A 288,358-nucleotide genomic window follows, 5' to 3' on the forward strand; every position below is an offset into this window, starting at 1 on the left:
GACACATTAAACAGGGTGGACACAAAACATGTGCAAGCAGATGGCCCTGTCCTCAACCCAGCAACAAAGATCCACACAAAACTGAGGGGAATGGAAGAAGGGGGCACGGAACGAGACACTGGGGGCAAACCCTGCCTTCTTAGGGTATCATACAGGCATTTGTAGCCCACAGGATCAATCTTAGAAGAGTGAAATCTGATTGCTCTGTGTTCCCAGGACAGCACCAGCACTCCTCACCTTATCTACTGTTCATTCTCTAACGCCCCCCCTTCTCAATCAGTGAAAGGAATTAGGAGCTACCCTTGAAAATGAGCCATTTATAAGAAGAGAAACCATTTTGTCCACCTGACAAAATCATGTCAACTGATTTATACTTGTGATTTAGAAGAAGCTTTTCCTTCCATCACACTTCAACCTCTCTAAAATAAAAAGTTTCCAGGTGAAGTCGCTTGCAGCTGCCAAATAGGTTCTCAAAATATCAAGATGAATTACAGATGGAAGACTCTTGCTGAAGGAGGAACTGCTGCAATTGTCGTTCTTTGTGCTATATTTTATTCATTTTCAGGCCAATTAGCACCCCTCATCCTTCCTCCTGTTCCTTCTTTTCACCCTATTACAATACTTCTGCTTTGTTAAATGTCTGTGAATGAAAAGCTAATCCACTAGTCAGAATCAGGAGACAGATTCAGATTCAGATCATTGTGAGCAAAATGGGCAGTTTAAGCAACAGCTTGCCTTTGTAATTTGCTTTTTGAGCAGTGACAGCTTTTTCCCCTCATCTTAGGTAAAAGATTGGACTGAAGGAACCCAGCTCAGCCAGTTTTTCTTGTCCATCTGGGAAGGATTCGGGATGGGCTGGCCTCTGGAGGATGCCTTTTCACAGGAAGTGTTCAGGCCACAACAGTGCCCGCTGTCTGAGAGACGTTCCTGTCCTTGGTGTCTCACACCAGATGCTCACAATGAATATGCCAAGCTTTTCCCCTCAGTCCCTCTGTGTCATCCCTACAAGTTAGCTGTCTCCTTTGCTCTCCCTTGCTAGTTCGCCAGAAAAGTAGCTTTCAGCTTCTGTAGCCTTTAGAAAACAATAACTTCACAGATCCCCTGTTCAGTGTCCTGAAGAGCTTCAGGGAGCAAAGACAAAACCCCTAAAGAGTAAGTCCTCTCAGAAAAAAAATAAAAAAAAAAATAAAATATCCCCCTCTCTAGTTTAAACAGTAGGAAGACTTTACTAGCAAGTGTTGCTAATGAGTAAACAAAACCAAGGGAAAAAGCATGAGAAAGGAAAAAGAACATTCTGTAGGATTTAATGGCCAAATGTCTATCTTGCTAACATTATTTTCCCCTTTCTCTACAAGATGATCTTGTCTCAATCAAACTAACCAGTTTGCAAATCTAATTTGAATTCTTGAAAGCAACTCTAATTTATCACAATCCTCTCTGAGGTCAAATCTATTCTGTATTCTTTTTCAAAGTTTTCCAGCATGGTAAGTACTGTAGCTGCATTATAAAAGGAACACAATTCTTACTTTATGGAAAATTGCCTTGAAAAAGAAAACAGCTCTGCATTGCTGTAGTTATTAAGAATTTCAGCTTTTATAATGCACATTGCTGTGTTCATCAGTTTTCACAAGAGCCTTGTACTCCTTTCAACTGGCAGACATTCCATTATATATATGAACACATAAACACACATGTATATATGTAATGCTCAGAGCAGATGAATCACTTCAAAAGATGCCAAAGTGCAGCCAACTTGAGAGTTATATCTTCTTAACACCAGTGCTTTTGCAACTCCACAAAGTCAAGTCAGTAGTGCTAAAACCTTGGTACCATATTTCTCCACAGTAAACACTTGGTTTCACTGGGGAGTTACTCCTATTTATTTCACTGGTCCATTTTTAAACTTTTGACATATTAGGGAACTCTGGGGACTTACAGAACTCAAAAAGGGGAAAAATAAGATACATTTATTTCGAGTAGATCGCTGAAACAGCACTGCAGGATGTTGCAGGAAAAAAGGCAGCGCTTTGTTCTAACAGGCATGACAGTAGTCACTTCCCAGTGGCAGAGGGAGTCTACTGCTCTGTCTAAGCATATGGGATGTTATTACACCCATCTTCATGTCAGCACTGTACATTATCCACTCAAGGTCTTAGACTAGAGCTATTTTGAAATAAAGTTAGATTCAGGCTTGGTGACTGGATCTAAGCAGCACAGCAAAACTTTTCTTTGCCAGGCAAGGTGCTACTCTTCAAACAGCTTCCATCTTACAGTGTTCAAAGCTGCTTGCAATGTTAGACTGAGTCCTGAGGGAGGCAGGCCAACAAGGAAAACACAGGCAAGAAGCTTAAACATGAAACTCTGCTCAACAATGCAGCCCACAACATTGTCAATTGGTCTCAGCTGTATTCCAAATAGCACCAGCACTGCCAGAGCCTGGTGCTTGACAAATGCTAGTTTCACAGTAGGCATAAACATACCCTTGTAGCTATGATCTTTTGCACCAGGCTTAAGAAACAGATTGTGACCACTCAGCTCCCATAGGCACATATTCATACACTGTACACTGAGTTTCAGTCAAATATCTACCCACCAAGTCCCAGTTTGGTAGACTAACAACTGATGTGGAAACTTCCATTTCTAGAGGCATTGAAAAACCTGGGGCTGATTTATTCTCTGAGGTGTTGGATGACTACAGGGCAGGCAAGCAGAAAGGTCTTAGTGACTAAGGCACAAAACTTGCTTTTAGCGGTGCCCCATGGCAAACTCAGTCCAGAGGTTAATGGATGAAGGACAACTAATGAAGCCCTGCACCAGTTTTAATACTAGCTTTCAGGCTTTTAAGTTCACCATCCCTTTGTGGTTAGGCTTTTCCCACCCTTTTTAAAAGTTGGGAGCAGTTCAAATTTCTTCAACAGTAAAATGTGGACTCGAGGAAGAAATCCAACTGTAGTCCTCATTCTAACAGCCTGTGAGGGACATACTGAAAGCCCTCCAGGCACAGATTCCACACTACATCCCAGAACTCAACTGTCAAAATCCAGGGTAGCTCACACAGACAGGCTTCCCTGTTGGCAAACAGGATGCTGAGGAAAGGGGAATGGTTTCCTAGCCAACAGTATTCACTAAGCTAATGTTTACCTCGTGTCTTTAGGACAATGCCATAATCAGAAACAAATGCAGTCGAGCTCTGTTCTCGAGATTTTCCCCTGCTTTATTCAGTATACCCAAGACAACATACTCCACAAAAATGGAGTCCACAGTCCATCTTCCCCAAAACTTACACCTCCCCCACCTCTCCCCTCAAGGGAAACCATCAGAGAAGTGCCTTGAGTTAGGACACCATTCCTGTTAGTGCTCGCCTTGCTCCTTGCTCAGGAGAATGTACATGGGCATTTATATGCTTTCCTGAACAGGGATGGTTTCTTTCAACCAGGTGCCTCATCCTGCTTCTTTCTCCAGCAGTGCCTTAGTTTTGTGTCTTTCCAGTTTGGACTAATGGTTCACTCAAACAGGCATTTTTTCCACATCAGGTGAAAACAGGATCTCCCACATCTGGGTTCCAAACTCGCTGCAAAACCACAATACAACAGAAAGTACTGAGATACAGAATAAAACCTTAAGACCATTTTTGAGACAACATTGTGGAACAAGCAATTCTAATCCCCTCCCCCAGTAATGAGAATGATGACTTATGTAACAAAATTATGAATCATTGATATCTTTTTGTTGTACCAGTGTATAATTATTCCTCAAAGCATCTTCCTGCATCTGATCACAGATATTTGTACACCTTTTGACACATCTGAAGGCAAATATATACCAAGAGATGACATAAGCCTGTCTAATAAAATACTGCTTTTTACAATAGTAACAAGAGAATTATAGACTGTTATTTTGTATTTGTTGAACAGAATGTCTTTTAACTACTTATTGTTTATTTAGAAAACAATAATCCTCGATTTTAGAGATTCACAGAGCAAATAAGATGACTTGTTTTTCTGAAAAGAAAATTGCCCTGCAGATGTAGATGGTCATGCAACCAGTCTGGGGTGACAGCTGGCATTTAAATGGAAAATTAATTCTTCTCAGTCTGTCAAAGCAAGGACCTCATCTTCCAAAGGAAGTGCGAGATTGCTTAAGACCCTGCACACCATGAAGTTCCTGACAGGAGGAAGAAATGAGTGAGGTGAGACTAGAAATGATCTTTCCCTCTGAAAGCTGCAGCTCCCTTGCAAGCCCTGCTCCCACATGCTCCGGGGTGGTGGCTGTACGCTCTGCAGGTTAGCAGAGGAGTATCACTCACGCAACAATGGTGACAGTCCAACAAATCCTAGGCAGGGTCTGATAATCAGGGCTCACACTTGGCTCCTGCTCACACTCACCCTGGAGTGTGCTTTCACAGCCTGCTTTTAAGCCCTGAGACACATCTGCAAAGATGAGAGAATGAGGCTGGTCAGAACCACAATTGCTCCCCACTGCACGAATGCCAGTAAGTGATTTCACTCCAGAGCACTGCTAATCCCCTGCTACATCCCCCAGCTAGCTGTCAGGGGAGCTGCTCAGTCACTGGGTGCTCCTGCTGGGTGCCTAGGGAAACCAAAACCATTGTGTGCACTCTTCGTGTTCAGTTCCACTACCTTTCCTGCCTGCTCCAGGCCAGCAAGGACTTATCCACAGTCACTGCACAGCATAGCAGGACACCCCAGATCTAAATTTCTGACAGCATTTTGGGAGGTCAATCATGCTGTATGTACCAAAGACAGATGGTCTATATGGAATTTTCTTTTCATTCTTGGACCATATGCATTTGTGATACTATGCTCAGGTTCTCTGCTTGAGGAGTGCTTTGACAGCCAAGGCAGTTTGCTTTGTTTATGAAATAATTCAATATATTTTAATATAATATATTAATAAATTAATAGTTATTTTTTCAATATTTTCAAACATTATAATTAGTATTTATTTCATTTATATGTTTATGCATAATTTATTATTTTAAAATATAATTACTTAAAAGGTTATTATAAAGATAAGTGTTGGGACAGCCTTCAGCCAAAATACATCAGTTTGCTCCATGTATTTCCAGGCAGAGACTCCCATGCATTTTAAGAGCTGCTCAATAGGTATATGATCATCTTCAAATCATGAGCCTTTAAATTTCTGTAGGCCAGATAAACCCCCACTACTGTAGTACCTGATGTTGCACCCATCCTTCCACAGCCCCACAATATCAAAAACCACTACCAACTAAATTAAAGACGAATACAAGATTTCCCAGAGGAAATCAGGACAACCCCTTATGGCTGGGCTGCAGCCAGCTTGAGAGAAGCCACACAGGAAGCACCGAGCTGGGCAGCAAGCATTAGGCACACATATACATGTGTGCTAACACTACACTGCACCACCCCTTCCCCCAGTGAAATATTCCATTTACTTTGTCTTCAGGCTCTATGCTTTGGCATATGGGGATTTTCAGCAGGAAAGGAGCCTATGAGCGTACATACACACCTACAGGAGCCGTGCAGGTGAACACAGACAATTTTAAAAACACACTAGAAAGCACATAGCTTTTGCTTGTCAGAAGTCCACCACAGACCGTGCTTCATGCTCCTGCCAAAATGATGATCTGGATGCAGATCAGGAGCTCTGACTGCAGATGTTAGGAGTGCACCATTCCTAACAGATGCATAATCTGATTAAATATGAAATGCAATGATATTGTCAAAACCCATTAATCACTCTTTCAAGACACATTAACGTAGGCCTAACTGACAGCTGTGATGATTTTAGTGTCTCTACAGGTACTGTTCTCATCAAAGTTACCCACAGGGTCTCAAAGAATAAAAGGTATTCAGTATGCAGAACATTCTTCATGCACTGTACCAATATTGCCTTCATGAAAAGTGTTAGTATTACTTATGTTCCTGCACCTTTCTTTAGATTATTATTTGTTTTCTTTGTACTCCTCCTAATTGTTACCTTGTGCAAAAATAGTGATAACTTGTCAAAAATACAGGGAAATTAGAAACAAGCAGCAAGCATGCCAGGTCCGTAAGAGAGGAACACAGCAGTAAGAATTCATAGGCTGCTGTGTCAACTGAGATAGCCTCTCCTTTAGCAGAGGCATCCAAATATCTAGCTTTTTGGCCTGGGAATGAAGCATGCATGTGCTCCCTTATTTTATCTCAGTGGGTCCAAAAGAGACAGGCCGTGAATCCATCTTGATCCTTTATTCTGGCCTTCCATGCCTGTGATGCATCTACCACTGTAAACCATCCATTGTCAAATTTATCTGCCCATTTATGCACAATTAGAATTTATATCTACATTTGCTTTTAGCCTTTTTAAGCTTAATTTGTTTGCTTCCAGCCTCATTATTGTACTTTCTAGACCTTTGAAGTAGTTACATTGAATTCAGTGCAGGAGAAACAACACCTCTCTGGACCAGCAAACATTAGGAATGTCAACAGGAGATAGCATTTGGAAATAGCTGAGGGATCAGGTCCAACTGGTTGGCACAGCAGGGACATGCCCATTTACTTTAAGAGTTTGGCCACGACAAGCTGCCCAAGAGCAATGGCTCATTTACATAAATGACCAACTGCATGTTGGGGAAAGGGCAATAAAGGCCAGTGTTTGTTCACAAAGCAAAAACTTTTGGCAAACTTATCAGTAATAAAGTCTAGTGGCTACCATTACATTAGCATACCAGACTTCCCCAAGAGGATGATGACAAAAAAGCACAGAAGAATAATACTAAGATGTGCCATCTCACAGCAAGGACTAATGTTCCATGACAGACAGTGGCTAGACATGGTTATCTGGAAACATGAGGGGTTAAAACTGGAGAGAAAAGTTGTTACTTCCTGGCCCACTGGCAAAATTAGTTTCCCAATCCTTCCCAATGCCAGAGAAAACATTTCTGTTTCATCTCCTGCAATGTCTTTTTATTGCATTAATTTGTCCAGTGACACTTGGAGCCCATAGAAGCTCTCAGCATGCTCAGTATACTGTGGCAAGTACATCAACAACTTAATTACCTGTTGCATGACAGATTATTATCTCCTTTAATCCTCCCTTAACTTTTACCTACTTGTCACCTACTAGGTAACCACAATGCCTTGAAGCTTTGATGCTAGAAGAGGCAACATCCCACCCTTATTTTCGTTCACCATAGAATTCATTACTATGTACCTTCCACATCTCCAGTAATTTTTCAAATATTTAGCCTTTGCTCAGTTACAAAAACTACTCCATCATTTTTGTTTCTCTTATTTCCACTGTACTTCTCTATTTTTTCCCACCTCAGCCATCTTGTCAATCTTGGCCTCCATTCTGCAATTTACAGGATCAAACAGAGGATAATTTAGAAGCCTGAGAGTTTTGGAGGGGACCAAGATTGGCACAGCAGTCCATCGTGTGTTGTTGATCAAAGGAATACAGTTTATATTGGAACTCTTCAAAGCAGGGATTTTTACTGTGTATTTACATAGTACTTGTCTCAGCAGGACCTTGCCTTATCTAGGACTCTGGGGTGTTTTTCAAACAAATTATTAATATATACCTCAAATAGGTAAAACGGTGCTAGATAGGCATTTAAGGAGAATAAACACTTGTAGTTGTGAGCTTTCAGGTATGCTAAAACAAACATTAAGGTGGTGATAAGTGAAGGAAAGGACACAAGCGTATTTTGGAAAGTGGCATGGAAATGGCTTTTGTCACTGAGATGTTTCAGGTCATCTGCACATAAATCCATATACACATGTAACTGGCTTATGTACAGACAGCAGTATTTTGTACCATGTAGGTTGGACAAAATCCTTGTAAAAAAAAATCCCATCTTTCTACGCTGCCTCTTAATGTGAGACCATAAAGGCTTGGAGAGGCAGCAGTATACAGGAGCGTCAGAAACAGGCGGGAGAGGCTTTTCTTAGCTTGACACTGATGCACTGACAAGTTAATGGGGACCAAGAACATCCACGTTTGCCTTATGGATTTATAAGAGGATCACTAAAGTGAAAACTAACAAATCCTGCCGTAAAAAGGCTTAGCAATATTCTCTTTCTACTTAACTCATTGTAATCTAAGATTCTGTTTGCCCATATGATCAGAAAAAACCTTCTGGACTGTGGTTCAAAACCACTATAGAAACTGTTACCTGACACACCACAGCCTGAAGAATTCGTAACACCACCTCCTCAGTAAACACCTCTAATGGTGTGCCACAAATGCAGAACAAAAATCCATGTGACAGAGCAGCTAGAAGCATAATAAAGCCCCTGAATATGAAAAAAAATAAATAAAATAGAAACATAGCATTCTACAAAAATCGGGAATTTATATTTTTTTCTCAGAAAGGATCCATTGGGAAATACTGACAGAAATCTTCCTTCTAGTCTACAATCACAGCTGTGGCCATGCTTCTTTGGAGCTGTTCTTGTACAGTTCTGTTTCCCAAGTTGGAACGTGCAAGGTGGAACTCTCCTGAACAAGTGCTTGCAGAAACTCACAGTAATATCTGTTACTTCTTTGCAGAGGTTGACATCCTGGGAGGCACTGTGCATGAAGTTTTAATAAGAAATGCCAGCCCACAGGTAGAACTGAGAATGAGTTGTCTATGCAGAGACAGTTGCTTAAGTAATACATTTTAGTACCCATATGTCTTCTTCTCCAGACCCTTCACCATCCTCTTGGCCTTCCTTTGGGTGCTCTCCAACAGCTCAATGCCTTTTTTACATTGTGGCACCCAGAACTGCCCCCAGCACTGGAGGAGAGGCCGCCCCAGTGCGGAGCAGAGCAGGACAATCCCCTCCCTTCCCTGGCTGATGCCCCCAGGACAGGGTTGGCCCTCCTGGCTGCCGGGGCACAATGACTCACATTCAATTGCCATCGGCCAGGACCCCCAGGACCCTGTCTGTGGGACTGCATCCAAGTTATTCATGAAGATGTAGAAGAGGACTGGGATGAGGATGGAGTCCTTCAGAACCCGACTAATGACGGGTCACCAGCCTGGTGTTACCTCATTCACTCTAACACTTTGTGCCAAATCATTATAAGCCATCTGTTACAATCAGTAAAGTTAGTACAGGAATGTGGAGCTTTCTCATCCCCACCTTAAACCAAAAGTCACTACAATGGTAAAAGACTAGCAATCTTTCAGAGTCTGGATCATGCACTAATAATGCCATTTATTTGTATTTTTATTCAAAGCAGCTTTCAATGATGGTTCAATATCAAGGAACACTCAGATGTATTCCCCCTCTCTATCTTCACATTTCGTAAGAGCACAAAACCTTTCAAAACCTTTCCACTGCAGAAAGTAGAGATTCAAACATAGGATATTAGAATACTCTGTCCTTCATCAGGCCACTGTAGTCTTGTAAAGGACTAAAAGAAAAATCTTGCCCTGCTGCCACCTCTGTGCAGAGATCACCAGAAATAATATTTTATTGTGAAGTAAAGCATAATCCAGCTCAGGATGACGGCACTGTGAATAGCACAGCTTGAGAATGAGCCAAAGCATACTCAGAGACTGCCAGTCTTTTCTCAAGCATCCTTAACAGCCCAGATGTCTGAAGGAGAAGATCATGGTAAAGAAAATATATTGGAAAGCCAGAGATAACACCATTTCCCACTATTCCCTGTCATGGAAGAGTCATTCCATTATGCTAGCAGCTCCTGAGTCATTCTCCAAGAGTGGAACCTGTGAAAGGTTTTTCTTATTTTTCCATGTATTTACACACATAGTTCCAACAACAGACATGCAACCATACTTCTTTCACTTGGAGAAATATCCAGGCTTTCAGTGTCCTTTGCTAAAAAAGAGGTTTTAAGAGGTTCAGCTGGTGAACTGTAGCACTGGTACTCTGTCAGGGACCATCTCCTCATGGTACAGTAGTCAGTACCCGGTTGAGGGATGACTCAAACACTCACTGGTTTTGGGTGACTCACACAGTCAGGAGGTGACTCATTCCATGAGGGGAGTAATTTAACTCCTTCATGGACCCCAAAATCTAAAGCAAGCCTTTAGCAGCCGCATCCATCCTGAACACAACTTACAAGCTGGAAAAAAACTGAGCAGCGTGGGCACTTTGATTTTCATTCACCCTCCTGGAACTCACTAGTCACTACTCAAACACTAAGGATCAAGGAATCCAAGGCATGCACCAGTTAGCTCGTTTTCTGTTAGAGACAGCAAGTTCCCAAATAAAAACCAGAAGCTCCACAGAAGTGAAAACTTTTATGCACTTGCAAATATTTATTATGCTGTAGCACAAGGAAAGGGGCTGGCAGAAGAGCAGGGAGCAATCTTAACAGATCTGTACTGGTTTGCACCTCAGCAAAAAACCTCTTCCACAGCAGGAGGCTGCTAAAAAAATTTCAGCAAGTTCAAGCCAGAGCAATGAAAACAAGATGATATTTTCTTACCACCAAGATCTGATAGCATCGAAGTATTATGAAAACCACAGCGTCTTAGAGGGGAAAATAAGAAAATATAGGAACAGTTTGAAGCTAACCTGTTCATATAGCAAATCCCACTGGAACTGTTTTTCTGGCCATTTTAAACTATACACCTGCTCTGGGATCAACTTGCAACAAGCTGAAGAGGAGGGAAGGTATTGTTATAGGCACCTGGGTGCAGAACAGCCCAGAGCTGCTATTTCTCCATTGTGCCTTATTGAACCAAATTTTGGGATCTCACATTGACTGCCAATCAAATCCAAGGATTTAGGCTAACTTTTACGAAAGCAATTTATGGGCTGGATTTGGACATACATAAAACATTTCAGGGAATCTGTGTGACTGATGCACAGCATGAGAAAATAATTCTATTCTTATTCACCCCATAACAAGATGAATGCATGTAATGTTTGTAAGAGGAGCTATCTTTCAAATATCAAATTTAACACATAACTGTCACAGAAAAACAAATAGCCCACACAGCATAATCTACTGCAATAGCTAAAATCTGTTTAAGAGCAGGGCAAGAGTTGGAACAAAATCTGTGCCAATTGTTGGCATTGGCAGAGTACAGTTCCTGGAATAACATTGCATAAGCGGGAGAATTACTCATAGAAGATAACATGGTCTGAATTTTTATTATTCTGGAATTTGCTGAAACACACAGCTTGGAGAGGAAAAGCCAGGCTGTTGATGTGTGTGACAATAGTTGGGAACATTGTCTGTATTTCAGAGACAACATGCTGTCCCTTTCAATAGCATCAGCTCCATATCTCCATATAATCAGTCTAGTTTAAAATTAGAACAGGAGCCTGTGGCCAGAGAGTTTTAACACTTCTGCAGCACTTAAACAGTCAACATTTGGAAGAAAAAAATGGATCAGGTGATCCATAGTGCATGCACTTTGCTAGCTGTCAGGAGGTTAATGGTGTGCCTCAAGCACAAGGCTAAATTAGGATGTGAACACCTTAATCTACAGTTGCAAATGCTGACAGCAATGGCACTTCATCAACTATTTTTGCAGTCTTATTTGCTGCATATCTCCCCGATTTCTCAAGCCTGTGCCACCAACCCTCCCTCATCTCCACATAAATTAGCTAAATGACCTCTTGTAGCCTGCTTGAAATGAAAATTGTCATCTGAAGGAGAAAATAGCTGTTCTAAATGTTTGCAGAGAATGGAGAGGGTGTTCAGGATTGCAAGCTTTTCCGCAATACAAAACCTTCAAAAAGTCATGCGCCAGAAATTAGTCTTATCTGATATTCAGAGCCAAGTAATGAATAATTTTGCCTCAAAAAAAAAAAAAAAAGCAGTCCTTTCTTTATATTTGAATTTTACATTTTCAGTTCTGTAATGCATTAAAAACCTATGGATATTGCTTAAGAAAAAATATTTTTATAGCAGAGCTGAAATTTACATGTTTTACATGTAAATGTAAACATGTTTTTACATGTTTATTTCATGTGCTTTGTAACACATACTGCTAAAACTTGTGGATAAAAGCTTCTGAGGAGCCACCATAACTGCATTGATACTATACTCTAATAGCTTTATTGCAGGAGTGTATTAAACAAAGCTAAATGATAGAGACAGCTTCAATTTTTTTCCCTTATTTGAGGGGGAAGAGAGACACTGAAATCACAAATAGAAATTAATACATTTGCCACAAGTATAATATTAGCAATTCTCCAATTTGTTACATGTAGCCCTGGAAAGATTAATTTAAGGGCAGCAATAGAAACAAGTCACAGCAAATTTATCTGGAAGAGAATTTTCTCCTCCAGGATAGCTGCTTCTGAAGACATGGCATGAAGTTTTACCTAAACAGGAAAGCTCCTGATAATCTTATCATGGTCCCATCAGGTAGGAGAGGGGGATATCACCTCACTTCACCTGCTCTTAAACAGTGCCAGCAGAGAAATAGAAAGAAATCTATCAGTCAGGGTGCAAGAAATATGATACTGACTGTGAGGAGGATTATAAAATTTATGGCTAATACAGTATCTAAATACTGCCAGTGCAGTAGGTAATATTCTAAAGGATTATGTTATAAGTAGGTTTGGCTACAATGTACAGATTTGTAGTCTTTGGCCCTGCAGAAGTCACAATAACAAAGCACCTATGGAGCTACTTTAGAATTTGATCTCTGTGTGATCAGTCTTAACGCTTGCTTTTACTCACCCATCCAAAAGTGCATGTTCCTCATCTTCATAAGTGTTACCCATCTTCCGTCTGGATGTGCCCTGCAGGCACCACTGTCAGGGTGAGGAATACACCTGGAAGCTGCCTGCAACCTTGGAAGGCCACTTTGTACAGTTAGCCCAGTTTCCAGCAGCACTTCATACCCTTTGGAAGGCTGATGTGTACCAAAGTCAATTGCAATTGCACTGCTTCCCCATCACTGCAACACATTAGTTATCTGAACATCCAGACAGCTCCTCCTGCAATTCCCACTTGGTTCTTAGGACAATTACCACCTGGTATTCTTACCCTGGGACAATTCACACTGCCCATCAGGGACAGGAAAGGGAGTGGGGATATGTGGGGCAGGTTACAAGAGAAGACCTGACCACCTTTCATTGCCTGCAGTCACAACAGCTCAAGATGCCAGTGGCCTTCTCCACTTGCAGGGCACATATCTCTTCCCCCATACCCAGTTCCTCAATAACTCTTACCAAAAGTTTAGAACCCCAGGAAACTGCAAATCCTGTTTGCTCCGGCAAGTTGTGGTATCTCCTTCTTGCTTATGTCTGCTTCCTCAGGAGGAAGGGAGGCTATAGAGCAGGTGGCATGGGCAATGGAGAAATATAAAGGAACATGATTTCCCTGAAAATTCTCATTTTCAACTTGTTGTTGACCAGGACCCCCAGGTCCCTTTCCACAGTACTGCTCTCCATCATCTCATCCCTCAGTCTGTACATACATCCAGAGCTGCCCCATCCCAGCACTGAATCCAGCACTTGCCCTTGTTGAATTTATTTTATTCTTATGAATTGTGGAGTGTCCCTGTAATGCACTTCAACAATTCTATGTAAACTGTGTTAAATTTCATCCCTAGCTGAGTCATAAAACCAGAGACAATGGAGAAAGATAAATACTCATGTACTCAGGGTCACCTTTGTTCAGAAAGGCCATTAATACAAGGTTGCTAGTACTTACATAGCAGTAAGCAAGTACTTACTGTTATGCCTGAAGATATCCTTCAAATAACAATTTTCTGGATTGAAATCAAATAAAACAAGAAAAATCAGTATTCTTGTCCTGAGATTCTAAGCATAGCCAGACCCAGCAAAGATTCAAATGTCCTACAAAGGAAAATTTTCTAGTGTAAATTTAGAGTACTTCCTCCAAATACAATTCACTGCTAAGATGTTCTTTTTTGCACACATGCCACAGGGCTATTGCTAGCACCTTTTGCACTGAGATCCTTGGACTCACAGCCACTCAGTTCAGGTAGCCCAGGCCTCAGTAATCACTTGTTTTCAGTCAGGTTTCAGCAGTCAGCAAGGCAGTATTCCCAGATTCCATGGAAGCTTTGGAAGGGACTGTTCTGCACAGCCATCAAATCTATTCTCTAGTTTTTGCACACACCTCAAAGCGACCCATGGTTTGAAAGAATACAGACAGTGATTCCAATGATTTTCATCACTATTCCGGAGCCTGGTGAGATGCCCCCAGAATCACTAACATCTCACTATTTTCAGAGATGCAGCAAAAGAGAAGTTTCAGAGAAGTAAAATATTCATGTCAGCCTAAGCAGAAGAGAGTGCTTCATCCGATATTTCCCAGTGTAAGGGTGAGGGGCTTATTTACATTAGTTATTTAGAGCAGTAACCACTGGCAAACATCCCACAGCAGGTTTGCCGAGTATTTTGCTGCCAGAGAAATTTTCATCTCTTTGGTGATTCCAGACCAGCAAGCAGAAGATGTAAGAAGATAACTTTCATTATTACAATAGAATGTTTTTTCATAGCAGTTGTTACCCCATTTGGAAAATACTGCTTGATATCCTGTAATCCCTCTCTATCTGTCATTTGCGTTTATTAGTTTCTCAAGTATATTCAAAGCTGTAAATGGAGAAACGGGGCTGTCTGTGTTTCAAATTGAAGATGGGAGACAACTGACAAAATACCATGTAGCTCTTCCTGTTTAATAATCCCACATGGACAGACAATGCATCTACTATTCCTTTAGAAGCTTATTTCCCAAACTCAGTTATCATGCAGATGGTAAAATCTATTCTTTGAGGGTCAGGATTAAAGCCAATGGAAAATACCATGTAATTCTTTGAGGAAAAATAGCTACTACTGCTACCTGGAAGGTAATATCTATTTCCAATACAAAACACCCTACATTTTATGACAGCTAACATTTTCCCAAACCTTCCTAAGCAGCTAAACTTTAAAAAATAATCTAATTTCAGACACTGCACAGAAGCAGCAAACAAGTAAAGGTCAATATAACCACAAATGCTTTCCATGCTGTATAATCCAAATAAACAGATGCCCTTACAGAAAGGGCATTACCTCTCTTTCAAACCTCAAGTGCCTTGGTACCCAAAGCAGGACTTGGATCCCCAGGTCTGCCAAAACTCAAAAGTGGATGAAGAACTTTGGCACTTGCCAAAGCTTTCCCAGCACAAGATACCAAACACCTTCCTCGCCCAGCCTTCACAAGGACTCAGCACAGCTGGAGTCATGCCTGTATCCTGTGGAGGGGTCCTGGCATCCTTACTCTAGCCAGAGAGGTGGACATATTCCCCAGGGCTCATGATGAATCAATCAAGCAATGTAACTGATCTAACAGCTGCACCAGATAAAAATGCAGACCCCTCTGTGGCATCTCTCCAGCATGCTAGAGCATATGTAAAAATTGGCTAATGCTCCAAAACCAGAAAAATATTATCCTAGTGTGTGTTAGAATAAGTTAATAATATTTATTACTTTGGAAATTATTAATTCATATAGATGGTGCACTTTTATTTTTACCGGGAAAAAAAGGCATTTATTTTAACCCTACCATTAAAAGACACTTGTTAAATGCAGCAGCAGTGCATTGTTGAGGACAAATGAATTAAAACATGAGGCTGACTCTATAAAACATCAGAATCACCCTTCCAAAGCAAAAAATGCTTTAAAGGACATTTAAGTCTTTAAAAACAAAATTAGTCAGTGACTTAAAACATCTTCTCTTCGTCACAAAAAAATGCAGTCCGCCTCAGTTGTACTTCCACTATTTATATACCTGCAAAGCAGGTAGAGACCAAAGTTCCACTCTTTATTATTCCCCTCATCTACAGAACTGGCTAACGTGCAGTTTTACCTGAAGGAATTTGCAGACTTAAGAAGGTATGACCTGCTCGCCTGCTCATGGAAGCAAACTGTGATTATCAAAGGGATATCCGTGGGGCATTCACCATTAAAAACTGAATTAACAAGCCATTCTGCATTTCCTCTGTAGAATTTTCTTTGAGGGAGGATTTAAGGGGTGCTCTGAAGGCAGTGGCTCAATAAATACATTGCAGTGTCACGGCAAACCTTACAAAGCACATCCTGACCCACACATTGGCACAGCACCGCACCAAGGCAGGCATGTAGCACTTGCTAGCAAGGAACAGCACAGTGCAAGACAAAGTTCCTCAAAACCTGGACCCTGGCCAATCTGTCCGGATAAAACAAACACAGCTTTGAGCAACAGACAAGGGGGATCCTCCACACAGAAAACCATCAGGCATATTTGCCTCCTACCCTGTCCCAAGAAGCTCAATTTGGACCACAGCCCAGTACTTTGTCAGGTCTCAGCGGGGAGAGGTGGAAGCATTAATGAGGGGTTTCCCTGACATACAGCTGCAACACTCATCTCCACTATCTGGGAAAGTTTAGAGTCTGCTGGGGGGGGAGGTGGGGGGATTGGTGGGGGTTTTTGTACAATACAGCTTTTACCCCAGAGTTAACACACTCCACACAGGCCTTTCTAGACTAGAAGATACCGTGTTTTAAGTCTAAATTCCCTGTAGAGGGATACACACTATCCATATCTTTGAGCACCTCACCATTGCGGACAGCGGGGAATTCTGCTCAGATAATAAATCAATGGCATAACCAAGCCTGCAGTTGTTGGGACTGCTTTATAGATATTGCTTTATAGCTTTTAAATGAATCCTGACATTGATCCTCAGAAAAAAAAATAATGAAAAATTAAATGAAAAGGAGAAAAAGATGACAAAATACTGCAGTCAAAAGGCTGGTAAGTCTAAAGACAGCAACGTATTGTGCTGCTGGAATATTAAATGTAGAATCCTGAAAGTATCATAAAATAACTTTGCTGGAAGCCCAGCAGGTGTTTGCGGGATCTGTCTGCATACTTTAGTTATTTATTGTAGAAATAGTCTTTAAAAAAATAGAGTAGGGCTACCACTATCAGAAGTGAAGGACTACAGAAAGCTAGCCAAAGGGAAGACATCCTACATGTGAAATCCTTCAAGAGCCTCTCCACTACTAAAAGGAAAGGGTCCAGATTTCCTAAATCCTTCGAGTACACGAACAATCTTACCTATTCAGTGCAAAAAATCTAGCCAAGCACAGAAACTTTGCCAACATGCCAGTCCCAGAAGCTACAAAAAGAAAATCCAATTTTACTAGCTAGGAAGCCACCCTTACCTCTCCAAGCTTTAATGGAGTAGTGATTAATTGCACCAAAGTGGATCTGGCCCAGTCCTTTCAATGCAACAGTATTGATTTACTCCTGCAGCACAAGTAGCCCACCAGATTTTGACATTGAAATATGATCTCCTTTAATGATGCCCTCTCTTAGTAATATCTTCCAGCTTTCTCTGTTATTCATTCTGGGATTTAGATTTAATTTGGATGCTGTTACGTTGCATATACTTTTATTGTGCTCTGTTTACAAAATGATTCTTGCAATTAATTACAGTAATGAGATCATGGCTAAAAGACTCGCAGAATGCTGATTAGATAATTAATGATTGGTTGTTTTTTGTAGCATTTTATTGAATATATACTCCAGGTTGGTCTCTCCCCTTTCCTTTTTTGGTCTTTCTTGCCTGAGCTCTAATAGGTAATTGAATAAATGATTAGTGGGAAAGTAGATTACATGAATCATATTTAACCCCTCAGCACTTAGACAGGAATCCAGAGTAATATAATGTGAGGAATATAAGAAATCAATTTCTTTGGTATTTTCATTGTAGTAATTACAGGCTGAAAATAGTTTTAAATCAGATACTAGTTCAAAATTGTCAAATAGGCTGGACCTGACTCCGTAGAAGCAAGTGACGTTAAAATAGTTGCTTGCCAGCAAGAACAGGACCAATCATTCTGAAAAGGGGCTGGCCACGACACAGCAGAGCTTGACCACTCAAATTAGTGTGGCCAAGTTTACAGTCAAATGTCTGACCATGAGAAAAACCTTTTGTTTTCTGGGCCTGGAATGGAAAGAAAAGATCAGGTCACCCTTCCCCTACTCTCAGTAACCTCCCTTGAAACCTTCAGCCATGCCAAAGGCCCATCGCTCTTCAGGGCCAAGACATACCACAGGCAGTAACAGTACTGCCATGAACTGAACAATGAACTGCTGCACTCAGATTCCAGACTCATCAAAACCACACATCCAAACACCATTGACTCAGTCTGGTTTGCTTTAGACTAGGCTGACTAAAGGCACAAAAGTGAGCATTTAGCCTGTGCATATATTATGATACAGTCTAAAAAAGATAACTCCCATCGACTGCAACCTCAACACGAGAATCAGACCCACAGATCTCCAGTAGGAATACAGAAAATGAGGAACCTGTATCCAGGCCAGTAAAGTACTCCCAGCTATCTTCTCTTGATCAAGCCCCAGAGAGTCCACTTCATATCCTTCGGACCTCATAGCAAAAACCAGCCGGTATTTTGATAATTGGGCAAACTTCATTTGCAAAAATTAGCCAAAGGAAAGGGGCTGGGAAACCTTAACTACTATCTTCTTGAAAAAGTAGAGCATGCTTTCCCAGATATTTGGCTTGTTTCTTTCTTCAAGTCTAAAAATTTTAACTAAAAAGGGTCTTTTTTTCAGAGTTTTGTTGTAGTGTTTAGGTTTTCTTGAATAGCTTGAAAGAATGAGAAAGGAAAGCTATCACGGTTTACTTTCAGCTTCTAATGTTGCCAACCAGATGAAATACAGAATAAGTCATTTTGAGAGACTGATAAGTTATATTTATTCATGGGGACAAAGGTCTAAAATAAAAGTTATGTTGTCAGAGAAGGAATTGTGGTAGTGCCTGAATATTCCGCAGAAACAAACATCAAGCCATGATCAATCTCTATCTGTCCCACAATGACTTCCATGTGACTTTTAATGCCAAGAAGCTCACAGACCATTCCCAGCAAAACACAAAACCAGACACAGAATTTAAACTTGGTCCTGCAATTGCAGGGAGTTTCAACAAGCCCAAGTGTGGGTAAGTGTGCCCTTAGGCCACAACTACCCCAGGCACTGCTACAGGCTTGGGCAGAGTGGCTGGAAAGCTGCCCAGCAGAAAAGGAGCTGGGGGTGCTGCTGGAGAGCAGCTGAACAGGAGCCAGCTGTGCCCAGGTGGCCAAGAAGGCCAATGGCATCCTGGCCTGTGTCAGCAATGCTGTGGCCAGCAGGAGCAGGGCAGGGATTGTCCCATTGTTGCTCAGCACTGATGAGGCCACACCTTGATTCCTGTGTTCAGTTCTGGGTCTCTCACAACAAGGACATTGAGGTGCTGGAACTTAACCAGAGAGGGGCAACAGAGCCCAGGAAGGGTCTGGATCATAAGTCTGATGAAAAAAAGCAGCTGGGAGACCTGGGGTTGTTAAGCCTGGAGAAAAGAAGGCTCAGGGAGGACTTTCTCATTCTCTGCAACTATCTGAAAGCAGCTTTTAGCAAGGTGTGGTCAGCCTCTTCTCATCAGTAGGAAAAGGTAGGACAAGAGAAAATGGTCTCAAGTTAAACCAGTGAAGGTTTAGACTGGACATTAGGGAAAATTTCTTCGAGGAAAGGGTGATCAGGCATTGGAACAGGCTGCCATGGGAAGCAGTGAAATCACAATCTCTGGTCAGAAAAGTGTGGATTTGGCACTTAGGGACAAGGTTTAGTGGTGGGCTCAGCAGTGCTAATGTTAATGGTTGGACTCTATTTTAGAGGTCTTTTACCAGCCTTAACAATTCCGTGATTATTCCACTACTGAATCAAACCACCCAGATCACAGCACATGCCATGCCAACCTATTTTGAATACATTCTCACACTGATTTAATGAACAAAGGTTATTTGGAATTATCCTGTCTCCATATATTACTAAAGCCACAGGCCTGAACAGATAAATTCCTACAAGACAGACCTATTCACTCATGGACGAACAGATTAAGCTATCAAATGCCCAATGCACATAGGTTTCTCATCCTGGTATTTCTTCAGCTGTCAGCTCCGTGGCTTTCCACTGAAACACAGATATCTTACAATTAATTTTCGGAAGAAAAATAAACTAGTAGGAGAAAAGTCAGCAAGATTTCTCTCCAGCCACCATCAAAAGGGAACATTACCAAGTGGTAAGGAGAACCATACATTTGAGGGAAGTTACATATTGCACACAATTTTTTTCAGTAGATTTTTTTCATCTACACAGCATGATTATAGATAATTAGCACACACGATTGCTAAGAACACAATTATAAGTCCCTGGATGGAACCGGACTTTGCAAGAATCCAATTCAAATCGGGGGTATGAGGGCACAATCTGTTCTGATTATATCATATGTTATAGACGCTTCCAATATGTTTAAGATGAGGAACAGGATCACTACTAATACAACACAAGCTTTTTCATGAGCTACAGAAGCTGGATATCTTGGAGTAAAATCAAAGTCTAGAAAGATTGCTGGTTTGGTGAGAATAGTTAACAAAAAGGTTGCTCAAGATGCTTTTTGTTAACCCACATACAGCACATAACATCTGATGAGTCACTACCATAAGATATTAAGGAATTAACAACTACCTTGAATGAGAAAAAGCATCCAGAGGATTTTATTTGATTTATAACTGTCCTGCAGTTACACAACAGTCTCTGGCAGGCTGCTGGCTTCTTGCCTGCACTCTAACCACATTTATCTTGTACTCCTGCTAAGCAGGTTTTTGCATACAAGATTTGAATACCTTCTACAGTTCACAGCTAAGTGCTAGACCCTTGCACTCACCTTAACTCCCCTTCTATGACCAAGGTCTGAATGAACTGCACAGCAAGCCAGAATTACACTTAAGAAGGTGTTTTTTGAAGTTTCTGAATACTCTGGATACTGCTTTTGTAGAACATCTACTTGTAAACTACCAGAGAAGCTACCATAGGAGAGGACTTTGTGTCTGACCCTTCATTCATACAATGACATTCAAAGAAGGCCACTGCTCCAGCGTGGGTTGCTCCCATGGGATGCAATTCTTCAAGAACAGGCTGCTCTGGAGTGACTTTTCTGCAGGGTCACCAGTCCTGGCAGCAAACCTGCTCCAGTGTGGGGTCCTCTCTCCATGGAGCCACAGGTCCTGCCAAGGAGGCTGCTCCATCATGGCCTTCCAAGGGGTAACAATCTGCTTTGGGCATCCACCTACTCCACTGTGGACCTCCAGGGGCACAGCTGCCTCACCATTGTCTTCCCCACAGGCTGCAGGGGAATCACAGCTCAGGTGCCCAGAGCACCTCCTGCTCCTCCTTCATCAACCTGTGTGTCTGCAAGGCTGCTCCTCTCACATGGTCTCACTGTTCTCTGGCTGCATTTGCTGTTTCACAGCTATTTCACCCCATCCTTAACTCTGTTATCCCAGAGGTGCTATCACCAGCACTGATGGGCTCAGCCTTGGCGAGCACGGAGTCCACCTTGGAGCCATCTGGCATTGGCTCCATCAAACAGGGGGAAGCTGATAGCCCCTTACCACAGAAACCACCCCTGTAGCCCTCTCAACTACACAATCCAAGCCACCTCCCACCTCTGAAACAGCCTGCTAGCTAAACCAAAGGCCAGGCACTTGCTGTAATTATAGACCCAGGTCCTGCACTCTGGATGTCCCTGCACTGCCCACCACAGCACACATGACCCAGGCTTACTGTTGTGAGTAAAGCTCAAAATGCCTCTTAGCTCACCACACCTAGAATTCCAAATAGATTAAAAAGATGTCCATTTAATTAAACCAGGAAGAAGATATTCTGGCTTTGGTTTAAGTAATATATTTCACTACAAGCAGCTTCAGTCAGTTTCCATTTCAGAAAACCCCATGGGTGTTTGGGTCAACCATTGACCAATTAGAGTAAGAGTGTCAGTCCAATCAATGACTTGCCAAACTTTTGTTTACATCAGGCAAACCTCCTAAGCCAAGGCCAACCTCTTCACTTCACCAAGAAGTATATCATACATTTAACCATTAGCACTGCAATTTCTCTCAAGTTGGAGTATATGGTTTGGGCAAAACCCATGAGCATTCTCACCGTCTGAGATGAAAGTTGCTGAATATTTTGCCCTGAAGGCAGACTGCAAAGTGCTATAGAAGCAAGAGAAAAATCAGAAACTTGACAGAAGAAAATACTTGCAGCTTGTTCTTTTAAAAAGAACCCTGTACATCACAGATACCATGATAGCAACTTCTGTTCTTCTTAGCCATTAAACAGGGAAGCCAATACTACCTAAATATTCATCCCACTTCCACAAAGCAGTTGAAAACACCTATCATACCTAGACATATACACCAACCTCAATCACACTTCTGTTTAACTACCTGCTCCCTTGCTAGATGCAGCCATGCCACTTTGGTCCCTCAAAGGACAGTTAAATATAACATAAAAGCAGATGAAGGAGAGCTAAACAGTCATAATAAACTGAAAAGCAGAACTTGAACTGAATGATACAATTTCCCATGCACATATGCCCAGTGGATGCACTGAGTTTGCTTGACAAATATCATCTCATGATTTTTTTTTTTATTTACAAACATCTGAGATGGAAATCCTGCTCCTTTGTCCTTTTATATGCTCAGGTCTAAACAGAAGACAGTGATTTAGGTGGTCATTTACATCACAATTCAGACTTGACATTCATAGGCTTTGTGGTGTTTCTATGGTCTGTGCTATGCCTGATGTGATGAGCTAATTTCAAAATCAGTATTTCTTACTTTGATTAATAAGACACAAGGTAGACCTTAGCAGCACACTACAGGAATTAAATGCTTATTTTCTAATTATTTGCTTGTTGACATATTACATTTATACTAGCAGATACAGCATTAGTATGAGGAAGAAAAAAAATCTTATACAGTACAAAATGGTGAGACCATAAAAATCAACTGGCCATTACAGCTGTATACTAAACAAACATTATTCAGTGAATTCTTTTTTTCATTAGAGTAGCTTGTATACAAGAGAATTTTTTCAGATATCAATTACTAATTTAAGAAATGGAAACATTACCAACAAGGAAAATAAAATTGTCAAAGAAAACCCAGGCATGAGTTCAGTTTCTTGAAGTTAAACCTGTGGAGGGGTTGAGTTTTACAGCATGAACAAGCACTTCCAGTGAAGTGAAACTTTCCTCAGATGATGCACATTACACAGACAAAGGCACTAAAAATCACTTTTAAGATGTCCAATGCAGCTTCTATATGTTACCTTTTTAAATCCTTCAGGTAGATCCACGCTTGTCTTTTGCAAGTTTCAGAGAAGTTTCCCATTTGAGAGGCCTTAATTTCAGTTCTGGACTCAACAGCTAAAGAGACAATGACTCTTCAGAAGTGCATGACAGTTGCTTTCTCTGCCCTTTAGTCTCATTTAACATGAATATGTATAGTTAAGCAGAAAGAGTCCATCCTTATTATCCTACAAGCCTCACATATCCTATTTACCACTGGTGAGACAAATAGATTCATAAACCCCGCATTTGGCTAAGGAAAAGTTTTGCCTGCTGGGGAATTATGAGCCCTATCCTTCCCACATACATACCTTTCACCCTCCTCATCCAAGAGCATATAACTCATGGAGCAGTTTAAAGCACTCACCAATTATTGTTAGCACAGCACAAGTCCTTAGGGATCCTGGCAAGAAAGCACCTTATCACACACACTGCATAAAGGGAGCAAGGAATCAATCACTGGAGACTCCCTCAAATGCCTCTATATACTAGATGGAGAACTTGATACAAACAGATCAAAACCAGAATGAAATTAAGTGAAAGGGTTAAGTGCTATTGAACAGGCTTATAAGAATAGCACACCAGTGGCAAAAGGAAAGCCATTCAGTTCTGTGCAACCATATCTGTGAGAAACCATTTCCACACTTTTGTTTGGGAAAGCACGTATATTGGCGTGAAGTCTCGGCAGCAGCCCCTGCTTTACATGTAATAAACCCAGGAAAGTGAAAGTTGATATACAGACCATCAAAGATTTAAACAGTCCTTTCAGGCTCATAGGTATAACCGCATGCATCTTAAGACTCCTTAGCTCTGCCATGAAATACCAGCTCACAAACAGTGTGTGAATGAAGTCCCTAGGTCATCCCATAATACAACATACAGTCAAATCACATCTCCAGAACTTTACAGGGGCAAAAATACACATCAATTAAGTTAATCCATCAAGCATTATCAACAGACACACATTTCTTTTGCATTCACCAAGAACCAATTCTCTTTCCTGTGGCTTCTTGCATATGCTTCATTTTATGTACCTGAACCAGCACCAATACACCTATAAAATTCTCAGCATGAAGTTCTGCATATGCTTAAGTAGAGAAACAAACCTTGATCAATATATTAGCAACTCTAGATAGAAGCTCCCTGCATTGAGCAGGCACAGAGGTTTAACCTGTACCTAGCAGGCAAAGCTTAGCTAACAATTAGAGTGCAAATCAGAGGTCTTCCTGCCCAAGGAAGACACAAAGTTTTAACTAATTTTCTGAAACAGCAATTCTAGCAGGGGTTCCCAGCAGCCACCCTCTCCCCCTCTACCGTCCCAGGGAAAAAAAAACAAAAACAAAAGCCTGTTACTTATTAGAAAAACACATATATAGGATAATGAGGGCCTTAAGAAGAAAAAGGTGCTGTGCTACTTCTCAAGAATAAACTGAACACAGAAGAAAAACATCTCTACTTATTAGAATATGAAAAAAAAGGTTCCTTCAGCTCCCAAAACTGAGAATCCTTATTCTCCATTTTATGTTTTAAACATGCTGTAATATCAGAGCTCACCTACACACGTGAGAAGCCCCAAGCTACTCATGAACAACAGCTGCTTATGGAGAAAGCCCAATTATTTTGTTGACAAAAAAGAAACCAAAGGGCTTATTAACACCACTGCCACCAACCACAGACCTCTTGTAAAGGTCTCCCTACTGCCTAAAACTATAAAATGGATAAGATACCATCTACTATTTATTGCTTGGATGCACGTTGGAGGCTTTTACTTATTCCTTGCAAGAGAGAAGTAGACTAGAAGGTGATTTGTTGCTGTTTTTTTATTTAATGTTGGGGTAGGTTGTATTTGTCAGCATTTTCAGCATATGGAAGGAAAGTTCTGGTTTAAATTCAATCCTTTGAATTCTGTTGACAACAGGATTTCAGCACTTTGATTTTATTCCTTTCGTTTCATTTATCTTGTAGTAGTCCTTAAGGCAGGAGTCTGAAGCTGTTCTCTGTTTCTTGTGGAAAAGGCACTGCAGGCATGTGGTTCATGTAGTACTGTAGTTTCATGGATGCATCCCAAAGGTATGTTATGTTATTAACTGATATCAGCTTTTGATTGTAGAGGAAAAGAAGCTACTTTTAATTATGGGTTTTATATGTTTAATTCTTCTAGTGGTTTTACTTACCTTTTTTTTTTTTTTTTACTTCTTGCTTATACCTCCAACAGGCTCACAGAAGTCATTAATAGCTTATTAAACATTCATAAAGTGAATTTTTTTCCAGAGGACTGAGTGTTTGCTCAAAATGAAAGTAAAAGCTGTCAAAACTTGTTCTCAAACCTAATCTCTGAAATATCTCAGTTACTTTAACGTTTCCTTTTATAATTCTAGTTTTCTAATTAAGAGTATTACAGAATGTATTAATTGAAATTTTAATGAAGGTTGATATTTTCCAATGTAGGGAAATCAATGGACAGAAAAAAAAAAATGTCCTAAAACTTGGCTTTATCTGGAAGACTGTTATTTTTAAAAACATAATTTTAATAATTTTCTTGAGGGTCTTAATTTTATTTTAGTCTAGATTCTAGTCTTAATGGTATTTTAAATTACTCAGAAGAATTAATGATAATTAACAGGTGAAAAATTTTAGTACTATTTTAACATCCTAAAAGGACTCCTCTGAGTATCCTCAGATCTACATGGGTAAGATGCAGACAACAATTTTGTATAAAAATCAGGACTTTTTTTTTATTACATTTGTGACTGCAAAAAGTACTAGAGGAGGTTTAAGTTCAAGTGACAGCTTCCTGGTCTATAACACAGTTGCAGTGCATGTGTCACTAAATTCCAGGTTTGACCAGAGTCATAGTGATGCCAAGATGATTTTTTTACCTTTTCATTTATACACCTTTTATGTATCCTCAGTACTCCTAGCATGCACACCTGTAATTCCTGAAGTCTGATAATTTAGCATAGTCCTAGCTTTCTGTTACGCCAGGAGGCCAAGCACCCTAAAGGCCTCATAGGTAGGGGCCAGAAATCCCTACCCTATCTTGAGAAACCAAGGTCCCCTCTAGAACATATCCTGTAAACTGGAGATTTGGCCCTTCCAGGGGGGAACTCCTCGGCATGGGAGGATTTCATGCTATTTGTTCAAGCTTCTCATTGGGGCATGCTTGTTAGATGTGCTGATTCATACGGTCTGTAAATCATATATGTGATTAATCGCGTGTGTTACTGCGGCGCATCCCACCTTGGTGAAACAGCGCACCATAAGGTCCCTTACCAAAATACCAAGGTAAAAACCCCTTATCCCCTTAACCATGTGTGGCTCTCAGTTTTCAGGACCAGGAAAAGGCATCAATAGAACACAAAAAGCTTCCAATAGTTTGTGATACACGTGCTTTTGTATTTACAGTATTTCTGGTTCTTTGATGTTTAGGTTATAAAACTAAATAGGGCTTTTTTTGAATGCAAAAGGGAGAAGGTCTGAAACTTGTTTGGCAGTTTGTGGTTGACTCCCTTGTACTTGAATGAGAATCACACTTTTGCTAGCCTAAAAATGATGATGCTTTTCCACATTCTGTAACTTTAACCTACTATGCCTGTGCAATGTGCTTTCCAGTTTGCTGGCAGCCTGTCTTACTCAGAGTAGTTGTAAACAGTGATGCTGGTATTTTTATTGGCTAATTTTACAAGCTGGCATCTGCTGTCAGCAGCTTCATGTAAACACACTCCTGCCACAGCATCTGTTCTGCTGCATATTGCCCTTACCTTAGCGCTTGCTGGAGCTGGGGAGGGAGTCATAAAGCTCCCTACTGAAAGGAGGGATGTGGTGGGAAACAGGAGCTGAATAAGACTTTCTCCTGGGACAGAGTTTCTAGAAACAGACTATTTGAGTCAATTCAAGGACACTATTTTCTAAATGGCTTTGAAACCTCTGCTTAGAGTCCAGCCCTGCTCAGCATGTGAGCAAGCACACGCTTTCCTAATCTTAGGCCAGGAAATATGACAGCTATCAGAACAGTGGATTTCTGTACTGAATGGAAGACAAAGCTTTTTGTGAATAAAACTTGACTGAAATGACATGACTGAATTGCTAGTGAATGCAATTAAACTAAGACTGATCTTCTGGAACCCAGCTATAACCTAGTTGGGTACGAGTATCAGGAGAGAACAGATCCCAGTGAAAGCAGGGACTCTTGTGCAAGGAGCTGAATATGTACATAGAGGCCAACCTTTGCTCTCAGTGGAGACAATAAAGATAACTATGACCTGCAGTTTGCCAATAGATTCTCAAGCTATCTAGTTATAGCAATGTATATTCTGAGGCCAAGAAAAATCAGTAGCAACACCACAGAAAGTCCAACTTGCTTTGGTCTCAGGACAAAGGAGAGACCTAGGTAAAAGCTGAATAGTTGTATGCAATACAGTATGTTATGATGTAGTACCATGTCAAGTGACCTCAGGCACCTTTTACTGTTTTTCTAAAAACTGTGTAAACACAGTTCCTTTGAGTGTCTTGAATTTATTTATTTTTTTTTTGTACTTGTCACCATTAGCTTTTTTTCCAGCATAGTACTAAGAGAGGATTCAGATAGAGGTGCTAGAGAAATAAATTAAGGAATCAGCATTGATTTTTTTATTTTTTTTTTGAGGTGTTGAGGGCTTTTGGGTTTAGAAATTCATGTAAGGTCTCGAATCAGTCCTAAGGAAAAGGTGAGTTGCAGAATGGAGAGAGCTGTATTGATGCATAAATGTCTAGGAAGTATAGGAGTCTTTTCTCCCATGTTCAGCAGTGCCCAGGTGAGATCTCACAGCTGGTATAGCTCTCCTGTTCCACTCAGTGTGTTTTTCTGCTTCCAGGGTTTGTGGAGTGGTAAAATCCAAATACTGAAAAAGTAGCGACTAATCTAAAAATAAACTAAGCCTGTTCCATTTTCCTGGAGGTGTGGGCATACCTGCAGCAGCCTCTTCTCTGTGTATGTGACACGATGTGAATGTGCTCCCACCTTCTGAACTGGGGGCTAACTCAGACACAGAGTAGGTACCCAACACAGAGGTGCCCAGTTCCTGGGGTGGAGGTTGTGAAAAGAGTTAATGTGATGGAGTGTGTTGTAAACAAAATGGGGAGAGCCTGGTATGGAGGAAATTAATATGCAACACCCACAAGCAACAAAGCAGAAGAGAACAGAGGTTTAGCTGCTACACCGTGCACAGAATTTTAGTATATACTGAGCTTTTGTGCAGATGCTTGTGCTGGCCAGGGGATAATGACTGGTGCAAATCCCTGTAGTTCTGAGATGCTCTTATTTTCTGTATAGTTGTCATTTGGTTAGAGGGACTTGACCAGAAAGGAGGGGCTGTGGATTTGATGCTTCCCTCAAAACACAGAAAAAGCTTATTTAGTATTGAAATGTTTGTTTGGAATAATTCTATTTGAATTGGTTCAGAAATATGAAGCATAAATGGTCAACCATTTAGGTTAACAAGATAGAGAGGTAGATTTGCATCTCCTCTGGACTAGACTCTTCTCTTTCCTGTAAATGCTTATTTATCTTTCTATTCTGTGGACAGTCATGTTTGTCACTTGAAATATGACAAGCTAACTTGTCATACTTAAACACAACTTGCTTGTTAGTGTCAAAGTGTTTCTGAGCAGAATCAGCAAGAAGCCCCCAAGGATATGATATTTTTTTAATTTATTGTTACATTGAGATTTGTAAGAGGTCTGGATACTGTGAATACAAAATGGAAGTGAATATACTGGTTCTTGATGCAACTTCTTTAAATACACTGATCCTGGAATCAGGACAATGTGTGCCTGAGATGGGATATGTTTTGAGAAGGCTTTTGCTCAGTGAGTAGTTCTTGGGTATGGATAAGGCACTGTCCTCATTAAGGATGAGTTCTCAGTAAATCTTTATGTGCAAGGCCTGAATACTGTTTTCTGCTCACTTCCCTATGTCTAAAGACTTCACTGTCTAAGGAAGCTATGCAATCAGTGCATCTGTAATTGTTTTATTAAAGTTTAAATAAAACTTTAAAGTTTACACCAGGTTCAGTATTTCCTGAAGTAAATATCTTTGGGTGACTATGGCACTCTGGGTAAAATGTCTATTATGTGTCTTAGACCAGAGACACATTATAAATTCACATTACAAAGTATTGTGCTTTAGGCTATAGCTGTAATCTGATTGCCACTCCTTTCTCGGCTTGCTGTGCATGTGTCCCATCTCCTTCACCTCCTGATTGAATGAAATTGTAATCACCTACTCTTCTATTTAGCTGGGGGCAGAATTAGAGGCAGAAAATGGAGGCAGCCAGAAGTGTCTGGGACAGCACCTGCAGGGTGAACTGAGTGGAGATTGAGCAAAGGTGGCACAGCCCAGATCTCACAAGAGACAGAAAGGGGAGTAATGTTTAGAGAGCAAGGAGAAGAAGTGGCTATAAAAGAGAAATAACAGGAAATAAGCTGCCAGTTCTCATTTATAGGCATGTCATGATGTATGGTGTATTTACACCTCAGTACTGTCCAGTAATACCTCAGTGAAATCTGTGAGGAATACAAACATTGTCTGCAACAGACACAGAGATGATGTGACAAAAGCCAATGTCCTACTGGAATTGGATCTAGCGAGGGATATCAGAGGTCATAAAAAGGGCTGGCTTTTATGAGGAGCTGGGTGACAAGTAGGGATGGACAATGGCTATCTTGAAAGGCAGTCATGCTTGAAAGAGGAGGCAAAGGATGTGTTGCAAGGGAAGGGTGTACTCAGCAGAATAGGGAGGTGAATTGAGGCACACCAGTGATTGCAAGTATTGGACTTGGCTTGTCAGGATATTGCTTAGAATCTCAGAATATTCTGAGTTGGAAGGGGCCACAAGGATCATTCAAGACCAACTCCTGACCCTTATCTTCCTTTATTGAAGAATACTTTTGGTCCAGGAAGCTTGGTTTGTAAGCTGTAGTGTCAGCTGCAGATTGAGCTCAGGGTGGGCAGGAGCCCCAGGCAAGAGGTCCTGAGCTGGTGCTAACCTTTTGCACAGCAAAGGGCATGGGGACCTGTGGCTCAGCCAGGTGACCAGACACTCAGAGACACAGCAGGAGCTGGTGTCTGAGGAGGAAGAGCTGAGACTGTGAGGGTGTAAAAGCCTCAGGGGTTGCATTGTTGGGGGTCCTTCTTGGAGGCACCAGCTCCAGGTGTTTCTGTGTTATACTGATGCCTTGAGAAGGCTGACCTGGAACAGAGACTAGACAGAGCTAAGAGAATAAAGCAGGTATTTATTAAACGGCCTTAAAGGACACACCTTGGGCACTACAAGAGCCTGGCCAGGCTCTACTACACCCAAGATGGACCCAAAATGGTCACAAAGATGGATGACCGGTCATGAGGTCTCACACTTTTATAAGTTTTGGTCCATCTGCATATTGGGGTTAATTGTCCAATAATAGCTTTAGGTTATGGAGTCCCCTGCTTCTTGTTTGCTCTTCTTCAGTTCCCTGTTGTTTATACCTTCATTTATACCTCGTTTATTTATTTATACCCTGTTGTTTATACCTTTTGGCCTGAAGTTTGTAAAGGTTGTCCTTGGTCTCAAGCTGGAAAATGATTGTTTTGTCTACCTACCCCGTGATGAGAACCTACTAACACTTAATATGAAGCTCAGAGCTACACCCCTAGGCAGCACAGAATCTGAAAAATATGAAAGCTAAAACTTAAGGCATCATTTCCCTCCTTAGGAGGCTTGATAAGGCCTTTACATTGTTGAGCCTCTATTCTAAATATCTACTAATAATAGGTATTTAATAACAGGTAAGTATCTAACAATAGTAAATAACTAACTATAGTAAACATCTAACAACAGTAAACTGTGCCATGAGTAAATGGCTTTATGTAATGAGACATCTGAGACTGGGATGGGAAAACCAAGGTCAAGCCAGTAAGGAAACCTGATCTGACAGTGTATGAATGGGGTGTGCAGGGAGTTGAGCGGGGCACCTGTTGGGTCACTGGAGCCAAACACCATGAAGAGGCTTCCATTCCAGCACTTAAAATGTCTGGTAGTGAGAGTGTGACCACCAGAGTCCCAGGAATAGTCAGACAGGAAAGTTTCCTTAACACCCTGCACAGGACAATCCCAAGAATGTGCCTGACAGAGTTGTCCAGGTTTGGTGCTGTGACCACATGTCTGGGGAGATGTTCCAGTGCCCAACCGCCCTCTGGGTGAAGAATGCTTAACATCAAACCTAAATCTCCCCTGACACAACTTCAGGCCATTCCCTCGTGTCATGTCACTGGTCACCAGAGAGAAGAGATCAGTGCCTGGCTTGTTAAACCACATTGACAACAAACATTAATAAAAAAGTGCTACTGGAATAGTCACGGTGCAAGAGTCAGGCCAGCTGATGATCCCTTTCAGCCTCACCTCAGGTCTGATGCTGACCCTTTAAAGCACATCTTTAAAAGGGTATTATTTGCATCTTGAGACCATGTCACTGAGTGTTGAAAAAAGAGTTATTCTCAGCTGAGAAACAGCTTCCTTGGGATCATGCAGGGTGTCTGTGTTGAAAGCAAAACTTACAGCAATACACCTGAGTCTTATAGCTTGATTGCAATACCAAATAATTTCTCCAGTTCTTCTGGTGTGGACACTTTTTCTTGTAACGAGCAGAAGTCTGTCTGGAAGACTTGGTCCTTTATGGTAGGTAAACCCTCAATTTGGGAAGGTCATGTCTGAAAGTTGATGGCTGGATTTCTTCCTTTTTTTTCAATTTTTAAAAACCTAGCACAGGTAAGTTCTTTTCAGTCGTATCTTGTTCATGATTCTTGGGTGGGATAAGGAAAGAAACACTGAAAGCTAAGAGTGACAGTAGGAAACACGTGGTATGTCACTGTGCAATATTTGTGTCAGAATTTGTCACATGAAACAAGTCTGTCCCCGAAAGGTGGCATTGATCCTACTTTATCATTCTGTTGTTTAAAAATTACTTATCAGAGCACATGCCAGAAAATTTTTTATACTTACTGAAGTAGTTCTCTGAGTAGACACAGGAGTTTTGCAAGTGAAATATTTCTGAGTTTGTTATGGAAGGCTTACCTAAAGGCACAACTTGAGCTCTGCAAAGGAAGGAGAGAAATAAATATGCTCCTGCATTTCACAAACAGTTGCAATTAACTGATGGAAAGGACTCAAAGACGATAGCTGTGATTCAGATGGCATCTCCGAAGAACACAAATTAGTGTGTTGGCAGCTGAAATTGCTAAGCATTTGCAGGAATTTGAGATATGATGTGATTGACAATGATGTGATTTATTTAGGAAATCATTAGGGTTAGATTGAAATAAAGAAGTCAGTATCAAACAGTTCTGCTTGGAGGAGAGAGGTGAGATTAAAAGGATATGCCTTCCTCAAACAAGAGGAAAATAGACATTGTTGGCCTCAGTGTGGAATGCATGGCAGTAGCTCAAGCTAATGAAACTAGTCTGCCTATAATCAAAGAAATTCAGGGTAGCCATCCAGCCTGCCCTTAGAAATTAAGGAAGGCATTATTGACCTTATGAAACATAGTTCAGAAAGGAACTGAGTTCTGGACAGTACTGTATGCAGGAGATTACTATAGTTCACTATTAAATGATATACTGAATTTCATCATTATATCCATTATTGTATTTGTACCTTGAAAGAATGTGCATTTAATGAGTGAAGTGCTGAATGTGAACCCTACAGTAATGTCTACATTTGATAGCATAGATCCTGATCAAAAATGACATGCTGGAAAAGGAAAAGTGAGAATGAAAAGCAAATGGATGCTCTAATAGCTTTTCAACTTGATTCAGGTCTGCCACACACCTTCTGTGTGACCTTGAGCAAGTTACTCAAGGGCTAGACTTTCACAGAGCACTTTGGTACTTGCAAATGCACCCAAGTCACTGGCAAAAGCTTGTGCAGTGTCTGCCACAGCTCATGACTGAGTGTCCTGAGGAGATAAGCCAGTTCCTTTTAATATCTGCTGATTCTTATTCTGATAGAAGAATAAGATAATTTCATTAGTATTTAGAGAACATTGTTGCAGATCTAGAGAAGCCATAATCAATTCAGTAATGTTTATCTGAATCTTTAACATCTCCTTTGCTTCAGTCTATCTGTGCAGGAGTAGTAATGCTCCTCTTCCTCACAGGGGTGGGTTGGGAAGACTGGCTCAGGAGTGTGAGGTGCAGAGCTACTGCAGTTAATGGATGCATGTAAATAGGTTATGATGAGAAATGTGGAAGCAAGTCCATTATTAAATTTATACAGGGCTAACAGTGTAATCAAATTAGCCTTTGCACTTTCTCCTGTGCTCCACTTTCTGCATTAGAAAATCTCCATAAATCTCTGCAAAGCCATTTCATTTGTTCCCTTTAATGCTCTCCTCTGGTGTGATGCAAAGAAACACCTCAATACTCGCTAAGTAGCGAGTGGGCTGCAAGCGGTGCCAGCTGCGTCCGCTCCTCTTGGTGCTCACAAGTGTGTACTCCCATGTCTGACCCGGATTGTTCTGCTGATCAATCTAATCCGCCTTGGCACGTGAAGAGATGTGCACTGTCCCCTCCACGACAGGGAACATGCCTGCAGTGGTCTGCTAAGGCCTGGGATCTGGCTCCACGGGATCACTGTAAGGCAGTCAGCGGGAAGCAGTGACACGGCATTTGCAAAGGGGAGAGCGTGCTGCCAGGTCATGGGCTTTTGGAAGGACTCTTATCAGGACCGAGGGCTGATGATGAAGCACTCCACAAGAAAATGCCAGGCTGAAATGTCATGCTTTCTCCAGGACTTTTCTGACTGAAACAAATATTCACATGTTTCTCCCATGTATTTTCACGGGTTTGGATCTAATTTCAGGCTGTAAATGAAGTGAGCAGATTTTCCTCAGTGCACAGTTGCCAACAGCTCCTGTGTCTTGTGGGGGTGGCAAAAGATAAATTGGTGCTGAGACCAAACAAGTGGCTGGGTTGTGAACTTGCACAGGCAATGCTTTATTTACCACTTGCTGATTTTTCTTCATGCAAATTGCCAGTTTGGTAGTGAACATCTTTCTCTGCGCTGCAGTGTGAAGATTTCTGCAGCCCGAGGGGCACAGTCACAGACTCCTCTGGCCAAGGGTGGCCCACCTGCACTGGCTCTGTAACATTCCTGTCCCCACTGGCTCCTGGCACTGATTTGCCTCTTGTCCACTGGGGCCCTGAATGTTGATTTTTGCAGCCTGAAAAGGCTGCTCTGGTGTGTGTTGAACAACAGCCATTTTGTGTTCAAATTGTAGTTGCAGTCATGGTACTAATCCAAATATATCTACTATGCAAAGCTGCTTAGCTGCTCCTGGATTGCTTTTTCTTTTAATATGCATCTAGTTTTTGAACAGAAGGTAATTCTTCTGTTTCAAAGAGCTTGTGGGAGAAAAACAAAAAACAACAACAACAAAATTACTAGATTTCATTAAGGTATTCCTTAAAGGTGTCATCTTCTCTTACTCTTGAAAGAAAAGGACTTTTCAGAGGAAAATGGAAATGCTTATATACCTAACTAATTAAACAGTTTGCCACATTACAGTGGGTCTATTCCATTTTTGCAATGAAGATGTGGCTTTAGTCTGATTGTTTATACTTAAAGTATGAAATTGAATCTTTTCTCAGATGAAGGCCCTGTTGAATATGGAGATGCAATAAGTATTTTGCCCTTACACTTCAGTAAAGGATAATGATATAGGGAATAGATTTGGCTGGCAGTTTTTGGTTGCTGAAATAATCTAAAGGATAGACTCATTTATTTTTCAAGTGTATTCTGTTGATGATAGGATAAACAGCACGCTAATGAAATGAATTGGCAATGCAGAATTAGAAGCCAGTCAGAACACAGAAGTTGTATGAAGGGAACTACCTACACAGGAGAGAAATAAAACTTGGAAAAATGAGCTTTTGCATATCTAAGTGAAATAATCAGAAATGCACTAACTCCAAAGATGCCAGGTTTAATAAATAGTTTAAAACACATGTAATAGCTGACAGCAAATGAGATATGAAGTGGCAAGTTACACAGGGCAAAGCTGTCATTTCAGTTTCAGACTCTATATTCAAAAGCATTTTAGAGACAGTTGTTTATTATGGCACTAGTATGATTACGCTTCTGAGCAAAATGTTATGATGGGGATGTTGGGAAAACTGGAGGGACTTTGTAGAATAACAGCATTACTATTGCTCAATGGGAATGACTCATGAGAAAAAGATATAAAGGATATAGATCTTAACTGAGTGATGATTAAGAGGAAATGCTGTTTGCATAGGTGAAAAGACAAATGTAAGGGGCAGGAAAAAGTTAATGAGATGCAGAAATAAAAATTTGAAACCAAGACAAAATAAAGGCTGGATATGGGGAGAAATGGCATGATTCTGAGATGGTTTAGGTCCCTGAGTAGTTTGCCAGGTAACCAACCCCTCGTGATTTCTACAGTGAATTTGCTCAAAGCAATAGAAGATACACTCTTTGATGGGAAATTGGAAGGAATCCCATCAGATTGTCCAGCTTCTCTCTGATTACCCATCAAGGCTAGCTGGGATGCTGCAGCACTTTGCTAGAATTTCTGTCCTCTCTTTAAAAGCCTGCTGGGTACACTGATGAGGCAAAATCTGGGGAGGGGAGGGGGGTTGCCTGCTGCAGATTACTAATAAGATTGGTCTCAAAACCAGGAGGAGAATTTTAGAAGACTGAGACACCAGCAGATAGGATTCATTATAAGATGCATAAAATTGCAAAACACAATTGGGAAACAAGTCAATACTTTCTTTATAAGGCAGCATTTCCTTTTTTATCAGTACTCAATGATGTCCAGTGAGATGAGGTGGAATACTCTTGCTGTGCCACAGCCAGGGTGGGGAACAAAACAAATGTCATGGACTAGGAGGTTGTTTCCTGTAAGATAAAAAGAGCAGCTAGAATGAAGCCTAGAGCATGGTGGCTGGCTATTCTTAAATAGCTTATGAATCATACGAAGCTCATCTCAGTGTTTCCTAGAAAATTAAGATGTCACTAACATATCATCTGAAATGCCTCTAAATTATAAGTCTGGCAGTCCAAACAGCAGTTAGTGACTGTCAAACAGCATTGAAAATCAGGAGCACACAGCAATTTGACATGAGATTCTGTTAAGAGACTTGACTAGCTACAGCAGCCTTGCCCCTCGTCCAGCAGAGGTGCCCATCCAGCTTCCCATTTTATTTCTTCTTTACCATCTGATCGTTTTTACTGTGCTAGCATGGTGTCACTTTCTTTTTTCTTTTCCCCCTGCATTGCCCTGATTTCTGGATGGCAAATCCCTAGAAATTATTATACCCCATGGTGCTACTCCCCTCCTTAATCTGATGCAAGACTGGGGTCAGACATTCTCAGCTGTGATTTATTCTAGCTGAGGATCCAGCCATGCGCCAGGGGCAGTGTGATAGCAAACCTCCTTTCGAACTTCGGACTAGGAGGGTATTCAAATAGCAAAGATCTGAGGCAGTGCTGTGAAGAGATGCATGCCACACTTCACATCTGGCTGGCAACTCTACAGTTGTACCTCATGTAAAGTAACAGTCCTTGCCTTGTCCTCCTGGTGGCAGTAAAAATGTTAAATAGCTTGAGGAAGAAAATCGTCTTGCAACAGGAGCCAACACTTTTGAAAATAATACGTGTGAACAGCTTAGGACAATGCTTATGGAAATAGCAGAGGTGTACATATGGTGTGAAGACCCAGAGAAATACACTGTCCTGCTAACAAGGAATAAAAGATGAGTAATGTCAGCGTAGAGAGCTATGTTATTTGAAGTTCCCCAGTTGAAAACTATTTGTCCTCTTTAAGTTGGCTGTGGGGATTGTATATTTTTAATTGCAGCTTGCTTGGAACCCTAGTCCTGAACGTTCCATCTTGGGGAGAAGGCGAGCCTTTTGCAGGTGCTCAACCTTTGGTTAACTTTCTTATAATATAAATCAACAGGAGTGAAATGGAGGAGGCAGCACGAGATGAGCAGGGCTCTGGTTAACCTTGACTTGCTGCTTAGGCACTCGCAAGGCTGGCTTTGGTCTTTATTGGCTCATCTGGATGAGGTTCCCTCAAGAGAGGAACCAGTGTGAGCGAATAAACCTCCTAGGATTATTTTGGGGATTATATTTTTTTAGGGAGATGGCCTGGGTGATAACCAGGATTCTGAGAGGTAAAAACATCTCAGTGTAGAAATGTTTGAACAATACTCGCGGGCACATAGTGTGATTCTTGGGAACGGTCCTGTGCAGGGCTAGGAGTTGGACTTGATTATCCTTGCGGGTCTTTTCCAATTCAGCATATTCTGTGATTCTCTAAGACTAGCTGTGCTGGATTCAGAGCTGTGCTCTGGTGGTGGTTTGAGGTAAAATACACCTGAAACTCGCCTTTCTATCGGCTGCATTACGGAGTTCGTGGCATTTTTGCTTACCTGGCCAAGGGTGAGCCTTCCTCTCAGGCTTCCCAGCCTTGTGACATCTCGGCTTACCCTGCCCTAGGCCGGGATGTGCATGTGTAGGTTTTGGCACCGTGAGCGGCGGCTGCTGCGGGGAGATGTGGCACTCCCCGTGCCCCCGGAGCGGGCTGGAGGGGCGGCTGGCAGGGACGGCGCTGCCGTCCGCTCCCTCGCACGGGCACCGCGGGGCTGCGAGGGGCTCCCCTCCGGGCGGGCACTCGGGGTGCGGTGCCCGCCGCTCCCCGGGGCTCCGGGAGGCGCGGGGGGCGCCGTCCCCCGCACACGGTGCCGGCGGCAGCGGGCCCGCCCCGTCGGGGGCGTCTCCGCGGCGGCGCGGGGCCACCTCCCCATCCCCGCCCCCTGCCTCCCCAGTCGCGGCGGCGGCTGGACGGGAGCGGAGGGGAGCGAGTCCCTCCGCGCTGCCAGCCCGCCCCGTCCCGTCCTGAGCCGACCCGAGCGGGCAGCGCTGGGGGGGAGCCGCCGCCCCATGCGCTGAGCGGCGGCGGGATGGGGCCGCGGGGCAGCGGCGGCTGGGCCGGCCGCGCCGGGGCGCCGGCTCCCGCTCGGACGTGCCTGCTGCCGCTGCTGCTGTGCGCCGCGCTCCGGAGCCTGCGGGCCAGCCCCGGCAGCGAGGGTGAGCGGGGACGGGGCGGCCGGGCCGTCGGGGCAGCGCCCACCCGGGAGGGCGGCTGCCCGGCGGTGCGCGGCTTCAGGCTCGGCGGATTCGATTTCGGGACATCGCGGGGGAAGCGGAGACGGGCTCTGCCCGCGGGAAGGCGGATGCCGCGGCGGGGATGCGGGTGGCACCGCCGATGGGGCAGGGGGCTCCCGGCGAAGCGAGGCGGCGGTGGGCGCGGGCAGGCTGGCACGGGTGGGTGTACACAGATGCCTGGGCACGGGCGCGTTTGGCGGCGGGTGTGTTCCCGTTCTGCGGGGGATGGATGTGTGCGCGGCGCTGCCGCTCGCCCCGGGCCGCACAGGTGCGCGGTGCGGGGCGGCGGCCGGAGCGGGACGGGCGAGTTCGCACGGGGCAGGGGCTCCGGCGGGGCAGGGCAGGCTCCCGGCGGGGAGCCCTGCAAGCGCCGGCCGCAGTGCGCTCACTTCGTGGCTTAAAATACACGTATAAAGGAGAGGGAGCCGCGGCGGTGGCGGTGTGTAACCCGCAGCGGAGCGCGGCCGCTGGGGACGGATTTTTCTGTACCTCTGATCTCTGTGAGGCCAGTGACCAAAAACGCGTCCAGGCTTCTTGTCTAGCAGGATGCTTACAGTCTTTAAAATCGGACTGGGATTTTTTTTTTTCTCCGTGCGTGGTGTGGGCACTGCTTGGGGCTTCCTAATGTTTTTGGATCCGCGGGCAGGCTGTAATGTGAAAGCAATGGGTGGAGAAGTTCAGCATCTGCAGGGGATGCCAGCGGCTCGAAGCAGGCTGGCGTGATGCACCGTAATTATTTGTGAAACTCCTTTAGAAGGAGGAGGAGGAGGTATGCAGGGGTTGGTAAAGGAAAACCGTACCAGAATTTCAAAGATGTGGCCTGAGGTAACCAGCTAGCTGTAATTTATTTTTGGGAGCGAGAATAATGTGAATCGCAGTTTTCTTAAAAAAAAAAAAAAAAAAGTGCAGAGGAAGGGGGAGATACTGTTCCTCTGTGTACAAAGATATCAAATGTTCAGGAAGTGCATTGGTTTGGGAGATGATTGAAATGGTTTGGCTTTGCCTTGGTTAGATAACAGTGGGCCCAATCCTTCTGCCCCCGTGCAATTTCAGATGATTTCACCCCTGGGAGCAATGCTGTTGAGATGGCATTGCTGATTTAGAAGGGCTTTCCCTGTTTACTCACCCTGCTTGTGGGAAGCGTGCTGTCCTGTGTGAGCCAGTCTGCCATGATACCGTGCTGAGAGACCAACAGATGCTCCGAGCCCCGTCTCAGTCATCCTTGCCAGTTCTCGGAAAAGCTGGATATTACCGACTGAGTCAATGGGACCCTTTTCCGAGCACAGAGGTGGCTCTGCGTGAACAGGCAGCTGCCGAATAGGACTTTTGCATGATAGGAAACTACTGGAAAGGATTAATGAAGCTGCCTAGCAAATGGGTTTAGTGGCATCTTTACAGGGAGGTTGCAGGGGAATATTACAGTAATGATGAGCAGCGTGAGCGCTTGCTTCACGGTGTCTCTGCTGCTACTTTTCTGACTGCTGCTCATCTAATTTCCATCTCTTCAGTAAATGCAAAGCTAAAAGGCTGCTGCTAGGAGGGGTCTGACTGTGGACCTGAACTTTATTCAATAAGTGCCGTCCTTCGCAGCGACGAGATTTATTTGTAAACAAGCGTTCTTTGACAAGTGCTTCTCGCAGCATGTCTCCTTTGGCAATAGCTACGGAAGAGCTCCGTGCCTGGGGATGGCTCACCCTGCAGTGCGTGGAGCCTGAGGAACCTGGGGCGCTGCAGCCCACCTGCCTGGCTGCGTGACACTGGTCACCAGTTGGGGTTTGAAAAGTTCATTTGGCTGCTTCTGGGCTCTGATGGGAGAGCTTCTCCCCTGGGGTTAGTTCTTTGGCTGCTTGGGAACTTTACTTTTGCTGAGATGGAGGTAGCCATCTTAGACCGGTGAATAATGTTTTCAAAAGTTGGTGGTATTGGGCTTTCTGGGTTTATTTTCGATTTATTATCACTCATCCTACTCAGCATGGTTAAACAACTAGCCAGTGCCCTGTGCTGTGTAGGCACATAAGTAGTTGCATAGATGATGACAAATTCTCAGAATATTTTTATTTTTTTCTTTAGCCCTGCATCACGTTTTTCTAAATCTTACTGTAACTCCCAAGAACTTCATGAGATAAAATACATGCAGTTAACAATTCACAATATGTGATGTTCTATTTTACCCTTTAGTGGAGGGAACTTAGGGGGAAATGCTTTAAAAATCTAAGTTATGATTTAGGGAGGGGGGAAAGTAAATTCATTGTTTTAGTTCCTTATCATAGAAGTAGCTTTTTGCATGGGCAGCCGAGTTTCAGAAGCTCCTGCCAATTTTATGGAGAAGCATTGAGTGCCCAACCTCTGTCACAAATCTGGTCACCTTCAGAGATATCTCCAAAAATGATATACATTGGGAAAAATGAATTAGTTTTTCTCCAGCCTTTCCTATAATAGCAAAATAAACCAGATTTTTATTTTATCACCTTTCCTCAGTTTATATGTTAAAAGCAAAACATGTAGTGAAAGATGAAGACTCAATACTGTTTCATACATTTTCAAGTGTTGTTTAGCCATTATTTTTAACTCTTTAGCAGAGTTCAGTGTAAAAACCAAATACTTGCTTTTTGCTTTGAGTAATGTTAAAAAAAATCCAGAAATTAGTCCTGATGAAGATATTCCAAGGAGTACCCTGAAAGTATCACACAATTCTGTGAAGTGCTGGTATTGCAGAAGTGCATTATTGCTTTAAGATGCATTCCCTATGATAATAAGGTCCAAGAGGCAGCCCTGCAATATGCGACTGGGCTTCCTGCACTGCGTTTGGTTTAAAAATGCATGTGTTTTAAATCTTTCTGTTGTAAGTACTAGGGTTTGGGAAGTGGCTTGTGTAAATTATTTATGTGAAACACAATGAATGACTGATTTGGTTGAAGACTCTCCCCTTCACCCTAAACTATATGATTTGTTACACATCGCCTGTGGATTTGAAGAGGTTTGCAGATCACATTTGATCGTCACTTACATGACCTTAAAAAGTGTCATGTGGGCAAATTATTAAAATAATGGAATGCGTTATATCTGATTGCTTGTAACAAAGTAATTCCACAAGATATTTGCATAATTGTAATTAAATACAAAGTATATTTCATTTTAGGGCTTTTCAGCAGAAGTGCTGATGAGGCAGTGCTTAACAGTGAAGTGTGCTGTTAAAGAAATCAAAAGAAATGCAGTTTGAAAGAATGACATTGGCTTAAATAGATAAAGGTGAGAAAGACAAAATGGATCTTTGGAGTGTGTTGTATTTGTTTTAAGACTAGAAGGATATTATTATCTTTTATGAACTCCTGCTTTAGTCCTTTCCCTCTTAATTCTTTCAGGGTTTTTTGAAGCTTGCTTTATCTCAATGTATCGTTTTTTATTTGAGTGAATGAATAAATGAGTACAATTAAAGGGGTGGGTCTGGTGCTGGCAAAAATAAAAGAAGGATGTAATTTGAAAATTATTCATGCCAGAGCCTGAAATGAGCCTACCTGTTCTCAGTGTGTTGACTTGTGTGTGTATGTGTTGTCTCATGGTGGTATATAATTTCTGTGTCATGGCACAGTGGATAAATGCCTATTTATCTATAATACCACAATGTTTATCTTTAATTAGTGAATTAAGTGTTTTTCAGGAAGTTTTTTTTTTTTTTTTGTGCGTAGCAAAAGCAGGTGGGAAAATAGTTTTAATTTTCATATCAATGAATTCAAATTAGTCTAATGCTTCAGATAAAAATACACACTCTCAGAACATTCTGCTTATTAGGTTACACTTAGTAGCTTGGCTTAGTATGTCATGCATTCACACAACTATAGTGTTTTGTGTAATGCTGTAGGTGTTGAGTGCTGCTAGCATGCATATGCCTTGTGTATGCAGAACAGGTAAGTCTGGACACATTTCAGTGTGCTCACAGTGCCTTAAGGAGGCTTTAAGGAGTTATCAGTTCTGTATTTGGTGTATTGGAATGGTTCCCTGTGTGCTTTCCATGAGAGCAGAGCATAGCCTCAGTGCCATGTGTTTATTTTACTCACTGGAGTAGTCCCATTAACTTTTAAATTTACTGCAGTGGAATTACTGGTATGAGGAAGGACAGCTCATGTCTAATGGTCTTTTTGGGATCTGTCTGATGTGTGATTTATGGCTTTTCAAGAGGTTTAGAATGACTCAGTCATGGCTTTAAAATGGAACTACTATCCTTTTGACAGTAAAACAACATTTGAAACTCAGCACTTTTAAGTACATGACTAAAAGCATTGCTGCCTAATGACACATTTTAAAAAAGGGAAATAAACAATAGCAAAGATTGACTCCAAGATAGTACCTGTTTCCTTTAGAAGCTTATCTTAAAAATTGTGATAAATAGTAGAAAGCAGGCAAACTGTCTCAAACAGTAACTGACTGCTTATAACGTGGTAAATGTTGATTCTATAATTTGATGTATAAAGCAGCTATTTGCACATCAGTATACAGAGGGCTTAACTGGCAGCTTCCATGGGAGGAAATGAAGTTAGTGGGCTTGTGTGACAGGTTCTTCCCTCTCCACTGTTAACTCTCCCACCATTGCCTCACTTCTTAGCTCCAGTATACAGTCCAGTTCCATGTCTGCTGTTCTCTTTCTGCTAAATAAGACAAAAAAATCTTGCCCATGGTGAAATGTCTATTCTTTGCACTAGAAAAAGCTTTTTGCAGCAGGCTTTAGGGAGGCATGAGTGGTGAGGTAAGAGCAGGATTTCATAAAATCTGGCAGGAGTTGCAAAGGTGGGACAGCTTATGATGTGATACCTTGCACTCTGTTCTTGCTGGTTTTCTGCTTTATTGTTCCAAGGATTTCCATGTTGCTTCTGCAGGAATCCTGGTGTCCAGCATGTGCTGAGCCAGCTCAGAACCATTGATCTGGGAAAGTCCAGGTGAATTGGCTCAGCTTAGTGGTGGAGTTGCACCCTGTTGGCTTTAGGGCCTTGAGAAGATACGTGCCTGTTAGATTCCCCCAGACTTTCTAACTTGGAGCTACATTTCTAGTGGTCCATTCCTGTAAGTGTGAAAGTATGCATATACTTGAGTAGAGATGAGCTTTAAATATTGCCCAGGGATGTCAGGGAAATTAAGCTCTGCCCAAAATTAAAAAGAAAACAAAGTATTTTTGCAATTAAAAAAAATATTCTCACTTCTTTATGAATAAATTGAAATCTGTATATGGAATAAGAGTGAAATGAGAGAAACCCCAAACACACAGAGATTGGTCACTTTGTAGAAGCACTGAATTTCTTAGTTAAGTGCTTGCTGCTGTGGAGCAAAGAGTATTCACTCAGCTCTTCAGTTGATACTCAACCTATTACTGTCCATTAAAAAGGTTTAAAAAAGAATGTTGTTCTTATAGCAAAACATGTAAACACAGAATTGAAATCTGTCACAAGTATATCTTTCTCAGTGAGCATAAGTGCTGTTGGGAGATGAGGCCTCATTTCAACCAGGACAGACTTGAACTAGGTCTTTTTCTGTACTCAGAGAATGTTGCAGAAATACCGTGTTAATTATTGCATTGGAATGAGCAAATTTTTTTTTTTAACTTTCTCTTCACTAAACTGGTTTGCTTTGATCTCTGCTAGAAAAATTGCTGTGTATTTAAAAAGGTTATGGAGAATTTTTTTTTTCCCATTTGAAAATACATTTTATTCTTAAGATGTGCCTGTTTTTTGGCACAGGCAGAACGGAGAGCTGGATTGTCCTTTGTGTTCACGTTGTGCCTGTCCCTCACTCTGCTCTGTGACTAGCTGGACATTGAGGTGACAGGTGAAAGCATTTGCTGCCCCAGTTGCTTTCACAGCCAGCTGTATTGGCAAACCTGAGCGCTGGCCTTCAGTAGCTTAGTTCTCTCTAGGGATTTGTTACCCTTTGAGTTGTCTCTTTGACCTATTATATCTCTTAGAGTCTCAGTTTTGGTATTTGCCGTGGCTTTGGTCAGTGCGTTATCTGAACCTCTCCGAAGGTTTAATGCGCTTATCCTCTTGGAGGTGGAAAGCAATTATCCCTGTCTCCTGCAAGGAAGCTGGTCCAGAGCAGACAGTGGGGAGGAGATGTGAGCACTGTGGTGCACAGCACCTGACTGCTGCTGGGTGTGGTGGGTGATGGGTGGCTGGCTGTGTGCAGAGATGCAGAGCACATTGCCTGCTGAGCACAAGGGTGCTGGGAGCTGCAGCCTGCCCTGGGCTGTGTGTATGAGCACAGCCTTCCTGCTTCTGCCTTGCAGAGAGGGCTGAAGATGCTTTGGGCCAGAATAATTGCCATGGGAACATTTCAGTGCATGCTGTTTCACCGGGGGTGGTGTTGGTGGGAAAACACACTCCTGATCTCTCCCTCTTCCCTGGTATTTGAGTTGTGCTGCAGGTATGTTAGGAGGAGCTCAAGTAGAGCTGCTCAGCCTCCTTTCACTGGCTGGAGGGATGAGTGATGCCTCCTGGAGAAGGTGATACAGTATATACTGATCTGGGAATACCCCTGTGAGCTGTTTTGGCATCCCTGAGGGTGAAGAGGATTCCTGCCCCCTGTCTTCCAGCTAGCAAGCTCCTGAGCATCAGTTCAGCAAACTGTGCCTTGGGAATGTGCATGGAGAACAAACAGTACCCTCAGGAGCTGAGAGCTCCTGGGTTTAGGTGACTGTGTGGCAGGTATTGAACCTGTGGGAGAGAGAATAGAACTGTGGGCTAGCAGGCTTTCATGTCATTTTGGTGCAGGGGACAGTAGTGAAGTGTTTTGCCAAGTTGTTAACTACTGGCTTCTCTAACCTGGATCACTTCACCTTAGAAAGAGATCAGAATAACCAGTCTGAAATTTGTAATTCCCAGAGGGGATAGAGGAACACCTGAGAGTAAATTATTTATTCAGCATCAGTAAAGAGCGTTTCTTGGTGCTTCTGAGTGGACTCATATCACTTAAAGCTGTTTTGCATGTCCCAAAACAGTGAAACTACGTAGGGAAATTATCTGCATACTTGCTTCTGTAAGATAATTTCTAAAAAAAAACCAACCCAGTCATTTTGGCTTATCCATCTTTACTTTACTAATACTCAAAAGAAATTTCTTACTAAAATGTGTTGACAATGTGCTGTTCCCACTAGCAACCTCCACCCTCTTGCTTAACAGAAATAGAAGGGATAAGCTGTCAACCCCCTTGCAAAGCCAATAGATCATTTTAAACATTTTTTTTCTCCCAAATGCTTGCTAAGCATTATGTCAGCGTCTTTTATTTTCTACTTGAATGAATTCAGTGGCAGCAGAGCAGTCATTATTGTCAACAGGAAGGCTTTATTGGTGGTGGACAGTGAGGTCTTGCAAAGTCCACTGGTGGTGAAAGCTGACAGCCTTGCCACATCTGGATGTATCTGTGCCAAATTTCTTCAGTTTAGTTATATACATAACAGAATTTGATCTCTGTGTCTTTTAGGACACCTTTTAGGAACAGAGACCATAGAGGCCATATTGATTTTAGTTGTTAATTTAGGGAAGAAGGTGAGATTTTACCTCAGCTCTGCTAGCAGGTGTTCTGGTTGTGCTGAGAAACTGTTGGGGTGCTAACACTTGGTTTGACTGTGTGTCTGCTTGATAAGGTGCTAGCTTTAAGCAGGGTCTTGAAGAAACTACTTCAGTAGCTTGCAGATGCCTTGACAGTGGTTGGAAGCGCTGGCCTGCAGGACAGCACTGGTATTTTGTTTCTCCATGCAGGCTGGTTGTCAGGTTGCAGGTGCTGGCTGCATGTTGCATTCCGTGGAAGCTGCTTTTTCTTTCTTTCTTAGTCGTAAAGTGATACTTGCCCAGATGGTTACCCAAAAAGTGGTGCTCCAGCCAGCTCAGAAATCTGCTGTTGTGTTGGTACAGTGTTGTTTCCAGTGAATTTTATGAGTGAGGATGGAAACATTTCCCTGGCTTTTCTTCGCAGTGAATAAACCCTTTTCAGTTTAATGGTGATTTTGGTGGGAATAGGAGTGTTGACCATTAAAGAAAAGCAAACCATTACTGGAGTTTTTAAGTTTGCAGGCACTTTGGTGTCAGGCTATTGCAGCCACTCTCTTCCTTTAAGTGATGTATGGCAGGAAGAGCAAATGATGGCCTCTTGTTTTGACTGGAAATCTTTGCAAGGAAAAAATCATCAGTTTTCTGGTTGTTTTAGTGGGTCTGGTTATCAAAGTGAGTCTTGAGTCTCTCTCCCTGGTGCTACAGCTGGTTCTGTGCCTGTGAGGAAAAAATGCAGCCAACCTGAAGAACTTTGTCAAAGGGCAATATCATTCCCTTGTAAACAGTGTGTTCAAGCAAATTACAGATGTAATGCAGAAATTACTGGATTAAATTCTCTGGTTGATATTGTGATTGCAATTGTCCATCTGGTGTTAAAAACCTATGAATCTGTGATGCAGATTCAAGCATTTTGGCTCTTGCTGTAAAAGGGAATCATGATAACTTGGATCAGAATGAAGCCAACATAATAAAATATAAATCTGCAGTTAATATTAGTTTGCAAGTTCATTAAGTAGTGTATACTTTCCTCCTCCAGTGGGCTATAAATAATAGGTTCTGCTACAGCTTGCACTCTGATGTAGCTTGTTTCCACTGATGGAAATATTTCAGAGGTTCTTTGCCTCTGTGTTTTGTCCCTACTCACTGTAGCTAATTAATTCAAGGCATCTACTCCCTGATGATCTTGATTTATTTTGAGAGTTTGATTTTTTTCATTTGTTGTTGCTTTCTTGGGTTATTTTTGACTGTCGCTTGTTGGAGTACCTTGGATGTATACTTTCTAGAGAAACACTTGGCACAGCAGGGAAAACTGTTGGAAAATGAATGAACTGCAACAATGAACTGCAATAAAATCAGTGAAGATTTATGAAGCAGGAAAGCTTTGACTCACTGTGATGATGATGAAGATTCCTCTATTATCTGTGTGTCTTGGTAGTGCTGTGACCCCTGCAAGTACTGGAGGAAGGATGGGGTTGTATGCATTGTAAAGAGAAACCAGCTCTCTTAATGATGATGTGTTGGCAGCTATTCCCCTTCCTTTGGTAGAGGGGAGTACAGGTGTGAAAAAGTGGTGGAAAGTCCGTGATGCTATTCAGGAGACACTCTGATGAAGCACAAAGCGCTGCTGTCACATCTTGTCCTGCGCCTTGACCCCATCCAGCAGAGCCTTTCACCTCATGCTTAATTGTCAGTGAGTCTTCCTGTGAGAGGTTTCTCACAAGTTCTTTAAATGTAGCTGTTCTCACGAGCTGTGAGTGTTGGGGCAGAGCTGGGAATACCTTGACCACCCACAAATAGGTTGGAGCTACATCGTGCCCTGCAGTGGAGGAGGATGTAGGATCATGACTGCACCTTCTTCCATAATGGACTTCAGCCTACCAAAAATAATGTTCAGATCACCTGTTCAATTTGTAACAAGTTCATTAAAGAAGAGTTTTCCTTCAGTTGTTAAAAACAAATTATTTTTATTTGTGTTGTTGTTTAGAAATGTGCTACTTTAGAAATCGTGTGATGTTTTGAAATATTTATGCAGGCTTTAAAGAAGGCTTCTTTACTCCTGTTTGTTTTCTGATGGAAGGTGGTTTTTAGGGTCAAAGAGGATTTTCTTTCCCTCCTGTTTTAGGTATGTTTCAGTGAAATGAAATAAAAAAGAGATTTGTATGGCTTTATCATGATAGAAATTCCATCAGCTTTTGCTATCCTGTCTATTCTTAGGTTATACATACTGGATGCCTTGTGGTAAACCTTAGCTTGCAAATGGTGCTACTTTAAAGCAGGATTATTCTAGTGCATGATTTATGGGAAATCAGCTCAAAGACCACAGCAGCTCTGAAGAGTTCATTTTTTATATTTTTTGTAGAGACTTTGCCCTGGAGTAAGCAGTGAAGGATTTCCTGGAAGATATTTAGATACTGAAATGGCAGGAGGATGTGTAGCTGGTAGGACTGGAAATACTCAGTGTTCTAGACTAGTTAGTGGGACATTTTTGATTTTTAGCATGTTAGTTTTTTCCCCACTTGCAATTGGAGTGAAGAAAAAAAGATGCTCCAGATGGTCCTGCTCCAGCCCGGAGCCAGAGGAGCCATCTCACTTCAGTGGTGTGATCAAAACAATCCATGAATTGGTGGCTTCTGCTACATCGTGACAGGCTTGTGCTGCTTTCTCCTGGGCAAGCTACTGCTGCTACATGTTTTAGGTGGCTGTGCCAGGTGGGGAGCTCTGCTGTGCTGTGGAGTGTTGGTTTAGGTCAGTGTTGAATGCCGTCAGCCCTGGCATTTCATGTGCTTCCTCCCAGCCACGGTCCCTGTGCAGCCGTGGTTAAGCTGCTAAATGCCAGTTGTATGACCATGACAAGGACATTTGAGTATAAAGCAGTATCCAGGCTCCCTGACAGAAATTTCCATGTGAAAAACCACTGTTAATTCACCGGCTAGAGTTCAGGGCAAAGGTTTAGATCACGTCTGTTTTTACTCTAACTTGATTGCTCACCTGTAGCAACCAGCCTGTCTGAGAACAAGAGTGTAGGCAAACTCCCCAGGCTATTATTCTGTATTAGAAAAAAAAAGAAAAAAAAGGGGGCTGTGGTATGACTTTAGACTTAATCATCATTTATCCTACCCTGAAGGCATGGAAGTTAATGATGATATAGATCTGTGTGGTTTTGTGTTCCCCTTGACTGAGCATTAGAAATAATTAGGGCTTGTGGGATGGATGCACTGATGGTGGAGATGAGCAAAAAATATTATATATTGTCTTCCAAGTTTGCTGGCAAATATACAGGTGCTAAGTGCGTGCTTATGGGGTCTGAGGTTTCTTGCTTTTTTGTTGAGATAAAACTAGCTTGTGCTGAGGAGAAAGGAAGTGGGAATAAATGAGTTCTGTTATTTTGAAGCCTTTTAAGATTATGGGCCAAGCAGAGTTGCTGGTAATTTCTGAAGAGATTTCTTTTTGGCAGGGTTAGCTCTGCAGTATCCCAGGTGCTCCCAAGTACATCTCTGGGTTATGCCTGTGGAGTAGGCAGTGCTGGGGCGAGTCCAGGAGTCACCAGCTACACAAGAGCTGGCACTAGACCTTTTGAAGTATGGAAGCCTTGCACACGTAGCTGGAGGTGTTCCTGAATTACCTCCTTTGGTGTGCTGTTTGGATTACTCGGTTATTAAACAGCCACAGCCAAATACATGCTGACAGTCATCACAGGTAGAATAGGGAAGAACTGGTTCTGTTCCTGTTTTACTCTGGTCCAGGTGTCAATTTCACCTGCTTGCTCACTGATTCTTCTCCAGCCTGGCCAAATCAGCATTTTTTTTTTATAAAAACCATTTCAGCAAAAAAATACTGTTCCTACCAGGCTGGAAGGTGTTGGGAAGAGAGGTGGTGCTGAGCCTGTCTGGGCTCATGTAGTGGGAGCAGTGTCCATGCCAGTGACCTCTCTGGCAGTGCAGGGCAGGAAGGCTGCCTGAGAGAGCATCCCCAAAGTATGCACTGCTGCCATGGGGAACTCCTCACCTGGGCTCTTGGAGGAGACACCCCCTTGGAGTGGGGGATGTAGGGACCCTGTTTTGAGGTGGGCTAGTGGCCTGGAAATGATGCAAATAAAGGACAGACCTATGGAAGTGACTGGGGAGGATGCTGGTGGGGAATGTGCAGACACCTTCTATCTCGAAAGAACGAGCGATAATTTGTGTTCCTATACTAGAATTTTGGGGCTTCTCAAAGCAAAACATCTCTGTCCTTGGAGGTGGTTTAGGTTACTGGCTAAATATATTCATCAGAGCAGATCGATGCAGTGCAGTGATTCTGATGCTACAGTGTGGAAGCAGCCCCGAGCAGATGCCTGTGGGGCAGTCTGTGTCTGCTGTGCCTTACAGAGCTGTGCTGGGAGCACCTCTGCTCTCCACAGCAGCCCAGGGACAGCTTCAAGTCACTCCTCACTTTTACCTGCCTTGAGTTTTGAGTTACTGCATGGTGCCTGTCAAAAGGTGTGTTCCATCCTGTTAATTTAGTCTATGCAGATGTGAGAGGATACGAGAAGAACTGAGTCTTTTCTAGCTGAGGATTTAGTATTCATCTCTGCTAGCTGACTCACTAGTCAGAAGATTCCCACTGACTTGACTTAGAGTTGAATGGGCTGTATTATCTTTTCATATGCAGAAAATTATTTTGAATTTGAAGTTAATAACAGCAATTTAAAAATTGTCATTGATAGAAAGATAATACAATATTTAGTTGTATCATGTTCTTTTTATGATCTGATGTTTGAATAAAGCACTTTTTCTGCTTTTTCCTTAATTAGGATGTCATGAAGAAGCTTGTGACATCAAACACAGCATCTAATTACATTCATTAGTAGCATCTCCAGGACAACTTTTAATTAAGTTGTACAATGTAGATCAATACTTGTTTTGCATCCATTGCAACTTAACGACAGGAATATACTGTTCTGCACAGTTTAATTACAGTGATTGTGATAGAAGGAATTTGAGTAAACCTGCCATTTTAGCAACTTCACTGCTGTCTCTTGCTTTTTAAAATAGTATACAGTTATAATACGGGACGTGTTTTTTAGGTGTCTCTTAATTTGAAGAGTATTTTAGGGTCATTCTTTTTATCCCAAGAAAATGCAGTGTAGTTCAGGAGCACTTGGATGGCAGTGCTTGGCTTCAGCTGAAGCAGGAGAAATTAATGACCATTTTACCTGAAGACTTCATAAGGGGAAAGACTGGGCATTACATGTGGGTTATGGTGACACTGGGTGACATACCTAGTGGTAGGTGATACAGTACTTTTATTTTGCATGGGCTCTGGGGTGGAAAGCCACCTGATTGTATGTTTACTTACTGTGAATATAGTCCAGTGTAGTCTCTGAGCATTGTTTCCACCACATGTCCTGTAGTTTGGTAGCATTGACAGCTTCCAACTGTTTCCTCTCCTGGCAGGAGAAAGCAATCCAGAAATAAAAACCCTGAGCCACCAAATGTGTTTTGCTCAACATCACAAAAATTTCATTGACCAGGCAGGACATGTGTGCCTTGTGATAGTGTCCTGCATTAATACTTGCATACATTGTGAAAATATCTGGGTAGGCAAATCACTTTTAAGACAAGTGTTTGCCAGATCTGGGAACTCTGTGTTGTATTTTTTTGTGTTTTGGCCTGGTATACAAGGGACTACAGCAGTCAGCCTTCAGTGCAGTACAATGATAAAGACCAAATTGATTTAGAGAACTTTGGTTTCTTTCAAACTAAATAAATTTCTTAGTCTTCATGTGGTTTTAAATATTCTTTATTATTTTAAAGGAGCAAGCTTTGCTGTTTAGTGTACTTCTGGATTTTCTTACTGTGCTTCCATAAATGCTCTAGCCCTGAGGGTTCGTTATGATATGTGCCTTCTTCAAATTTGTGCATGCAACCTGCTTGTTTTTCTTCTGTTGCAATCTTTAAGTACCTACATCATTGCAGTTCTAAAGGAAAGAGCACAGAGCCTCAGCACCCTTTTCAGGCTTGCTCTTGGTCTAGATAATCATGTGCTAGATAGTCTTGAAAGTCCAATTACCAAAACTTGCAGTGAGATTTTTAAAGAGCACACAGGGTGGAGGTCAGGAGTTGAAGACCCAGGAAAGTCACTGCCTTTTCAGGAAGGACATGAATACAAAAAGTGAGGTCTTACGCAGACAAATATGCTGAGTGATTGTTGTAATCTGATGAAGTGTGCTGTTAAGGTAGACGAAAGTTGCTCCTAAATTGAGACTTTGGATGGCAATCGATGATTCAGAGGCAATCTTCTGCCTGGGAGATTTAGAACCCTGGGTGCAGGAGGTGAAAGCTCAACCCCAGAAGCCGCTACAGTTTTTCTTAGCTGAGTTAAATTTGCGGATGTTTAGTCACCTCTGACTTTTCAGGTAATAGGAGAGGAAAAAAATGTTACAAACTTGGGAATACTTTTTGTCTGTTTAATGTAAATTTTTGTTGCTTGTGTGACTTAAAACTACTCATGAATTTTTGTGTGTAGAAGAAAAAAAAAATCCCTTGCATAGCTTACAATGAAGATGTCAAAGACTTGGAGAAAAATGTGGAAGAGGAAGAAAATAACAGATTCCTGATGAGATTAATACTTGTACATATTATACTTCAAAAATTAAATTCTTGTTTAATTTTTGTCCTAAGGGCCTGATTATGGCAAAGAATACCTGCCACATTAGAAGAAATGTGTTTATTAGCATGCATAGATTTTTGTGACTGTATTTTTATACCTATATACTGTATGTCTTGTGCATACTCACAAACACACAGTGTGCATGCTGTACTTATTCCCCCCAGAAGATCAAGGTCCTAAGAATGTGAAGGATCTGGATTTTACAGATGTTCAGTGCACTTGCAACTTGGTTTCTGTGGCAGGTCTCAAAGGAATAAGCTAATGCATACATAGAATTATTTTCATTGTATGACCTCATTGTTAGGAGTTCTTGCATTGTTATTCTGCTTTACCGAAATCCGGCTTCCTTGGTTAATTATAAACAATCTGTTTACCAGAGCCATCCACACCTTGAAATATCTGCTGAAGTTTGTGATCTGACCATCTTTAACAGGTTTTTTCTTTTATTTTCAGTGAATTTACTGGACTCACGTACAGTAATGGGAGATCTAGGATGGATAGCCTACCCAAAAAATGGGGTAAGTCTCTGCTTGTTTGCTTCTCTCTCTCAGAATTTACTAATTGCTTCCATCCGGAAAGTAGACTACTGGGTTTAAAAACTCTCTAGAGTGATTTGTCGGCAGTGGAGGGAAAAAAATAAATAAAACAGCAAACTGTGACTGAAGAAATGGAGCTGTATGGCTAGGGGATTGATTTATTTTTGCAGCAGAGCCAGCTACAAGTATTAAAAAAAAATCATGAGTCAGCCTCCTCCCCCCTCACCAAGAAAATCCATGTGGTTATTTAAATTTCTCTTAAATTATAAATTCTTGGATGTTTTCTTGAGCCTTTGCGGTAAATGTGGAACACAATTTTTTGGAAGTTATCTTCTGAAAAGCAGGATCTGGAAGATGACTGTTAGCTTTAAATGAACAAGGCTGTTCACAAATACATCTCAGATTCATGGTAAAGTTCTTGGACCTGATTACACTGAAACAGGAGCTGGGTTCTGAGCACCTTGAGGAGCCTCTGTCTCTTACCATTGCCTATATTAAGAGCTGTTCATCCTGAAAAGAGACAACTGAGACAACAAGGGTGGGTTCCAAGAGGATGGAGCCAGGCTCTGCTCAGTGGAGCTGAGCAATAGGACGAGAGGCAGTGGGCAGAACCTGATGCACAGGAAATTTCACCTGAACATGAGGAAGAACTTGGTTATTGTATGGGTAACAGGTTGCTCAGAGAGGTTGTGGAGTCTCCCTCACTGAAGATGAGTTCAAGAACCCTCTGAATATGATCCTGTGCTGTGTGCTCTGGGATGGCCCTGATGGAGTAGAGAGGTTGGACCAGATGAGCCCTCTGTGTTCCCTTTCAACCTGACCCATTCTTGTGATGCTGCAGCTGAAAGAACCTGGCCTCCTGATTTTATAGTTGAAATAAATGTTGGAGTTTAGATGCACTGACCCACTCCAGTGTATCTGCTTGACCTGACGGTGAGCAGTCTTGGCTGTGATTTTTGGTCTTTGGTTTGGGGCACCTGCAAAGCTGTACTGTGACAGAGATTTGGTGCAGTCTTGAAAGGTTGATTTCTGCACCATGCTGGGTATTCCTGTCAGTTCCTGAAAGCCATGAGCACTGTGTGAGGTGAGAAAGCGTCCTAAGTTAGAAATGCTGCATGTCTGAGCCCTCCAACAGAGCAAGTCTCAGGAATGTGTTATTCCAGAATTTTAGTCACCAGATGAAACAGACTGTGTAATTGTCTTGGACTCCAGTTGGATTGTTATATATAGATGGAGTTTATATAAAATTCAGCCAACCTTGAAAAAAAAATAAATAAATATATATATATATATGCATATGTATATATGTGTATTGACAGTAAATTAAAGTCTGTCTTTCCGTATATTTTGTATGGGTGAAAGGTTATAGAAACAGCAGCCTTACTGCATGTGTATGAGACTCAAGCTGCATGTTTACAGGCACTACAGCAGGGATGTGAAAGCTACACAGGGATCTGATTTTATTTTCAATTCATTCCAAGATCTAATCCTGTTACAGTTAGTCTATAACCTTTTTTTAAAAAATCTATTGATTTAAAGCTGAGAATAAAACTTACTCTGCTTGCTTGTGTGGGCATCAGAATAACCAGAATAACCAGTGCTGGCAGAGCAGTATTTTGGTGCCATGGTGCACCATAAAGATCCCAATATCCATTTCTTAAAGGATGATTTTATTTTTTTTAACTTTTTGAACATCCTCTGGTACATCCCAATGTCCTTAAATGAATATCAGTAGGAAAACAGGACTGAGAAGTTCAGAATACTTCTGGATCTGCATGTATAGATGAGTAAATGAAAAGCTAACTATCCTACACATAAGCTGCAGTTGTATCTTTTCATTATTTAGGGAAACCTTTCTATATTTACAAGCTCAGTTTCCAAAGAGCACATAGAAGTACACTCAGGAATGCCAAATTAAAGGTTACTGACTCAACAGGGAAAAGTTTTTTTTTTCTTTAATTGACTTCTGCTTTGTATTTAAAAGTGAATTAGGCAGTTGGTTTTCAAATTTCCAGAAATCTTGTCTTAATCTTCTTTGTTTTCATGGGACATCATAATAATCCAAGAGGTTAGTTCAACTGTCTTTTTCTTTTCATTAATATATTTGCAGTATTTTATAAGTACTAAGAAAGGTCTTCCCAGAGTTACTTCTCTAGCTGCCGTATCTGCTCTGCAATCAGCTACGCTGCAGTTATGCACTCTTTGCTTAATTTTTTTTACAGGATTTACCTAATGTAAGTATTTAAACTCACTCTCACTTCAGGATTTGAATTTGGAAAAGGAGGGAGCTTTAATTAACATCAGAGACAGGCATTCTCATGTGTTTCGAGGCATTCTCATACCGATTTGTTATCTCAGGATGTTCTCCTAGGGAAAATTTTCAAGGTCCCTGTATCTGTCTGCACAGCCCCCCATGAAGGAAAGGAGCAAAAATGTCAGGTTGTGTCACACTTTGCAACACCAGAGTGTGTAGATGCAAACCATATTCTGAGGTAAACTTTTTGGTGCATGGTGTTTTATTATTGTGAACAGGATCCTGTGGAGTGCAATCACTTTTCAACAGTGGTGCAGTTCCAACTGAAGATACTTTGGTACTCTTCCTGTGTTGCTGGTACTCCACTTGATTTTTTTTAATTTTTTTTTTTAATTATTATTACAATCTTAATTGAACTTAAATGCTTTTCTTAGAACCAGAACTGTTAGAATTAGGAGACTGTATGGGGCACAGTTGCTGTTAAAAAAAGCAAGTGTTTAGTCTTTGGCATTGTATGCAAGTGCTTCGGAGAAATTATCTTCATATCACAAAGGCTCAAGCTGCTAGATTTTGAAAACAGATTTCCACATGTAAAACAAACAAACAAAACCCCACAAAAAGCCCCTACCAAGACAATTGGGATAAGAATTCTAGGCAAGCCAAATGAATTTGTTTTTGGCAGATCCTTTGTAGATATCATAGTCTAAACTTCTATTATAGCTGTGTGCCATATTAAGTTTTGTGTATTGAATCTTTAAAACATTGCATGCTTCAGAAAGGTCCAGCTGCCCTTGTTTAGTCTCATTTTCACCTCGTTTTTGCTGAACACAATGGGAAAATGTGATCTAACATGGGTAATGAAAGCAGCATTGTATGGGAAGGAGACTGACTCTCCAGCCTGGAGACAGATCAGGCTTAAAGGTAGACCTGTTTCGTGCTTGTCATCTCAAATGAAGAAGCGCTGCAGCTGCTTAAGTCTCCCCAAGATCAGACCTTGATCCACTGCTGAACAGTGTGTGCTGGCTCCTCTTGTGAGAAGTGGGTTTTATGGGAAGGGACACAAGCACTTCAGTCAAGGGTGTCCTCCGAAGTGCTTCATCTGGTGAGGCACTTATTTGGTACTGCTTTGGGTGGTGGCCATTATCCATGCAGCCTCGTTGGCCTTCACATTCCCCACGCACATGGAAGGTAAGAAAAATCCCCCTCTTCCTTCAGAAGGAATACTGAGGGATGCATAGGAATGAGATGACTGAAATATGCTATGGCCAAGTTGGGTTTTGAAACAATGCCTCCTGGTGTGAAGAACCAGCTGTTGAGCAGGGCAAGGACATTCTTATTTCTTCTGCTGCTTTTCCCTGAAGGATAAGTAAATTGCAGCAGTGTGGCTTCTGGCTGCCCCATGTGGGTTCAGCAACTTGCAGCAGTTGTGCAGTCATCTCTTAAACCTGCATTTTATCTGTTAAAGCGTGAGCAAAGTTCCTGTGAGGTCCTCGTGGCCATGGAGCTCAGAAAAGGGACTCACTCCCTGACAAAAGAGCATGGTCAGCATGGAAAATGCTGTCCTTTTTATAGTCAAGTTAGGAATTGATCCTGTTATTACATGCCAAAGGGACAATTTTGACTTCTTTTGTGCAGCTCTTGTAAGTTTGTTTTAACTTGAAGGAGTTTACTGTAATTACCAGAGGCTATATCAGGAAAGTCTGGTCCCTCTTGTGTAGTAGGAAGCCCTCCAAGCACATGAACAAAACCAGTCAGGTTTTCTATTAAAGGCTTGTACAGCAGGCCTGCAAAATCTTTTACCTCTGGACTGAATGCTGAGGCACTGCTTAGGATTGCCCAGAGTGGGCCCATCAGAGGTTTGTGTGTGTGCTGTGCATGGCTGTGACCCTGGTCAGCTCTGACCTGCAGAAACTGCCTGTGCTTCTCTGTGCTAAACACGCATTTCTATCATGTGGAAGCTCGCAGAGGAAGGAGAAACAGAAATATCTGTGAAATACAGAAAAATGTGTGAAATACAAAACCAGGAATATTTGTGACAGAAATAGTCAGGTGAGGTCAGGCTGTGTTTGCAGGCTGTATTGCATCCTCTCCCTCCCTTGATTTGGCAGGAGGCTGTGTCATGCATTTCAACTTGCTGCAAAGCCATAGCAGGGACAGAAGCTACAGAGCACCCTGCAAACCCATGATGTGCAGTTTTACCTGGTCAGGCCAAGTGGAAAACCAAGTTGCTGATTAAAATAAAATCTTTCTTTAACTGGTCTGGTTTATTCAGCAATTATGTCTGATTTTTTTTCCAGTGTCTATTATAGGGCTGATTTACTTGTTTCAGACCCTCCCTTCTTTCACTGTTACTTTAAAACCTCTTTCTTTACAGATTAGAAGTATTCTGTTTCTGTCTAAATGAGTGCTGCACACCTGCTTTGTTTTCCTGCCCAAAGGGTTCTCTTCCATCTCTTCCACCTCACACAGATTTTCCTGAACTTGCTGTAGCACACAACAGGAAAGTCTCTCTGGTCCTTGGGGTATTGGTTCTGTGCTGTGGCTCATTGCACAGCTCCATGTGATGGCCTTTTTTTTTTCTTTAGGCTCAGACTGGAAAGTAAATATGTGCTGAAGAACCTGGTCCTGTGGAGATGTTCATTTTCTGAAATGAATTGTGAGGGAGCTGGATGATTTCTTGCATGTGAACAGCAAGAAGGAAAGCAGTTGCCCCTCCTTTGAGTAGTTAGTAAGGCCAAATACTGAAAGCTGGGGGATAAATTCAGCTAGACTGATTATACATTGCTTCTCATTTATGTAGGATATTTGTGGTCTTGATTTTTTGTTTGGTTTGTTTTGGTGGGGCGGGGGTTGTTGTTTTTTTTTTCCAAGCAGCATTTCTGGCTTATTTTATTTGAGGACAAGTACCCTAGGCTGCCTCTTCAAAGTTAAAAATAACAGCAGTTTTAGATTACTCAGCATGATTTCGGAAGATATTCTTGTTGTTCTTCGTCAGTCCTAGTTCAGATAGAGATTTAACACAGGAATCCTGGATTGGAGGCAGTGATTGCCCTCAGGGATAGAAATAAAATAAAGGGGGAGGGGTGGGGATAGTGAAAAGAGGAGGATTCTTGGCACCATTGAGCTGTGTCATGTAGTTATGATTATAATTGGCATTTTCAGGGCAGTACTTTTGGCAGCCTGTGGTTTTTTTCCCTGCAAATGCTGCCGCTCATCTGTGACCAGTGTAGAAAAGGAATTCAGAGGGATGTGCTCTGTGGTTTAACCCCAGCCAGCAGCTAAGTCCCACACAGCTGCTTGCTCATGCCCCTCTCCCCAGTGCAATGGGGGAGAGAATCAGAAGGGTGAAAGTGGGAGAACTCATGGGCTGGAATAAAGGCAGTTTAACCAGTAAAGCAAAAGCCACACTTGCAAACAAAGCAAAACAAGGAATTCCTTCCCCACTTCCCAAGGGCCAGCAGGTGTTCAGTCACCTCCAGGAAAGCAGGGCTCCATCACGTGTAAGTGCTACTTGGGAACTCAAACACCATCACTCCAAGTGTCCCTCCCTTCCTTCTTCTCCCCTGCTCCCTTATGCTCCATATGCCAAATGGTGTGGAACACCCCTTGGGCCAGCTGGGATCAGCTGTCCCCGCTGTGTCCCCTCCTAACTCCTTGTGCGCCCTCAGCCTTCTTGCTGGTGGGATGGGGTGAGAGCCACAAAGGCCTTGATTCTGTGGAACCTCAGTAAGGAAAACATCCCTGAACTATCAATGCTGTTTCCAGCACAAATCCAAAACACAGCCCACACCAGCTACCATGAAGAAAATTAACTCTGTCCCAGCCAAAACCAGCACATATGCTAACGTGCAAGAATCCAATTTATACATTAGCAGGAAGCATGATGGAAATAAGTAATACTGAATAGCTGAAACAATGTTAATGGCACCCTAAAAGCCTGCAATTTGGCTGCTTTGTATGTTCACATTTTTGTACATGCATGGTTTAGTAAGAAACAATACTGCACATCTAAGGGTTTGAAATAAATGGCGTAACCCAAACCCAAGCAGTAGTACTTAATGTTTTCTGTTATATACAGAATAAAGGAATTTTACATGAACCATGTGTGGGATGATGTTGAGCTCAAGAGTTGAAACATATGGGATGTTTTTTCCCCACTAGGATTTATTAAGGTAATATGCAATATCTATATATATGTAAATTCTATATAGATATTGCATATTATATATAATTTTTATATATGTTTATATGTATAATTTATATAGATAGATAGATAGATAGATAGATAGATATAGATATATATAGATATAAAAACTTCTGTCCTCTGTGACTCTCTGGTTCTTCATGGTCATTTTTACACATCCCATGGGGACATGGTGATGTGTTTTCTTTTGGTTGTGCTGCCTGCTTAGTGTTCCAGAGTCACGTGTGCTTGTTTTGTATAGCCTAACTCCAACAAAAGAGCTTGAGCTCTGGGTTGGAATAAACTCCAGAAGTTAATAATGCAGTTGTATGAGACCCTTGTGGTGTTTAACTAACCTGTGTTTTAAAACAGAGCTGACTTCATGTTCCCAACTCTGAAAGCCCCAGAGTGAGAATGAAGATGCTGGAGTTCATTGGGAGTAGGGCACTGCCATGAAGGGTGAATTTGGCCAGCAGACCACTGTCCCAATTGGTGGATTTCCCTGCTGAGTGGTGCTGGTAGAGCTGCATTTGTTTCACAAAGCTTTGTTATTGCAGTCTGAATGTGAAGAGATGAGCTTTGCAATGGGGAAATGCATCTTGTGTGAGAAGGCTGATGGAATTGGCTGTAGCACAGAGTCTTGGACTGGCCCACAGCCACTAGAGAAGGGAGAAAGCTTTCATCCAGGTTTGCAATGAGTAGGACAAGAGAAACAGAATTTGTTTCATCTAAACTGGATCAGGTTAAATTTGATGGAACACGGCTTCTAATGGCTGGTGTGTGGGGCAGATGTGGGATTTCTGTCACAGGAGGTCTCTGACAGCAGGTCGGATTGTCTCTGCTACTCTGGTCAAGCAGAATTCTTCTTTTCTGGGGGAGCAAACCAGGTGGTGTGTTCTGACCTATTGCAGGCCCAAGTCTGAAGCCCTTCTGTCTGACAGCTTCTCCTGACTCTGTCTAGGATGAGATCTGTTTCTGTTTCCCTCTGAAGTCTGGTGTGCATTTTTTTCTTCTTTTTTTGGGGGGGTAATTTTTTGTTTGTTTTTTGTCTTGTTTTTTTAATCTTAGCCTGACTAAAATCAAGTTACTGTCACTCATTCAGCAGACTGCATTAAGATCCACTCTTGATACCTGCAATGTATTAGTTGCAGTATGTATCTGCTTTTAAAGCAGAGGCCCCCGTGCTGGACAAGAGTATATTTATATAAGACTCATTGTATATCCTTACCATTTTATTCATGTCCTCTCTCATATCTCCTTTCATATCTGAAGTTTAATCTTTTTGCTGCATTTGGGACTGCTCTTGTTGTCCTGTCCTCTCAGCTGGCTGCCCTTTGGTTTGTGTGCTGTTGACATAGAACAGCATTTATTTGGGAGCAGCATCTGGCGAGGTGTAGGTCTTATTAAAGCAGATCTAAAATGCCTAGAGTACTCTAAGGTACTGTAAAATAAATTAATACTAGTGAGATTAAGAATAAAGCAAATCTTTATCTTGGCTAGAACTGTATTACTGGAATAATGTATTCTACACAGGAAAAAAATAAAGGTTGATCCTTCAGTATATCATTTTGTAAATACTGTTGTCAGCATTAGGTTCCTCCACGTAGGATCATTGGGCAAACAATAATCTCCTTTTATGCTAAAATGTCTTTTTTTTTTCTCTACTGTCTAGGAATTACATTGGGGGATAAAAGAGCTTTGAAGAGCTTTATCTTCTAAAACCATTGTTTTCTTTGTTACTTTTGTGCCAATTTCAGAAATGTTGGTATCCAACAGTTAGTAACCATACAATTAAAATGTATTAATGTAGTTCTGTCATGGAAAATCTGAAACTATATGGAATAAAATATTACCATTACAGAATGCATATGCAACAGCCCAGGGTTTTTAAAACATGCAGTAGGATTTTACAGCTTATGTTTATGAATTGTTGAAGTATATTTCTTACTGGTTCATGTGCCAAATATATGTATCAGTGGGTTACTTATCACTTAATTGCATAATCCTTTTATAAGACTTCAAATGCACTGGCCCCATTTGACAGAATATATTTTTCCTCAGGTTAATGGCTTTTTTCTTTTTTTTTTTTTTTTTTTTTTGTACCTAAATTCAAGAATGCAGACCTGTTTGATTTTTTTTTAGGTTTTTTTTTATGTTACTCATTCAGGAAAGCCAGCCCAAAAATTCATGAAAAAAAATGAATGCTAGCTTCAGAAAAGTAAACACATAGTAGGTGTGTCCAGAAAGAGAACATTTTAAATGCAAAATTCCTGAAAATAGTGTTAAGATGGAAGCTGCTATTTTGTCTTCATGGGAAGCCATTGCCTTGTGTATACACAGTGAATGAAGACAATAAAAATTAGAGGGCTTATTTGAACACCCTTCCCCTAACTTGAAACCTGAAAGGAGAGCTTTCTGTTTGACTGCTGTTTTATTGCCAAGTCCTGATATGTGGTTATCCTACTGCTAAGAAACACTTCAGCAGCTGAACATCTAGGATTGTTAGAACAAACTTTCAGGTTATTAATGGGAATCATTCAGGATTTTCTGTTTGCTTGTCCTGATCAGAAAAACAGGGTGTTTTTCAGCTGCTGAAAGCTACATGCACATGTGAAAGGGGAAGGTGGGACTGGGTTCTTGGCTACTGAAAGAAAAAGCCAGTGTTTTATTTCAAAGCCCTTCTTGCCCCAATATATTTTGGGTTGCTAGTCTTAATTTATCTTTAGATATCTTCATTTTGAGTGAAAAAGCATACTGAGCTATATATCATTTAGTGTGTGCAACTACAACAGTACCCATGAGGTCTGTTGTTTTAATGCTGAAAATACTGTAGCAAAACAGATTGGAGATTAAATATGAGGAGTATACTAGGATGCAAATCATGCTTTGGAGGCTTTTGTGTTAGCTCTGCTCCAAAGAAAAGTGGTAGCTCCTCTCACCAGCCTTTAGGCTCCTCAACATGAGCGATGAAGCTCTGTTGAGGAGAATGTGGGTGACATCTGGCTATCGGTCATCTCTGAGATACCACTGTGATATTGTCTGCTGTCAGGCTGCTGTGCCTGATTTTCTGCACCCCATGGGATGAACAGTGAGTAGAAAGGAATTGCAGAACACGGTTGGGCTGCTGCTTTCTTTACCAAGACAGAGAATTTGGGGAGACAAACAAAAAAACTACCAGAATTGTCTCAAAAAATAAAGACTCTGCCGTCCTGAGGGGAGTTGTGAGTGTTTAGGGTAGAGAGCAGTTATTGCTTCCATGTGTAATGGGACATCACTGATTCTTAATTCTGTTTCAAGATGATTTACTGAAGACACATATGTGATGTAGTTGTGATTTATAGTTAAGAGTAAATGACAACTTGCATGTTAGTTTGATCCTCACCTACCCCTGTGTGGTGTTAGTGGTCTTAGTAAGGAATAACCCATGGAAGAGCTCCAGGGAGGAGGCAGGTTTGGGCCCTGGGGTTGGTAAGGATGCAAGCTCCCCTGAGAAGAGTGGGGACTGTGGATCAGTATGGTGTGATGGAAGAGGAGGAGAAGAAATTGCCTGCTGAGCTGGGCATCCCTGGCACAGCTCACAGAAGGGTGATGATGGCAAGGAGTAGAGATTGCTGGTGGCTTTCTAAAGCCTGGGTCTGTCAGATCAGGCTGGAACCTCCACACAATCCTTTATTTGCTTCCTTTTGCTGCTTTCCAAGAAGGAAAGTATCATTAGATACTTGGTTCTTACCAAAAATCTTTGATAAGCATTTAGCTTATGTATTGTTATTTATTTCTCTTTGTCATAATTATTCAAGCAAGTGACAGGCAACTCCTTTGATTATATTTAATTATTGACTTTACAAAATGAGGAGTCAAAAAAATCAATTAAAAAAACCATGTCAAAAAAAGTGGATGTATTTAAATTGTTAGAGAAGTTCCCCACTACTAAAGCCTGGAACTTACTGTTTTCCATTTATTTGAACTAACGATATATGGAAGTGTCACGTAGATCTGTTACTGTTGCTGCAATAAGATAAACCAGAATCACGTAAAGATGTGTGTTTTCTGTGGCTAATTGCTCTCCTTAGGATGCTTTCTTGCAAAGATCAGGACTTCTGGCTCCGAAGTGGAGGGAGGACTGGATTTTCATGCTGCAGAAACTCGCATTTGACTTCAGCAAAAATATTTTGGGACAAGTGATTGATCCTTGTCTTCAGAGATTGTCCTATAATGACCTCAGTGATTCTTCCCATGATACTGACAGTGTTGACTGTGGTACACAAGATGCAGTTATCAGGAGAAGATGGCACTGGATATTTCTTGCTATGATTTGAGATATTCTTATCATTAATCCATTTTCAGTTTTGTCTCAGCTGTGAGAAAGAGCTGCTTGGTGTTCCTCTAGTGCAAGTCATCCCCTCCCCTGCCTCACTTAGGCTGTGAGATAGACCAAGAACGGGTGAGTGAGGGCAGGATGGGAGAGGAGGTGATGACAGGACTTCTTAAAATATTTATTTATTGAAAGTCCTCTTCAAAATTTTTTTTTTGAGGTATTTGAGTTTTTCTGTGGTGCACAGGTGCCACTCTTTCTGGGATAATAACCCCAAGACCTAATTGTACTCAGCAGCTATACCAAGTGTGGGGGAGAAATTGCCAGTTTTTGAGAAGGAGGATTTAAGAACTTGTGGGTTTTTTTCCTCCAGGTGTTCAGAAAAACTTCTGTCTGTGTTGGCTGCCTTTTTCATTGGGACCTGATATTTTAATTTGGGGGAGTGGGGATTGGACAAGGGCACAGGGATTTTAGCATATTCAGCCTGCAGACTCCAGGTGCAGCACTGATGTGATTCTCCTGGTTTCCTGCTGGAGCCTGGAGGTCCTTCTTAAAATATGTCACTTAAAGCTGAGGGTCATCACAGTAACTTGTGCTCTGTATGATGTCTGCTCAGCGTGGCTTGCTCCCTGTTCAGTCAACAGTAAGGGACAGCAAAAATATGACCTTTGGTCTTGTGTTCAGAGGCCTTGGGGATGTTGAGGTTTGTTTTATTTTAGCTTTATTTGCTTCAGAAATTGAAAGATAGACTTGAGAGCTTTGCCTCGGTTTCAAACCTCCAAACTGGGGGGCTGCTGGAGCTCCTTGCAAGACATGATTTTAAGTGGTTAGAACTGTAGGTCATGTACTGACTTCCTTAGTTGATTGCAGTGCAAATGTAAAGTCAGCTCATAAATCGTAGCCAGTGTTGTGATTACAAATCATTACAATAATGCTAGATTATTCAGTTTGTCACAAATCCTTCTAGACTGCACAATTAAAATCATAACCAGAAGTATAATCCTGTAAGATAAAGTTACTTCATTACATAATCTCCCTCTGGTTTACTTTTGCTTTTTATTTTGATGAAAGATTCAATAACTGAATTTTTCTGTGTAGTTAAAGTGGGAACATACATACTTTTAATATCTCTGCCAATTCTGGAGTTAATTTTGCATTCTTGAAATTACTGATGTTGATTAATATAGTAATTGGGCAAAGCCTTGCTTTTCACTGTAGTGATGGGAAAATCAACTTTAAAATGATGAAGTTTTAGAAAGGAATTGTTGGTTAATGTCCATGACTAGAGCTGTCTTGTCACATGATCAGGAAATAAATTAGTTGTGATCAGTGGTACATTGTTGTGTAGGTGACTGGAAGGAGGTTGGTGCTTTCCTGCAGAAGCAGTGACTGCTGTTAGTCTGCAGAATTAGTGAGGCAGAAGACAGCTGCTGAACAGGAACAAAATGAGTAGTTGACTTGGGAATGGAATTTAGACCAAAGCAAATTTTTTTGTACAGATTCAGATACCCATCTAATTTCTTGTGTGGTACTTGTCTCTTCCTGCCATTGGATGTCCTGATGGGAAGGAAGCTCCAGTGGGCTGGGGAGCGACTTGTGCCTGTCAGCCGGAGCTCAATGACTCAGTGTGTCATAGTAATTCTGATAAATACCCAGACTGAGATAATCAAAACCCATCCAGGGATTTGGTTGTTGTCCTACTTATTAATTTTAATGATAATTGAATATCCATGCCGATTACTCAGGCTCTAAGTTCAGCTTCCCGAGCCCTGTGTATTAAATTTCAAAACACTGCTTCTTCAGAGTCTGGTATATTTAAGTCAGAGGAGTGGTCAGGCAGGAGCTACTGTGCCCTTTGGAGTCACAGTAAGTCAGTCTGGCAGAGCCTGTTTCTCAGAGCTGTATAAGTGTATTGACCTGGAAAATGTCTTCAGCCCCCAGGGGATTTGGTTATGATGCTGCCTGCGTATATTTTGAATATTTGTAAAAGGCTTTTGCTGTAAGGGTGTTGAAGGGAAAGCAGGGAATCTTAAGCAGACCTTGCTCGGTGTTTGTAAAGCTGTTTTATTTTATGCCAATAGCCCAGGTAAACCTTTTTGATTTCCCTGTTCTCTGCCCCTTTTGAGCACAGCACTGCTGAGGGATTTTTTGCTTGCAGGGCTGTCTCCTCCTGTGCTAACTTGGGGTGTTTCTCAGCATTGCGGTTTGCAGAGGCTGACCTTGCTGAAGCTGGATGTACAAAAGTCCCTGTGCATCTCTGCAGGTGTTGAAGAGGGTCTTTTGTCAGAAGACAGAATCTATGATGAGTTTTTTTGTACTAGGGGAGCTTTTCCCGAAGAATTCCCTGGTGCTTCTGACCCTGCTGGAAGACTCCATGGTATTCCCATTGATCAAGGGTAAAATGAGCAACTAAAATCCAAAATGGGGGCTAATGCCATAGGTGTCCTGTGTTTTCTTGAACTTGGAATGACCTAAGTTAGAAAAGTCTTGATTAATGCCTTTAAAAAAACAGATTGTCCCTTTCCTTTTTGTCAATCTTTGTTTTGTTTGTTCAAAGATAAAACAGCAAAGAGACAAAATAGAGTTTTGACAAAATAGAGACAAAACCAAGTTTTTTTCGCACACGGTGGTGTGACTAAAGATATTACCTGGCAAATTTCCTTCCTTCTTTGCTCTGCAGAGTTTTAAAACTGAGAACTGTTTTTTTCCTCTATTACAGTAAATACATAAGGAATCAAAATTACATTAAGGAAGAAAGTTGGGCAACACCCTGCTGTTCAAAATGTTAATTGCAAATCATTGACATTCTAGAGATGCTATTCTCTTTGTTAGTGAGTTATAGTTGCAGTGCTAGTGAGGCAAAACAATTGGTTGGGAAGAAGCACAAGGTTATATAGTATTTATTTATTATTTGAAAAGAAGAGCAGATCCATGAGTGTGTGAGCTAGAGGTAATGGTGATGTACTTTCATAGGATTTCAGGCCACTGGGTCTGTTAACATTATGCAGTTTAATCTCTTGTGGCAAGTATGGTGTCAGAACTGGTTCAGGGGTCCTTGCAGCAGGTCTGTAACCTTCATTTGGTCCACAACTTCTGGAGAGAGATTTCTTTGATTGAGTCATCCTCTTGTGCTAAGCCTGTATCCCTTTGTAGCTTGTGCTAACAGCTATCTGTCCTCATTGTAAAACATATGAATCTTTCTAGCTCAAATTAATCAAACTTCAGTTCTCAGTCAATCCATGGTCTTTCCATGACTCCTCTTACTAACTTTGCAAGTATATACTATTCATCTCTCTCTTCTCCCAACAACCCTTTTCAGGCAAGTTAGCTACCTCCCAGCCTTCTCTAATTTTTTAATGGTTTTTTTGTGCTATAAGTAGGGCTTTGATCTCTTGAGTAGCTGTGGACTCTCTTGTGGGTTCTTTGCAATTAATCCTAGCTGAAGTGATGCCATTTGAAAAGAAAATGGCTTTCTGAAAGCAATATTAGTAAATTGTTGCATTACCTCCTTTGCTCTGTGAGGCAAATGGATCACAATGAGAAGAAAATCATCCTTGTGATGGAAGCCAGGTAAAAGTGAAGAGGGAGTCTTAGTGGCTGCTCGTCTGGTTGCTGTGGCAGGTAGGAGTTGCAGAGCAGTGCAGGATGCTCTGTGACATGAAAATGCAGGCTAGAGCTGTGCTGAAGACTCTCATCATAACCTGTGGGATGGTTATGTGGTAAGGGGAGTCCATTGGAGGTGGATGTGCTAATACATAAGTGCACCACGTACACAGGTTTTGGTAGGAAGACAGGTTCCTGTTACAGTGGAAGATAGAACCTTGGAGCCTCTTAAAGCTTTAGGAAAGGAAGGATTCTGTCCTGGCTCAGCACCTTACTTCTGTTAGGTAAAGGTGGTATGCCTTGCAAAGCCAAATACTTTGCAGCATCTCAGGACTCTGCATCTCTGAGTAGAGAGAACCAAAATCACCTCTGTGCTTGGACAGCCTGTCTGATTGCTTCAGTTGACACAAATATGAAAATTTCTCTTTTGTGTGAAGAGTGGTGGAGTTCTGGGCCTTGTCCAATGTCACTTGCTCACAAGGCAAGAGGAAGCTATTGAGAAGCAGCAGCAGGTTTTTGTGTTCTTCCCATAAATGGCTAATCCCTTTACTTGATTCAAAATTTCTATCACTGCTTACTGTTCTAAGTTTCTTTGTGCACAATAATTTATGGATGAGAGCAAACATTATTAGCAAGCTTTATGTGTTGTGCACTATGGGGGCAACATTTCAGCATCAGAGTGCCATTTCTTCAGCTGTCTTCTTTTCAGTGAGTATGTGTTTTGGTAAGAAGAATGATGTCAATTAACCACATAACCTGTAGAAGTGCTATTTCCTATGCTAATTAGCTCTTCCTCTGAGAACTGTACTTTTAATTTATTTTTCAAAGTGCATTCACTCTTTCTTTTCCTTTTAAACTTCAGCAGTTTGTGAAATATGCATCCAGGTTTGCTGAAAGGCTCTGAAGCTGACAGGACAAAAACTGAAAGGGGATTGATTTAGCGGTTTAATTGCTAGATAATGATGAAACTGTGGTTGGAATTTCATGTTAGTGTGAAATGGCCAATCAGTCCATTTTGTAGAGTGAGAGCGAGGCCTAGGATAGGGCTGGATAAATATTCATCTGTAGCCTCTGTGCCAAGTGGTGCTTCTCAGGGACTCCTGAAGATTATGTAAAACTTTTTTTACCAGAAATTCAGACTCCAGACAAGAATTATCTTGCCTAGCAGTAAAATGCTGTTGCTGCAGCTTAACTGAGTTGTGTCTGTAAGCTGCACAAAACTGAGAGAAGGTTTCATTCAAGGATGACCCTACTGTGAGAATGTCTCTTTGACAATCAAGTCCAAGTCACAGGCCCTTGCCTGTGGCTTTCTGACTGGTCTGCTGGGCTGGTGGGGGAGAAGAAGCACTGAAAGGAAACACCAAAGCCTGGAGCTGTGCAGGATTGCAGATCAGAATGTTCAAGGTGGCCAAAATCCAGCAGGTCCATTGCCACCAGGTGCCAACAAACTGTGGTTTCCCACCTTAACCCAAATCTGCTGGAGGAAGGGTTGGTTGATGACAATCTCTTTCCTCATAAGGGGAGTGCAGCCCCTTCCCATGTTCTTATATTTACGTCCTCTTTCTGCTCTGCCCCTCCAGCTTCTAACCCACCATTCATCCCAGTGCACCCTGGATAGAAAATAGCAGTAGGAAGAGCTTGCAGCTTAACTAGCAGCCAGAGATGTAGCAGTAGACCAATTCATTCATTTTTGACTTAAACTATTTTTAACAGTTTGTTCTTTGAAGAACTTCATGTCTTCAGCATTTCTGTGTTCTTCACCTCCGTACCTCGGGTCTGGAAGAGACTCTCAGTGGTGAGGGCAATATACATGAACCTTAAATTATTTATGTACCCACTCTCTATTCCCACATGGCATAGGCATGTTGGTGCTAGCTTTAACCTGCCTTACTTACATGATGAATACGTGTGGCTCATCATGGGCTTGGCTACCTGAAACTTCTAAAACTTCCTTGAATCCCCCATAGAAGTTCTGAATGATGGTTTAACTCCTGTGGCAAGTTCACACTGTGGTTGATTATGCCCTGCCCCCCATAACAGTTACCTTCCCTTCTCTTCAAAAGCATTCAATTTAAATTCTGGGATCTTTTGTTGGTTAGGCAAAAGCAAGTTAATAATAGAATAATTTTTTTCTCTGTGCATGTGTTGCAGTATTACCATTAGGTTAAGCCATGGATTGCTTTTTGATTAAGAAAACAATTTGAGTTTTTCAGTTTCTTCTGAAAACTTCAGCAGCTTTCCTAGACTTTGCATTATCACAGCTGTTTGCCAAAGCAGTATTTATTTTTGCACTGCAGATATCTCAGCTGAGTATTTAGTACACAATTGTATTTGCTTTCCTAGCCGTGTCATGTTGATGTTCAAGTGGTTTTCAGTGGTTGTCAGACACCAGGAGAGTGTGGAGGTTGCAGGTAGGAAATGTATTCTTTGTGAGATGCTTAGGATACAGGACATCTGTCACAAACAATTGAGCACATCTGTGTTTCTTCAGTTCCAGGTTAAGAGAAACATTGAGGTCCAGGTTGCATCTTTGTCCAGCAGATTTACATCCGTGTAATTCTGGTGCCTTATTTAAATAGTAACATAAACCTGGCACAAAGGGAATCAAATCCCAGAGAATAAAAAGTAACTAAAAGTTTCATTGTGTTGTGGAATAAGCATACCCGGCATCCACATGTATAATTTATTGCCTGTAGTGGGGTAAGTACTTAAGAGTTATAATAAATCCATTCTGTTCATTCATTTTTAGTTCTTAGCATACTGATTCAGACCTTAACTGAAAGTGAATATACAATCAATGTCATGCTTTTTATGCAGGTTTAATAATGTAGGCCTGCCAAGGTTCTTTAATTAAATAATTATTCATTGTTCCATCAGAATAGATTGTTTCACTATAGGGATTGCAGGCAAGTACATGCAAAATCCAGCCTGAACTGATCGTGTTTTAGCTGCTTACTGTAATCCTGAGTGGTAATCTTTGTCACACAAAAAAAAACAGGGAAAAAAGTTGCAGTCAGATATTAAAAATGCCATGCCTAATTCTGAGGTGACCAAAGAAAAGCATGCTAAGGTACAGTTTGGTGATACTGTGAACAAAGTTAGAGCTGTTTGACAAGTGGGAAAAGTGGGTTTTTTTGGATGGTTCAGATTCAACAGAACTGTCACCAAATCCAAAGTAAGGTAATGTGCTCATCAGGAAACCTGGTTTTGGATATTTTACTCGTAGCCCCCTGAATTCAAGAGGTGGCAAAAGGGGAAGTGCAGTAAATCGCACGTTGTGTGTGCTGTGCATGCTGGTTCCCGTAGGAGGGTCTGCACAGGCAGAGCAGCCTTCTCTCATTTCTTCTGAGAGCATTGGAAATGCAGAAAATCTGTTTGGCATGGGGGCTGCTGCTTGTAGCACCACACAAGGCTGGCTTCAGATGGCCCCTGCTGCCACGGCATGTCATTAATGCAGCTCACAGCAGCTGGACTGAGAGGACTTCAGTGTTTATTAGGGGAATATAATCATTTAAGCCTGAATAAGCTTCAAAGCTCTAATGTGGCTGTTTGGCCAACAGAAATGAGATGTAAATTTGTGCTGAATAGCCACTGATTACAGAAAGATGATTAATGTGAGGTTTAAAATTGATTTATGGGTGCAGTTGTCAAGGCCTAAGCCATGAATGTAATATTATCTCTATGAAAAGCTTTGGGTAGATTAGAGACCAGGGAGCAGTGGCAAAATAATGACTTTGCTGGAGGGTCTGATACAGAGTATGGGCCGTCTGTAATCTAGTCAGATTTGGTATACGCCTGAGAGGTTAGGCTTTGCCGGTGCAGCACGTGGATAATTGTATAACTTTGCCTGAAACAGTAGAAAACCAAGAAGTTTAATATGTTTTATTTTCATTAAACAAGCTTTTAGATCAAGGATTTTTTCTCTTTTACCCGAAACTCTTAAAGGTGAACTGACTTGCAAGATTTTATGTAAAGCAAATTACAATGATAAAGATTAAGAATTTAGTTTTTGCAAATTTTTGCTGTTCTGTGCATTAAAAATAATACAAATACTTCTTGTTATTTCAATTGTAGTGAAGAGTTAGAATCCCCACATAGAGTTTTATTTATTTTAATATTAGGATAACATTAAAGTAACAAGGAAAACTTCCTTTCTTGCTGCTTCTCAAAGTTGTTCTGCGAACCTCTTGGTATCATCAGGTGATGAGTAATGTGAATAATATCCCAAAGGCTTTGAAAATCCAAGCATTTGGTTATAAACTTAAAATATATGTCCTGGTCTGTGTCCTGAAAATCTGTCTCTGTCAGCCTTCCAGTGTTAAACCATGTGGTGTCAATACTGTTTTTTCTGGCCTTTGTTAAATTGCTCTGCAATGAGTGTAACATTAAGCAGTGAAAAATGATTTAATGGTATTGTGTTTCTTCATTGCTTCTTTCATGCACGTCTCCATTGTCTTTCCCTCAATTGCTGGACTGTGATTTGAAATGGATGTTTTAATCCAGATGTACAGAGAATTTCCAAGCTTTAAAAAAATAAACCTGTGGGAGGGGAGGTGGGGTTTGCAGATAGCACATGGCTTTGTTTCTGGGAAGGGGGTTGTCACAGTCCCTGATTAGGCATGCTGGAGAGGGGCTGGTGCTCCATTTCATTTCAGTTCCACTAGCCTCCAGCTGGGTGCTTCATTCCATTTGGATTCTGGTGCTGACATCTTCCATTGATCATGCAAATTATCAAAAGTCTGAGCTAAACTTCAGTCTCATTTTAATTTCCCCCCCCCCATGTATCTTGGTGTGCAGACTGAAAAGTGTAGGTGACTTTGTCCTGATGTTTCTCCATTTTTCAGCAGCTTGAATTGTGCAGGTCTCTACAGATAACATATTTCATCATAATTATGTACTGAAAGTAATTTTTAAGGTTTTAATTGTTCTTGTGGTACTTTACGTAGCAAATTGCTGCTTGTGTTTTGAGATGCCATTGCAGCTTTTCAGAAATGTGCAGTTTCTGGGCTATTTCTTTTCTCAGTTTTTCAGTGGTGCAGAGCAATCCAGGAATTGTCACCACTTTTGCCTTACAGGCAGTTTCGCTGAGTCTCCTGCACAGCCTGCTGCAGAAATCAGAGATGTGTCAGCAAACCTTACATGCATCTTACAAATAAAAAAGAATACTGAAAAATGGTTAAAGTAGCAAATTCAAATGTTTACGCAACAGGAGTTGATGATTATGAAGTTCTCCTTGTAACTCTAGGTGACTGATAATGTCTTCACGTGTAGCTCTTCTTGAGAGGAGCAGTCATGCTTTGTCTCGCAGTTTCAGCGTGGGGTTCTCCTGTTTGGTGTTTTCCCTCAGCTCTGAGCAGTGTGATTGTGAGAGAACCTTTGTTGCCATTACTTCATGAAGGAGGAGGATTTCTAGCAATCCTGACTGCACACGGGATGATGAAAGGTTGACCTGGGTGGGATTAAAAATATCCAGAACACTGTAAAATACAGAAGTATCCACCCAGATGCTTAAGCTCTCAGTTCTAGAAATTACATTTATTTAAAGCTGATGTCTGCTGTCGAGCTGTTCTGAGTACCGGGACGTGCAGCTGGCAGCAGTGGATTTAGGATGGAGCACGATGGTGCTGTGAACATTCACCCAGATCATTTTCAGTGTAGTTTTTTTGTACTGGAGATGAAACATCAGTTATCTCCCCATCTTTGCTATTCCCTCTCCTGCCCTTTTTCAGAGTGCAAAGCCAAATGTGAAACCTTGGCACCAAGTGAAATTGAGTCTTGTTAACTCTTGATGAAGTGTGGGGTAGCCTTTAACATGAAGCAAGGCCCTTTTTCTCCTCTTAGCATTTTTGCTGCCCACACATTGCAAGAGGTCATTCAGAAACACATCTGGCAGTTCCTGTAACTCTGCTGAGGTGAGAATTTGCCCTTTTAGTGGGAGGTGGTGGTAATGGAAGTGACTTTCTAAGTTTGCTTTCTGCTAGGCAAGTATCACAGGTGGGCTAGGGGATATGTGTTTGGCTAATGCAGAAATGGAGAAAAAATGTTCACTAGTCTGATGTGGCACGTCTTAAAATCATACTTTAAATTTCCAGTTCATACCTTTTTGCTGTTTGTTTCCCCCACTTATGCTTTAGTGTTTGAAAATGATCTGTAGTTTCTTGCTGGGAAATCTCCAGTAATGAGTGAGGAAACTCATATTTACTTCAGCTAATTAACCTCAGGATATTCTGAAGCTGTGCTTTAACTGGGCTATGCAGCTTAGTGACCAGAGTGGCGTTGGAGGAAACAGCAGGAAACTGCAATCCAGTAGTAAAATAAGAAGAGCAGCCCAAAAGTTTACTTTTGTTTTATTTTCCTGGTTGGAGAAATTGGGAATGTGCCAAGCCACCAGAAAACATTAAGTTCCTTCTTCAAAAACTCAGCTTTTATTAGGCTAGATTTCTGCCTGAGTAGGGAGATTAATCAGATGCTTTCTATCCTCTGTTATCCATTATGTTTTTTGCTTGACTAGTAGCTGCTGTCAGTAGGAATATATATCTGTATGTCTAAATGTCTCAGTTGTAAAATTGCCATCCAAATGAAGCTTGAGCCTCGGGTGGGGGCACTGTCAGATGTACAGAAATAGTAAGATCCCAGGCAGTTGCAACTGCTTCTGGTATTTAAAGGTTTTAGTAAACTCTTGCCAAATGTTTTTTGCATTGAACTCACTGGAGTTTCTTTTTGACACTGGCTCCTTTCCTTGCAAATGAGTTCCAAAGCCCCTAAAACCAGGCTGAGAATGTGCAAAAATGGCTTCACCTTTTGCATTATGGAAGTGGGTGTTGATATTGGAAAAGTTTGCACAAGTAATAATTTTTTTGTTGCTTGGTAGCTGAAATTTAAAACAGTGCATTTGAGGCTGAAAGAAGTAGTTTGTATTATTCCAGAACTGTTTTTTCATAATTTTTTTATCTGCTCTCTATTTTGGTTAAACTCAAGAAGAGAAGATGGCAAAGACATGGTTTGTAAGGCTCTCAAAATAATTGGTTTCTCTTTTACTAATGTTTTTTGTTCCCTCCCCTTCTTTCCTAACTTGATCCAAGTACATGAATTGCTTTGGTTTCCTGATTATTTGTATTTCAAATTTGTGATTTACTGGAAAAGGTCATGTGGCTCTTGTTGATGTCCTTCTACCGCATGGTGCAGGGCAGGAGGGGAGAAGCAGCTGAGCTGTCCCAGTGAGCAGGCACCTTGTCCCAATGCAGAATTTGAATTTTAAACCTGTGTAGTTACCCTGGCACAAATGCTTAAAAGTTGTTGTCCAGGAGTGCTGTTTTAAGCAGGGTGCAGTGAGCCGGTACTGATAGAAAATGCTGGCCAAAGCTGTTTTGATGTCTCTGCTCCTCACAATCCTCATCCATTGGGAAGAGCAGGGCTGCAGACAAACGTGTGGCATTGTTCCAGGTATCCAAGCATTTTTCTGCTGCTTGAGAGTGGTGTGGATCACTGTCCCTTGCTGGGAGCAGGAACCAGGCTCCTCAAGCACCCCAGCCAGGTGCTTGTGGACTCTGCCATGAGATCAGCAGGTCAAAGAGGTCATACATACACCTCTTGCCCATGGCAGTGTTCAGGACTTGTTCTGTAGTTTCTTTTGCTCCTGCCAGTCCTGAAGTTAGCATTGCTGTGGAGGGAGCTAAATGTAACATGACTTTTTGGGCTTCATGTCTTTTGTGTTCTTGTTCTTTGAGGAAGGAGAACCTATTTAACAGAGGCTGAAACACCTCCAGCAAAATCAGGCTCTTGGTCAATCGTGTGGCTCCGGAGCTGAAAATCTGAGCAATGCCACATATTGCAGCTTCTGTTGATAACACTGGCAGGATTTGGTGGCAGGATTGAAGCACCTGAATCTTGGGACTGTGGCCTGTTTGCAGGTGCTGTTTTGCAGTAGGCAAGATAGTGACAAAGTCAGCCTTATTTTACAGCTAGCACAGCCCTGCAAAGCCTTCTGCAGTGCAGAAGAAAAGATGTGTGGGCTCTGCCTGGCTTTCACTAGCGATTTAGCCTTATGTGACCTCACTGAAGCCACTGAAACTGCGCAGAGGAGAGCCTGCTGCTTGTTTGCTTTAACCATGTAATACCACAGCAAGTGGAAACCAGCAGGCAGCTAAAAAAAAAAACAACAAAACAAACCAACAAACCCACAAGTTTTTGGGTTCTGTGATGGGAGGGAAGATGCAGGTTGCAAGATAAAGTTGAGTAGCGGGAGGGAACATTTGTGAGGGAGCTAAGCTGGAGGCTATTGATTGGCAGCCAGGTCTTAACATCAGCTGCATCAAAGGAAATCGAAGAGTCTACCCAAATAGTACCAGGATGAAAGGCAGGATATATAGTACTGAGCCAAACACCAGGCTGGTTTGCCCTTCTGGAAGGGCATCGGGTGTCCCCTTTTCACTTGGCGTGGGGATTGCATAGCGCTGTGCCACGCTATCCTCTGCACCTCTGCTCGTGCTGGCCTTGACAGCAGTATTTTGAGGTAAAATTGCCTTTCTATGGGCAAAGACCATACAGTATCTCCAATGTTTTCTCACATTCAAAGCCTGAGATCAGCAATCCGTGCCAGGCTTGCTTTTTTCCCAAAAGAAAAAAAGGTAGAATATGTAAATCCTTTTCTAATTTTACATCTTTGTGCCAGCAGATACCTGAGTTAATGTATATATGTTGCAGAGCTCTGTGTGGTGGGGTGGAAAAATTACATAGGAGAGGATGAGGCTTCTTGTACCATGGAGCTTGTGAAATATGTAGTGGGAAGAGAGGCAGATTCACAGCCCTTAGAGCGAGGGAATCATGCTGGGAAGGTTTCAGGTAAGCCTTAAGAACACCTTTGTTTAATGTTCTTAAGCTTCCTTTTCCTCTTAAGATACCTAGGATTTTGCTAAATGCCTAATTTCTTTTTCAGCAGTGCAAGGATGTGGGGAATTAGGAACAAGGCTTGAAATGTCTTTACTGCCTTTAGTGAACGCTAAAGAAAGTGAACGAGTTAATGAAGACCAGTAACAAAAACTTGTACTGCAACACCCCCATCCCCTCAAAACCAAATAAACAAAAGGTCTGAAATTTTCATCCCTGCTGTCAGTATTTGGTTTTGGGGCAGCAGCCTTTGTGGTAGCTGTGCTGTGGTAGCAAATTGCACTCCTGGAACCTCCGAGATTAGAAACAAGCCTGAGTAGCAGACAGCTGGTGAATGTGTTTTAAAATTGTCCATTTAACCCAAGGCTGCTCCACTGAATGTTTTTTTAACTCTTATATCTTTAGTTAGATGTGTGATATCTTTGGCCTTTCTATAGACAGACAGTATGAACTGTGTGCTTCCTATTGATGGAGCTGCATTTTTACTCACCAGCAGTAGTATGCTGGAAATTTCTGATTCAGAAATAGGTCTTCTATAAATGATTTAACACCAAGGCATTGAAATGCATTTGTGTTTTCCTTCTTAGGGCTATTAAAGATGTAGAGAAAACATTTACCGCCAAATTAATGGTTGCATTTTTGTTTTAATCCTGCAGATGGGGTTGATTTATATCTCAAAAAATATGTGCTGCAAAGAGGAATTATAACATTACACCATTTTCCAGTTGTACTTAATTTTTTTTTCATGCCAATAATTTTCATCTAGATGCTGTCTCTTTAATGTGGTGGGTTTTCTTTCTCATTAACTGTAAGGCACTGCATTTCATCCTCTGGTTTGTGTTTCTTTGTTGGCTGAAATACTTGTCTGCAGTGACTAGGAAGCTGGGACCAGGCAGAAGGTGCTGGGGCTCTTTCTGCCATCTCCATCTCGTGGAGGGATGTAAAAGCAAAAGGGTGGCAGCTTGCCTGCAGTCTCTTGGGGAGGCAGATCTATCTGAAGAAAAAGAAATTGTGTAGTCCTACATTCAGATAGGAGAGAAGAAGATTAAATGACAGAGCAGAGATTTTTCACAATTCTGGCTGCTCTGATAAAATCTGGTTGACTTTCCCTTGAGGATTATACAGAGATAAGCAGTATTAGCTCATTAGCACCTGCCCTTTCTCATGCTCTGATGAGTGCTTTAGCTTCGATGGCAGGTGGTGATGACAGGATTTGCTCTGATCTGGGCAGCAGTACTGGAAGTGCAGCACATCCTGAAGCCTGAGATGTTAGGCCGTGTGCCATTTCTTGCAGCTGAGATTAGACTCTAGCTCAGGTCATTGATGTATTTGTGCTTAGATGTTTCTACTCGTTGTGTCTAGTGCTCTCAGTGCATGAAAGCAACCATTAGAATCACTGCACTTGGTTTTTCAACAAATGAACTTTGTACTCACTCCCAAAAGCACAACTCCTGAAGCAGCAGTGGAAATGAGCTTAACTGCATAATTCTGGGGAGCATCATGGTTGGGTCCTTGAAAATTGACCTGGCAAGTATGAAAAAAGTCAAGTGATGTTTTTCAGCATGCATTCAAGTTAGGTCACTAATGATATTACTGCAACATCACAGTCATTGTAAATGTCAGTTCTATGAAAGAAATACACATTAATGCTCTTTAGATGCTGTGTGGAGTTATACTGTGTACCTTGTGGCCATCCATACACATCTCTCCATGTGATAAAACTGGTCTGAGCAATTCCCAGCCCTGAAATGCTCTGCACCACTTCCTGATGGAAGTTATCACTTCTTCATATATGCTCGTTGATGTGAGCAGTTGTTCAAGTGATCCTCTGACCTTCAGCCAGAAAAAAGCAAAGTTAAAGTCATTATGTCTTTCCTGGACTAAATTGGGATGTGCTCATCTCTCCCCTGGGCTGATTTGGCAGGGATCTTGTGGATTGGGGGAAGTGGAGAGTCACTCTCCCTTTTCATCAGATGGAGAATCACCACCACCTTTATAAATATAAGACTTTATACAGTGTCATGTTTTATGCCCAGCCAGCAGCTAAGCACCACACAGCCCCTCTCTCACTCCCCACCAGCAAGTGACCAAACCAAAAGGGTAAAAGTGAGAACTCAGGACTTGAGATAAAGATGCTAAAACAGGTCAGGCAAAAGCTGCATGCACAAGCAAAGCAAACCAAGGAATTAATTTACCACTGCCATGGGCTTGGCTGGTATTCAGCCATTTCCAAGTAAGCAGGGTGGTATTTTCATTAGTCTCTATCCATGGGCCATTCGGTTTAATGTTGCAATGAACTCCTCTCCCTACCCCTGTTCCCTTTTGTACTCAGCCAGAGACTTCAGTCCTTTAGGATTTTGGGCTCAAAGTGAAGCCTTATCTATGTGCCACAGTCTCTTCAGGGGTGTACCTGCTGCAACACTGACATAACCACAGCCACAGGTGCTTTGAGATGCTCCTGCTCCAGCGTGAATGTATCCACAGCTGCTTAGGGCTGTGCTCCCATGTGGGCTAATCCCCAGGTTGCATTTCTGTCAACTTGAGTTCAACGCTGCATGTCCAGTGTAGCATCACAGAAATGTCAGAGGTGGCCTGAGCATTTGCCAGCATGCCACTGCTGACATCAAAATGTTCCCATGATCAGCAGTTCAGCAAGCAGCAGAACCAAGGAGCAGCCACTAACAAGCACCAGACTTCAGTGTGCAGTGAGGCAATCAAGCCCCATGGCAAGCCCAGGAGCCAGGCAATGAATAGCTAAACAACAATAAATTCAATCTAGCACATTCGAATCAAACCTGTCATTATCTCAAACCCTTCCAGCCCCACACTGGCCATCAAAAGGGCCTGTTGTGATTTAACTCCAGCTGGCAGCTGAGCACCACACAGCCACTCCTTCACTTCCCCTGCAGTGGATGAGTGAGAAATCAGCAGGGTAAAAGTGAGAAAACACATGGGCTGAGATAAAGACACTAAAACAGGTAAAGCAAAAGCCACATGCACACAAGCAAACTAAACAAAGAAATTCCTTGGGAACACCACTTCCCATGGGCAGGCAGGCAGGTGCCCAGCTATCCCCATGAAAGTAGGGACTGAAATGGTGACTTGCGAAAGCAAATGCCATGATTCTTCCTGTCCCCTGCTCTTCGTTGCCCCAGTTTTATGTGCTGAGCATGACACCATATGGTCTGGAATATCCCTTGGGCCAGGTGGGATCAGGTGTCCCAGCTGTGTCCTCTCCCAGCTTCTTGCCATCCCCAGCCTTCTTGCTGGTGGGACAGGCTGAGAAGCAGAAGAGGCCTGGACTGGTGTAAGTGCTGCTCAGCAGTCATTGAAACTTCTCTGTGTCACCAACAGTGTTTCTAGCACAATCCCAAAGGTAGCCCCTATGAGCTGCTATGAACAAGGTTAACTCCATCCTAGTTGAAACTAGTACAATATTAGATGAATTCACTTGGAAGTATATATGTACAGTATATTTATCATTTAAATTAGCCATGCTAGTTGAAGAATGGCGTTTTCTGATTTTAATTTCATATATCAAAACCTCCCTGTTTACTGGAACATAGAAAAATCTAGCTGCTGAATTATTCCATGTTGCATACTTTTCTTGTATCTTTTCTCAGTGACTCTCCTGGTAATTGTTAATTGCCTCTCCTAAAGTTAGGCATGGATCCTGCACAGATCTGCAGACATATCCTTGCCCAATTCTGTGGTGCTACCCAGTGACAGGTACATCTTAATCACGGTAGAGTTGTGGCCTGTTTAAACCCAGAAACACAAAAAAAGGTTAGAAATTAAAGTACTGCTTGCCATGGCAAAAATGTCTTTGGGTTAAGTTCCTTCCTTGGGAGATTGGTGATACATATGAACTCTGCACATCACAGTGGGTATGTCTTCCTGCACAAGTCCTCACTTTCACGTCCCAGCTTGAGGAGGAGAAGAAATGTTTTTCTGCTGTTTGTATTCATTATTCATTTTGGACTGTACCATTGGGTTATGGTCTCCTGTCACTTCTTGCTGCTGTTATAATTTAAAATGTAAGAGCAACATTTAGTTTAAAAAAATCTTCATTGTTACATTGACTCTGAGGGTGTTCTATCTCAGCTCTGCAGTAATGGCATCTGGGCTGAGAACAGTCTCAACTTTATCTCAGGCTGTATTTCCAAGGAAAAAATTTGGCCTTTGGCCCTTAGAAGATAGGCGTTTGAAACAGGAGTACCTTTGAATTATGCTCTGTGCTTTTCCTTTGTGCTGCACCCGCAGCTGTGACCCAGGTGTGTGCAGCAATGCTGAGCAGAGGATGGAGGAGGCACTGCGAGTTAAGCCCTTGTGGGCAAGTGGGTCAAAAGCAGAAGGGAACAAAACTGAAACCAACACTGGCTCTCCTGGGCTCTTTGCTGCGCGTAGATGGTTAATCTAATATCTTAATGCAACACTAGGGTTGTCAGAAGCAGAGAGGAAATGCTAATGTGGATCTGTTGTAGGTACAGTTGCCCTGCTGCTGATTCTGTGCTGCATCAGGAAAAAGCATTTCTTCCAAGTGATGCCCTTCAGAGCATGGCTAAAATAAAATGAACAAAAAGTTGTTACAGTTCCCACAAAGCGCTGCAAAAAGTTGCCTGGAGCTCTGCTTAAAAACCCCTGTAGCACATAAACAGCTCAAGATTTGCAGATCTTGTAACTCGTATTGGAAATAATCTTCTCTTTGCATGATCAATAACTACCCTGACTAGCACACCTGGGGAGAGCAAAGGCCTGTTTATTCCGTGTATCACTCCACTGATTTTCTGGCATGCTGTTTGTTGGGGGAGAGTAGCTTGTAGGAGTGTGGTTTTGGTTATGTGGGGCAGTGATTTGAGGATGTGGTAGAAAGGAGCCTGGGGGTACGGGCACAGACACACTGTAAATAGCTTTATTTTTCTCCTATGTGGATGCATTGGAAAAGCCCACAGAAACGGGCCCATCTGCTTTTGTTTTGTTTCCTGACTGAATACTAGTGGACAAACACAGCAATATGTTTTCCCACTTTTGAACTGTCTAAAACAAAGGGTTTTAACTGGCACCTTTTTTATTTATAAAGGAACATTTATCTGACTTTATCAGGAATATATTGAACCTCTAGTACAAAGAGCTTGGCAATCAAAACATTTTTTTCCCCCTGAAAGTCCTGAGTTCTGAAGCCCAAAATGCTCTTAGATGGGATAGCTACGAGTTTACGTGAGTTGTGACTGTTTTAAAAAAATAACTCTTCCTTTTTATACAGTGGGAAGAAATCGGTGAGGTGGATGAAAACTACGCTCCGATACACACGTACCAGGTATGCAAGGTAATGGAACAGAATCAGAACAACTGGCTTCTGACCAGCTGGATCTCTAATGAAGGGGCATCCCGCATCTTCATCGAGCTCAAATTCACCCTGAGGGACTGTAACAGCCTTCCAGGAGGACTTGGGACCTGCAAGGAGACTTTTAACATGTATTACTTCGAATCGGATGACGAAGATGGGAGGAACATCAAAGAAAACCAGTACATCAAGATTGATACCATTGCTGCCGACGAGAGCTTCACAGAGCTGGACCTTGGTGACAGAGTAATGAAGCTCAACACGGAGGTGAGAGATGTTGGCCCCCTAACAAAGAAGGGATTTTACCTCGCTTTCCAGGATGTGGGTGCCTGCATTGCCCTGGTCTCCGTGCGCGTGTACTACAAGAAATGCCCGTCGGTAATCCGCAACCTGGCCCGCTTCCCCGACACCATCACGGGTGCGGATTCCTCGCAGCTCCTGGAGGTGTCAGGTGTCTGCATCAACCACTCGGTGACTGAGGAGGCTCCGAAGATGCACTGCAGTGCAGAGGGGGAGTGGCTGGTGCCCATCGGGAAGTGCTTGTGCAAGGCAGGGTACGAGGAGAAGAACAACACCTGCCAAGGTAAGGGTTTGCAGGGAGGGCGCCGTGCTGAGCCTCTGAGCTGATGTGCGGTCTGGGCTTTCTTCTCTCTTGTGTTCTTTGTGCCTGGTTGAGTTGACAGTGGTGGGTCAGGTTCTCACTTCCACTGGGGTCCTTTGAGTAAGTGTTACAGCAGGAAGACAGAGGCCTGGGCTGGATGTCGTGGCACTTGACACCTGTGCAGGTGCTTCTGGTGCTTACAGAGCTGCCAACAAGGAGAATCTGGCATTCAGCTGTTACCTTTGGAGCACTTCAATTGCCTCATGGACCCAATAGTTAGTCTTGTCTGTTAGCTAGAGATTTGTTATTTTCCCTCAGTATCAGGGTTTCCTTATGAGTCTTACAGGACTGGTTTATTTTATTTTTTTTTCCTAGACTGTACCAGGGAATGTTTGAAGTTAATCTCTCTATAGAAGATGCATTTTGTTTTTGTATTTGAAGGAGTGTGTTTTTCTGTCTTTATCACTCTGTGGGGGGCTGGGTATTTGATGCGGTGTGAGTTGATTGATTTTCCTCTCTGGTAAATAATTTAATACAAAGCTACTCAGCTGTTCAGAGTTAAACTTAAAGCCCCACTGATAAAAATGCTTCCATATGTGCTGAAGTTTTCCCACAAGTAGCTGGCTTCCAAGTAGAGGTTCTAAAATTGCTGGTCAGCATAGGTCTCCTGAATCATCAGAGGCCTTGTGCAAGAGATCTAGGGTATCTAAAGCTCAAGACCTTAAAAAGAATACTTACAAAGAAGAACAGTATACTCTGAGTGTAAAATCTCGTTTTATGGTTTGCTGTATTACATATTTGTTTATAAAATTTGCCCTTCCATTGCAAATACATAACAGGTAGCCTAAAACTAAATTGCTTGTAAAAGAGAAGAGTAAACAAATAAAGATTTTAATACAGTTTGCTTTTTGCAAAATTAATATATATTGGTTATCAGTCACATCTTAATTGGTTTGTCTTTGCAGCCCCTAATAATGGATAGCAATAGATACTGTGGGGAAGGCAGAGGAATTCCACTTCAGCTGAAATCTGTGTTGCATTTTCTCTTCACCTCACTCCAGACACTCATTGTTGGTGTTTGTAGTGTGGTACAATGAATAGATCAGCACATATCCACAGCAAACTGTGGCCTTGATTCTTTAGTTCTCGGTCACATGCTTCTGACCCTCAAGATAGTTCAAATTTCTTCAAAGGCTGACATGGAGAGAAAATGTAGTGTTTGAGATAAATGTTTGTGTTGGAGAAACCTCTACTAAACAGCATTTGGAGTGGGACTTTTGACCAGAATAGTCTCCTTTTTCTACAGATGTAGTTAATACAGCAACATCTGTCTTGGTTTTGCTTTTCCTGTGCTAAGAAAGATATTTCTCTTTTTAGTGGGAAAGAAGAGACTGACTCGATGTTTGATGCTGTACAGTGGGGGAGCTAAGATCTACATTGTCCCAAGCTGAGGAAATATAGACTGCCACAGACAAGGGATGTTGGTAGATAGATCTGCAAAGTTTTGCTTAATTATGGCAGAAAATAGCATGTTACAAAGTGACAAAACACTGGTTTGGTGCTAGGTTTAGACACTGAGGTCAGTCCACCTGTAAGAATTTTTGGAGGAAAGGAGTCCTTTATTAGTGGCCTTTCAAGTCCTGTCCTCTGAGGCTGCATTTCTCAAAGTACTCTTAGTATTTAGTATTTACTTAGTATACTCTTAGTACTCACAAAAAAACAAACAAACAAAAACTATTAAAAAACCAACTATGAACCAAACCACCAAACCCCAAAAAACGATAGATTTAAACCAGAAACCTGAGACTGTCATTGAGGAAGATGTGCTGCCTGTAGAGGGGTTGCATCTCTGGCAGTGTTCAGATAGCAATCCAGGGTATGCTTTCAGAAGACCTTAGAGAGTAAAAGTTGTGCTTTCTGGTTTTGGGTGTAGGTTGGGGGTTTTTTTTTAATTTGTTTTTCTTAATCAAGAGGACATTATTTAGCCTCTCAATTTATGACTGTGTTGGGTAGGCCTGTGATCATAATTAGGAAGTGTAAAGATGCTTTGTGGTGGTGTATCCCTGCCGTGTTCCTAAGGTATATCCACATAAACTGCTCTTTACCTCACCTACAGCCTGCACCCTCGACAGGATTTTTATCACTTTGTTGCTTTAGAGGTGTTAAAACCAGTAATTCCTTTTTGTGGGATAGCCCTAAATTCCACCACCAGATCAATGGGACTTGAGTGCCTATGGCAAATTCTGTTTGAGGGCCCCATTTGGATGTTCTGTGTTTAACCCAGGTCATTGTGTCAAGCGTTCCCTGCTGGCTCGCTCCAGGATGCTCTGTTGATAGGAGGCATTCAGCCTTAGGCAGTTCAGGAGGTCTGTGTTCAGCATGTATGGGAATTCATGTCAATATCCAGGGTGAACAAAATGCTTTCTGGTTTGGTTGTTGTTACCTTCACAAAGACAAGATTCTAGAACAGTGAAGTTAAACTTTGCATCCCTAAGCAGAGTAACACCAAGAAAGGCCCTATGTATTTGTAAATGCTGAACGGGTTTTTTTTTCACAGTCTGACTGATGCTAAGGAAATGCACTTCATGCTCCTGGCAGGCATAATGATGGCATTGGCACTCTGCTGTGTAGCTTTCCCAAACACCTAAATCACTTCTGACCTTTGGTTTGTAAATCACTTGGGTGCATCTTGGAAGTGGTCTCCCAGTTTGCTTTCACTTAGTAAGCAGGTTTTTCCTGACCATGCTTTGGGAAAACGTTTTCAACCCAGAAGAGCCTGGCTTTGTTTATTAAAATTTCTCTTGCAAAGATGACATTTTCCAATCTCTAGTGTCACATCTGGACAGAGCAGACTACACTCTTTTATTAGAGGTGATGTAAATCCCAGTCATCCTCACAAACATATGGGAACTATTGAAATCCCTTCTGCCTACAAATCATTAATTGGCAACGATGTTCTGAATTCATCATCTTGTCAGCAGGGTTCCTGTTTGAAGAAGGCACTGACAGTAACAGCTGAGCAATTTCACTCACTGGGGACTCTGAGGTTGTAAATATGACATGGTCTAATCTCCTTATATAATGTGCTCACTCTCTCAATTAATATAGGCAGCTAGGTAGTAGTTACTGTAAAAAACCCAAACTACTTGGATTTTTACACCTCCTTTGGCAACATGTTACATTTATCAGCAAATGCTAGGGACAGCTAGAGGTAAATTGTGACTGTGTTTGGACATGTTTGTAAAGGACTGGTGTTAATGTTAATTATTCACAAGAATATATTTCTGTACTAGTTAATAAGAGAAAAGAAAGCAGTTGCTCTGTGAGTTTCTGTGCTGGTTTCCAGAGTGGTGGTCTGGTACCACTAAAGGACTGATGGTTATGGGCTTTGCCTCAGTTCAGCTGATGCTTTCTGAATGGATCCTTGAGGAAAATGCAGATTTTCATGTCTGCTTCGCCTGTTTCAAGTCTCGTAATGGTTGTTTCTGCCCTAGGAGGCAGTACTCAACCAAAGCTGAGGTACAGATCCCAAAATGCTGTAAAAATTGGTGTGGTGCCACTGACATTTCTGCCTTTACCCATTTGCGGGTTTGACATTAAAAAAAATTATCTGCCCAGTCTCTGCTTTCCATTTTCCTGCACTGGCATGGGTGAGTTTCATTGTAACTTCAGTTTTAGTAGTTTACTGTAAATAGCAGTGCTCACCACTGGGGCTTGTGTAGGAAATTAATACCGTGACAAGGGCACCTTCTTGCTCTTGTCTTTGTATTCATCCTCACCTTCAGCCCAATATGTTTTCAGTGAGCAGCAAGAAGTGTTTACTTTAATGCCTTTAAAGACAGTTCAGCCTGTGCAACTGGAAGAGAGGGGATGTTGACAGGTTAAGCTAATGAGAGCCAAACATACTTGCAGTGGGCTGCAGACTAGCAACTGCAAATGCAATAGATTTTGCAGAGCCTGATCTTTTTTTCAGATGACTTTAGATCTGAAGCACAAATTAATTAAATATTTGAGCAAAGAAAAAATGGAAGAAAAGAAAAACTGCACAGAAGGAGAGCCAAAGTGAAAAGGTGAGTAATGAGTTCAGGAGGTCATGACACTCTCCTTTCCTGAGAGCTGCCACTTGAAGAGACATCAAAAGGAGTACAATTGGTTTTAGCTAGCTAGAAGGTACAGACAAGGTTACAGACGTTAGATGTGGACAAAATAATGGAGGAAAACTCAGTGATATCTTTCTTCACCCTTGCTGTTTTCTGAGGAAGAACACTGAAATGGAGGGCTGAAGGAAAGATGAGTTGGGGTATTGTTTGTGGCTTTAGAAAGGAGCTGCTGCCAGAAAAAAAATCCTGGATTTTTTTATTTTTTTTTTTGTAAAACACCTCTAGAATGTTCAAGCCCTTCTGCTGTCTTAAATATTGATGTTTGTTTGATTATTTTTCCCTTAATCAACTTTGCTGAACATACCTCAATTCATTTACAAAACCATATTTATTTTTGCTGATTGTTCATTACTTGTGTTGTGATTCAGCTGAACTCTTGCCAAGAGAAATGATTTTCTTACAGAAAACAAGGGCTGCAGAAAAACCTTGTTCACAGGTCTTTTATTTCGGACTTAATTACAACTAATTGACAACTAGCTTATGTAGTTTAGAAGTTTGCCTGCTGAATCAGTTCTTGGATGATTTTGTTGCTGGCTGATTGGGGCTGAAGCAGAGCTACTCATCTTCCTCCAGAAGCGGAGCAATCAGTGCAGACGGGTGGAAGGCACTTTCCCAGAGCAGTGATTGCCATCCCGTTGATCAGCCACTAGAAGGATATTCAGAGGCAATTGTTTATCTACAGCTGTGCCGGGGCGAGCAGGCAGAGGCAGTGACCCTTGGCTGGTGAGGAGCAGAAGGCACCATCTGTGGAGAGCTGGGAGACAACTGAGGACAACGTAGGGATGGCAGAGCCATGCTTTACGACTCCTGTGTTTCTGAGTCTGCACAGCAGCTATCCCAGAGGCCTGACTTGGGAATAAAACAGATAGCTGATACCACAGTGAAGAAAACCCTGTGTATTTGCATGTTATGTGTGGTTTTCTTAGGTGACACAGTGCAGCATCTCAACCACTGCCTTCCCTATCCCCTTGTTTCTAGAAATGGAAAGATGCCGCCGCACAGGTAACCTTATTTTGAAACTTGGTCTTTTGCTCCAGTGCAAACAGTGTTTCTGTTTTACACCTGATATAGATGCAGTAGGGGGGCAACTTTTCTTCATTCCACCACTTGCCTGCCTCTCTGCCTCATGTTAGCTGAATTCCCTCTCTCTCTCTCCTCCTTGTTACCTATGCTAGAAAGGCAATGTACTGCTAAATCCTGCCTGTCTTGTGGGAGACTTCCCAGCTGGGACTCAGCTGGATAAGGCAAGTGTGCTTTTACCCTCGCAGTGGAGTGGAAAGGAAGCAAAGTCCAGGGATAAAAAAAAAATAAACAACTAAAAACTCTTTTTAATTGTTCTACTGGGAGGTGATTACATGGCAAGAAAAACATTGATGGAAATATTTGGTATATGGAGAATACTGAATTTGGAAATAGAGTTGCTCCTCCAGGGAGTTCTTTGCCCATCATTCATACTTCTTGTGCGTTTTCCTGATTAAAACCAAATTGGCTGGGAGTATAGCATGCTAGGTGTTTATATAATTATGAGCTGAAGTACCTAGTTAATTTTAATTAGTCACAAACCCAGCCAGTGTCAGAATAGCTGAATTCTTGGCCACACAGTGTGTATTCTCTTTTCAAATGTAAAGAAAGTCACTTGAATGCAAAATGCAGTTGTCACTGGAGGGAGAATGGGTTTTATTCTGTAGAGAGGTGTTTGCATGTATATATTTAGGTGTTTTGTTCTGCAGCTGAAATAAGTAACGAGAGCAGGGAAATGTTTTGCACAGATCAAAACTGTATTGCAACAGGACTGATTAAATATTACTCTCTTTGTTTTGTTTTGTGTGTGCATATTTGACCTCCTTATTATAGGAGGCACGGTGTCCATCTTTGTGCAATACTTTATTCTTTACTAATGAGCTGTAACTTTCTGCACTGCCTTGTATGCCCATAACCCCAGTGACTGAAGCTCCTTTCCTTGTTCTGCAGCGATGCTTTTAGGCTGCTGCTTTGACCAACTTAACCTTCCTGTTCTTTGCAGCCTGGCTGCTGTGCAGTCACCTTTCAGAAGGACAGTTAAGAAGTACTTTATTCCCTTCACAAAGCATAGATTGAACAGTGTAAATAAAATAAGGTTTGGAAATGGCTTCAGAAATGTAAACTGTGAAGGTCATGTTTGCTTCTTAGCCCTAAGATATTTTGGGAGGGTATGCTTTTTAGTCTGTTCCTAGATAACTAAATGATATTTACTTGAATGGTGCCTTTGTTTGGTTTTATCATTGTTGAAGATATTGTATCCATGGGTAGATTAGGGAATTTGTTAAATTATGGGATGGCAGAGGTGTTGCAGGACAAAAGGAGTGTTGGCCATGGTGTGGTTAGATTCCTTTGCTTGCTGCCTTCGACTTTGAATGGCTTGGAAACAGCTCTCTCATTAATTGTGGTTTTTAGAAACAATTAAGGACTCTGGAGAAACACTGAGGATAAAGTGCATGAATGCTTGTTGGCAGTGCAGTGAATTTAATTGCCTTGATTTAGGATACGGCTGTCCCCAGCTGCCCACTCTGCCCCAGTGCTGGAAGGTGCTGCTGGCTCTGTAAAACTGGATAGTTTGCCCATGACTGATGTGGTCAGGGCTTGTCTTGGATGTCCTGGCCTGGGAGCACTCTCCCTAGATGGTGATCTCTAGCAGAAGGGTGGCTGCGACCACTTGAACTGCCAAGGGTCTGCTAGAGCTCGTTTGTCAGAACCTTCATTCCACCTAATTTATATGGCGTATTAAAATGAAGTGGTACTATTGTTTTGCTCATAATTTGGGTTTTCAGTTTTGTATTTCTCATTTAGAAACACTTAGCAGTAGTTAATGATGTGTTGACATTTCAATAATAAGCTTTCCTCTCTGCATGCTTTACATCTTGACCATTTTCACTTACTCTGGTTTAAAATTGAGGTTGAAATCCAGGCTTCACAAAAGCAGGCTACGATTGTGCCTTATATGGACAGATTCACAGCTTACATTTTATGTTATTTCTTTAGCTGAATAAACTTTTATCCTTTACAAGGTAAGTGTTCAGTAGAATGAAGTAAAAGCAAAGAGACTGCGATACATAGGTGTGTAGAAAGAGTTGAATCTGCTCTTTGTGATAAATACACATTTATTTTGCTGAAAGATTGCTCATTTTCTGTCACTGAAGAAGTTAATCTAGTATAGGTGGAATTGTATGTATGAACAACACAGGGTTAAGATTGTACTGAACATGTTTCTGATGATCTTCCATTCTTTATTTCCCTTAGGGTGGTTAAGAGGTTTATAATACTAGAGCAAACTCAGAGGGGTAGGTGTTACATAAACCCCAAAATGTACATGTAAAACAGATTAGAGGACAAAAAAAACCAAAACCCTAAGACAAAAGAGGCAATTCCAGGCTTGTGGATGTCCCTTACTACTTTCATACACATGGTATTTATAAATTGATGTCCTTAAAAAAAAACAAAAAACAGCTGAAGTTTGAAGAACTAGGATTTAAGATGACAACTTTCTTCTCACTGTAAATGACAGTCAATCAATTTAATGCCAAGAAAAAATTTACTCCTTTTTTCCTGAAAATTCAAGTTTAAGAGCTGCAGATAAGTGACAGTATCAGGACAAACCCCCTGGCTGGGGGGTGAAACAAGACTATCCCTGCCTGTGTGCCTCCTCGTGCTACCCACAGTTATATTCCTGGAAGCAGGATGGGTGGGAGAGGATACACATCAGCACAGTATCTTCACCTGCATCTTCATGGTGCTGGTAGAGCCCGCTGTGGTAGTGATGGTGGTGGGCTCAGCTTCCCTGATGGCTTTGCCTGAGCAGTATGGCACTGGAGGTAGAGCTGACTTGAGGTGTGACCCAGTCCTGCAGTGACACTTGGAGGAGTATCCTGAGCCAAGTCCTCACAGTGGACTTTGACCAGCTTATGGTAGTTTTGCTGCCACTTGAGGAGTGAGAGTTTCAGTGTGAGGAAAGAAATAGTTCATGCAGACTATTAAAATTGCTTCCAGGTCATGTGAAGGGCTTTCCTCTGTTGGATCTTGAACTACCCACTTCGTGAAGTAGGTCAGAGTCACTATTCCTGGTTTTACAAATGACAACAGCCTTGGGCTGGAGGCTGAGTTATTCAGTGCCATTCAGAGACTAGAATCTGAACCAGGATTTTGGGTATCAGTGCTGTACTTGATCTCATGTACTCTTTTTATGCTCTTAGATTAACCTAAAACCCTTTTAAGATCATTCATCCCCAGGTGGATTCATTGGGAAATAACAATGAAATTAACATTCCTCTAGAGATGGAATTTGAACAGAAATTGTCATTTCAAAAGGCTTGCTTTTGTACCTCAGTTAGATGCTTTCTTTCAAAAAACAACTTGGCCTGGAGGTGCATTTTCTGAACAGGACTCTCACATCAACTAGAGGCTCTGCCTAGTGTGGCAGCTGTGCCAGGGAATCCATCTCTGCCCAAGGGTCCATTTCACTGCCAAAACCTCAGCCTTATTGAGTGCCAGACCCTCGGCATATATATAAAGAAGTATCCCCTGCCCCAGCAGACTGTCCAGTCCCTCTTCCTGGGTATGACTGGTATCAAATAAAGTGAGCCTGTCTGGGGAGCCAACATGATCTTTGTTGAGCTCCAGGTGATGGTTGCCACCCAAGTGAAATGACTTATCTCCTGTGTGGGCTGGAGAGTCGCTCTGGTACAGCACTAATCCCACAAATAATGCTTTAGAGGGCTTATACCCAGTTAGACAGTCTGTCATCCCGTTGCAATGATGACAGAGGTCACAGTGTTGCCTTTGAAAGCTGCCTGGAAAGGGAGCTTTCTAATCACTGCAGAGCATGGGCAACGCGCTAATTTGTAATTTGGCGGAAGCGATCTGGGGGCTGCAGCTACCCAGCTCCAAATTGCTTCTCAGATAACTCACAACCCAGGCAGTAATACAGCTAGGACTGTGGACTTCGTTACTGCTGGGGCTCTGCACAGGTTCAAGGAGTGACAGCAATGTTGGAATCTTGGGACAGGAGCCAGTGTTTTATTAGTATAAATCCAAGTCAATTGGGCATGTTAATTACTGGAAAAAACTCACAGCAGGGAGGAAGAGGTCCAGGATGATGGGGAGATGCCATGGATAGTTGCCAAGGTTCACAGATGCCCTGTGACCCTGTGCTGCTGGGATTTCCTGCATTGCAATGGTTGACTTGCAGCAGACTGAGTGTTGTCACTGCAGGCTGCAGTGTCTAGAGCAAAGTGCCTGCAGAGGGAAGTTCAGGCAAAAATAGCTTGAGGCTCCCAAGGTACTGCGGTAGAAACAATCATGGGACCATCCAGTACCAAGTCAGATATTGGTCAGGGCATTTGTAGGCATGTGAGTGTGCTGCTGAGCAGACAGGTGGGGGGATTTTACTCTTCCTATGCTACCTGATTTTGGGTCTGCTTTTTTGCTTGAGCACTTGATGCTCTTTCACTGCCAGAGCAGCTGATCAGCAAGAGACTTTTTCTAGAAGTGAAATGTGTGGAAATGGCTACAAAATTATGAATAAAAAGTGTATTTTATGAGGTGTCTGCCTCATGAAATAATCTGTCCCTCTCTGCCTAACCATAGTCCTCAGTCAGGCTCAGATAAAAGCTTTTCTCCCCTCCCTGGGCACAAGACTGTCTATGTCACTATATTATTTATTTATTTGTAAAGTTTTTTGTTTGGTTTTTTTTTATTAAAATTTTATTTTTAGAAGAGCTTTTACATTATTTCCCTTTGCTTTCACAGTTCAAGCATGATTTAATGTGTCAAAACTAGTTTGCGTAGCTGTCCTTGATTGTCTTGCATCCTTCCATGAAAACAGGGCAGTCGTCCTTCCAGGCGTTGCTGCTGCCCAGACAAATGAAGTGTCACGGCAGCTAGGACCTGCTCTTGTGTTGTGACAGCAGTAGCATCCTTCAACACAGCCGTCAGCAGGGAATTTAGACGGGGGTAATGCCTACAGACATGGTTTGGGTCAGGGCAGCGTGGGCCCACACAGGCAGATGTGGAGACAAGCTTATGCTCGAGAGACTTAATGGATCACTCATGTGCAAAGGCATCTTGGTCCAGATTGAGAGTCTAGCTAGTACTGGAGAGAGAAAGAAACCATCCTGTTGGTGCCTGCACTAGTGAGCCTGGCAGAAATAACACTGAGAGACCTTGCTGCAGGGTAGTGCTGCCAGACTGATACATCTGGGTGCAGGTTTCCTGGCAGAAATGAGTTGCAGTGTGATCTTTTGCATTCTGTAGTCAGTGGGGATTTTGTCATTGATTTTGGTGGGAGGGAGATGTTAATCCTTTATGATGTGTTAACTAAATTATTTCCTGGCCTGGAGCTTTATTAAGTGTTGTGCTGACTGCCAGAAGAACACAGCCTATAGGAAAGAAATTCAGTTCGTGATATTGGCGTAATTCAGACCTATTTGTCAGCAAGTGGTCTGATCCTGATCTCCTCCAAACTTCCCAAATGTCCATTTCTGGCATTTTGTGGTTGTCTTTTTCTCATCTAATGCAGGGGGACGCAGGCTAAAGTTCATCCACCTGCTTCTGCACGCTTGTCTATTGAAGAGAATAAGGAAGAAATTTTGAGTCACTTCTCACTGTAATTAGTTTAAAATGGCATAGCAACCCTTGAGCCTGGCTGCAGGACATGGTCCATCATAGGAAGCCTTCCCTAAGGTGCTGCTGTGTGCTCAACTGAGCAAAAGCTCTGCACTTGGCATCCTCATCATTGATGTGTTCAGGCTCTTGTCTCCTGGATGCATCAGTAACACAGTACTCGGCAGTCAGGTCAGACATCTCCTGGTGTGTTTCTGCTGGGGTGTGTGGGATGGCTGCCAGCTGGAAATCTGGTGCTCGGGGGCTAGTGAAATGGTTGTGTGAGTCTGCTATTGACTGAGCTCTGAGCGTGGCTAATGGCATTGACACGTTGTGTCATCCTGATGGTGAAGGCATTGGGTCATGCACTGGCTCTGAAATGTAGCATGCTAAGTGCACTGGTAGATGGGGGGGAAGTGCCCCTGCCAAATCCTGCCCTTCCAAAATATTGTGGGACTGTTTGATTTGGTGGCCTCTGCTTTGTTTGGGGCATTTTTTGCTGTAGGTTTAGTTTGTTGTTGGCTTTTTTCCCAATAAAAGACTATGCTAGATCAGACCTTGGTGTGTAAAACACTGGCCAGTGTTGTCCAGAGACTTGATTCCATGACTCTGTAAACTGACACAAAAAGTGCTTGTTTTTTATCACTTAGCATTTTTATCAAGATGCCTGTGCATGACTCCTCCTGTGTCTTCAGTCATCAGGTATGTGCGAGTCATTTCACTGTGCGTTGTGGGCACTGTGCACACAACTAAAAACACAATGCCTCTAATGTGGCATCTGTGTTTAATACCATCCATAGCTCTGGGCTAAGAAGAAAATGAGTATTTTACAAGAGCAGCAAAACCAGCCCAAACTAGACTGAATGTTTTCAGGTGGAGAGGCATTTGCTCTTAGGTTGGAGGCACAAAAGCACCAGCTTAAAGTTGTAGTGTTCATTTTCAGTGAGCTTACTGTAAGTATTTTTCCCCTCTGGATGGGAAGAAGCAGAGGCAGCACAACAGTCACACTGCAGTTCTGTCTGTAGGTCTGGGTGTGCATCGTGGGATTTAGTGGGGGGCACCATGCTATTGCTTGTGTGCTGCTGGCAGGTAGGTGAGGGCCCATGGAAATCTGAGCCAGAACATTTCTGGTCATGGATTCACTTTCAGTGTTCTGTGCTGCGTACGTGTGTGACAACAGTGAATGCAGAGAAACAAAAATACTCTTGGAAGTTTATTGAGCAAAAGCTTCTGGTTTAACAAATTCAAGTTTTACATGTTTCAAAGACTGATTTCCAGATGCCATTGGGAAGAGTGTCAGGCCACATTCAGATTAGCCTTTTTGTTCCATAATATCTTACTGGAGTGCAAGGTTAATTAGTACCATAGGCAATATGCATTATTCATCACAGCAATCAGGCTTTTTTTCTCTTGGTCTGTTGTATGCTGCAAATGTCTTCCCTTCCAATAACAAATCTTTGATACATCATTTTCAAATTTAATCCTACCAAATAATATTTGTGATATATAAATTATCTGGGCACTCTGATACTGATGGAAAATATTTCAGGTGTCAAAAGTACTGTAGTTTTAATGTTTAACTCCTAGGGCATTCTTGGGCATAGACATGAAGGACCATGGGAGATACAAGATGATTTTATTAATGCCCATCTTCAATCTGCCCCAGACTGAGTAGTGCACTTGTTTATAGCATTAGTGTTTTCAGTGCTAATTGTCAGCACTTTCATTGCAGGCATGAAGTGCTGAAGCTGTGTTGCTGCTGTGGTACTGTAGCTGCTTGCAATACCTCAGCACAGATCTCAGGCATCTCCATGGATGTTTGTGGCAGGGGAAGGCTCTTTGTAGCATGGCTCCTTCAAAGAGGAGAGCTAAATGTGAGGTGCTCTTGGCTACTTGCAGTGCCAGGGTCCCCACCCAGCTGCAGGGTACCATGTGGGCTGCAGCTGTCAGCACTGGCAGGTCTAGCAATCTGGGGTTTTCACTTGCAAGGAGTGTTTGTGCTGCAGAGGTTTTGGCCTTTCTTTCTCAGTTGGAGAAAGCAGCACGACCTCATCCTCAGCTGGTGGTGTGTCCACTGGAGAAGAGTGAAGCAGGAGGAGAAGGTGTTACACAGTGAAGTGACTCATCTGATCCTTGCTCTTTTTCACCCCTGGGGTCCTGCTGCCTTCTTTGTCCAGCATTCAGGAGTCTGAGTCAATCCCACTTCCTGATATTACTGTGTTGGAGATGCCTGGCATAGCTTCCAGAGCAGCACTTGGAAAACATGGTGATTCCTCTCTGCCACCACACCTACTGAAAGAATAATACTAGTCTGAAAGATCTCTGGGACGTGTTTCGCTGCTGCTTTCAAGCTCTGATGGTTCACCCTGGCTCCCTTCTGGAAGAGTGTTCCAGCCTTCTGTCAGCTGTACACATGTGTATGAAAGTGTGTGGATAGGTATTGGGAGGGAGAACTGGGACATGAAACTGGGTGACTTTGCCCACAAACCAATTTTAATGCAGCTAGGAGGCTCAGGCTTCCTGCTTCTGCCACCCTTGCTTCAAGATCATTGGCAATTTCTCTCATTTCTCTTGCTGTCCTGAAAGGATTTGAGCATGAACTTCCTTTCTAACATAAGATGGGGGAGCCTCCTTGCACAGCTGGGCATGTCCTGCAAAGTGATGTTGTGCTCTCAGGGCCCCAGGGGAGTAACTTGAACTGACGTGGCTGGAGGATAAATATGGCAGGTTTCTACCTTAAATAGCCTGTGGCAACAAATCCACTGCACAGGCAAGGAATGCTCCAGATTCCTTTGTGTTCAAATCTGCATGTAAATATTTTCCGGCAACCCTGAGTCACTTCCCTTCTGCCCCTCTTGTTTTGTATGTGCATTGTTCTCCCCTCCTGACTTTCCCTTTAGGAGGAGCCCGCTTAGGTGACTGCTTTTCTGCTTGCCTCCTCCCGGCTGGCATGGAGGGGAATCCCAGGGGCACGGTTTTCACAGTGGAGTGCAGAACACAAGGCTTGGTTTGTGTCAGATAACAGAAGAGGAACACTTGCTCTGAAAGCGAGTACCCCTGGTGTGTCCAGGGCTTTCTGGGGCACTTTGGAAACAGCTTTTTAGCAAGAACAGGCAGGTGGATAAATGCCCAAATTACACTTATCTGTCAGACAGCTAGCATATGTCTGTGGCCTTTGATTTAGATGCTGTTGTGACATAAACAAATGAGCAGTCACAGGGCTGTAAAGAAGTGATGATGAGTATTATTTTTTTCTCCTGATTATTACCCACTGCTTTGAAACAAGTAGTTGAGATTCTTGTCAAGAGACCTTTGCTCTTTGCTCTCTGCATTTATGGAGCAATTCTGATTGCTACCAGTTAAAAAGGAATAGACACAATGTTTCCTTAAAAGTTTGTTGTAGGCAACAAAATAATAAGTAAAATGTACCTAAAGTATAATTATGTAAATCACCAAGAGTGGAATGGCTTTATCAGCTTGGTCTTTGAGTCACATCAATAACTTATGAGCTTTGATAAATGTGCAGTGTATATATCCTACTTTGTAGCACACTGTTACGACACAAAGGCAAAGGAATCTAATTTTTTGAATAATATCTGAGGACAAACTCAACAATTCACAGCATTCAGTGGTGTGTAAATTTAGTGTCGTGTTGTAAATCATCGTGGTTGAAGGTATTAACGAGAGAAAATCTTCTGCAGATGCTGCATCCATAGATCTCTGAAATAGCTTGTGGGGGCAAACACTACATTATGTGGCTGATAAATAATAGAGGAGCTTCACTCCCTCTCCTCCTCTCCCTTTTCTTAGGTTTGCATGACATGAGCAATGCTTGGAAAAAGTAGAATGGTGTTCAGTCTGTACCAGAATGTAACAAAAGCCATAGTTTTTATGCAAAGTTGCATTTCTGTTTTGGAGCAGGTGGTCTATATGTGTGTGAGTCTGAAGACAAGGAAAAACTATTTATTGCCACAACTGTCTGACCCCATGAGTAATGAAAGACCCATGAAATCAGATAGTATGCATGGGAAGGGAAAAAGCCCATCATCTTTGCTTCAAACACACAGATATGACCAGCCACTTGAGAATCTGCCTCTGTTTCAGATGTCCTGAAGCACACAAACAACAGGTACACCTGAGGCAGTGCCCAAAGGAGGGGAGGTCTGTCCCACTGATGGGGCATTTGACAGGTGTTGTGGATAATCTGTTGTACCTGTACCTGTAATTAGATCTGATAAATGTTTTACATCTTCTTGTTAAAGGGTGTGGTGCCGGTGCTTGGTGGGACTGACCTGTGATTTCCTTAAAATTACCCCATAAACTCAGATTTTTCTTCCTTTTTTAAATTTTTTTTTGGGGGGGGGGGGGGTTGTATTTTTTGCATTTTTGTTTTGGACTCTGCTTTGATAGTTTATTTTCAAACGGCAGCAAGAAATTAAAGTCTCCCAGATGCTTTTAAAATGACCATGTTTGAAAATATTTTGAATCTTCATTTCTTAAGGAAAAATATTAGGTCCTGCTGTAAATAGCTTGTTTGTGTTTTGTAAAAGGCAATGAAGAAATGTGGGATTTCCTGGGCTATAAAACAGCAACAGCATAAATGTTAGTAGCATTAACACGTGGCTTTTTCAAACACAAGGGAGTTTTGCAGGTGATGATGAAGAAAAAAGGACTGAGCAGTCAGTCTCAGCTATCCTTCTTTTATATTTGCCTTTCTGGGATGGAATTTCCAGGGCTTTTGTCACCAGATCAGATATCTCTTGTACCTTGGGGATGTCATTATCTTTATTCTGTAATGGGGAGCAAAACAAAGAAAGGAATTGCCAAAATCCTGTATCATTCAGTAGAAAATAAGGCATCCCAACCTCCCTGCTTTCTAAACTGCATGCCTGTGCAAATACATGACTGCTGTTCCTCCTCATTAGTGAGTGTAGGCATGTGTCTTCTGTATTTTAGCTGATCTTAAGTGACTCGCTTTCCTGGCAATAGCTTCAGTGATGTGATTTGTCATTTACAGTTGAGGGGCTTTTTTCCATATATGTAGGGCAGGATTTCAGCTGTAGCTCAAACACTTGATTACGTCTTATATAAGGTGTTCTTGCAGTCTACAGGATATTCTGAACTAGGTTAGGAAAGCTAGAGGCAGGACACCATCATCAGTGTATGAGAATTTAATTTGTTATGTCTTAAGCTATTGGAGAAATAAGAAATCTTTAAAACGTAGAAATTCCACTACAGAGTACATAGTATTATTGAACTATATCTGTATCTGTATCTTCTGGACAAGGCTGGATTAAATATCTTGCTCTTTGCTGACTTAGTAAAAAGGGTAATTTGCAGCCTTTTCTCTTCTGCTGAAGCACCAGATCTGAATACATGTTCCAGTGTTTGTTTTAAAATAGCATGCCACTGTGCATGGCGTTTCTACATATTTAATTATCTCTTGGAAAGGGCGTGAAAGTGGATCCGTGCCTTACAAAGCAATATGCCTTTGTGACAACAGGACAAGATCTCTTCCCTTCAAGTAAAAATGAAACCAAAAGCTCTTCCTGACTTAGTGCAAAACTGGCAATCTACTGTTTAGACAAAACCTCTCAGACTTGCAGCTCCTGCAGCCAAAACATACAAGCGCAAAGTCTCCAATAAGTGATAATTAATTAGCGTGTAGAAGTGAATCCTGCTGTGAGCCTTCGGTCCCTTCAGTTAAACTGTTTTATAATGTAATGCTATCAAGATATTTCATTGTACACAGAAAAGAAAAAATAAATCATAAAATATGTGTTCTCAAATTCCCGTGTGAGTTCCTTTCATTTATCAAGCTTTCTGGTGAGCCTCCAGAAATTTTCTCCAAAATGATGACTAGTTCTTTAATTACACTTGGTGCTGTGTTTGTTGGTGGTGTTTGAAACTACAGATTGAATTTAGTACTGTAAGTGTCATTAATCTGGTGAAATAAAAATACCGAGTTTTTAATAAGGTCTCAATTAAATGTTTTTAAAAGCTCTGAAGAGATTTAGTGCTATAACAGCTGATATAAATCTGCTTGGCTCCTCTGTAATTGTCTCTCTCAAGCATGTACCTACCTCTCTTCAAGGGAACTTGGCTCAAACTAATTTCAAAGCTGTTTACTGCCTGCATGAATTTGATGGACTCTCACTTTTATTGTTAAAGGTTGTTAACATCAGAGGTGACCAGGCAGAATCTATACACGGTTTTAATTGCCCTGTGTTTTCTGTAGGACCACAGAAAAACCCCAGCCTTTCTGCTGTGCTCTAGATGTCTACATCTGAAAGAGTTCATAGGTTTGAGTCTTACTCTCTTTCAAGCCTCACCTGTGAGTTTTTGGCTCCTGTTTTGATGGACTTGGCTATGTAGCAGGCTGAGCCTTGATTTTTGATCTTGTCAACAGGGGTGTTAGCAGTGCCACCACTTGATATTGCTGGTTGCAAGACATTGGGAGATGGAGCTTTGTAGCTGCATCAGCCTGGCACATAGAGGTATCACACTGTGCTAAGTGGACTAGAAATATGCCATCGTTTTCATGATTACAAATGTTTATTCCTAAATAAGTTCCAGTCTTTCTTTTTTCCCCTTTTTCTCCCTGTGGTATTTTAATTTTCCATCTTTTTAGCCAAAGGTAGTTTTTATAGCAAGTAATCAAACTGGCAGGTTTCAAATAAAGAAGGGAGAACATTGCTTGTTTGGTGTTCTAAATTTTATATATGAAAAATGCATGGAAATCTTGGTGACTTCTTTATTAAACTTTGTGGACCTGTCATCATTTATGCTCAGTGCACAGTGGGTCCATCCTCCTTCTCCCTTCCTTGCTAAGCTTCCTTGTATGGGAGAGCTGAGGGGACCTTGCCCCTGGAGTCAGGATGGAGCTGCCTGCATGTCAGTGAGTGTATTTAGCCATCCTAATAGTAAATATTGTAGTTGAGAGGCAGTGGTATTCACAGGGGAGCTGTATCACTGCAGTCGCTTCAGAGCAACAAAGAGCGGAAACTGCACCAGCCTTGAAGATGAATCAGTGCTGCGGTGATTAAAAAGATATACGTTTCCCATGCTCCACGTAGGAGTCGGCATTGTTTTCCCTCGGGATTGTCGTCAGTCTGTAAATAAAAGATGCTGACAGTTTCCTTGGGGAGCAGCTTAAGGACTGAGAACATCGTTTGCCATTAGATACTCCTCATTAGTCAGTGGCTGACACAGGGAAAGCCGGGTGGGGTGCTGAGCTTGGGCATTTTTCCTCTCCCTGGCGTTATCACCCCTTCCTTTTCAGGGCTTGGTCCCATCATCTAGCTGAGATGAGGGAATACCTGTGGATCTAGGTGTTTGGGGGAGTGGAGGTGAGAAGTTTCCTTGGGGACTCAGCGCTGTGGGAAGTTGGAGAAGTGCAAATAAAGCCTATGTCTCTCAGCAAGGGACAGGGAACTCTGTACTTGCAGGCATGGGGCTGGCAGGGCACGGATGCTCCCGAGTACCACGGTGCAGTTAATGAGCACTGCTGCTTTTCTTCCATCCATATGTGAGCAGCTTGGCAAGCAGGCCAGGGAAGATGAGGGGCAGCTCATGAGCCCAGTTACTGTCCTGCTCTTTAATTATTACTGTTTTCAAATCCCTTTCAGTATTCACAGCTCAATTTATGTGCTAATTGGCCCTTTTAATAATCAAAAGACAGCGACTGCAAAAGTCGGTGTGTGCGTTCTCTCAGCAGTGCCACTGTGTAGCTGTGATAAATCATCTGTGGCAAATGTTCTGTTGCTTTGTGGTGCTTGGCCTCTGGCAGCCAGCACGTTTGCTGCTGGTTCTGGTGACCTCCTCTATAAAAATCCTGGTCTGGGAAGGAAAAAAACTGAGAGGAGAGTGGTTACAAATTGCTGTGGTGCTGCTGGAACAGAGCAATGCTGAGGCATAAGAGAGAGGAGGGATGGCGCTTTAGGGAGGTTTTCTGCTTCAGGGATGGTGATAGAGGAATGGAGACCATGCAGCTCCTCCCCCAGATGGTGTGTGGAGAGCTCTGCACCAAGCGCACGTTGAAGTGAATTACTCGTAGCTCCTCTTAAGGTACAAAAATAGGATTCTTTGTTTTCACCACCTCCCTTGGCTTCCTCTGTCCGCCTCCTGCCCCTGTCCCCCTTGAGATCCGAGGCAGAACGAAACCTGGCTTCCTCAGCGCCTCTGGCTCTGCTCTCTGCTGTCGCTCACACCACCACATTTTGCTGGAGCTGCTCAAAATGCAGCTATAATTGTCGAGTACATGTCTGCTCTCATTCCCTCCCACTCACCCTCTGGTACCTTGTGCCGGCTTCTGCTTTTTCCTGAAACCCCCCCTACTCATTCCTAGCATTTCCACTGCCCCTCTTCCTCCTCCCTGATGCACCAGGGTGTGGAGTAAACCCCGTTCTGCACACCAAAGCCCTTCCCATGCACTTCGGAGCCCCCACCAGTGGTGAAATTTTTCTGTGGTGTCCACATTAGGAAGAGCTAATGTGCTTGAATGCAGATTGCCTTTTGCCTTGGGATCAGGTTTACAGTGTCACCAGGATCCCTTGCAAGTGGAATCAATGCCTGTTGTTTTTTTTTGTAGTTGTTGTTTTGTTTTGGGTTTGTTTTTTTTTTTTCAACAGGCAGTTTTGTTCTGTGTTTGCAGGAAGAAAAGAGATGTAACACCCTTCCTGCTCCCAGCAGCATCCCAGGGAGCTCGGATGGGTGGAGTGGCAGGATCCAGCATGTGGGCCCCCTCCCATGAGCTGCTGAGTGAGTGGGTCTGGAGAAAACTCCAGTCTTCAAGCTGCTGAGGAGGAGATGCATAATGGTGTGAGCCTCAGAGGCTGATGGAAGGAAGGGAAAGCTTGAGCTGGATGAGGGATGGATATAAAGCATGTGAGTTTGTTTCTTCAGAGCTTTTTTACAGGTACATATGAGAGTGAGGAGTGTGGATGTGGTCTGGGCCTTTGAGGATGCCCTGTCCTCTGCTTTTCTACAGAAGATGTCGCTTGTAATTTTTCCTGGAGTTGAGAAAGTACCCATTTGTACCTTTGGAAAAGTCAGTCTTTTTGGAGGGAGTTATTTTTTCTGGTGCTTGGGCTTCAGGAAATATTACCATGTTGCTTGCAAGATCATAAGAGGCTTTTCACTTACTGGGTGTTCTCCTTCCAGTGGTTACTGGTCAGTCTGAGGCCAACCCTTTTAGAAAGAAATCAAACATAGCCATGCATTAATTTATTTTTAATCAATTCTTTCATGTCATCAGCAATAGACGTTCAACTAGAAAGAAATACACGAACCTTCTTTTCACTCTTCACAGCAATAAAATTGATAGAACAATCTTGAAGTAGAAACTGTTTTCCTAGTTTGTTGGTAAGTTTGTGGAAAGTAAAGGGAAGGTTATCTGATTTGTTAACAGGGCTTGGAAAACTCCCTTGGGAGATGTTGCTATCCATTATGACTGTGAGTCTGTGCAAAAAGAAGAGTCTGCAAAAATAACCAGATGCACCTAGTGCATTGAAAACAAGTCATGATGCTGCTTTGAATAATACACTACTGCAGGATCTTGCTGGAGGTGAAATAAGATATAACATGGCAGAATCAAGAGTGAGTGTTGAAAACCAGGAGGTTGCTAGGTGCAGTGTATAATTACTCAAAAATATCTTTTAGTTTATCCTCTCTGCAGGCTTTGATTGATCAGAATTTTCTGGTCTGTTTTTAACAGCAGTAATTTTCTTTTTTCTTTGTTTTCATGGAAAATAATGAACTGAATATAGGCTGATTTGTTTCAAGAAAGCCTACCTTATTAACTAGGGACATAAAGAATTCATGCTGAAAATGTTATAAGCCTGAGTTGCATATAGCTTGCAGTTTTTGTGTTAACCCATGCTCTGGCTTTATCTTTCTTCTGGTCGAAGGAATGTTGGAAGTGGGGGAAGATGTTCACATCCCTAAAAATAGGGTGGTGCTTAGTAGAACAAACCTGATGAATTATTAACAAGAAGTATTTGTCAAAAGTGGTCAGTAAACACATAGTTCAGTGGGTTTTCCCTGTCTCCCTGGAGGATGGTGGATGTAGTGGCTGGGGAAGGGTTGGTGTGTGGGTCAGGCAGCCAAAAGGGAGACAGCAGCATCCATGCTTGGTGAGAAATATTACTCCAGACATGTTAAATACAGGTTCATCTTGGAAAAGAGTAGGTTTCAGACTACATATTCCTTCAGTCAGTGGAAAAAAATGTGGGAAAAAGCCTTGGGATTTAGCAACTCGTGCGGCTTTTCCTTGTCTAACCTTTTCATGTTGGTGGTTTCACAGAATGCAGTCTATGAAATGGTATGGTTTTAGGGGGTTGGTATTCATTTCCAGTTGATAGGTCCCAGTTTGTCTCAAGCCAAGAGTGACCAGATGTAATTACCCTATGATGGCCATATATTGATGTGGGAGTGTGGGAAAAAAGGGAGAGATGAGGAAATGTGTAGAGTATTGGCTGTGTGTTGCTGGTTCTTGCAGTTATCAGCATCACAGTATTGTGAAGTTGTGTGGTTTGCTTGAAAATCATGTATTTTAAATCCTATTTACTTGCTGAATTCTTTGATTTGCCTCACTGATTTTGAGCCTTGAGTTTTCATTTTAAAGCTTTGCTTGGCAAATGTGAAGCCTGCAAACCTAATTAGAAAACGAAGGATGCAGATTGTGATTCAGATGGGTCATTTAATGTAAAATACAAAATAGGATGAAGATGAGAGTCCTGTCAAGAGTGGCAGTAAAATATAAACAAACCTTTTGCAGCTGATACCAACTGCTCAGTGCTCTAACTGAGGGGGTGGCTCCAGGAATAACTGGAGACTTGAAAGGAGACTTGAATTCGCTAGTAGGTGAGGTGAGATTAGTGTGATGAAACCCATTTGGCTTTAACGTCTCAGTGCTTTGCATCTAATGACTTTTTCATCAGAGGGGCAAACAGCCATACCCATCTGAAGATCAGTCTTGCTGTCTGTATCAGAAACTATCATGTAAATAGTCTCTGAGAGGACTTGAAATAATAGAGGTGAGTTTTGGGAATACATACTGCTTTTATCTAGACTAAATGAATTCTCTATTGGAAAAAAACAAACGCTAGTCCCCAGCGCTGCCATTCTGTCACTTCTCTTTCCCAGAAAATTAAGATATTACCCATGGTGTCGTAAATTATTTAAGATCAATACACTCGGCGAGTTCTTATCTTGTCCAGTAGGCTGAAGATGAAAAATTATGCTGCATGTTTCCAAACAAAGTGTTTCATACATGATAAATAGCCATTAAATTGTGCCTCACAGATGACATCATACCTAATAATACATTAGGGGTCTTTGGATCTACGCAGCTCCCAGGAGTCAATTATTTTGTCAGCTAGTGCTGCCTCATGAAAATAGCAGATTTTTTTACCAGGGCCAAGCAGCCAGCCATGAAGGAGTAACTAAAGCAGATGTGGTAGTGGAAAATGTGGCGTTGCAAGGCCAGTGTAGGCGAAGGGAATACTTAGAAGTTGTAGAAAACCTTGAGGCTGATGCATTTTTTTTCTCTTTACCTTACTCAGAGTATCAAATGACCAAAGTGCAGAAGCAAATGGTCAGCTTTAAAAACAATGGGGAGCAGCTGAAATTTTCTAAATGGGGACATGGCACCTCTGACCTGAGCAAAGGCCTTAATACCTGTGTAATGATATGCCTAAAAGGAAGCTTTTAGAGGCTTTGATATCTATTATATTAGTTACTAAAGCTGTCTACATGAAACTCCACACTCTGTCCAGGTTAGAACCTGCTCATGAGAAGCTGAAAGCTGTCTCCTAGTTGTAGTACTATTATTTATGTGCTGAGGTACACTTCATGTATTTCAGTGTTGGTTTTACCCTGCAAGCAGTCAGTACACCTATTTGTATCTCATATGGCATGTACCATATATGCCTTAACTGGTTTAGCCTTGGCTTAGAAGTATTTTTCTGTTTCCTTTGAATAATAGTATGAAACATCTCATTATTTTAGGGAGTGATGAGCATGTGTGAATTACAACAATCCTGTATGGCCTTTCTTTGGAGCAGATGCAAGTCCTGACACAACTGGTAGTGTTTCTTTATAGCTGTAGCTCTTCCTTGAGCTCTGATATATAAATGTTCAACCACTTTCCTCCCTTATTGAAAATTCCAGCTTTAAGACTTTATACTGGGGCAGAGGTGGTCTCTGACCCCTGTTCTCAAGGCTCAGCTATGCCAGACCCTGGAGGTGCCAACTGTTCCAGAGGTCTGCATGCAGCACAGTCTCTCCCACACCATCTGCATGATGGTGCACTGCAGCTGATGGGGAGCTTCAGACACTAAATCAGCCTGAAACCCTGTCTCTCATCAGTCTGTTATTTGGTGGGAGTTGCTTGCAAAGTTTTCTCCAAAAAATGTACCTAAGGTTGTTTCTGTTTTTTGTGTTTTCCTGAACATGGTAGTTAAGGTGGTTGCATCCAGTGGATATTGAGAGAATTATGTTCTTTGCTTTAAATAGATTCAGAACTTACTTGAAATCCTGAAGGAACTAATGGTGGATGGATCTGGTACTGAACTAGCATGGGTTCAGGAAATCACAGAATAAATATGAGCAAAGGTTTTGTCACTGTTGCATCCTGATTTGTACTCCAAAAACATACTTATCCAAAAGCCCTTTAGGGAGCAGGGCATGGCCAGTGTCAAGAACACTTCAAAATGGGAATTTCGTATGATAAAGAAACACTTTTCTTGATTTAAGCAAGAATACCAATTAAATGCATTTGTGACTTTAATGACATTAATCTCCAGATTCAGTTTACTGGATAGAGTGTTTCAAATACCTAAAATCTTCATGTCTTTCACAACAAAGGATGCTGGATGCCTCAGTGAGGCTACTCAGATCAGTCTTAGACCCTTCTGAGGCTGGTTGTGACGTGACTTAGATTATCTTTCTAAGAGGAACCCAGCAGGTTCTGCTGAAGCATCCTGCTGGGATGAAGGAGAATGAGAAGCATGCAGTGCTCAGTGATGCGCAGGAGGACCATAAGGTGCTGAGGAACCATGCATGTGGCATGAGCAGTGCAGGACGATGTGGTGCTCACGGGAGTGGGCATGACTAGCCAGCAGATGCTTCTGGCCATTTCTGTGCCATGGTCTTTCCTAGTTGTTCCTGCACTGCTGTGAATTAATTTGGAGCAGCATTGTGCTGTCTGTCTGATTTTGCTCAAAAGAGCAAACTGGTAATCATGTTAAATTGATCTTGCAAACAGAAACAGAATGATGGCTTCTGTTTTTCATCTGCCCACCTTCACTGTCCCAAGACCGGTGTTTCTGTGAGGACTTCCTGAAGCCCCGAGAGCTGTCACCCAAGCTCAGTGAATTACAGTTTTAACAGTTTTGCCTGCTCCCTTAATGCTGTTGAAGGGTTTTCATCCTGATGGCTCTGCTATTGGATGCTCTGTCAGCAGTCAGCCCCGTGTTCTGGCAATGAAGCCGTCCAAGGAGGTGATGCACTCCTGAGGGATTTTGTTTTCTGTGGCCTTGCAGGACAGACACCAGCTTTGGAAGGTAGGGACCACCTGAGACTGTCCCCAGCCTCTTCCTTCAAGTTGACACTTGATGTTTTTATGGTGAGAGGACTTGGGCATTGGTGTGTTGGAAGTGCGTGGTGGTTGTGTTGCTGGACATCAGCAATCACCTTACCCGTTTGTTCTGAACTTACCTTACTGTGTGTGAATGCAAAAGCTCATCTCTTGAGTCCTCTGCTTCAGCTCTCTGACTCGGTCTTGCTTATAAAACGCTGTTAGTGTTAATTCCAGCAACACGCTTTTGGTCTTTCTCTTGGGGTTTTTGAGCCTTTCTATGCAGAAGGGCAAAAAGAGGAGAAGGGGAGAGTGGGAGGCAAACCATCATTGCAAGCCAAATGGAAGTACATTTTGAGGAGGAAATTTAAGGACAAGAGGTGGTCAAATGACCTTAAGAAACCAGTAGAAAGCTACCTTTTAGATATTTTTGGTTGAAATTTCAGGACTGTTAGGGAAAAAGCTTGAGAAATAATGACTGGTATGGTGGGAGTTAAGAAAGTTTTGTAAAGGAGTTTTTATAAGACAAAATAAACTCACTACCTAAGAATAAAGCTAGAACACCATTTTACCTGTTAAAACATTTCATTTTGAGTACCCATGGCTGGATTTAGTTCACTCCAGTAGTCTTAAGCATATAAGAGTACAGCCTTATAGGAATGTTACGGCTATCACTGAGTTTAGATAGGACATCTACTTTCTTGCAGTGTTGCTGATAGTAATAGAAACAGTGTTTTCATCATGTGTAAACCCCACCATTTTTCTAGGTTAGTGTGGAAATTGTTTCCATTGCTTCTGTGCTAGCAATACAACTATGAATTGTGTTCAAAAAATATGTCCTTGAAATACCCTTTGTGCTACCTCTTTTTTTCATGCTTAGTGTGCTCTACTACTCCTTCTTTTCCCAATAGCCTGCGTTAGGGAAATTATGTATAAGGCTCAAGAGCACAGATATCACCATATTCTTCTTTTCCCTGTGCACTTATTTTCTATTGCAATGCCCAAAGCGTGTTAGGATATTATATTATTTTTCATATTGTAATTAGTTTCTTCCTGGATGGATGTGGGTTGGGTTTTTTTTTTTTTACTCTTAGATGTAACAGTCCTCTGTCTTTGTTCTGAAAGTACAAATTGTAGAAAGTACAACAATTTGTAGTGTTTTGAGAAGGAATTGGAGCCTTATATCTGTTGATATATTTGAACTTCATGCTCTGTGTTTTGAGAGAAATCACAGCGGACCCCAACCTTTGAAAGCTCTTCAGCATCCCTGCTGGAGGGTTCTTCCATGTGACCAGTCTCCTAATGCAAGCAGAATCCCCATAATCAGAAAATTGGAACTGTTCTCAGGTCCTTATGTTGGCCTCTAAAAGACACAGTTACCAGTTCCTACAAATCTTGCCTCTCTTCCAATTCAGTCCATAAAACCTTGACATTTTTTCCTTTGTTTATGGCTAAAAATTGCCTATTGTTGTTCCCTCTTTCTGCACCCAAAGGAAGCTAACTCAGCGTAATTCAGAAATCACTAACCAGAGGTTACAAACTTCTCGGTATTTTGTAATGCTCGTGGAGATGAAGAGCCTGTTTCAGGATGTGCATTAGGCCCTTGGAGATAACTCCACTGTGCTGCAGGGAGGTCTTTGAATACCTGGTAGAGTTTTATATTGTCTGTGCTATCTGTGTCCTTCAGAAGCAGGGGCTGGGGCAGGGGCATGGGTCCTCTGGCTGTACTCGCATGCTTTGTCTGTCTGAACAGATAAAGCCTGTGCTGGATACTCAGAGAACCTCATGTTGTCCATTAAATTTGGTAAAAGTGGAAGTGTTCTCCCTTTTCACAAAAGGGAACCTAAGGCACTTTGTTCCCTGCCAGGCTGGTTAGGCAAGGGGGAATGATTATGTGAGTGGGGGGAGAGAAAGGAGGCAGATCATGATGTATTTCTGTGGTTACTTACACATTGTTTCCATATGCTGAAATGCAGTTAGTTACCAAAGAAAATTTAAGTAGTGCTGTTTTGGACAAAGAAAAACTTCTGATCTTTTCTCACCTTTGTGACAAATAACTGGAGAAATAGCTGAAGTATTGAGAAAAAACACTGATCACCATCAGGGCAAAATATTAAACAGTAGTTTGTCTGAGAGACCTATATCCTTGTTTCAGTTCCTGTACAATTGCCCTGATGGTCAGTCTTGGTATTGAAGTGAGTAGAAGTTGAGAGAGCAGAAGGGCCTTTTCTACTTGGATGACTTATGGAGGTGCCCAAGTAAGTGTTGAGAAGACTAATTTCAAGTGAGTCTTGCAAAGGCAGCACTGGGAACAAAATTGCATCTCCCTCTGAAAGTTCAGGCTTGTTCTGGAGACTTACGGCTTGAATGTGTTGTTGAAAGTGCGTTTTTAGGAAGATGCACAGCCTGATTTCTGAGGACTAAATAGGAAGTGCATGGGATTGATGTAAATCTGGGGAAGGCATTGCAGTGTCCTGTGAACATATCCATCTCTGCACAAAGAGTAGAAGCTGGGATATTTAAAGCCGTGCTTCTGACCTTGGGCAAGTCTTTTTTTTCTTCTTGTCTCCCACCTTCTTGACAGTTCAGCCAGATTTTACTGTCTTTTGGGATAAAGTATACTACATGGCACAGAGATTTATCTGGGGCATATCAGCACTACTATATTACACATAATAGTGTGCTTGGCACTTGGTTTTTGCATACCCATCTGTTTGCCCTTACTAATGCTAGCTATCAGCTGGGAGTCCAAAAGCATTTCTGCTGCATCCTGGATGTTTCTATCCATGAAAGAGTTAGTGATGAGAAGGGAAAGGGGATGAGCTGTTGGAAAGCAAGGATTGCAATTAGTTGGTAAACCTGGAATTTGCTGCAGCTCCTAGGAGATGGTCTGGCCTGCACTCAGGCATGTGCTCCCCATGCAGCAGCACACAAACATGTGCAGCATGGGCTGCTAATATTTACTGAAAATGAACAGCCTGTGAAATCGCTCTGGAAACACTGCATTGTGGAAAGACTGTGGAGAGACCCGAGGGCAGCTGTTGGGACGATACATCACAGATGCTCCTTTGGAAATGGGTGATTTGCTGCTGAAGAGCTGCCTGGATTGTTTGTGGAGCATGGCCTCAGTGCTGCCCAGGCAGGACAATCCACTGTGCTGGCTGCTCCTGCTGTAGCAGGATGATGCTAACAAGTTCATGCTTCCTCCTGGAGTTCCTCCAGCAGGAGCTCCAGGTGCTGCCCAATGGTGAATTGGTGAATTGATAGTTCTGCTTAACTGCTTTATGGAAAACCACAACGACCTGGGTTTAATTGCTTCTTACCTGCCCTTAGTGCTGAATTTTACAATGTTTATAGATCAAAATCCAGGGAAAAGGAGTGATTCAAGCTTCCTCGGGTTTTAGTGCAGTCCAAAGATTTGCTTTGCTTCAATAATTTAAAAGACAAAAGACAGACAAAAAAGCAATACTTTTCAACTGGGCATTTTACGACTTGTTAATAAATACTTAGCTGAACTGGAAATCAAACAACTTTTTCCTAATCTTCTTGAGATACTTGAGTTTGGGAGTTTGTAAGCCACAGCAGGTAGCTGTGCTGACCTGAGCTATGGTCACCAGCCTGACTGCCAGCCTGTGGTGCATTCTGGAGTCTGTTGGCAGATGGGGTCAAATCAAAAAATGGATGTCACCATCTACAAAGGGACTTGAATTTCAGCCCTAGTAGTCTATCCACTATTCCCTACACTTTGTCCATGTGGTATGTCATACTCTGGAAGTATTAGACCTTGTTAGGTACCTCTGACTTAAACTGATGGGAGAATGGAAGTGCTGTTTTGGAGGCACAGTCGAAGGAACTTGAGTTCTCTAATTGTATTTCTCCCCTTAATATGTTGGGATTTCTTATATGGTTGAAATTTATATATTTTGAAATTTGTATTCTTCAATCCTGTGATAAAATTGTCTCAAAAATAGCTCCCTCTCCTGTATTGTCTAAATAGCAAGTCACTCCAAATTGTAGGACTGTGGGAATTTCTAGAACTGTGGGTAGTTGTAATATCTTTTAAAGATCTGCTTTACCAATTCTGGCTTTTTCCTCTTTTGGTTATTTTGGTACAATAAGTTTTTTTCTGGAAATGTTTGGCTCCTTTTGGCCATCTTGTAATTAACTGTAACTGCACAGGAGGCATTCATATTTCCAGCATTTTTGCCTGTCCTTGGAAAAAGTCTGTGTCAGTAAGAAAGCACATTGCAGGTAACTAATATCTTTGCATATTTGCAGTCAATGAGTGCCATAGAAAGTCTGCAGCTGAGCTACTGGATGAAAGAATAGCTTATTTTAAAAAAATAGGAAAAAAAAGAAGAAAAAGAAGATGAAGCATTTTACCTTTACAGATATGTGTTTCTCATTTATTTAGGTCATCTGTTATGGGGAGTGGGGGAACTATTACTCCTGCTAACTTCATGCTGCTTGTGATTTATTTTCAACTTAAGTATCATGCTGGCATCACACAGGACATTTACAGTTTTGAGCTGAGATGCCTCTCTCCCTGCCTGGTGGTAATGCCCTATCAATTCCAAATGGCAATTAATGCTGTTTCCCCAAAATGACTTCTGCAGAAATAAAGTGTAATTGGAAAGTAGTTGCCCATTACAGTGATTTATCTTGTCAGTGACTGATTTGTTATTTAACTCTAAAACATTTTATTGATGTCTTTGGAAAGTGACTACGTGACCTAAGTAAAAATGTTAAACTTATTAATCATGGTAAGTTTTCTCTGCTGGGTTTACCATATACATAAATTATGTAGCTTGTAAAATAGGCTGTTTATTATGCTAAGAAAATACAGTGCTATACTACAGGCAGCACATAGTTTTAGTTTTATTAGCTTTTAAAGTAAAAAGTTCAGTAGATAAAAAGGTTAAGTACTATTTACTTGGTTCATTTTTTTATGGAGTCCCTTTGAAGGTAAAGATACTGGGTCCATGGTGAGTAGTATTGTAATTCATTTCCAAAACCTGAAGTCCTTATTAAGTTGCAACTGAGAGGAGGATCACCTCTTGCCCTGAAAGCCCCAGGCATGATGGATTGCAACAATTCAGGCACCTCTGAGCCTTACATATTCCAAAATTTTTACAAACATCTTTAGTATAATAAAATACCCTTCATTATCGATTGGATTCATTTACATGAATGGTGGGGAGCAATATGACTAACACTAATTCCCCTCTTTGCTGCAAGACTAATAACTGTGAGGGTTGGTTTTGAAAGCAGAAAGCCTTAACTGAGTTGTGGCATTTCTCACAGAAGCAGGGAGAGTTGAAGAAAAAGATCTGGAATGTTTCTGTAGAAAGAAAATTAAGCAAAGGAGAAGGAACACAGCTCTGCTTGTGATGAATCCCTTGAGATGCCAGAAATGAGCAAAAGGACATAGTAGATCCCAGGAGGAAGAGTGCCTGCGTTGTGGAGGAGGATCTGAAGGACAGGGTCTTCCTAGTGTCTCTGCTCTCCAAGATAGGGTTAAGCTATGAGCAAAGAGGAGTCATCTCAACTTTGAATCAATTTTCCCCTCAACTGTAGCATTTTCCAGATCTAACAGGGAAAGATGAGCTCAAACCAATTAATTTTGTACATAGCAGTGCTTTGTGCAGATAGAGATTTGCACTTCATCCTTCTCATGAATCCCTGAATCTTTTTTTTAGCAAAAATTCTGTCATAAAAAAAAACCAGAGCAAAGTTCTTGAATAAAACAAACCCCATGGTGACAAAATCACTTCATCTTTCCATGCTGTAAGAGTTGCTCCCAACAATTTTCTTTCTGCATTGCAATAGGAGTGAACATCACGCCATACTAGAATAAGATTTCTTTGATTTCCATGTCTGATCTGAGAATAGGCAGAAACTTGGGCTTTATCAAATTGGTATTTATTACCTGTTTGTATTTTTCCATTGCTGAAGGATCTGAACAGTTTATTTACAACACTATCCACATCCTCTTTCTCCTGCAAGTCCCCTGTGTCACTGCAAGTGATAAAAAGATCCTCTGATTTAGGTCTTGAAGACACACGTGTGTGTTAATATCCTGTTGAATAAAAATGCAGCTCTATAGAACTCCTTCTAATTTCCTTCTATGTGCAGTGCCCAAGATATTCATTATATGATCTCATTTCGTTTTATTACCTTACTCAGTTTAATTTTTATTTTATTCATAACAAAAACATAGGATAAGCAGTCAAATACAAGACTGCCAGCAGATAAAGAACTTTGTCACATTAAATAGGAAATTTCATGCTATTAATATTCAATCACACAGGAAGCAGGTAGGGTGAGTTGGTCAGGGGAGACAAATCAGAAAGATGTGGGATGAGCACCAGGCTCAGAAAGGATTCTTCTTCATGGAAAAATAGTCTGAATCGTGTGATTGTCCTTTAAGCAACAAAATAGCTGGGAATGATGAAATTTACTGACATTTATCTTCACTATGGAAATACTTTATCCTGTTTCTTAACCGGGATAACAGTCTAATAAACCTTTTACTTTATAAGAAACAAATGCCTGAGAAATTTGGTCTCCTGGCTTCCTGCTGCAGATCTGGGAGAGTAGGGTGTTGGCTGGACAAGGGTCACAAAGTGCCCTCATTCCTTGCCCAAAAATAATATTCCATAAGGGATGTCCTCTGTGCAAAGTGTGCATATGAAACTGCCAGCTCATATTTTGTGCAAACAGGTGCCAGTCTGTGCTACAGGTGGGGAAGCCAAGCTGTATCCCAGCTTGAACATGAGCACTGGGATGGACTTTTGGAGCATAGTGGCTGGTTTTTGTCTGAGGGAATGCTGTGAATGTCTGATGAGAAGGTAAATTGTTAAGGTTTTGCATTACATAGAGCATTTGGGAGCTAGAGGGTGATGAGGTGATGAGGTGAAATAAGTCTCCAAATTCCTGCTTCTGTCTGAGTTGTAATGTGATCCTTGAGCACAAAATTCATGGAGATTTGGTAGTGACAAGAAAGACTAAACCATATTATTACTCACATATCTGCATTCAGTGATGCTTTCAGAGACTTTTGACAAGAGGCCCTTAAGCCTTAATCCCCAAGTCTACATTTTGTGCGGTAACTACTAAAAGAAAGGGATTTCAGGTTTTTTAAGTAGCATTGGCTTATTTATTGAATTCAGAACTGTTGCTCAAGATGTTGGAGGGGGTTACTGATGGCTGTTGTGGTTTCTGGCATTTAATATTGGCAGGTCATGGCTGAGGAAGTCTTTCTTGTTGTCTGCCTGTAATGCATTTGTGAGGTTTTGCCTCATCAGGGTCTCTCCAGAACTGATGCTCCCTGTTCCTAGGGGCTCCTTACGGTCACTTTGTCAGTAGTGGGTGGTCCTGGCCTGATTGACTGGGTTTGAAGGAACTCTTGGCTGTGTTTGAAGGAACTCTTGCCTGTGTGCCTGCTTTGGTAGGACCACTGAAGTCAAAGTCAAGCAGTAGTTGCAAGGCAGGGTGGCAGTGAAAGACTGAAGGACATTGAGATGGGTGCTTTTCACAAACTATTTGACATGCTGTAATCCACTTTTGTACTTTAGTAGTTCATTTCATTAGCTTGGCACTCCCTGTCTAAATATAAAAAATGCATGCTGGAAAATCGATTACTGTCACTTGTCAGTGTGCCTCATTTACCCTGCCTCAAGTGCCTGGGGATAATTGGCACCAGTGGAAAAGTTTAGCAGCCTCCAACTGTCAGCAAGGCTGCAAAGGCACAAAACAAGCATTCCTATCATGACATTGTCATGTCAGCTTTGTGGGGGATTTGAAGGTGGATCTGGAGAGGTGGTTCCCATTGCAAGCTAATTCTTGCTCGGAAAAGCCTCCCCTCTCTGAACTGCTCTCTGGGACAGACCATCCCTTTTTCCCAGCTCTGCAAACCCGTCCTAAACAGCTTTCTGTGAAAGTCAGTGCAAAGAGCTGGAAGTGCTGCTTAGGGAAGAAACCTTCTTGGGGCTTAGAGCTCTGAAATAAGTCCAGATGTTTCCCAGTTGGTTCCTCAGCTTGCACTTCCCCTAAAGTTTGAATGGAGTCCCAGGAGGTTTTCCTGAGGGGAGGTAAACCCTGTAAGACTGTGCTTCCTGGGGGTACTTGAATTTTACTGCACCTTTCTAGTTGAAGATATGGCTTTCAGAATAACTCCTGGCAAAGATTTCAATCTCTCTAGAGTGCCTTGTATTTTAATCCTTCTAATCTATAACATTTTCACCCTCTGCATATTGATTGATTTCTTTTTTTCTTTGGGGATGCTAAGAATAATAACCAGAATTAAAATTTTAGTACAGGGCATCTCTACTGAATTGATACGGTTTTTTATTCCTAGTTAATCAGCAGTAAGTCTCAGGGTGTCAGTGGGTGGTCCTGCATCATCAATAATCATCAGTTATCACAGCTCTGTGGACCAACCATTGAAGTCCTGCAGTTTAAAGTATATTACTTGATGGAGCAGCTGAGCTTTTGCCCTGTCATTTTGAATGATATTCCATAATAGTATTTAATGTGATGTTAACTTTCAACGGGAAGCATGACTAAACACTAAAAATGAAATTTTTTGACATTTGTCTGTTGTTCATTATGGTTGATGTGCTGTTTGTCATCCTTTTTAAGTAACACTGCATCTAGCACAGATAATATGCTTGGAACATAATGAGCTGTCAGAAGATTATAGCTTCAGAAAGGTCAAATAATCACTTAAACATGGTTAAAAAATAATTCTTAAAAACGCTGTTGGGCTGTTTTTCATTGCATTTAGTTAAAATATTTAAAAGAAAGCCCCTAACTCACATGGTTCTGTTTTCCTGAGATAAATATAACAAACATAGATATCACAGAGAAGAAAACCTATATTTTAGCATGGTTTTAGAGAAATGAAACTAAGCACCCTGACTTGACAGGGAAGCACTCTGAACATATTTTGGAAGCATGTTTGTCTCTCAGTGCAAATTAATTACTAATTGCCTGTTATGTGATGTGTTGAAATTAGCTGTTTCTTATCATAGCTTGAGACATCTTTGCCTCCTACTTCTTAAGGAGGTCAGGGCTTCAACCTCCTCTGGAATCCCAAATGAGATTTGTCAGTCAGGCGTAGCAAAATCTAATCTCATCCAGAGAAAAAGAAAAAAACAGACCAGAAAATGATCTGATTTTCTGATTTCATGGCCAAGGTTACCCCGGAAAGTGGCATTTAAAGCCCGTAACTAAGGTGGCATGCCAAACTAAGCACTAATAACAGAGCAACCGTGTGGAAAGATATCGCTTTAACAATTTTACAGTTGCTAAGTGTGAAAATTGTAGTGTGGGCAAGCTCCTGGAATCTGTGGCAATTGGTTCAAAGAGCTGGAATTGATGCTCAGTGAGAAAACGCTCTCAGCTCCTGTAACTCTTAAACACTGATGAGGTTGGCTCCTGCTTTTGCTGTTCAAACATAAGGCTGAACAGCTTCATTAAAGAGATTTTTTTTTTTCTCTGAAAATAAAAAAAAAATAGCAACACATAGTGTTGGTTGGTGACTCGATAAGATGGTGTTATCAATGTGATCTCGTGCCTTGCAGACCTGAAAGAAAAAAATATTAGGTGGCTGCACTTTAAAGGTGATGTATTTTTTTCTTGTTGTAAGTGCTGTTCTGCTTTTGTTTCTCGGACACAGATGCTCCTCATGCATGTGCACAGGTGCATGTCCCCCTCCCCTGAGCTATGCCTGTGCACAGCTTTATTCTCTGAAAATACTTCACTGGTGAAATACGTGAGGCATTATCCATCCATGTCCCTGGGATGGGAGCTGTGAGGTGATGTGTATCAGGAAATGTTGAAGGAGCAGATTGAAAGGAAGCATATGTTCGTGTTTCTGACGTTATCTCTGGGCTGATTTGCACTAGAGGTAGAAAGACACCTTGGAGGGATAGGCTGTTGAATGAGTTTTCACATCAAAGGCTGACTATTATCTACCCAGATATTAAATGAGCCAAAGGCCACTGCTTGCCTTCTATAAATCATCAGCCAGCCTTCCAACCCCAGCACAGTGAAGCACTCATAGCATGGATGTAGCGAGGGCTCCAATCCCCCCTGTAAATCTGTGTTGTCAGACCTCCCTTCTCTGGCAGCAGAGGTGGCACTTGGCATCTCACACAGCAAATGCACAGGGAGGGACCATCCCAGGCACCTGTGCAGTGACAGACCCACCCCACCAGAGATGGCCGGGCAGCCAAGGTGCTGCAGCAGCAGGCAGGGGCTTTGCTGGGACTGCAGGAGCTTTGCAGAGCTCATGACAGCCCTTCAGAGCCTGGAAGGAGAGTTGTCTACAGCAAAGAGATGTTCTCACCTCCCCTGGCTCCAGGATGTGCCTGAGCTTGGATGAAGGCAGTCTGGGATGAGCAGCAGTGATGCCGTTGGTTCATGGGCTGTCTTTAAAAGGCTCTGGGCAGAAATTGCCATCAATGTTAGGCAGGTGCCAAGAAGTTCTGATTACAGTAGTCATGTCTGAGAGCTTGGGAGGCCTGAGATGATGCCTTCTCCTGGCTGATGCAGTACCAGCAGCTTTGGGGCTGAGGTCATTTGGGCACCGAAATGAGGCTGCAGGGATCAAGCTCTAGGTAGCTGTTAGTTAAGGTTGTGGCTCTTGATCAGCTGGCATCAAGTGAGGCTTGGGAAATTACCCCAGTTGCTCTTGAGTTGGGGGTGGGAATGTTAAGCCTTATCTATTTGAAAGTATATTTATAACCTGCCATTGAAGGGTTTGTTCCGGCCTGTGTGAAGCACACCTAGGGACCTCTTCAGGTCCAGTATATCTTTTGTGAAGGCTCTCTCATTGTTTTCTCCCCTCTGTATTTCTGCCATTGTAAGCCTCAAGGTTCTGTGTGTGTCCTTTTTCCCTTAGCTGGTTTTAACTCTTGCCTTTTAGAAGTGAAGATTCCTGTGTGATAGCACTGGAGAGGCAAAATGTGTTGGGGGTTGGCTGGGCTGCAGTAAGCTATTTTTGCACAAATTTCTTGTCTCTCTTCATGTTGTTGTCAGCATGTCATGTTTCCAGAAGCTGAAGTCTAAAGCAGCTTATATTTAACACTCTCCAGAGAGAGACTGGAACCTGGCATGCTCATGTGGAGTAATGAGCTCTGGTCTTTCAAGGACAGCCCATTTGTGCCATGGGCTGCCTGATGCAAGCGGTGAGCATTTGTGTGAGTGAAACCCTTGCTTGCTGGGTGGGAGGGAACAAATGCTCCAGCTCAGGCTTCTGCCTTGGCTGCAGAGCCTGGCAGCAAGGGCCAGGAGATGGCTGGCTTGGCCTAAAGTCTATGAGTTAGTATTTCTCTTCTGGTTTGATCAAGAAAGCTTAGAAAGCAGAGGACTGAAGAGCAGAGAGGACTTCAACTGTTCTCGTGCTTAGTCCTTGTCTGCCAAAAGCACTAACTCATGTAATCCTGTCTGTAAACTCATTTTAGCATTTTTATTGCACCACCTGCTCCAAATAAACTGGAGGTATGGTTTTTAAACTCATTTGGAAACAAAAAGCCGAAGTTTAGACTTTCTCCATATGGAGACTCCTTGTGAAATGAAGGAAAACCTAGGGAAATGCTGATTCAGCTCTTTCTGTAGATCCCTGTATCACCAGCCTCTCCATTTTAAAAGAATTATGAACCATAATTGTGAACCATGAATTCATAATTATGAACTGCTGCCAGCATGCCAAAAGGAGAAGATTCTTACAGAGAAATTATGCATGTGCAGAACTTAGGCCTCTGCTCTTGGAGGCCATGTCACCTGCTTGTAATGGGAAAAATAAAGCAGCCTCGCACTGTGTCTTTGCAGCCCATCCCTACCAGCTCCTCCAGGCATGCTGAGGCTTTCTAAAGAAACTGGGAGAGACAATTTCTCTCCTTTTAGGGGGCAGCCTGAGCAGCTTCTGGTATTAGGAGTGTCAGCATCCTGCTGCAGCAACCAGCCATGATGTGGCAAGGCATTGGGCCCTGGCTGGGATTTTTGGGGTTCAGTATGGGGTGGGGGGGGCTGGCTTTTTGGTTCTTTTGTTCCTTTTCTTTTTTTCTTTTTTTTTTTTTCTTTTTCTTTTTTAACCCAACACAAGGCTATTGATGGTATTTTCAATGAGGCTGTATTGTAGTTGTAATCTATGACAACCTTGGATATAGATCTGTCAGTTCCTCCATATTTATCTTAAACATAAAATTAGTTTAGAGTTGGCTCAGTGTAAAGATGCTGCAGTTGTTGTTGTTTCAGTGCATTTCACAAACTTCTCTGACTGCATACTTTAAACCACACCCACCAGCACGTACTGCAAGCTTTTTTCTGGTGCCTAGATTGCACTGTATGTATTTACCAATGTAACTCTGCTTTATAAAACATTTTATAAACTTTAACCCTTCATTCACATGGTTTACTGCATCACCCATGTGTCTTGCAGCCAGAAGTATTTGGACTCCTGCCTGTCTATTTCCTAAAGGAATACATGTGACCTCATACATTTAAAGTGACACATGGGAGATATTCCTGGGATTATCAGTAATAGAGTGCAAGAACTGCTTACATTTCTGCCTGACCTGTTTGGGTTGGGGGGAGGAGAGTTGGGGATAGGTATCACCATACTCAGTGATTCAATCTGTCACATGCCTGAGTCTGAGATGTCACTGCTGGCTGACTGCTGGTATCTCTGTGGGTGGCAAGGCAGCTGTTAAAGGCGGTGGTTTTATATCTCTATTCACCTTCTAAACCATAAGGAAGGGTGAAATGGTAAATAAATGACTGGAGCAGAAAAGGTGTCCAGCCTTGGAAGAAGTCAAGAGTCCAATGGGTTCAGCCCTCACCTGGTTGGAGGAAGGGGGGAAGAAATTAAGCTATTTCTGGAAGATATTATTTCACTGTCGGTAGGCTTTGAAAAAAAAGAGGGCTCCCAGGCTGCCCGCTTCCTTCTCCAGTGAAGCAGCAGCACAGCCCCTCCTAAGGTTTGGATTTGGGTTGCCAGCCAGGCAAGGTAGTCCTTCCAGGTTGTCTCCTCTGAACTGATGGCTAATCTACTAAATAATGAGCCTCTCTTTTTTTATTTTTTTTTTTTTTTTTAGAAACCTTCAAATGATGAAGCATTAGCTCCTAAACAACCTAGGGAAGCAGCATCTGGTGTGTCTATTAAGCCATATGCACTCAAATTCAATGTAGCAACAGAAAAAGACAGGGTGAACATTAATTAAGAAGTCCACTGATAATAAGAACTGACTCCTGTAGAGATGATCTGTAGTTGAAATGCAGTTTGATTTTAAAAAAAGAGGAGATAAAAAATGAAACTGGCAGAAGCTGAACTTTGAATATCCTTGAAAAAACCCCACCAAAACAGCCTACAAAAGAATACCCTACAAAAATATCCCAGCACATTTGGGCTGTGGATAGATTTGTGTTTAGGTATGTGTGTGTCTGTGAAGCTATCTAGATTTAAGATATAACCTCTGAATAATGTTACATAGCTAGGCAAGGAGATGAAGATCTAAATAAACAGGTATTGTGTAGCAGTGCTCTGCAGGTGTGCTGAGGATTTAATTCTGTGGATAGAAGAAAGGGATTTCAGACCTGAGGTCATATCCTGGTGGATTCCTGTACTGGGGTACATTCTGTTCTCTTGGCCATTTCTGCAGGTCCAACTGGCAGGAAACTTCTCTGGACTAAGGGAGAAAAATCTACCAGTCTCAGTTTAGATCACCTGGGCTAGCTAAGGGAGTGAACTTCATTAGCAGGCTTGCACAAAAGTAAAGAATCATTGGCTTGCTGTGGTACCTGGTGCAGTTTGATGGCCACTTGTGGCAGAGCCAATTGGAGGATGTTGTGTTTTTTGTGAAGAAAAAAGGTTAATTAATGCCTTGTAAGTTGTCCTTATGACCTGGCTTTGTTTCAGCCCTTGTCCCATTCTTCCTTCTGATCTGTACCCCAGATCAATTTTGACCAAAAGTCCCAAATGCTGATATAAATTAGGCTAAAGCAGCAGCCGTGGTGCTGTATGGGAAGAATATAACTAAATGTTTTGAGGATAAATGAAGTACATGCATCATCAGCAAGGTTTAATGCTGTGGACATAGTTATTACAGCAACTACTAAGTGGTTTCCATGAATGTTTCTGAATAGAATTAGAACCTTTTAAAATTCTTCTCATAACTTTGACTAAGATAACCTTTTGCCAAATGAAAATACCTGAGCTTTGAACAAGAAGTGGAAATTATTTAAACATGTTAATTATCTAGCACTTCTTAGAGGAAAGATCATTTAGGAAAAAAAAAACAGTTTCCAGTGAAAAGTTTTTAGCAACCATAATTATAGGTGCATCAGACTGCTTTGCTGTAAAGGAATCCTGAAGATAAAATTAACACTGGGAAAAAAATATAGAACAGGGTTTTTTTTGGCTTTTTCTCTCTTCCATTGGAGTAGCTGAGTGTGTCTTAACATAAATCTGTGTTATGAGGCCTCAAGTTTGAAAGTGATGCTTTTTGTGGAGTCAGCATAGTGCACCAGACTATTCCATATTAAAACTGAAAAAACAACAACAACAACAAAAAAATAGAAATTAAAAATAGTTTTGAATAGTCCCTGCATAGCAGCTCTCCCTTGGATATCAAAGATTGCAGGGTGCAAGTTCCTGGTACTAAAGGGGGCAGATTTTCCAGAGATCAGAGGAGGCAGAGAGCAATTGCTGCTCTCGTGTTCATGGGGACAGCTGCTCACATCTTCCCACATGTGAACAGCATCAAAAGAGCCTCTGGTTTGTGCTTGTAAGTGGAATGCCTGAGTCCTGATGCTTGGAGATGTGCAGGATGCATGCAGTCTGCAGCTTGTCTTCAGATGCAGGCACGTCTGCTTGCTCCTGAAAAGAAAATGAATTTGTGTCAGAGGTAGGGTTGTCCTGTAAAGCAGTGTGCACTAAGGGCCAGGAGGTCTGACCTGCTCAGCAGGACCCTGTTCAATGCAAGTGTGACACAGAGGTGGCCCATATGTTGGCATTCAGACTGGGGGCAGAGCTATGCAGGCTCAAGGGACTAAGCCAGCCTTTCTCACAGCATTGCACTAATGGGAGCTGGCCAAAAACTGATGTCTTGGATTTGTTTGCTTTGGTTTGTTGTCCATCTTGTCTCTCCCTGATGTGCAGCTTTTAAAAAGCACAGCCATTCCAGGTCCTACCATGGAGAAGTCAGGAGGAATCTGCAGGTGGTGTTTAGGCTGACATGGCTGCAGCAGAACCGTGCAATGAACCCAGAATAACTCCTTCTCAGCTGTGGCTGGCAGCAGCTGCTGTCTCACCAGACCTGGTAGCATTGCCTGATGATGTGAGCCACCAAGTTACAGACTGCTGATTGTCATTGCTGTCGTTATTAATCTCATTTCAGATTTTGTGATTCCCATTGGCACAAGCAACCCTTGCACTGTTCCACTCACAGAAATTAATGGAAAGGGTAGTTTTGGAAGGGTTTTCTTTTTGCTTCCAGTAATAGGCTCAAATACATGAAAATAGTCCTCCTGCATTGTAGAGTAATACACTCCTAGCACTATGCTGGAGTTGCCAAGGATGAAGCTCTGCCTGACTTTTCCCAGAAAGCTTACTTATTAGTCAGGTAAGGGGATTTGACTTGAAAACATCCAGAAAATTCAACTGTTGGTGGTTTTAAACTCCACAAAGCAAATCCTTGCATCTACTGGAGGACTCTCCTCCTTCATTCACCTGGAAGCAAGGTTGAAAGATTAAAAAGGGTCAGAAATGTATTTGACATCTGTGGCACAAACATGCTCAAATCTTCATCTTGGGGGAGGGAGGGCCTCTAGGTAATGGGATTTGGGAAGTTTCTGTCCTTTTTAAGACCTTGTTAGGTGATGTGATTGCCTTGCCACCTAGTAGCACGCCAATAATGAGACTTTTGATGGCTGTCACTCAGCAGGGAAGTGAATGAAGTTAGATGATGGTGATAAATTGCTTGCCATGTTGGCTGCAGAAGGGGTTAGGACAGGGCAATTGTCTGCCTGAAGCAATGTGGAGCAGGTGCGCTCACACCTTCGCTCAGTAATGGGAAGTGCATTATATTAGACCTAATCTGTGCATGCATGTGAGAGCGAGTGCTGCAAGGTATTGCAGGGTTATTATTGTAATAGAATCCTTAAAAAGCAGGGGGAAAAAGCTAGGTAGTAAGCAGAAATATCTTAATTTGTCTGACAAGGCCAGTAGAGTTCTAGAGAATAGCACTGCCAGCAAGTTCCTGGCCCTACATTCTTTTTCTTCTCTGCTTAATTTTCTTTCCCTGGTTTTCTCTGTGGAAAGTTCTTTTGTCTCTCTCCAGCAAAAGCTTCACACCTTTTCATCGTGGCTTTCATTCTCTTTCACTGTGGAATTTTTTTGCTCTCTGCAGTGGCCCTTTGCCCGTGAATACCATGGCTGACTTTTGTCCTGGTCACATCGAGGGTGGGCACGCTGAGCATTGTTGCTCAGGATGGGGTGATGCTCCAGGGGAAAACATCAAGGAAAGGGTATTCCCCTAAGGCTGTCAAGTGCACATAGTGGAGAAAAGCTTACCAGGGATGGTTCAGAAAAATCATGCAACTGTGTAAAAAAAATACATCCAGGCCTTTTCAGCAGGAATTATTCTTGGGGCTGGAGTTGGAGGATCAGCTAAACTTTTCCTGACTGAATCTCTCTTATCAGTAGGATTTTTACTTTCCTGCTTTTCACTGCTGGACAAATTAAAGAACAGGTTATTTCCCATGTTGCTGAGATACCACAAGTGAGGTCTTTGAGCTTCATCCATACCACAGTCAGGATGAGCTGAGCAAACGTACTCCCTGCTTTGGGTGTTGGCTCTAGCACAAAGAATGTAAATATTCATTTGTTTTCAATTCAGTTTTGAGCAGAATTAATCCTGAGTAAATCAAAATTATAGTGCAAACCTTAAACCAGCAAATCATCTTCCAGGCTTTCATGCTGACTCCTTAGAAGTGGCTGCTCAGCTGTCTGTATTGCTGTATAGCTATGCAAGTCTCACTAATTTTGTTTTCCTCATTAAGCCCTTATTGGGCTAATTTTGGAGTTAGATTTCCTAGAGAAGCAAATTCAAGTTAGGTTTCTAAACTTATATCCAGGCACATAAGTGAAAGATGTGGAATAAAACCTCTGTCCCATTGAAGCTAATGGTGAGGCTTTAATCATTCCTGGTTTTCCAAGAGCATTTAAGTGCCCAGGAGCGAGTAGGCACTTACAGCACAAGACAAAACCCTGCATGCATTTCATGTAGGACTTTTTAAAAGTGACTTTTTACCACTAAGTGGTGGTACTGGGAGTGATTTGGACGTTGCTCCCCAAATTGTTAAAGGTTGGGCTTTTACGAGTGTAAACACAGAACTTTTGAAATGCCAGTTCTGGCTTTGGAAGTCTTTTACCTAGCATCTTGCTGGAGTAGGTTATTGTTTGCAAAGGATGCTAAATATTTGCTAAATTGTAACCTTTTTTTAATTGTTTTTAGAGGCCAAATGTTGCCACTTTCTGGCTAGGAGGGAGTGGGCTCTGGTAGTGGCCCAATAACATCCCCCCACTGAATCAAAAGTGATCCAGGGAAATTTGCTGGACTTGGTTATGGAAAATAAAAGCCTGTTTAAGCAGTATCCTTGATTAAATTTTAATTTGTAGCATGGGATAAAAAGGTGTCTCTCTTCATAAGGGGTATACTTGATGAATCAATTCTCTGTGCTAGTGGTTGATAGAGGCTTTATACAGTGTATGCTTGGGAATTTGGTTTGGGCACAAACACAGCTGCAAAAATTCTACCCAGCAGCAGGAATTTCCCCTTGTCTATCTTCCATGAAATAGTTGCAGGAACATATATGTGCCCTCATATCTCAACAGCAAATGCTTGCATGGAAAGGAGGTGACAAAGACAAGTCTTCCTCACAGGTTGCTTTAAAGAAATATTAATCCCTCCTAAAGCTAGAGGCAAATAATGGAGAGGGTGAAAAGGGAAGGGAGAGCCTAGGAGGGAGTCTGAGATCCAAATGTGGAGTTGAGCTGAAGGCACCCTTAAGACAGAGTGCCATGAAGCCCACAGGTAAATAGCCAGCATCCAAATAATAGGTGTTGTCACCACTCAACAAAAACAAAAAGATTTTTTATGTTTGTGTTTGGCTAGGACCCTCACTTGCCTGCAGCCCCTCAACTTCTCAGTTCATCTGAGTGCCAGTGGGTTGGATCCTGGTTTTGGGGCTCTCCCAGGGCTGATGGGGTGCCAGGACTCAGGCACAGAAGCCTGGTCTGCAGTTAATGCTGTGTGTCTCTTGAGCCGTGCCTTGGGATAATCAGTAGATCCAGTAACATAATCAAACAATCAGGATTTAAAAAATACCTTGACTTCTGAATTAGAAATTGCAGTGAATTTTTCTTTAAAGCAGGTGTTCTTACAGTGTGAGAAGATGTAGCTGGAGCAGCAGCACAGAATCTTCCCGTGCTTGTAGACCAGCACGATTTCCCATGCATATGGATGAAAACAGAGGAACTATTTGTATTTTCCCCAAAAGACTCTAGCAATGTCTGACATGTTACCGCAGGTCTTCCAGCAGAATAACAAAGAAAACAGTAGTTTTCCTCTGTGGTCTCATTGACTCTCTTTAAGAGTTCTGGCTTGGTATTAACAAGTAAACAATGTTTGCTTCTGCTAGATTGCCTTATGCTACAGAGATAAAATAAAATTACCAGGAAGGGAAGGTTTTATAAATGAGTTACTGGGGTTTTTTCCCTTTCTGAAAACAACCCAAACCAAATGCTGCCAACTGAAAGGAGCAAGGGGAGAAGTCACTGAAGGAGGAGGTGATTAGATATATATTTATTGCATTTGTAGGAGTACATTATTGCTGATTCAATGAAATAAGAAAATTGTTTAGGCTTGCCTGAATGAGCATTACTTTATCTAATCAACCTTTTCTAAATTGGTCTTAATGTACTTCTATAAATACATTATTTCCAAACCCCAGGTTGTGTGGGCAGTATCAGTTCTGCTCTGGCATTGAAATATGCCCACCCTTTTGTTCCATGTTGGAAACATTATACTTTTCCCCACACACACCCCAGAGAGAGACGTTTGGAAATTGGTTAGAAGGATAATGGACTATGTGTGGCAGAGAGGAATGGGTTATTTAGTGGTGGGGTGCCAGCTTCTCTGTAGGCAGGCTGCTGAACATGAGCCTGGGCTGCTCAATGTGTAGGGCTTATTTTGGTAACATTCTGGTAGCTTCCGTGCATCCTTCAGGCTAAGAGGACTTGGCATCCTTGTGCCCATGAGGTCTCTGGAATAAGTGTCTTTTCCTGGGGCATGGGAAGCCAAAATGCTTCGGCATTTAAGTCCTGAGAAAACTCTGGGGCTTGGGACCCAGTTGCTGTCAGGCACAGTTTGGGGCTTTTTAGAAGATAACCTCCAAAATGTGACCTAGAAGGCTGATTTCATGAGGAAAAATAAGGATGTTCTGCCAGAGTTTAGCATAATGTCAGGAGGAGCAGCTGTGGTGGTATTGATTTGGGTGTGAGAAAAGGAAGAGCTGCAGTCAAACCCTGCAAGAAGCTGTGTAGGCTTTGCCCTGAGGAGCTGGAATCAGGGACTAAACTCATCCCAGTGCTGGTGGGCAGGGAAGTTTCTGGCAAGGCAGCTGAAAGAAGGTTTGAGCAGAGGCTGTTGGTTTTTGCCTTGCTAGCAAAGCATGCTCCTACCGGAAATTAAGCTGGGTCTGTTGCCTTAAACACATTAAGTGGTTGTAATTGTGTTGTTATTAATCTGAGGTGATATATCTGAATGTCCTCATGCATGGATCATGAAAAAGCTAAATAGCGTTACAGGGCTTGGAAGTAATAAACCATGGATTCATGCAAAAAAGAAAAAAAAAAAAAAAAGAAGAAAACAAAACCAGCAACCCTTGTCAGTTTTGCCTTTGATAAGCAGTTAATTTATCTCAGAACTGGCAGAATTCCCTGTAGTTTGTGTAGGGAATTTCTAAGTTGTGCTGTGAATATCAGAGTAATATTTTGTTATCTGAGTCAACTGACAAGTGTTGGAGCATGACAGCTATTGGGAAAGCAAATTCCAAAGACAGGTTGAGTCTGAATATATAATAGAGTAAAAGCTGCTATAGGTGTGTATTATGGCAGAACAAAAGGCAAGATTGTTTTAGTTAATGATAGCAGAGCCTCTTTCTACATTAGCAGGTGGGATGGTGTCTTGGGAATGGATTCATAGTGCTGTGAGTCTTTCAAGGCCCCTGGCTGTAAAAAACCTAGAGCAGGCACTGTGAGCAACAGTGCACTGCCAGAACACATCTTTGGGTCTTTGAGTTTTATCCCCTCAGGAGCTGATGGGTTGTGTTCTAGGCTACAGGTCCATGTGATGCTGAGGTAAAACCATGAGGGGATGAGGTCTCCTGGCACACAGGAACAGCTCACGCTGCTGGGGAGCCTGACAAGCAACACAAAATAAAACGTGTAACTTGGAAACTTCAGCTGGGGAGCTCCTGAGTGTTTGTTTAGGTGTTAAGACACCTGTGGGTTGGGGATCAGAAGGAGAGGTGCTGCAGGGATGGCCAGCTCAGGTCTCTCAGGGGAAGACTGGTGTGCAGGGCAGTGGTAGCTGCTGCATTGAGGGGCGTGGCAGAAGAGCAAGCTTAGGAAATCTGACAACAAACAGACTCTATTTGAACCCTGCAAGGCAATATGAGAAGTTTAATGCATGGCCTTCCACAAAAGCAAAACCACCGTAGTTTGTAACCTTTCAAGCAGCAGTCTCATTGAAGGGAAATAACAGATAGCAATCTGATTTTTTTATTTATGACATACTTTAGAATAAAGATGAGAGCTGGTTTCTACATTTGTTCATCTTTGGAATGACATACAGCTCTCTGAGTAAGCCACACATAAGTTTCACAAACTGTGGTGGTCTGTTTCAGTTTTTTTAAGAGCTATCGAGTAAATCCAGAGACGAGCAGATAATATACTCAGCTTGAAAATGATAAGCATGGAGATATGAAAGACATTCCTTTCTGTGCTGTTGAAATGGAAAGATTAGTGGAAATGTCATGGCTTAGAATTCATGAAGCAATATTTCCCTAATCAAGTATCAGAATAAATTGCTAGAGTACAGTATATTTCTTTTACATGAGAAGACTCTGTCTGAAGGCATGCTGAAACAGGTGCTATAAATATATGTAGAAACCCTTATACATAATATTCTGCATTACAAGGCTTATCTCCTAATTGTGTTATGCCTGTGATTAGCTTGCTATAAAACAGCTCAGCATACAACTTCATAAATACTTGCCACAACAGGCTCTGCACGAGGGGCCTTCCCAGGCATGGTGCTGCCCATTTATCTTGGCTGGGAATGTGGTCCATGGGTGTTTGGTGGTCCTGAATCCTTTGACTCTGGAGCAAGGAGGGCCTAAAGGCTTGCTTTTTCTTCAGAAGAGGTCATGGCAGTGCCTGCAAGTGATTTGATGCTTTCAAATGGTGAGTGGCCACATCCATATTGCTTCTGCCATTCTTTGGAGATGTGGGAAATGCCAGCTTTAGGAAGAATGGGAGACAGAATTTGCATAAGCATGTCCTATACATATAAATGTAAAAATATGTGTACACACATATACCCTGCTGCTCCTGAGCTGGGGGGTTCTGCCCCATCAGGTCTGGACACTAAATATAATGAGTGACTTTTCAAAAACCTTAAAAAAGTATTTAAATTAATGAGCTTACTTCACTGGAACAAGTGAGGGAGCGATCACTCCAAGTGCTCTGCTGACAGACCTTCTGACCAGGAGCACTACTGGAACAAATAATCTCTTGCCCCATTAGAGCTGAGTGCAGGAAAGGAAAGAGGTGCCTTCAGCACTTCCCAGGATGCTGTGATCTTTTCACTTCCCTGTTCTGCAGAGGGAGCAGACTGGAAAATAGCTCTGCTTTCTTCTGAAGATGCTGTGTGAGCAGAGAGGAGGCTGCTCCCTGGTAAGGAGAGGTCTCAAGGTAAGTAGGTGATGAGGGACATAAAGCAGGAGAAGCACAAAACCTGACGGAACAACATAGGATTAACTCCCTACTTATTGACCTTGTAATGCGAACCCCATGGGCTCGGTAAGTGTGCCAAAAAAATATTGCGTGCTATTTTGAGGTTATAGTACCTTTTTTTATCCAGCATGGACAAAATTCATGCTCTCCTGGTTTGGGCTGAGATTTATAGCAGTGGAGGATATTAGTACTTTTCCGATTACAGCGCTCTGGCGGAAGGACACTTCCATGCATCCCTCTTGCTGCTAGAGGGCTTGACAGCCTGTGCTTATGCCTGCATGTGTATTATCAAGGGTTATTCATTTCTTTTGGATGCAAAACTAAAATTAGTGTCCCTTGGCTCTTTCTTAACTGAAAATGGCTTTTTAAATATGTGAGAATCAGAAATAATTTTTTTGATACCTGGGTCCTTTCCTGAGTCTATCATTCACATGATCATTTGTCATTATGCACAGCGGGCAGGAGGTTAATTGTAATTGCATGGTCATCTGGACCATTGTGTGATTTGAAGCAGAGTTTCTCTGCTGTGTCAGGTCCAACAGTATATTATTTGAAAGCATTAGTGCCAGGTTGCTCTTTAAATCTGCCAGGGGGAACTGAGGAAGAAGTGATTTAAGCCTTCGATTTAGTGCTCTCTTCTTGCTGTCCGCTTCAGGCCACTTTACTAGCGATTGCAGAATGTGAGCGGAATTAAAACACAGATTTTTTTAAATAAAATCAAATCCAGTGTAGCAACGGAGAAGGTGGAACCCTTCATCATGGTAACTTAATACCATGTATCTTTGTTGACAGCTCTATATGTAAATCACTAATTATTCTAAACTATTCAGTTCCCCTCCAGGAATCTAGACTTCTATATTAAAGGCTGGCTATAAGGAATGAAAGCCTTGTGCCAATTCCCCACAGGTTTTATTAAGCTGCGGAGAAAACCCAAGGTTTTTTTGCATTGTAAGTAACAGTGATAGAGAGGTCAGCAATTTACCTACATCAGTGGAGATTACTGGGTTTGCAGCCGTAATTGTAAGCACTTTACGGCTTCAGTAATACATATTTTCTACCTCGGTGGAGCAGCAAGGTAAGGAGGACACGCCTGGCTCTGCTCAGCTGGGATCTCCTTTCATCACTTCATGCCAGATGTGATATACAGGAGTGCTGTGAAGGTGCAAAAGTACTGAGGGATTTCTGTCATGGGTTCTTTCTGACACAAACTTAGTTCAAGCCTTCCCTTTCTGGGGGATGGCAGGTTGTTTGCAGACATGTCTGCTGTCTGGGACCAGGTTTGGTGGCTTTGGAGGTGTCTGGCGCAGCTGTGGGTGCTGTGGTTTGGTCCTGCTCCCAGGCTGAGCTGTAGGCTGGTGTGTGTGTGGTGGTAGGGTGCGTAGCCATCCCGTAGCCGTGGGATGAGCAGCTCTCCTGTCCATCAGACAGCACCCAGCTGGTCCCGTGTGAGCTGGGGAGAGTGGATGGGGGCTGGACTCGTCCTGGGATCTCTCACGTGTGCTGGACCTTGAAAACTGTGTTCAGCTGCATGGCCCTGAGAGGAGAGGGCAGGAGGAAGGCGCCTCTCTGCAGCCTGGTGTAGATGTGGTGGGAACAGCTGTCATGCCTTCTGGAGGAGGAAGAGGCAGGCCCTTGCCTGGTTGTGCAGCCTGTAGGCAGCGCTGGTGTGGCTGATGCTGTGTAGAAGCATATTTTGAAAGGTAAGGTATGGCTAAAACCCCCCTAATGAATACTTTTTTCCTGAATTTTAACTTAGAGTTGTGTATTCAGTTTTGCTTTTAAACCATGCATGCAGAGATGCAGGAATCACCCAGACTATCAGAATCTCTTTCTTATCTTTATACACCAGCCAGTAACCATAAATCTCTAAACTGTGGTTACTGTCTTGTTTAATGCTGCATTCATTTTCTATAGTTTCATCTTTGTAGCTGTTTTCTACTGTGTTCCATTGTAAATCATTTGCTTGCTTCTGGTCCAAAGTTCTTTTCAGGGAGAAACAAGCTGAAGGCTTCTAAATTCCTACATTATCCCTGGAAGAGACAGCTTCATCACCTTCTGCTTCTTTCCTCAGGCTGGAAAAAGGCAGCCTTGGAAAGGAAAACTTCCTATTTAGATTTATTCTTAAATCTAATTTCTCTCGAGCAAATGAAAGTACCTCTTTTTTCTCTCTTTTTAAAAAATAATTAAGACTTGCCAAAAATATTTCTGTGGACGAGTGTACAGTGATCCTGTGCCTTCTCCAGGTATCGCGTTTTGTCTTCTTTCTCCTCTATCATCTATTTATGTTGTTCTTGGCCACTTTTCTCAAAGGAGCTATTGATTAAAGTATGCAAACTGTCTCAGATCCTGCATATCAAGCTGCTCTTTTTTTTTTTTGAGTTGCTCAGTATGTGAAAAGCATCCATTTTTGCACTGCAGTGCAGCTTTACCCACATACCTGGTCTCTCCATCTCTTTTTTTTTTTTCCTTTGCCCTCCCATCCTGTTAAATGGACATCTTGTCAAATCCTGTTTGTAGACTGACAGCTATAGAGGTCTTGGAGAAAAAGCCAGATCCCTGCACATACACTCCAACAAACAGAATCAAAATGTCAAGACACAAATGAAATATATCACTGTGCTTCCCTGTCAGATTTTGCTAATATCACCTGGCTAAATTGACAGAGGAACACCTGCAGCAAGTTAACCTGTTTTTATTAGCAGTTGTTTCACATGCTTATATTTGGTTATGAATACAGGGACTGCTGGGGAGAAAGCTTTCAGTTATTTCCTCGCAGGATGAAATACCCCCTGTTCTTCATGCCAAATACAGTCGGGGCAGTGAAGTCACTTTCAAATAGCACAGCAATTAATAAAGAAAGAAAAAATAATTTCACAGTCTGTTGTTAAATTAGCGATTCTTTAGAGTGTCTGGAGTTTCTGACAGAATTAATATGCACTCAGAAGCCTTGGGCAGCCTTAGTGCATATCATTTACCCAACAGCTGTAAGAGCCAAATGCAGAGACAAGGAGTGGTGCATGATTGCAAGGGAAATACTGGAATTATCTGTCTAGTAATCATTTAGCAGCCTTGTTCACAAATAATCAAGAAACATTTGGATTTGGATTACATCCCTCATTCTTTTGGGACAAATGTAGGAGAAACAGTGGCTGGGAAAAGATGTGTTAAGTAACACGGGTGACAAAAAGGCAGGGAGCAACGTACATTTCAGGAGGGAGAAGAAAATATACAATAAAAGTGCAATAAATTTCCCCATGCATTGAAGGGGAGTATTTTTATAGCAGCTTTCTGCAAATTGAATGCATCTACATAAATAACGTAGCGACACATTTAATTGCAACTATTTATTTTTAAATTTGGCTGGATGATGAGAGAATTTCTGGACGGAACAATGAACCTTGTATTTTTACCACTTGCACAAATTTGAAAAAAAAATAAATTGTAAATGGTATTTGGGCTAAGTGTCAGAGCCACAGAAGATTCTGGCTGCTCTCTAGCGCATATGAGAAGAAACCAACACCCAAAAGTGCATCCATATGGAATGGATGCTAGATATTGGGGAGGCCAAAAGATGACGGGGAGGAAAGTATTACCAGTCCATACTTGAGTCTGGAAATTCCCATTTGGTCTTTCAGTGCAAAGTGTACCTCCTCAAATAAAGAATTAATACTGAATGTTTTACATTTGCCTTCTGCTGGCTGTGCTGGTGGTGTTCTCGTTTTCAGACTTTCTTCTCAAAAAGGCTAGTTACCTCTTTTTCCCTCTCGGGTTTTTTTCTTCACTTCCTCATGACATGACTGATTCTTCTTATTCTCCTGCAGTCTCTACATTTCAGGGCTGCTGAGAGGACAGGCAGCACCTTCCTGTGCCATCCTCACCTGCTGGGTATCGCAGGACAGGTGCCACAGCACTTGACAAGGCTTTGGAAACAAGGTGTGGAATTGGAGCTGGCAATGAGGAGTGGCAAGCTGTTGAGGGTGGTTGTGTATGAGACAGAAGCAGGTTGCAATATTTTTTCTTGCAAGACGTAGGTATGCCAAACCAAGGGTGCAGTGCTCTTGTGCCCGTGCCAACTGATGCCTGTTCTCCCCTCTTGGTGTTTTCCAGTCTTCCTTGAAGAAGTCCAACGGGAATGGTTTCTGTAAAGCAGAAGGTTTGGCTTGGGGTTTTTCCCCCAAAATCTTCTTACAAAGACTGTTCAAGTTGATGCAATGCAGGAGATGCAGAGATGCAGCAAAAATTACAAGTAAAGTCAATGCTGGGTTTCCAGGGCAAACAAGCTCATAAAGGCAATGCTTATTTCTTTAGCTACAGCTGGAGAGCCATGTGAGCTTCGTGTGAGCAACAGTATTCCTTTATAATCGTTTGAGAATTAAATCTCCATAAATCAAGATTTGACAGCTCACAACCTTAAATAAAAAGCCTGTGAGAATGCCAGCATTGCTGCTGCAGAGTGTTATTCAAACTAGTACTTTATGGTATGGGGAAGTAGATTTGGCAGGAAGGACATCATGGCAAGGCTTCATGTACTAAGAGGGAAGGCAGTGTTTGCTCTGCTTTACTTTTTGCTTCATATGTGAATTTCTGGAACAGTTGTCTATGTCAAACAGCCATTTTTGGGGCAAGAACAAAGCCTTTGAGAAGAGGCAGCAGACAGGGCTGTTAGCAGGATGTCTCCTCCCAATGGATGCTTTTGTCTCAGAAAAATACTGTTTATATTCAAAGTAATGTATATGTTATGTGGAAAATAACGTTTATATGTCTGATAAAACATCTTGGGATATAACTGCACTTTTTTTTTTCCTCTGGGGTTTTAGGGTTTTTCTGACTGGGCTGGAGTCATGGCGGTTGTAACTAGTTCATGGCAAGGATGACCCAACTCCAGCATCCAAAAGCCACAAGGCTCCCTGCCCAAATAGTACTGAGATTGGCTTCAAAACCAGGAGGTTTAAAGTGTCAAGTTACATTGTTTTATATTGCATTTGAGCTTTTTTTTATATGCAGTAAGTTTTCCTCCAGCAACAGGAGAGATAGTACTGAAATAAATTCTCTGATGGATTGCAACACAGAAGAGAAGTGCCCAATATTGTCAGGCTGGCATGGGAAGAGCCAGCCATGCCTTAGGTTGCCCTTTGTTGAACTGGCTCCTAAAGAGGAGCTGTTTGGTGGAGCTACTTGCCAAGGCAGATGAGCTGTAAAGTGTTGCAGTGTTCATCTGACCCAAAGGGGTAGTTCAATCAACTTAACAAATAATCTCAATATTTTTATGTCTGGTTAATTAAACGGAAATGATGAACCAGTCTATCTGCGTGTGACAGGATAACTGCTCCATGTTTCTGCACTTGCTTGTGTGTTTAGAGCTTGCTCAGCTTTCCTGGTTGAATTTCTCAGGGTATTAGTATTTGCCATGTCTTCCTTGTACGCACTCTTTGATTTGTGGCCTTCTAACAAGACAGAGCATATCAGGGCAGAATTTAGCTCAGTGAGACCTACTTCTGTAACTCTAGCCAGTGTGCTCCAGTGTGAAAACCTGTGAGCTTCTGTGGAAGAAGGCATGACCGAAGGGAGGTGTATTTGCTGAGAGCTGGAACTGAGAGGTTTCTTTCTGAGCGCCTCAGCTGCCTGCCCACGGCAATATTGGCTAGAACCACCTGTACCTTAAATTTGCAATGACAACAAAATACCCCAGCAAAAACCAAACACCAAGAAACATCCCTTCCCCAGAGTCACTGTTCTGTGCATAAACCCATTTAGCACACTTAGTTCTGTCAGCGCTGGATAAATCCTTCCTATCTTTTTGGTTGGGACTGTAAAAGATCCATCTTGGTCACCCTCTGATGGAATTTTAGTTGGTGTGTCTGGAGTGACATATGTTCAGCCATAAATTACAGAGGAACAATTTTAAAACAAATTGTCTACAGCCAATCCTGCCGAATTTACCTCCCCAGACAGATGATCATAAAGCTAGAAGCAAACAAGCCCTTAAATATTTGATGCCAGCTTTGAAAGGATCCTTTTGAGTAGGTGTTAGCATCACTGTAGATTGGTGGGATGCTGCCTATTTTGGACCAAATAGTCAGCAGAGGAAAGGCTGATTTTATACCAGCAAGAAATCTTGCTCACACAAAGAAAGTTAAGCAAGGTGGAGCCAATTGGAGGGAAATATTTTAAGAATTTTTAATTCTCTTTACTGTCTGCATATGTACAGTTTATTAGTTCAGACTAAAACCTTAAAATGTTGGTAGAGTAAACACACATGGCATAAATCATCAAAATAAATCCTCCCAATCATCATATTTCTTAACCACAATGGCTTGCAGTTGTCCAAACCACAGCATAATTAAAGAATATTTCTTTCTTTGCCGGTTGGGCTCCAGATCCCTATGGCAGACTGAACCAGAAGACTAAAACCCTTTCATTGAAGTATTGTGCCAGCAAACATGTAGCTTTGAAGAACCCTATTTTCCAGGAGCTTTTGCCAACTGATCTTTGAATTACTGTCTGTAATAGGTGTTTACAGATGGACACCAGGGGGGTTTTGGCTGCATCATTTTCAAGTTTTTTCCTGTCCCCCAGCTGCCATTAGGGACGATGCTTGTTATTGCTATTCAGCCAATGCTGCTGTTGAACTCGAGGGAGTTCTGTGGCTTGTCCATCAATCCTCCCCTCGCTTAGCACGACAATGCAGCTTGAATGTTTAAGTTGCCATTCGCATAACAAAGGATAACCCGGGTGCGTGTCTTTGTGTGCAGAAACCCCCAAAATAGACTCCTGCGCCTCTTGGATTATGTGTGGAGCCGGGCATCCTAAGTTATGTTTATGAGCGTGCGGAAACGAATGTGTCTCTGCTGCCTTCTGTGTCTTAAATTGTGTCTTTCCTTTAGGTGCAGCATTGTAAATCATGGCTTCCTCTGTTTAAGGGAGTAAAATGGTATCAGTTTGCCTTCATTAAAATACCAAAGACGGTAATTTAGGATTTAGTAATTTAAGTGCATCTTCGTCCCATGCCTCAGAGAGAAAGGTGAATAGATTTTTATAGACATAGAGATTTGTGAAGATATGTAATTTATAAATACAAAAGGCAGAAAAGCTGTAGCAACAGGATGTGGACTTTTTTTATTGTGAGCCAGATAGTTGGGGTTCAGTGAGATCAGCATGGATCTGTCCCTTGTAGCCAAAAATCAAAGAAGACTTGAGGTGCTGAGAGCTGAAGGATCCCTTGTACATGCTTGCAAAAGCACGCAGCCACTGGTCACAGAAATTTCGGGTTTGCTAGGAAATGACACTTCACCTTAAGTGCTTTCCCTAGAAATGTACCAGTTTCAGGGTTGTTTTTTTTTTTGACAGGAAAGTTTGGCAAAAAGGAGGACCCCACAAAACCAAAGCACAAGCATCTAGCCCTGCAGTTTACAGAGCCTGAGGGAGAAAGCCTGCGCACTGCTAAATGCTTTTGAAAAATCTTCTGTTTCCCCTAAGAGCATTTATTTTCCATAGCTTGCTTTCCTTCTGCGAAATCAAACCCAAATGATAGTGTGGGTTTGCATATATGCCAGGATAAATCTCTTTCCCTGCTCCTCCATCACACTGCTGAGAGTTTAGGCTTGACTCAGGTTTTGCCTCATTGATTGCTTTAAAATCTTCTTTAGAGCAAAGTCAGAATGTGCAGAAATACAGCCCATTAAGATACTAATGTAAGCATGAGCCTTTTCAAATCTGTTGTGTTCTAGGTATTTTTATGTCCTGAAAATGTAGTTTACTTGGGAATTTGATGAATTTTTCAGTGTGATGCCACGTGATAAGGTTTTATACCATTTAGAAGAAAGACATTAATGTCATTAGTGGCAGTTAATTCTTAGTTTTCTAGCAACTATGGTTATGTCATAAATTGTTGTGTGACAATTTAGTGAGCCATGTGATAGAAAAACATGGTATTTCAGAGGAAGGAACTGAAAGTACAAATTTATTTATATTCTAGGTTTTAAGATTGTTTTTGTATTCGGAGCTAGAGCTGATTTCAATACAGAGTGGAAATAATTCAGCCTGAGTTAGTGTGGGGTTGGGCAGGATGGCATTAAAAGACAATATTTTCTTAGAACAAAAGAAAAAAAAGCTTTAAAAGTATATTTCCCATTTGAGATGCATGAATTGGTTTAGATCCAAGTTAGGGGCTGAGTCTATTCAAAGTGCAGAGCCTGTAGATGCCCCACTTGTCCAACAAGCTCCAGGACATCATTTAAAAGGACCTTTAGCAGGGCTTGGACTGCAGCATTGGATGCTGGACTTCCTGAAAGATGCTGGCAAGTCTGCTGGATTGAGGCGAACCGGCAGCTTCAAATTACTTACTGGGTATTTATTTAATTCCCTTCAAATCCCCAAGGCATGCTACAGGAAGCAACATAGCACTATTGCAGATAGGGGAGACCAAGCCTAAAAGAGATATAATCGGGGCATTTTACACATTTTTCTGCAGCTTTGTAGCTCTGGCAGCAATTTCAGTGTCAGCCTGCAGTTCAGGAAAGCTTATAGGGAGGGGTGGATTAGCTCTTGGGAGCCTGCTTGTAAATTCTGCAGAAGGATGCTCTGTGGTGGGTTGCTGTAGTTCTTGAAATGCTTTTTAGAAGAGCTTGGCATTCATATGTTTGTGCTTGTTGGGAGACACGAAGACAGTCCATTGTGGTTTTCTGTTTTGTTTTTTCTTGTATGTAAAAGAGCGTGTCAGGAGCACAAGCTGAGGCTTGGAGCCTCTCAGCATTTTAATTGATTCCACATTGTAAAGACTGTACCTCGCTAAACCCTTTTATAGGTTTTGGACACATCTAAGAGGCAGCAGCACCCTCTCCTCATTGAGAACACTTCAAGGCATGGCAGCTCCAGAGAACAGGGGCTGATTTATTTGTAGCTTGTTTTCGCTCAGATCCTTCAACTCTCAGGGCATATTCCCTGCACCGGAGCAATGCGCTAATGAAAGCCGAGTTGATGAGCTACAGAGCTGAAAACACACACACACCCCCTCCATATCCTGCTTGTGTTTCAGCTGAGAGCTGCCTCGTTCTGGACTGTGGGTCTGTCCATGGGGCAGTTTTACACTGTGGCTACTTTTCAAAGCTGTGACAATTTGAGCTGTGTGTCCTTGTCTGAAGAAGTTGGCAGTCTGGAAAGGTAAATGGGACTGAGGATGTGAAGGAAAAGCAAAGGGGCTTTCCAGGCATAGGGGAAGAAACCTCAGGTTCAGCTGGATAACCTGTGGTCCATCTAGGGTAGGCATCCTTATCCTCATTAATTTTTGTTAGATTTAGTCGTTTAGTTTTATTTATGGATCAGTGGCACTACCTTATGCGTTATACTTGTGGTTTCTGATTGCTGTGGAGACTAATTTGGTGCTCTGCAAGGGAGACAGTGTAATTCCTGTTGGAGTTTTATGTGCTGGGACATATGAAAGGTCACTTTACTGATCCTAAGCACTTAAGTACTGTGAGCTTATCCTCCCAGTATCACGAGAGTGCAAAGAGAGTAATAGGTTGGACCTTTTTTATATCTCCTGGGGTTTCAAGGCTTATAGGGTCATGTTTCCTAGCTTCTCTCTCTACAGGGACAAAACTGGAATTCCCACTAATACTAATTATGGGATAAAGAGACCGATAGAGTATTCTGCAAGCAGCTGGCTGATGTTTCACGTTATCCTTTGTTCTTGTGGGACACCTTAACTTCCTGGATGTCTGCTAGAAACTCATCACAGTGGAGAGGACACTGTCTAGGAGGTTCCTGGAGTGTGTGGAATGTTAACTTCCTGACACACCTGGTGAGTAAGCCTACCAGGGGCAGTTCCCTGCTAGACCTGCTACTTATGAAGAGAGTAGGGCTGGTGGGAGATGTGATGGTAGAGCACTGCCTTGGGCATTGTGACCAAGGAATTATAAAGTTTTCAATTCTTGGTACAAAGGAAAGGTATCTACAAAACCTGCCTTGGACTTCCAGGGAAGAACTTTGGCCTGCTCAGGACACTGCTTCAGATACAGTCCTTAAGGACAAAAGGGTCCAGGAAGGCTGGGCATCATTTAGGAGGGAAATCAACTCCCTGGCAGCTGGTGACAGGAGAAGAGGAAATGGCCTAAAGCTGCACCAGGCAAGATTCAGGTTGGACATCAGGAAGAATTTCTTCACTGAAAGGGTTGTCAAGCATTAAAACAGGCTTCCCAGGGAAGTGGTGAAGTCATCATTCCCTAGGAGTGTTCAAGAAATGACTGGATGTGTCACTTGGTGCTATGGTTTAGTTGACACAGTGGTGTTCAGTCAAAGGTTAGACTCAGTGATCTTGGATGTCTTTTCCAGCCTTAATGATTCTGTGGTAGTTGGGTGGTTTTACTGACATGGTCACAAGAGCATGGAAAGCCTTGGATGTGGTCCTTGCTTCCAGCATGTGCTGCCTTGGGTCACTGTGCAGCAAAGGCATGGGGCAGCTGGAGAGGAGAGTAGCCCTGCCTGTTGGCTGCAGTCCAGCCAAAGCTCAGGGAAGGGATGGTTGCAGGTATGCAGCTGCAAATCATTTGATGTTAAGGCTTGCAGATAATAATTTGGCAAGTGGTCCTAGCTGGTTGGTGCTACTGGCTTGTTCTCCCCTCTTTTTGCTTTGTCTCCTCGCTGGTACTCACTGTCTCTGCTGCTGGTATAGAACATCCAGCATGTTGTTCTCAGAGGCCAGATTTCACTGTGAGAGGACCAGCAGTTCTACCTCTGTCCACCCACATTCCTTCCAGGAGCCAGTGTCTTTCAGCATGTACCTCTGCAAGGTACAAGGACAGTTTCTAATGCTGTTGATTTAAGGGATCAGCTCATGCCATTGCAATCCCAAGATGCTCTTGCTGCCATCCTTCACCACGGCCATCTCTCTCTGGCCCCTTTAAAGTGTGCAGCAAGAGGCTGCGCAGATGTTAATGCTCTGTGCACGCCGCGTTTTGTGGTTGCTATTAAAAATAAACAGAGTGAAATTGATTTGCTAATAATGGATGTGCTACTAACAGAAACACATCCCACTCGTACCTAACACTAGCAGGTTGTTTATGGCGTATTTGGTATCTCTAAAAATAATAATTTTTTTCCTAGCGACCAATTTAATTTAAAGACTATTTTCACACGTCACTGGCTGTTAATCAGTTAAAGAGTTTCAATATTAAGAAGAAAGCAGCAGATCTCATCAACAGCTTCAAACTTGATTTCATTTCTTTTCAGCTGGTTTGCAGCAGATTATGAGGAGTCTTAAGCTCATCTTATTTCTCCTGCTTTCCTATCCCCTTTAAAAGAGAGATAGTACCATTATCTGTCTGACTGTACTGTGCTAGTTCTGTCTATCCTTTCAATAGCTGGTAAATTGGAAATACTGAGATAAAAATATAAGAAGACTAAAGTAAGATTTAATTAGGAATTAAACACCAGATACCCATGTAATTTTAAGTTAAATAAAGTCATGTATACTTCATGAAGAGATATAAGATTGACTGTCAGAAGAGCAGCCGTAAGATAAGAGACCAAAATGCAAGACACGTGCAAGGTAAGTTGGTTTTGGCCCTGTACTGCTCTGAAACAAATTTGCAAAATGTCTGAGAAATTGCCACCAGTAGCAGAAAATGGACAGGGTACCAGCTCCTGCTCTTGGCTGGTTCAGCTCAGTCAAGACTATGCTCCTCCCCAAAGCATCTGCTGCAGGTGTGTAGATTCAGCCAACACTATGCACTGTGGCATTTCTCGCATTTATTTTGATTTTCTATATACCCTCTTTTGCATAACCCATCTTCTGTCCCTGAATTCTTCCTTTCTAACTGGCACTGGAATATTTCACCTCGGTCCAACAGGATGCTGCTCTGCTGCCTGCCTGTTATGAGGACTCATGCTGAAATCTTCAGTGTAATGTAATGCTCTCAAGTATTCCTCCTTGTACTTTTTGAATAGAGATGGGACCTGACCCATGTTTGTACAAAAATTAGTCTAGTTCAGTTGTATTTCACATCTCTCATTACAGCATGGGTTATTTGCCTTGTGCATCTCTTGGCTCCGTATTTATTCATGAAAACCACACATTCCCTTTGAGCTGAGCTACATATCGTACCATCATCAGCAAGCTGCACCTCGTTTAAAATCTGTCAAGGAAAACTGACTTATTTTGCATATGCTGCTTTGCACAAAATAGAAGCATAGTAAACTCTTGTGCTGTAATGATTTTCTGTCTGTCTTGATAGAACATAATGAGATAAATTCAGGTCCTTTTTTTGAGGGCTAATTACATGGAGTACACACTAGATGTGAGCTGATGTTGTTACACATTGCACATTTTCGTGCTTTCATTTCCCCATTCCTGTTGTCTGTGTGTGCAAGGGTGTTTTATTTGGCTTTGAAATACAAATTGCAGGCTAGAGAGGAGCCATTTGGTGGTCTGCTTTCCCACAAGACTCTCCAGAGACTGTGTAACAGCTCTCGCTGTAGGTAGGGCAGCATTTGAAGGTGATTGTAAAGTAAATAAAAGAACTTAAGTATGTGCTGGAAACGGAGGGATGTGCTATAAAGCATGAGGGCAGCTTGTGGTAAATCTGCTAAGAGCCATAAAGAACAGATTCAGCCCTGGATCTGTTTGCTGGTCCTGGTGCCTGGGCACAAAGCAGAACAACTGCACCCTGCAGATAGATACCACAGCCGAGGAATGGAACACTAGTTGGATGATGAGCAATTTTGGAAAAATGGGTTTTTAAAAGCTTTAAATCCCTCCAGTCCAACCAGTTGTTCTCTGCCTGTCTTGTGGGAAGAAAGGGAAGCTGTGGAATTGTGTGGGAGAGCGCTTGGTTTGGGGAGGCCAGAAGGGAGATGATCACCCCCTACAGCAGGGTGGAGGGGCTGGAGATCCGTGGTGGTGACCTGTGCTGGGCTTGGGACCTGCTTCAGGGCTGCTGTGAGAGGTGTGAGGTCCAGGCAAGGCTGTGGAGGTGGGGCCTGGGATGCTCTTGAATCACACATTTGATGCATGAGTGATCTTCATCACCAAAGACTTCTTGTTCAGCTCTGGGAGTTGGGAATTGATGTGCAAGTGTCTCACCTTTGGTGAAGACGCTACTGACGTAAAAGGGAGGATGTCAAGGGAGTTTCTCTGGTACTGCAGGAAGCAGAGCCAACTTTAGAAGCAGTTGTCCTTGTTGGTCCATCAGAGGAAAGGGATCACTAGCAAAAACCTGTACTTTACCTACAGTGAAGATGAATTCTGTCATCACTTGCTGAGTTCTAGCACATGCTGTGATTGTCTGGGACATTCCTGATGGGATAATATTAGTGCTTTTGCTGTGAACTCATTTTCTTTGCAAGCTAATTACAACTGGGAGAGTTTGAATGCAGATGGAAAGGCTCTGGGATTTCCATGTAACTTCTAGTCGGATAGCAGATCTGTGCATCATTAATATCATACTGGGCAGAAATATTTTAAAGCAATTCAGAAGGAAGAAAGGTAACAGCACTTTAGAGCTGCTTTAACATGTCTCCATGTTTCTTCTTTTTGAGACAAACAGAAAATCAACATTTTCTCCTTTTGCTAACAGTGCATTTGTAATTCTGTATACAATGGTATGATACACAGACAGCTGGGCTTTTTTCCTAAAAATACACTTGCAAAACTGTGGCTGTCACTGCTTCTGGCTGAATATGCACACACAGGTGAAGTGCAGAGAGCTTTGCATAGGTGAAAAAGCACTTGTTTCAGGAGGATGGAAACAAGATATTACTGTATTCCTTTCAAACTACTTTAAAAAAAAAAAAATCCCAAGCTACCCATAGCCATGGATTTGTAAGAAAAAAAGTAGCTCTCAGATCAAGTCCTTATGCCTCCTCATGCATATGTATTGGAGCTGAAAGAAATATCTTGTGTGGTGAGCATGCCTGGTTCAGACTGTACCCAGGATAGCCTGTCATATGGAGCACTTTAAAATTCATCGCAGGTTTGCAGAAGGAAGGACCCTAGGGAAGTAGCCCTATCACAATGTCTTAAAGATATCTATCTTGAGATCCCCTCCACGACTGTGTTGCTATTTGTTTGCTGAGACATTGATTTCTGGGTGTAGAACATCTTAGACAAAAAACATGAAATGTATTTTACCTGTTTTCCTAAGATTGAATGGTGGGGGGGGGCGGGGAATCACAGTAATGTTTTCTAAAGCAGAGTACAGATGATGTTACCTCTAATGCATTCAACAAGGAAAATAAATACCCAGCAATGGCAGATGCTAGGGGAAAGAAATAATCAACAAATTCACATTCTCTTTCATGCAGATATTTAAGTATGCACTATCTGTTAGTGGCATAGACTGTTTTAAAATATGCAAACTAAATAGCTCGTGAGTATTTGTCTGTTTTATAGCTGAAGATATGGGGTTTTTTTAAAAAAAAGGAAATGTGAAGAGACTAATTTTATGATGGGAGAGCTTAGCCTGTGGTTCTTCTTTTCACAGTATGCAGACCTGGGTTCTTCAAAGCTTCACCCCACAGTCCATCCTGCAGCAAATGCCCCCCTCACAGCTACACACTTGATGAAGCATCCACATCTTGCCTGTGTGAAGAGCACTATTTTAGGAAGGAGTCAGACCCACCTACAATGGCCTGTACAAGTAAGCATGTGCTTATAGGGTTGTTTTTAATCCTTTCAAGCTGTTCCTGTACTGTGACTAGACATTATGATACTAACTAATGTGCTTTTTCAGGCTCTGCACTGGAGTCTGAACTAGTCTCGACACACTTGTAATGTCACTGTCTTTGTCCACCATCCTTCTGGTTACACGAGAAGAGACTTTTCAGTGCTTTTTGCTTAGAAAGCTGGCATCCAAGCCACCAGGAGGACTTTTTGTAGTGAGCAAATGCTCTGTCTGGCCCCCTGCACTCCTGGGTGGACTCAGCCAGCAGCATGGCATCTCACATCCGTATCGGTGTGTGCATGGGTACCGGTGTGGGGCACGCACACGGAATAAATAACGGGTAGTCCTTGCCAGCATGGATGGGCATGGATGGAGTCTCCATGGTCCTGCTTGGTGTCATCTTGTAGCTCATTTTCACAAACAAGCTGGGAGAGAGCCCTATCTTTCCAATCTGCCTGGAGCTTGTCACTCTTCTCAAAACTCTGTGCTGAAAACTGCATCTCCAAAATGTAGAATTTATCCCCTGGGTGTCAGGGCGGGCAGTGTAACAGGCACATTGGGGTACTTGAGAGTTTAGGGTGGAGCTGGTGTAATCAGAATCACTAATTTTACCCTCCTCCTGCCATCCTGTCAGCTGTACCTTGAAAGTTCCTTGTTCAGTTTATGTGTCAGGTACTTAAGGCCACAATTTCCATGCTCCCAGCTAGTCCTGCTGAGCATAGCACAGATCTGAGCTAGGACTGTCATGCTCCAAATGTAATTTTTGTGGTACAGAAGGGGTTAAAAATTACTGAAATGAGATTGAACTACTGGTGCAGGAACAGTTGGGGCTTTGAAGAAACTTATGCAATGGAGGAAGAGTAGGTTCATGACTCCATACATGCTCAGAGCCACTGGACAATGGTGCAGTGGTGACTTCCATACTGTAGGGAACTACTTTGCATCACGTAGGGATGGTAGTGGCTGTTGTGCCCTTCCCAGTGAATACAGATGTCCTTCCCAGCTTCCAAAGTTTGCACTCCAAAAAGAGAAAGAAAAAGTCTGTTCCTGTTGGAGACACACTCTCACAAAAGAAATTGCCCTTGGCAGCTCTCTGCTTGCCCGCAGGAGGCACTTGGAGCAGAATTAGGCCCCTTGAACTCTGCCTTTGATTTTCACCAGGCAAAGGAGCATGGCTGTTGGATGCTGTGCTTCAGGGGAGGAGAAGACAGCCTTAGGCAGCATTGGAGTCACTGGTGCTGTCAGATCAAAGAGATCTGGGGGGGTGAGTCATGCAAGCACTTCCCAGTTTATTAAATAGGTATGCCAGAGTCTTTTGGAGCCATAGCCAGGGTGAGTTACAGCCTTTCTTGATGTTCATTTTGCCCCTTGGCCTGACTTAAAAAACTCAGATAAATGTGGTCCAGCATGGTATTGGGAAACACACTGAGCTCTGGGAGCACTCATAAAGTAGGCTTTTCTGTGCAGACAGCACCAAAGCCAGCAACTGAGACAGAGTTATGCCAGACTCTGGTGTCCACTGTGCCTCCTGCCCACCATCAGTGGTGCTCTCTGCCCTTCTCGGGATGGAAGGGTACACATCCAGTCTTCCTGCTGGTGCATTAGCACAGGGAAGGAGCTGCCATCCCAGAGGAAGATGTTTATGCATGCCTATGGCCTGAGCAGCATTGGCAGGGTTCAGAGAGGCACCAGCAAGTTAGGTGAACAACCCTTGTTAAAAAGAAATTAACTTCAAGAGCCTGTCTCTCCCAGGTTTCTAGTGCAGTTCAAATCCTGTAGGTGAAGGCTGTAATTTTCAACTCTGCAAATGCCGTGGGATTTTCTTTTTATGTTTGTTTGGGGGTTTTGTGCTTATTTTTTGGTGGTGGCTGTCTAAGTTTGTTGGTTTTTACTGTTTGGGTGGTTCTCTTTCTGAGTGGGTTTTACTTTTGTTCTGAGAGCATGTGTAAGCTAGTTTAAAGCCCAGACATGGTGCCTGAAGCTGTGTTGGCATATGGCTTGCCAGGGTACCAAGTCCTTCTGGGGCAGATGAGAAGTTTAGTACCAATCAAGGTGCAGCTCAGCTTCTGTTCCCCACTGCAAACCCCAGAGGCACAGCTGAGGACATTGCAGCATCTCTGTTGACATTCACACCTACCACCCCAACAGCAGGGTGGAATATCTGAGCCTTCTCCACATGCTTCTGTCACCCTCACTTTCCCCATGCATCTTTTCTCAGATGTCCTGATACTGCTGTATTTGTGCTGAAGGTGATGAGCAGGGCCCCATGTGCTGTGCCAGCTCAGCAGCAGGGGTAGAAGATTTTGGCAGGGGCAGTAAAGAGTAGGTAGCGACACTGGTGTTTTAAACCAGTCCAGGTACATCTGGAAGGCAACAGCTCATCATGAACTAAAACACAAGTGAGAGAGACTTGAGTCATGACTGGTAGGAAAATACTGCAAAGGTTTTTTTTAAAATGTTTTTATTATTTATTGCCACAGAAGTTAATAATATTCATAGGATTCCTTTAACAGGAAATGCAGTTAATTTTAGAGAATACATCAATGTCTGTTTTCAGGTCTACACCTGCAAAGCCCCCTTGACACTCAGTATAGCTGTAAAATCACATTTTCCTAATTTAAAGTGAGTGTTTTTCAGTTCCAAGCTGCATGAGTCTCCCTACCACCACCACCACCAGCATCGCTAAAGAAAACTAGCTGCTGTATCACTGTCACTTGCTCAGTTAACTACAGGGTGAGGGAGGAATACATTTTTGTTCAATTTTTCCAGTTTCTTAAGTATGTTTTATAAGTAATGACTGGTGATTTTTAAACTAATAGTGCTGTGATGCAGTCTGAAATAATCGGTGCTCTCAGACAAAAAGAAAAAAATTTGGTCCTGATGGACACTTGAGAATTCTCTTAATATTATTATGTATCTTTCAGGAAGTAATGGCATTTTATTTCTTCTTAACTAAGTAATTCTAGCTTCAGTTCCTTCAGCACAATATCTCTTTAAAACCAAATCCTTTTCCTTTCTCCTCATGTCTCTAACAAGTAGTCTTACTGTTGTTGAGTATGTTGGGGAAATATTTGTAGTGTTATGACACGTGGGACAAATCAAAGACTTTATTCTATTTACTGTAAGAGTCTACTTGTAAAAAGTTCGCAGTTAACTTTGAGTGTTTACGTACATGTATTTCTGTCTTGAGAGTAATTTCTCTCTCAGGTTATATTTTAAAGTATGTGCATCAGTAAACAGCAGGTTTGCTGTCCATCAAGAAAAATACCAGTATCTTTGTTTTCAGAAAGTATTTGCCTCTTGTCAGAAAGTTGTGGTGCAAAAGGGGTGAATCTTAGGGTATAAAGTAGCAAATACAAAAATGATATATGTCCTTTTAAGTCACTAGACTAATATCTGTGCCCTTGACAACAGGAGTTTGGAAATTAAAACAGACCACCTTAGCAGATCTAGGGCCCCCCTATTCTGAAGGTAAAACCCCTTTTGTTCTCCCAGCTGGGGTTTAGCCAAGTTTTATTTAGGTACAGACAGTTTCAGGATTCTTCAAGTAGGTTTTCTTAGATATCTGTAGACCACTAAAGACCTTTCTCTGAGGCCCTGTGAGAACACTAATTTTATAGGTTATAAAATCCCACCAGTTTTAAAGCATTTCCACTGAAGCTGATGTTTTTAAGCCTTCAAGAAGAGTAGCTGACTTTTCTGTACAAAGCAAGTGAAAACCTCTGGTGACTTTACAAAAGTAATAATTTATCCCCCCTTAAAGACACATTGTCCAGTAAGTGTTTCTTGTGCCTGAGTTCTTTATTTTTTCCTAGAGTACTGGCATCAGCAAAAGGGCACTCATCCAGTGGAAGAAAAAATAGGGCAATTTAACCAGTAAAAAACATACAAAAAATCCTGAAGTGCAATACATATAACTTCATACAGCTCCAGCGATGAATTCCATAATTTCCATTATATCAGTACAAGTATGGCACTGCAGAAAATAGTCCTGACTTGGGCTGTATGTTGGTGTCACTAGCTAAATAGTGCTGGATCCCTGGGTTGCAGCTTGGGAGTGGATTTCTCCCTGTTTGTAGGGATCCGAAGGGCTCACAGAATAAAACAAAGATGATCTGCCATTTCCTAAGCTAACTTAGGTTTTTTCTTCAACTGTTTTTCCTCTGAAAAACAAACAAAAAAATACATCAGCAATATTTATTTCCTCTGGCAGTGAGTTTCTCATTGAATCAGAACAGCTTGAGTCGAAATCATGACAGTGTTTCAGTGTTACAAATTTTATAGACTCAGGGAGGGGAATAGAAAAAGGAAACGGAAGAGAATGCTTCTGGTTTATAAGGTGATTTCATTTTTGCAACACTGCCTGTTTTAAATAACGAATCAAGTTTAATTATCACTACAAAACGAGAAGATGACAGCCTAAGTCAGCCTGTTAGATTCGTATGGATGTCTAGCTAGTGAAGCTACTTGTTGGACTCCTTTCAAGGAACTGCTCATGGGTTTTGACAACTTCATTCAAACTGAAGAGGAGTGTGTTGTGTTACCTTCCCTTGCAAAAATCCCAGCCTTTGCTGTATAGTTTCTGGTGGTGCTGTGGCTAAAATCCATCCTGGCTTGCTTTGATGCATTTCCTCTTTCTTCTTCATTCATTAGCATTCCCTGAGTACTTAACATGAGGGTATCTTGCATGAGACTCCTGCTTGTCCTTTCACATTGTCTTCAGGGTGTATCTGCAGCTTGCCCTTCATCTGCAACACAAGGTGTTGAAAACAAAAACCTCACAGCACTTTCTGAGAGGAAGCAAGTCTTGAAGGTGCCTCCAGGTGGGCTTTGCTTGCCCAGCCATGGCCTTTCCCACCAGGGTGAGGAGAAGCAGCCCTCTTTTTGCAGGTGCTCTGGCACCTCTGCAGCAGCTGTTCCTCCTTGGATAGCCTTGCCAGTGCCATGCTGGCATCCTGAGCAGGGAGGCTTGGCAAAGTATGCAAGCACGGCGTGGGTAACCAGCCATGCCCCAGCCTGGCAGGGACCAGGAGGGCTGGATACAGCCCTGTTTCCAGTGGCCCGTGGAGATCACCATCTGCTTTGGGCTACCTCGAGCATCTCCCTGAAGTGTGATTTGGATACCTAAGCTTTGGTTCCATTGCTGCCAAATGCCTGATGGGAGGAGGCGGGTGCATACAGAGGAAAGATTTGGCATCTGAGTTGAGTACCTGGGTAGTGTAAAAACCCCAGTGTGTGTCTTTTTTTTTAGGATCCAGGGGTAGTGATATAGGGGCAGTGGGGTGAGGAGGAGAAATCTTGCTCCTGACGAAGCCAGCAGTGACTTGGACAGGTCAAAGACTTGCTAATCCCTTCATAGGAAAAGCAAGGAGAGCACCAGAGACAGTGCCCCAGGGTACAGTGCTCCTCCTCTTGGGTTTGAGCTATCCCTGTCCTCCCACACAGGGGACTGCATCCCAACACAGATCTCTTGAGAGAGGTGGGAGTGCTCAAAACCAATCCCTGTTTTCCCAGTTCTTCAGGTGTTGTAGCAAATGCTCCCCGTGTACTTTCTGACATGTGAGCAACGGGGCATCTCTTTTCAGCCTAGAGAGTAGTAGCGGGCAGGATGACTGATGATACTGTTTTTACCATGTGTTTTTCTCACTTTACAAACCAGGACCCCCCTCTGCTCCTCGGAGTGCCATCTCAAATGTTAACGAGACTAGTGTCTTTCTGGAATGGATTCCCCCTGCTGATACTGGTGGAAGGAAAGATGTGTCTTATTATATTGCATGCAAGAAGTGCAGCGCACACTCGGGTCTGTGTGAGGCGTGTGGCGGTCATGTCAGGTACCTCCCCCAGCAAACCGGCCTGAAAAACACCTCTGTCATGATGGTGGATCTGCTTGCTCATACAAACTATACCTTTGAAATTGAGGCAGTGAATGGAGTGTCCGACCAGAGCCCCGGAGCCCGGCAGTTTGTGTCTGTAAATGTAACCACAAACCAGGCAGGTAAGTGGATCTTCAACCTGGGGGAATGTCTGGGGCGGGAGCCTGAGCCAATCAAACCCAGTGCAGAACTCCCTTTGGAATGGGTGGAAGTCTCCAGCGTGGAGGGTTGGACTGTGGCCTCTTCAAATAGAGGGGGTGGGAGGTGGGCAGTGCTTGTCTCATAGGTTATAACTACTGCAGCCTTCAGTATGTTTCCTTTCAGCAGGACACGTTTTTAGGATTTGTGACTTTTTCCTTTTACACTAAGCTGTTTGGAGATACCTCCACTTTTTTGCATGTTGGTGTATCCATCCACTAAACCAGGAAACAAAAGGCTGTCTTTCCTCTTGGGAAAGGGAAATTTCTTAGAGTCCAATTTGATTAAAAATGGCTAAAACATCTTAACTTTACAGTTACCCTAAGAAAATTGTTCTTACTGACTTTGGGAGATTTAATCCCTCTTCTACACTGTGATGCTAAAGTGACTGGGCTCAGCCTGATGAGGTATGGTACATTGTCACTGCTTCTCCAACAAGGTAGGGCTAGGATTGCACTAATACTGTGTCATTCTGGGTTTTGCACTGTACAGGCAGAGATCATGTAGACTGCTTTATTGCTTTGTCCAGTGCTCTGATCTGTCTGCCCTTCCTTTGCTCAGAAGTTGAAATGACCTGTCACTTTGGACGTGGAGTTGCCATTGTCCCCTGTCACTTTGAGGTACAATGGGAGGCAAGAAGGTGATTTCATCTCCTTATGTGTGCATCAACACACCAGGCACATCACACAACTTCTGTAAAGCCCCAGAGACTGACCTATCCTTCTCTTGTTCCTCATGCTCTGTGTTTTAAGGTCTCCCCTGTTTCCTATCTGGCTTGCTTCCTGACATGTAGTTCAGGGCTCCCCACTGGCACTTATCCACTGTGAATGCCTTCCAGGATTGTTAACAGGTGGCATTTGAGTCTGTGAGGACTGTGCTGCCAGATCACTGGAGCCACACCCTGCCTTCTCCAGACAGTGTTCAGCCAGAAAGCCCAGTGACCAATTCTGTGTGACAGCTGGATGTAGATTGGCAGATCCTCACTGTGGAGCAGAAAAACACTAGCTGGAGCAGGGCTGCATCTCATTCCTGCTACCCAGGTGTGTGTGCACAGGCTTGGCAGCCAGCAGCAAGGAAGTGCAGATACCTGCCCTGGTAGTTAAACTGGATTGTTGGAGTGTTGGGCAGATCATCTCATTTCCTCTCTTGAGGAGAGGAAATAAAGGCATGCTGGGAATGCTGCTGATAGATGTGGCATGGAATCAGCTGGAGGAATGTTAGAGGACAGCAGTGTGACACCCATTGAAGGCACCTGTTTAGTGCAGATCAGTGGATGTCACGGTCCTAATGCTGTTTACTGTTTTCCTGTTGTGAAGGCTGCTGCCAGTGACTCTGCTGTTGGAAGAAGTATGTTTTCCTGTTAGTGGGTTTGCATTGGTATTTCATTGCTGCCATTGGATTTTCCCTGATGTGTGGCGTTTAATCCGCATAAATCTCAGTAAATGTAGCTGTGTATGAGGAGATGATACCTCACTGATCAGAGCCCACGGTGAGGAAAAGGTCCTGGTTTGTGACTTATGTCCCAAACTCTGCTTAGCTGCAGCAGAATTTATCCATATAGCTGCCTCCCTGTGCATCGGGCCAAGCGTAGCCCCCTTGCAGTTATCACTTACAGCTTTGTACTGGAAGGTGTCTTTCAGGAAATGGGAAACCTGTGACAAATGTGTCTGGTGCTAAGGACAAGTGGGTAAGTGTAGCTTCTGGTTATGTCTCCCTGTTTGTCTTCATGGAGCCACAACCATGGGAGATACTAGTGGATCAAGCCACGGGTGTTTAATACACTGTATGGTGTTGAAATTGCGTCTGTATCCACTTGTGGTTGATTGAGCAGGAGGTTCAGTCAAGCTTCTGTGTAAAGAAAGCAGTGGTGACTGTGTTTCATTGTCTCTCTGGCTGGTCCCACCATGCCTTTGTGAGGTGAGCCAGGCCTGTCTGCTGGAGCTGTAGCATCAAATGGGCTTCCCAGTGATGTGCTCTTTCAGCACTCCCCTGGGCCATCATCAGTTTCCCCATGCCAGAAATAAAGCAGATGGAAAGAGGGACTTTGCAAATCAGACTAACTGCCAAGCATGGCAAGTGAGTATCTGTTTTTTTAAGGTGCCTCCGAAAAATGTCCTTTGAGGCAAGTAATGGAGTGGCCCATGCCCAGTGACTCTGGATATAAAGACTCACTTCAACAGTCCTTTCTCAAGTAAGAGTAGGCAGGGCACATGTGGCTTCAGGGGGTCTCAGGCCACCCACCTTCCCCCTGGATTTACCTCGAAGATGTGCAGCTCTTGTGTCTCATCTTTTCCCTTGCACAGGGTTTCTGATGGTGATTATATTTTCACAGAGGCTGATTAATAAAGTTGAATCAGTGACACAAGGCCAACTGCAGCAGTAGGAGAAATCCTTCTACAAGATCTGTTGGCTGCAGGAAATTGAAAAATTGCATACCATGGGATAGGTCTGGCTGCTGGAGTCCTGCTGGCACATATTCAGCACTGCAGAGAAATGCCAGGGTCTGTTTTGTTGGCTTGGCTTTTGTCCATCCCAAGAAGACCATGCTCATTTCAAAATTGCAAAGAATGTGCAGGCAGTGAGTCCTCATGTGTACCTCCTCTTCTGGGCATGGCAGCTTTTGGCAGCAGAAACTACCTCTGGGTTAGACTTGCAGACGGATTACTTCCTGAAAAAAAAACCCAAAAAAGGCTCTCTCCAAAATAATTTGTCCCTCTTCATCTCTCCTTTATTTAAATAATGAGTAAAAGAATTGGTGCTCGCAATCCATCTGGCATTTTCAGACTGATTTAATTTTCCTCTAAACTTTTGAAATCAGATTTGGAAATACAGAGAGGGAACAGTAAACTTCTGTTCAGAAGAAGAGGCTGATTGCTATTCTCCATTGGTGACCCCAGCATTCTTCTGTTCCCCCAGTCCATGGAGACATGACAGTACTTGGGATGGAGCTGATCCATGTGGGATGCAGTGGCCTTAGGCTCCAAATACAGGACTAGTTTTCCTGTAACCCTCTTGCAATCTGCAAACCTCAGTTGTTTCTGTGGGGTTTTGCTGGTGTTTTTCTGCTAGAAGACATGTGTCTAGAAAGGGTGAGCAATGCCACGAGCCACGAGAGGTAGGAATTGTGCTGGCCTCCATTGTGGCTACCCTAGAGCTTCAGCAGGCAGGCAGAGGACCTTCTTCCCTTTGTGGGCACAGGATTTGACCCAAGCATGGGTTTTCCCTATGGCATTGCTGCAAAATACATGTCCAAGGGACTTCCCAGCACAGATGGCAGGGAGCCATCTGTGATGCAGTCTCACAGTATGTTAAAAAGTGTGCCTCATGCACGTGGGCTGGAGCACAGTGAATAATTCATAAGTGCCAATGATAGGATTGAGTCAGCCATCCTTCCTTTGCTCATGGTTTTGCTCAAGTTTTCATATTTTTGAAACCTCCACCTATTTAAACAGTTTCCAGGGAGCAGTCTGTGTGTACTGCTAATACTGAAGTTTGATTTTCAAGCGACAACTGCATGACTTTTTTTTTTTTTTTTCCTCAGCGCACTCACCAAGCTGGATGATTAAGGCATGCTGTTGCTCTGGACAGAGATGTGCATCTCCCTTGAGGTCTTTGATCTTATCTGCTCTGTATACAGAAAGCACCTACCATGACGTCTTGGTCAGAGACGTGTCTCGTAATGGGTCCGTAGGGAGCAAGCAGGTTTGATTCATGGCTGCCCGTTGTATCCTCGCAGGAGCACACTGCAAAGATGCAATGTTTAAAACCTTTCTAGGCTTAAAACCTGCCAGGAGTATTCACTTTAAGCCAGCCTAAACAGCCAAGCAATTTTCTTTGCTTTTGATGTCAGCAAGTCACACGCTGGGTATGGCTGCAGGCTCGGAACTGGCCTGGAGGTGGGGGGTATGAGAGTGGGGCAGTTCTCCTGCCGGCATCCCAAATGCCACAGACTCCTTTGCACTTAAAGACCTTCTCTGTGTGTGTTTTTCGATAAACCCCCTGCCTGTTTTCTGTTTGAAAAGTCAGAAGCCAGTGTTCAATCCCCTTCTGTGACCTGTATATATTTTTGAGCCTTCTGGGCAAGGAGGAGAAGAAAGACACAGATGTGCTTACTAACAGAGGAGGAGTTAATGTGTCTAATGCCTCAAGGAGTCTGTGTGCCTGAGGCCAAATCAGAGATAGAAGTTGCATCCTGTGGAGCAGCAGTGCTTTTTAAGCAAAGGTGTTGGAGGACAGAACCTGGCAACCTGTAGTGCTGTTTGGGAGGAATGGCTAGGCTCTTACTTGACCAAAAATCACTAGATGCTTGGAGCAGCTAGAAGGTTTTTGGAGCAGGGAAGTGTGCTGAAAACCACATCCTCACTCTAACCATGCAGGCTGGGATGCTGCAATAGAGGGGAGCAAGGGAGAAGGTGTTTTCCTTAGCAGTCAGGAGGTGTACAATCTTTGAAAAGCAGCCAAAGGTGATTTGGAAAGGGAAACCTGCAACACAGAGTTTGCTGCAATCTTACATGAGTATCTGCATGCTCTTGAAACCAAGATACTTGTGCACAGTCTAGGAAGAAGACTTCAGAAAATGAGGCAAGAGATAGGAACCACATTTTCAGAGATTGCCTTTGGCAGCTGATGGGTTCAAGTCCTGTAACAATCAGGATCTGATTCTTCCAACTTTGAAGTCTTCACACTTTGTTTTGTTTGGCATGGGGAAGGCAGCAGTTTACTTCTTCAGGAATAAGAGAAAATTTCCAAGGGGATGCTCCAGTAGGGGCAGTATGTTCCATCATCTTACACAAGAAACAAGACTGGTCTTACAGCTCTACTTTCCAGCCAGAACTGCTGTCCCAGGGTCTGCAAAAGCTTAATTAGATGTTTTTTTCTGGAAAACTTCCTTTCCACAACCTGCATGTTACGCAGGGCTTGTCTTTAAACATCCATTGTAACCGTACCTGAACTGGGCTGCATCACCTTCCCAGCTGTGGTCACTAGTGGATACCATGGAAGGGCTAAGAGCAGGAAGCAGACACGTACCAGTGCTTCCTTAGAGCGCTCTCCAACCTCTGGGGAACACCTCTTTGTGCTTTATAGCCCTTAATGGATTTTTCTCGCATGAATTTGTCTAATCATTTTATGAACTCTGAGAAAATTCTAATGGCTGTAGGCAATCCTTTATGAATTTGGTATGTCTGGTAGTTTAAACTCTGCTTTAGATTCACACTGGCCAGAGAGGAATTATTAGTGGTATAAATAGAGGATTTAAGGTTTGCAATTGCCCATCTCTGTGGAAAGCACTGCCATTTAGAGATGCAGCACTGGCTTCCAGTGTGTTAACCCAGGTATTGCAGCATTTAACCTAGAGCAATGTACCCTTAAAATCAAAGAATGTCTTCCATACAAGGATGGGTGAATACAGGGGTATTTTACTATGTGCAGGTAAACTGTACTGCCTCAAACACCATGCATAGTCTCTGTTTGAAGCGGAGTGCAGCCTGCACTGCCCCTTGCAGCAGCATCTCTCTGCTGGCTGTGAACACCCTTCATGTCCAGGGAGATGTGAAAATGAGTGTTGAGCTGCCAGTGAAGGTTCAGCCAGAAGGAGAATAATTACATTTGTAAAGTTCCATGCATATGGTGGTAATCAGCTTCAAGAAGTCTTTTGGCATATTTTTGAAGCATGGTCTCGTGCAATCAGAGCATGCAATCACAGGTTGTTAAAAGCAAACACACTGGCAAAGAAAAAAGTCAGTGTTGTACAAAAGATTTATTGTTTGATTTTTTGTTGTTGTTTTTTTGGTGATGGCTGCATTTATACTGAATGTAAAATCTTCATCCAGTGTCCTATTCTGGAGTCATGAGTTCACCCCAGCCCAGATGGCTGGGTGTCTGCTACCGAATGAATTATGGATCAGATTCATATTTTACAGTTTTATCTATAACTTCCCTATCAGTAATTGCTACTTTTTCATAGTTTAAATCTTTTCATTGTACTTCGCATTAGAAATACATGTTTGAATACTGAGACAAGTCTTTGAAATATGAAAAAAAAAATCCCCTAATTACAATATGACTTTTAGTTAGAGGTCATTTTTTTTCTGGATGTTAGACAACCCAGTGATTGATATTTAAGGACATTGAAAGATGAAATAGAAACCATTCTCCTGTATCTACAGACAGACCTTTCAATTTTGACATGGAATTTAAACAACTTATTTATAGATGAAAATAAAAATAGTAAGAAGTAGTTGTCTCTATCCACCCTCCTCCTGAAAAAGGGAAAAAGAATGATGCTGAAGATCTGATGATGAGATTCAGCTGATGACAACCATTGTGTATTTTACAGTAGGGTGCAGGTTTTACCATCTCCCAGTAGCAGTGAGACAAACATCTATATGGTGAAGCTATTAGTCTTCTTCAAAGTATGTTACTCCTGAGCCATGAAGTACAAGATGCAATTATACCTGGGCAAAATGAATCCATGGACTGCCCCCACAAGGTGCCATGCAGATGGGGGTGAGGGAGAAAGAACTGCCCAAATATTTGGGGCTTGAGATGCTGCGACCAGCAGGATTGACGCCGCTGTAACATCCCTGAGCCACCAGAATCCCCACCAGCAGCATCACCACAGGCTTGGGCTAAAGTAGAAATATTGGGCAATCTGAGTGCAGGTTTTTAGAGGTGTGTGAGTAGCAAATACTGATTTTTTTTTTCCAAAAAGCATAGAGCAGGCCGTGCTGTGATCAGGTGTAGTAAGAGCTTCATGAGGTCAGAGCTTTAACAAACTTGTGATTTTGCAGGGCATTACTCATGTTACATTACAAGAGTGATAGAGCTGGTTTAAAATCTTGTTTCCCATTTTTCTGGCATATTTTTAAAGGATTGCCAAGTAATGTTATACTAATCTAATTCTAATCCCCTTAAAACACAGTCTTCAAGGCCAAGGAGTTCCCTTTGTATTGTGCTGAGCACAGTAGCTGGCAGAGAGCAAAAATAAAGCATCTGAAATGGTTTGACTGCCCAGGTGACATCAATTTATAGATTACTTTTTGCCCCCATGAATGTTGCTTTTGAATTTCACTGCTGATAAAATCCCATTCAGCTCTTTAATCTCAGTCTGCAAGCTGATAATTCCATTGCCTGATGCATTATTTCTCTGATTTTAGCATTCACAATAGTTTTACATTTTTAACAGTAGTTTTACATTTTTAACAGTCTCCATAAGTGATACTTATGAGAGTACTCCTAAGACATCAGGATTTCAAAATAGCCAAAAAAGAATGTAAAAATACTTTCAGTGCTGTTAGAGAAATAGCAGTGGGCTTGCAGGCATTTAACAAACAACCCACTTGTTCTCTGACTGCAGTTTCTTTACCAAACCAAGTGAGCTCTTTATAGTAATCTCCCTCAAAAGTTAAATAAAACAGAGGAGGAAACAGAGGAGTTTGAACATTTGCATTTCAGTAGTTGTGTTTTGAGAGAGCTGCACTATAGAAACACTGCTCAGGGTACAGCAGCTTCACAGGGCATTTCTGCTTTCCCATGCAGCCATCATGCTGATAAAATTATTTTGTAGGAGTGTGAAGGTGTAAGTACATACATGGCAGTGTGTGTGCCATGGTTTAGTTGAGGTTGCCATGGTTTAGTTGAGGTGTTAGGGCATGGGTTGGACTCAGTGATCATGAAGATCTCTTCTAGCCCAGTGATTCTGTGTGTGTTTGTGTGTGTTTGAACATGCAGGACACGTGCTGGACAGAACACATAGGTTACCCACCCTTGTTTTATGTGGGTATCTGTGACAACTTGATAAAGCTCAGACAGTTCAGGTGCTTTTCACTCTTCATGTTCTTGTGCCAAATTGCTGCCTAACTGGGCCCACATTTGAAGAGAGTGGCTCTCTGTGCTGCAAGGCCACCCTGCACTTCTCTGGTCCCTTTTTCCTTCTGTCTATTCTCTTCTGCTGCGAGCATGAGCCTTCTTTAATAAGCAGTTTGTCATATTTATTTGTTCATATGGCCAGATTTCTTTTCCCCTTAGTTGCTGTTGTGCCCAGTGTCTGCACCCACACAGCTGGCTGTCTTCTATATCCCAGGAAGGATTTTGCTGTATCAGAACTGAACTCCAGCTCTCAATGTGCATGAATCACGGGTTCCTAGTTAGTATTTTACAGTATCAGGCTGAAATTCTTTTCTCCCCTGGATTGCTTCTCATTGGAGAGATGTTGTTTCAGTGAGGCTTGGAATGTCTTCCCACATTTTCTGTTGTGATTGCTATTACAATGTATTTCAACAGCAAACCCCTTGCTCATTCCTTGAAAGATTTCCAGAATGCTGCTTCTGGCACTTGTATTTCTTGCAAAGGGCTAATGTAATAGAAGTAGTAGAGCTGGCTAGTACTTCTTCCCAGCTTACTTTCCCCACTGTGGGGGGGACAAGGGGACAGGGAGGGAAGAGCTCTATCTGAAGAGCCACGAGTAGCACTAAGGTGCCAGACAACCCAGCAATGAATGATATTTCTTCCACAGCAGCAGGGCCAAAGTTCAGCTACATGCAAATACTACAAAAAGCTCAAGAGTTGGAAGGATTTAATTAAAACACACTTCAGATGTGCTCTTTTGCCAGCTTGATGGAATGCTTGCTGCATCTCCTGGTCCTGGAGGAACAGTCCTGATCAAAGCAAGTAACCGATGGGGGTTTCCGGCTAGATCAGCACAACAGAAATCACCAGAAGGAAAGTGTTGTTATTTTTTTATTTTCCTGTTTCTTCAGGCTTGACAATTTCTAGGAATACAGGCTCTGATCAAAAGGCCCTGTAGGAATTGATGAGCACCCACTGGCTGTGGTGGTGCTGGGCGAGGGTTTTTTCTGTTGCAATGCAGTAAACTGGGGCGAGTCACTGCTCTTTGTGCAGAGGGGCTGGCCACGCTGGACTGATCCTCTAAGTGCTTTGGCAAGCCTTGGAGAGAGTGCTGCCCTGGGGAAATGGAAGGAAAAAAATAGCAAATTCTCTTGTGCATTTGACAAAATCTGCCCCGTGGGTTTTGGCCAGGGGTGGTGGGTGTGCCAAGTGGTACAAGGGACCTTTTGCATCTCTGCAGAGAGAGAACAATGCCTCAAAAGCAAATTTGGATAATTAGGTGGAAAATGCTAGTGGAGGGCACTAGCACTGTTTATTGCCTTCCCAGGAATACATAGCACAATTTCCCAACATGCTTCTGCATCTTGCTGTGCAAAACTTGTGCATCTTTGCTCCCTGCCCCTACATGAGATTAAAGGAAGCAAAGTTGAATCAGGTAAATGTTGAATCAGAAAACTGGGTTTGCCCTTCCTCCTTCAGTTTGCAAGGGTTTGTGGGACCCTGTGTGCCATTTCTTCATAGCTTCTTTCCAACGTTCTGCAGTCTGCCTCGATCCAAGGAAATAAAGTGCTGCTCAGCGAAGTAGATTATTAATTATTCTGTTTCCTGAGTTGCCTTCCACACAGTTCAGCATTAGTGTGGCTTATTACAGGGGGCTGATCTGCACCACACCATTATCCTGTCATCTCCTGAGCTCTACCTTCCCCACTATGGGCTCCTGCCTTGGTTCATTAAGCCATGAAACTCCATGGTTCTGCCTTGTTCCCCTGAGGGGTGGCACCAAGAGCATGAAATTGTTTGCTGACCTTGCTGGAGACTTACGATCTGAGTCTTTAAACACCTGGCCATGCAAGGAGAGTTTCCACAGAGAGATGCTCTCACCCAGTTCAGTAAACTGGAAGACTATCACTGCAGAAATGACTGGGTTATTTAATTTATTGTACATCACTCTGTCCCGGGTGCAGCTCAGCCCCTGCAAGGATGTGGAAGGGAACTGGAGGATGACTGGGTAAGGATGCACATGAGGACACAGACCCATCTCCACCTTTTCCAAAACTGCAGACAGCAGCTAGCAAAGCTGGGTGTGCATGAAGGACAAAATGCCCAGTGCCTTCTGCAGAGGTGTTGCACCAAACCCTCTGCTACATGTTGGCTGAAGCTTCAAGGGGGACTTCTGCCAGAGTCAAATAGCCCTGAGGGCTTTGAGTGCTATTTGCAACCCCTGCAGAACATCTCTACAAAGCAAAACAAATTACCCATAAAGTAGTCAGTTGATAATATTGTTTGTGCTCTAGTAACAATTGTGCATCTGTTGTAGCCTTGCACTCTTACTCTATCTTCTGATACTGGTCAGTGAATGAGAACTGCTATTTTAAATTCAGTATGTACAATGTCCCATTCTTCATTCAGGACAAAATCAGAAAGTTAAATACATGGTCGATATGCAAATAAATGGAAGTTTGCTCAGCTTTCTTGTATGCAGACCTGATGGATACAGCATCACTGGAAGGGATACCTAATGTCAGTAAATTGCTATTTTGATGCCTAAAACTTTATGCATTGCCTTCATCAGTGAGGTTTTTCAGGTACCTGGTTCATTGATGGGGGAACTGAGATGTGGAGGTGTGGTGTGACCACCCAGAGGACACACACCAGGACTGGGACTCTCCTTGCTGCTCCTTGCCCCTGCTGAGCTCTTCCCATCGGGCTGGAGCCCTAAGATGCTTTGGAAATGTTTCCTAACCCATTTGTCAAACTAACTTGAGAGCAGAAAAGAGAGGCTGGCCAGAGTCCACTGGAGATGGGCTGTTGAGTTTGGGGTTACCTTTTCCGAATTGGTTTCAGTATTATTGTGGTTTCAGTTTCACTGCAGCATTAAAGATAGCAATGTCAGTCAGCAGTTTATTTATCCAAAGCATTAAGTGAGCTAAAGTGTGTGCTGAATAGCTTGGGGGAAAAGTGTGTCAGGGGGCCCATTTGCTCCCAGTCTTAATTGCTAGCAATAGTGAAAATTTCCTGCTTTTCTCTTTTGCACCTTCTGTCTGGAGAGACAGTCTTTGATCCAAGTCCAGCTGAGTGCAAGGTGTTGCCTTCAATACATCTGGTTGGTGAACTGTGCTTTGTCTGCTAGAAAGGGAGCTGTTAATAATGTGACAGTGTCCATTCCAAGCTGTTACAAATTCCAGTGCCCATGTGATTAAATGTAACTAAAATCCTGATCGTTTTGATCTGGAATCTAGCAAGAGAGCAATTGTTACCTGTTCAGTAAATACAGTTGAGTTTTATTTGGCCTCTGACAGTAATAGTATTTAGAGTGGCTTGGCAGCTGTTCACTGATGAGGGTCCAAAAGAAGCACTTAACAAAATCAACTGATAGCAATAATAAACTGCTAAAGACCTGGCACTGTGTTTATCCACTTGAGCACTTTAGCAAAGATTTCAGGGGCTCCTCCTGGTTTTTCTGCCTCTTTCCAACTTTTTAACCTGGATCAGGAGCCCGTCTGCCAGGGGCTGGTGAGGTGGCTGCCTCCCAGCCAGGGGCATCACGGCACAGGGCTGTGTTGAGCTCTGGGGTCACACAGCCCTCTGTTCCCTGGTCCCCAGGGCTGAGCCCCAGGCAGGTGCCCAAGGGGCTGTGCCAGGGGTTGGATGGGAGAATATCCAAATATCTGACGTATGGAACTCTCAGGTCTCCTGCCTCCCTGTCTCCATCTCCAGCTACTCTGCCTCATAGAAGTGATGATTCTGGGCACGAGGCACGCACATGGCTCATGGACCAGTGGATCATGGAAGTTCTGTGCACTTTGCCCTAGCAGGAGGAGAGCTTTGGCACGCACAGCAGCCAAAAGGGTGCTTGAACTTTAGAGATGCCGCAAGTCAGACGATTTTACGGCTGCTGTTTGGCTGAGTCTAGGAGTGTTTTCCTCTCCAAGAGAAGCAGCAGCTATTTTTCACAGAGCAAATGAAGCCACCTGTTGGGTTAACTGGGCTTTATTCAGTCCCCAGGCTGCCTTGCACAACCTTTAGGGCCCATAGGAGTCTTTGAAGTACCATTGAATTTCATTGTTAATGTCACAGTCATTTACTGTGAATGGAAAAGGGTATTTTTTTTCACTCCCAGGCATGAATAAACTCCGTAGATTGCAGGAAATAATCCCTCTTAAAGGAGAGCTGAAAGTGCTGTCTTTTAATATAAGAAACCTGGTACTGAACTGATGCCTAGGACTCCAGGTCTTCTCAAAAGTACTGGATTTTGCTCAGTGATTAGAAACAGAATAAATTAGATGAAAGGAAAGCAGCTGATGACAGGGTAATACATGTGTCAGAGAAGGGGGGGAGGTAATGAAGGAAAAGTACATAATGTGGATGACTTTAATTATTTGGAAGGTGGGAAGATTGACTTCCTCATTCTGAGTGAGGTGTGTGAGAAGATACATTAGTCTGTATTCTATCAGAGGTTGATGAGGTCTCCTCCAAGATGTTAGTAGTAACTTGGATGAAAAAGGGTGCACTTACTGACAGTATTTATGAGAGCTTTAATTACATTTCACAGACTGAGTTCCAATTAGAAGGGAAAGTAGGGGTGAGAAGATGAATGAAAAGATGTACAGCGTGTGTTAAGAGCACGGTGATAAATCTATGGCTAAGGATTATGGTAAACAAGATAGCTGTATATCATGGCATCATTTGCACACTTGTATATGTAGATGCTTACTCCCAGTTCCCTTCCACCTCCCCCATTAGACACAAAATGCATATAAAGGGGTCAAACACAGGCCTCTGTTACTCCTCTTGCACGATGGAAGGCAAAGATCATTTGCAATTGCTGCGATACAGGGCTGTTTTTTGGTTGGTTGGTTTTGGGGGTTTTTTGCTAATTCATTAACTCTGTCTTAGAACAGCACTCCAGAAAAGGCAGACAGAGACTGATCACAGTATTTGTCTCCATGCTGCATGAAAAGTGGGAAAATTCTGCTGTCCTTTCACATTGCTGCGGATTCTCACGTTTAGAATCATAGAATGGTTTGGACTGGTTTGCGTTGTCCTTGCTATAATCTCACCTAACCAGCTTCTTCTGCAGATGACCATGATGCCCACTTATGTTTATGTCAGGAGGTAAGATTGAAAGGGGAGATGTGTCAGTTGCTCACCACTAGCTTAATTCCCTCTGCACTGTAGTAAACCAGGGACTTTGCCACTGATTTCACTGCAAGGACACTTCAAGTGTCTCCATGTCTGAGTGGCATTGGCACAATTCTCTCATTACATCCCTCTCACGTGCCTCAAAAAGAAGCTTCTCTGTTGTGGAGTAAGCTGTTTGCCAATATTTCCACAGATGATGCAGGTAAGAGGTTTTGTCTAACAACACATCAGCGTTAGACAAACGGGCAGTACTTTGGATCTTGTGGTATTGGTAATTAAAGTAAAGGTAAGTCTGCAGACAGTTCATGACAAACAGTGAAATTCTGTCTGGATAATAGGATGGATTACCTAGTGAGATTGCTTTTGTTTCTGGTAACATTGTTTCTCCCCCTGATTGCTTAAAAGGTTAACAGTGTTTCTTAAGCAGCAGTGAAATGGCTTCAGTGAAGCAATAGCAGTACTTCAGCAAATGGAATTTTTTTTTCTCTTCTTTAATTCCATGATCACGCTTGGTAAGCTAGAACAAAGCAAAGGAGAAAATTCCTCTTTCTTCAGTGATGTTGGAAACAAATCCTTTTTTATTTAAAAGTAGCTATGTCAGGAGGAAGGTATGATAGAGTATAATTGCCAAATTCTTATTTGGTAATTAGTATCTTGCAGCCGTCTCAATGCTATTAAGATACAGGCATAATTGCGCATAGGATGCATATATTTATCATGGAAGTTGGCACTTCAGACCATTAGGAGGTATCTGTAGCTTTGCTGTATGCTACATGTAGATTAATCTAGTTTAGGAGACTTTAAGAGCCTGTCAGAGATGCTCCCATCATCCAAGCGTTTGTAACATCAGGAGGTAGGAGAGCGCTTGCAGAGGCACCAGATGGTTTCCATAGCCCTGCTGCAATAATATTGTGGGTTCCTGATATTTGTGCATTTCCAGAGGTTCATCTGTTGCTGGCTGCGATATTCACCTCTGCCTGTTTTATTTAAACACATAAATAAAGTAGCCGGGTCCAGGAGGGAGTAGTGTTCCATTTGTTCTCTGTTGTGCATATATTTCTACATACCAGCATTGAAGGAGAGAAACCTTGACTTTTGGAAGCCTCTGAGAAAAGGCCTAGATACATGTCACAGGCATGGGGCTCTGCCACCTTGAATGAAAAAAATTCTTGTTGGGAATTAAACATGTTTTCTTGTCAGCCCATCAAAGAAAGTATGGGTAGAAGCAGCATGTTGCAGAAATAAGCAAGTCTGGAAGTTGTGTTTAGGAATAAAATAGGAACAACTTGCCAAGGAAGATGATTTTCAGTAAAAGATCATAGCTAGAAACTCATCACTTAGGGCTTTTTAATTAAATGTGTTTGGGAAGGGATGGGCAAATAAGACCTCAGGGGAGAGATTATTTCAGCCACAGGCTGAGGCAGCCACCAAAGATGAGGGTGTACGTGCTGCAGCAGAAGATGTTAACTGCGAACCTCATAGTGCTTTGTGAGCAGTGGGAGTGACCCTCCTGCACTTGCATTTATAGGCTGCAAAAAAGAGTGAAGTGATTTTTCCCAAGGTCACCCAACAGTTCATAACCAGGGCCAGGAAGTCACCAAAAGTCACCAGGGTCTAGTGACACTGCTCTGCTGAAGTCAAGGTGGAACCATGAAGGTAACTTATTGCGTCCTTCCTTTAGTCCCCACGTTTCTTGACTGCTTTTTAGGACTCTGCACAGGAATACAGGGTGTTAGGGATTGAATCTGGGTATAAATCCAAGTCCTTCCTGATGAAGGACTGAAGTGCAAGACCATAAATAGGAACTCTTCCAAAATGGAACGGCAGATTTTCTCTGTTAACCTGCAGCTGACCGTAGGCCCAAGTGGTCTTCTGTTTCATTCTTTGCTTTGGCTAATTCAGAACCTGGAGGGATACATTATATTTTGCCTTCCCACAGTGGATCAAATCCTTGTCTTTCATGTATGGAAGCTATTTTTGATGAAGTTGGTGAGTAGCCTCTTATGCAGACAAATGCAAGGAAGGCTCTGATATCTCAGGGGGGTTTAATCATCACACTTTTTTCTCTGGATGTCTTCACAGCTGCTCTTGTGTTTCTGTTTGGGCTCTAGAAATTTTGGCTCTAAACATAAGTTTTTCCTCCAGGGTATTGAAGAAGCAAGATTATCTTGTGCATAGAAATACCATCATTTTGATTTTTGTTATTTTGTCAATACAGTGTCTTCCCCACATTCTGAAAATCCTTTTGCCCAGGTCACTTCAGTATGTATTTGTAGTAGATGATTTGACATGCCTTACTGATGAAAAGATGAAGCAGAGAACACCAGATTTATTATTGGGTCACTGACTGAGGTATTTTTTGAGTTCCAAGGGCTTTATCATAGTGGCCATCCTGGGTCTTGTTGGTAAAGAGATGATCTCGAGAATTAGATCACTGAGATCATAATATACTGCTGTGTTAGACAAGATTCATGGTAGAGAGAGGATATGGCATTTACTGTGCCTTTTAAATGTCACATCCAGACTTTAAAGGCCATAGTCTTAGAATAAACAAAAGAGAGAGGATGCAGCTAGCTCAAGCAGCTTTAAAAGGAACAGCATCCTGGTGATCCAGAGGGAACCTGTGGTCCATATTTATGCAGCAGATACAAGACTAAGCAGCCACTGGAAACCATGCAAGGATGATAGCAGTGTCTTCCTTGAGATACAAGGTAAGATGTGCCTATGTGGTCAGCATTCCTTTCATTTAGCAGCAGAAGGAAGTAAGTAACATGTAGTTCTTATCAGAGTGATGCACAAAAAATTGGACTGGCATTAATGACTTGAGTAATTTTGGTTGGAATACAGTAAATGGAGTGACTGAATGCCACACAGAGTAATGCATCTCTGCAAGCAGTTGCTTGGCAGTTGAACGACTGGATGGAATTTTTTTTTCCTGTTTTCTTAGCTGTGTGATAGTTCAAGTGGATGATAACACTGGGCAAAATTTATTTCTTTTCTCAGATGCATTCTTCACTGATAGAAATGGGCCCATAGGAGGGTAATCCACAGAGCTGAATTCTGTACACTGCAGTGCTGTACAGCATAAAAATGCATGTGGGCAGCTCCCACTGATCAGATGTGATAGTTCAGCATCTGCAGGCCTTTTAAAATCAAGCTTTTTTGTAATTTTTATGAACTGATAAATGTTGCCAAATTGCTTGGAAATTTACTGGCAGTCTTCAAGGGACATTCAGCTTTAAAAACTACACTTTTTCTTCAGGCCCTTCTTGATTATTTTTCTGTGTGGCTTATGGAAGTGTGCATGTGTATATATCTATATTTAAAAGTGTCCTTTTCTTTTTCATGCTTTCAGACAGTAACTGTTGTATTGATTTTTTTTTTTAACATATTTTTTTCTTTGGTACTAATTTCTAGAACAAAGTTCAGTTATCTCTTAAAATGTTTTATTTTTTTAACCAAGTGGCACGATGGGGCAGCAAGTCACTGTGTGGTGAAGTTTGGTAATCTGCCCTCAGGAGTGAATTGTTATTGATTTAAAGGAAGATGAAAAGTCAGTGGTGTTTTGTGGGAGGGCTAAATGATCTCTTTTGGCTTTAAGATCTAGGTATATTGATTTAAAATTATCTTGCTTTACCTGCTGCCTATAAATTTACGAATTCAAGTTAAATGAACATAAAACAAATTGTTTGAGTCCACTGTATTTGTATAGGGTTTTAACGAAACCATTTTAAATGTTGTTCTCTTTATTAATTCTGCTTAGCTGTGTATAGCTTTCTTAGAGTACTCCTCATTTTGGGGGAGTTCTCTAGCAACATTTGTATACTTCACTGTAATTGAATCCTGATGCAAATCCAAGTCTTTGTTATTCTTGCATTCACTGCAGTGACCTTGATAATGTGAATGCTTCACCTTTGCTGCTCCTTGGAAGGCAGTCCTGTGAAACGGGATCAATTACGTGCATTGCTAGGATCCCATTTTCAATACCACTGAATTAAAAACAGTTAGAGGTAGTTAATGGGCTTCCCCCATGTGTGAGGGAGGGGCAGGAGGAATGAACAAAGGAGAATAGAGGTTGAATTGTTTGAGAGGGGGTAATCTCTGTTTTGTTTCTGCTATAGGTTAGGAAGGATCAATTATCATGTCAGAAGACAGAGACGCGAATATGCCCCAGAATCTACACATAGTTATTTAATCATCCTGCCTGGTGCATAGCATTCATCATTCACATTTTTAATACCACTTACTGTTATAATCTCACATTTATGCAGGGAGCATTTAGGGAGAGTCATGCTAATAGGCAACAACCTGGGGAACAGAATAATGGAGAACCCATATGGTTTGATTTCTGTCTCTTCAGTCGAAACCGCCTGAGCCCTGGACCCATGCAAACTGTTGTACATGTCTGATCTTGAGATGATACCCCTGTGGATGACTCAAGGCATTGTCTGAAGGAAAACCTTCATGAGCTCCCATCTGTACTGGGTGGGTAGTTCTCAGTGGTGCTGTAAGCTGCTTTTTTCCAAGAGCAACGAGCTCACAGACCTGCTAACGTCATCACAGACCTGCGAAGGGTACAGGCTGTGAGCAGCTGGTATTTGTGCAGGGAGCTCTAGTAGCCATGCCATCCTGTCATCTGATGTTTGGACTACTTTCAGACGTCGTCAAGGCACAATTTCAGCCAGCCACTAGATGCAATGAGCACTTGCAGCATGAAAGTTGGTCAATGGAGAGTCACAAATGTGCAGGGTGATACCAAACAGGGAAGTGTTTTATGTATCGCATCTGTGAAGACATTGTGTATGTCTTACAAAATAATTATTAAATACATTAAAATAAATGTATTAAAATATGTATTTTAATTCCTCAGTGAAGTTTTTGGTGGTCTAGTCCACACACTGAATAAAGATGAAGATGAGAGAGTTGGAAGGGCACTTCCTTAGGTGTAGCCAAGTCATCCCCTGGTCCAAGTTGGAGAAGAGAGCCAAGAAACCCCTCAGAAGGAGGAACCCACAGTGACTGATGTTGAAATGCCCTTTTCTCTTCAAACAGTCACAAAGCTGAAGGGGAAGCAAGTGATCACTATAAGGAGAACTTGCCAAAACCAAATCTGTGGTCCTGTTACAGTGGTTGTGAACCAAGAGAGAAATCTGGATGCAGTGAAACTTCTCTTTCCTCCATCTTTCCATAATGTCATGGGAATGCTGAATGAGACAATATCACCAAAACTTCAGGATACATTAGAGAGTGCAGCTGCACAAATGCTTTTACTTTGAAGCAGTAAGTTGCCTGATTCCTATAAGCCTCTTCCTAGCAATATCTAGGAGTACTGAAGGTTTTGTTTCACAGCAAGGAGGTAGATGGATGTAAAATTTGAATTTGTGGTACATTCTTTTTCCTCTGATGCCTCAGAGAGTGTCACTATCAGAAATGAAAGCCAAAGAGGCAGAAAATTCCCTGCTACCTTGTGTGCATATATCTTGCCTAATTTTTCATCAGTCATACCCACAAAGCAGTGAAAAATGCCATTGTGGGATGACCAGCCACCAACCAGTTTAGATTGGGATGAGTATCATGTTGCAGAAAGCAATCTGTTTGACCACAGTTCTGATGAAGAGGAGGAGCTAAAGACCTGTCCATTTATGCATCGCAGGTGCAGCTACCATTTGAAACATTGGGACCATTTAGGTTCTCGATGGCAATCCCACCTTCAGATATTCAGGCTGTTTTTCTGCTACCATTGCATTTCCCTGACCTCCAGAGCCTGTGGTGACTCAGTTAAGGAGACAAGGGCTTAGGACATATCCTGCCAGCAATAAGGGGAAAAATTGGACTAGTCTTTTACAGTCCATCAATTGGGTTTTCACGTTAGAACCATTCTGGCATATTCTTGGGGTTTCTCTAAATCCTTATCAACACCTTCAGGAACTAACTGGGCTGGAAAAGCCTGCTGTAGTTTGTCAGAAGAGTCTGTATTTGCTCCCTGCAGAAAAGTGGTGCCTCTGCAGGGTGGGAGAGTCAAAAGCCATGCTTTCACATGCAGCTGCATTTATCCCCTTTGAAAGGTTGATGTTCATCTTAAGCTTGTGTAGCTCAGTTGTGATCTCTGCAGTTTTGCCTCAGCAAAGCAGTTTTGCACAGTGCTTGTCTTTAAGCACAGAACTAGTGCTTCTACTTGGAAACATAAGTTGGAACAGTTATTAAGTTATGGAAACGAGCCTTTGCCACAAATTTCCCCACAATTTTCCTCTTTGTCACCTCACATAGGGGTTTTGTTCCATGTTGGAGCTCAGTGTGATATCACCAAGTTGCTTATGATTTAAATAGAAGAAGCCAACTGTCAGGAGTAATGCTTGCAGGTATTCCTTCTTTTCTTTATTTGCCTTACAGCAGTGCCTGCAGGCCAAAGCAAAGATTGTGCTGGCAGCACCTGAATAGTTAGTTCCTGCCCCTCAAGTCTATAGAGATAAAGGAATTATTGTTATCTTCATTGCACAATAACAGCACGGGAAGATGAAGTGACTTGCCCATGGTCATGCTAGGAGTCTTTGGCAGAGTGGGAAAGCAGAGTATTGTTTGCTCTGGTCTGATGCTTTTATCCCAGTGCCATCCTTTTGTGTGACTAGCCACTTGCAGTAATTTAGATTTTTCCGTAACGTCGCCAGGCACAAACGAGCCAGCTGGTAAATGGCACTAAATATATATCTCTTGGATCTCTGCCTTTCAAGATCCTTTTTATTTTTATCACTTACTTTGTGATAGCCAGGTGTCTGTATAGAGCCTTGTGTCTGGAAGGATCTCAGGATGTGCTCATCTAACCTCCTTTAAAACCTCCACACATGCCACAGGTTCACTGGGTGAATTTTTCCAGTGCTTCTTTATTTTTGTCCTTAGAAAGCTGTTCCTAAATTTAATACTATGCTTGTCTTGCTCCAGAGATAGCAGCCTTTTACTTATTTGGAGACTTGTGTTCTCTTTCAGTATCCTTTTCCCCAGGACAGAGCAGTCTCTGCTTGTAGCTTTCTTAACTTGTGCGTTTTCTCCAATCCCCTCTTAGATTCCATAAAAATGCACTGTGTTTTTCCTGACGTTCAGAATGGGGCACAGAATGGAGCTCCATGAAGTGCTTCCTCCTTCTCCCCAAGGACCTGATAGATCCCTTTGCCTACTGGGAAGCCATGGGTTGAGGACTTGCCGAAGCAAACGGCCCAGAGGAGGTGCATTCCACAGCAAAGCAGGGCATCAAGATGTCTGGGAAGGTTTACTGAGCCAGGGACACTCCGAGGACTGCCAACACCCACCAGCAGGACCTACAGCTTCTACAGGAGCAGCTGATGAGTTGGTGGGGCCAGGAGTAGCCACAGCCAAAAAAGAGCAGCCCCAGGGAGAACTGTGGGTGACCAGGAGGCGAAACAGGGTGAGGTGTGGCAGTTTGTGTGCGAAGGGTGCACAGGGAGGTCACTGCTGACTTAAAGGGGAGAAGAAATTCACTTCATCCCATTCCTACCAGCTTGGTGTCAGAGCCAGCAAGCTCTCCAGGAAGACCTTACAGCACCATTCAGAGCCCAAAGGGGGCCTACAAGAAATCTGGGACTTTTACAAGGGCTTCTAAAGGATAGGACATGGGGTAATGTCTTTAGACTTACAAGAGAGTAGAGTCAGATTAGATACAAGGAAATTTTTTTTTTATGATGAGGGTGTTGAGGCACTGGCACAGGCTGCCCAGAGAAGTAGTGGTTGTGACCTTCCTAGAAGTGTTCAAGGCCAGGGTGGATGAGGCTCTAGGTAATCCAGTCTAGTGGAAAATGTCCCTGCCCGTGTCATCAGGGTTGGAACTAGGTGATCTTTTAGGTCTCTTCCAACTCACACAATTTTGTGATTCTGTGAAGCTACATCTTCTTCCTTCCTTCCAAAAATGCTCCTATGTTTCACAATGCAAAGGTTACCCTTTAGGAGAAGCTGAAGGTACACAAATTTCCCTTGATAGTACCAAGAAGTGTTTTCCCAAGCCCCTGTAGTAAAACTTGGATTTGTGCTGACTTTAGTAGTTAGCTTAATCTCAAAGTTTGGAACCTGAGATTTTAGGACTGACAGTGCCCGTGGTCGCACTTAAGTGCCAGAAGACTGGGCAGAATATCTGAGCTAGCAGCAAGGATGAGATCTGTTAGATTTTTTTTGTCTGCCATTTCCCTTAAATGCAGGAGCCTGAGCAGCATTCACTCTGATTTAGAAAAGCCACTGTCAGTCTCAAAACAAGGGTTTCATATAATCACAGGCACATATACCTTTCCATTTCAGCTCTAGTAATTTTGAGGTTTTACTGATACAGGGGTTTGATCTAGTATTACCAGTTTGATACATTTTTATTTGTCTTTAAGTATTTTATTTCAAGCCTTCCAGTCTTCAGTAGGGAACTCACTTATGGAAGAGGTCTGGACTGTGGTTCTGCAAAGTCCAGCTCAGGGTCCTGTCACAAGTGGCGAGCTCATGCTTTTCTCCCATTTCTGAATGAGAGGTGAGATGAGAACGGTGGTGGTATTCAGAGGGACCAAATACCACAGAAATCCAAAACAAGCTACACTGGAAGTTAAGGACTTTGCCTGTTTTTCCCTCTGACCTGATGCACCTTTTCAGTAGCTGTTCTTCAAGTGGAAATGTAAGGAATTAATTTGCCTGCCCCTGATTTCACTAGAGTGTTTAGTAATTTGGCTTTAATGTTGGAATTCATCAGCAAGACTGATTGCTGTATCACACAGAGTGGCAGGCTTGGCAGAGGAGGAAATTTCCCACACAGTTTAAAAATGGTCCATGAATTTGCCAAGTTTAGAGCTTGATAACAGCAGAAAAAGGATGCAGCAAGTCTTGTATGAAGAAAGGAGCCAATTTAGGAATTAAGATGGTGAGATGGTAGGGAGCAGGCACATGCACATTTTACATTCAATTCAGTAGCTGTGGCTTGGCTGTGTTTTGTTCTTAATGGCATGTGGTTTTTAAAAGGAAGTTTTTGCTTAAATGCAAATCAGATATTAGGTTCCTAAAGATAGGGAAGGCACTCCTTGGTAAGTGTGGTGGAAGCTAGTCTTATAAATGTACTCAGTAATGAGAATTATATGGCAAAATGCTGTGGCTACGATTCAGCAAAATGGCAACAGTAGTGGTAGTGCCCATGGACTTAAAATTAAACATTTTCCAATGTTTAATTGGAAATGCTATGATGGATCAGAGCTGGAGTGCTTATCACCTTGCTAGGAGTGAATTTATGGGAGTTTTGTAAGTCAATAGTATTTATTCTTAGGCTTCACAACTAAACCACTAATGGAATATAGGGGAACTACAGCTTTTCTGTGGTGTGAAGAAATCTAACTCTGGTCTTAACCACAAACTGTTCCCAGCTTTCAGAAGAACTTACTGTCTTGATTTCCAGAGGTGCTAGAAAAACAAACTCAGGTATTGGAGTTTCCTGTGGATCTGCACCCTACAGGAAGATATTTCTGCACGCCTCTCTTCCCTGCTCCAACAAATACTTGTCTCACAAGTACACATTGGCCTTGAGTGCAAGTACCTGCTAGGGACATCAGGGAAGCCTCTTTTTCCTGAGCCCAGGCAACCTGTGATGCCCTGATGTCTCCCTCTCCCTTCTGAGGATCACAATAAATTGCAGCTTCACAGGAACTGGCTGTGCAGGACACAGGACTGATGCTGCTGTAAATAGAAATGAATGTATGTTAGGCTTGGCAATTGAAAAAAGGTTTCTCAAACAATGAGCTATGGTCAGGGCCAGTCTTGCCAGGCCAATTTTTAAAACTATTTTTTCTACACAGCCTGTAGCTAGCTGTATGAAAGGGACTTTGCAACCTGCAAAATACAGGTGAGTTTTTGCGAGCCTCCAGGTTTCAAGAGGAAAAAAAATTACCTTGGTTGATGTTACAGATTGTGGTGCCCTTCATTATACAGAGTCCTTAAAATTCCTTAGAACTGTTGTATACCAGTACTCCTACTAAGGACTTGAATGTGTTTGTTGATGAACAAGCTGGAGGTAATACTTCCCCTCCTTTGAGATGAGCATGCTTGATATTACACCATTTTCTCTTGTGATATCTGGTCATGTTTTCCTCAGGCCTTGTACCTGCAAGTTTTGTGGATCTGCAGGCAGCTTCCATTCTTTAAGAGTGCACGTCTGTCATCCATGATTGGCAGGAGCCGAGAGCGTGTCTGTGCAGCTCTGTAAACAGAAGGCAAATGGCAAGAATCCAATTTATTTTTTGAAACCATGTGCTTTTAACAGCCTTGCCAAAGGTTATGTGTTTCTTTGAGATGGCAGTGATACACGATTGGTATCATTAAATATTCTGGCTCTGTTCTATCTGGGGTGGTGTGTGCATGAGGAATGACAAGGCAGCCTTACCCCAAAGGCTCTGTAGCTTAGTGCCTAGCTTTGTGGTGTCTTTAGGCTCTGCTTGTAATCCTGTTGCAGTTCTAATATACGATAGCCCTGACACAAAATAACTTCCTTATGGTAGATTTTTTTAGAAATTACTTGCTTGCTTTGTGGCATAAGCAGTGAATTTTGGAAACTTCCATGCAGTCAGCAAGAGGGCATAGAGAAAGGAGTGCCAGAGGTGAGATTTGCTACGCCTTCCTGCGTGGCCTCCACAAATGCAGTCACTTAGGTACGTGAATCTTAGCAATATTTTGTTAAGGCAAAATATTTTGTGAATGGCAAAGCTTTCATTGCATCCACTGTCCTTTGGGGAATATGTGTTGAGTCCTGCTGTCTCACAATTAACAACATATTTTGATTAAGAGGAAAAGACTGCATACAAACATTTAAAGCTGTGCATTTGTTTTCATAATTTACGAGTCAATAATCAGGACTTGGTCTTAAAAACAAAGAACATTTTACAGATTCATTTTTATAACAGATTATTGCAAGGAGGATTTCAGTAGTGGTTTTTCACATGCAGCAAGGCATTTGTTGCTATTTGTTTTTTTAATATCATTTTACAAGAGCAGCACAATATCACTGAATGTTCATCTAAAGATTTACCATAAGAAGCAGTAGGTCCTTTTGAGTGGGTCAGTTGATGTTAGCTTATTGCTGTGGTTTCCTCTATTTTCTCTCTTTGTTGATTCCTTTTGCAAGCTCCTTTAGGAGATACTCAGAGAAAAGAAAGCCTTGAATTATCTGAGTTTAGTGCACACACATGCCTCTACTTCCCCTAAACACACTGTAATTACTGCAAGAACAGTGAGTTCTGGGGCACACGGATCTTGAGGCCTTAGATCACATCGGTGAATAGCCAGGCAGATCTCCTGAGCTGTTACAGAGATCAGAAGCAAGAGGTGAACCATCATCCCTGCATGCAGATTACTTCTGTTATTTCACTAATGTGAATATGAATTGAAGGTGTTTTTTTCTGGTTTGTGTCTACCAGCACAAGAGCACTTCTCTGTAGTGGGAGTGCTGGTAATTAAAAGCATTGGGTTAGTAGTGTCCATCCATACTGCTCTCTTTGCCTTTAGCAAAGGTGCTTTCCTGGTATCCTGGGTGCAAGGATTAGAAGCCTAGAGAGAAGTTACCTGAGGAAAACTTTGTCAAAGAAAGAACAGGCTCTTCAGCACGATTAGGCACCACTTGGTGTTTCACTTTTCATGAACCCAACCTTCCATCCAGCTGTGAGGCAGCAAGGTCTTGGGAGCACTTTGGCCATCACCAGCTTGGGTGTCGTGTCCTGGTGTCGAGCTTAAGGAACTCACAGGAACCTGGATGGGAGCCATCTGAAAGATCACCCTTTTCCAAATGAGATAGATATGGTTGCTAGGGATAGTCATGGATTCATGTTACAAAAAAGGGGCCCTGCCTTCTGTAAGGGCCATGGAGTGCTTCAGTTGGATTCCTCTCTCTTGTTCGACCTGTTTTGTTTCAAGGTACAGATCAGGGCATCTCAGGTTTTAGAGACTTTCAAAATGTCCATTCAGACTGGCAAGAGATCTAAGACCTGGCACCTCAGGGGATCATCTTGGGAGGTAGAAGTTGTGAAGAAATATTTTATATTCATTGCCAAAGCAATTTGAAGATTGTGTTCTCAATTTGATATTTAATATTTTTAGAAAAGGACTAACATGAAGTCCCCATCTACACAAGTCACACCTTGAAGAATCATTCAAAAGAAGATGATCTCCATATATAAACAATATTACTTGGCAAGGTGTTTGGATTTATTCTAATCCTGGGGCTAAAATTTACCTCTTTGCCTTATTTAGGTTGCCTTATTCTGTGCAAGATTGAAATCCCACAAAAGATCTCAAATAGAATAGAAATTACATTTGATGCTTCTGGGTACAAGGACCTTTCATTTCCTGGACTCAGTTGAAAAACATTTTCAAGCACCTGCAAACTTGGGGCCCAGTCTGTTTGCTTAACCAGCCAGGCATGGTTTGCTGCCATTTGTTCTTAAGGGACAAAGAGTTTTAAAATCCATTATCAAATTTGAGTACACTTTGGGATATGAAAAAATGCAGAACAGAAGTCAAGTTATGATTTAAGTCCTAAGTTCTGACCCAGGTGTAATATTCACAGTAAAAGTACCCTTAAGAGAGCCACTGGGTGTTAACCTGCCCTAAGGGTTCCCATGCAGAAATGCAAAGTGATAATACAGTGAAAACTTTTTTTTTTTCCTTTCCCATGGAGTGTTTCTATTTTAACTAACATATCTATATTTTTTTTAATTATCCTACTGCTTGAAGCCACATGCAATTTTGCAATGCCTTTATTGAGATTTGGTGAACAAGGCAAGTCTTGCTTCAAACTCTAAATTCAGTCACCAGAGGCCTGAGAAAAAAAATAAATAAGAAACTGAGTGAAAAATTACAATATACCAGGCTTTTGAAGTGAAACCAGAGTTACTTGTCTTGTGGTTACTCTACTAATACAGATTTTATTTTCTTCAATTACACCTGGTTTTATTAAGTGCATTAATTATGACATAACTGTTTGGCTATATGGTAAAAGGTAAAGCTTATGGCTTTGGGACTGAGTGAGATGGGGAGCCATTAGCTGTTGTTTTTGCCAGAGTGAAAAATACCAAGGCAAAAGCAATTGGCCTGGAGAGAGCATTAGAAAGACCATGAAAAGTAGAAACTGGATTATTTGTTTTGTCTTGGTACAGTGGTTGTTCACCTGATAACATTAGTTTCTCTTAAAATATAATTAGCATTTTATTCCACTAAGCATTATTGTATGTTAGATATTAGTGGGACACAGTACAGTATGTTGTAAATATGGCCTTTGGTGCCTAGATGGCTAATTCAGTGCTAATGTCATTATCAAAGGTTGCAGAGGAACAATGTCCTAAAATGTCTGTTCCCCGTGAAATAATTTTCTGTAGTTATTCGGATGTGACTAATGATGTGTCTCCTGCAGAAACTTTAATTTATTTATTTGCTCTGTCCCTTTACTCTTCTTAAGAAATGTTAGAAACAGAACAAAAAAATTAAAAGGAAGAATCAGTTTTCTATGCTTTTCTTTGTTTCCTGATTAATTTTTGGTCTCAGGAAAGCAAAAATGTACATTGGCAATTTCACACCTTGTTACATCTTCTGTTTGCTTTCATCACATGCATGGCTGTTTTCATAAATGGCAAACATAAACATAAATGATGTAATATCCTTCTTTGATCTTGACTGTGTGGCTGAGAAATTAATGCGTATGTGCAGAACATGAACAATTCATGTACATCCACCTTTTGTTGTGTCAGGGCAGGGGTTTGAACAAGACTTCTGTCTGCTTACATAAGGAACATGAGATATTACAGCTTTATATATCTTGACTCTTACGTGAATTTATTTTTTCACATGTTGTACTCCAAATGGAAAGGCTCTGTGGTTTGACTTCTTTCTGTTAAGAGGATGCTGCCCTTGCAGAAGCAGTGACCTTTGAAAAGCAAGTCTTAAGTAATCCTTTTATTTTTCTGAGATCATATAGCACAGTATCCAGTTGCAGGCTTTTAAGATGGAATGATTGCAGACTTTGTCCACTTGCCTGGATTGGATTACATTTTGTTTGACAAGGAAAACTCTAAAATACTTATACCTTCCTTCCTTCACTTCAGAGCATCGTAATCTCTGTGCTCTGAGGATGCAGAGTAGCTGCTGTATCATGCCAGCACCGCTGGGATTTATTGAATTTACTTAATTGGCCTTTATCTCACGGTTACACTTTAACACTTCTTTTGAAGGAGATTCAAAAAGGATATGGTTACTCCCCTTCTAATTTACTTTGAGAGTTGGGTTACTCATTTTCTTATCTTCCATCCATTTCCCGGTAAAGCAGAGCATTCTATAAGCCACAACTGAACATTTTAGAGACTTGCACACCCAGAGATTTAAATACACAAAGCTGCTCACTAGCCAAGCTTTTTGCACACGCTCTTTAAAGAAAATTCTCTGTTTTAGGAGTGTGTGAAGTTTGATGGGTGTGTCTGGGTGGCTGGTGGTGCATTTTGTGTTATACTATGCAGGTGCACGTAAAGGAGAGCTAAACTGCCCTGAACTTCTTAGGGAAAGGTTTTGTAGCAGAGTTTGGGAGCACTTACATTGTTTTCTTGTTTTCTTGACTTGTGAGCCTCAGTCCTATAAACACTTCAGGAAACCTCAATAAAGTGGATGAAAAAAACACTATTTGATCAGGCAGTTTTGATACTGGGAATTGCATGATTTTCACCTTCCTGAGAGGCATTCAATACCAGGGAGAGCTGAGGTCTTCCCTCACTGCTCTTCTCAAGTTTACCTTTGCTAATTGGAGTTCAAAATGGTTTAATGCTCAACGCTGATGTTCTCTATCCTGCCAGACCTGGCTGCCAGCTCTGTAAGCATGGGATAGGTGTTGCAGGGATTTGTGGGCACTGGAGATCAGTCCCAGAGGGCACAGGTCCCTTTTTCTGATTACTTTGGTGGCTCCTCCCTGTACATGGTAGCATCTGAGAGGCTCACAACAAGTGATCAGTGTCATCTCTTTAACAAGGATTGTAGAAATCTTTTCCTTGGCACCATCAGCACACAGCGAGGCTGTTCTCCAACATCCCTAAAAACTGTGTAGCTCCCTTGTATCAGAGGGGGCTTCATTCTGTTTTAATGGAGCTCCAACTTTTGAGCTAGCACATCTGGCGGTGCATGGATCGCGTGTCTCATGTGCACAGCTCAGCTTGCTGTGCACACACATGCACAGCACACATTTAGGCACCTGAGCTGATTAATGGAAATTCCTTTACCACCTTAGCAGTCTGTATTTAGGTTGTTATTTGCCTTCACATAGCCCAAAAACTTGTAGAGGACGTCAGTCGGGGAGAGGTAAGGTGACTTCTGCAGATGAAAAATTGTTGGTGATCACCATGCAGTGCCTGCATAAATAACACGATCATCATTCAAATCAAGGTGGTGTTTACTCGCTCAGTGGAGCAGTTGTGAGCACAGTGGTGGATGCACACTTGAAAAGCAAACACTGTCTGTACAGCTTGATGCCAGCTCTCCAGCAGAAAACAGTATGGAGATAGCCAGCACCTTTCAGGATCCTTCAAGAACCAAGTGGGGAAAGTAAAGAGGAGTGTAAAAAACTGGGGCTGAAGCAAGACTGAGGTGTGGGAACTTGCTATAACAGAGAAGTCTTGCTGCTTGCCTTCAGTCCAAGAATAATTGTCTGGAGCTCTTCCCTTCCTCTTTGGCTTAAAATCAGACCTGGAAAAATCAATGTATTTGTTGTCTTTATTTTACTTAATGGGCTGGTGTCTTTTATAGTGTTAAGATAATTAGCTAGTCCTGCATATAGAAGAAATTTTTTTTCTGTAGTTGCAAATACATTTTGGAAGATGAAATATGGTTGTTTGCTGCTGCTTTTTGCATGCCATTCCCCATATGGCCACAAAAGTCTTTGCCATGGGTCTGCTCAGGCTTCCTGTCATCCCTGCAGGAGCTGGCCTGTGTGGAGGGTGAGTTAAAGTCCCTCATCCAGGCATGGCCTATTTTTATCTCTGGAGAAGCAGCTCTTGGCCCTACAAATGGGAGACTATGAATTTCTCCCGTCCCCTTGTCTTTTCACTCAGTGTTGTTTCCTAATCACTGGCATGAAATACCTGGGGTGTTAGGGTTGCATTGCCCGTAGCAACTTTTGCTAGAGAGCTGGCAGGGGTGGCAGCAACCACAACTTAAAAAGTCTCTGCAGACAGCGGACTGAATACAAAGGATCAAGCCTGTTTCTGATGCACATGTGTGCTGGAAAGGACAGATAACCTTTCAGGGCTGCATCTTAAGATAATGAGCAGCGCTGGTATGGCTGCTCTCATGCTGTGGCTTCCCCAAGCACACAGAGAACTTCCGAACTGTGATTGCCATTAAAATCTTTTGCCATTTGCAAGGAATTAGCATCACTATGTGAGCTATAACACCCCAGTGATATTTATGGAGAGCAATTGAATTATAAAGGTTGTAATATTCCTTGCTTCTGGAAGGAAGGGGCTGAAAGATGCCTAGGCTTAAACTACTTAAAATCGAAAAAGAGTTAAGGAGCCCATGTAACCTAAGGTCTTCTGAAAAATATATGCCTTGAAAGCAGGCAAAAGAAAGCAAAACATAATCAATATGCAATTCTGATAACAAAGACCCTTGACACATTCGAAAAGAGAAGGTGTGGGGCTGATGTGTTTGAAAATTGCTTGAAAAGATGGGGTTGATGTGTAAGTGGAAACATGAACTATTTGATAATAGTTCATGTTTCCACTTTGCCTTGGTGGTCATGCTACTGCAAATCTGTGCAAGTCCAGTTGTTAAAAATGGGCAAATACCACCCAGATAAAAACAGACCCCACTGATCTGCAGTAGCTAAGGATTGTCTTGCAATTGAGGTTGCACTGATGAGTTTGACTTTGGCTGAGGCAAACCATCTTACTAACAATGGTTTTCTTCTGTTCTGTTTTTCTCCTGTCTTGCAGCACCTTCTCCAGTCAGTACTGTGAAAAAAGGGAAGATAACTAAAAATAGCATCTCCCTTTCCTGGCAGGAGCCAGATCGACCCAATGGCATCATCCTGGAATACGAAATCAAATATTTTGAAAAGGTGTGATGGACTGATTGCTGAGCTTCCCAAGTACCTTCTCTTCATTGTTTTCTTCTTTTAGTTATTATTATTATTTGAGTCATGGAAGGGAATGGAGAGATTTTATGCGTAAATCAATGTCAGATTGATTTTGCAGTAAATGATTAGGAAGACTTGAAAAGAGGGTGTTGTTTTCCATTAGTGTGCCACTTCTCTTGAACAAATACATTAAATCCGTGTGTCAGATTCCCCTCCAGCCTTATCACATTAGGATAGAGACTGCTCATTTGTTAAAAATAGAAGGGGTTGGGGACTGAGCATCTGCCTCCACCCAGAAACATCAGGCAATCCCTTGCCTTTGGTATTTCAATTTCTCACTTGATTTTCCATCCACTGTGAAAGGAGAGGAGAAGGGGGTTGTGGAGAGAGATTGTATATGCTCTGATATGAAGAAGGGCATCTTGGCTTAAAAACTCACCTGGGTTTTTCACCTCTTTCTCTCGATTTAAGAGGAAGCAGTCTCCCCACAAAACTTGCCTCTCCTAGTCTTCATTTTATATGGTGACTTGTTCTCTTCCTGCAAAATTAATTTAAATAAAAATGCTTACAAATGTGCTTTATCAAAGTAGTGTATTTTGAGTGATATCCCCTTAAATCTCTGGAAACCTTAGATTTCCAAAAATCAGGTTTTCAGGATTTGACCAAATAGCAATATCTTTGCCTTACGTGGAGTTGTAAGGTGTTCTTCTTTCCTCGGAAACATCCAGGCTTTCTGTATGAAAGCAAGAAATAACAAGAAAATAATGAAATTGAGTCACAATTGAATTGAATTTCTGTTTTATTGAAGATACTCCATTAGCTCTGTCTGTGATCCAGGTGGCATCACTCAACATGGACCAGGACTAGATCCTTACTCTTTCTGTCTTCTTTCTCTGGCCATGGGAAGGAGCTGCTCAAGCAGTCCATGCAAACAGGGGAAAGAATTTCATAAATCTTCTCCATCAAAATAAGATCAAAAATATTTTTGCATATGAAGGAGCTTGTGAAATAGATATGTGAGTGACTTAAACAGGGCTGAAGATTAAAGTACACAGCAAGAATCAGGTTATTTTGTTGCTGGAAATATTCCATTACTAAATCACTTTATTAAACTGTTTGAGTGACTTTTGGGGTACATTGAATCATTACCATGGAATGGCTTGGGAAGAATAGCTTTTAGAAACCAAAAAAAGATAAAGCAAATAATTAAAGTGAAAAGAATTGTGTTTTTCTTCATTTTCCTTAGTTGGTTTTCAAACAAATTGGCAGGAGAGGGGGCTTAAAATCTTCAAATTGTAGTACAGAACTAGTCTCAAATAGCTTCAGCAGATAGTTCTTCAAGAGTGAGTCCTTTGTGGAGAGGTAGCTCCAGCCAGTCCAAGTTTATGCTCTCTTGATTTATTTTCTTCAGACTGAGAGTGAAGCTTAGTGTTTTTCATAGAAAAGCTCAAGAGTCCAAGTGTTTGCAGAAGCCAAGAGTGTATTGAAAAGTTAATTGGCTGACATACAAGCAAATATGTGACCTAATATTCACTTACTGCTTTTTAACCAGTAGTTGAGATAGGCTGAGGATATTACCCTTAATCCTTTTACTTTGTTGCTATTATAATTTATATTCTCTGTTTTTAGCCCTTCATAAGAGTAAATTCACATTCATTTCCAAGGGACAAGAATGATTTATATTAAATTTTTGGGAAAACTGAGTTTCATCAGACTTTCATTCCTATAAGAGGGATCACTCCTTAATAAGAAGGGCAGATATGTGTGTGTGTGTGTCTGTACACATTTCTCCAAAACAGGCTTCAATTGAGAAATTTTGTAATCTCACATGTAAGAAATTCCCAGTGCCTTACCCAGGCATACTGCTGTCTATGGGAAGCTGGCCATTAAATTAAAAAGCAAAAAGGAAAATGAGCTCAGATTCTAAGAGCTATCCAGAAATCTTGGTAAGAAACTGCTAAAAACTCTGGTTTAGCTCATAATAATTTGGATCTGAGAGGATATGGTAAATAAAAAGCAGTTTCCAAATTTGTAGACCTTAATTTATGAGCTCTTGTCTAGATTATGTGTTACAGTAAATAATTCTAAGAGTAATTACTTAGCATTTCAACAAAATTTTAATCAAAGAACTGGAACTGTTTCACATTAGAAACTGATGTAGATGAAGATTTATTTCAGCAATTTTTCTTCAAGTTCATTGCTTCAGAAGAACAGTGCAAAAATTAGGTATTTTCCTGCAGTTTTGGTTTATTATTCCCTTCCCAAGGTCTAATTGGTGGTTGTAGAAATGCAGGCATAAAGTTGTACAGTGTGTAATATATTATTCTCTTTTAGGCCTACTTACATTACTGGGAAGCCGCTTTTGGTGTAAATCAAAATCCTTTTTTAAGTCAACGGGGTTTGTTTTATCTTCCCTGTGCCTTGGGATTGATCTCTGTATGATAAACCTTTCCATTGCCCCAGGCCATGTACATCCCGAGCTGTGGAAAGCTGCTTCTACTGCAGATGCCAGTTGCATGCCTCCTAGAATCATTGATTATAAAAGAGAAAATCAGATCTCACATTTTGTATTGCAGAAAGGACCTTCTGAGGGGGGGGGGAGCGGGGTTGAGGAAGAAATCCTCAAAAATGCACGCTTCAGTCATCTTCTCTAGTGTTTCTCTGGGGGTTGTTAAGAGTCTGTCTTCTCTGAGAGCCACTCTTTGTGTGTTTGAACTCTGTGGTTTTTTGGGGGGGTGTTGGGAAAAGGACCAGGAGACGAGCTACACCATCATCAAGTCGAAGGAGACGACGATTACGGCGGATGGCTTGAAGCCAGGCTCAGCGTACGTCTTCCAGATCCGAGCCCGGACAGCTGCCGGCTACGGGGGCTTCAGCCGAAGGTTTGAGTTCGAAACCAGCCCAGTGTGTAAGTCTCTTTAATTACTGTCAGCCCCTGTCTCTGCTGTGCTTACCAGAAACTAGTCAGGGGATCGATACCTTTGCAGAGAGCGCTTCCTTTTATTGGCTTCATCCCCTGACTTTGGAAACATCGAGCATGTCGTGACTCTGCACTTGACATGTCTGTCCTTTGCTTCCTCATGGTGAGGCAGGAGATCTTCTTCAGAAATTCATGGCATTCCATGCTTAGAAAAATCCTCTGTTTACAGGAGCCTGGTGTAAGAAAGCCTTTCCTCTCAGGAGGGACAGAGGGGATGGGACCTGCTCCTTAAAGGCTGTCTGCAGAGGATGCTGAGCTCTCTTAAATATCTACATCTGTGGGGGCAAAACCCTGAAATGGTGCCTCTCTGCAAGGGGAAGAGTTGAACCAGCATTAGTGTCTTTTGTGTTTTTTGGGGAAAATTCCTGTCAAGTTAAAAGATTGTTTCTGTTGGCTGCCAATGCCACAGCCTCAAGGCAAGGACATTGACTTGTTATCAGGAATAGAAAAAAATCTGCACTTCAGGTGCAGGACTTCTTCTTGGCCTGTTGCATTTGTGGGTTTTTTAATTTTCTTTATTTTTTATTATTTTTTTTAATGTATCTGATTATCCAGGGCTGGATTCTGGAACAGATTCTGTGGCTGGGTGAACTCCTAAGGCATGCAGAGGCTCAGCTGCTCTTCTGTGTTCAGGCATAGCTGTGGGGAAATTATTTTTGTCCAAAATACAGAATTTTGCCGAGGTGTCAAATACAATTTTGTCCACCAGAAAATATGTCTTCTCTCTTTTAGTTTGTACAGCTGTCATTTATTAATTTTTATACTGTGTGCATAGAAGAGGAATTTTGTGGTGGAAATACTCTGATCCTTCCTGTGGGAAAAAGACTCTTTTCTGTGTTTTCCTTGGAAATTTAAATTCATCAATACTTTGGTTACTGGTAGTCCAGTTTATTTAAAATTCATCATCTTTGAGAAGATGATGCCAGAGTTGTCTTTTTAGTTCATGCTACCTTTGAAGCTATAATAGATTTTCAAGGAGTCATTATGCATGTGCAAATGTAGCTGTGGAGCCAGCGATAAAGCTAACACAGTGAAAATTGCATCACGGTGCAAACATTAATGCATTAAGGACAGTCTATTTAATGTATTTCTTATTGTAGTAACAATTAATTGTGCCCTGTAAGTAGCAACCAAATCATGTTATGCCCAAAAATTATTTTGTATAGTTTTTCTCAGTTGGAAAGTTTCTTGCTTAGAGTTGTTTGAGTAATAGTGTTCTGGTCTATTAATGAGTAACACATGAAATATATGCATATTTGATCTATTAGCTGTGATCCTGGTCCAAAAATAATGGCATTTTCATAAAGGCCATCATGTAAGTATCTGTGTTAATCAGGACTTTTGGAGGACATCACATGGAAATATTTTTAAACACGAGGAATTCTGTGGGTCTTTTAGTCATACCCGTATCCCAGTCTTTTTCACATTTTAAAGGCAGAGGAATAGGTACTTCTCTGACATTAAGGAGTTGCTGGGGTAGTCAGAGGAATACCTACTGCCTGGTCCCCAGTTTTGGAAGTGGAAATTATTTGTCTGTTGGACACAGGCTCTGGCTGAGGCCTGACTTAACCAGATACTTTAACACTTGATGGGATTGAAATACAATGTAAGCCTCAGTATCTTGCAAAACACAGCTCTGTTTGACATTTAAAACCTTATAAAAAGCATTTATTTTCCCCAAAGCCCTATATAAAGTCAATATTAGTGTCAGGAGAGTGACCAGACTCCCACTGCTTTCCTGCACATCCTGGAGATTTTGAAAGCAAGCACAGATCGAAATCTCACTGCTACATCAGAGTACAGATCTGAGCTTCTTGTTAGAGCCAGAGCAAATGATTTTTATTCAAGCACAGATGAAAACCTTTCAGTGGCTGTTGTGAGAAACAAAAACACTCTCCAAGTTGTTTGTACTGAACAACAGGTTTTGTTTCCAGTTCACAAGCTTTCTATAGTTGTCTTTAATACATTTGGGGGAGTTATACCTCAACAGCCTGGGAAATGCAATGGAGGAAAGCTGTAAGATATTTTGGACTTCCCTCTTTTTCCAGATTTTGGGAATTTTTGCATACTTCTCCCTGCTTCTGCAATTCAGCAAAGCACCATGAAGCACCCAGGGCTTCAATTTTCAGTGATTTTTTTTTTATTTGAGTGGAAGTTGTTCCTGGGTGTATCCACTTGTTGCTTCATCCTTTCTAAATGCCACCAAGCTCGTCTAGCCCCAAAAACTAATCTTGCCAAGATTTTTTTTGGTTTTGCCTGGGTTGGTGAGCTGATCTAGCTGGTCTGCTGGGCTGGAGTAGGAGCATATCACCAAGCTGAGAAGGGGTAATGCAGGTGTGTGTGTGTGTGTCTGTGTCCCTGACTTTGAATGGCAGCAAGTCCCAGCTTGGCTTATGAATTCAGGCTTTTCATCTGCCATAGATCATAGCGGAATTTATCTCATTTCCCCATCCCTTGAGCTGTGCAAAAAAATCTCTGCTTAATGTTCTCCTTTAAATGTTTTTCTTTTTAATTATTTTGTCAAGAAAGCAATAAAACACCATCTTAAGGAGCCCCCATAACTTTTTGAGGCTAATAAAATCCCTGGATGATGGCAGGGGTTTGAAGCAGTTAACATTACATATTTAATACATCAGGACCAATCTTTGTGAAGTCACTTACACTGCTGTAGCAGATCCACACCGCTCGTGGTTAAGCACCAGAGAGCTCCCATATGAAGAGCTACTTGAAGCCCAGTGCAGATCAATGTTTAATGCCATACCTTTTTGTCTTTCTTTTCCTTTAACAATTAATATGGGACTATATTCAGTTATTTTATAGCCTTCATAACATTAATCCTGTGCTAAAGACCCTTTTTTAGTTCAGTCATTCTTAGTTAAAGGCTTCTTCAGTACGCAATCAATTCCTGCTGCTCTCTGGGGTGGATGAGGCTTCATCCTGGGCTGGCATGAGGTTAAGAGCTATAATGAGGTTTACCCCCACAGAGCAGTGGTGCCTGTGCCAGGGAGCTGGTTTTGCAGGGAGGATGTGACATTTGTACCCTGGGGTGGTTATATGCATACAGCTAAATAAGCTGGCAGCACAGAGGGCAAGGTGAGGAGACTTTGGTTTCTCCTTGGGGAACTCCACATACAAACCCCTGGGGGGAAGCAGGCTCCTTCCCCTGCCGTGTAGGGCATTTACACAAGATACATTACAAGGCACTGACTGGAAGAGGTTTTTTTCCCCCAAGTCCTGGCCAATAAAAAGACCAAGCAGTCTATGTGTCTTAGCAAATTCCTGTTTTGCAGAGGGCACCTTATGGCCATGTGATAGAGATGCCACAAGGAGTTAGTTTATAATTGTTTATAGCTTCTTGAAGTGCAGGTAATTCTTTTTATCTTGTAGATTTTGCTTATGTCTGTTAGCAGTAACATTCCATGAGTGTTGGGTTTCCATCCAAATGAGAGCCTGTTGGGTTTTCATCTTTTATCTCTGATTTCTAATGCGGCTAACTCAGGGAGAAAAACTTCAGTTCACAAGCTCAAAGGCTTCATTCTGCAACGCTTTGGATTCTGGATTCAGCAATGAGATGCAATCTTGTTGGGTTTTTGGCTTAGTGTTGCTTGTGGTTTTGTTTCCTTTCCACCCGTATCCTTTCCAAACTAGAAACAGACAGCACAAGGGGAAAACACAAACCATAAACGAAGAAGTTAACTGGTAAGACTTGAAACCTCGCTGGCAGCCTCACTAGAAAGACTCATATGAGTGCTGACTGTCATTTTAACCCTAATCTCCATTTTCTGTTTCTCATCTCAGCAGTAGCTGCATCCAGCGACCAGAGCCAGATTCCTATAATTGTTGTGTCTGTAACAGTGGGAGTCATTCTGCTGGCTGTTGTTATCGGTTTCCTTCTCAGCGGAAGGTAAGAGAAGAAGCTGTGTATTTATACTTCTTCAACTTTGGTAATAACTTTTATCTGGCCAGCCGATTAGTGTGATTTAGGCAAAAGCAGCATGTGAACAAAGCTGTCAAGTGGTAGCACTGTAAAACAGCAAGAGGGTGGGCTGATTGATCTGTTTGGACAAGCAGGAATGACAAAGGCATTCTCACAGATGTAGTTCACTTCCCAATGATTTTCATCTGTGTATGGGCTGGCCCTGATTATTTGACTTGATTCTCATAGGAGTGTTTTCACATTCCTTTAACAATAAGTAGAACATGTTATTACAGGTAAAATACCTTCTCCCCCATCTGTTTACACTCAGAGCTTGCAATGGACTTCACTCACAGAGAAAACTTGACTTCAGAAAAACACTTGCAAAGAAAACGAGAATAAACCCATCAAAATGGCCAAACGCCCCACATTTTGGTCAGATCTGGATTTCATTTCTCATGTGTAGAATACTAATGTGTTCTCCAAGTGTTAGTGAATCATACACAGAGCTTCCCCCACAGAGGGAGACACTCTGCTTCAAACCATCCCATTGACTTCTCATGTGCTTAAACATAGGCAAGTGATGAAAGCCTGGGCTACACCATCTTTGACAACTCTAATGGAAGTTGATGGAATTTTTTGATGAACAAGAGATTGTGGTACCAGGGCAAAATCTGGCTTGTATCAGGATAAGTTTGTACTGCAACATTAAACTTGCTTGGCAGCCAGCATTGGAAGGCCCTTTTTTCATATTCTACATGTATATGAGTACATTTTTTTAGTGGCAGTAGTCAGACAATGCAACATCCTCCATGCATATGTTAAGTACACCAAGCAATGTGAAGTACTCCACAAGGCAATTTAAAGTACATCTACTGATAAGGCTGAATTTGTTTTCAGTGCAAAATAAACATTTATGCTTCTAAGGTATCCATCAGCCCACAGTTGCCTTTATGATACAGCTCTGTCTTAGGATCAGGCCTAGCAAGGTGACTGTAAATTGGAGGATATTGTAAGCATTAAGAGATGTTACAGATGTAGAGGAACTGCACTGAATTTGTTGGTTGAGGGTCTTATTTCCCAGAGGAAGTAAGGTATCAGTCTGCAAATGCAGAGCAGTGAAATCCTGCCAGGCTGAGCAACTCTGTCCCCAGGCATAAGGCATCTGTGGAAGGACACGGACACAGTTGTTTCCTGTCTTGAAAGGTAAGTGTGCTGCCAGACTCATCTCCAGTCAAGGTCAGAGACTGACAGTCTCTTCCAGCTCAGCTGTTCGAGCTCCTGTTGTCTGCTTTGAGTGACTCGTTTGGCTTAAAAATGGAAAAGTAAATGCTCCTGTCTGCATGAGAAGCATGCAGCAGCAGAAAGGAGGGGAAGGGAGGGGGTGTGAGTCAATGGCTACAGGCAATTCACACCAGGACCTACAGGAAAGCTGTAGTCAAAAGACTTGGCTCTGAACACCCCAGACTGGATTCAAGTCTCTCCTTAAAGACCAGAGGTTATGACTGAAATTCCTCTTCAGTCAGAGCAGGTGGATGTGAACCTTGGCTCCCCCCAGCCTGGATGTGTGCTTGCATTGGTGCAAACAGGAGAATGCATGTGTGACTGTAGGGAAGCTATGGATGTAACCTGGCACCTCTGTGAGGAGGAGTCTGGGGGGAGAATGACAGGTGGAGGAATGTATATCCCTCTGTGGCTGTAGGGAATCACAGCTGAGTGGCTGCCAGGAGCTCCTGCTCTTTCCACAGTCGCTGGCAAGGGCTCAGTACCCCTCTGAAGAGGATGTACACTTGCAGGTCTCCTTTCCACTGCTGCTCTCTCCAGTCTTAGCAAGCAGTTGCAAATCCTGAGCCATTTGTCAGTTCTTATTAATTACATCTTTCTGTCCTCTTGCCTAATGTGCTTTCCAGGATGTGCTTCCTCTTAGCTCTTTATCTCGTGCCATGCTTATAAAAGCCCTTGTCTGCTTTGGCTAGAGTTTTATTGCTGCCTCAACTGCTACCTTAATCCTCCTACCTTGTACTTGCACTTCCCTCTGTGGACCCCAGGGCAGCTACAGGTTTCTGGGACCTTCTCCATGGTGCCCCTCTGGATGTCTGGGAAGGGCAGGCACAGGGAGCTGAGCTCTTCATCCATTTTTATCTTTTCAACCCTTCCCCTAACTGAAAAGACCACAGTCCTTTATTTGGAGCTGGTGGGGAAGCCTCCCCTACCAAGGTTTGGTCCATTATTAGAAAATTGACTTCAAAACCACAGGGCTTCTCCGCCAGTTTGAGTTCCCATGAATTTTAAAGCCTGTCTACTACATTGAATGGCTCGTGAGAACAGCAGAATAAACCCCAAAAATCCAGAAAGATGACAGACAATTTGAAATTAAACAAAGCAAAACAAATAAATTGCTCTGGTTTTGAAGAAGGCAGAGATGCCAGGGAGATGTGTTACTCATGCTGCTTTGTCTTGGATATGGATTCAAGACAATTTGTGGAGTAACTCTCCTGCTGTGACAGCAGGGACAATAAACGTGTTCCAAGTAATGGGATAATCCCTTTCTGAAGCAGTTAACCTGTTTCTGGAAGATGTTTTCCTGTTAAACCTCTGGAGTGGTTATTTTGTTCCAGTGCCTGGTTCCAGGGGGTTGCATTTTCTTTCCTGTATTTGCTATTAGGAAAAGAGCTATTTTGAACTCCAGCTGGAATCACCACTTCTTTCCACACCAAGCAAGCTGTGCAAAGCCCAGGCTCTGTCTTTTCTGTTGATGTAAGAGAGCTGGAGAAGGAGAAAAATCATCTAGCTCTGCCGCACTGAGGATGTAGCCTGGCCAGCTCTTGCAAATAAGCTACTTTGTGCTGGCTTTAGGGTGCTCACAGGTCCCTGAGAGGCCCTGGATGCCTCAGGATATTCCTCCCTAGGATGCTGTATGGCCTCCTTGCACCCATCCTCCCCAGCCTGCAGTGAGCAGAGGCTTGGGAGCAGTTCTGCAGTGCAAAGTGAACGTAGTGCTGCTCTTGGCTGTTCTTTTGAAAGGAGTTTCCTCATAGGGCTGAGGAGTTTGCTGGAGTCTGCAGGCTTTTCATCTCTTGCTAGGTTCCCAAAGGCAAGACCACACCTCTTCCCCTTTTTTTCCTTTCAAGTCTCTGCAGTTTTCTCACTTCTTTTGAATGAATGTAAGTAACAGCTTGGCATTTCCCATTGGCAGCTGGCCCTAAACCAAAGGTCAGTTGAACAGTAGTCGTGGTGGCATTTCCACATGTCAGCTTCCATCTGTGGAAATGCACTTTGCGTCTGAAGCTGGAGATTCCTGGGAATTTGAAACTAAATGTGCTTTGCCCCAAACTATTAAGCTGCATTTCAGAGCTGATTTACTTGCAGATGCTCCAGAAAACTTCCTGTAAATAACACGTCCTCTGACCAAGGTCACAAATGCCAAGCCAAATAGCTGATCACTTCTTTAAGTTATCCTGCTCCTTGCATCAAGGGCATATTAATAATATAACAATCAGGATTACAAATCAAAGAGATTCACTAAATCAGACTGTAGTTGTCTCAGCATAAAAAAGGGAAGTGGATTGAAAATCTATTATTAAACCAGCTACAAGTACTGAATTAAAGGACACAGATTTGTTATTATCTTTTTTTTTTTGTTAGGATTATGTGTTCTCAAAAGCACAGTGCATTTTACAGATAAAGCAAAGATATAAATTTTGCTTTCCTAGCAGTGCATGAATTAAATGTCTGTCACCATTATTCCTGGTTGGAGTATGTATTAATCTAAAATCATTACTGACTTTTGCTCTAAAGTCTGCGTCAGACAATCCAGTGACAAAGATCTTTGCACTCCATCTCACAGGGAGCAGTAAAGTGCCTTAGTTGTTGTTGTGTGGCATCAGTCTCTTTCTCCCTGCAGACTGAGGTGAGGGGCCAGGTTTTCAGCAGTCTGGGGAGGAGACCAGCTGCTCCAGAGTAGTACCCCTCTTTTTGTCCTTCAAACCCAGCTCTCTTTGCAAAACAGATAAGGTCTTAGGGTGAGCGTTAGGAGACTGCTGGGCCCTCCTGTCCCCCAAGCTTTCAAACTTCATAGCGTTAAACAAAAGCATGAGCTTTTACAGAGTCAAGTGGGGAAGATAGTAGGTCAGTGCTGTGCATGTTTGCAAAAGCTGTTCAAAACAGCCAAGTCAACTGTGCATCTGCATTTTAGCCAGCTACCCATTATGGATGACCTTTCCATCTCAAGTGATCTTCCAAAGAACCGGTGGGAGCTTTTCATAGAACTTAGGGGGAAAAAAAAATAAATGGAAGCAACAAAAAACTGCCCCTCACCCTGTGTCGTGCATATATAGAAAGTCTCCTTCTGGCAAGGAACTAGCCTTTGAAAGACAAAGCAAAGACAAATCTTGCCACCTGGGTATTGGCAATTAGAGGCTCTTACACCAGCATATCCATCCTTGACCTTGGCTGATTTAGACTTTTAAATATCTGTGCCTGTGGTGGCAGAGGGCTACATTCTGGACACAAATATGTGCATCTTGTTAAAAAGTGACTTTCAGGGAATAGAGAGGGTGAAAGATTGTGGTGTATATCCTAGGTCCTGAGACAGTGTTTACAACCTTCTGTGATGTGGAAGGTCAAAATGGAGGAATTTTTCCACAACCTTCCCCCATCCTATTTTCCAAGTTGTGTCAGGGCTTAAAATAGTTTGCTTTTTCAATATTTCCGTAGGAAATGGGAGACAGTTTGTAGATAATGGTTTTCATAGAGAATTTTTCCAATGTGAGTCACAATTTTTGTTAGTTGGGACTTTTTAAAGGATTTTTATCTCTACATTCTTGCCTGCTCTTCCTTCTTCCTGCAGGACATAGTCTCCTGTGATTTATAGCCATTTTTTTTCTACTGCCTACTGCCAAATATTCCCCACGATTCACCTGACAAGAGGAAGGATTTTGTTGAGGAAGCTAATGCTCTGCCAAGTCAAAATTCCCATCCACCAAGAGCAGGCAGGGTCTGCTTCTGTTGGGGTCAAGGTTTTTACTGTTTCCATCCTATTAACAGCTTCTTTGCTGGTGGATTTTCCAAGAGGGGAGCAGCACAGGCGTACAGTACTGCTCTCTGAAGGGAGAGTGCTCCAGTGCACCCTTCTGCACGGGGTCATACCTTCCTAGGGCCCCTGTGGAAATCTGCTGCCCATAGCACCCGTCTCTAACATGCTGTCAAGATCAGCTGGTCAAATTTGGCTGCTCCAACACCTCATTCCTCTTCTATTCTAAGCATCTTTTGGCTTAGTGCAAGCTCGCTGGGCTCTGCAAGACAGTCTGTGCTCTGCAGTTTTGAGACGGGTTTAAGGACCCAAACTAATCTGCCTTCGAATGAGTTTGGCCCAGACAGAAGGTGAGAGTTGACCAAATCTGTAATCCAAGTTATTTCTGAGTTCCTCTGGCAGCAGCCAAGGGAGTGGGCTGGAAGGACTGTGGTGAACAGATAAGCAACCAGCAAAAGCTTTGTCTGAGCAGGGAAAACGGGGGTAGTGCAGCAGTAAGTGATGAAACCTCATTGCCTTCTTGCAGGTGATTTGTTTGATGGCCTTGTGCAAGTCCTGTTTCCACTTGGAGAAGGGAACTGGGCTGCCCTTCAAGCTGGAATTTGCAGCAGCTTGAGGCTCCTGCTGAGCACCCCTTGTGCATGTAGTCTTTGAAAGCGGGATTATGCCGTGTCTTCTCTTGACTGTGGAGTGGGTAGAGAATGAAGAAGGAGGTCAGACTCTAGTCCTTCTGCACTTCTGAATATGTGGATATTTCACCTTGCTTTGAAATCAGAAGCGTGACCTCTCCTGGGCTTTGCCGTGCACTTGGCCCCTTACCTAGAAAAAAGGTTATCTCTGCTTTCTTGTGTCTTAGACACAGAAAAGTGTAATGCCAGAGGTCTTTCCAAGTGCAGTTCCTTTCCCTGAAGACAGTGCTTTCCTTCCCCTTAGTGACTACATAGCTATCATCTGCTTGGCCTTCTGCATTCTCATTTTTCTCAAACAGTGCAGACGCGCTTCAACTAAGTATGAACTAGGATAGCTCAGCAGGAAGAGCAGGTGACTCCTGAAACATTCATATATTTTGGGACAAAGTGGGAATATACTCCTAGCTGCTCACAGTGTGTAACGCTACTTCTCTGATTTTTAGAGCAAGCATGTTGACTCAGGAATTTCTAGGTGTAGCGCTGCCCTCCTGACCTGGAGATGCAGGAAGCAATCATTACCATCTCTCAAAGCTGTATGAAGGATTAGAAAAATCTTCCCAGGCACCCTCAAGTATTTCAGTCTCTAATTGCAAGCCTCTGAAGAGACCATGCCATTAGAACAGATTATTAAAAGCAACAAACGAGACTTTCATTTATCATGACTCCAAGACTTCAACTTATAACTCTTAAAAGCCACATCTATATATGGCAGAGCCTCTCTGAATTCTCTCTAGCCATTAAAAATGTAGTTTAATTCCAAATGCTCTCTGGGTCATCTGCAGACTGGTGGTAAATTAATTACATTAATTGCAGGCACAGTTGCTGGGGCCCATGATATATATACATTTCATTAACCAAGCCCAGGGTTTGAAACAATGCCAAGGGTGTTGATAAGTGCTCCTCACACAGGTTTATTAAAGTTTGCTCTCTGGACAGTTGGGTTTGCAAACCACATAAGCTTTGTGGGGGTCACCTTAGCTAGAAGTGGAGGAGTGTTGTCTCTGTGTGCTTGAGATAACCGAAAGCAGCAGAGTTGGGCTGGCCAAGGAGCAGGGCAGTACCAGCAGGCCACAGAGGTCCCCGAGGTGTCACTGCAGCTGCAGGCTCCTCTACTATTTTCTACTTTTTTTTTTTTTTTTCCACATCTTCAGCCCTTTCCTTGAAGCCAGGGCTAGAAGCAGGTGTCATACTTTATTTCAAGGAAGCTTGGCTTTTGGAGACGGTGTCACCTCAGAGCCTGTTCTTTCCCAGCAAAGGGGATTTAACACCGCAGGTGTTTCCTCAATAACTTTTGCTGTTATGTGGACAGGTCATCTGTTATCCTGCAGCAGATCAGAGGGGCTCCTGACCAGTAGCACCCCCCACTAGCTCTCCTCATAGTTTTCTGGTTGATTCAGTGAGGTTGGAGGAGACTTAGTAGATAAAATTGATGTATGCAGTGCTTGGTTCAACTCTGCTCTCCAATATATGTCAGCTTGCTGGCTAAAGATCTTAAAACCCTTGAGAGGTCTGGCTGTATTTCATTAAACAGCATTTTAATCTTATCCATAGCATTTGATCTTGTCTGGAAGGCTTTTGCTTTCAGCTCCTCAGTTTCTAGACTAAGAAAGCCCTGCAGGAAATGAGGAGATGGGAACTGGGCCCCTCCTAGAAGCCATCAGGCACCCAAATCCAATGGCCACAAGATGCATGATGGCTTTGCTTGAGTTTAACATTGGTTTTATTTGCCTCAGGATTTTTATATTTTGAAGTTTATCTGCCAAATCAAGCCATCCTTTTAACACAAGTAGTAATAAATCTTCCTTTGTCCTGACTGTTCAGACCAATTAGTAAGTTCACTTACCTATTCAAGTGCTCCTTGGACCGGAAAGTGAATTTTATTGTCTGCTGATGCAGTTTAGCTTGTTTCTAAACACTTTAGATTTCCCCTAATGCTAAACCTCAGAGTATTTTGACCGTAAGTGCACAGCTGATGGGTTTGTAGGAGCAAGGCTACACTGAAGTACATTTCTCTTGCACTTGAACTTTTGTTTTTTGCTTCACATAAAGAGAGTGCGATCTGGAGTGTTCTGGATTCAGTGCAGGGAACTGATTCCTTCTCAGAGCAACCCTGTTGCTGATGAGTTCTCAAAGAGACTCATCATCATCATCAACCTTTTCTTTGTTCAGGGAAACACTGAGCTCTTTTAATTTTTAGGAATTGGTTGCTTTTCAGGTTAACTGAACAGTTGTTTGGAAAACTTTGCCTTTGCATGCTGAGTGGAGTGGAGGTTTGGGAAGGTCTGGTGGCAGCAGCCATTAGAAAGTGCCTGGGGGCAAAGGGCCTCCTAGCTGAAACATAAGATAAAGGGTCACAGCCAAACTGATCTTCTGGAGGTGCACCAGTTCCCTGCCTTCAAATCCTGCAAGGTTAAAAGAAGAAAATGGCAAAATTGACTCAAGATACATAGTGCTTGGGTTCCCTTTGTATGCCTTTGAGTTTTGGATCTCTGGTATTAAGCTGACGTTGACTTGGATCTACGGAGTGGTTTAGTGAAGGCTGATCTGCTTCCATATTAGTACGACTGAACAAGCTGGGACATTATGAAAATAGAAAATATTGTTAATTACAGTTAGAGATATTGGCATTGCTGTTCAGAAAATGATAGCAAGTTGTTTTGCTGATGCAAAAGGAGCTTAGAAGACATTCTTCACCGGTTTTAATTTAAGTAAGCACATAATCCAGTGTATAATTCTGTAAATCATTGCATGCCTCAAGTTATTTTGCATCATAATTTAAGGCAATGCAGTTGCAGAATGTTAATTTTGTCTAAATAAACTATTTTAATGTGTTTAGGCATTGTAAGTCATGCTGTGTAAAAATCTGACGTGCACAGGATTTTTTTCAAGAATGACCTGTTGTGGTGACTGAGGAGAAATGAAGACATCTTCAGCTGACTTTAATTGGAATATACCTGCACCACTGGGTTCCTGCTTGTACTGAAGTCCTTCCTGTTGTTTCTTCTGCACTATGTTCTTTTCCAGGATGAACTATCTTAATAGATTTGGTAACAGAAAAATTGTCTGTGCGAGTTCTCTGGCAAGGATAAAGGGCAATTACTGAGGTGCAGCCAGCATTGGGCTGAGAACTGATGCCAGGCAGACCCATTGTCTGATTAAAGTCAAGGCTGAGCAGCCTTCAAAGGCAAGCTGTGGGTGCACGCAGTGCCTTTCAGCTCACCAGATTTGGGGTTTATTTAGGCTGAATGCTTTCAGGTCCTGCTTCTGCAGATATCTAACATTTGTGTGCAAAGCTTTGCTGATACCAGGAGATACAGAAAGGGCTCTGTGAGGACATGCATAAGGATCTGCAAAAGCAGGGCTCCTATTCATCCAGTGCTTTTCCTTTTTTAAAGGCACCTGTAATTGAACCACATGCACACTTGTGGAAAGAAAGTCACTTTGCCTGCTTCAAGGCAGGTGCTTAAGTTTAAGCACATGGGTGGCCCCACTAATCCTGACAGTGGTACTCCAGTAGAGGAAGCATATGATTAATTCCTTTACAGCACCAGGATCTAGACACTGTCCCCAAGGCATGTTTCACCAACAGTAGCATATGCCATGAAAGTTTTGCAGCCCGGTGTGTCCAGGTCCAAATAGTAATTGCAATAAGAAGGAAGAAATACATATAAAAATGTTGTGAATGTATTTGCACCTTGCCAGGGCGGTGGGATTATTCCTTATCCTGGGCCTTTTTGTTTGCTTTTCAGTTGCTGCGATCATGGCTGTGGGTGGGCTTCTTCTCTGCGTGCTGTTGCCTATCCGAGCCTAACATGGTCAGTGTTCCCACCCGTGCTGGCTCCTACTCCGTGTCCTCCGTCCATGTTTTCTGTGCACAGTCTGCCTCTCCCTTCCTTTCTTGTACTGGCCTGGAAATCACTTTCTCATCTGATCTCTGTACCCAGCTTGTCTATCTCAACAACTGGAAATAGCATGACCTGAAGCGCAGTGTATCTTCAGCAAGAGCAGGGATCTCAGGGGCAAAACCCGCTGTGTTACACCATGATCAATCCAGACACTGTAGCAGGTGTCTAACAAAACACCATGTCTGCTGGACCCCCATCAAGTTCTGCTTCTTGTCGTCCCCAGGGGCCGGGGGGAGGTAATGTGCCCCCAGAGGAGGCAGGGGGTAGGCAGGAGCAGAAGGGTATTTAGTGGCATGTGACGTGCATGTCAGTGGAATGAAGTGTATGTCATGGACACACGTGTCAGTGTGTGACATGCACAGCAATGACATGGTGCTGCTTGCCCACGATATGCTCCAGCAGCATTGGACATATCTCTGCAGGTGTCCCGAGGTGCGTGTCCGTGCTGCATGCTGTCCTGTTCTCCCACCATCTGGGCTGCCTCACCACTTTCTGCTCTCTTGTATTCTCCCCTCTTTTCTAACAAGTCAAAGGAGGGGTGATTTTAATTTCTGTTGGTTTTACTGGATGCAAGGTGAGTTGTTCCCCAAAGAGGAATCAACTGTAGTATTTGTGCGGGCAGAGCTCTTCCTAAGCCTCCTAAGGGACGCATGCAATCACCATCCCCATCAGACAGTTGCTTGAGACCACAGAACTTGAGGCATCCCACGTGCATTGTTAAGCTGGGAAGTTTTCTCAGCATAGCTGGTGAGAGGTGTGGAACTCCTCTGCTGTGTTTCCTGGGGGATGCTGAGGCTTTGCATGGTGGTAGCTGGGTCATGGTGCAGTCCCTTGCTGTGGAGCACAGCAGTCACTAAGGTGGACCATTTTTGGGTCCTCTGGTGCTGTATTTTCATTTTGATAGAGGAGGAGTTTGGGTTTTGGTTTTCCTTCCCAGTAGAGTATTTTTTACTTGGTTTTTATTGACTTTTCAGTCTTTAAGAGCAGATTTAGCAAGCAAGGATGCTCAGCTCAAAGCGTGTACCTATAAAAAGTTGTTCTGGTGCGTGGACCACTATTTTAGCAATGATTGCTGTGAAAGAAAACCTTACAGTGTTTCTATTGTCTGCCAAGCCTGTGGCACCAGTGCACGAGCAGACCCTCGCTGCAAGTCGTGCTTCAAATGTCCTCAGCAAGGCCCCCAGCCAGAGCGTGACAGCAATGGAAAATAGTTTTCAGAGAAGACCAGGATTGGACTGGATGGGTATGAAGAGAGACGCACAAGGAAGACTTGGCTGACCTGGAAAACACCCTCTGCAAGTTTCCTCCTAAGGTGCAGGGAGACTAGTATGGCAGCAGGCTGGGAGGGGGAAATGAGAAAAGTTACTTCTAGGCACAGACACCATTGGCTGTGCTATGGGAAGGCATGACAACCTCTTTAAAGAGATTTATGGAAATCACTTCAGAGGGAGCTTCCTGCAAGAGAGGAAAACGGTATCTTGTTTAAATTATTTTTAATTGTTCTGGCAGTGCTTTAGGGAAGCAGGGAGTCATTCAGTGCAAAGGCAAGGAAAGACTAAAGGCTAAAAATACCATTGCTGGATTTGCGAAGCTTCCTTTGTAAAGGCATCCAAGTTAATCAGAGGTCAAAGACAGGGTCACACAATGTAGAGGGGCACAGCAGTGCTGGAAAAGCAGCTGAGAAGATTGTGAGCCTGCAGCCCTTTGGAAGGGAATCTGCCCTGTTTCTCTCAGGCCAGCCATCTCCTGTATCTCCTGAACTGAGCTAAAGGTCTTTGCTTTTCATCGCTGGACCTTTTTACTGCTCATTTGACCTTGTGCAAGAGGAAAGTGAACAGAAAAACGGAAAGCAACTTCCAGTATAGAAGCTGTTCAGTTTACACCAGTCCCTTGAGTGTTCCCTGGTATTTTGATACTGAATTTATCCTGGGATTGCAAGCAGCAAAGGCAAATGCTGAACACAGACTAACATCACTAGTAGTAGTCTTTTGCCTCTGGCTCTCAGTATCAGAGTTGTTTATCGAGGATAAAGCTATTCACTGAACAAGTTATTGTCTCCACACATGAGCTGAGGCGACAGGATCTTGGCCAGATGGAGAGATCCATGTTTGTTTGTTCCTCTGCATAGAACACGATCCTGCCCTGCAACACGTATGCAGCTTTATTGCTTTAACATCTTGGAACAAATAGTCTGAAATAAGCACTAAACCCTTGTAAACAACAACCTTGCAGCCCTTGCAAACCTCCTGTAAAGTGACAGCTTGAGATGGGTTGGAAGCATTCCTCTAAGTTGATTTATTGTAAAAGACATGCTTCTGAGTGAAGGCCTTGCCCTTGAAAAAAAAAATTGTTTTGTCTCTGTTTCAGAGTAGTGCATATGCTTCATTTATCTCATATTTAAGAGATTAAATACATGTGTAAGTCTCTGCAAGACTGGGATGGGAGATTGCATACTGCTTCAGGGCACAGCCTGTTCGATGGTACTGACTGCACCTGACAAGGTGAAGTCCCTTTCCTCGTCAGGGATGTCTCAATGCTGTCCCCACCTGTGTTTCCAGAAATGCCTTGGCCGTGTGCTGAAATGCTTTGGCCCATGCCTGTAAAAAAAGTATGTAAAGGTTTTTCCACATCACCACCTAGGGCTTGACACCCAAGGTCCAGGTTCACAGTTCCCTGTCTGTGTCTTGCCTGGGTTGTGACCAGAATGGTGGCCCTAGCTAGGGAGATGAAAACTCTTTCCCTTGGGCATTCTGTGGTTTTCAGGGGAATGCCACAACACACAACCCAGCAAGGGTGTCCAGAAGCACGGGGCAGAAACAAACGAATCTCCATCAGTCCAGGGAGAGCAAGCATCTTTCTGCCTCACTTCATGAAGGATTTTTCTCTGTGAATTGGCTTCTGTCATGCAAGGTAGTGGGCACTGGGCTCCCAGCTGGATTCTTCATCTTTCTACCTGTCCGTTTTATATTTTATAAACCTATATAGGGATCATTTTACAACTTCACTTTTATAATCTGCTCCATAAATATTTTACGAGCTGCCTGCCAATCTGCAAGTAGTTTTTAAATAAGACATGATGCCTTAAGAATATTTAAAGTCTCACTTTTCTTTTTACCTCTGATACTTTTATTGAAAAACACAGAGCTGTGCAAGGAAGACTTCTGCTTTCCACATAGAGAAACTGGGACAAACCCACAACAGGAGTAAATGAATTGAGATTCAGGTGTGCTGCTGAATTACATTAACGCTTCGGCTGAGTGTCTCCCGCTCGGTGGGAGATGAAGCGAGTGTCAGGATCTTTATGCTTTTGCTGTGCGTGATACAGAAAAGATATAGGAAATCTATGGTTTGTACAGTGATAATAAACTAGAGAATGAGTCTTCCATCAGAGCTTTTGACTCACAGCTTAGCCAATAAATATTAAGAGCAAATGCACATGCAGAAATGGATTATTTCACAAACAATTGAGAGCTTTTTTTTCCTCCCAAAATATATTGCAAAGCCGCACTATTCAGATACTTTCATCACCAGTAAGATTCACAGAGTGACTCCGGATTGTTAACCCAAAATTGCAGATTTTTATGAGATTTAGCTGGGGAAGAAAGGAGAAAAAAAATGTTTGTATGTGTTATTTAAACCATCTGAAGGTCAAGAATGGAAGAAGCGCGGTTTGGCCACAGTCAGCGTGGACTGTGGGTAGTTTGAGAACGTGTGCGAAGGGCACAAGTGATGGCAGGTTTTGCAGCAAGCTTTATTAGTGACACCCAACTGTTGCTTGACAGTCACAGTCCACTAGCTGCCATTTCACTTTGACGTGTCTTGTCAAGGCTTGTTTTAACGATGCTGCAGGCGTCCCAGAGCCTGATTTCGTATGCTAATGTGATGTGCTGCTGTATGTGTTACCCAGCTCGAGAGAAGGGGGCAGCTGCAGCCAACTGGTTTGCAGTGGCCCTAGGAGTGTGTCCCTGGGCAGTAAAACATGGACTGTTGTGCATCAAGGTGTGCTTGGGATGCAGGGGATGTATGTGGGGGATGGCGTCTTTCTGTCTCCTCCGTATTTATGGTCAAGGAACTGGGAGATGCAGGTCATAGAAAGGATGATGTTAGAAAAGCATTTTTACAGGCAAAATTCTCCAAACCTGAAGAGGAAATAAGGGCATTTGCTCCAAAAGGCAAAACAGAAGTATTGGATACGTGCATTTGGTAGAAGGATGAATTGACATATTTGTGTATTTTTAAAAGGCAAAATGAGTCACATGCCTGCAGAAAACTGATGTGACTTTGGCAACTTGCAGCAGAAAAATTTGGGGTTGCCAGAAGTGAGACCTGATACTGAGACTCATCTCTCTGTTTAGTTAAAGGGGAGGTCATATGATGAAGAAGAAGACTCCATTCTCACCAAGGGTTTGTGAACACCAGAATGTGCTTTGGAATGACCCTTGCTCCCGGGATCTCCTTGTACTCCTAGTGCTTAGGTTTTGAGTTAATTATGCAGGACTCCATCTCAGGAAGTGGCACTGCTGCTTTTAGAGCAAGGCAATGAGCACCAACAGGCAGATAGATAACTGAGCCACATCTCTGGGCACCTCAGTGCTGTTCTTGTGGGGGTCGTATTCAAAGTGTTACGGTCTCAGCTGGGTTGCTGCTGCTGAAGTCATGCCCTGCATGTATAGCCTGGCTGTTTATCAAGTGCAACCTGTTTATCACCCTGCCTGCATCCCCAGACTGCCTGCCAGCCTTCCCTTGTCTTCTTGATCCGTTCCCCTGCGCTTGCACAACCTTTGCAATCTTTTTCCTTCCCCTCCATGTGGCACAGGTCTCCCTTTGTCCCTGAGGTAAGCTTCCTCTTCCCCAGAAGAGCCCCAGAAGCTCATGTTGCCTTTCCCCTCCTCAACTGTCCAGCATCCAGCCCTGCTGAGTCCAGCTCAGTGGTGTGGTCTCATTGTGTCTGGGCTTTTGTCTGTAATTGTGATCATTTCACAATCCCAGTGCCAGAATCCTGTAGCCAAAAGGCTGCTTGGCCCCTCGCATCCGGGCAGACAGCAGTTCCCTGTAATAGGACTTCATGCTGAGGGCATGTTTCATGCAGATGCCTGTTACTACCTCCTCCTAATTGCAGTTTTGTTCCTGCTAATCATATGCTCCTCCTTGCTGTGAGTGATGCTGGAGTGCTCACATGCCCCAAGCTCAAAAATCATGGAAGCAATGGAGGAGAGGTTGCTCTGCTTTAAGTGGCTTCTTGGTGGCCTCAGGCTTTCTTTGAGGCGTGCCAGCTAGTGATTCCACTGCATGCTGGCTGGCTTGCAAGTGTCTGTTCCAGGTTTTTCATTCTACCAGGCAGTGTCCCAGTGTCCTTCAGTCTCATGTTCATGCAGTTCGCCGTAAGGATGATCCAGTTCCAGAATCCAGTTGTGTTATCAGGTCCCTGGAAAGACAGGCATATGTATGTGCATCCTACATACCTCATCCTGTATTTTTAAGTGTGTGTGTGTGTGTGTGTGTGTGTGTGTAGCAATTTTTCTTGCCTATACAGTTACCCTGGGGCTTCCATGTGGTTGTCCAAGTGAAGGAGATCTCAGATCTAAGGCAAAACTATCACTGAGAAAACCAATGAGAAGAATGAAGAATCAGGGAAGAGCAACTGAAAACTAATAGGGGATGCCCTGGAGAGATGCAACTTCCATATGACTGTTGCAACTCCATGGTAGTATTCAGCACTGTCCTTGCACTGTCTGGCACTAAGGTGGGAGCATAATAGGTCAGGCAGCTTGCTTTCTTCCATCATTTTTCGGCTGGGCAGGAGGGGATTCCTGAATGGCAGCTCCCCTGTGGAAAGACAGGAGATGTGCATGAAATGCTGTGCAGAGCCAACAATATGTAGGAGACGCCTGAAGGAAGTGAGGCAACAGGTTTGGTTTGGTTTTAAGCCATTATTTTGCATGTGTATAAGATGCTAATGTTTACACAAGGCCATTTTCTCAAATACCATAATTTAAAGTTCTGTGCAAATGCACAGTGGATGAAGGGGAGCATGCAAGACATACAACACAGCGCCTGCAAAAGTTCTGCAGTCCGGGAGATTTTGTTTCTGCAATTCCAATGTTTCATCCCATTCCCCTTTCATTGTCCTCCCTGCTCCTGCTTTTTTCTCTTAATAATAGAGAAATTATTTTTTCTTTTTTTTTTTCTTCTTAATAATAGCTGCATTAAATGTCAGGTAGAGTGGAGTTGTTCAGAAGCATCTGTGGGATTTGGAAACACAAGTCCAATTGAAAATCTGTGGGCCTTGAGCCCTGAATCCCGTTAGGGAAATTGGAGCTAGTCTGATGAGCTAAAACTGGGACAGCAGCAGTAGAGCCGCTAGAGAGGTTGGGTTCATCACTGCTCTGGGTTTTTGTGCATTGTGTGATTCAAAGTAAAGAATGGAGTTCTGCCATACCAGAGACAAAAATACTCTTCTGTTGTGTTGTGTTTTTTGTTTTCCTTCCCAGGCGATGTGGCTATAGCAAGGCTAAGCAAGATCCAGAAGAAGAAAAGATGCATTTTCATAATGGCCACAGTGAGTAAAGAGCAAACATATATATGTGGTTTTGACTTTCTGTGGTAGTGAGAAATTCAACTGAGAGGTGATTTTCTGGGGAAAAAAAAAATGTGTTTTTTCTGGTAATTCACAAAAGACTTGTTTGTGCAGTAGATCCCCACCTTCCCCTGCTGCAAGAGAACTGAAGATTTGAACAGAGCTTTTCTGTACTGAGCTATTCACATATGTATGTTTGCATCAGATCTTTCTAGTAACCCATTTTGGTTTGTTCCTCTGTCTTTGCTGTGTGAATCAAGATGTTATTAATTTTTTCTGCTCAGCACATACAAACTCAACATTTTTGTGGTCTGGATGCATCAGTCCAAAATACCTGTTAGAAACCTTTGCTTCACCCCAGCTAGCTCTGAGGACCAAGCCCACTGCTACTCTTCAGCTTAGATGCCTCTGCAGAGGTGTGAGGAATAACACTTCTGCACCTAGGAAACTTTCAGAAATGCTGTGTTAATGCCCTTGTATAGAAAACCCCTCTGCGGTGATGCTAGAAAGCAAATTTTGTGGTTGCTATCTGTCCTTCCTTCATCAAGAGCTGTGGGATCTGGGGATGGGTAACAGTGAGGTGCCTTTTGGGGTGGAAAAGGCAAACATATCATGAGTGAAAGTCAAATTTCCATTAGTGCTATGTAATGAAGGCAGCAGGAAGCAAATCAATTAAGAGCCACAGTGTAATGTAGCTGTCTCATTAGACTGATGAGCAATTCTTCATGTGAGTAGCCTTAATGATTGTGAAAACAAACTTATAATATGGATAATGAAAATACTTTTTCCCCTCTCAACTCCTGGAGAAAAAGCCTGCTATTGATTATATTTATACTGATACAACCCACGGGCTTTGTACTGCAAATATGCAGTTCTTTTAAATCTCAGTAACTCTGTCTGAAATAATGTGGGCGATTGATTAGCTGATGTGTGACTGGTAGGGCATCATTTATTTCAGCTCTCCATCAACCCCCATCCATCCAGCTGGCTTTGCAAGTTACTCCTGTAACATTTTGATAGTTGTACTTTTCCTCCTGGTGTTCGTCTCTAGTTCCAAAAAGGGATTCTTTTCTGCCAGACACCGGATCAACCCATTACACAGTACCAAAAGGGATTTTTAGCTGCACATCATTCCAGCTGAGCACTGCCGTGCTTTTCTGAATATGCTGAAGTTGCACATATGTCACATATAAACTAAGTGTCATTTTTCAAGATTGATGCTCATTTTCACCATAGAAATAAGTTTCCAGCGGAGCAGAGTGCAAGGGACAGGAGTGTGTAATGCCCATTTTCCGTGATGTCATGTGCCATTAAATGTGTTTAATTTGTGTTTGCAGTTAAGTTGCCTGGAGTGAGGACCTATGTCGACCCCCATACCTATGAGGACCCTAATCAAGCTGTCCATGAGTTTGCTAAGGAAATTGAAGCTTCATGCATAACCATTGAAAGAGTTATCGGAGCTGGTATGGAAATGCATTCCATGACCTTTAGCAATGTGAAGGGTTGGCTTCCTTAACATGAGAGATCTGGGAAGGGCCATGAAATACTTGAACTGTTAGGTACCCTGCAAGGGAAGGTGAGCATGTTCCAGCTGAAGTTTGGGACAGACCTGTCATTGTCTGCAGCTTTGAAATTCAGGAGCTGAACTGAAAATGTCAGAAAATGGTCACAGATGGTCAGCTGAGCTATTTCAATGGATGCTAAGGGAAAGGAGTCACTTAAGTTTCACATTCTTTTTACCATTTGAACCTTTTTATCCCCCAACATTGAGTCTTGAAGCAAAAATTAAAAATAAGAGGTCACCTGGGACATTAAAAAAGCATAAGCCAAAGTCCAGAGCTTTAAACTTCCTTGGTTAAAAGAAGAAACTCCCATTTTGTTTCCAGTTAAGCTCTTTGTTTAGACTTGCATCCAACCTTAGGAGTATTTTCTATCCTCTGAAATTGTGGGTTTGAACGTAATTTAGTGTTCACCAGAAAAAAAATCCATTTAGGTTACTTTTTGGACAAGGTAGTAATAAAATTGTAAAGAGTTTATAGTCTGTAAAAATACATGTTACTGTGAAAGGCTGACAGCTTTCCATCTATGTAACTTACCAAAGGAAGGTTAAAAAGCAAGTGGTTTGAGTTTTACAGCTGTCCACACAGGACACTGGTATAGGATATAACAAGACTTTTTCATATAGTAGACAAAAATATGAAATAAGAAAAAAGCCCAGTGGAATATAAGACACAGCTCTATAAATACAGGAAAATTACATTTTTACTCAAAGTTTTCTTGTGTTTATGAGTTACTTGGCTTTGTGGTGCAGTGGCTGTTTGAGATGGTCATCACTGTGATGTTCAGCAGTCCATATCCATGGATGCAGGGCAGCCCTTTGTGCTTTTCATCAGCCAAGGCTGTGCTGCATCCTGTAGACAGAGGCACATCATGTTCTCCCTTGGTGTGGTGTGATCCCGTTCTTCCTTCTTTTCTTCTGAAGGTGAATTTGGGGAAGTCTGCAGTGGGAGGCTGAAGCTGCAGGGAAAGCGTGAGTTTCCAGTGGCCATCAAAACCCTGAAGGTGGGCTACACAGAGAAACAGAGAAGAGATTTCCTGGGAGAAGCAAGCATCATGGGGCAGTTTGACCACCCCAACATCATCCACCTGGAAGGTGTCGTCACAAAAAGTAGGTACAGCTTGCTGTGGACTGCTCTCTGTCAGCTCTGGCTGTTGGGAGAGCTGGTTAAGGGAGGAAGAACTAGGTGATGCCTAGTGTGAATGTGCTTTTCATGATTTCTTCAAAAATAAGTTTTGGTTTCCAGAAGCAGGGAAGAAAAACAGGACTGTAGATGAAGATGACAGGAATGTATAAAACCACAATTAAAGCAAGCTCCCTCTGGGATCTGCTAGAGATGCCCATGGTGCTGGTGTGTGGGAGGGATTGAGGGCATCCCAGCAGAGAGTTACTGAGGTCTGACTGCTCAGTTAGAAAAACAGCCCTCTGTAACTTTCCCAGCCTAGTTCTTCTCCAAATTACTGGCAGGGAAATGGACAGCACATCCAAGCATGCCCAGCACAAGACTGTTGGTGCTGTGCTGAGGCAGTGGAAAATGTGTAGAGCTGTTGTTACTCGTCCATTTTAGAGCCTTGGAGAATCTACATTATTGGCATCAAGGATCATTGAGTTGAGAAGAACTGCTTTATTTTAAGATATGTTTTAAGTTAAGAAGCACCAACCTCACAGGTGTGAATGGCTGTCTTCCCTCTTCTGTCTTCATGTCTGGCAATGTCAGAGCAGCTTGCTTAGCTGCTCCTGTTCAGATGATGTCATCTGGGGTCATGTACTTCTCTCAGTACCATTTGTGATTCCTCAGAGGAAGTGTCTCCATATTAGTTCTTTTTTAGAGCTGCAGTAGACAACTTACAGAGGCTCTAGCTGTTTATCCTTGCAACTTCCACAAAATCAATGCTGTTTTGTAATCAACAACCTTTTCTTGCATTTTTCCTTGAAATTGCATTTCCTATAACTTTTAAGAATATATATATATATGTATAGATTTCTCCCGAGAATGTAATAAATATCAAAGTCTCTCGGGGACGCCTTGTGTAACCCTTAATGCATAAGAGCTCCAATTTCTAGCCCTGCAGGGATGTGGAATATTGGGCAGGGTGCAAGTGATGATTATACATCCATGAAAGCTGCTACTGGCGTGGGCCTGAGTCTTTCTGGCTGCTGGGCCTCAGGGGATAGTTGGAAATCCCACTTTTAGTGAGAATGTGCCTCTCTAGCAAGCTGCCTTTTATATAAAGCAGCTGTCTGCTCCAAAGGCTGTGGAAACACAGGGAGCTCTGCTTCTAAATTGGACTTGGAGCAACTGGAGTTTGGGTTCAGGGGGATATGCACACCCAGAGCTTCTCATTAGCTCAGTAAGTGTTTGTTTACTGTACTCAAAATTTTTTTCCAGCAGACATCTGTAGCATCTTCATAGGTTTTCCCTTTTCTTTTACATGGACCAAAACAACCTTTATGAATCACAAAGTATTCTGCTCTCTCAAAGTATTTAACTCCTACTCTTCAGTATCTCAGTCACTGGCCTTTTGCAGAATCTGATCTTTAGGGTAGAATGTCTGTGCTGCATCATGATTTACTTTGGAAGTAAATTAAGTTAAATTGAATTAGGCCATTTTTAAATCTGAACAAGAACATCGTTGTTTTTAACTAATACAGTTCAAATGCACACCTCAGTTAATTTGGACTAATCATTGTCCCCTTGCAGACAAACCTTCAGCTGTTTCTGCTTTACAAAGGTAGTGACAGTTTTCATTTGCATCCCATTTGGTTGCACTGATGGTGTGCACATTGCATTAATGTGCCCACCACTGACATGAGTGCCATCCACATATATTTTACAACCATGTAGTGCCAGCAGGAGGAAGCCCTGGTGACACAGAGAATCAGCCCAGCAGTTTGGAAGGGCTGATGTTTACTTTTAATTTACTTTGTTGAAAGTTATCTGTGTCCTTATTTCCATGCTCTTGGACATGGGGTTAATTTATTCCATGATTGCTGCCAACCTGCAGCAGTCAGATAATGAAACATAAGTGCCAGGAATCTTACCTTTTTTTTTTTCCTCTGATGGCATCCAAAGGCAGGAGTCTGGAGGAGGTCCCCCCAGGGTGGTGGCATAACAAGACACCATTCTCACTGCAACGCTGCCTTGAAGTGTCAGAGATAAGGGACCCCATGCTACCCCATGCTAGTTGGGTGTTTAACTTTTCAAAACAAAACAAAACTTTAACATTTGAGATATCCCCAAGGTTTTCTTCCCTGCAAAGCCACTGACGTGTTTGCCATCCAATAGCAATGGCCCCCTGAGATCTCCCCTCCCTCCTATGTACAGCCCATGTTGTGCCTAAACAGATGGCTGACATCCTTAAAGATGGGGCCAATCATTTCATTTGGGATTCAGCAATATTTTTTCATGGTTCCAAGGTACATTTCTTATATCAAAAGTAATATTTAGGGCAAGTTTCAAGCTTGGGCAACAGCTATGAGAGTAACTTGAAAGAACTGAAGCAGCGCAGGTCCTTCATGCTGCAAAGGTAGTGTTTGCACAGCAATGAGTGTTTTGATTGACAAGTTCACAATTACCTTTGTTATGTACATAATTAAGCAGTAAATTAGGCAAAATAGTTAAGGTAATCGAAAACAGGAAAATTAAGATCTATCTAAATGGTAAGACATGAGCTGATTTTTAGTATTTCCCTTCATGTGCATGTTATGACACATGGCAGCTTTCGTTGATCATCTCTATAAAAGACATTTATAATGCACTTTACAAATAACTGACAGCTCCTCTTTTGTCTGTGCTTTGTGCTAGCTAATGGAAATTGATTTAAATAAAAAATAATTTACATGTTCTTATAAGATTTCATTGAATTTACAAGGGCTAGAGCACACCACATTAATTATTGCTACGCCATTGTGGCAAGCTAGCGAGAAATTAGATATAAAAACTGAGCAAAAACTATATATAATTACCATTAAAATGACTCGGGCATGAAAACTAATCAAACAGATTTGGAAAAACATTATTATTCCTGTCAACAATAGGAGACCAGGTCTTTTGTTAAGAACTTTTACTTTGATTTCCACTTGCACTCATTCCACACTTAACAAGCTTTGTTCTGCAGCGTAAATATTCCTTTTCTTACTTCCAGATATGTTTACAAGGGTAGTCACATGGAATTACTTGAATTACAAGGAATGCAATCCCATCCATTCCTGGTCTGGGTTTTGGTGGCTACCAAGATCAAGCTTCTGATCATCCTTGTTGCTCTTGTTGGGCTCCCGTTGTTACTTCAGGGTGTTGAAACTCGCAGGAAGGGTCCAAAGAGGTTGCTGTCTGCAGTTTGGCCTCTGCAAGCTTTCAGCTTGTTGGTGGAGACAGGAACAAGGCTGCCTGGGTTCAGCTTGCAACGTCCTCCTTAATTATCATTTAAACACTCTGCGGCTTCGTACCCCACCCATAATATGGTGTTACTTTCTCATCCCCTCCTCCTCAATTTCCCTACTTCTGTATATATTCTGGGAACAACTCTCGTCATCCTGCTGGGACAGCAGTGTCTTGGTGTAGATTTACTGTTGCAAGGCTGTGTATCCAGATGCAGACACACTATTAAAAGACTTTTTATTGCTTATGTTTTTTAGATAAATTCCTAACAAACTCTTGCTTTTTTTTTTTTTTTTTTCCCCAGGCAAACCAGTAATGATAGTGACTGAATACATGGAGAATGGCTCTCTGGATACATTTTTAAAGGTATTACTTACATCCTTTTTCCAGGGGGCCCGGGGACTTGGTTAAGGTTTGGGTTCTTTGTAGATGGTTAATGTCAGTGAACATGTTTTCTGGGTGTTGGTGCTGTCTGGAGGCAGGAGTAGCTCAGTTGTCACTTTGATCTGTATTTGCACAGCATTATGAAGGACCTGGTGCATGCAATGATAGAAACAGCTAAGAATAAATTGCAGGATATTACGTTTATTTTAGAAGGCAGTTGACTGAGTGGAAGATATTAAGTTGTCCTGCAAAATGTCATGTGGTTCAACAGCAGATCCATACTGCAGCATAGCAAACCCCAGACTTGTCAGAGTATTTCCATGAAATGTAAGAGCTAGGGAAGGGAGAGTGGGGGCAGTGGTTAGAAATGCAATATGGCAATATGGGGAAGAGCCCCTATCCCCTCAAGTATTCATGAACCCCTAAAGGTAGGATTTCCATACAACTTGGTGCCATTCAGTTGTCTGACTGAGAAACAGCCCAGCCTGTGCCCTTATACATGTGTTCACTCCCAGTCACAGTCTCTTTATCAGTCACCAGTAGAAGCAGCTCACTCCTTGATCTCAAGTTAAAAGAACTACATTTCCTTAGCTTTGTCTCTAGAGATCCTAATCTAAACAGTGAAACTTCGAAAAGCTTCGTGGTCAGAGCATGAGAGTAATGAATTATTAATTTTCCTGGTTTCCTTCCTTGGAGACTTGCCTTTGCATTTTTATCCATGCACATACAATGCTGAGGGTGCAGAGGCTCTCAACTCACCAAATGTCTCCTTCCTTTTGCAGAAGAATGATGGGCAGTTCACAGTCATCCAGCTGGTCGGGATGCTACGAGGCATCGCGTCAGGAATGAAGTACCTGTCCGACATGGGTTACGTGCACAGAGATCTGGCCGCCAGAAATATCCTGATCAACAGCAACTTGGTCTGCAAAGTGTCAGACTTTGGCCTCTCCAGAGTCCTAGAAGATGACCCTGAAGCAGCATACACAACCAGGGTAAGTTATGGGGATACCAAACTGGTTGAGCTCAAGAGAAATGTATTTCTTGCCACATGTTGGGGTTCAGGCTCTGTAGCAAAGAGGTTTCTACAAACCCAGAGCCTCTAAACTGTGCAAGAGGGTTTGATCAGGTGATAGCAGTTAATTGTCATCAGATTAATTTTGAAAATGCCTTTAATTTATAGTGGGAATGGCCAAATAACATAGAGCTTAATTAAGGACCCTTAAGTTTACATCGGGTACACGAGTCAAATAGCAAACTTGCTTCCAAGCTCTACTCTGTCCTCTTTGGTGAATACCAAATGGAAGAAAGAGCAATTGCTTTGCTCAAGCACCCATCCTGTGATATAAGCCATGGCCTTCTGAACAATTTGACCCTTTTAAAACATTAGTGAGTGTGTAATGAACGCCCATTGCAAATAATGCACATTTCCCTCAGCATTACCCAGTTGAGAGTAATTTCTCCCAGCCCAAGAAAGAGCTGCTCCAGCCTCAGTGCTCTGCTCCTGCTCTGCCCATGTGGCGCTGGCACTGGAGAGAGGGGATGGGCAGGACCCAGCCTCATCAGCACAGACTTGGGGAGAGCCTCCACTATTAATGGCAGTGACTGACACACCTTGGACATCTTTTATTACTGTGTTTTTCCAAGGGTATTGTTTTGTGGCTGGTGGGAGCTGTCTGGAGTCACGTTCCCAGCTCCTGTGGACATCGTGGAAAGGCCTTTCAGCTTTTGTCAGTCATGGTGATGGGACTCGGTGCACAGCTGGACTGGCACTTCCCTGCAGGCTGAGAGGCTCTTGGCCAGCCCTGCTGCAGCTCCCAAGTGCTGCCAGGTGCTAATTGGCACTGCTGAGAGTCTGGCCCTTCACTGAAGGCATGCACTGCTGAGCCTGTGAATAAGTGATTATGGGAAGAAGAGACTTTAAAAAAGTTTCTTTGAAAACGTGTTCCAAATCCTGTCTTTTTCCAATAACAAACACTGTTTGGGGGCATTCAGGGAGACCTTCCAATATTTAACTAACACTGAGAGGAAAGGACTTCACAGTAAAATATTTTTTTATATAAATCAAGGGAGACAACTCTTCAAACCCAATGAGAAAACTATTCCTTAATCCTGATTCTCCTTTCCTTCCCCTTTCCCTTCTCAGAGCTGATCTGAAGTTTGATTTCTAAAGTGATAGAAAGGAGAAGAGGAAACAGCAAAGCACATTTGACAGCTGTGGCATCATTTTCAGTCCCACAGCAGAGGCCAAGCAGGCTGGTCTTTGCACACACAGATTTCTGTGCCTGCTACACAGATCTCTCTGCAGGACCAGGACTGCATTAAAAGAAAAAAAAAGAAAAAAAACAAAAAAAGAAAAGGGAATTACTTCCGCAGCAATTTGCATGAAGCCCTTGTTAGATCAAAGTCTTCCTCAGCTTCAGAACTGTCTGTTCCTCCCCTCTCACTCTCAGAAACGGAGGAACTGTATTCCCTTACCAACCCGTGCAACATAATTGAGATGTTGATCCTATACATGTCCCGGCATTCAAACAACAAACCTTCAGGACAGCCAATTAGTAGGCAGCCTACAAATGCTTATGGGCTGAGATAATGTGGAAAGGGGCCCCATGCTGTCAAACAGATTTACTTTAAAATTCAACGTCTCTTTCCAGAGAGAAAATAACATCCCTTGGTGCTCTGAGAAGAGCTGTTTCGGCTTTTTTCGCATGTTCTCTGCCCTCCGCTGCAATCTGTTTTTTGGGGTTTTTCTCCATTTCTTTTCCATTTAGGGAGGGAAGATCCCCATTCGATGGACAGCCCCTGAAGCGATTGCCTTCCGCAAATTCACATCTGCCAGCGACGTCTGGAGCTACGGCATTGTGATGTGGGAGGTGATGTCCTACGGCGAGAGGCCTTACTGGGAAATGACAAACCAAGATGTAAGCATGTGCCAGAGCTGCTGTGTGATGGGACTTTGAGGGCTCAGCATTCATTCTGCAGTCAGAGGCAGAATGGGGACAAGAGGAGGAGAGCTGCTGTAAAAATGGCTTTGCTTCCCCATGCCAGACAGAAATGATCCTCCCGTTTGATGCTCTTTTTTTTGCAGCAGCAGCAGCCCAGAGCAGGCTGTGCACAGAGGGAAGTGTGTCTGCACGGAGGCAAGGCTGCTTCCCCCAGCAGACCATTGGAGCTTCACTAATGCTGTTAGAGCTGGAGCCTGTCCCTCCTCTGCTTAATGACAAAGGCCTGCCAGGGGATAGATGCTGATAAACTGGCAGCATTTCAGTTGTGTGTTCAAACCCCTGCTGCCACATAAAGCAGAAACTCAAGAGAGTCATGGTAAGGGCTTTGTTTCCCGGCAGAAAAGCTGGGTGATCTGATCTAGTGACTGCAGTCCACAGGGCTGCATCTTGGTTGTTCTTGCATTGCTGATCTCAAGAGAATTAGTTTTGCTCTGGTTGTGAACATCTTGTAAGTCTGTGCTTGCACACGCTCTCATTCATTTGTCCAGTACCCTTCGAGTTGTGTCCCCTTGCTCCTGGGTTCCAGTGCCTCCTTGAGTCTCTGACCTCGAGGCCACCCTCTGAAGCATCTCCAAACAATGAGATGCCTGGGAATATTCTCTCCCCCCATGACTGCAGCTCCAATCCCAGCCTCAGTAAGGATCTCTTGATCCTTCTGCAGGGTTACATTCTACCCTGATCTCACCATCAACATCTGTCCTTATCTGAGACTAAAAAATTTTAAGCCTGGGGTAGCCAGATTTTCTAGGTCCCTCCTTCCTCTTCACATCTCTGAGAGCTACGATTTGCAGAGGTCTCTGGGCACACCAGCTAGTCATGATGTCAGATTCACCATGGGGCATGTGGGGCAGCCCTGCTACCTGCGGAAATCCTGCTGCTGGATGGTTTTCCTCTGGTCACAATACTTGGTGTTTCATCCTTTCTGCTTTTTTGAGCAGCATTCCTATTCCAATGACTTTTCTGCCATTTCACTGGCAGCAAGGGCCCTGGCTGAGCATTCTGCTCTTCCTGATTTTTGTTAGCAAGCCTTTGCCATCAGTGGATGTTACTACCTGTCGTGCTGAGCTGCTGTCTCATCTCACTTTGAGTCCAGGCGTGGAAAGGAGCGGTACCTTTGAGATGGTCACGCCATGCTTCTTGCCAGAGACCTGAGCGAGCTGTTTGGCATGAATGCCTCACTGCTCCTGCATTGCTGAGGCTGTCACATTTGCAGGAAGTTCAGTAAAGCAGCATGTACCTACACAGGGATTTATCTTAATCAAATACGGGGACTTGCTTCCATAGTCTCTGCAGAGGATGCAGCAGTTGAGAGCCAAGCTTTTTCGCTCACACTGAGCACTGTAACTATCTGTAATGCTGATGCACTGGCAGAGCACAGATGTTGTTCAGTAAATGCCAGACTAAGATTGAGGCTGGTGCCAGTGAAGTAATGTTCTGTGGCCAGGGGAGTCCCTTTTCAGAACTGTTCCAAAAAGCCCAAATGCCTCCATGTTCTGTAGGGCACAGACTTACCTGGAGTGAAAGCAGAAAACAAAGGACTAGTGAGGTGTTTATGAGCATCAGTTCCTGCTTAGGCTTTGCTTGTGTAACCTCTGTATTACTTGCCTCTGCCCTTTGTGCAGATGATAAGTGCTTGGATGGTGGTGGCATAGGAACTTAGTTCAGTGCTGGGGCACATTTCTCATGCAGTTCTTCCTCCTTCATCTCCTGAAGGCGTCCTCTTCTTCCTCCTCTGCTTGTGTTGACAGAAGAGTCACTGGTGTTAGATACAGAATTGGCTTTTGTGCAGGGGAAAAAGGGGTCACACAAATTTAGGACTCTGTTGCACAAGAGTTTCTTGTTGCATGGTTTGTAGTTAAAGCACATCATTTTCAAGCACAGCTGATGATGAGCAAAATCATTCTCACGGTGTTAGAGATGGCTTGCTTTAAAGGAGGTGAAGTGTGATAGGGCAAGAAATGTTTTAAGGCTACAAATCACATTTTAAAGTTATGCTGGTTTCTGGATGGACCTCTAAAAATATGCTTTGGCTTGACCACAAGATAAGGCTTTGATGGAGGAATTATTGAGAGGAATACTGTGGCCTGTGTTGCATAGGTTGATAAACTAGATAATCACAGTGGTTGATTTTTAGTGTTCAGACTGGTAAATCTGTGAAAACACCACTGAGTTTTGCTTTGGTTTATTGGAATAGACTATCCCAAATTGTCCTCTTCTAAAAATCCAGTTCCGTCACCCCAAGCCATAACTGAATTATGTTTGTCCAGAAGAGGAAGAGAGACAAAAATGCCTCCTTAGGTACAAATTCTAAATCTTCCAAGTCTTACAAAGCAGTACACACCATTGAATGGAGCAGCAAATGTCCCATTTTCTTATTTTCTAATCACTGTGGTGGCTACAGGTAACTCAGTCTTTGTTGTTTCAGTTGTTTTGCTCCTCTTACTGCTAGAAGGCACCTTCAGATGCAAGAGTGTATTTCAGCATCCTAGCTTCTTGCTGTATTTTGATACCATTTACATTGTATCACCAGGACGAATGACATCCTGTAAATTGAGTTAACGCTATTGATTGTGATGTTACTGCCAGGAATATCCAGCATGCATAACCCCACTGCAGATATAGTTCAGATATTCTGATCTGGTGCCAGATGGTCTGCTCCTTGTCTCGCTACTATTTTCTTTCTGCTACAGTTGGAGGATGACCCATTGTTGTTATAAATACAGACGTGGACACAGCAAATAGCATTCTCATGGCTGTGCCACACTGAAGCTTTTTCTTTATAGGGCAGCTGCAAATGTGGAATCAGGGACCAGCTGAAAAGCATGGTGTGAAGAACAGAGAGTATAAATAGCACAATGGGGTGGAGCTGGGAGCAACAGCCAGGCCATAGAAGAGATTGCCTTGCAAGTGCAGGTGAGGTGGAGAGTGGTGGGTGTGCAACTGCTCCACCGACAGATGAAATCTCAGATGGGCACGAAGGGACTGCACATGTTGTGGCCCAGATCTTCTGATGTGCTTTTTACCCTTGGAGGAGATTGTCAAGCCTCACCTAACTGATTCTCTGCTGCAAACATCCTCAGAGAGTTTGAGGTTGCCACTCCTGCTGCTCAGTCAGCCTGGCTCCTTTCTGCGACTCTTACCCTTAACAAAAAGCTCTCTGGTGGAGGGCAATTTAAAAACAACCCATGAAGTCCTGAATTTTGAAGCCTTCTGAAATGCAGTGCGAGCCTGATACAGCTCATCCTGTACTACTCATCTAGCAACTAAATAACAAGACAACAGCTTCCATGTTAACCACAGAGGCTTCTTCTTCTTCAGCACAGGATGTTTCCAAATTGTGAGGCAGTGCCTAAAATGAAAGGCATTTGAGGTAGTCTTTGGAGTGGACAGTGAAGCACATGTGGTTTTCATGTGGACATATGAAATATGAAACAGCAAATATCTGCTTCCAGCTCCTTTTCATCAAGGAAACTTGGGAGGGTGTGAAGATGGGCTACCATGACTCCCTTGGCACAGACACAGAACCTTGTGGCTTGAAACATGAGCCGTATTCTGCTGAAAATTGTAGTGGTTCAAAATGGGAACTGCTGGGCTTAAAGCCCTGCCACAAATCTGCCCCAAACTGGGGAAAGCAAGTTGCCTTCTGCAATTCTGCCCTCATTTATTCATTTCTGCCTTTCAAGAGGGCAGGCAACACATATGCATACCACTTGTTTTAGATATAAAACCATAGATGGTTTGTATTTGAAATCAGTGCAACAACTCCCCTGGTTTTAATTTGCATACTCTTGGACTGACATTTTAAATTCCTGGCAGAAATGTGGCCACACTAAGAAACTACTAGACCCAGACAGTATTGAATGATATATGAGATGGTTGTTCTGCCTCTGCCTTGAATCCATCCATCAATTAGCATTCAAAGTCTCTTTTGAAATACAGTCAGACTTTTATTACTGTAATACAAATTTGTGGTCTAGCACATGCCTTTTCATTTAAAAAGAAGCCAACATCTGAATAAACAAAATCACTGCACTCCAAGAAGATGCCAGAAAGCCCTGTAGGCTCTTTTTCATGGATTTAGCACAGGCTCCAGGAGTTTCCTGGTATATAACGTAGAGACCACAACTGAGCTTTGAACAAGTGCAACCAGGCAATCTGGCCCCCTGGTTGCAGCAGTGCCTTGGCTTTCTAGATTCATTTTACAATGACTAAAAATAAAGTTATTCAACCCATCCCATAAATAATATGAAAGATAAAGGGGCTTACTGAGCTTGCCTCTCGTGTGCAGAGTTGGGGGGTGGCAGGATTTTTTTGTGAGCATATTGCTGATCCCAGAGTCGTGTGTTAAAGTCAGTTTGCATTTGGGAAAAAGCTGAGGGGAAGAAAAGCCTTGTGTTTTGTGTCCTGTAGGTGATTAAAGCCGTGGAGGAAGGCTATCGCCTGCCAAGTCCCATGGACTGCCCTGCTGCTCTCTACCAACTAATGCTCGACTGCTGGCAGAAAGACCGCAACAGCAGGCCCAAGTTTGACGAAATTGTCAGCATGTTGGACAAGCTCATCCGTAACCCGAGCAGCTTGAAGACGTTGGTTAATGCATCAAGCAGGTACAGACTCAGCCCAGAACCACTTCTCAGAGCAAGCTCCCTCTCTGAATACCCACCCCTAGGGCTGGATTCCCTCTGGTTGTTTAGCCTGCGTGTGTTCTTGGGTGAATGTTCCTTCAGCTTTGTTATGTCCAGGGGAGTTGACTCATATCAACTTTTTCTGTTGCAGTTGGCAGCCAGGTGAGCAATTCACTCACTCTAAATGTAGTGCTGCCACCACAGAGAAAATTACCGTGGTCTGTCATTCAGAAACAGGAGTTTTGGCAATACTTTGTCTGTGACAAAACTACCTGTGCTCTACTGCAAGGTGAGGGAAGGCAAGACTTGAGTGCATGAGGCAGATAGTAAACACTGCTCCAATTACCTGCCTGTTGACTTTATCTTGGTAATACAAACAAAAAGTGTCTCTTGGGTAAACTCTTAGGATGTGCAGAGCTCGTGGATGTCCAGGTACATCCTTCCACAACTATTCCCAGGCATGCTAGCCACCATAAGTTGTGAGAGTCTTGGTAATTGCAAGAGGAGGTATCTGGTTCCCAAGGTGCTGTACACAAACCCTTTGCTAAGACCCCATTAAGTGAATAGAACAGCCAGTTTCTATTTAAACATAAATCTGAATAGCTACAAGGTAAACACAATCAAGAAATAAAGCTGCACTCAGGGAGAAAGAGCTAAATAGTCTTGGAGAGGCTTTTTCTATTTTCACTGTAAGCACACATTTACATCTGAGCCATCAGTGTTGCTAATCATGCAGTCCCTCCCAAGGTGGAAAAGAAGTTTTATATATATATATATATATATGTATATATGTATATATGTATGTATATTATTGCTGCTTCACTGATGGCAGTGGAATTCCCCAGATTAACAGTAGAAAAGGCCCTTCAGAAAAGTTTATCCTCAGAGGAGGGACAAAAAAAGATATGTCATTTTCTTTAAGCAGGAATGAGGGAGACAAGATTAGGTTAGACTGGTGCTATGGGCCAAAACAGGTATACTGCTGTGAGTTTATTGTCATTTGTCCCCACACCTTCCAAGTGAGCCTTGCACAGCTGCAGGTGGCACATCTCCCCTGCTGCAACTGGACATCTCTGGGGGGTCCCTGCGCTTGGCATTTTGTGCACTGAAAGAGAAGAACCTGAAAATTCTGTTAGTGTTTTTAAATATGAGATAGATCTGATTCCTTGGGCAATTTTACATGTACCATTTACCATCTGAAGAAGAAATTATTCTTGTTAGCAATTAGATGTAACATCAGTGCCAGCAAACCTGCAGGAAAAGGTTTATGACAGCATAAAATATGTGAGGTTCTCTTTTATTTTCAACTCAGAATAGTTATTTTCCAGGCCTGTTAAGTGGTGTTTCCTGCACTCTTTTATACCAAACTCTTATGTCAGATAGGAAAATAGGCAGGAAACCACTTCCTTGAGCTGCTAAGCACTTTGCTGATGTTTTATTCCATGAATGAGTCCATGCAATTCCAAACCTCTCCTTTTCAGAGCTGGTGTGGATATTTTTGATATAGATAGAGCACCTGAACAGTCAGGCTTTGGAGCTGTGTTTCTGTTCTCATAGATTGCTGTGCTCAGACCATAGTAATTCCAAATGAATCATAATTTCAATATAGAGCAGCTGTAAAGGATTTTTTTTATATATGTAATGTGTTTTTTATGGAAATTCTCATTAATGCAAATAAGGGAGGAAGTCACTCTCTACATTACAGCATGTGCTATGATATCACTAGGTACCTCCTGACATTAGTGATGAAAATCCACTTCTCATTATGATTACTTAGGAGTTTTGAATTTCTCATGTGTATAAAATGTTATGGGAAGCCATTATGTTCTTGGTACTGCAAGTGTTCACATTTTATTAGACCCTTCAGCATCGGTATTAAATAAACAAATAATACTAATGTGCTCATAAAATATATGAAGATTCCTGAAGTGCTATAATAATATAATATCCCAGCTCTCCTTCCAGTTGAAAGTCTTTTAAGTGTAATAGCCACCATCAGAGGCTCACCCAGAAAACGGGGTATTTTTTTCACCTGCAGGTAATAATCTTTTCGCAGGGCTTGTGTTAGTTGTGTGCCCCGTTTTACAAAGCAGGGAACAGACCTGCTTTCTTCCCCGGCTGACCTTGGACAAGCCCTCTTTTCTCCCCGCACATCCTTAGCGAGGCGGTGGGTGCTGCCCCTGCCGGGTACCACACGGGTGCTCCAGCCGCGGTGGATGGTTATTATCCGCCTGAATCCCTTCTTCCTGCGTGCCACAGCTGGGCAGGGAGCGATGGCCGGGGCTGGAGCGAGGGTGCAGGAGCAGGAGTGTACCTCTGCTGGCAGGGCTGGAGCGTGGCTGGAGCAGTGCTGCTCTCTGCAGGCTCCTGGGATGCTGCCGGCATCCGAAACCCTGCAGGAGCAGCCCCGGACTGCTGATGCTCCCTGGGCTGTTAACAGCTGCCTGCCACTGATGGCCACTGCTGGGAAATGGCATCTGGGCTTCAGCTTCCAGCCTCTGCGCCGCCTTAAGTTAATTATGAGCTTTAAAGGGGGAGGAAGAGAGCAAAGCAGGAGTCATCAAAGCCAAGGCTTTGAAGCAGGAGTGACTGGGGGAGCCTGTTTGTGGCCAGGTGTCACCCTGAAAATCAAGCTTTCTGACATTGTTTTCATAGTTTCTAAACACTTTCCCAGGAAAGTAACTACAAACATAGATGATTATACGTTCCATTAAAGATACATCTTTTGATGGACGTTTCTTACGACCAGTATGGTTAGGAAAGTGACCTAACTATCCAAATCCCTGCTTGTTGTCGAGAATCTATAAATACTGAAACGACAGAATAAAGCTTCTTCTTCCTCTGCCACACATCGAGCGGTGTCTGTGTAAATCATTTTGTGTGCGACAGTGACAGCCGGGAGTAACTGGGATGGATGCCACTCCTCTCCTCCTCTTTCTGCGTGTGGAGAGGACCTGAAATGGCAGGAGCTAACTCAAGAATGGGTAAGGTTGCAGGTGAAGTGCTGTGTTTGACACGTTGCTTATCAAGCCTGTTAGAAGGATTTGGGCTGCAGCAATCGCTGAAAGTGGAAGAATCATCTTTACCATAAAAAAAAGTGCAAGCAACTTGAGTCCTGTTGTGTATGTCTCAATGCTGATTCTGTTTGCTTCTTTGTTTTTGCTTATCTTTAGGGTGTCAAATCTGTTGGTAGAGCACAGTCCAGTGGGGAGTGGTGCCTACAGGTCCGTGGGTGAGTGGCTGGAAGCCATCAAAATGGGCCGATACACAGAGATCTTCATGGAAAATGGATACAGTTCAATGGATGCAGTGGCTCAGGTGACCCTAGAGTGAGTAGTGTCCAGATCATTTTCACCTCATTTCTCAGAATTACAACGGGTGGAGGGAGGAGAAAGACAAACCATTCAAAAATATGCGAGGATGAGGCTGCAGAAAGGGAAAATGTTATCCTGTGCTTGCAGTCAGCAGTTTCCCTTATAGCATCTCTATTGACAAGTGCAGGCAAGACTAAAATTTACAATCACTACATTGGCAGCCAGAACTTTGTCTCCTTTACTCACAGAAATTAATGCATGAGTTTCTGTGGTTGCCAGGCCACCCTCTTGACACAATGGCAGTTGATTATTTGGGGTTACCAACAAAATAAACCCTCTACCCTACTAGTAAACCTATAGGTGCTGGAGTCCCTGCTGAGACATCCTGGCTTCACAGCAGATGATGAGCTGGTTTCACGGCTGGTCTGGGTATAACCAAGTGAACAGTGAAGCCCAGTAAGGTGTGGAAATGGAATTCAGCATTAACAGAAATAGATAAGAGCTGATGCCAATGCAAGAGCATCAGCAACCCACAGCTCTGGAGGACAGGCTTCCTGAATGACACCCTTTCTTCTGAATGTGCCTGTGGTTTTTGCACGTGGGTGTGACTGCAGTAGAGGCAACAAAATGACTTGGTAAATGCCTCAGGGCTGCTAATTTGCTATGCTCCTCCTTTAATTGCCTGCCTTGCTTGTGTAATTGTCTCAGTACTTTCCTGCTGCTGCCTGCGCTGTCTCCAGCTCGCCTCAAAGCCTGCCTTTCTAGCTGGGTTAATTCGAGCTTAGTTCACTGCAGGCATTAAGGCAGAATGGGAAGAATTGTACTCTGCTGCTTTGGAGAAGGTTGTGTCTCCACTGACCACATGCAGATTGCCACTGCACATACAGAATTGCTTCTGAGGATTAAGAATAAACCAAGAAAAGTCCCCCCACTCCACAGAACTGCATCATTTCCTCCTGTCTGCCAAGTGTCTGCTGTGGAGCTCACCGTACAGCACAGGGGTGTGATGCAGGTCGGTGACATCTCCATGGAGTTCAGTTTTCCATTACATAGGTGGAGGGGAGTGTAGGAGCATATCTGCTCTCACTCTGATTTTATTTGCTCCACTCACACCATCAATGTTTGCCCCTTACACCTGGACTCATCCAGTGTCTTTTCAACCATTCACGTGAAAACCCTGAGCTAGGTAGGGATGAAGTCCTCTCCAGCAACTGTCTGGGAAATCAGGGTGCATGGATTCTTACCTAGATCATCCTCCTTTGAGCTCCTGAGACCCTTACAGGTTGTTTCCCAGCCTTGTCCTGCAGTTATGTGTCATGTTACTTGGGCTTTTGAGGACTCCACAGTTTTTAGACTGATAATCTACAAACACTGACCAAGGAAGAGGGCACCCATCTCCAGGCTGGTCAGAGTCCACACAGCAGGAATAGCCAGCCAGAGGCTGAGTGGGAAGAAGGAGAATAGGATGAAGCAGGAATTTATGAGAAAAGGAAAACACTGGAGCATTCCCCTCCACAGTACTGCCCCAATCTGATAACCAGAGCAACTTCTGGTAGAAAATGCAGGTTTGTCTAAAATCCATCACAGATTTATTGCTTGTTTGGCTTAATTACTCATAACAAAGAAGAAAATTAGGCTTTTAGCTTGTTCCTCTTTAGAATTTTCTGCGGTTTCAAGAGCTCTACACAAAATGCTCAGAAGTAAAATGCTTTTGTTTGGGTCACAGAACATGTTGACTTGAAAACCAAATTAGTGGGTGTTTTCAACAGCAAATTAGATAGTTTACTTATTTGTGTAACTTTACACAATCTTACTATCCCTCCTACACCGTCTTAGCATCTCATTCTGCTGACAAAAACATTCCCAACCTCCAAACTCCTAAAGCACAGCATTTCAGATTATGAAGTAAGATCCTTAATTTGACTTTAAAATTTAATTATTTCCCTATGTTTACTCTTTGGCATTCCAGAAATTTCAAAAATGTCCCGCAAAACCTTTTCAGGTGATGCAAAAAGTGCTTTAAAATGTTTTTTCTCCTTGGCAATGAATCAAGAAACCCATTACCTGCACAGTTCTAGCCAGAAAGGCAAGTTGGTTTGAAAGTCTTTAAATAAGGTTATAGCTGCCAGAGATGCTCTGACTCTCACCAGCTGCAAACCTCCTCAAAGGCCCCCATACCAGGTCCCAGGATGTCCTCTGTGGCACAAATGTCATCCTGCTGGTCCCAGTGGAGACAAGATGTCTGAGCTGCCCAGCTTCAGCTGTCTTCTGGGCTTTTAGAACAGCAGAGCAGTGCAAAGGAGCTGATGCCTGGCAGCCTGGGGGAGCTTTTGGGTTTGCTTTTTTAAACTGGAAGGAGACATTTCATGGGTCCATCTTCCATTTCAGTTGAAGCTGAAAAAAATGTTGAAACCTATTCCAGCTGGTTATCCATGTCAGCAAATAAATTCCCCTTCCTCACCCCAGCTGCCTGTGGACAGAGATTCTTGCAGAGATGCCTGCTTGGTTCTTCTCTGTCAGCCCCCACACCTTTGCTTTGCACAGGTGGCTTGGCAAGAAGGCTTGACCCCACTGAGGTCTATTTTTGAAAAACCTGTGGAAAATTAATCAAAAGGCCAAGTACCCATCCAAATCAAAACTTCTCTCATTCATCTCAGAAACAGTAAAAAAAGAAAAACCAGCAGATTCTCAGCTGTTGAAAAAAGAGAAACCATCGTAACAGCTTAAGAGGAAAAGTGTCATGTATTGAAGTCCTGAACTCAGGCTGATGTAAACTGTCAGAGTGCCCTTAAAAAATAAAGTAAGGGAGAAAAATGGCTTCTGGTTGGCTCAGCTGAGACTCTCATGGGTTTTCCAGAAAATAAACACCAGAACAAGCAAAGTTCTTTAAAGGTTGATATAGGGGTTGCTTTTCTGGAGGTTATAATTTTTTTTCTCCCTGTAAAAGGGAGGAACAAAACATTTTGTACTCTACAAAGGAGAATTCAGGTTAAATGTTCCTTGTCATTTTTAATAGAGGCAACTGTTCTATATATTCCAGAGCTGGGACTTGGGGGGATCGGGTGAAAAGATGATCTGAACATGTGAAAGTAGCTTGCTTTCCCCAAATGACATCAGTAAAACAGTCTTTACAATTTAAGAGGTTGCCTTCAAATACCACCCAAAATTATCTTTACTAAATTAAACTGTGGAGGAGACAGATGTAAAAATTAGGTGGATAACTGCTGCCAGAAAAAGCAGGAAAAAAAACATATGATAAATGTAAAGAATTTCTAAAATCTACTGAAAAAAAAAAAACCTACTAGTGCTGTAGGAGGAGTTGGCCATAACACTGATAGGACTGGTAATTGTGGGTGCCCAGCTTGTGGCTTCTTTACAGGACCTGGTTGAGATAGTTGATGTTCAGCATTTTTATTTTAAAACCTCCCTCCCCTGGCATGAAAAGCAAAATCCTGTTTACCATTCTGATTCTTTCAAACTGATAGCTTGATGCATTTATCCCAGAAAAGAGATTAGTTACAATTCCTGAAATTTATGAAATTTCAAATTAGTGACAAATTTCTGAAAGCAAAAGATTAAAAATCTAAGATCGATGAATATCACCCCAAGTCCTAAGCTCTGCCTACTTAAGCAAAGACCTGAAAATGTATGTGTTCAAACAAAGAGTGATTTCTACATTTAGCTCTAATTCTTGCAAAGGGATGAATCACCTTGTGAAAAGTGGAGCCTCACCCTCCACCCTCTCTTTCCAACTGGATATCAGACTTGAAGGGAACCTTTCCAGTGGACCAGACCTGCTCTTTAAACTTGTGGACCACCTAGTGACTTTGAGTGTGTCTGGAGCTCTTTCAATCCACTGCAAGAATAACTTTACCAGGACAATACTCAAGAATAGATAGATCCATGACATGAGGTTCAGTCTGACCCTTGACTGGACCAATTACTAACCATGTGGACTACATATTTTCACCTTTTGAAAGATCTGTACTCACTGAATCTCAGGACACCCTGTTGTTTGTTATTAGATGAAGAGCTCTGAATATTTGTAATAATATGTGTTGTGTTGCTTTGCATTGTATATATTTTTCTTCTAAAATAAAATAAATTATTTATTAAAAGTTATACTGGATGAAGAACATTTAAGAGTTCACCTGCTCTAGATTCTTATTCTTAACCTGAAATCTCAGTCCTGGGATTGTGATGTGTCTGCTTCTGAACAAATTCTCATCTTGTAATCAAGTAGAATGGGAATTACGAGTAAGAGCAGATGAACTCTTAAAACAAAATTTTTTTAAGTCCTCATTTCATGCAAATGTCCCTAGCAAGCAGATTCCTCTCTCTTTAGCATCGTCTGAAGGTCTTTGAGGTTCTTCTTGTTTCCCCTCATTCAAACTGACAACTAACTAACTCCATGAGTAGTCCCAGCCTGCATGGGCAACCGTAGTTACACCACGTGCAGAAGAGTGGTGAGACCTGCCCTGGATGGGAGATGGAATACAAAATATCTGTGGTAGGCTGACGGCTGCTGACCACGGAGATCTTTCAGGACTGTGGCCCTTTTGCTTGCATGACTAAACCGGCTGGTGAGGGGGTTGTATTTTATGTGGCAATCCAGTCCTAGTCTACACTGTGTTTGGCAAACTGGTCCATGGTGTATAAGTAGTTCTATTTGTAAATAAAATGTTTTAAATCTATTTCTTACAACATGGAGACTGTGAATTCAACCCTTGCAAATGGAGGCTGTTGCAGGGAAGGGCACACTGTGTTGTCACTGGCATGTTGCAGCTGGGCTTCGGTGCAAGGCAGTGGTAAGAGAGCAGCTCGCATGCAGCTGTGTACAGGCTGCTTGGGATGAGCTGACACCAGTTTTCCCCTTTATTTCCTTGGCTTTTTGGTCATCTTAGGTAAGCCTTTTAATACCTTGTTGACAAGTGATTCAAATTCCTGCCTGCTTTCATTTCCAGCCCTACATGAATGGAAGAAGTGAAAAGATTAACTTTCCTCCCTAAAATGGGAATAAAAGTTGTCTCCTGTCTGGGGAGGCCGAGTGTTTTGGAGCAGGGAGACCACCCAGCACATGGGTGCATGGATCTCCACTGCAGAGGCACACACAAAACCCAACACCAGGGGTCAGGTCACTTCCACAGCAAGGAGCAGCCTGGATCCTGATCGCAGGTGTTGTTTGCCCACGGGTCTCGGTTCTGCCTTTTCCTGCAGGGAAAGTGCATTTTTATTGTAAAAAGAAGGATGTCTGCACATGTCTCCTCTGCAGAGCTGAGCCCAGTGAAATTTCCACTTGGCTGCAGTAATATGAACCAGGCAACTCCAGACTGGAGCTTAAAGGCTATTGTTTTTGCAGCCCTTTGGCACAGAAGTTGTTGGGGTTTTTTTGTTCCCCAAACCAGCTGGTTTGTGCACCCAGTTCTGTTCAAAATTGTCTTCTGCCTTACACCGCTCTAAGTCCTTCAGCACTGGATGCATGGGAGCACACAACGTGCTGTAAGTCACCCTTGAAGCATCTTGAGCATTAAAGCTCCTACATTCTCTAGGCAGTTTTTAGAATGTTTTGTTGTTGCCCTTGCTTTGTGCAGGGTGGCTTTTGAATAAAGCTGCTGATTTTTATACTTGGCGAGCATCTGGTTCAGGAGCTGTGTCTTCTGGTTAATCTTTGCTGAGGTGAAAGACCCCACTGTAGTGTTTTTCCCCTTTCTGAGGGGTCCCCCATGCTTTTGGCTGGTGGCTTCACATTTGAGAGAATTTGATATTCAAAAAAAAAATAAAAAACTGGACTGGATCCCCTGGTGAGCAGTTAATGTATTGAAAACAGAAACTCTTTTTTCTTCTTTCTCTCTTTTAAATCAATGAGACACTCCTCAAGGATATTAAGGGGATACTGTATGGGGGGGAAAAAAAGGATGTGTAGTGAACTGGGTGGGGGGCTTATTGGACTGATGGGGCTGTGTGTGAAAGGCCAAGAAATGCATGCTTTTCTCAGAGTTTCAGGCTGTTTTTTTCCGGCATAACATGCGAGAGTGTCAGAAATTATACATCTGTGAAATATGTGGTACTGGATTTTCAAAAGAGCTCAGCTTGCACTTTAGATACCTGGGAAAAAAAAAAGCTGATTTTTCAAAAAGTGCCAGCAGAGCAGGACTCAGCAGGGGGAAGATGGATGTTGTCTCTTTTAAAAATCAGGTCCTATACTGTGTTGGTTTTGGGGGTTGGTTTGTTTTGGTTTTGTTTTGGTTTCTTTTTTTTTTTGATCTCTGGTGTGAACTTCCTACTGTGCTGTGTACATAAAATAAATTGCATGTAACAATAGCATTACTTCATTTTCCTTCATTATTAAGATGGCTTGCTGAACTAGTTTCACAATTCAGTGGAGGCAGAAATGAAAGCATGTCCCCCTGAGAAGGCAGACACCTTTTGCAGGTGCTGCAACCTTTTCTCTGCCAGGTAAGGAGCACTGCCGATGTGTCTTATTGACCTCCTTTGCTCTGTGCCCCTTATGTTATGATTTCCCTTTGCATCATCAAGAAGCGTTGCTGAAAAAGGGTACAGTAATGAAATTATGTGTTTTGCCCGAAGCACAAAACCTGATATTTTTGAAATCAAAAGGCAGAAAACATGACAGTCCTTGGAGAAGTACTGATGTAGCTTTTGGCTTCAACTAGTTTATGTGTTAATGTATTAGCCTTCACTCAAGACTGCTTTTTATTCAAAGCAGCGTTCATCTGTGTAATCTGTGGACATGGGTGGTTGGTTGTACTTGCACAGGCGTTTCTGTCCAGCTGCTGAGAGAGGCACACCCCCATGGGTAGGTGGTGTGAAAATGTTTTGGTGTTCCTTGCAGGTGCTCACCTGCAGTCCAGCACACAGCCCCGCTGTGAACTGTAGGTTTGCAGTTATGTCTCAGGTGATGGTTGGGCTCCCACGTGTCGCTGGGGATTCCCAGCCTTTGCACTAATGCGGCAGCCTGGTTTCCAAAAAGCAGATGCTTGTTCAAGGTCACATCTCAGTGGCTTTTGGTGGAGAACTTTCTCCTAAAGGACTTGCACACAGGGTGTCAACAGCTTGGGGATTCACAAGTGTATCGGCAGGACCATAAGGTACAACTTAGAAACATCCTTAATTCACTCCAGTCTGGAGGTAGAAAGTGAGGGACTGATATTTTTTTAGTGGAAGTCTTCAGACAGAACACCACATCTCTTACAATCAACCTGCTTCTCTAACAGCTTCTGTGTCTTGTGCTGGAAATATATATGCAACTGTCTTGATATTTCTGCTGAGCTTTCATTCCTACAATTTCTTTGTTAACACTTTTGCACACAGTAGGAAATCTCTGCAATTACACTCTGCCATAACTGATGGCCTTGCCTGGCTTTAGAGGGGTCATTGAATGCGATAGCCCAAGGTCCTGCTGTGGTATTTTCAGGAGATGATTTTTCCCACTCCTGTCTTTGGATGGGATAAATTGTACCCTGGAGGTGCCTCTCCTATGCCATTCACGTGAATCACATGAAAGTGATTACCTTCACCTATACACCTGAATTTTGGGGGTGGAGCCGATGACAAACAATCTTTCCTCTTGATCCTGCATTTTTCATTAACTGTCTTATTTTACAGCTTTCCTGTAATGGTAGCCCAGTAGGCAGAATCAATACAAATGCCCTTGGCTTCTAGAATTCACCTCCCCAGAGCAAAACCAAATGTGGGCTTATGGGAAGATTTGCAAAGACCCAAAGGGGAGCTGCTTTGCTAATTCTTGTTGACCTTAAGGAGTCATCAGGATGGTGGCCATGCTCGAGTCTTTTGCCATCTTTGTGTTTCTTTGGCTTTCCCTCATCTGAAGAGGAAGAAAGCACGGATTGACCTCACTCCTCACTGCTCATATCCAAGATCAAATACCAGCCTCTCCCATGAGAAGAGGAAACAGCAACATGGGCTTTCTTACATGACTTTTCTCTTGGAAATAGGACTTTTCACGCCTAGCAGAATCCTTGGCCAAAGATAATGCTGACACTTTGCCGTCTGGCTTTTCTCCTTGGCCAGCGAGGTGATTTCATTCAAATCACATCACCTCTCTGAGATGCTGTCAGCCATAAAAAAAAGAGAAAAGTATTACAAATGGGGAAAATAAAACCTGCCAACTAAACTTGGTTCTGGGAGCTGCCAGTGATAACAGGTAGGCACTGGCAGCAGCAGCGCATGCGGCGCGTGGTGTGCGCGGCGACATGTGCCTAAGAGGTCCATGGAACCAACGTCTGCTTTCTCCCACAGGGATTTGAGACGTCTGGGAGTGACACTTGTTGGTCACCAGAAGAAGATAATGAACAGCCTTCAAGAGATGAAGGTCCAGTTGGTGAATGGGATGGTGCCGTTGTAACACGGTTTTTAAAGTTGCTTCCTCAAGTGGGTCGGTCCTGCACTTTGTACTCTTGCCCTGAGATTTATTTTGACTAAAAAAAAAAAACCAAGAAAAGATAAAAAGGGAAATTCGGTGCTTTCTATAACTGAAGGACATTGGCCTCTGCTGCAGCATTTCTAAAGCAGTGTTTGACTAAAGTTTTGCTTTTCTTCCTATTTGTGTCCTCATTTTCATGAAGTCAATGTAAGATGCATGGAACGTGGAAACGAATCTGCTGTATGTGAGGTTAACCAGTCTCTTAAGCTTCAGCGGTGATGACAAGCCTTCCACCACGTGTTTTCTGTTCATGGGAGGTACATATATATATATAGCACCTTTATATATTGAATTACAGCAACACATGGTAATGCTTCCAAGGACTGACTTGAATGGAGGATTTTTGTGGCCATTCATGGACTCCCAATAGCTGCAGTCTGCTGAAGTATAACTTCGAGTCCTACTTGTCTACAGAAGTGTATTGAAGAGCAATATGATTAGATTATTTCTCGATAGATATTTTGTTTTGTAAATTTAAAGAAAAGAAAAAACAATGCTGTTACACAGCATTAAGTTATAGAGACTAGCATATAAACATGTCGCTTGCTCCATGGCAAATACAATACAGGGTGTATATTTTGTTTTCCTCCTTCTGTGTTACCAAGTTCTTTTTATTTGCTCTTTGGGGAGGATAATACGTGATGAAGATGTATATACTGTACAGTTTGCTACACATCAGGTACAAGATTTGGGCTCATTCCTTGGTTTGTTCCTTCTTTCCTCCATCTTTTACTCAGCCTCCCTTTTGTGTTACCCCTATGCTTTGTATTTTTGCTGCAGTTTGGTTTGATCGACACATAAAGCCTTCAGGAGTTTTGATTATGTATATGAGATAGAAGGAGTTTGCTTAAATAAAGATGTTGCCCTCCTCTTCCTTTACACCATGTGTTGAGGACATCCAGAAGAGGAGAAGTAAAACATCTGATTCTTGATGGCCTCCAGCAACAACGTGGCATCGATTTTTCTGTATCCTGGCCAAAGATAGCATATGGGATTGCCTCTGCACAGGAGCTTTAGCCCCAGTAGCCATCACCCAGTGCAGCCATTGCCTCTGTTCCCAGAGCCCAGGAGAAGAAAGCGTGAGGTGGTTTTAGCTGGAAGGAAGGGATTCTGTTGTTCCTTTTCTGATGCTGTGGGTTAAGTCCTGGGGCACAGTGTGGAAACGAGCCTGTGGCCATCCAGCGTGGAGATTTTGTAGTATTTATCCCACAGTGGCGGGAGTGGGATTATTTTTGGAACTGTACTGTCACAGGCTGTCCCTTGGCTTTCTAGGTTTGCTGTGGACCTGGCCACTTTGTGACAGAGCACAGAGGGGAGGGAAGAGCAGAGCAGCCCAACATGGTCACAGCAATAGCATCCCAAGGGCAAGGAGGTGCCATTGGTCAGGGGCTAATGCAGCTCGGATCAATCAGGACTCGGTTGTATCTGGGGTTCACTGTACCCATTAAAGCCCGTGGCTGGTATTTTCAGAGGGACCTGAGGGCAACCCAGTCCCCTGGGAATCACACCAATAAATATTTTGGGGTTGTCCTCCTCTTTTTATTGTACCTAGGATTAAACAGTTAATTTTTATTGTACCTAGGATTAACAGTTAATTTGGTATTCATATGTTGGGCTTTTATTTTGTGAAGGCTTAGGCAAGGATTTTAAAACAGCTCAGTGGATTGCAAGGGTTTGTTGTTTCTGTAAATGTATTGCTTTCTTAGAGTTATTTGCTTCCTGTGGCATCCTTCCTTAGCAATAACATCAATATATGAAGTTGTTGTAGCTCCCTTCATCCCCAGTGCTGCAGAGCTGAGCCCAAAGAGCTCAAACAGCCAAAAGGAGGCCTGTGTCCTTCATGTCTTGCAGAAACAGGTTTTGCAAGGCACCTGAAGCTGTTTCAAAGTCTTTCTTCCATTTCCCCCCCAGCCTTTGGATGAGATTTGATACACAGAATTATTTTTTTTACAGAAAGGGGGCATCTAGGAGAAGAGACGGAGTGGGTTTTTTTCGTAGCAGGAGGACTTTGTTTTCTTACAGCAAGGCTTCTTCAGGCAATATTTGCCTGTTCTGAAATGGCCCCCTCCTTCTCTGCAGGTGACTGCTGAGTTCCTCAGGAATCAGGAGAAAAAGGAGGGAAAGGAGCCACAGCGAGGTCTAACAAATCTTGATAGTGTCATTTCTCATCCTGTTGTTTCATTCTGGCAGCCACCGGACCACAAAAGAGGAAGAGGGCATCAAGACATAACAATTTCTGCACGGAAAAGAGATTTGTCAAATAATAAATAAGATTATTAGAGCTGTCGGCAGAACAGTCTTCAGATTATTTGTGCCTCCCTGTCTCCAATGCTTGGGAAAATAACATGTAGGAAGACAGGAACAACTCATTTCACCGGGAGGAATCATTCTATTGCCTGCACCCATTGGCTGCACTGAGATGCTATTAGCAAATATGTAGCACTCTCTGCCCATCATCTCCACTCATTCCTTTCCTCTTGGCTCTGTGGGAGGAGTTGAACTCGGTCTTTTTTTTTTTCCCTGGGCTCTTAAAAGCAAAATCCCGTTTTCATCATTTGTATTGCTGGGATACCTACCAGATGCTGGAGTAACCTTCAAAATTATAAACCAGTGGAAAACAAAACTGTTCTTAAGCCAGACTGCATTTGTAAATAGGGCACCTCTTCTCGCTTCCTGCAATAAATAAATAAATAACCTTTTCTATCTATTTCAAGAGCTGTTCTTGCTACAGATCTCTGTATTAATAGACTTTGTCTCGGGGCTAACATTTAAACATTGTTTTAATGTGTAGGGTCCAAAGGTTACAGCTTCTGTGTCCATGAGGAAATTCCAGAGACAAAGGAGGTTTTCAGTTCCCATCCAATAACTGCAAGTACTTTGTGTGTTGGGCATGATTATGTAAGTTGGAGTGTGGCAGAACAAGAGGACAGCAACTTTTTTGGCAGGTTATGTTCTTGGAAAGGGCTGTAGGTGAATTTCCTGCCCATGGTAAGTCCAAGCACTTTGCTTTTCCACCTCGCTACTGCTGCAGCTGAGCCAGCAGATTCTGATTTTCCAGTGTATTTTGGTCATAACTTGGAGGTATTTCAAAGGATCCAAAAGGTGGAAAGACTTTTTTTGATACAGTTTTTCATTTTGGGAGAAGGAAGTGTCCCCAGGAATGGCTTGTGTATGCTGACACCCTTGCATTGTGTAGCTACCACTTGGAAAAACTACTTGAGTATTAAAAAGGAAGACTGATATAAAAGGGGGAAAAATAAGTTTAAATTTTTATTTATTCCTCCTATATGTTAATAGTGAGAAGGATAAAAAATTAAGATTTTTTTTCTGTCTATACAGTGTTGAACATATTGTAGAAAGTCCCAGTGCTCAAGAAATTGTAACTCCTTGGACTGCTGTGGACTTGAAATTAGATGTTAAGGCAGATGTAGAATACATCAGTAGCAGTCTTAAGGTTAACACTTAGCTGCCAAACGTTTATTGTAATTCCTTAGAGCAGGTAGAGCAGGAGCTGGTGCATCCAGCACTGTCAGAGCTGCAGCATCTGTCTCAGCTCCTTGGCATCAGTGTTTTAACTCATAGGAGACTGTAGCATTGCTGTATTTATTCCTCCCCCTCCCCCTCTTCAGATGCTCTCTGTGCATTTTGTTTGTGTACATGGGTTTTTCTGTAGTGTAAGATACAAAGTTTTCTATTTTTTCATAAAAATAAAAACCTTTGACTAAGAGCAACATCCAGTTGTGGATCACACATACACTTGACCCCTCAGCTTTCCACAAAGCATCAGGATTTACCCCCTTGGAAGGAAAATATATTCTCTGTAATTTTTTCCTCTCCTAAACGCAGATGTGGTGCTACTCTTGTGGTCTCTGAGGGAAGGAGAGGCCTTTGGGATGAGTAAGACACATAGACCCACATGAATTCATCTGGCCTTGTTCCCACTTCTCTCTGTTTTGGGGGGAAAATAATGCTTTTGTAGTCTAGTTTCTGGGGCAAAGGGCCTGCCAAACCAGCTAAGCCCCAGATTGGTCCCTCACCACATATCCCTCAGAAATACCACTTTTTTGTGATTTTCTTTTTTTTCCTCCCAAGTTGTGATTTTTTTTGAATTTTTTGGGGAGGGACCCCAGCAAACCCACGACCATTGTGGAGCACCCACCACCACATCCCCTGCTCCATGGATTTGGGGTCAACTACATGCCACAGAGGGACATGGGCCAGCCCTAAAGAGGTGAGAGAAGCCATAGGTGGGAAAGGCCAAGGGGAAAAAGACTGACCTGGGAAAGGTCTTAATGGAGGTGGTGATGGGCAGCTACCATCTCCTTGTCCACTGCTAGAGGGCAAAGGGAAGAGGTGCAGAAATGGGAACTGTTTCTCCTGACATGACAGGGAGCTGTGGCAGATGATGGGTAGTGGTACACTCACACCATGGCCAGGAAAGGCATGATAGGCTGGGACAGCAGGGGAATGCTGCCTTATTGTATTAAAGGGAGCACAAGGTCAGTTGGGTTAGTGAATTGGGGTTGTCAGCAGCTGGGATAGAATCCCTCTGGATTGACGTGCCAATCCCCACTCAGTGTTTCCTTTTTCAGCCTGAGGTTGTCCCCTGCAGGACCATGATGGTGGCAGATGCTGTAAGGAATCAGAGGGGCTCTGAGGACAGAGGGAAGAGCTGTTAATCTGCCCTTATCGACAGCATCCTTGATAGCTTCGTGGAGGCTGAGAGACTGCTAAGGGGAAGATACAAACATGATTAAACTTCCATTAAAAATCAGAGCTGGCTGCAAACTCCTTCCACAGTGTTCCATCTTAAGTGAGAACTAAGGAATTAGGCAATTTCCATGAGCCTTTGTGCTCAGATTGCCTTGGGAGCAGTTCTTAAACAAATCTCAATTAGTGTTTGCCTATCATTTTCCTCTGCTGAGCTCAGAGAAAAGGCACTTGCACTTTGTCAGCACCAGCTAGTAAATTTACCTGGACAGAAAGTGCTTTACCTTCAAAATGGGTCCTTAAGCACATGGCTGACTTGTTTTTTGGGTGGTTCTTCTGCACAGCCTCTGCCTGGTCCCTGAATAAATGTGCAGCTGCATCTCGAGTTGCAAACACCAGCCCTTGTGAATGCTTAACGGGCTGTGATCAGGGTAATACTCTCTGCATTGCTCTTGTTTTCAATAAAACTGAAACCAACTGCAAGGCAAGATGATGGCTGTGCTGGAGACATTTAGGGCAGCTAAACACTAACTTGGACTTATTTTCCTATCCAGTAATATAAAAATGGTGCTGAGGGGGCTCTGAACCTCTCCTCTGCCAACCTGGAAGGGTTCAAGCCTGTCATGCCAGAATCCCTAGAGGATGCTGTGGCCCCAGGGCAGGAGCAGCAGGGAGGCTGCTCCCCATCACCCCATGAAGCCAAGCTGCCATGCAGAAAGCAATGCAAGATTTATGAAGCTATGGGGAGAAAGAGCAAGGGACTCTTCATGTATTTTTCATGGGCTGAACTGCATAAATAGCATGCAATGCATAAACTGTGACTGGATACTTCTACATAAAAAAAAAAAAATAAAGGAGGGACCAGGAAGCAGAAGAAGAGATGAAAGAATGAGATAGATTTATTCAAGTCAACAGGGCCTGCTCAAAGTCACCCTCAGGTGCATTAAGAAGCAGCCAAAACAGCACAGCCTCATCCCAGAATAATTCATCTTTGCCGACCAAAGTGGAGGGACATGGACCTCAAGGACTGGAGAAGGGCACACGTCATTCTGCTTGGTAAAATGGGTGGGTGGCAGGACAGAAACCAGCTTTTCCACGATGCCTTAGATGTGGTGTGGGAATTACAGAGATGCTAGGACGAGCTATTGGCACCAGCAGACAGGTCAGTGTAGGAAGTGAATGACACAGGGGCACAGAGCCACAGCTCAGAGTGAGGTAATGCTGGAAAAAGAGGACACTACAGGAAAACCCAGTGCAGGGGTGAGTGCTGAAAACATGGTGTTCCCTGTTGCAGTTCCCTCAGCAGGTGCATGTGTGCTTCCAAGTGTGCAATTTTAATAATGCATCTGAGCTTATGACGAAGCTTAAATGTCATGCACATGAAGACAGACATCAAAACAATCCCAGGCTGAGACTGGGTAGGAGATGGGAGCCAGGGCAGCATGGTGGCCAGCATAAATGCTTGTTTGCAGCCATGGGAGCAGACCAGGGTGTTTGCAGTTATTGTATGCCACAGGGCTTCCAGGGGAAAAAACCCTTGGAGAAACAGGTGTGAAGTGTGTGATGCTCACTGAATGCACCCACTCTCTCTATAATATGACTGCCAGTGGGAGCATCTGTTGGATACTGCTGGATATTGGTGGCTACAGGCCCCAACAGTGCCCTTTGACAACCCATTAATATATGGCTCATTATTTTCCTCCCAGAAAGTCCTGTAAGCCAGCCATGGAGGAGAACGAGGCACCCACGTAGGTCATTTTCTTACCCCCTTCATTTCCTCACCTCTAGCTGGGGTCAGCTCAGATTCTCATAGCATCAGCTATAGTAATATTCAGTAAATTGAGTGTAAGAAAAGGAGATGCTTTCTTACACTGGTGTGCTGCTTTCATAACCCATTAACAGCTCTAAGCAGGTCTTTTTGACCCCAGAACTCCCCATTAAATGACCAGCAGATGCATTTGTGCTGGTGAAGATGACTTATTTCTCTCAAAGCTTATTTTTTTCACTACAAAACCAAAAGAAAATTATTCCAAAAAAAATAAAAAGGCAGAAAAAAAAGGCAGAAAAACTGTGAGATAGGCTGCCTGCCTTTTTCTTGGTTTGCTCCCAGTAAAGACCATATCTATTACAAGAAAATAGAAATCCTATGGATTTCTCTTCTGAGGTCTGTGTTTCAAGCTTGACATTTAAACATGAAACTCCAGGCTCTAAAATTTAATCATTTACTCCTCAAGAAATGCGGTGTGTGGAGCCGCTGAGAAAAAGGGCATGCAAGGTAAAAATACTCCATTCGGAGAAAAAAAGGGAAGATAGGGAAATTACATGTTCTTTAAAAAAAGCAAACCAAGATAGGGAGCAGCCTCTCCCATCCAGTGGGCAAAATGCTGTCAAAGTGGCATCTTGTGGTCCCTTCCCATGAGATGTGTAGGTGCTCAGGATTTCCTCAGGACTTGCTGATGTCTTTCAAATGGCATAAGATTAATGGTTGGACCCAGTTATTGGAGGAGGAGGAGGCATATATGTATTTATGGGGAAATATATAGAGAGAGATGCATGGCTGTATGTGCACACACATGCAGAAGCACTGGGTGATCATCTCTTAGTTAAGAAAACAATTAGTGCATGGCTAATAAATGGTGAATGGCAGCAAATAGTCCAGGGATGAGACGGGATTGGGCTGAAAAGAGTGTTTTCAGCCAGGCAGCGGGGATAGATGGAGAGCATCAAGGTGTGGCACTGGGAAGGATTTGGCCTTCATTAGTGTTCCTGTCCCAGGATGAATTAATGACTAGGGTGGCTGCAGAAAGGATGGGTGTTCTCACTAGTGCTAAAATCCCCCGAGTTCCATCCCACTGGGCAGCCACCAGCCATGAAAGCAGGGAAGGGCAGATTGAATGGACTGGATAAAGTTGTTTGGAACATGCATTTGGCAAGAAATAAGGAGAAATTAGATGGCGGGGGAGCCACAGGCATGGCTTTCATCCTGGCTTGGCCATTGCTTTTGGGCTTGAAAATCACTCACAGACCTAAAGGCCAATCCATGGTGCCCAGGTGGGAGAAGAATATGTTTATTTGGCTTGGAAACAATGGCCCTTTTGGGGGGGTTTTAGTATTTTGGAGTGGAAAACCAGGGTTTCACAGCCAGAGTTTGTGAGCAGCTGAGTGCACACCGAGCCCTACACAGGGACTGGGTTGCTCAGCAGCTGCTAAAACCTGGGTGTGGATGACTTTAGGTCTTGAACATGCCCATGTGAGTCCTTCCCTTGGCCCAGCAAGGGGAAAGGGAAACATGAGTGGTCTTCTCATCCATTTCAAATCCAGGGTCTGGAGAACAGGGCTGAACAGCCAGAATCTTCTTGTAGCAACAACTACACGTATCCCAGAGAAAACAAATAAAATTAACAAATAAAATTATTATAAATATTCTGTGTAGGGAAAGGTTGTTGGCTCTGGCAGAGGCAAAGTTGGGCTGCCCCTTGGGAGGGGACTGCTGAAGGTGCAGTGTCCCAAATCAACATGAATAGTTGCTTCAGAGCATAGCAATCAGTCCTGCAAAAATTTCATCCCACTCCCATCCCTGTGAGCTGTTCTTCTTTGCCTCCCATTTTACACAGCAGTAAAAGAAACTCTGAATCCTTGGCCCCTGCATTGCATCCCCTGCAGCCAGGGTCAAAACCCTGTGTGTACTGTCCATCCCTCCCGAATTTGTGTGATTGCTTCATCAGGGAAGGCAATTAGCATTCAAGTGCTGCTGTTAGCATAATCAGAAAGACAAAAGGCTGACAGCAATAGCTGCAAAGCCAGGGCCCTGGTCAGAAATTTAATGGAGAAATAAATTATGGCAAGAGAGCGCATTCAGATCCAGGCTTGGGCTGCAGAGGGTACAAGGGCAGGAAAGAGCCCTGCCTCCTGCTAGTTTATCATCCACGCTCCAGAGATCCTCGTGGCTATAACTGATAAGCAGCTGATAAACAGCTCAGCTTCTTCAGGAACAGAAGCATTCCTGTCATGAGTGGCTGAGGCCCCAGGTACCAGCCAGGGATACTGTGAGTCCTGCGCATCCTAGTTCCTTAAAGTCAGACTTTTCCCTTGCAAAGCTCAGCTTATTTCAAAGTGCTGTTATTTATGTCTTTGTGATAGAGGGGATTTAAGTGCCCCAGGGTCTGGGGACAATCACGTCCCAATACTGCTGAAAAGCAAGGGGAAAAAACAGAAGCAGATAAAACCTGATCACTGGAAGCAGGCTTGGGTGTAAAAATCAGACTTTAAAAAGCCAGAGAAGTATCCTGGTGATCCCTGTAAATTTGGAAAGCCCAAGCCCAGCTTGGGAAGGGAAGTACCTCGTTGTGGATTTTTCTGTGCAGCTGCGTTGGGCTCTCCATGAGCTAAAAAACAAAAAATAAGTAAAAAGCAAATAGACAAACAAAAACAGGCAAAAAAGGGAAAAGGCATCGAAGTGAAATGCCTCCATCAGTGATGGCATTGTATGGGCATCTGGTCCCCAAAGATGGCACTGTTATCTCCGTGTAAGCTCTTTCTTCAATATTATTAAACTATTCAAGGAGAGGAGAGATCTTATTGTCTAAAAGAGAGATGAAAATAAAGGTTGCTGTGTTCCAGGTTATTTTTTTACACTGTGGAAACATCCCACCGATGAAGTGGTGACTTTGTAGGAGCTGATAAATCAGGAGTCGAATGAAAGAATGGGTTTTGGGTTTTTTGTTTCCTCTGTCCTGTGATTTGATTTTATTTGATTTACCTTCATTAGATGACCCTTGGCAAAGCCCTTTCACATTCCCCAGAAGGTTTACCACAGTAAATTTGGGCAGTGCAAATTTCCCAGCTTTGAGATGTGACATCATGAAGGGAGGTTATAAAAATATATCAGAATATTTTTAAATATATATAAAATGTATGTGTAATAAAAACTTAAAAAATGTAAAAGCCTTTGTCAAACCAAATTTAATGCTCTAGAAACATGATCTTGTGTTCCCCCAGACAAGAGAAAGCTACAGAATCACTCCAGATGGGCCACACTGAGGACTTGTATTTGTGTGTGTGTGTCTGAGGGATGCAGAAAGGGAACCGAACTTGTGCTAATAAGCTGCTACTCAATATGCCTTGATGAGTGAATGTATTCAGAGTCTATAGAGAGTAACGTGTGCTGCAGTGAGAATGGGAGATGATTCCCCTCATATGAATTTGCCTAAGTACAGAATAAACATCTATTTTTTTCTGCTTTCCCCCTTTTTCTAAAGCCCAGCTGTCTGTTAATGCATATAATGATGGTCCCTCCAGGGACCAAGCCTGAATTCCCATTCATATGCAAAAATCCTAAGTGAGAAACTTTAGGTTTGGCAGGAACCACAGTGTGCACTTCTCCCAGTGAAGGAAATTCCAGTTTGCTGTATTTTTCCTGCTCAGTGCATGCCAGATGTCTAAAAAAAAAGGGGATGGTTATTCCTGTGTGTGGAGCCAGAGCTGGCAACAAGGAAAGGATGCTTTTGGCACATCCTTAACATACCGCCTCCACACGGGACCATGGAGCAAGGGAAAGCCGGGGGGGGGATATTGTCTTGCTCATGGGGCTAAAGCAACTGGGAAAAACAGGTATTTGTGCAAAACCAGCTCCTGACTACTCTTTTTCAAGTGCTTGCACACTGGTCAGCACTGTGCGGCTCTCTGAAGCCCGGCCTTAAGCTGCCCTCCAAGAGCCTGCCAGATGTTCATATTATGGAAAGCAGAGGCTTAGAAAGCTGCTTTTAGGCTTCACCAAACCATTTTGCTTTTAAAGGAGGCCTCTGGCATGGCAAGAGAGACCACACTGAGCAGAAAGAGCAAAGCAATGCTTTGCAGTGAATTTTTGCTGGAGGCAAAGAATTAGAGCAAGTGCTGAGGCTCATCCCTGGGTGTTGGGGATGGGGAGTGATCTCATTTTGGGGAGAAGTAGCGGGATTGTTACTGGAAAACAAAAACCTCAGAATATTCCTCCTTTGGGAGGCTCAGGCATCACTGTGGGATTATTCTGGGGAGCTGTGTGGGTCATGTGTGACAGGGAAGTCATTTTCATGCTGGATGCCTGCCCTGGGATCATGTCCATTAGAGAGAGCAAGTGATTTAGGAGGAAGATAGTCAAATTCATAGGGTTTTTCTCTTTATCCAATAAAAAGAAAGGGTCAGGAGAGTATTCCTTTCCCACTGTCTGAAGAGGAATTGGGGCTTTGTGGTGGTGAGGCAGTGGTGGTCTGTTAAGGCCCTGGAGGATTAGGGCTGGCAGAGGTGCTGTGCCGAGCCTCACAGCTGGTGCAGGTGCATTTCCAGACATAAGAAGTAGTAACAGTCCCGGTGGAAACATTCAGCTGCAGTAAGAGTAGGCAGAAATCTATTATCCTTGTGAATGCAATGTCAATATTTACAGAGAGAGGTCAAAGAAGAGAGCTCTGCTCAGGAAATGTCAGCTCTGGAGAAGGAGGAGGCATTAGCAGCATTTGCATTTGTGCCAGAGCAATCCCTGCAAAACCGGGGAATATTCAGGAGGTTTTTGACTTCCAGCCCTATTCGCCCCATCTTCTTCTACCATTGCATCATCTTCTGCAGCAGTTTAGGGCACCTCTGCAGTGCTCCTTGGGGGTTACCAGCATGAATGTGAGTGGGGATCCAGCCATGGTGGCTGCAGACAGCTTTCCTTATCTGCCATTAGAAGGCTCCTTTAGAGAGAGGCAAAGACCAGAGGAAGAGAAAAATGGCACAGAGCGAAGAACACAGGGTCCAAACAATCATTCAGACTGATCCAGGTTGGTACCTGCAGCCAAGAACCTACCAGGTAAGACAGGATTATGGATATAGATAAAGGATCTCAGAATATTTTTCTGCAAGCTTTTTTTTTGCTTAGGGTGGAAAATGCTCAAAATGGGTTTAATTCCCCTCGCTCAGTATTATTAGCACAGGGGTGCTACTGGCATTGCTGGTAACACAGGAGTTCCTGGGGCCTCTTAAATGAAGACCAAAGAGCTTTGTGTGAGCATTAAAAGGGGCAGGCAGAAGAAGCAGAGGCAAGAACACAGCCCCAAAAATAGCTTTTTGCCAGCGTATGCAGTTACTGCCCACAGATGTTGCCCATGGGAATGACAGGACCCCCAGGTGATGCTTCCAGGTGTGGGTGGACAGGGGAGCATTACCACCCCACAGAGCAGGTATCCAGCCTTGTGGCTTTTGGGGGATTGGCTGTTTCCCCATAAAAGCATTTTTTTTTTTTTTGACCAGGGAAGGAGGCTTGAGACATCCCAGAAATCTGAAAACTCCCATGAACTTCCCAAGTGGAAAAATGTCTCCTGCCAAAGACTTGAATTCCTTCCTCTATCTTTGGGCTGAGATTTTGCCTGTAACTCTATTTCTGCTCAGTGAAAACTTCAGAGGCTGGTGGCCTGTGAAGATGTGGGATGTGCCAAGTTATGGTTTTCACTGGTATTTTCATGTACATGGCCAAGCAGATGGGAAACCACCCAGTGAGACAGAGCCAGCGATGTAAATAAACATCAGAAACCTCTCACTGCTTGCTTAGGCACTGGCTGCTTTGCCCACATTGGGCTGGGCCCACAGGCAGGAGATCTGGGGGGCTGAGGAGGTTGAAAGTGGGAATTTCCCTGCCACAGCACTGAGTTCAGAAAGCAGGGCAGCCCTGTGGGGTGCAGAGCATCCCATATCCCTGTCTCATGTGCCTGGGATTGCAAAGGACAACTCTGTGGCATGGACAAAGCAATTCTGGGCTTTCCATCTCCCTTCAGATTAAGTATTATTGCATCTGGGTGGGATATTTTGGAGCTGTTTCTCTGCTGGCCATTTCACTCCAAACAGTTTAATTAAAAAACCAAAAGTCCTGGCAGGTTTATGCTGCTTGGTATTTAAATCCAGATGAAACGGATTTATTCCGCATAGGATCTTGTGATTTGCTCTGTCTGCAGTGTCAGACAGCTGTAATTGAGTTGATATTAACACTGATTAGGAAAAATAATGCTATGTTCCTACCACCTGAGCATGGAGAAGCCCTTGGGCACGTATGGGTGTGTGCCACAGCAGTTCCCTGCAGCCAACAAAATACCCAGAGCCATCTCTGATATGAATATATATATATATATATATATATATATATATATATATAGTAGCCCCTCTCAGGCATGCAATGTCCTCAAATAACCCACATGATTTCAAGTAACCCTTCTCAGGAACTCAACGACCTCAAGTAACTCCACATGACCTCAATTAACCCCTACCAGGAACTCAAATGACCTCAAGTCAGCCCAAATGACCTCAGATTGGCCCAAACTACCCCAGATAACCCCTGTGACATCAAGCCTGCCCTGATGTTCTGCACCCTGAGCTCTCAGGGGAGAGCAGCCTGCAGCACCCCACAGCAGCTCATCATAACCAGGCTGGCAGGGGCAGGGAAGACTCTCCCACAGCTTCCCTCCCAGCCTGGTCCCTCCATTCATCTTCTTCTCGAGGAGTTGGCTCCTCAGCAGAAGGATCTGAGCAAGCCTGGCTCACCTGGCTCTCGGTAGCCCTGCAATTTTGCTGCACCCAGTCAGTACAGAGGTTAAGCTGGGTTTTAGAAAACCAGAAACGATGGCTATTGTTACACAGAGAAAAAGTATAAAACAACTCAGTGGACACAAGCCAACCCACTGTTCATGTCTCATTCTTCCTGACTTCTCCCAACCCTGTACAATGTGTTTGAAGGGAATGGGCAGCTGTGAGGGTAACACACACTGTGCTAATTCACATACACACACATTCTCCAATAGTGGCTGAATAAAATGCACCTGCTCATCTTTCCCACTTATCAAAAGAACCTTTGAACAGTTGTTCCCCCTTTGGCATAAAATTCAAATCAGACAGAGAAGCTCCTGTGTCTACTAGGAAACACATTTCTTGGTTCAGCAAGGGCTCCAGTGGGGTGAGTCCCCAGTACAGCAGCAGATCCTGACACCCTTCACAATTCATTTCTAATGTTCCTTTTTACAGATGGAACATTAATTCCTTCCCAATTGCTGTCCTGGTGGCTGCCCCCTTCCCTTTGGTCCTGGGGTTCCCTGCACTTCTTTTCCCATCAGGGGTTGTAAAAAATGTTCCATTATCCTTGCTTATGCCTTTAACTTCTATTCATCCCTTCTTTCATATCTTTTATATACCTCCTCTGAAAGCTGGGAATACAAAAGGCTTGTACTCACTCCCTTTCAACCAATCCTTTCCCAAACTAACACCATATTGCCCACTCTGGGTGTGAGTTGCCAAGACCCTGGGCACCTATGTCTTTAATTAACTCTGGGACAATGTGAAAATTATCTCACCATTCTCCCAAAGGACTCTTTTGCAGTATTTTGGGATCATCATCCCTAGTGTTGAGGCCCTTTTTCGACTTTCCTTTGTTGCCCAGCCTGGACATCCTGCCATGATTTACTTCTCAAAGTTGTACTCACTGGTGAGATTTGGCAAGCCCCTTTTTGACTTTCCCTTACCACCCCCTCTGGGTGTCCATAGCCTGTGGACTCTTCACAGACCCCCCCTGGTCTGCCTCTCATCTATGTCCCAGACAGTGTCAGGAACCCAAACAATTGCACAGTGCCTGCCAGCGCCACAGGGAGCTGGTCACCAAAACCGGGTGAGGTGTGCCTCCAGCTCTCTTGCCATGTGCTGGACCTGGACAGTGGAAGGATCCTGGAGGAGGCCCCAGTTGTCAGGAAAATCCACAGACACCAGAGGTTTATGTCCAAAAAGGAGACAGAGGACTCCTGCAACTTTATTTGAATAAAGGGAGAGAGTCCACTGGAGTCCATGCCCACAGGGTTTTCTCTTTTGAGGTTTTGGAGGGTGCAGCTTTTATCCTCAACTTCCATCCTCATGTTGCCTCTTCCTTTCCCCATTGGCTGAGGTAATAGGAAGGTACAGCCTTCCCAAATTGCCTACCACATATTCCCCCCTTGAACCTGCTCTTTTACCCCAAAGTTCAGAAGTTCAGGCTTGTGCAGACCTGCTTGGCTCTTTCAGGAGCCAAGTTGTCTGGTGTCTGCAACAAACCTGCTGCCCAAAGTTAGTACAGACATTAAGACCCATTTCAAAGACATTAATCGCAAACCTTCACCCATTAAATTGCTTGTAAAGATATTAGCTTTCCTCTCACAGTCATTGCTAGAGTGTGGGAAACTGAAGTGTCCTTGATTTAGGTTAAGCACTACTGAGCAGTAACTAAAACATTAGTGTGTTATCTACATTATTCTCATATTGAATCCAAAACACAGCACTGCACCAAGCTGAAACCAGGACAGATATGTCTCAGAAGACTTAGTGAAAGCTGCAGATACAAAAAGCTCCTTTAATGCATAACTATTTTCACTAAGAATTAAGATGGAAATAAGACACATTATTCTGCACAATGCTGAAGAATTATTTCCCAGAAACAGGCAGAGGAATTGACTAAACTTGATGGCTGACTCCTCTTTTTGGGAACCAAGATGAACATTCCTGTGGCCACCAGCTTGGATTTGGATTTAGGATCTCCCTCCATCTGGCTCTATATCTCCACTGTGACAAACCTTCAGAGCCAGGAGGGCTTTTGTTTTTATTAACCTGCACTGGCCTTGGGAAGGCCAAACAGAATAGCATCATAGAATCCTAGAATCATAAAAACATAGAAACACAGAAGGTTGGAAAGAGCCTTGAAGATCACCAGCCTCCCTACCAGGGGCAGGACACCTTCCACTTCACCCCAGCCAGCCTGGTCTTGAACATTTCCAGGGATGAAACATTCAACCTTAGCTTGACATGTGAGTCTCAGAAAACCAAAGAGAATCTCTCTGCAATTTTTTCTCTGGGTAAATAAAGCATATTTCCCAAGGTTCTCTATAGATCATGACCATCTCTCACACAGCAGTGCAGGTTAAAAAGGTCAGCCACCTTTAAATAAGCCCTAATTGACACTTGCTTCCCAAAATGAGGATTATCAAAGCTTAAGGTACAGTTCCCAAGGCAGCCGGTGACCTAATTCTAAACATCATTAAACAGTTTCACTCTGAAAAATAGCACTGGCATTTCAAATATCCCCCTACCCTAAGGGCTGTTGCTGCTGCTCTTCTGAAGGTTGCCCGTATTGGATTCCTTTGCCAAGAGCTCATTTCACTTCCCACAGCCACTGATGAGGTGATGTTGATGTTCAGCATTTGGCTTGTTCTACCACTTGTTGTTTCTGACCTACCGTGTGCTGTGGCAGCGAGCACAACTCCTCTTCTTACTTTGCTGCAGGTCAGTGAAACCTTATCCAGTTATTTCTGCACAGCTCCACACATTCTCAAATGGTTGGCAATTTCTCATTCAGGGTGTGGGTTTGAGAAGCTCCTGCTCTGCTCTGGCACGTGCAGGGAGTGTTTAGGCTCAGATTTATGATTACAGGATTAAGATTTATGGTCAGTGACTCACTTGACCACAGGCTGCACAGAGGACACTTTTATTCACAAGTCCTTCCTCTGGCACTTGACTCCTCTCTTCTCTCATCCTCTCCATTATCCTGGGATGGTGCAGGACAGCTGCTTGGGTTCATGCCTGAGTCAGCCTCTGAGTTCATGTCTGAGCAGACCTGCCCAGTGTGCTGCCCAAGCATAAAAGCTGTAGTGACCCTCCTGCCCCAGCTCTGCATGAGTGTCCTCTGCAAACTGGCACAGCAAAAACTCAGACCCTAGACTTGTCAATAAGTGACTTTCTAGCTGGTGGCAGACATCCCCTCAGTTCAGTCTCCTAGGGATTGTTATCCCAGATGTTACCGCACAACCATCCTTGACTAGATCCATTTAGCAAAGATCAATAGTCTAAAACACTTTAATAGTAAAGGAAAAAAGCAAAGTGATATTTTCAGACAGGAGAAAGCTGGTTAAAATATTTTCTACCATCTCAAAATAAGTTTGTATAATATAGCTGACATCTGTGGTACAACACTGGTTGTGTTCAAGCTGAAACCATGGGGATGGGAGGAGAAAGTGCTGTGTCTTTCTGAGCCAGTATTTCACCTGCTCTGTCATTGCCCCCAGGAAACCTGCTGGAGCAGTGTCTGGAAAGAAAAAAATCCTTCTACTGGTAAGGCCACCTGTGTGCCACAGAATCTGTGGCGCTTGGGATGGACCAATAGCTTGTAAATTACTCAAAAAAAGTCAGATTTCTGAGGAACACCATTTTTCTTATTCAATTCATTTGATTTGGGCTAAAAGGGGGGCATTCTGAACATGGTTGGGTGCTGATATGGCAGCTCCCAAATTTGCTGCTGATCCAGGCATCACCTCCCCTGGCTCAAGGCAGAAGCTGGAGCAGGGCCAGCAACACACCATCTGAGACCCTGGAAAGGCAACAGCCTTGCCTCTGCATTCCCTGGCAGGAAATACCTATATGTGAAAAGATCTGCCACAGCCCAACTATAGCATGAGTGGGGGAAAAAAGATACTACCAGGTGAGGTATTGAGTGGTGTTTTTCCTGTTAGAATAAAAGAATAAATTGCTTCATTCTGACTCATTCCAGTACAATAAATGGAGAAAGAGAGCAGCTCCTCACTGTACAAGCATGGCTGGAATGTGCTTTTTGGGTATATTTTAGAAATGAACTCTGGTAAAGAAATGTGGTATTGAGTGATGTGGGAATAATAGTGGGGGACTTGGGAGGAAGATCTTTATTATTTTTTCCTCACTTGTATAGCCTTCCTAATTAATATTAATGAAAAAGTTGTAACTTGGTAGTTACTTTGTATGACTAAGAGCAGAGTTTTCTACAATACAATCTAAAGCATTTAAGCAAATCATTAGCAAACAATTTATCCAAGACTCAGGGGAGAAAAAAAAAAAAGAAAAAAGAAAAAGAAACTAAATAGGAACATGAAATATGTCTTCTAGCAAGTCCTGAAACAGGTCTTTCAGGCCACGGTGCAGATATTTCAAATGTGTCAAGAGTAGGCTGACATTTCTTTAAGTCAAAAGGAAAAAAGAAATGGCTATCATGGGAATCGAGCTGCACCATTCGCCTCTTCATCACCCTGATGTACAGCAGAAGGCTGAGCCTTATTTACAGGAAGCTTGAACTGAAACTGCTAACTTGTGTGTGCCTTACTGACACTTGGCTTCTCCCGCAGGAGGCAGAACACCAACCTTCCCAACACCCACTGCTATGGGCATTACTCAGCTCAAAGTTAAGAGAGGCCTGAACCAGACCTCCCCCTGTAGCATGCTATTAAACTGATAAACAGTATTGATAGCAATCCTTGGGAAAAAAATATTTATAGATAGTCCTCTGCCTGTTTTTACTAGATTAATACATGGCTCCAGCCATTCCTCATTGATGATAGTGAACATCTGGACACAGAGAATCTCAATTTTGCCGTGTCACATCACGCCTCATTCATGCAGCCAGGAAGAGAACACATTCACTAATCCTGGACTATTAGGATCCAAGTTAGTGCACAGACCTGCAACCCCAGCTGAAACATGGGCTAGAAATAAAATCAGCTACAACTGAATTTAGGCACAATTGTTTTTCCCCACGTTTTAACAGGGAGGATGGTGTGTGCTGCTGTGCTCACCCAGGACTCTCTGAGAAGTGTAACAGGAGTTCAAAATTCTGATGTGCAGTCACAAATAGGGCTGTATCTAATATACCTGATGTTAGACTGAAGATGAGCATTCATAAAGAATACCATTTAAGAAACAAGGACGTGTTAGTGTGGGGCAAAATGCACTCCTTGTGCCAGTGTTTTGGCTAAAAACAGGCCAACAGTCCGGATTTCTTTATACTACACTCCTATAATCAGAAATGCTCCTATTTTGTCAGCTAGTTTTGCTAGCAACTAGTTGAAGATTTATATTATGCTTAATTTCAGTCTTTAATTTTAACAGCAAGAGAAGAATCCATGTTTTTCCCAGGGCCTAGCTGAAGTGATCTGCTTGTGCCAGCTTAATTCCTCTCACCCACAGACCCTGGAGCTTCAGAGCCATCCTAGGACACAACAGCACTTGCCCACAAATAAGAGACATGCTGCCTCTCTTGTCTTCTGCACCTTCCTAGAAAGCTTTCAAGACCTGTATGAAAACATCTCATTACTGTGTGCACAAATATGCTCCATCTTCATATGGTGTGCATTTTAAAGTCCTCTTAATGTGCACCTTCCTTCAGAAGAAAAAGGTGTAAACCAAAAATGAGCTACAATTCTTCAGCTCTTAAGGCAGCATACAAAACATAACGTGGGTTGCGCAGCACCTGTAAATGTAATTAATATTGCAAATTTGCATGTTTATTTCTAGGAACAGAAGGATTGCAATATTCTCTAGCTTCAGTTTTCAGCTTGCCTCTGATCATTCCTAAACAGAAGTATTGTGGCTAATTCTGTAGATACTACATGAAGTGAAAAGATTAAAAGGAAAAATGTATATAATAAGATAGGCTCTTAATTGCGCAGTATACCTTAATGAAATAATTATTATTCATAAAATTAATCAGCCTGTGAAGTGGTTTCCCTGCAAGGCACCCAATTAAAATAATGGCAATGAAAAAGACTCCCTGGTGCATGTGCCCAGCACCTCTGACAATCTGGCCACCTCAGCTAAGGACAACAGTACCAAGCTGTGAAATGAGCCCCAAGTGGGCTTTTACTGCAATCATTTGGTTTAGGTATTCAGCGCTTGAAGCCAGCTGTACTGTGGTTTTTTTAGGGAAAATATTCTTCCCAGAGGACCACAGGCTGCTGTCCTATTCCTGGATGGATTCAATAAAAGCTTTGGAATGATGGAGACACAGCAGCAGTGAGGTCTGCTCAAAGGGGGACAGGCTTGCAGCGAAAGGAAGCGAGAACCATCTGTTCTTTTGAGATTGGACATCACTTCTTAGTCTCATTCCTCAATTTGTGCTGAGCATAGTGAAGGTTTACACTTCAGCAAGGGCTTTAGTGGACACCAGTCCACTAAAAAAAGCAGGAAGCTTTTTTTTGCAGAAGATTCCTACACTTTTGCTGGTTTGTATGTCTCCTCAGCCTGGGATATCCCAGGAATGGTGACTGGTTTACATTTGTGAGCCTTGCTGAGGACAACAGGGTGCCCCAAGCACTGATCTAGGAGAGGCAGCCTTTCCATGCACTGCTGCCATAGAAGGGGCTTGTAGAGAAAAAACTGTTTGGAGTTAAATTTATTTAGCTCAAGGAAGTACTATGCCATAAGTGATCTTTTCACATTACCTGCAACGTGTCTAATCTACTGACCTTCCAAAACATAAACATTGCAGGAGAAGTTAACTCCCTGTTAATTTTAATTTTCTTAATTGTTTTTTTCCATTTTCAGACACAGAATATTTTCTTAGCCTTGTGCAGCCCTAATCAGGTCTTCTACAAGAAGATATCAACAATAACAGATAAGGATGACTAACAATTATTTTTTATTTGTCTTTCAAATGTGAGGCAGGTGATTCTCTGCTGCTGAATCCTGCAAAGCAGGATTAAATACCCAATGTGAGCTTTCTAAAGGAGTGAAAGGAAGATTAGGCTGGCTAAAGAGACAGCTTTCTCTTAGTCTTTAGGGAAAAGTTAACCCATACCTCTGTATTTCAAGGCACAAGCAGATGGAAGAACTCCAGCTGAGTCACTACTTCTCTGAAAAGGCTCAGAAACAAAGTATTGGATCTCCAGCTGCGTGAAGTCACCTCTGAGGATAAACCTGACCTGGTAAGACCTAGCCATGCTCTGGTGCTGCAGGATTTGGCTCAACACCAAGAACCAAACTCCTCAATTCTCATCTGATTCTCGTCCCAGCTGAGATACGTCATGGTCTCGAGTTCCTTGATGCAGATATCACCCACCATTTGATTTACAAATAAACCAGAAATGCCTATAAATTCTTACCCACCTTATTTTCTAAACAAGGCTAAGGTGGGTTTTTTTTTACTTCTTCTTGTATGGGAGAGTAGAAGAATCACCCAGAGCCTTCAGTTCCTTCTGGACTAAGGAAGAATTTTCTTGGTGTGTGGAGATGCTTTTCTTTTTCTTCTTTGTTTCAGGCATCTGTATAATACAGGGAGACTTTATGACTCACGTGTGCACCAATTTTTAACACATACCCTGAGACATCCAGGAGAGAGGCTCCTTTGAGAAAGTCTCACAGTGGCTGCTTTAGCTTTGACAATGGTCGTTTTGTGACCAAAGGCTCCCACCTGAAAAATGAAATGCCCACAAATCAGCAAGATAAATACTGCAGCCTTTCCAGTTCTCATTGGCAGGATACTTAGAGCCAGCCAACTGCTCTAAGAGCTTTCCCGGTATAAGTGCACTCAGGGAACACTCTGCCAGAGCTCAAAAGGCAAAAACCAACGTTTAATCATCTTAGGAGAGTGGCTGGCTGGGCTGCTGTGAAATTAAAAACTTACAGTTTGAACATCACACCATCAGTAAGCCAACACCCTCCAATACCAGTTGCTGGTAGAAATCTGAAAAAATGGGTCTGCCCCACAGCACTTTGCTGGCTGGAGAGCAGCTGGGCACAGCTGGAAGTGCACATCATTCTTCCATGCTGTAGGCATCTTCTGAGCCAAAAGAGCTCAAATGCTGACTGTAGTGTGGAAGCATGGCAAAGGTAGTGAAGAAAACCAATCAAATTACATGACTGCTCTGATAGTACATTTATGTTTTAATAGTACTTTCTATGCTTTGGAAAAGTCTGCTGCAATAGCTGATAAATTTATCCTTTCTGAAATTCAATACTCAGAATTCTCAATTTCCCTGCTGTATTTAATAGGGAAGATACAATGCTAAGACAGATCTCTAAATCAATATTTCCTTTTGTACCAGTGAATTGCCAAAGGCAGTGGAAACAACCAGAACAGGAGGTTAGACTGCAGGCTAAAAGCATGTTCCTTTACAATGTCCATGTCCCCCTGTCTTGACTTTCATCTTGATGCATGAAGAAATTGAGAAGACCTATCATGCAGCTTTTCTCCATTTCTCTAGTGTCCATCTGCTGACCGTGGCTTTGCATTTACAGTGGTCTGAAGTCAAGATCAAGCTGGTGAAGTTTTGACCACCTGCAGGCAAAAACACGAGAAAAACATGCTCGTTTGTTAAATATTCATCTGAGGCTTGAAACTCAGGATTAAATTCTTATATCTCCCACAGAATCACAATGGATGGCTGGGCAAACAATTCAGCTCTAGGCCCTGGATTCCTTTTCCTTGTATAAACCCTGCCAGGTTTCAGGCCTTCTGTGTCTATCTTCCAAACAAACAATAAATAAAGACTTCTAAAAATATAAAATAAAGCACACCCTGAATTCTCCCTGACTCTCTTCAAAGTGTTGTCTATTGCCTAACTCTGTGAAACACTGCAGTATCCAAGTCCTAAGGTAGAACACTTGTGGAGGGACTCTGATCTTTGAAAATGTGGCTGAAAGAATGAGATGTAAAGCACTGGGTATCAGGATTATACTGGAACACACACCAGAATTATTCTCCAGAAAAAGCTGACGAGAATCTGATTATATTTCTCTATTAGGCCTCTATATCCTCCCTTTGCTTTAGCTACTTGTCTATTAAGCAACCTCCTCAAGGAGATGACTTCTTCCTGCCTTCTGCCATCCATCTCCACTGTATTCCAGCAACAAGACACTTGGGCTACTGGTGAGGGTCCAATATCAGTTGCCTTCTTTCCTCACACTACCTTTATGCATCACCTCCACTCTGCACTTGTCATTCACTTCACTGCAATGTTTTCAATCAAAGGCTGTCCAAGGCCAAATGGGGAGTGAAGGGAATTGATGTTCTTGACATGGAGCCTCCTGTTTTGATGCATTTTTTTCAATTTACCATTAATGTGTTGGAAATTGCTCTCTTGGACAATCCATTTGTTTTCTCCACCAGCAGGATGGAGAAGCAGCCTTTCATATCATGTTCAGATAGGGCAAAAAACAGGCAAAGCTTAAAGTCACTTCAATCTTTTTCCTTTCCAGATGTTTTCCAGGTTTGTGCTTAATAACTGATCTGATTTTCCATCCACAAGTCACACAAAGAAATCTCCAAAGCCACATTGTGTTTGTTACCTATAGCTATTCTCCTACATCTAATTATACTAGCAGGGCAAAGAGAGTCTAATCCTGAAGATGCACAACTCTTCAATATTTAAGTATCATTTCATATATTTGCCTGTTACGGTTTTGCCCTATTGCATATCTACTGATTTTGTGACAGTACATTCATCCTGACATTACAGTCACCCACACATTTCACAGGTATCTTCTCACTCTGGAGACACAGAAGCGAAGCAGAAACCCTGTATAATAACTACAGGACAAATCTGTGAAGGTGCCTTGTACTATTTTGCATATACCCTGAATGTCATGATTCATGAGGAGAAGGACAAGGTCCCTGACAAGCTGAACTCTGTTTCTTCCTTTTTCACAGGAAGTTCTGCTTTCTTTGCAGCACTGGTAAATCACTCCCCTGTTTCCTTCTCCACACCCCTAACATCCATATTAGCTCTTGAGACAGGACAGTTTTATGGGATTCCCTGACACTCTCCATTGGCAGTGCCTCTTGCAAGAAGCTACCATAAGTGACAGGAGCCTCTAGACCCCACAGTCATAAAATAATGGTCTCTGAGCAGCACTGCATGCCCTGCATCTGTCTTGCCCAGGAGATGTATAACCAGCAGCTTCAGTTTGCCAGCCCTGCTTGCTGATGGTTTTTTAACAGGAGAAGCCAAGTGTTGGAAAGAAACAAAAGCCAGGAGTCAAGGGTGACCCAGCACAGACAGAGCAGTAACCTCAGCAGCCAGGGAGCAGCACCACAGCACACAAATGGGGTAGGCAGAGCAGGGAGCTGGCAGTGGGTTTCTCTAGCAGGCAAAGTCACAAATCAGTCCTGTGGATCTTTTGGGGGATCAGGACAGGAGCAGCAGAAGATAAATCCAAAGACAGCACTAAAGAAAAGTATACCCACAGCACGACCCAGGAACGGGATGCAAGCCCTGAGCTGGAGTTCCTGGAGCCATGGATAGAGGCAGTGGGTAGGAGTCCCAGGAGAGGCTGGCCAAGACAATTAAGATCCATCAGTGCCAGCAGGGCTGCCCACTGCCCATCTGCTCCTAATTCAAACAGGCAATAGATACAGCTTGTACACTGGATGAAAAGAGGTTTGTATGGAGACAACAAAGCCTGGGATGCAGAGATTTTTCCAATGAGAGCAGCACTGTAGCACCTCATCTTATGACCCACCCCTGAAGGCAAGGTAAATGAGATTCTTGTTAATAGACTCCTTGGGGCAGATTAGAGTGAAATGTCACTGAATTACTGATGTTTATATATATACACATGTGTATATGTATCTATATAGGATTTATTTTAGAACAATTTGGTTGCACAAATCCAGAGGCGCTCTGCAGAACAAAATCATCTACAGGGGTGGATGTCAGCCCCTGGGCAGAGAGGAGCAGTGCACAACGTGCTGTGGCAGTGAGTACCAGCACAGTGCCTCTGCTCTCCAGGCATTTTATATTTAAGGACGACCTACCAAGCTGCCCAGCTGGTGTGAAGTGGTGGTTTTCTTTTTGTTAAAGAGTAACAGATATCTGAGTGGATCTTTATAGGCTGCTTTTTAGATGCAGTGAGTAAATACCTGAAACACTCCTATTTGTATCTGGGAGCTTCTGACAGATCCTATTGCCAAAGTAATTCCTCTTGTCCTCACAATTTGTATGTGACAGCTTTATTTCTGTACATACGTAGCGTTCTGGTGCTCCTCTCTCAGCATGGTACTGTAAGCTGGTTCTTATACTGAGCTAACTGCAGAAGCATGCGATTTGAGCTTACACAGTTCAAATGAGAGGTGGATCTGTGATCAGGGACATGCAGAAATGGAGATTTCATTTGGCTTAGGGAGGCTTTCAGGTCATAGCAAGAACCAGAAGTTTAGTTCTTCTTGCTAGTACCTTGGTCATACACAGAGGAGGAAAGTTTATTTAATTTTGCCTTTGAAGAAGTGTGAGATCAGATGAAACTAACTACGCCAGCTAGTTTTTAAAAAATCATTTCAGTTCAAACTTCATTAAACAAAAAATTCTTTAAGAAAATCAGGCACAGGTTTCCACACATGAGAACCTCAGCAAATACTAGGAAATGGTTACAGCAGATCTGTTTTGCCTCTGGTAGTCAAATCCTGGTCTAGCATGGGAAACCTGCAAGATTCCACCTCCAGGGAAAACAAAAAGTCTGATGTTGGAGATGAGAGTCTGGGGAAACTCTGGGCTCAGGGACCTGTGAGTGTTTCTTAGGCAGTAGATGTCTATACATAATATTTTGCCAACACATGGGCTCAGAGCTGACAGCGGGGTATTGAGATAACAAGCCTCGGTGAGAGGGAGAGCACGCAAGCTGGGAAAGCAGAAGCCCACTGGGGCCATGTGAACATTGTTCATAGAGCTTCATATCAGTTTGGAGCAAGTGACAGAGTGCCTTGCATCTGTTTGTAGTATATTTTGTAGACATATCCCCAGAGAGACTGGAGAGGCAGCTTCAACAAATATCATAGGGACACATTTTCAAGAACACCTCGGTTGAAAGTAAGTTCCTGCAGCTCTAACTGTGACATACTTGTCTGGACTTGCAGTGAAAGCCACTGTGAGAAAAATAAGAACAAATCCTCACTATTTTGGGTCATGTTTTTAAAACTCCATTGCATATAGCCATGGTTCCTAAAATGACACCTGCTGACCTGCCTGTTAATAACAACAGTAGAAAGTTAATCTTCCTGAAACCTCACCCCAGTTCATAGTGCATTTTGAAAAAACTGTGTTTATGTGCATACTAATCAAAAATATCAACCTGCCTTTAGTTTTATTACAAAAGCAGGGATCACAGTGAACTGCTCAATTATAGCACTACACAAATTAGTAATTCTTCCATAAAATAGTCTGGACTCTTATGCATGGGAAAACTACAAATGGAGCTGTTCACTGGTGTGCTGATGATCTCCTTACTTTATTCTTTCAACCATTAGCCAAACCTGAGAGGCTTTGAAGTATCAGCTGTAATAAGCTGTTTGACACTGCTGTCAGTGTCATGCCCAAGATGTCATTCATCATTCTCAATGAAAAGTGACAGTCTTGAGATTAAACTATTATTTCATTATAAAGATGAGGAGTCACGTTTACTTATAATTAACATGCAGGCCTTGACAGGCCAGACATTTGTAGCAAAATTTCAAATTATCAGCAAAAAAAAGGGATTTATTAACTTCAAATTAATATTTATGAGGTGGGTGAATAGTTAAATTTTGCTTCCTTCGGTGGGAAATTGTTCTATAAAGGAATAGCTGTCCACTTTCATGGGAGAAGTATCCAAAACAAAACTTGTGAATACACGCATGGGGTTTTTCTGCATCTGTTATTCTTGTTCAAATGCAGGGGAGAATCACACACTGTCAGAAGAGTGCTTTGGAAGCTGCTTTCCACAAGTTTATTTCCCACTAAATTGGTTAAACTCAGCACAGAGAAATCTCAGTCCAGAAATTAAGAGTCTGAGCAAGTCTGAGAGGCTGACTGTGCTTGCCGCAGCGGACAGGAGCTGGAGAGAGCAGTCACAAGAGGAAGAGCTGAGCTGGGAGCTGGGCTCAGCTCCTGGTCTCGGAGCGGCTGCTGCTGTGGCAGGGATGCTGTGTGCAGCCTTGCACTGCAGAAGTGATTCCTGTGGGAAGCAGGACACTCCCCAGGCTGTGCAGGTGCAGGTAGACGCTCTGGAGGATGTCTCATGGCACACTCCTGTTCCCCCGTGCTGTGGCATGCAAAGGGATGCCAGGACACTGCTGCACACAAGAAAACACAGTAGTTTTTTCCCTGGGAAAGCAGAGGCACAGAGAATCACGAGGTAAACATAGGGACTGAAGTTTTCTGAGCCTCATGCCTGCACTTGAGCCTTTAAGCCAAGCAGGCACAAGCTGAATACATTCAAGGAAGCTTCTTTCCCCTTTAAACACAGTTGCAGATTGAGAACAGACAGGGAATGAACAGGGTAATCATTCTGCCATGCACTATCAGCTGTTATTGCCAGTGAGGTCTTTGCTAACCACTCTAATTCCTGAAACAGCTACAAGAAAATGGGATCAGTAAAGTACCAATTGTTCATTTAAATTGCAGGGAAGGAATCCAGACTGTAACAATATTTGCAGAAACAAGCTACAAAGGAACACAGGTAGCAATAATTAATTCCCAAATCCTGCCTTTTGTGCAGACTGACCTGGATGAACAGAAAATAACTGAAACATGAAAGAACAAAAAATTGTTTCTTCAAAAACACCTCTGATGAGGTGGACTGTACCAGGAGAAGGAAGCAATTCTGCTCATTCTGCCCACATATGAAGCTGAATTTTTGTTTCATTAGTCTGAGTCACATCCAGCTTGGATAATACTGAAGGAGTGTTTACTGGAGGAAGGCTGTTGTGCCTACACGTAACTCTTCCACGGATGAAATAGAAATTAGAAACTGAAAGCAAACAAAGAGGCCTTTGTTGAGATGACACATCTGTACACAGGAAAGAGCTGAAGATTCACCAAGCTACATGGCAATACCATTCTTTTTTATTTGTTCATTCATGCAGCTAGAGTCATGATATTTAATTCATCACTTAAAATGCTTTTACCTCACACAAGTGATTTTCAGATAGTGGTAGATAATTCATCCCATGCTGGATAGCTTCATCTCTGAGATTCACTGCAAGTTATGTGATTTCTTATCTTGCTCTCTGCAAAGTGCATCAAAATTGTGCAGTTAAAAATAAAGAAGGATCTCAAGGACTCTTCAGTCTGCCAGCTACAGCAGTGGTTTGGAATCTTCACTCACTGAGAGCCAACAGGAGATACCCTGAAGATGATGATACAGAAGCTTTTTGGAATTGGTGGGATAACTCACTTCAAGTGGAGAAAACTTGGACAACTCAATGCAAATAGTTTTATGACAGAAGCACAAGTTCTTCTAAGCTGAAAAAGAGAATTATCAACTCTTATACAACTCACAGAATACTCATAATAGTAGTAGGTGACTTACAGAAGTAGAAGGATCATAAAATTTTGTTTTCCATCGTGACTGCACCTCCTGAAAATAGAAAAAGCAGTGGTCACTAAGCAAGTGCTGAACAGGCATCAGCTACTGAACATTCATTTCATTTGGAAGTCCTTTGTTGTGGCTCCCTCTTTAGATGAATTTAATGTAGAAGTTGCAACAGCAACTGTGCCAGCATCAAAACTCTTGGGGGCTGAGACTCTGAAAGGAGCCATTCCATCATGTCAGAGTTTGTTCTCTCTGGAAACTCTGGCTGCTAATTAGCTGCAACATTTCTGACAATGGACCACAGCTCACCAAGGTCCTTTCCAAGTGCCTGTTTTCTCAGAGTTAGTGTATTTCCATGGCTTAAAAGAAAGGTGACTCCTTTAACAGATTCTCCATCTTGGCAACAGTTTTCTTATTTTGCACTAGCTGTTATTTTATCAGGCATATGGTACAGTAAAGATTGGTATTAAGGAGATGATGGTGATGTTTAGGTCAGTATTTAATCTTGGAAACATTTTCTGTCAATTAGGGAGGTTAGCACATACGCTGGGACAGATTTTCAGTTGGAAGACACTGTAAAGTAGCATTACTGTAACAGATTACTTCAACTGAGATCATGTATTTCAGCAAGAGTAAGCTGATTTGCACTGGCAGAGAGCTGATCTTATGTTATAAAAATTCTATCTAAAATATCCTAGTCCTGTGTGCTCTAGAATTCACTAGGGTGCCTGGTACTTCTTGGTCCTCTTGTAATCCAGATCAGCATTCCCATCAACTTCAGTACAGCACATCATCTGAAAAGGGCACTGCCATGCTCAGTCTGGCCAAATCTAAGATTTTAATGCCTACCTCCCCTTTCCCAGTGGAATACCATCTTTTCCTAGCATCCTTTGCATCTGTTCTCATAGGGATGTGGGTGCTGTGCAACTCTAATGCATTTGAAAATCTTGCCCTTACATAGTGAGACTTCTTGACCTCTAGAAAGAAGATTTTAAACCACACAAATGTTAAAAGAGTTACATCTCCATCTCAAAACATGATGCCCCTTAAAAGTTATTTTTAAATAATTGGGCCTTCAAAAGCTGTCTGGTTTTGACCAGTATTAGGAATCTACTTAGGAGATATGAATTCTTCTTTTCACAGAAGCTCTTCATTGTAGTGCTTAAGTTGCATTTACATTAGAGACACCTCCTACTTACTAAAAGTAAGAGTTCTCCCTTATCACTGCTTACAAACACTGCTGCAGTCAGGGACTTAGAGAAATTTTAAGTTTCATTCAAACTATGAACCACCTTCTTCTCTAAAATGCCAAAATCACTGCTAAAAGATGCTTTAATTCTTCCTTGAATCAAGAGAGAGAGAGATTCTCTCTTATGTTTTGTACTAACCACTCCCCTCAGGATTACTCCAGTAAAAAGCACTTACCAGAGAGCTGCAAGATTTGAGTGACCTCACAAAGGAAGGCAAGCTGGGAGCTGGGGATGGCCACAAGTTGAGCAGGGCAGTGACGTGAGGGACTGGGCATGGCCCTGACCTGTGTGAGCTGGGCAGCCCAGGCAGTGACAGCTTCTATCAGCACTCCAGAAACCATAAGGGAATGCAACAAGTCAGGTCTGCTGTCAACCCAGGAAACCTGAGCAACTATCTGGGAGCAGAACTGAAACAGGTACTCTTACAACTTTGTTCAGACCAAGACTGAAGGGCTGGGCTTGAGACTGTATGGAGCTCCTGGTCAATAAGCAGCCAGTGAGGATGGAGGAACCTGGTGAAGTCTCTTGTCAAGGGAGGGGATTGTCCTGCTCTGCCCTGCACTGGAGTGACCTCACCTCGAGTCCTGTGTGCAATTTTGAGTGCCACAATATCAGAGAGATACTGAAACTATTAGACACTGTCCCAAGGAGGGCAACAAGGATGGCAAAGGGCCTTGAGAAGAAGCTGTGTGAGGAATGGTTGAGGTCACTTGGTCTGCTCAGCCTGGAGAAGAGGAAACTGAGGGGAGACCTCATCACAGTTACAACTTCCTCATGAGGGGAATCTGATCTCTTCTCTGCGGTGAGCAGTGACAGGACCTGAGGGAATGGCCTGTAATTGTGACAGGGAGGTTTAGGTTGGGTATTAGGAAAAGGTTCTACACCCAGAGGGTGGTTGGGCACTGGAAAAGGCTCCCCAGGAAAGTGGTCATAGCTCCAAGCCTGACAGAGTTCAAGAATCATTTGGACAATGCTCCCAGGCATGGCGTGACTCTTGGGGATGGTTCTGTGCAGGGCCACGATCTGAACTCAGCATATTCTGTGATTCTGTAATTGTGTAATTAGAGATCATTGGTATACTCTGGACTCTAACAAAATGTGAAAGAATACAGTTCTTAATTACAGCATGACCAATTACACAGTATGAACAACAGATTCAAATAAAACTTAGCAATTATTTCCTGTAGGCTGAAATATAGCTGAATAAAATGCCTGCTTAATAATTTAGAAAGATGGGGAAAAAATAGTCTTGTTTGCAAACTGAACAGCACAAAGGCTTAAAGGGGTTAAATTAATCAAATAAATTATTAATTACAATTAGCTCATCCATTAGAGTGGTGCATCTAAATGCACCAGCAAACATCAGGGTCCTTTATGTTGATCCCAAAAGAGGCATTTCAAAGTACAGACACCATCCTATAGGGACTAGAAGAGACAACCTCCTTCAACTGAGTGTCTCACCACCAGTTTTCCAACATCAAACTACTCTTCTTCTTACCTGGTCTAGTAAATAATTGTTTTCTACAAGTGGGAATATTCCTTCAGTAAGAGTTACCACGAATCTTGCTCAACAAGACCCTGCAACCTTGAGGTTAGAAACATTCTGGAAACTGGAGGGTGGAAGAATGAGGGGAAGAACATTTGGGGCAAGATCCAAAGTGAACCAAGACCATTTGCTTCTTCTGTAAAGAATTTAACACCGGAAAGAAGCACTAATAGGGTAGTAAGTGTGGATTGGTTTTTGTCCTGAATATTCTCTTTTGGAAGCGAAGGAACAAGCATTCCTTCTTCAAACACTGAATATGGAGAGTGGGAAGATGTTCCCCAGAAGCAGTTAGTCACCCAGGTCCTATGAAGTTTGGATTGATAGGTCGATGGTTATCACCCCCTTTCCCTGCCATATGTGTCCAATATATGCAGGTAGGTGATGGGATTGTACATTGTGTCCATGGAAAGAGAGAGCTCAGGTCTCAAAGTGGCCATTACAGCACTCATCCTGGAAAAAAACTTAGGTCAGCAGCTTTGAGTTTCAATGACAGAGCAAGGACCAGAGTGTAGGTCCCACAAGTCACAAACCAGTGCCTGATTCACTGGACCACAACCCAGATTGCTTAAGAAAAGGTCTTAAAATATATGTAGCATGAAGATTTTACATGTTACTCTATCAGGATCAATAGGACAATTCTGCAGAACTATGTTCTACTAAAACTCAAAAGACTGATTAGAACAAAAGTTTCAATAGTATATTTTTGTGATACCATTTATTATCCTGCACGGTTTGACATAGTGTAGTATATTGCACCTATAAATCAGTTGCAGCAAATTATTTAATGATGCATTAACTGTGGAATTTCACATATATTACAGTCCTTTAGCCAATGTTGAATGCTTTTTCAACAGCTTAATCCATCCCTGAAGTACTAAGCAGGCATATTCATTCATCATCAAGGTGCACATAGTCTTCTCTGATCTTTTTATTTTATTAAGGCCCTCGATCTATAAGCATGACATTAAATAATTCCCCAGAACCTTTTCTTCACAAGATTCCCACCACCCTCCTCACACTTCTATTGGGAAAAAAAATAAAAATATTTTCATTCCCTATTAGGTTCTTTTTGTCCTTTGGCACAGGTTAAGCCTGGCATTGATTTGGACAACACTGTGGAGAACTGACTCACTGTTGCTCAGCTGACAAGACATAAGAGAAGGTGGAGTTACTGAATGGTTCCTTTCCTTCAGTCTTTACTGCTAAGGTCAGCCCTCAGGAATCCCAAACCCTAGAGGCAAGAGAGAAAGTCTAGAGAAAAGAAGAGCTGCCTTCTGTCAAGGAGGATTGGGTTAGTGATTGTATAGAAAAACAGGATACCCACAAGCTCAAGGGTCTGCAAAAGGTTCCTCCATTTGGGGAAAATCCTTACAGTTGTTAGCTGTTAGAATCACCTTTCCAAGCATATTCCATTTCCTCCAGGTCCTGCATAAAACCACTTCAAATCCTGGAGAGCAGTGATGATTGATCTTCCTTCTGCCACTTGTCACTGCTAGAAGAGGAAGAGAGAATAACTCGCTTGTGGCTGTTCTTCTTGGCAATTGTCTTTCCATTCACCTACAGAGATAAATCCTGCCATGGCAGAACATAGCCTTAAGGAAACTCTTCTGTACAGTATGGAATGTTAACATTGTATTTCATCATCATATAACATTGGTTTTTGAAGGTACTCCCCTTCAGCTGGTACCTCTTTTACTATAATATTAGTTCTAAATTTGCTGTGTGCTTTTTCTTCTACCTATTCTTTGTGTCCTCACTCTGGTGATAATTTGTGCAGATCCTGCCAGCTCTTTCTTTACTCTTCTAGTTCTTTCATATTCTTCTTTATGCAGAGTAACAATGGCATGAGGACAGCAAGTTGGATCATGTTGCTTTCTTTTCCTACTTTAGAAATGTCTGAGGCATTATTTCTGGGCCTGGATACCCTTCTTAGGAAAAGCCTCAGGATACTGTTTGATAAATGGAAGCATTTTGGAAAATCAGTGTGGTTTCTAGGAGGAAAAAATTGGGCTAGAACTCTAGAGAAAATAAGGAAAGCAAAAGCTTGTAATTCAAGAGCATACAGGGAGAAAAGGTCACCCCAGCTGCCTTCCTCACAACCACTGTAGAAAGAAGGCAGAAGGGACAAGATCTGATTTCCTCAACCACAAAGCCTCCCTTTTCAGAGGAGTCAGGAGGATGTCTCCAGCCAGGGTGTTATCCTAGCAGGATGTATGCACACTGTCCTAGCACGAGAGACTGAGCTGAGTTACAGCTGCAGACTTCTCACGTCGCCTGTGCAGCACACACACACAAACACGTCTGTAAGAGGCAGGAAGCAATGCTGTAGCATTGTAGCAACAGTGTGAGAAAGGTCAGAAAGAGAGTTTGTAGGAAGGGAAAGTGACTCGCCTCGTCTCCCGAATGCCACAAACTCACAAGTACCAAGATGTGTGCATGCAAACAGGGTTTAAACCAGTCAGGCACTAAGAGACTGAGACATGAGAATGGTCATCATTCTCATGATGACACAGGGAATGAGGAACAATGGCTATCCAGTCCACCTTAACATCTTAGGATGATGACCACTGGTTGGATTTTGATGGGGCTTTTTTTTTAACCCTGCAGGAGCTGGCAGTGATTCCACCATTAAAACATCTCACCTTTCATGCTCATATAAACAGTCAAGAAAATTGCCAAAGACAAAATATTTCTTAAGGAAATAGCTGCCTTCCTATAACCATTTCTCCCAGATGTACATACTTTAATGAGTGCTATCCAAGGGATCCGAGCTTACTTATTTGTGCTGAAAACAAAACAAGTGACAGCATTGCTTTTGGAGCCCCCCAAATCCTCCTGATAGTCAGGTACTTTCCTGAAGGTCAACAGAAAATAATTCAAGGATCACAGTTTAGAACCAATCAAAACTATTAGTTGAGTACTTTTAGGCAAATTACTCCTCCTGCCTCGCGAAGGATTATGTTTTGCACCTTTCCAGGTGCTCCTGTCTTATCCAATGAAGTAACTTCTAACCTGACAATTTGGGTATTCATCTCAGTTAAGCATATTCTCCAGTGTGTCACTGAGCTGATAATCCATCTCCTCCTTTCCTTATCACTGGGTGTGGAAGGTTTAATAATTGACACTTTATACAGTCAGTATTAAATCATGTTGGCAGAACTCCTCATTTATAGGTCTCAAGACAATCCATTTCTCTCCCTCCCAGTGAAAGGGGTAGAGGAGTAAGGAGAAAGAAGTCAATCTCTACCCATGTATGTGATTTTCTAGTGAGAGGGTGGGAGAAAGGGGGAAAGCTGTTCTTCTCTTGGATAGAGCCTCGAAAAACAAGTGATAGCAAAGTCCTGGTCCAGCCTCAGTAAGCACAAGGCACCACTTGCATCTAGTTCAGTGCCACAACTTTCTTCCTTTAGCCAAGGGTCAGCAAATCCAGGGCTGACTCAGACCTTTCCCAGATATGTATAGATCCACAAAGACTTTGTGCACAGGCAACGAGATAAAGAGAAGAGCTGAGAAGGAAAGAATAGAATACAAGAGCTGAAATGACAGCCTTGGCCGGTTTTGTGAACCTCCTGCTTGCAGATTGTAGTGTGCCAGGCCAGGCCAAAGAGCTCATATCACAGAATGGGTCAGGATGGAAGGGATTGCAGTGGGTCATCTGCTCCAACTTCCCTGCTCAAGAAGGGTCATCCCAGAGCACATTGAGCACATTGCACAGGACTGTGTCCCTCCACCGCTGTGCCTGCTCTGCTCATTCTGCTGTCAGGGTGCCCTCAGGACCAGGGACATCCCTTCCCTCCTGTGCTGGCTGGAGCACTGGCTCACATCTCATCAGCTGAATAAGGTCAGTTGCTTTCTCCCCACTTACAGCTGTGCAGACTGCCTAGCGATTTCTATTCTTGTCTCACACCTCTTTGTCTCTCTGTGATCTCCCTAGGCTGAGAAGTAAATTATTTTCACTGCCCACATAAGTTCTGCCTTCCCCGTTTTCCCTTTCCCTCCCAAGCCTGTGTTTTCCTTGTGCTTGGCCCATGAAGTAAATATCTTCTAGATGGCATCATACCCTGCACCCAAGGCATCTCCTTGGTCCTGTCTGGGCAGTAGGTGCCCAAACCATGCAGTTCCTGTCTCTCTACAGGCACAAGTGCATCATCACCTTCTAAACGGAGAAGTTCACGGAACAGTTCTAAAATGGCACTGTGCCTAAAAGCCAAAGTTTCTGGGCACCCGTCTGGAATTAACACCTGGTTACCTCTGGAAGTCAGCTTTGAATGTTCCCTAGTGGATCTTTCCCTTCTTATGTCCTCTGTTTGCTGAAAGCCACTGAGATTATTATTCGGAAATTTACCATTTGAGTCATCTCTTTCCCTGGCAAAGTTTGCTTTATAGTTTAGCAAACAGGAAGATTTATTTTCCCTCAAAATAAATATTGATAAACTTACTTCAGTCAATATTTACTATTTGGTTATGGGAAGAAGCAAAAAAAAAAAAAGTCTAGCCCAAAGTTTAATAGAGTTTGATGTCTGTTTTTTATCTGCACTACAAACACAATATCATACTGCTATCTTGGCAGAAGAGGGAAAATTAGTTTTTATTCATATTACTGAAATGCTATGGGGCACTTTGTAGCAGGAGAATGATAGGAGCCCGGGGCTTGTGCACCAGTCACATTTTTTACAGCCAGCAGCCTTGTTTTGGTTATTTGGGGGGAATACTGAGGTGTGAGTTAAATGTGACCTGTCACTTCTGTTCTAAAAGGCTGTATCTCCATAACAATCTCCATAACACAGAGGCTCTCATTCCAGAAGTAGATGTTTCACAAGCATCCTAAACACCACAGTGCTTGCTTATGGAGCTCTTCACTGTGCTGTGTGAAAACATGTGCATTAATTTGACCTGGCATAAATTCATAATTCCTGACACCTAGAAAATGAACATATTACCTTATTAAATGCTGCTCTCCCACAAATGCACAGACCAGCTGTTTCTTCCCTCCACTATTGAACTGTAGCAAGCACTTTCTAGAGGAAAATTAAAAGTAATGATTACAATCAATTAAAAAAATTCAATTTAAATTCTGCTACGTGGGGAAACACAACATATTTTTTAAATGTTGCCTTGTATTCTTTTTAAAGTTCCTACATATTACATTAGATCCCCAATAGATAAACCCAATGGGATCCCAATAGATAAAATAGATAAAATAACTTCCTTCAAAAACACAGGTTTGTTTACTTTGGAGAAAGTGCATACATCTATGCAGAAATGGAAAAACTGACTGGAGCAATATGGGACACCATGTGAGTGAAACAAAAGATATTCTGGTATTTGTATTATAAGGTGTGTATTAATTATGTTCACATAATTAATGCTTCCAGAGGTGGGGGAGTCGAGATGTTTGTGATTGACTTGGGTGCACACTGGTCTGCAAAAGGGTATAAAAACCTGATGGGCCAATGGGATGGAGTGGTCTCTCCAGGCTGCGAGTAAAAGCACTAAGAGCTGGACAAATACAGAGATAAAATCCTAAAATAGCCCCATAGGTGCTTTGCTGCTTTTTAATTGTGATTTCTGCAAGGCCTAAGACTGTAAACCTGTAATCGATTAGTTGTTATTTAGTTACTGCATTATCAATATTTAGATACTGTATTAGCAATACATCTTCTCCTAATCATCCAAGTAATCCCTGTGTCCTACTTGTCCCACCTGGCTGAGACCCTTCTGACTACTCTGCTACACACTTCTCCTCCTAAAATAATCTGAAACTGTGGTGAAATATAAAAATAACCATTTCCTCAGGCAGTGGATGATGACTAAACTCTCCACAAGATGGCTGAAATTCAGCCATCCCATACACCTATCTGAGGGCTCTGATCAAGTCAAAAGAGAATTTGAAATACTGAAACAGTTTCAACCAATATCAAGAAATTACACTCCTTTGCCACTTCTGGTAATTTTTCACAGTTCAGCATGGAATACTTCCTGCACATGAAATATTTTACCTATGGCTTGCACTGAATTGCACCCAAAGAACATTTTCAGTGCAACCAGGGGATAAAAATTACTGCTTTGCAGGGTTATTGATGCAGGCAGGCAGCAGGTGTCATTCCTGCCCACACACCCCCTGCTTTTTCTTCTTGCTTTGTAAAGTATGGATTTTTAATGGATACTTTTCCTTTGTATTTTAGCAACTTTGACTGCAGAAAGCAGAAACCATGTCCTGATAAATATGCATTCAGCAAGAGCGCTTTACCTGGCAGAACAAATCACTAGCATTGGAGCCAGCATGCAAATCTTGATTTACAACCACCATCAATGCTTGCCAAGTGACAGCTCTGATGAAGGCAGCCAGAACTACTTCTGTTTGTTGTTCTCATTTCAACGCATCCTTCCTTCTCCTTTGCAACTTTCCTTCTGCAGGGGTGTGTTTGTCGGCGTGCTTTCGCTAAGATTTGTGTTCCAGTTACGCGCTCGGCTTCGATCACACCGTGATTGCTGCTGGTCCAAAAGTGACGTCTTTTTCTGGGTGCTGTTCTCCCACTGGCTTGGCTTTAGGTGACCTTGGCTTCATTGGTATTCAGTCAGTGTCACAGATGGGCTTGCTTCAGCTGCCTGGGCCCCGGTGAGCAGGTGGAGAAATGACCGGTTGGAAATGAGTTGTTAAGACCAGTACAGCAAAAAGATTGATGCAATTAATTTTTCATTACGTACAGTGTCTGTGGATTGTAATCAGCTCGGATTGTTCTTCCTCTGAGGCACAAATAAAATGCAAATGGTTTTTGAATGAAAGGAAACATTCCTTATGAGGCGCTGTGCTATTCAGAGCTGCAAAACGGCTTGAAATAAATGGGGATTATGAGGAATGTTTTATGAATCCACCAAGGAGAACTTAATATTAAGTTTCATATGGGAAAACCACAGGTGAGTTTCCCATCAGATGAACATATTACTGCTCAAGCAACTGGAAACAAGAAAGAGACGAAGGCTTTAAGCCTTATTTAATACTAATACCTAGCTCTTTCCAGGAGGAGATGTCAATGCTCTTCACAGCAAAAGTACTTGTCTTACAGATGGGTTAAAAGTAAGAATCTTTACCAAGCTCCCCTCTCATCCTTACAGCAAGGAGTAGAAGGCATGTGTGCTGTGCCCTGTCAAGTGCTTTACCCCTTGGTGACACTTTTGATCATGGCAGCAAACCGTGCAGCTCCGAACCAGCCCGTTCACTCTGCACAGCATCCAGGTGCACAGAACTCCTGTACCGTGAAGTCCTTCAGAGGCTTGGCCAGAGAGTCTTAACAGGAACATGCTATAGAAAATAGGGTGGTAAATCTGGAAACAAAAATCAATTCTGCATTTCCCCCAAAACAGAGTGACAGGGACATCTTGGCAGGAGAAACGGGTCATTTTCTCACGAGCGCATGCAGGATGAAGAGGAAGGAACTGGGAGGGAATACAACAAGATTTTATTGCCTGCAAAACACGAATGGCTTTGTTGTCAAGGGAATTGCCAGCAATGCCAAGGCAAGGGTTTTGCTAGATTTACACTATATTTTGTGCAGCCAGTTCTTCCTTCTGGGTATTGCTATAACATAAGCACATTTGAAGACTTTTAAGGCCCCATAAACTACTGGATAAAAGGCTGAAGTGGCCACCCACATATGTCAGTCAGTAGAGCATAGAATTTCTGATCCTCTGGTATAGGAAGCCCTAAAAGTGTCACTATCTCATCAGAAGTAAGAAGTGACTGGCTCCCATAAATTCTACACATGCACATGTGTTTGAAATCATCGATCGAATCCTGGTGATACCAGTGAGCCATACAACTTCATTCACACCTTGGGGACAGTGTTCTTCTTCTGTTGCTTTCTAAGAATTAAGCTAGACTGTCAGGCTAGGAGATGAAGACTCTGACAGCTACATGCACCAACAACTCCTGCTGGAGGAGCCCAAGTTGTGTGTGCCATTGCTCAGGTCAGCAGGGGTTGTCACTGTTGGGCACTAATGGAGAGGTCTGCTCCACTGAAGTCAGTGGTAATTCTGTTGACATGATTCACAGAAAGGCTACACCAAAGATGACTGACTTGGGAAATCCCAGCACATTTTTTCCCTTACTTTCATTTTAAGGCACGGCTCTTTGGTTTCACAGTGAGTATTAATTTAAACCTGATTAATTTCAGCTGGTTGTGGAGGAGGCTAACCATGTATCCAAAACCTGATTTTTGTGCTTCTGAACAAAAGAAGAAACATTTAAGTTTCATATGATCCAATACTTTCCTTTCTTTCTTTGCATTCTCAAGCTCTAACAAAAGTGGGTGGATATCAGCTGATACCAGTAAGCACAATTCCATGAGCCCTTTATGCTACCTTTGGAAGATCTCACTCACCAGATTTATCTGGGCTCAGTGTCAGCTTTACACAGCTCTTGCTAAAGTTTAAACATCATCCAGGAACCAAATTATATCAAAGATATTTTAGCTCAATGAAGACCTATTCTGGCTTGGAACCTTTACAACTCAACACAGCACAACACAGATGAAAACACCTTAAAATTTGTGGATAACTAAGCACAGTGTTTTCAAATTTCATTTGGCTTATACAGTACACATTTTCTAATACTCCAAGGAACATCATACTCAACAGCTAAAAAACTATTTAATGTCCTGCAAAAGACATGCATGCCAAAGTCTGTTCACTGCTAAAAAATATGCACTTGTGTAGATTAGAAATTGGGATGAACAATCAGAATCTGGATTTCTTGGTGGTTTAAAACAAAACTGAACACAGACTTTTGATAATACTATTGCAGGATATGTGGCATTTTTGTAAATAGGAGGAAATGAACACTCAGGAGAGAATAGAGGCAGTATGAACCTAATTAAAGCCTTAGTGGTTGGGAAATTTGAAAGCAAGGCTGTCAGTAAGCCTAGGTCATGTCAGGGCTGTGAAGTGTAATATAGATCCACCTCTGCCCCACAAAACCATCTGTCTATCAGCAAGGCCACTGGCCTTTTCTTCATGGCATGATTTGAATGCATTGTGGGGTTTTTGGGGGTTTTGTTTGTTTGTTTGTTTGTTTTGGGTTTTTGTTGTTTTGTTTTGTTTTATTTTCAAAAAATCTCTAACCTCATCTGAACTCTTTTCCTTCACAATCCTCATTTTCTTTTATGCTCTCACTTTGCCCTTCAAAATCTCATTTAATTAGTTTCTGGCCTCAGCTGGAGACACTTAGAGTAGTTTTTTTCTTTATCTACATTTTCATTATAGACTTCTTTGAAATAAGACTCTTTTGTCACAGTCTTTCTTTGATCGATATCAACCTAGAGCAAACATGCCAACATGCATAAGAGTCACAGATCTGAAGAGCTAAACAGCTACAGCCTAGAAGCCTTTCAGGACAGGGAGAATATTTTGAGTGGAATTTCCTGCACATCAGAAAATCACTGTGTCATTGCAACATTTTTTGGATTCACAAGATATAAAGCAAATATTTCATATTTATATATGTTTGATTTTAAAGAAAGTATGTTGAAAGGAATAAATCATCCTGGGCTTGCTACTAGTCAGTTTTTGCAGTTTAGATGGAAATTTCCCGATTGACTGTATGTAAAATGATATTAAATCATGGCATGAGTGTTTGTTTAGTTTTAAGGATCTAATTGCAAAAAAAGCATCTGTGAAATTTATTCCTCTCCATAATGCAAAAAACTCTACTTGTTTTTTGGGTTTTTTCTAGAGAGTGGCCAATAGCAGATGTACCAAGGATAAGCCCAAAGCAAGATCAAAGTAGTGTTTCCCAGGTGCACTAAAGCTTACAGTAATCCAAGACATAAGGCTTGTGATGACAAGACATAAGGGATGTGGTGATGCAATTAGCACTCTCCAGTGGCTTTTCTATTTTTCTTAAATTTATTCAGTCACTTTTGGAACCTTTGTAAGCTCTTAGAACCCACACCATCCATCCAATGGCAACAAGTTCTACAGATGAGGTGCATGTTGTATTAGAAAGCATTTCCTTATATTTCCTTCAAGCCTGCTCACCCATTACATTGCTCCTCTTATAAAACCTGTCCTGTTCCACTGATCAGGCTGCAGAACTTCTCCTGCATACCAGATTCCAGAGGCTGGTATACCATGACCAAAACCCCACAAGTTTCAAGTCAATGCTGAGCTCCTGCTACATGTCTGAGCTCTAGATATAAACTCAGACTACAGACACTTCTGATGGGGGTTGGCAAATTTGTTCTCAGATGACAATTTGCCAGCAGATGTTCCTGAAACACACAGAATACATTTAAGTGTCTTAACCTGATCTGAGTGTGTCTGCAGCATAAAGCACAAAGAGAAATGATGCTGTCTGTGTGACAGCCAATTGCTGGCAGCTTTAACGGTGAACATCTACATTAATATTTCTTCTTTACTGCTTTGTGTGTATTTGTGGCCCTCAAAAGCAATAAAAGGAAAATTAAGCCCTCAATGTCACAACCCATAAACTGATTTTGCTAACAAAGAACAGAAAAGGAGGGGTTCAAGATGAGCAGAATTTCTCTTCCCATTCCTAGGAATCAGCCAAGCAGCCACGTGGTGTTACCCTGACCTTTCCTCAGCCATTTGTTCCTCTCTGCTTCTCCCTTGGATCTGTTTCTGCGTCACTTAGCAGTTGCATAAATAATGTCAAGAGGCTTCATGTGATGGAAAGCTGCAGTGAGCCATGAGACATCCCAGCTTTAATTAGGTACACAAACTAAACCCAGCAATAATATGTCTGGGGTACCATGAATGTCACAATCACAAGTCCTTTCTTGGTGAGGGCAAAACATTGTTAGAAGGCATAACAAAAGCTAATATTTATTACAGAAGTTATTAATTTTGCTTTCAGGTGTTCTGTTTCAATTGGCAGGTATCCATTCTGTTGAACAAACACCTCAGGCTATTTCTCTCTTCCTCCTGCCGGTCTTTAAGGCTGGGTTTTCCTGGGAGGGTATGGTGAGCAATGGCCACATCCAGCAGAGGTATCTATCTTGAGGCAAACGTAACTCTGAGCAGCTCAGGCAGCATTCCTGGTGCAGGAAATACTTTGGAAGAGTTTCTGGCTTCCTGGATAATGAAGAGCCGGTCCAAGGTTCTTTGGAGCTCGAGGATATTTCAGGCTATGCTGTAAAGTGCTCAGCTAGGGCCTGCCCTGCTCTCAATGAAACAGTGAGCTCGATTCATCCTGTGCTCAGTTTTTGCAGATGACAGCTGCTTTTGAAAGCGTGGCTCCACGGCATAGCTTCTAAAGAAGCACATCTTTAAAAGAGCAGGGATTAGGGGATACAAAAAGGGACTTTGACTGTCACGTGCCTGGCAGGCCACAGGCCAAACTGTTCTGAAGACAATCTACCAGGAGGCAATGATGCAAGTGAGAACAATCCAAATGCTTTCACAAAATATCCAGTTATTTAAAGTGTGCCTGTAGAAAAAAATTACTTCATAGGTATGGCTAATACTAGCACAAAATCTAATCGTCCCCAGTAGAAGAAGCTGGAAAAACAATTTCCCTAAGCACTTTTGTAACCACTGATAACCATTGAATTTGTAAGCTACAATATTTTAGAGCTAGTTAAAGGCACAGCATTTCTAGCTTCTATGAAAGGCTTTTTTTTTTTTTTTTTGTAACTCAAAAAACACTGGTTATTTCAGTGTTTATTACAGCTATTTAAATATCCTCACAGGTTTAGGTGAATTGAACTGAGACCTCATGACTCACCTTAAATAAACTAATGTTTCTTATCAGCCAGGTTTAGTTTAAATTTATTTTTTTGTGGTTTGACCAGTCATTCATTCCTGCAGTTGAGATAAACAGGTGAAGTTATAATTTTTTTTCCCTTCATTTTCCTGGACAGTTTGTCTCGGTTGTGGGTGCCAGCTAAGTATTCTGTACAAGTTTACTGTACAGTGTATGTCTGTTCAGGTCTGCTCCTCTGGAATTCATCAGAGTATTTAGTGCTGCATAAAAAGGATGCAGGAGGGCCAAGTGAATAAGGTAGGGAAGGAGAATCTACAGCTTTCACTGTGGTGTGAATCGGGCCACAGGAGACTAGGTTATAAAATATATTTTTCAGAGAGGAAGTTTAGAAATAATCTAAACAGTACAGCTGCACATATCAGTAGGTTTCAGTGAAAAAGACAGCTCAAGATGCTCCTGTTGAAATAGTTTGGAGGAGGGAAGGCAAGGGTTTTTCTGACAGATGACAAAACCACTTCATTAATTGATTATTCAGTATCTGTAAAGCAACCATCTCAAAGTATCAGAACGTAAGCACTTCTTGTTTTCTTCCTTTGCAGAAAGTTCAAAAGTTTAATCTAATTTTGGAATTTTCTCTGAGCTCGCTGAACAGATACACAGTATAATAACTTAGCTGTGCCTTCTGTGTTGAAGTGTGAACATAATTTACTGTACAGTGCAGGCTCAAAAGCTGACCATGCCTTACCTAATTCTAGCAAATTTTCTACCTCTTCCATATTTTATATTAAAGGGTACTCTGATGTAGAAAGTCAATTCAAACATGCACAGCTAAGCATATGCCAAAGATAAAGCATTTTTCGAGGTCCAGTAGAATCAGTGCTGTATCTAGGTTTCAGAGTATAATCAAAACCTCTGATTTGACCAAAAACAAACAAAAAAGTCTGTCGTTTAACAGGACTTCTTATTCTTTAGTGTGAGACCTGCTTGAAAATTAGTATGGGTTTGTACAAATTGACAGGGCCTGCATCCTAACCTCAGTGAGATGGTGGCTGTGGGATAAGGGCAAGCTGAGGGAATTTGCGGGCGGTCTGAGCTGCTTTTCTCAGCTTAGACTGTGGCAAAGCTGCACTCTAGTGGAACTGAGGCAGAAACACGCTCTGGGTCACAACTCCTCAGCCCCTTAGCCTCTGCCAAGGGGCTTCTGTGTCTGGAGGTGCCTTAAGGAATGCTTATGGACAGGTTATTTTCCCACAACATTTCGTCTCTGTGGACCCCACTGTTTTCAGTGACCACAAGTGCCCTATTATTTAAAATTATCGGAGATTCTAAGCACCTTAAGTCAGGACATGAGTTCTTTATAATATGTCCTGAGAGCACCAGACCTTCAGGCTGCTTAAATCAGTGTTGATACACAAAAGTCAAGTAGTGGAGCCAAAGTTGGAGTTATTGCCAGTAAGTGAGTTAAAGCGAGGCTAAGATCAGTCCCTGCTGTTTGAAGAATACAAGATGTGCCTTGGAAAATGTCCAGACCTCACCTGACAGGAAAATAGATTAGAACTAAAGGGGTTTTGGCTGCTACATAGCAGCCAATAGCTCCAATAGTTCCAGAAGTAACCCTTTGTGTTGTATTAATTTCACTTGTGTGAACTCTGTGTTCTGAACATAGCTGGAAAAAAAAAAAAAAAAAAGCATAAAAAGCCTAATTCAGCTGAGCAAACAACACAAGAGTGAATGCAGAGTTATTAAAAATACAGGAGATGCAGGAGGGAACACATTTTGTGGCTGAATATTATATACCTTGAAATCAATTTGGCTTTACAAGCAGAGATACCACTGCAAGTTTTGCTGCCATCTTCTGTGACAGGGCCAGCAGGTCTGGACTCTGGGTTGCTGTGCCACAGGGAAGAGGTGAGGATGCCAAAGAATCTGCTGTTCACAGATTAGAGAGGAATTTGTGGACACTTCTACTCAGCAGAAATTAACTTTGTTTCTTCTTCCAAAACAAATGCAAAAATTTCAGTAGGATTTGCCAAATATTCTTGGCATGAGAAATAGAATTGAGGAAACATTTCTTTTTTGGTGTTTTTTTAATGAAGTACTTAAAGACCGTCTGCGGTAAATTTTGGGCTACCTATGATCTTATTTTCACTTTTGAAGACTGAAAAAAATAATTCAGGACAAAAAATGTGAATCAGAAATGGTTTGTGTGACACTTGCTCTAGAGAAGTACTCATTCTAGAGGCTCTGGAGTTTGTGGTCTATGTCGTGTCTCTGTTGCTGGTGGGCCCTCAGCTCTTAGAGGAAAGGTGCATCAGGCAGGTCACAATTACATCTCAGATATGCCCTTGCTGTGTGCACAGCAGAGAGCTTTTGAATCTTTCCTGCTATCTGTGTGTGCACAGCACCGTGAATCTGGTTTGACAATCTAGAATTCGCACTAGTACTGCCAATAACAAAGAAACATTCTCTGTCTGAATATCAAGTCCTCATTTTGTGCTGAACATTTTAGCCTGCACACTGAATTGCAGATTTTGTGATAGAGGCAGCACTTCAAGATGCTAGTTTCAAAAATACAAAGATAGTTTAAAAGCTGTTCACAGCTGATTTAGGGGAAAAAAGAGACACACAAGGGACTTCCTTTCCATGATAGCTGTGCCTTCATCTCGACTGTCAGCAATGTGATTCTGTCACAGGCTTCCTTTGCAAAACATCAAAATACCTCCCTTTGCAGGGCTAATGTTAGCTGTCTCTTTTTGAAATGGCATCAAGGGAATGTGCTTTTCCAACTTCAGTTTCCAAAATGAGAAGCTAAGGTTTGAGCTCTTCTTCTTGCACTGAAGAGCCCAAGTGACTTAGTATCTTCTGTTTCAGAGAACACTCTCCTTTTGTTCTTAATAAACCACAGTCTCCATCATTAGCATTTTTAAAAATAAATAAAAAACCAAAACAAACAAAAAAGAAACCCCCAAAAGACACAATAAATTTCTTTCTTTTATTCCAGTCATCATAAAGCTGTAGCCCATACATCATCAGTCAGGTGCATGAATAAAACATTATGAAGCAATTCTTCTTCTGCCTTGTCCTGTTTCAGTCCCTTTTCAAGTTGTTGGCTTCAGGCAATAATTTGTCAATGCAGGTGTGCCATGTTTTCTTGTGACTGCAGAAGCTGGAAAAGTGACTTTGAATAAAGGAGGGTGGAAATTCTAAGGCTGTAGCAGCACTGGGCCTAAAGGTAGGGCTGTGAGCTGACAGGGACCATCATCTTACAGCTGTGCCCATCGAAAGAGACTTTTACCTTCAGAGAATGGGGGAGAGTTATTTCAGAAACTGATTGTAACACTAATTCAGTAAAGGCAATTAAGGTTAAGGGTCAAGGATGTGTTTCATGTCTGTCCTATGCTCCTCTAAAAATAGGCAGTTCCTCTACCCTCTCACACTCCCACGGTTAAATAGTGAGGCAGAGCAAGGATTGGACCTGGCCCTATGAAAGCAACACCCTATTCAAATAAATTTGTCTTAACAAGGTCATGAAATCACAGTCCAAAATAGAAAGCTGTCCACCTTCCCTGAGGTCTCTGGAAGACTGAAACCTCAAGAAGAATATCAATGGTTCTCCAGGTGCTGACATTCTCCTAAATCTCCCCATTGCTCATTTGCTTTAAAATCTGGCATCAGCACTCTTTGAATCAGGCTCTAAAATTCTACTTCAATGCTTTTGTTGTGAGCTTTGAGCAGGAGATGTTGCCTCTTGCAGGAAGGAAAACGTTGAAATAAAACAGAAGGAGGAATAGAGGGAGAATATAAAAAGATATTCAGATTTAAATAAAGCCTCTTTTGCAGATGCTAGGGTTAAGGTGCTCAACAATCAATACAGCTGACGTTTTACTCTAATTGTCATCCTCGTTGCTCTTTTCTATCAAGCCCACATGCTATGAGAAGCAGTGAAGAGACAATTTCATATCTACTAATTATTATCATGATGTTATTAATTTAGACTAAGGATAATAATAAGATTGGGTGTGTGTAGAAAGAATTCATTATGAAATTAATTGCACTGATTAGGGTCAACACATAAGATAAGGTTTATAAAGCATTTTAGAAACAATTAGTTTTGATGGCTATTTGGCATCCTAAGACATGTAAATCTAGAGCACACATTTTACATTTCTCCCCCCCTCCCCATTCATATGCTAAGTCCTCTGATAAATGCAGCTTGTTCAAAAGAAAATTGAAATCAGTGGATTGAAGCAAAGCTGGATAATGAGGTATTATTGATATATTCTGTAAATGCTTCAATTATTCCTGCCTTCGGGTTTGAAATTATTTCAAAGAAACAAAGAAATATATTAAAAATGGCTTTTTACAAAGTCAATTTTAATGTCTCCATTGCATTTGTGGTTGTTGTCTTTTCCCCTTAATAGATATAGAAAGGGCTTGATTATAGTTATCTTTCTGAATATACTGTTGCTTTTTGCAATTCCTTTCTCTTGACTCTCAAGGGCTCTCTCACAGAATGGTGGCCCTCAGTTATGTGAAGCACCTGTTCCCAATTCATCTCTGTAAATGAAACTTAACATGGCTTTGTCCCCTTGCATCCATAATGCCCTTTCGTCTTCTCTTTCTTTCTCCTGAATTCTTAAAGAAAACAGCTGACAGAAGGAGCTAGCAGAAACATCCTTTAAACCAAAGAGTGATTGTGCATTCAGGATGTTCTTTACCATAAAGGTCTGCTGCAGTCTACATTCCTCCCTGATGCAGCTGATTTTTTGGCACTTGATTTCGATGTGGCCATACTTGGTCAATCCTGACAGCTTTCACAGATCTCATCCTAAACACAGGCTGTTCACACCAAAGAGACTGTTTAGCTAAACTTAACCACTTCTGACCCAACAGGGGTCTGGACCTTGCTGCCACAACAGGTGGGCTCTCACAGGTTCATCAGTGTGGCTGCCCTGAGAGCAGACATACCCATTTAGATCTTGCTCATCTCCCTTTCTCACTGCCCGGTCACTCAGACCGACCATGGAAGCAACCAGCTCCTCTCCACAACAAATGAGAAGTCCTCAGGCTTTTTTGTTTTCCCAAGAAGCAACTGTCATTATCTCTATCTTTGCCCATGGGGAAACTGAGGCCCTGAGGTGCATGACTAATGTACCCAGAAGACCAAAGTGCTGCTGGCATCCAGCCTGTTTCTCCAGAGCCCTGGCACAGAAAGGACATTAGGGAGCTGTGGGTACACAGGCACAGCATATACGGCTTCCTGGATTCAAATCCCTGAGAAACGCAGGAGGGTGCAATTAGGAACGGAACCAGAGCTTACAGAAGTCAGTGGAAATCTTTCCAATCATTTCAACAGGTATCTGGCACCAGCCCCTGATGAATCCTCTGGGGCTGCCTGTTGCCTGCTCTGCGTGGTTCATTAACAACAGAACTCAGAGAGAGCATGCAGCTCCTCAGCTGGCAGGTTTGCTGCTATCTGTGCTTATCTTTCCATTGCAAGCAGCAGCTACCAGAGACAGGATGGGGAAAAGAATGTAAGAGGGGAGAGATCAGCCATAGCAAGTCACAAGAGGAAGCAGCTTACAGGAGTGGCAGGACCCCTTGTTCACTTTTGCCTGTCCCCCAGGAGCTTGGCAGAAAGCTGACAGCTCTGTGGCAGTCAGTAGAGCAAACATCATTTCTCAGCTTATATTCTGTTGCAAAAGTAGCTGGATACTGTGATTGATCGATGCTCCTGGAGAGTCAATATTCAGATCACATGCAGTAAATCCCACAAGCAACACCAAAACTGCAGTGACTGTGTCTCAGGACACTGCCAAATTCTCCTTCCCCTCCCACACCAGAAACCCACTAAGCTGATGGAGCTGATGTAAATGACATCAGCACACCAGAAGCTAGAGGCTGGCTCATTTCATTCTCAGAGACATCATCACTGGACTTATAGCTCCAAGGGAAAGTTCTAGAAAAAGCAACACTTTCTTTAAAAGAGAAAACAACATGGAGAGGAATTTTGGAGAGCTGCAGTAATGGGGTACAATACTCCAGCTGATATGCCACTCAAACAATGTCCTGCATCAGGACAAGGTACACTGTTTCTTTAGTCTAGTAGAGGAACAAAAAAGAAAATTAAAAAAAAAAAATAAAAAAAAAACACAAAGAAACCAAAAACAATCCCAAAAACCCCCCACCAGATTAGAAACAGCAGGCAGCTCTGCCGTTCAATACCAAGGAATAAAAATCAATTGTATGATCAATAGGCTTTTCTGTCCATAGGGCTTTGAAGATTCTGCTGTCATGGTCTCTGCTATAATTAGCACTTGATGAACTTAGAATGTTTGATGACTGTGAAATTGCATTCCTATGGAGACAATGCACATCTGGAATAACAGCATTCAGTTCAGGGGTCTGTGGAGTCTCACACCATTAAACACAAAACTTTGGAGTTTTCACTGTGAAAATGGGGCAACCTCTTTGACATGCTAATATCAGCTCTGGTCCACTTGCTCCTCAAATCACTGGTGTAGCAGATAATTCTTCAAAAAGCTCAGGATACACTTTTAAGCAACTACAAAGTTTGCTTGTTTAGGAATGAGTGTACTCTCCCAGCAGAAGACGAAGAGAGGCAGAATACCCTTACTTCAACACTTCAACTTCACCTTCACAGTCAGAATGAAGGCAGAATGGGGTATATCCCTCTATATATAATGTGTATATATATATATATATATATATATATATAATGTAGGGAGAGAGAAAGACTCATTAACAAATTAACCCATTCTAGCTTCTGTACAAAATAAGCTGCCTTGTGATATAGATTAGGAAACAGAATCTTTTGCTGGAAGAAAAAAAGAGAAAATGCATTGCAAACATGATTGAGGCCAGCTCAGAGTTTTGCAGGGCTGAGAATGCAAGGGAGATGTAGAGGAGAGTGTATGTTTTCTTCTCCAGACTGGTATTTTTCACTGTAAGCATTTCTGCCTTGCACACTAAATAAAAACAGCCCTCTCCTGCCTGAGCTGGGAACACACACTGGAAAAGGGAAGCTGAACTGGCAAAGACCAGACAAAGGGCAAAGAGAGGCTGATGTTCTCATGCCCAGAAAATTGGCCACACCCTCTGTTTAGAACAGAGCCCTTCATAGGGTCAGGATAAGCTGCACTAATGTTTCCACCTGTGCTGGTCATTTCTCATCCTGGCAACTGGACCCCGAGAAGAAAAGGCCCATTGTATCAGACAGCTATTTCCAAAGGGTGGACACACAAGACAGATCAGGTGGTGTCACCAGCCCTGCTTTAAGGGTTAATACCAAAGGAGTGTGACTTTCAGAAGACATTGGGTGAGAAGCTGACCCTCTCAGAACAAGGGCCCACAAATGGGGTGCACTGTGGATGCAGAATGGGAGCACTGTGTGACAGCTCAGACTGGCCTAAGCTGCCTTTCGCCCTACACAAAAGCCTAAAACCAGAAATACAGAAAATGAAGGCCTGCAAATGGATCTTGTCCTTACAGAGGTGGTCAGGGCCAGTGTTCAGAACAAGGACACTGGTTTTTACTATCATGCTGGCTGAAGCAGAGTCCCCATCAGAAGTCTCTCTTTTAGTGCTGCCTCCTCAATCATGGGAAAAAAATTATCTTCTGTCTCTCTGTACGTCCCACCACTGCCCCCAGAGTTCAAGGAAACAAATGTAAGGCTAAATATTCATAAATATTTTCATGGTTTCACTCTGACTACATGAGTTTTTGCACAGAAATTCAGCATGGATTGCTGCTTTGAATCTCACTCTTGATCTCTTCTGTTTTTAAGTGCGCTATGGGAAGCTTGTCATGAACCATGGAATATGCTGAGTTGCAAGGGATGATAAGGATCATTGAGTCTAACTCGTGGCCTTGCACAGGAGCCCCAGGAATCATACCATGGCCCTGACAGCATTGTCCAAACACTTTTGGAGCTTTGTCAGGCTTGGGGCTGGGTGTCTTCTCTAGGGAGCCTGAATCTATTGTGAAGAATAAAAAGTAAAATTGTTAGCACATTTCTAACATTCATTATGTGACAAGGTTAATGTATGGTAAGGTCTGAGGGCTGGATTTGAATCTATAGGGCTGATCTCAGACTTCAAACTGAACTTTTAAAGGTTTGTCCATGCTAACGCTGTTAGAATTTTCCAAGGCATTCCCATTTCTGATCTGTAAGGTCTGAAAGCTAACAGTTCTCTGCACATAAAAATGCAATGAAGGTAACACATTGCTGAAACAAGCAACACCTCATATTTAAAGACACCTGCAAAAAATCTGTGAATTTGGATCAAAAACAAAGAAAAAATTCCCTTCATATATGACATGAGAAGTACCAGTGTGTATTTTCTGTCTGCTTTTATAAGGTGCCTATAGAACGTTTTAAAGGTAGGGGTTAAGCATTCAACCTTTACTTTGAGCTTTCCTGCCCCTGAAGTGTTTCCATAGATACTTAAAATATAAGACAACCTGATCTTTGAAGGATGCTCTATTGAGTTTTCAGATATTATCTGATTGTAACACTTTACCCCTAACCTATTCTTGGCTTCTGCTTTGTATTATCATGAATCTCTAGTTTCTACCTGTAGGGGAAAGGTCTTAAGGTTTTTCCTTCAAACTTTAGTAGCACGGCACTGGGACCAGCTTTTGCTTCACCAATTCTTTGATCACAACAGAACTGCTACAAAACCATAAAGACTAGAAAAGCTTTTTTTAATTCCAGTTCCTACTGTTTTTAAACTCCCCGACCCCATCCCCCTTTCTATTTTTTTTTTTTTTTCCAGAAATTGTAGGTGTAATTAGCTGATATTTGCCATTCAGCCATGACAGGTAGCAAGACAACCTGAAGATCTGGTTCATCTTTGCTTGCCTATTTTGCAACCTGTTAAGTGGGTGGCAAAGGCTGTGCCAAATTTTTGTGTTGTCCTAAGGGCATATCCCAGCAGGCAGCCTGGAACATCAATTACTAATCTAATGCACATGCCTTGTCATACTCATCTGAACTGACTGGATCATGGTTCACATTTAGGGAAAAATCCCAAGCTGTGAGAGCTGGAGGAGCTGGGACACTGACCTCAATGAAGTCAAGAGAATTTACATCAGCCAGAGTAGCAGCTTCCTAGAGCTTTAAATCAGTGGAGGATTTCCCCCATTGTCCCTGGAAATGTTGCACAAAAATACAATGTTCCCTCTAGTCTCTGTTGTCATTGTCTTAAGCAATTACTGCTCTATATTCCCAAGAAAAGTGTGCAGCAGTATATATTTTAATCTCAAGGTGACTTACTGCCTGTTTTTCCGTGACGAGTGATGGGTGCTTTACTTCAATAGCTTTTATTAGTGGTGAGAAAAGAAAAGCCAGTGATCAGATTTTGTAATTGAGTAGAGAAGGTAATTTGCACTCCAGTCTTCTTGGAAATGAGGCTTTTTATTAGAAGAAGGAAAAGGTCTGAAAGGAATAACTGTCTTTCATGCATTGTGGCACATAAGAAAAAGGCTGGAGAACAGTGGGGGCTGTCCCTTTATTCCAATGTGTAGTTTATTCCTGGAGAGGAAAGCAGGGCTAAATCTTAGCCAGATCTCTGTGGCACTGACCAGTTAGCTGGGTCTCAGGGGTCCTGACTGTGGGCAGCCCTTGTAAGTACAGACCTTGTCTTGCACCGATGACACAAGACACAGCACAAAGAGGGATTGACTTCTGGAAGAGTGTGTGAATAACGTGGAAACCTGCATCACATTCCAGGCTGTACCTAAGGAGACCTTCTCTCCTGCCACCAGGCCACAGGAGCCAGCACTGCAGAAACTATGGAAATAGACAGTAAATAGATCTTTGATTGCTGACCTCTTTGATTGCTGACCTATTTGAGGTGGGGATACTGCTCCCACAAAATCTGATGTTGTGAAAAATGAGCCTTGTGTACTTTGAAGAAGCAGAAAGCCTCAATTTTAAATAAAAGGCTTGGAATTAAAGATGGTGTCAGTAATTTAATGAGTGAGATTGAAATCAGTGGCTCAGAGAGTTATGATTCCACTTAAGTAGTCTGGAACATGGCTGAAAGCCCAAAGACTTTTGTTTTACATAATATGAAGTAACATTTTTGACAAGCTTTGGCAAAGTTTTTAGGTAAAGCCTGCTTACAAGTTGAATTTACATTTCCATTTCATTATGAAATAGCAATTTCTTTTCATTTGCTTATTATAATCCAACATGAAACACAAACAGAAGGTGAAAATGCCAACTTTACTTTGGATTTCTTCAAGAAAAAGAAATTAATAGCAAAACTGCAGAAGCAGTTGACGATAAAGTTTCCACTGTCAGGAAAAAACAGAAAAAAAACAAAAAAAACCCTGCTCATTTCCTGATTAAAGAACAAAAGCAAGGACAGTGTTATTTTTCATAGACTTAAAAAACCCTAAACCAACTGAAATACTGTTTCCTCATTTTATACAACAGAATGGATTTTCTCACTGTTTTTGTCTCCAACTTTTCTCTGTCTGCAGGCTATTTCCCATGCCTGCAAAAACCAGAAAAATTTGCTGATAACGTAAGTAAAGAGGAACTCACTGTAGCAGAGAGGTGTGAATGGTGGAGCCAGCCTTGACAGGAGCTCAGAAGAAGATTGTTTGTTGCTCAGAGGGGCACTAGATGGTTGTGTAAGATGGGGACGGCAAGACCAGCTGTGACTACAGTCTGTCCTGAGACTGGAACAATCAGCTGCATCACTGCAGCAGAAGAAAAGAAATATAAACAAAACCTTCCCATTTAAAAATATTGTGTAACATCCTCTACCAAAATAATCAGCTTCTCAAGATAAACAGAGCCCAGGACTGGACCATCTGCACTTTTTGTTCATGTTTTCAGAGCATGGGAAATACAGCAACAACCACCACCATCATGAGGTGCAGCTGAAGAAGAAGATTTTAAGCACCATATATGAAGTTTTACAGTTCAAAATTACTTGGGGGATCTTCCAGATGAGACATGAATATGAACTGTAGATTTTAATAAAATGGTGTGGTTTTGGTTGCTGCCTCTACCTGATTTGGTAGCCGAGTATACAGAATAAAAAAATGAAGAGAGATAACCAAAGGGGGAAAAAATTACATTGCAAACACAGTTCAGCCAAGCCTTATTTTTCTATTGGCTAAAGAAGGAAGCTTCTTACACTTAATATGACCTAGAAACTGCACATTCCCCAGCAGCCCTAATTAGTTGAAGAAACTAAGCGTTTTACCACATAACCTTCAAATAATCTCTTTGAATTCACTGGTTTCCCAAGTGTTTCTTCCTTGTCCCATTTCATACAGTTAATGAAACATCTCAATCAAGGAGCAGGTTTTTATATGTGAGCAGTTTCTGTCTGCGTTCTAAAGGGCTGAGATTTGAAATAAATTACCACTCTTTGTTTTGTTCCTTAGAGTAAAATGAGTGTCAGCACCATATCCTCTTTCTGACCCAGAAATGATTTCTCAAGTACTTCACCTCCCTTTTTATCTCCAAAGAATACTTCACTATCTCAGGAGGAGGAGACTATGGGCATGGGAATCCAAAATGCTTTGTTTCTCATGTACAGCTGCTAACTGGAACATCCAGCCCCTCTCCAGCTTTGCCTTTGAGGTGGGGTATTTTGTTCTTCGCCCTGAGAAAATTCTTGTGAACAGAACACACTTCGTACTTGTCAGGGCACTGACATTGCCACACCTGGCACATATATATGTAAATAAAATTTTATCCAGGGCAGAGGGTCACAGGGGCACCCATGGAAGGCCTGTTTTCTTTTATTTTTCATCCAGCAGCTGTTCAGAAATTGCTTTTCAGTGACCTTTGGCCCAATTTTCTGGAGCAGATCTCCTGTCTAAAGTAGTGTCCAAAGTAGTGTCATTCCATTCAAAAGTCTGAGAAATTAACCCACACAGAGAAAGTGTGGAATGTGTGCAGCATTTCTACAGCTTCTTCTGACTTGCTCCTTGTTTTCCTCCACTCTCTTATTTCCACTATGACTAAGTAGGACAAATACAGTTGAAATTCCTATTGGAATTATTGCTATGGAAAATCCTGTACTAAGGGGAAAATCTGTTGGAGTTTAATCTATATGAAATATCAGGCCACATAATTCAGATGGTTAAAGTGTTCATGTAATACAGGCACTTGATGACCTTCCGATTCTGAGGACTGGTTGGCTCAATGAGCAGTCCCAGAATCCTCAGCAGGGTCACTGTTTGCCTCTCTCTCTCCCTTTGAACTGCACTTAGTTAAAAACTTTGTCAAGAGATTTATAAGCTTATCAGTTTTGAGGTCAGCTGGTAAGCAATAGAAGATGAAGTCAACTAATCTGTAAAAGAATTGTTAAGATTGTTTTTTTCTAAAAATGCTCAACTAAAATATCATTTAAAATATGAAAAATTATTACTGGATTTTCACAAGAAGTCCAAATTCTGTTTGTGCTGAAGTTGTGGGGGTTTAGAATAACTGAAGAACATTGTGTGTGTGAAAGTGTTCCAGTGAAAACATTTGGCCAGCCCCAACAGACTCCTACAAAACTTCTTCCTTTGTCTCACTGTTACAAATGTGGGGGTAAGTACATAATGGAGTAAAGAAATTACTTATTGACCAAGGCTTTTATCTGTTCACTTTCTGAAATAAACAGACATTGTTGTTTTGAAGGCTATAAAAACTACAATGCAAATGCAAGCTTATGATTTGCAGCACTATAACCCATTAATGACTAGGCACAAGGAAGGGAGCAAAGGCCAAAAAGAGAAGAGATGAAAGAAAGCAGGGCATACAAATCTAACCTCAAGAACCAGCTGGAAACTATCCATCAGAGGGTTTCCTAATGGAAAACAACTTCAACAAAAATGCAAATTGTATTTTCACAATAATTATTTCAAGTCCACATTGGGAGAAATTGCAATGAAGTTATGTTATTTCAACAGTTTTCAACATTTTCAAATCCTACTTTAGGTCATAGACAAATGCTTAAAGGTTGAAATACCCCTGGGGGAAGGGGGGGGGCGGGGGGGGCGAGGAAAGTTGTCCAGACTTGCTTGTCCACTTGGATCTTCCTGAGTAAAATTTTCTTTTGACAACCAAATTCTTATCAGGTGGAAGGAAACCCAACAGGTCAGAACCTGAGTTGTCATTTGGCTCACAGCTTTGACAGCCTCTGTTTTCCTGGATATTCTTGGAGGGATGCTGTTCAGAGAAAGTGTTCACTTCTGGCTCCAGATGCATTTCCTTTTCAGAGTGTCTGGGGACACAGAGAAACCAATGCCATCAGTGTTCTGCACCATGTTCTGACTTCTCACAGTGGGGTAACAGAGTGGGTTAGTACCGGTTCAGTGTCACATAAACACATCACACACCTGTTCTGCTGCACCTATCATTCCTCTCCCAAGAACTGCTCCTTTTCTTCATGTGTAAAATTTTACAGCTGCTTGAAAACGTGACCATGTTTCTGGCACTACTTTTGCCTAGAAGCGATTCACTAACTAGGAACGTTGTGAAAAACGCAGTTGATTCTTGTTTTCAGCTTGGGAAAAATAAAGCAGGCTCGTCATCCTCAGCCGAGGTGTCCAGCGCACAGCCGGGATGTTCCTGCAGGCTGGAAGAGCAGTGCAGGAGCTGGTGGACTGCTGGCACCATCTAGTGATGCCCGTGGGCTTGCACAGCTCCCTCCTGCATCCTGAACCCTGGCTCAGAATGCCAGAGATCTCTGGAAGGAAAAGGCAGGGGGAAACAACACTAAAACTACAAATAGTGTTACAAGGACTACAGTTCTGTCCTTGGCATCACCATTTTTAAGTGTTTTTTCCTCTGACACACCATGTAACACTGAGTTAAGCACATCTACACCACATTTGTATGGATAGATAATGAACTTTTTCCAGGGCACAACAGAGTGCTACTTACTGGAGAAACCAAGATGCAATGGGAAGGGTCAACCACATTTCCACGTGGATTTTTCTGTAAATCCAAAGTTTTCTGTTTAAAAAAAAAATCTAGACAAACCCCCAGGCTTTCTCTCCTCCCTGCTGAAGTTGTCAGCTCTCATATCTGCTCATATGGCAACAAGGAGAATTTACACTGGTCCTCTTTTAGAACCTTTTGAAAGGCTTTCAGTGGGGACATTAATCCTTCTCTTGGTCTCCTCATCTCTTGGTGAGACTGGGCTTTGGTTCCATTGCAGAAATCAAGGTGGAAGGTGCTGCCAGCTCTCACCTGCCATGAAGGTGGGCTGCAGGGGAGAGAAGACCTGTGTTGGTTTCCCACTTTATTAACAACAAGTTGCTCTGTTGTGAATTTGACTGTAGGTTCCTCACTTCATGCCAGGCAGGTCCTTTAGTGGTGCCTTGTTTTTCCTGACTGCTCTTCTGCTTCCATACTGGCACAAATCAGAAGGGAAACAGTGCAGTGCTCAGCCCTCCCAGGACTGATATCACCTGTGAAGCTGGACACATCTTTTCTTTCTTGCTGCCCATCTTTGGGAGGAGATTTTTTTTGGTCAACCAAAGGCTTTTGTGACTCTGTCCTCTTTTTTTTTTTTTTTTTTTTTTTGGTCTGTTGTTGTATTTTTTTCCTTTTGAGGAAAATTAATCAATGTATTCAAGGCCATTTTAGGCTCTGTAATATCAAAATCAGGCCAGAAAAATTTCTAGGGGAATTGAAAGCCAGTTGTAGCTTCAAAATCTTCTTTCTTTATAAGACATTCCAGAACTGCCATCAAATTACAGGCTCAGAGTTGAAACCAAATGTTGAGGCTGACCAGAACCAGTAGATGAAAAACCATTGTTTTCATCTACTGGCAGATATAGGAGGTCAAAATCAGATTACTTTAAAAAGAAAATATTTTCTTTCCTCTGTGTTCCTTCTTCTTAACCAGTGATCTGAGTTTTGGTGATCTCTTGAGTGCCACATCGCTGTAATAACAGCAGTATTACATTATGATACATAGCAGTATTATACACACTAAAGACCGTAGAAAAGGTAGAAGATCACAGAGATCATCAGGTTGCAGAGACCCAAGGACAAAGCAGGGGGCTTTGCCTGAAGAGAACTGGCTGGAGAGAGAGGTGTCCATTTCCAAATGAGGTCAGCTCGTGTCCTCAGCCCAGGCAGGAGTTGGGTCACACCCATGGAGTGCAGAGCAAGGTGATCCCTAGGAAGAGGTTTGCTTAGCTACAGCTGGCCCAGGGGCATTCCACTGGAGTTCAGCCCTTGCCAGGGAAGGAGACATACCCTGTAAATTCATGCTGAGGCAAGAGATCTTGCCTGGGACTTTGTGTTATGTCAGGGAACCAAAAAGAGACCCCCAGCCCCTGGAGTGGTGCTTGGAGGACTGGCCCAGGAATGCATACACTTTGTGGGGATGAGCACTGCTCAGAAATGACAGGGTTTGGTTGTTTTGGTTGTTTTTTTAATTAGAAGTGGTAAATAGGAGTCCCAAGTCTCAGGATCTGTGCTGCAAGTTACTAAGCTCTTAGTATAACTTCAATTACATTGCCTGTCTCCATAGACTGCTGTGTAAAATAGGGACAACTCTTGCTGGAATTGTCAGAGCATTTCCAGGGTTTGCTGGCTAATGCTTGAAAAAAAGGCATAGAAACTTTGAAAGAAAATTCTGTGACAAAGAATTCAGGAGCTAGAATTAGTCTCCTGAAAACAAAGCAAAAGAAAGAGTAAATTTGTGTTAAAAAAACCACAACAAACATGACTCTAGTTCTGCCATGGGGAGCAGAGAAGCTGTTCACCTAAAAATTAACTTAAAAGCTATTGGTGACTTCATGGGGATTTTATTTTTTTCTTTTGAACTTGAGGGCAGAGAAGATGGGGAGGGATGAGAGCAGAAGTGAGGTGCTCTCCATTTTTCCTGCAATTGTGCTAAAACTGAGGTTGACATTTTGTCCCCAGAGATTAAGCACCTACTCACAGTCCATTCTTTTATTAAAATTACCCAAAGAGGTCTCACCTGAAGAGTTAAGTTGCTGAGTGACATCTATATATGAGATATATATATATATATATATATATGAGCTGATAGATGCACTTTGCAATGCCTCAGGGCACTGTCAACATCCCTGTCCCTGCCATCCCCACCAAGGGACCAGTCACTCCTCCCACTCAACTTTTTGCCGTAACTCTCCTTTGGCTTTTTTTGATGGAAATGAAGCCAGCAATAAAACTCATCCATCCCTCAGCTGCAGCACAGCCTCTGCTGCAGATGACAGCACCTAGAGCACTCTGACCTATACCAGGCTAAAGGAGACCAAGAAGGTTCCTTTGACGAGGGCAAGGGACAGGTTCTGCTGCCTGGCAAGAGCCAGGGTGCATTGCTGCAGGTCTGGTGCTTCCAGCCAAGGGGGAAATGCAGAGAGCTCAATTTACTAAGGCTAAGAATATAGCCTGGGCAAAGGAAGGATCTATCCTTTTAGATCTGCCTTTTTCTATATAAAGCTTTTATTACACATATATACACTTATATACAAGAACAGTATTAAAGCAATTTATGTCAGCATAGCTAAGCTTTAAAAACAAACAGAACACAACCACACAACCACCAAACCAAAATCAGGAGCCTAGCATTTCAGCTCCTTCAGAGCATTGGCAAAGCCCAAATGAGGCAGCTGAATTAAGACATGAGCTTGCTCTGTCCCCATACAGGCCATGAGGAAGCTAAGCCATCCCTCACACAAGCCAACTCACCTTTTGGGCAGCTCACTGTGTGGGCAGGACCTCTTGCTGGCCTGCAAGGTACAGCAGAAGCGTGCATTTGTGCTTGGCTACCTGGTTCTGTTAAAAAACAAATTAGCACAAAGCAGATTCTTAGCACGTTTTCAGCCCAGCAGACTTTATCCTGGCTTTCTACTGGGACAAAAATAGCAGGTTTTTTGCCAGGGTGCAAGGAACTAGTAAAAGATAAGGATGACCTGACTGCAGGTTTAAGGGAAAATGATTTCTCAGGTTGCCAACCCACTTGGGTTCTCTGGATAAGCCTGTCGCCCTGAAAACTCAACTTCTGAGCTTGCTAACATAGTTTTCTAAGGACTTTCCCAGGACAGTAACTGTAAACATAGATATGTGTACATTCTTTCTGTTACATGTCTTGTGATGGGCATCTCTCATGGCCAGTGCAGTGAGAAAGTGTTATCCTGACCATCCAATCCCTGGCCATGGTCATAAACCTATAAATCCTAGGAAGAAAAATAAACTTTCTCTTCCTTTCACTACACCTCGACCTGTGTCTGTGTGATCTATTCATCTTCAACAACAACATAAGCCAGCTTGTCCCAGGAACACCTTCCTGAGGGTGAGGGGTAGCACTAGCTGTGGTACAAAGGCCAGGGCCTCCTCTATTGATCCAGTTTGAAATCATTAACTCAGCACAGGGGAAGAGGCACGCAGGTACCCAGCCCCTGCCATCTCCATGCCCCACTCTCACATCTCCCTTGCAGTCTGTGGGCAGGCTCAGGCACCACTCCTGCTCCCTGCCCGTGCCATAAACTGCTCACACGCAGCCCACAAAACTCCAGGAGCAGCCCAAGCCTGTCCCTTGCCCGGGCACTGGCAGGCCCTGCCACTCTGCAGCCCCCAAGACTATGTGCTGTGCCAGCACTGCACCCTGCTCCTTGCTGCTGG

At 42.6% G+C, this 288,358-nt stretch overlaps 1 protein-coding gene and 1 long non-coding RNA gene across 14 annotated transcripts; one reads left to right on the forward strand and one right to left on the reverse strand.

The window, feature by feature from the left end:
* The first annotated feature begins 38,019 nt into the window (after positions 1–38,019).
* EPHA5 (EPH receptor A5) lies at positions 38,020–232,116 on the forward strand. Of its 11 annotated transcripts, none has more exons than XM_015624693.3 (18): positions 38,033–38,286; positions 53,001–53,065; positions 81,585–82,248; positions 143,203–143,358; positions 149,042–149,377; positions 179,426–179,550; positions 182,317–182,476; positions 186,347–186,452; positions 195,935–196,000; positions 202,582–202,649; positions 204,005–204,130; positions 205,150–205,335; positions 208,908–208,969; positions 209,770–209,979; positions 211,756–211,905; positions 216,400–216,593; positions 219,785–219,940; positions 223,608–226,246. In XM_015624693.3, exons 1-18 carry the CDS (start codon positions 38,160–38,162, stop codon positions 223,822–223,824), a joined length of 3,174 nt encoding a protein of 1,057 aa, XP_015480179.2. In that variant the 5' UTR covers positions 38,033–38,159; the 3' UTR covers positions 223,825–226,246. The 11 variants fall into 11 exon arrangements, with proteins under 11 accessions (XP_018861936.1, XP_015480179.2, XP_015480180.2 ...); XM_015624694.3 differs by having other exon boundaries at positions 186,350–186,452; XM_019006387.2 differs by lacking the exon at positions 223,608–226,246 and adding an exon at positions 228,206–232,116 and having other exon boundaries at positions 38,034–38,286.
* Positions 232,117–248,524: 16,408 nt separating this feature from the next.
* Positions 248,525–287,777, reverse strand: LOC107203261. Of its 3 annotated transcripts, XR_004497044.1 has the most exons (7): positions 287,426–287,777; positions 281,288–283,973; positions 263,930–264,007; positions 260,384–260,481; positions 256,191–256,238; positions 255,787–255,888; positions 248,525–250,185 (listed from the first exon to the last, which is right to left on the reverse strand). It is a non-coding gene; the product is annotated as an uncharacterized LOC107203261 (long non-coding RNA). The 3 variants fall into 3 exon arrangements; XR_001521095.3 differs by lacking the exon at positions 281,288–283,973; XR_001521094.2 differs by lacking the exon at positions 287,426–287,777 and having other exon boundaries at positions 281,288–285,284.
* Between the last annotated feature and the right edge of the window lie 581 nt (positions 287,778–288,358).

This window comes from Parus major, chromosome 4 (assembly GCF_001522545.3).
Source record: "Parus major isolate Abel chromosome 4, Parus_major1.1, whole genome shotgun sequence".
NCBI classification, from domain to species: Eukaryota; Metazoa; Chordata; class Aves; order Passeriformes; family Paridae; genus Parus; species Parus major.

Bases quoted from the DNA above. Each gene is read 5' to 3' on its own strand.
- EPHA5 (XM_015624693.3), top strand. From the start codon at position 38,160: ATGGGGCCGCGGGGCAGCGGCGGCTGGGCCGGCCGCGCCGGGGCGCCG. The intron at 82,249-143,202 runs GTAAGGGTTTGC...TTCTTTTCACAG, and splicing joins GAAGAACAACACCTGCCAAG to TATGCAGACCTGGGTTCTTC. The intron at 216,594-219,784 runs GTACAGACTCAG...GCTTATCTTTAG, and splicing joins TTGGTTAATGCATCAAGCAG to GGTGTCAAATCTGTTGGTAG.